Consider the following 288,358-nt stretch of genomic DNA (forward strand, 5'->3'; position numbering starts at 1 on the left):
ATGGACGGAATGCTGAACATTGTCAAACACTCACCCCCAGTCACAGATCTGGGTTTAATCCATCGTTCTTTTGCTCACCATGCCACCCCAGTTTGGACCCAGCCATATGCAAATCAGTCTTGACCCTGTTCCTCATGGGAACAGTCCAGCCCGAACTGCCAAGCCAGGTCCTCACTGGACCGGAAACAAGCATCCTAGGACCGGTTTCGGGGTTTCACCCCTCATCAGCCAGGATAGCTTGAATCCAGTGGCATGGGAAGCACGGGACCCACGTCTGGGCATACCCTTCCCACTTAGGGCGACAAAGCAAAAACAACAAGAAGTGATGGACGGAATGCTGAACATTGTCAAACACTCACCCCCAGTCACAGATCTGGGTTTAATCCATCGTTCTTTTGCTCACCATGCCACCCCAGTTTGGACCCAGCCATATGCAAATCAGTCTTGACCCTGTTCCTCATGGGAACAGTCCAGCCCGAACTGCCAAGCCAGGTCCTCACTGGACCGGAAACAAGCATCCTAGGACCGGTTTCGGGGTTTCACCCCTCATCAGCCAGGATAGCTTGAATCCAGTGGCATGGGAAGCACGGGACCCACGTCTGGGCATACCCTTCCCACTTAGGGCGACAAAGCAAAAACAACAAGAAGTGATGGACGGAATGCTGAACATTGTCAAACACTCACCCCCAGTCACAGATCTGGGTTTAATCCATCGTTCTTTTGCTCACCATGCCACCCCAGTTTGGACCCAGCCATATGCAAATCAGTCTTGACCCTGTTCCTCATGGGAACAGTCCAGCCCGAACTGCCAAGCCAGGTCCTCACTGGACCGGAAACAAGCATCCTAGGACCGGTTTCGGGGTTTCACCCCTCATCAGCAAGGATAGCTTGAATCCAGTGGCATGGGAAGCACGGGACCCACGTCTGGGCATACCCAGAAGTGATGGACGGAATGTTGAACATTGTCAAACACTCACCCCCAGTCACAGATCTGGGTTTAATCCATCGTTCTTTTGCTCACCATGCCACCCCAGTTTGGACCCAGCCATATGCAAATCAGTCTTGACCCTGTTCCTCATGGGAACAGTCCAGCCCGAACTGCCAAGCCAGGTCCTCACTGGACCGGAAACAAGCATCCTAGGACCGGTTTCGGGGTTTCACCCCTCATCAGCCAGGATAGCTTGAATCCAGTGGCATGGGAAGCACGGGACCCACGTCTGGGCATACCCTTCCCACTTAGGGCGACAAAGCAAAAACAACAAGAAGTGATGGACGGAATGCTGAACATTGTCAAACACTCACCCCCAGTCACAGATCTGGGTTTAATCCATCGTTCTTTTGCTCACCATGCCACCCCAGTTTGGACCCAGCCATATGCAAATCAGTCTTGACCCTGTTCCTCATGGGAACAGTCCAGCCCGAACTGCCAAGCCAGGTCCTCACTGGACCGGAAACAAGCATCCTAGGACCGGTTTCGGGGTTTCACCCCTCATCAGCCAGGATAGCTTGAATCCAGTGGCATGGGAAGCACGGGACCCACGTCTGGGCATACCCTTCCCACTTAGGGCGACAAAGCAAAAACAACAAGAAGTGATGGACGGAATGCTGAACATTGTCAAACACTCACCCCCAGTCACAGATCTGGGTTTAATCCATCGTTCTTTTGCTCACCATGCCACCCCAGTTTGGACCCAGCCATATGCAAATCAGTCTTGACCCTGTTCCTCATGGGAACAGTCCAGCCCGAACTGCCAAGCCAGGTCCTCACTGGACCGGAAACAAGCATCCTAGGACCGGTTTCGGGGTTTCACCCCTCATCAGCCAGGATAGCTTGAATCCAGTGGCATGGGAAGCACAGGACCCACGTCTGGGCATACCCTTCCCACTTAGGGCGACAAAGCAAAAACAACAAGAAGTGATGGACGGAATGCTGAACATTGTCAAACACTCACCCCCAGTCACAGATCTGGGTTTAATCCATCGTTCTTTTGCTCACCATGCCACCCCAGTTTGGACCCAGCCATATGCAAATCAGTCTTGACCCTGTTCCTCATGGGAACAGTCCAGCCCGAACTGCCAAGCCAGGTCCTCACTGGACCGGAAACAAGCATCCTAGGACCGGTTTCGGGGTTTCACCCCTCATCAGCCAGGATAGCTTGAATCCAGTGGCATGGGAAGCACGGGACCCACGTCTGGGCATACCCTTCCCACTTAGGGCGACAAAGCAAAAACAACAAGAAGTGATGGACGGAATGCTGAACATTGTCAAACACTCACCCCCAGTCACAGATCTGGGTTTAATCCATCGTTCTTTTGCTCACCATGCCACCCCAGTTTGGACCCAGCCATATGCAAATCAGTCTTGACCCTGTTCCTCATGGGAACAGTCCAGCCCGAACTGCCAAGCCAGGTCCTCACTGGACCGGAAACAAGCATCCTAGGACCGGTTTCAGGGTTTCACCCCTCATCAGCCAGGATAGCTTGAATCCAGTGGCATGGGAAGCACGGGACCCACGTCTGGGCATACCCTTCCCACTTAGGGCGACAAAGCAAAAACAACAAGAAGTGATGGACGGAATGCTGAACATTGTCAAACACTCACCCCCAGTCACAGATCTGGGTTTAATCCATCGTTCTTTTGCTCACCATGCCACCCCAGTTTGAACCCAGCCATATGCAAATCAGTCTTGACCCTGTTCCTCATGGGAACAGTCCAGCCCGAACTGCCAAGCCAGGTCCTCACTGGACCGGAAACAAGCATCCTAGGACCGGTTTCGGGGTTTCACCCCTCATCAGCCAGGATAGCTTGAATCCAGTGGCATGGGAAGCACGGGACCCACGTCTGGGCATACCCTTCCCACTTAGGGCGACAAAGCAAAAACAACAAGAAGTGATGGACGGAATGCTGAACATTGTCAAACACTCACCCCCAGTCACAGATCTGGGTTTAATCCATCGTTCTTTTGCTCACCATGCCACCCCAGTTTGGACCCAGCCATATGCAAATCAGTCTTGACCCTGTTCCTCATGGGAACAGTCCAGCCCGAACTGCCAAGCCAGGTCCTCACTGGACCGGAAACAAGCATCCTAGGACCGGTTTCGGGGTTTCACCCCTCATCAGCCAGGATAGCTTGAATCCAGTGGCATGGGAAGCACGGGACCCACGTCTGGGCATACCCTTCCCACTTAGGGCGACAAAGCAAAAACAACAAGAAGTGATGGACGGAATGCTGAACATTGTCAAACACTCACCCCCAGTCACAGATCTGGGTTTAATCCATCGTTCTTTTGCTCACCATGCCACCCCAGTTTGGACCCAGCCATATGCAAATCAGTCTTGACCCTGTTCCTCATGGGAACAGTCCAGCCCGAACTGCCAAGCCAGGTCCTCACTGGACCGGAAACAAGCATCCTAGGACCGGTTTCGGGGTTTCACCCCTCATCAGCCAGGATAGCTTGAATCCAGTGGCATGGGAAGCACGGGAGCCACGTCTGGGCATACCCTTCCCACTTAGGGCAACAAAGCAAAAACAACAAGAAGTGATGGACGGAATGCTGAACATTGTCAAACACTCACCCCCAGTCACAGATCTGGGTTTAATCCATCGTTCTTTTGCTCACCATGCCACCCCAGTTTGGACCCAGCCATATGCAAATCAGTCTTGACCCTGTTCCTCATGGGAACAGTCCAGCCCGAACTGCCAAGCCAGGTCCTCACTGGACCGGAAACAAGCATCCTAGGACCGGTTTCGGGGTTTCACCCCTCATCAGCCAGGATAGCTTGAATCCAGTGGCATGGGAAGCACGGGACCCACGTCTGGGCATACCCTTCCCACTTAGGGCGACAAAGTAAAAACAACAAGAAGTGATGGACGGAATGCTGAACATTGTCAAACACTCACCCCCAGTCACAGATCTGGGTTTAATCCATCGTTCTTTTGCTCACTATGCCACCCCAGTTTGGACCCAGCCATATGCAAATCAGTCTTGACCCTGTTCCTCATGGGAACAGTCCAGCCCGAACTGCCAAGCCAGGTCCTCACTGGACCGGAAACAAGCATCCTAGGACCGGTTTCGGGGTTTCACCCCTCATCAGCCAGGATAGCTTGAATCCAGTGGCATGGGAAGCACGGGACCCACGTCTGGGCATACCCTTCCCACTTAGGGCGACAAAGCAAAAACAACAAGAAGTGATGGACGGAATGCTGAACATTGTCAAACACTCACCCCCAGTCACAGATCTGGGTTTAATCCATCGTTCTTTTGCTCACCATGCCACCCCAGTTTGGACCCAGCCATATGCAAATCAGTCTTGACCCTGTTCCTCATGGGAACAGTCCAGCCCGAACTGCCAAGCCAGGTCCTCACTGGACCGGAAACAAGCATCCTAGGACCGGTTTCGGGGTTTCACCCCTCATCAGCCAGGATAGCTTGAATCCAGTGGCATGGGAAGCACGGGACCCACGTCTGGGCATACCCTTCCCACTTAGGGCGACAAAGCAAAAACAACAAGAAGTGATGGACGGAATGCTGAACATTGTCAAACACTCACCCCCAGTCACAGATCTGGGTTTAATCCATCGTTCTTTTGCTCACCATGCCACCCCAGTTTGGACCCAGCCATATGCAAATCAGTCTTGACCCTGTTCCTCATGGGAACAGTCCAGCCCGAACTGCCAAGCCAGGTCCTCACTGGACCGGAAACAAGCATCCTAGGACCGGTTTCGGGGTTTCACCCCTCATCAGCCAGGATAGCTTGAATCCAGTGGCATGGGAAGCACGGGACCCACGTCTGGGCATACCCTTCCCACTTAGGGCGACAAAGCAAAAACAACAAGAAGTGATGGACGGAATGCTGAACATTGTCAAACACTCACCCCCAGTCACAGATCTGGGTTTAATCCATCGTTCTTTTGCTCACCATGCCACCCCAGTTTGGACCCAGCCATATGCAAATCAGTCTTGACCCTGTTCCTCATGGGAACAGTCCAGCCCGAACTGCCAAGCCAGGTCCTCACTGGACCGGAAACAAGCATCCTAGGACCGGTTTCGGGGTTTCACCCCTCATCAGCCAGGATAGCTTGAATCCAGTGGCATGGGAAGCACGGGACCCACGTCTGGGCATACCCTTCCCACTTAGGGCGACAAAGCAAAAACAACAAGAAGTGATGGACGGAATGCTGAACATTGTCAAACACTCACCCCCAGTCACAGATCTGGGTTTAATCCATCGTTCTTTTGCTCACCATGCCACCCCAGTTTGGACCCAGCCATATGCAAATCAGTCTTGACCCTGTTCCTCATGGGAACAGTCCAGCCCGAACTGCCAAGCCAGGTCCTCACTGGACCGGAAACAAGCATCCTAGGACCGGTTTCGGGGTTTCACCCCTCATCAGCCAGGATAGCTTGAATCCAGTGGCATGGGAAGCACGGGACCCACGTCTGGGCATACCCTTCCCACTTAGGGCGACAAAGCAAAAACAACAAGAAGTGATGGACGGAATGCTGAACATTGTCAAACACTCACCCCCAGTCACAGATCTGGGTTTAATCCATCGTTCTTTTGCTCACCATGCCACCCCAGTTTGGACCCAGCCATATGCAAATCAGTCTTGACCCTGTTCCTCATGGGAACAGTCCAGCCCGAACTGCCAAGCCAGGTCCTCACTGGACCGGAAACAAGCATCCTAGGACCGGTTTCGGGGTTTCACCCCTCATCAGCCAGGATAGCTTGAATCCAGTGGCATGGGAAGCACGGGACCCACGTCTGGGCATACCCAGAAGTGATGGACGGAATGTTGAACATTGTCAAACACTCACCCCCAGTCACAGATCTGGGTTTAATCCATCGTTCTTTTGCTCACCATGCCACCCCAGTTTGGACCCAGCCATATGCAAATCAGTCTTGACCCTGTTCCTCATGGGAACAGTCCAGCCCGAACTGCCAAGCCAGGTCCTCACTGGACCGGAAACAAGCATCCTAGGACCGGTTTCGGGGTTTCACCCCTCATCAGCCAGGATAGCTTGAATCCAGTGGCATGGGAAGCACGGGACCCACGTCTGGGCATACCCTTCCCACTTAGGGCGACAAAGCAAAAACAACAAGAAGTGATGGACGGAATGCTGAACATTGTCAAACACTCACCCCCAGTCACAGATCTGGGTTTAATCCATCGTTCTTTTGCTCACCATGCCACCCCAGTTTGGACCCAGCCATATGCAAATCAGTCTTGACCCTGTTCCTCATGGGAACAGTCCAGCCCGAACTGCCAAGCCAGGTCCTCACTGGACCGGAAACAAGCATCCTAGGACCGGTTTCGGGGTTTCACCCCTCATCAGCCAGGATAGCTTGAATCCAGTGGCATGGGAAGCACGGGACCCACGTCTGGGCATACCCTTCCCACTTAGGGCGACAAAGCAAAAACAACAAGAAGTGATGGACGGAATGCTGAACATTGTCAAACACTCACCCCCAGTCACAGATCTGGGTTTAATCCATCGTTCTTTTGCTCACCATGCCACCCCAGTTTGGACCCAGCCATATGCAAATCAGTCTTGACCCTGTTCCTCATGGGAACAGTCCAGCCCGAACTGCCAAGCCAGGTCCTCACTGGACCGGAAACAAGCATCCTAGGACCGGTTTCGGGGTTTCACCCCTCATCAGCCAGGATAGCTTGAATCCAGTGGCATGGGAAGCACGGGACCCACGTCTGGGCATACCCTTCCCACTTAGGGCGACAAAGCAAAAACAACAAGAAGTGATGGACGGAATGCTGAACATTGTCAAACACTCACCCCCAGTCACAGATCTGGGTTTAATCCATCGTTCTTTTGCTCACCATGCCACCCCAGTTTGGACCCAGCCATATGCAAATCAGTCTTGACCCTGTTCCTCATGGGAACAGTCCAGCCCGAACTGCCAAGCCAGGTCCTCACTGGACCGGAAACAAGCATCCTAGGACCGGTTTCGGGGTTTCACCCCTCATCAGCCAGGATAGCTTGAATCCAGTGGCATGGGAAGCACGGGACCCACGTCTGGGCATACCCTTCCCACTTAGGGCGACAAAGCAAAAACAACAAGAAGTGATGGACGGAATGCTGAACATTGTCAAACACTCACCCCCAGTCACAGATCTGGGTTTAATCCATCGTTCTTTTGCTCACCATGCCACCCCAGTTTGGACCCAGCCATATGCAAATCAGTCTTGACCCTGTTCCTCATGGGAACAGTCCAGCCCGAACTGCCAAGCCAGGTCCTCACTGGACCGGAAACAAGCATCCTAGGACCGGTTTCGGGGTTTCACCCCTCATCAGCCAGGATAGCTTGAATCCAGTGGCATGGGAAGCACGGGACCCACGTCTGGGCATACTCTTCCCACTTAGGGCGACAAAGCAAAAACAACAAGAAGTGATGGACGGAATGCTGAACATTGTCAAACACTCACCCCCAGTCACAGATCTGGGTTTAATCCATCGTTCTTTTGCTCACCATGCCACCCCAGGTTGGACCCAGCCATATGCAAATCAGTCTTCACCCTGTTCCTCATGGGAACAGTCCAGCCCGAACTGCCAAGCCAGGTCCTCACTGGACCGGAAACAAGCATCCTAGGACCGGTTTCGGGGTTTCACCCCTCATCAGCCAGGATAGCTTGAATCCAGTGGCATGGGAAGCACGGGACCCACGTCTGGGCATACCCTTCCCACTTAGGGCGACAAAGCAAAAACAACAAGAAGTGATGGACGGAATGCTGAACATTGTCAAACACTCACCCCCAGTCACAGATCTGGGTTTAATCCATCGTTCTTTTGCTCACCATGCCACCCCAGTTTGGACCCAGCCATATGCAAATCAGTCTTGACCCTGTTCCTCATGGGAACAGTCCAGCCCGAACTGCCAAGCCAGGTCCTCACTGGACCGGAAACAAGCATCCTAGGACCGGTTTCGGGGTTTCACCCCTCATCAGCCAGGATAGCTTGAATCCAGTGGCATGGGAAGCACGGGACCCACGTCTGGGCATACCCTTCCCACTTAGGGCGACAAAGCAAAAACAACAAGAAGTGATGGACGGAATGCTGAACATTGTCAAACACTCACCCCCAGTCACAGATCTGGGTTTAATCCATCGTTCTTTTGCTCACCATGCCACCCCAGTTTGGACCCAGCCATATGCAAATCAGTCTTGACCCTGTTCCTCATGGGAACAGTCCAGCCCGAACTGCCAAGCCAGGTCCTCACTGGACCGGAAACAAGCATCCTAGGACCGGTTTCGGGGTTTCACCCCTCATCAGCCAGGATAGCTTGAATCCAGTGGCATGGGAAGCACGGGACCCACGTCTGGGCATACCCTTCCCACTTAGGGCGACAAAGCAAAAACAACAAGAAGTGATGGACGGAATGCTGAACATTGTCAAACACTCACCCCCAGTCACAGATCTGGGTTTAATCCATCGTTCTTTTGCTCACCATGCCACCCCAGTTTGGACCCAGCCATATGCAAATCAGTCTTGACCCTGTTCCTCATGGGAACAGTCCAGCCCGAACTGCCAAGCCAGGTCCTCACTGGACCGGAAACAAGCATCCTAGGACCGGTTTCGGGGTTTCACCCCTCATCAGCCAGGATAGCTTGAATCCAGTGGCATTGTTTCTTCTGCCATAGACATTATTATACAAACAGATATGTCTTCCTTACAACACGGAAAGAGTCAGCTAAGGTCCATTATGCAGTTGTATTGGACACTTCAAACACTCAAGGCAGGTCGCGTTCCCTGGCAGCATGTCAGTGCAAGGGAAATATTTTCTTCCTTTAATTTAATGCGACAGCAACAACTAATGGCTAAGAAAGAAGCAACTTATATCATGTTAAACATCGAGAAATTAGAAAAATTGCCTTTTACTGTGGCCGAAATACCGTCTGCTTAATGGTTAATACATGGGGTCATCAATCTGCCTATTTCCACACTACAATTAACCTCTTGTTTAAAACACATTCCGGTAGGCAGATATGAAAGGCTGGGAGATAGTTACATCCATGAGGTGTGGGAGCTTCCCTTCTCGTACAAATGTCTCAGTGGCATGAAAGAGGTCTTTCTTAGCGGTAGTGAATGCGAGACTTCAGTCAGCCATTCAATGGTTTGTAAACAGATGTCCTTGCATGGGGCATTTAACGCGTCTGCAGCAAATTTAGCTTGTTTTCTGAAGGGAGTTCCTGTCCCCTTGATTAGACCTACGTTCCAAGTGCTTTCAAACAGCAGCTATGTTCTCCTCTATGGTGAAGACTGTTGTCGGATGCGAGCCGGAATAGTTTATGTTGTTTCGGTCTCTAAGATTGTTACATGCTGCAGGAATGTACTGTTTCCTCCACTAAAATAAAAGAGGTAGCAGATATTAGGCCTCACATTGCTACTTCTAATGTAAATTTTGACAAGTTGAGCAGACTCGAGGCTTTATTGTTTCAAAAGCATGTGGCCTTACATCTGCACGCGAGACCTACATACTTCAGGTGGCAAGGTCATCAGCAGAGATACAGTCCATTTTAAATACTAACTTTCCAAGGCACTTTGGTGAACTCGAGGGACGGATATTTAATGCGTCCAGTACTACTGGCATTACAATTTTTTTTAAGGCTGTTGGTTCTGGTTTTGTTCACACCTTCTCCTCCATATTTGGTTTGATACCATCAGCCATTCATTCAATTTTCTCCAGTATTTTCAGGGGATTTCCGATAACTTTGGCTATAATTACTGGCATTTTACTGTTGCTATTGTTTTATGCGCAATGGCTGTCCCGCTGCGACAACGAGGAATGAAGGCGCTCCCATCAGCACAGCTGTGTTGTGAACGCATGATGCAGTATTTTGGAGCAACACTCCTGGAGCAATTGGAGTGTGACTGGTCCTTGTCATTCAAACCGGTTTTGCATTGTTTGCAGCCTGTGTTTCGGTGCCTCTGGTGCTCTTATGAATACGCACTGGAAATCTGTCTTTCTATGCAGCGCGTACTTTCATTGGACGCTGATCTGTTGATGTTCTCACTGAGGGCTTATTACCAGACATGCGAGTTGAGGGTGTGTTTGTTACACGAAGCTACCTATGAGTTGCCCTTCTTGGAGGATGTGGCTCTTGACTCATCATTGGGCACACCACAGAATGCTGCCTTGGCTGAGGCTATGGAACACGACTGCTCCTTGGTACTTCTTGGCGGTACCCTTTCATTTTTAACACCTGTCAAGGTGGACGATTTCCTGTCCTCTATGGTCCTGGAATAGATTCGACATTTTTAAATTCAACTTTGACACTTAAAATTCGGTCTTTGTATGCCACATGTTCACTTTTTAAATTGTCCTTTTACATGCTCATGTGTCCCTTTGACTTGTCATGATTGCCATTAATCTTTTATAATCTTTTAATATATATATCTTAGGTTGAGCTTTTTAGTAGCAAATGTATATGTATCTAGGCTTTGAACCACCTTCAACCGACAAGGGGGGGTATTGTATAGCCATTTTAGCTATAGCTCTATGCATGTTATTTTAACACACTAGGCCTGCTGCTGTGCACTGTAACCTAGATGTGTTTTATTTGGATTCATTTATTATTGTTACAATAGCCACTTTTACGGTCTTGTTTTATTTTCTGTTTATCTAACTGTTTTGCCTAGGCCAGCATTCTGTTATCAGACAAGACATTCTTGCTCACTCTGTGCTTTTTCCAAGGCTACATCAAGGTACATTGTCGGTGAACCTGGTATAAGTTTAGTCTCCGACATTCGTAGAAAATTCGTAGACATCTTTACGTAGGGACATTTTCTCAGAACATCAGCTGTTTTATTATAAAAACACTTCCCTGTCCCTTACACGTTAGAGGGAGATTCCAGCTAGAGAACCACAACCATATGCTGAATGCTTCGCTAGAGATGCTAACGCAGACTACAGTCCTTTGCTCTGGTATGGGGGATGATGTTTTCCCAGGGGAACCTGAAGGGCAGATTTAGAGTGGAACACGCTGTTCTCTATTAGAACAAACCCTTGAGGAATTCTACACTAACAATAGACTCTGGTCAGGGACTTGAAACAAAAGAGATATCTACTGTCCTCATGTAGAGGCACAGAAAAGAAAGCTTGGCACAAATCAATTACGGTGAACCATTCTGCAGCACACGAAATCTGAAACATTATCACTGCTGGATTTCACACAACAACATTTCACCACAATATCATTTATTTTCCTTAAATCCTGAACAAGACACATTTTTCCATTCAGCTTTTTCAAACCCATTATCGGTGAATTACATAGACTACTCAGCACCTCTTTCAGAACTCTTTGTTCGAAAAATTGTTCTATCAAAGGTCTTATCCCTTCAATTGCCTCATTCGTCATTGGCTATTGTGCAGTTTGTGGAAACACTACATTCTTTTTCACTGTTACTCTGACTCCTTCAACTCCTTTAATCAAACCAATGTCTTTTCTTGATAAATCCCAAACCTTTGACTTGACTCTGTCTTGTAAATCGATTGGCAGATCTTTTATTTCAAAGACTGGAAAGCAATTAATTAAATCTACTGAATCATTATCTTCATTTGTCTGCTCATTTTCATCTGTTTGATCATCGAGATTAATCAAAGGGAATTCTCGGGACACCATCCCTCAATTGTCGAATCCTCTCCATCACTGTTTGTCTCAATTTCAGTCCCTTTAATTGAACACGAAATTGAACAATTTATTTTACACAGCAAATCTCTTCCCAATAATGACACTGGACTAGAATCACAAATCACAAAACTGTGAAAATCTCTAAAATTGCCAGCTTTCACAAGAACTGGTTCTGTTAATCAAATGTTTGTTTGAAACTCCTACTATCTGCACTGTCCCCTCTGAAATCGGTATGGAACTTCTGCAGTCCTTACTGTTGAGCGTGTTGTCATGAGGTCAAGTTAACCTCATGACCATGTATTTCACATTTCACATAAGGACCTCTGTGATCCACTTCTAATGATGCAGCCATCATATACTCCTCCTAATCTGAACTATCCAATCTGAACTATCCAACAGCCATTCATCTTTTATTTCTTCCTCACTGTGTAAAGGAAACTGTTCAGCTGTTTTTCCACTTTTGTTCTTTCTCTGATTCGTGACCACTTGCAAAAGCATTGCCTGTTGTTGATCCATAGGACTCTGTATCATTTGAACCTGTCTCGGTATGTGCATTTGCTGTACAGGCACCATCTGCACCTGTGGCTGCATTAGTTGTATTTGTGGCATTTGTACCTGATGTATCTGTGGTTGTGCATTCTGTACCTCTTGTATTGGCTGTAAAGGCTGAAAACCTTGCGTATTATTAACATTGTTTTGGAAATTTTGATTTTGACCCCCTATTTAAGGTCATCCCATGCTCTGATATGTATTGACACCATTTATCTGTTGCACAACTCCACCTTGATTTAACATTGGACACTGTCTTTTCCAATGTCCAATTACTCTGCAGTTATGACAAGGTAAAACATTTTGCTGTTGCTGCTCATCCTGAATCACCACTGAACTCAAATCCACTATTAACTACCGGAAGCATCATTCCACCTCGACCTCTGCCTTGACCTTGACTCGGAACAAACCTTTTCCCTGTGGCAGCTGCTGAAAGTTTCCCTGTAGTCCTCTCTGTGCAGCCTTAATCTGCATCACCATCGCTTTTTCCTTCATCGTTTTCTGCTTCAACTCGATTTCATCACTACAGTATTTAGCATACTGGAATACTTCATCAACTGGTTTTGCTTGCCAGCAAATTAAATGATCCTTAATCATCTGACTTATTTCTGGTTTCAACCCTTCAACAAATCTGAACACTAAATGGTTCATGCTCTCTTTCTCAATTGTTTCCACACCACTAAATTGCTTGAACACTTTCAACAACCTTTCATAGTATGCATGAACCAATTCCTTCCCTTCCTGTGATGTTCTATGTGTTGCCAATCAATATTCTTCGGCGAAACTCTCGTTTTCAGAAGCTCAATAACCTTATAGTAATATTTCATTACTTCAGGAGATGGTGCACCTGTTTTCAAATCTCTTCGTGGCTCACTCGCTGGCCAATCCACACTCCTTTTGCATTCAATCCATAAATCTGCTGGAACGACAATATCAAAAAGTATATTCAGGTCTTCCCAAAGACACTTCGCAAGTTTCACAAACCTATCTGTCTGCTGGTACCACTCCACTGGTTTCTCTCTCAACCTTGGATAATCATTTGTAAAACTTAAAATATCACTCCTATTCCAAGGTACATGCACACAATTCCCTCCAGGTGTTTCCCTAATTGGTAGCATCTTCACTGTGTCCCCTGCCTGTGTCACATCATCTTTCTTTGGTCTTTCTCTTTTCTTGACCCATTTGCCTTCCCATTTGTCTAATGCTCCCCAAACCTGCACCCTCTCAAGTAATTCTCTAAGATGTGTTTTTATCCCTGCAGATCTCATGTGTGTAAAATCTTCCTCCTCCATGTTTAGTCTGTAACTTCTTCTCAGACTTTTCATTTTGGATAAATCAACATCATAATCATCTGCTATTTCTTGTAGCTGCTGGTGAACTCTCTCTGCTCCTCTGGTAATTATTTTACACAGATATCTCAATTGGGCTTTGGTATAGTACTCAAGTCTGTTCACCCCCATGGTCCTTCCAAAAGTTAATTTCCTTCCATTGACAATCTTACTCTATTTATTGTTTCTTCTTCCCTGTCTTACCTTTCTAGCGTTTTTTGAATTACTTAAATCTTCTAACCACTTTGTTATTTCTTGTGCAGCTAAACCTTTCAAAGAAACTCGATTAGATTGAGCACCTAAATCTCACTCTTGTCCCGAATTTGCGCATTGTTGCGGAACCATTAATCTCTGTCCCTGACTATTGTAAGTCCCTGAATTCTCAAAAGGAGATAAATCTATTAAAGAATTAGTTTCATTCAAAGCTTGTCCTTGTCTAGGAATTGATTTTTCCAAAACCCCATTCTGAACTTGGATCAGAGAATTCACTCCATTATTGTTTATTCATGCATATAATGGAGTTATCGGACCCATCGCAATAGGTACGGAAATTGCATCCAGATTAGCTATAGATCCAACCCTCTATATCTGTCCTGCACCCATACTCTGCATTTGTGGAATCTGTTTTTGAACAGGCTCTCTTTGAATTGCACTCAATCCTTGTTGACCAGGAGACAATACTAGATTAGTAGTCGTCCTTATGATCTGAGACTTTGGTTGTATTTCAGGAATGTTTATTTCCACCTGCTGTCTATTGTTCAATGAATCATTAAAACTACTCTGCATCTGAACTCTTTCATTGTTCAGGATGTGCCGTGATACCTCTGATGTGGATGGTGCAGTAGGAATTGTATTACTAATTCCACTCCCATTTGATCCACTATCACTTCTCTGATTCGCATTAGGTGGAGGATAAGTCTCTAAAATCTCAGAAACGATCTCATCTTCACCCATCTCATTGTCATCATTAAACATGACTCATTTCAGATCTTTCAATTTTTGTTATTTAGTCTCTGTTAAACCCTTTTTCTTTTCCTTTCCATCTTTTGTCTCATTCTCATCCTCCTTTGCCCTTGCAGGAAATAATCTAATTCCCTGTAATGTTTCTACTCTCAAACTTTTCTGCTCTTCATCCCATCTATCCTCTGCTAGTGTCTTTTCTACTCTTCTCATTTTCTTTTCAAATTTCAATGCTTGTTGCTGTCTAGCTACCAGCTCCCAAATCGCTAAGGCCTCGTACTGTGCTGGGCTCTGTGGAGGTTTTAAACTGTATGTTTTCAATCTCAAATTTTCCAAAATTCTCAAATTAATTGTTCCATTTTCTGGAAAAGCCAAACAACCTTCTTTTCTTGTAATCTTAACCCAATATTTAAACCAAAGACACGCTCCTGCACCCTTCTCCTCAAATGCGATATATGCCGGAGTATTTCTGGTGGGCAAATTTCTCCTTCAAGTGCCGGAATATATTCATCACCTCTCAATGCACTTCTCAAAGCCTTGAAAAACTGCATTTTCAACTGAATTTCATTCAAACCTGATGTCCACAACAAATGTTATTTACAAACTGAGTTAAACTAAGCAAATCAAATAACAAATCGAATATAAAGAAAATAACCACTCAGGAAAAGTGACCACAATCCCACAATTCTCTTCGACCCTCTCACCTTCCAATCGCATTGCTCTATTGTCAGACGGTTCGACCAATCTGTGTGCAATCCTTCTCACTAATCAACCAATCCCAGCACAGTACCACTTACATCACACTAACACATACACACCCCTTCCCAGCGCGATCGCTGAGACGCTGACAAAGTCTTTCTTTCACAACCCACACATAAAGTCAACGCAATATTAATTTGCAAGCAAAACTCAAAACTCAAAATCAGAAAACAAATTTGTCCATTTACTACATGTGGGGTAATACAATCTCTTCAGGAACCTTCCAAAGTAACCTTCATCTTTCGCCTACTCTTTTTTACAGTTCTCCTCAATCGCAAGTAAAATTCGACCTGCAAACTTCACTTCTCAACTGGTCCTTGGACTATCGTCCTAGTGCACTTAGTACTCACCAAGTCTTCAGTATAACTCCAATCTACCAACTATCTCACAACCTCGACTTCCCAATCACGTTGGATCGGTCTATTAAATGGACAAATTACAACATATACCCAGTGTCTCACTACACTTGTCAATATACTCCAGAGTCCCAGACCTCTCTCCCTAGGTCTGTCATCAACAACCACGTGGATAATTTTCCCTGCATTAAGCGTTACACTCAAATGAAGAACGCCGCTTCCCTGCTCTCATATCTATTTGAAGTACGCCCACTCCTTCTAAATTCTACTTGAGTATCTGCACTCCCCTAAACTCGTATACACCTCAATCATCTGCAAATTAGTTCAAGCTGTGCAAGCGCAAATCACTTCAGTCAATTCAACCAAACACCCCTAGAAACATACCCTTCAACCTACAGGGTCTCCAAGAACGGGGGAAAGTCACTTAAGCAACTTTTAACTCATTTTGCCAAATCTGTATAACATTTCAGAAATAGAAAAACACCAACACATTTTATTTTCAGAAAAGGATGAAGGTCTTACATTATCCTCATTATGACATCATCAAACAATGACGTGACTGTAATCTGCTACCAAAAACTGCTGCAGAGCCTTGTTCAGGACAAAAACAAAGCATTTCCTTTCACCGATAGACAGGCAGCAGATTTATGAAGGGAATTGGATGATCTAATTAACAAACTCAATGAACTATGCTGCAGCACCACGGAATCTTAGCTATTGCTTAAACTGAATAGTGGATTCTGCGCAAGTGGTCAATGGATCGACAAGTCATAGGAATGAGGGGATGTCATCAATGAGGAATGTAATCATCAACAATAATAAATATAATCGAAGATCTTAAACCTCACACAATAACCACACCAGTTTATTAAGTAGAATTATAGATTTATTGCCCTATATTAACAATGCTAATGTCACGAAAATAATTCTCAAACACAAATGATAAGCATATAGGATTAATAATGGTTGATTAGAACGTCTTATATATCTGAGTTTAATCAAAACAATCAAGCAAATAATCTAAAAAATAATGACACTAATTAGCAATACCAGAAACGGTAATAATGGCAAAGTATACATCAGTACAATCAAAGAGTGTCAGTATACATTTTGAGCATATGAAGTAAATACCCTCACTAACCACGAATTAGCATCAACATGTTGGACTTCATGTACAAAGAATTTAGTAACACAAAATTAGAAAAATCACTCTAACTCAGGATATAAATTATAAGTTGCAGCTGGTACCTGCAAAGCAAAGGAGACACACAAAACATTTCAATTATATACATTACCCAATCAACAACAACATGCAGTCTACTTCAGCAAGGGGACACCATCAGGTAAGTCTTAAGAGAATAGGGCCTATCGACAGCTAAACCCACACTGCTAATATATCTCGAACCATCAACAGGAACTCTTGAACACACATCTCCTCTCCTCCCTAGAGTCTCTGACTGCAGAAAAATCCTACCCAGATTGTTATACTAATCTTCAAAAAGTTTATGATTGGTCAGTACATTGGTTGGTTATGATTCAGCCAATAATAATTCAAATTGATAACCTAAAATGCAAAGACGTCACATTAACCAGAACATATTCATAACAGTAACTTTTCCTTTTCTGTCTCATCTGTGGCTCCATTGTTCCATCTCGTCTAAACTTCTCTTCTCTTGAAGAAACTTTCTCACTTGCAACATTCACTTCCATCCTTGAGGAAGAAACCACGTATTAGTGACATTTTCAGACAATATGACATTCAAGTTATGTAAAAACTTAGTTTAACATGGCCTTGCAAAACATAAAGCAGCAAGACACCAGGGGTAGCTGTGTACACATCTATTAATCTGTCTAGCACACTTTTTATAGAAGCATTGAGCTATGGAAAATAACCACAACATTTTGTTAGAGTTTTCTCTCAGTTGAGAACAGAAATGAACTGTGGCGACCATTTTCAAAAGTCACCGGTTTTTGCATGTTAATACACTTGCCGATGCACAGACATTTTAACGAATTTCAGACTCTGTGCGCCTCATGCCGAAGATGCGTTGCTTCTTCAGAAAACCAGAAGTATCACTGCATCAGTTTTATGATGGAATCTACGCACAATGCCTACCTTGCATATATTAATATGTGCATCATGCAGACGGTTTTGGCGCAGGTACGCTCTGACACAGGCTTACAGAGGTGAGGCGTCATCTTGTAAATATGGAGTCCTGACTGTGCCACCGGAGCGTAAAAAAATTATGCGTCATTTTTTTGGGCATTTTTAACGCCTGATCAGAGCAGGCGTTAAATGGAGGCACACCATTGATTACAATGGGCCTCAATGGGCTTTGCAGGGTTAGCGTCAACATTTTCAACCCTAATCCTGCAAAGTTCCAGACTAGCATACAAAAATGATGACGCTAGTCCCCTATCTACCACCATGTTGCGCCGTATTTTAAATAGAGTGCACACAGGGGGGCGTTAGACGGGCACTAAGGGACGCAAGAAAAGTGGCGCTGCATTCTGTGCAGCCCCACTTTTCTTAAATATGCCCCTGAGTAACTGCCTACAGGCCTCTTTCTACCCAGGGCCTGGTTTAGGACAAAAGCAAAGCATTTTCATTCACTGATAGGCAGGCAGCAGATTTATGAAGGGAATTGGATGATCTCATTAACAAACACAATGAACTACGAACCATAGTATACCTTCAAGGTCGAGTCAATTATTTCCAGAATAATCTATAGAAAGTAGAATCTGATCCTATACTATGCCTTCTCACTTTTGTTTGTTGATAGTGCTCATGTTGTTACCATGTATTACCGCCAGCTTGATGGATCCTATAGCTGTAGAGTCCTGTGTTTTATAAACGCCTCCTGATCATTTTAAATACACGAGCACGTAATCTGGTATTTTGAATATATTTGTAGCACTGGGAGACTCCTTCGCCTTTACTCCGTCAATATTGGGGGTGTTCCCTACCCGTTCCCATGATGGATTCAAATTTTATCCTGCACCTGACAGAAGTAAACTCTAATCATATCCCGCGTGGGACTGTGACTTACAGAGACTGGTGAATACATTTGCCTTCTTTCCAAGACTTGCTCGCCTTAGGAGCGCCCACTCCACATCCCTGTGAGCAGATTTGCTCAGAGTAAAATAGCATATTAGAGTAATATTTCATGTATATAAATCACTTTGTGGCTGTAAATTATTTTGTGAATAAAATCTTGAATTCACACTCACAAACAAAGCCATATGTGCACCAGCGTCAAGTTTAACATGCACAATTGATTTTAAGAAATGGGACCTCCAGATTTATTTCACAGCTATGTAAATAGTCTCAAAATCCAATAAAACGATTGTAAAAAAATACCGCGTAAATAGAAGAAGGGGTTTTGTTGCTGTAACCCAAAACAAGATTTGGCAGAGATGTTGAAAGCAGCAATAGGAGATTAGAAAAATACATAGCTAGCTGTGTTCTTGAACCAAGTTGCTATAAAGCTATATTGGTCGAATAAATACAAACATACCTTACTCCCACAAATCATTTTGGCACCCCCCCTCGGTAAACTATCACTATATTTGCCTAAAAAGGATATCTATCTATCTATCTATCTATCTATCTATCTATCTATCTATCTATCTATCTATCTATCTATCTATCTATCAATCTATCTATCTATCTATCTATCTATCTATCTATCTATCTATCTATCTATCTATCTATCTATCTATCTGTCTATATTGACTTTAGCTACTTTCAGTCATCAGTAGGTAGTTATAGTTAGGACCTAGTTTTCATAAGTGTTTTTTGTTTTGCTAATAACTTTAGCTCTGGCTGACGAATCTTCATGAAATTTTCAAAACTAGTATGCCAGTACGTTGAGCTGCTGTTTGGAAAGTTTCAGGGTGATTCATCAAGTGAGGGCAGAGAAAAAAGGGGGTCCCAGAATGTGTTTTTCCCATGCAATTTCCCATAGGGATGTTTGACACGATTACAGGCAGAACTGCTGAACAGCATTACACCAAGGCCCAGATTTATACTTTTTCACGCAAGACTAAGCTAACACATTTTTGCGTGAAAAACTATACCGCCGGCTAGCGCCATTCCCAGACATCGGCCGGCATCATATTGATGGAATGACGGTAGCCGGCGGTAAGGCCCAGTTAGCGCCAAGAAAAAGGATGCTAGCCGGGTGGGGGAGGCATAGGGAGATCAGGAGGTTGTGCGTCAAAGGATGACGCTAGTATGGTCAGAGACATAAAAATGCCTCTAACCAGACTAGCGTCATTTTCTGATGTAAAACCCCCATGAACATGACTCCTGTCTGCCCACCACCACAATGGCCATGCCCAGGGGACATATGTCCCCTGGGAATGGCCTCTGGGCCTAGTGCCATGTAGGGGGGTGCAAAGTTAGGCCCTCCTATGGCACTTAAGAAAAAAACTAAAATACTTACCTTACTTACCTGGGATCCGGTCCCCCCCGTCCTGTGGTGTCCCTCTGGTGCGGGCGTTGTTGTCCCTGGGGCTAGGTAAGTGCACCTTGAGCGCCCATTCCATGGTCTCTGACCATGGAAATAAGCCCACAGGTCCCCTAACGCCTGCCCTGACCCAGGCGTTAAACAATGGCACTTGGCAAGCTTAGCACCATTATTTAAGGCCCCCTTCCCCCGTGCGTGATTTTAGTATGGGGGATAAATATGGTGCTAAGGCCATATCGTCATTCTTTGCACGTGAACACCTACCTTGCATCTCATTGACGCAAAGTAGTTTCCTGCAAGCAAAAAATGACTTTAACTCCAAAACTTTGGCGCTAGATGGGTCTAGCGCCAAAGTATAAATATGGAGTTAGGTTTGCGCCGAATTTGCATTAAAAAAGTGACACAAATTTGGCGCAAAGCAGGTATACATCTGGGCTCAAATTTGGCAGAAAGCTAGATCTTGGTCCATAAGAACGCCTATTGTAATTTGGTATAAATCTGTTTAGTAGTTTCGGAGTTATTAAAGAAAAAAAATTATGTATATCTAGGGACGGAGATTGGATTTGTGGATCAACTCGCCAACAGTAATGCCGTGATTGGCTGGCTGCAAACTGAGAGGAAAGTTGCAGGTGCCATTTTGTTCATCAGGATTAGTTACCAGTAGGGAAACAACATTTTAAAGTGATAGAAGGGGTTAAGGTAAGCGTACCCTGATCCTATGGGACTGATGGAGGGGTCTATGAGGGATCCCTCATGGGCTTGAAATTGTAAAAAAATGTTTATCTTTTGAGCATACCAGGATCCACTGATCCACTCTGATCTTCAAGGATCCTCACAGATAAGGGTGAATCCACAAACCATCATGGATTCAGGTGGATTTGGCTAGATCCGCGTATCCAGCCACCAATTAAAACAAACACATACACCCACTCACAGACCCACACACTCACATGCACACTTACACAACCACACAAACACACACCCATTCACACACCCATACAGCCACTCACCCATCCACTCATAGACAAACAAAACCAGTCACACAACAACTCACAGACCCACACAGCACTCACACACCTACTCGCACACTCAACCACTTACACACCCACATAACCACTCATGCATCCACTCACACACCCATACAGCCACTCACACACCCACAAAACCACTCACAGACCCACAAACCCACACAGCCACTCACACACCCACTCATACACTCACACACCCACATTCACACCCACACAACCACTCACACACTCACTCGCACACCCATACCACCACTCATACACTCACTCACAGATGCACAAAACCACTTGCACACCCAAACAACCACTCACACGTATACTCACGCACAGCCCCCCCACTCCAACTCACAGACCCACAAAACCACTCACATGCCCACCATACACTCACACACACACTTACACACTTACACAACCACTCACACACCCACTCTCACACCTAGGTTACAGGGATGCTATAGTTAGGAAATAGCATTAAGAAGAATAGAAATTCACTGGAAGAAACAGGGGATGCAAGGGCTTTATAGTTAGGTTCAGATTTTACACACGCAACACCATAGAAATTCAGCAGTTATAGTTATTTCAAGTAAAAATAACTCATGCCCTTAAGTAACTACAGTATAACTCGTGCCCCCGCCATAGAGTATTTTCTCTTCAATATTTTCACTGCAAATGTTGCTGTGATATTATCATTAAGGTTATAGATGATGTCATGAGTGATGTAATATGTGGGGTAATTAGCAGGGGATCAATTAATTAACATGACAACAGAAAACCTTGCTATATGGCCTCACATTCCCATTAGTGTAGAGTATAGTATTGGTGCTCAATACATTCTGAACATGCCTGTTGTCAAACATGTATTCTGGGACAAGAAAACTTGTATCAACAACTTATAGCTCAAATTAGGAATGGAGCACACCTAAACAAGTGAAAGGGATTACAATTTCTAGTTCAATACATGGAATCCATAATACTGTTGAGAAATTTGATAAATAGTCGTACTGTGATTTAAGAGAAAAAAATAGACCTACGCTGTAAGACAATGGTGTATGATGTATCCGAGACTGTACTGTTACAATACTTTTAATACCAAGCATATCTATAAAATGTGCATGTGTACAACAAAAGATTTGTGAAAGACCAACAAGAAATATATAATAAAGCCAAGTCAAGAATAAGCAAGAACACCACACATTTGTCCCAAGACCTATGACTTAGTCACAGCCTCGTATTTTGTGTTTTGGCAATGTCCAAGCCTCATGCTGCAATAAGTTCATCAGTAGCCGAGTAATATCCAATTCATTGGTTTGTTGCACTGAAAGTTCTTGTCATCCAATGTGGAAGATCGACATGTAATTTAATAATCCATTTCAGACCGATGTAGAAAATAAATTTGTAGATCAACAATCCAATTCAGCCATGATCCAATTCAGCCGACACGTGTTTCAGCAGGGGATCCAGGGTCTGATTTTGGGAGGACAGCATGACAACTCCATATTGTGCTGTGGGAGGGGTGTCACTCAGCCCCAGGCACGTCCATTAATCTGGGGCTGCTAGTGATCTGTGGACAATGCTACTGGTCCAGAGCTGTGCTTTTCTTGGGTGTGGTAGGGGGCAAGCAGCTCTGAACACTGCTAACAGCCAGAGGCTGTCAGTGATCCATAAGGGGAGAGGGCATGAAGGGTGTCTCAGCCAGGGACAGTGTCTGCTATGCAGTTGGAAAAGGCCAGTGTAGATCTTGTCTGCCCCAGGCCACAATCTGTGACCCACGCTCTTCAAATGGCCAGGTATATCCTTGCACCTGGTCTTGCTGATCAAAAGAGAATGTCCCCAAGGACAGGAGGAGTTGGAGGGAAGCCCCTGACATGCTCACTTCTGTGGATTCAGCGGTTGCACATATGAACCCAGTGAAACCAGACCAGGTGTCTCCAGGCCAGGAATTCCCAGGATGGGTATTGCAGACTCAGGTTTACTGGGTATGGAATTTCCAGACCTGATAATTGAACCTGAAAACACCTACACAGAATTGGGATTTATCTCTCTGGGTGGAATACCACTACTCGTAATGAAGGCCATAAAGGGGAAGCAGATTGGTGTATTGTGGGCCTGCAAAACAGCTCTGGTAGTACACAGGGGGACTGCTGGGGTACGGAGGCACATAAAGGGAGCTCAGCAGTGGTGGAAGATAAATGTAGGAGTGGCAAGGGGAGAGTCAGGATTGCACACAGAGGAAAAAGAGGGTGGGACACACTGGCAGGCTGCAGTGGTGTTGAAGGGCACACATAGGGTCACCAGAGACTTGGCACGGTAGAACACTAGGCAAAGCTGAGTTGAGGTAATATCTTCTAAGACACTGACTCAGTAGAAATAACTGACTTTTTAGAACGCTATTTTTCTCTCACCGAAGCAGAAAACGATGCAGAAACAAGACGCTGCTACCTTCCCACTGAGGACACGTGCAACACAACTTTCTCTGAGACACTAACTACTGAAGTATGCACATGTAGAAACACAGGCTGCTAGTCAGAGAATTTACTTCATTGAAGTGCACCGCTTAGAACACTGCATGTGCATTTCACACTGCCTTTATCTCTTGCAATACCTAGCTGTAGTGAATTGAACTACTGAATTGTTAACTTCTTAATAAGTAGCGGGCCATCTTGAAAGACCACACTAACAATAATTTTCTCCAAGTTGGCTTCTCATCGCTTTTGGGAAAAGGGTGATCTCATGAATAGTTTCTTGAATTGATTACCCCCTACTATCCTGGGAGTTTATCATTGAACTTTACATAGGATCCTGACAGTACCTTGCCGCAAAGACAGGCCCGCCCAGTCTTGTTTTGTGGAGAAATTGTTGATGAAAGGCTCTAACTAATCTTTGAGCATGCACATCCGTCTGTAACTCACAAGATCTTTCCTTGGGCCCATAGCCTTTCCAACCAATTAGGTAGTATAATTAGTTGTTAACTTTCTTAGAGTACAATATTCTTTTAACATCGAATTCTTCTTGTTGGAAAGTGAATTATTGGTAAAGGCAGAAAAGTACCCACACTTAGCAATAGGTCACTAAGCCCAACTAGGTCCAGTCAGGTCTCAATAAATTAAACCCAGCTCAACCCTTGGTAGCTTGGCAATGAGCAATACGGCTTAACTTAGGAGACAAAGGGGCGCATTTATACTTTGTTTGCTACATTTCAGCACCATATTTTTTATGCTAAAACGTCGCAAACTTTACTCCAAATTTATATTTTGACGCTAGAGCCGTAATTTTTTGGATGCGTGAACCCACCTTGCGTCAATTAGATGTAAGGTAGGCGTTCAAATATAAATAATGACGCTAAGCCCTTAGCGCTATATTTATCCCCTGATGCAAAAATAAAGCACAGGTGGGAAGTAGACCCAAATAATGACACTAAGCTTGCTTAAGGGAATTATTTAAAGTCTGGGTCTGACCAGGCATTAAGGTACCTGTGGACCCATTTCCATCACCAAACATCATGGAATGGGCCCACAGGTGCCCACCCCACACCCCAGGAACACCCCCACCCACACCAGAGGGATGCCAAAGGATGGGGGACCCCATCCTGGGTAAGTATAGGTAAGTATGGGTAAGTATTACATTTATTTTTTTAATTTGCCATTGAGGTCCACTTACATGGGTCCCCCTGCATGGCACTGAGTCTAATGGCCATGCCCAGTGGACACCCATCCCCTGGGCATGGTCATTGGGGTGGTGGGCATGACTCCTGTCTTTACTAGTCATTTTTGGGCGCTATTGCATCAAGACATGATGCTAGGCTGGTTAACAAAATATATATTGGCGTTAACCTGCCTAGCGTCATTTCTGGTTCCCTAATTCCATATTCCCCTACCGCCACCCCCGGCAAGCATCTTTTCTTTTGACGCTAGCCGATCCATAGCGACGACTTGCACTATTCCATAATAATGGCACCTGTCTGGCACTCAGAAATGACGTAATCTGGCGGCAACCTTTTTGATGCAAAATTGCGATTGCACTGTGTAACCGGACGTCTCCGGACGCCGGTCCTCAAAATATTGTGACGGCCGCCATCGATGGGGGCCGACACACTCGAGAGCGACGCAAGCCTATGACGTCAGACGCCTTCGGCGTCTGGACGACGACCGAAAGAAAAGACGGACCAAAAGGAAAAGGAGAGAGAGAGACGGAGGAAGACGCTCGGCAAGCGCGACCCGAAGAAAAGGAAACCCGGACACCGAGGACGGAGAGGAAGGAGCCCGTCGAAGGATCGGGAGATCCGCAGGAGAGAGAGAAGCACCGGGGCCCTCCCGCCCCCGTCAGAGAAAAGCCGGGAGACTGCCAAAGTGCCGGCCGCGTCCCTGGAGGGGCGTGGCCACCTCAGGTACGTGCGTACCACAGCTGGGGGTTCGCGAGAGGGTGGTTATTAGGAATAGGGGGGGATAAGGGAAAGAGAGGGAGGTCCTGCAGGGAAGGGGAGACTATATGACAGAGAGCCCTAAAGTAAAGTAAATCTAACCTCACAAAGAAACCGACAGCCAGAGGATTTCTGCAAAGAAGGAAATGTCTGAGAACACCTATAGGGAAAACCACAAACTAAAGGACAGTTATACCCTCACTTTCCGTCACTCATACCTATTCCCCCACCACCCTACTAACCCTATATACTGACAATATATATATCCCACTTACCTGTGTTGTTGTCCTTCTTCTATTTTTTTTTGAGAGCCTGGCCCACTGACGTAGAGGAAGATCGGAGACCTTCCCAAAGCTGGACCGGTCACTTATGGACTATCACCAAAACCCTGAAAGAGAAGAATAAGGAAACTTTGTTAATTTCTTTGGACTACAAGTGCGTTATCCTTGTGAACAAGAAACATGGGATAAAAAAGCTCCATCCTTAAAACCAAAGCAAGAATAAATTGGCTAAACCCTCACCTTCTGCGCCTGTCAATTATTCCAATATCCCCTTTATTTGTTTCGGGATAAAGAACCCATTACAGTGGTGTCAGAAGTGGGATATTGGAACAACGACAGGTAACCTAAAACGATGGAGGGTACACCCACCCTATCAGAGATGATGCAGCAGCTAGCCGCAGGGTTGAGGCATCTACAAGTAGTGTGGGAAGAGCAACAGAAGGAGGCTAAAGTGGAAAGGGAAGCCCTACAAAGCGCTCTTAGAAGTCAGGCAACTATCATGGCCAACAATCAGTTGGTCCATGAGACTGCAATCAAAAACCTCACGGACACTATTGCCGCCACCCGGGTGCATCCGAACGTACCCAGTTCGGTCCTGCAGCGATATCAGGAAGGCGAAGACCCGGATGCCTTTTTCACCAATTTCGAGCGGGTTGCTACTTCGGCCACCTGGCCCCAGGATAGGTGGGGCCAATATATCGCCCCGTTATTAACAGGAACTCTCCAAGCGGCGTATCAAGCGGTAAACCCAGGCGGAACGACACCCTATCAGGATATTAAAAAGAGTATCCTAGAGCGAGTGGGGTTTGATACCGAACATTACCGGGTCCGGTTCAGGAAAGCCAAATGGGGACCCTCAGAGAATCCCCGGACCCTGTATTTCCGGATTAAGGACTTGGGACTCAAGTGGCTAGGTCCCATTGGGACCAATAGGGAGGATATCATTGAGGTTGTTCTCCTTAGAACAATATCTAGACGCCTTACCTACCAATACCCGTAATTGGATCAAGCAACACCCAAGTCCAGATACTAACACCACTATTGAATTAGCTTGTGCCTTTCACTGCTCCCTCGAGTTCAAAATCCCTCCCGTACGGCCAACACTTAACCCCATCCGACAGAACCCCGGACCCTCCCCATCCCTGGGGCGGAAACCAACCGAGGATCCGGGAAAATTGCGAGGATTAGAAAGATCCTATATGCAACAACCACAGTGTTTTAGCTGTGGAGAGTGGGGACATATCGCCCGGGTTTGCCCGCTGAAAACGGAAAAATCAGAACCGATGGAAATAGGAGTCACTAGGGGGAGAGTCTTCTATACAGGCGGAAAGGAAACCCGATACAAGAAGAGACTTGTTGTCAATGGAAGAACCACAGTGGCACTCATTGACTCAGGTTGCAGTCAGTCTGTAATTCGTGCTGATTTACTGGAAAGCCCCCCTTTTACTTCAGGACTTACGGTATCCATATGTTGTATTCATGGAGATACAAAAGAATACCCCCTAATCTGGACAACCCTGTCCTGGGATGGAAAAGAAGTCCCCATAAGGATGGGGGTGGTGGAAAGGCTAGTCGAAGAAGCTATCGTAGGAACCGACTTCCCTGACTTTTCGGAACTTCTTGACAGTACAAAAGACTCTGAAGACATGAGTACATGGTGGAAAAGAGCTCCTTTTTCTAGTACGCCTATAACACCACCGGTGGTTAGATTCAGACCCTCCCGAAAAGAAAAAAGAGAAACCAGAAAAGTCTACGCCCAAGGAAACATGAGTCCAACTAGGGTAATTACAAAGGTCCTTACCCTTACTGACCTTCCCCCATTCCGTAGTTGTCAAAGAGAAGATCCGAGTTTGATCCATACCTGGAAAAGCGCACGACCCCAGAACCCCCAAGACAAAAGCCCTTCTTTTACCATAATCAAAAATCTATTATACTGTGTCACTGGTAACAACCGAGAAGAAAAGAAGCAGCTATTAGTCCCCGAACCTTATAGACCACAAGTCCTACACCTAGCCCATAGCCAGCCGGGGGGGGTCACTATGGAAGAGAGAAAACGGAAGAATATCTGTTGAGGAAGTTCTACTGGCCGGGGGTCTTTTCACAAATTAGGAGATTCTGTCAGCAATGTCCTAAATGCCAAATGATTGATCCGGGTCCCAAAAGAAGAGCTCCCTTGCAACCGCTTCCCATTATAGACATCCCTTTTTCAAGAATAGGAATGGACATTGTAGGCCCTCTCCTACCTTCTTCCAGAGGATACCGTTATATACTAGTATTGGTAGATTATGCCACCAGATACCCAGAAGCCATCCCACTCAGCAGTATTAACTCCAAGAGCGTAGCCCATGCAATGATAGGGTTCTTCTCTCGAATAGGTTTTCCCCGAGAAATCTTAACAGACCAAGGTACCCAGTTCATGTCCAACTTGATGTCACAAATATGTCAACTTTTGGGGATCAAACAGTTGCGAACAGCGGTTTATCATCCTCAAACGGATGGTTTGGTGGAAAGGTATAACCGCACTCTGAAAACTCTACTAAAGAAATCTGTTTCAGAGACAGGTAAGGACTGGGATAGAAAACTCCCATTAGTGTTATACGCTATCAGGACCCATGAGCAAGCATCCACGGGCCATAGTCCATTTGAATTATTGTTCGGACGACAGCCCAGGACCTTGTTAGATATGGCTGCAGAGTTATGGGAGGAGGAGGATGGAGAAAAATCCCTCTTAGAATATACCCAGGAGTTAAAAAACAACATCCAAAATGTGTGGGAAAACGTGAGGGAACATATGGAGAAGGCTCAAGAAAAGCAGAAAAGATATTACGACAGGAATACTCAATTAAGGACCTTTACCCTAGGTGATAAAGTGTTAGTGCTTCTCCCCAGTTCAGACAACAAGTTGCTGGCAAAGTGGCAGGGACCCTATAAAGTAATAGGGGTAGTAACACCCGTGACCTATAAGATCCAGCTCACAGACAGTTCCAACCGGTCACAGATCTTTCATGTCAATCTATTAAAAAAGTGGGAAGAACCACAGGGAGAACCCACCAGGGGATGCCTAGTTAACACCGTTAAGGAATTGGAGATAGGGTGGTGTCCCACTGAGCAGCCTAGCGGAAAGGAGATGCCTCCCATAAATAGTGAAATCTCGATCCAACAGAGTGAGCAATTAACCCAGCTCCTCCATGATCATGCCCATGTGTTCTCCTCGATACCAGGCAGGACCAAGTTGGTACATCATCAAATCATAACCCCACCTGGCAAGGTCATACGCTTAAGGCCATATCGTATCCCTGAAGCGAGAAAGATCCTGGTAGAAAACGAAATAGAAAAGATGTTAGACCTAGGCATTATAGAGCCTTCCCAGAGTCCCTGGTGTTCACCGGTGGTATTAGTGCCAAAGCCCGATGGGTCTATACGTTTCTGTATTGACTTTAGACGAGTCAATTCTATATCCCAGTTTGACACATATCCCCTTACAAGGGTGGACGAACTCTTAGAGAAGTTGGGAAAAGCTAAGTACATGTCTACACTCGACTTGACCAAAGGTTACTGGCAGATTCCTTTGACGCCAGAAGATAAAGAGAAAACGGCTTTCTCTACTCCCTCTGGGCTATATCATTTTAATGTTCTCCCTTTCGGGTTACATGGGGCACCCGCCACCTTCCAGCGTCTCATCGACACCATTCTATGACCTCATACCAGGTACGCTGCCGCGTATCTGGATGATATCGTTATTCACAGCGAGACTTGGGAAGACCACTTGGCACATTTAAACAAAATCTTTACAGCGTTACGAGTGGCTGGATTAACAGCCAACACCTCCAAAAGCCGGTTGGCATTCAATGAGATCTCTTATCTAGGATATCATATAGGGAAAGGTATACTTAGACCACAAATGAATAAAGTTGAAGCCATCCTACGGATAGATACACCCACAACGAAAAAGGAGGTCCGGTCATTCTTAGGCTTGGTAGGGTACCATCGAAGATTTATACCCCATTATTCCACCGTGGCCGCTCCCCTAACCGATCTCCTGAGGAAAGGCCAACCCAAAAATATCACGAATTTAAACCCAGTACAATCCCATAGTTACCATACCCTGCAAAGATATCTCACTACCCAACCAATTTTAAAATGTCCTGACTTCACTATCCCATTTCACCTCCAAACGGATGCCTCAGACGTGGGTCTGGGGGCCGTACTTTTTCAGAAAGATGAGAGAGATATTAGTCACCCGTGGTCTTTATTAGTCGTAAACTTTTTCCCAGGGAGCAAAAATATCCCATTATAGAACGAGAATGTCTCGCCATCAAGTGGGCGATTGAAAGCCTCCAATACTACCTCCTAGGAAGATCCTTTCTATTATATACGGATCACGCTCCCCTCACCTGGCTCTCGTGATATAAAGATACTAACAGTCGCATATTGAGATGGTTTATGGAGCTTCAACCTTTCTCCTTCCAGGTTTGCCATCTCCCTGGTGATCTTATGGGACAGGCTGACTATTTATCCCGGTTCCCAGGACCTTTGGGTCTCGAACAGCCCCATTCAAGGGAGGGGATGTGTAACCGGACGTCTCCGGTCCTCAAAATATTGTGACGGCCGCCATCGATGGGGGCCGACACACTCGAGAGCGATGCAAGCCTATGACGTCAGACGCCTTCGGCGTCTGGACGACGACCGAAAGAAAAGACGGACCAAAAGGAAAAGGAGAGAGAGAGATGGAGGAAGACGCTCGGCAAGCGCGACCCGAAGAAAAGGAAACCCGGACACCGAGGACGGAGAGGAAGGAGCCCGTCGAAGGATCGAGAGATCCGCAGGAGAGAGAGAAGCACCGGGGCCCTCCCGCCCCCGTCAGAGAAAAGCCGGGAGACTGCCAAAGTGCCGGCCGCGTCCCTGGAGGGGCGTGGCCACCTCAGGTACGTGCGTACCACAGCTGGGGGTTCGCGAGAGGGTGGTTATTAGGAATAGGGGGGGGATAAGGGAAAGAGAGGGAGGTCCTGCAGGGAAGGGGAGACTATGGGCCTGATTCTAACTTTGGAGGACGGTGTTAAACCGTCCCAAAAGTGGCGGATATACCACCTACCGTATTACGAGTCCATTATATCCTATGGAACTCGTAATACGGTAGGTGGTATATCCGCCACTTTTGGGACGGTTTAACACCGTCCTCCAAAGTTAGAATCAGGCCCTATATGACAGAGAGCCCTAAAGTAAAGTAAATCTAACCTCACAAAGAAACCAACAGCCAGAGGATTTCTGCAAAGAAGGAAATGTCTGAGAACACCTATGGGGAAAACCACAAACTAAAGGACAGTTATACCCTCACTTTCCGTCACTCATACCTATTCCCCCACCACCCTACTAACCCTATATACTGACAATATATATCCCACTTACCTGTGTTGTTGTCCTTCTTCTATTTTTTTTTGAGAGCCTGGCCCACTGATGTAGAGGAAGATCGGAGACCTTCCCAAAGCTGGACCGGTCACTTATGGACTATCACCAAAACCCTGAAAGAGAAGAATAAGGAAACTTTGTTAATTTCTTTGGACTACAAGTGCGTTATCCTTGTGAACAAGAAACATGGGATAAAAAAGCTCCATCCTTAAAACCAAAGCAAGAATAAATTGGCTAAACCCTCACCTTCTGCGCCTGTCAATTATTCCAATATCCCCTTTATTTGTTTCGGGATAAAGAACCCATTACACACAGTTTTGCATCACAGAGTATAAATATGGGCCAAAGTGTATAAAGCATTCAAATATCACAAAACAGTTATGAAATAAACCACAGGAAACTTTTTTAAAATCCAGAACAAATTTATAAAAATTGGAAATATTTTTATCTTTAATTTGACACCAAAACATACAAAATCAGATAAGGGGATTCCGAGAAAGAATAAACATTTTTTTACACTTAGAAACTGAAAGCGCCACTCACGATATCTGGTTGCACCTCAACCGGGGCAAAGTCAAAATGTGAGGCCCACAGCAAGCCAATTTTGAGTCAACATTATCGGATTGCCTTTCCAGGAGCACCGGGTGATATCCTGGAAGTCTGGGTCGCGTTCGACGTAAGCTGGCTTGACTCACGACGTTGGGTCGGTCCCATTATGGAGCTTTTCACCAAAAAGTCTCCAATCTTCTCCAAACTTCTGGATCTTCTTCCATAAGGTCTTGAATGTTCTTTAGTAGTCCACAGCTCACCCCAAGGTTCCTGAAGCTCTGAGTTGCTTCTTGAGGGTAAGGACTCCAACTTCCAGAATGCACCTGGCTCAAACTCTAAAATAACCACTGGGCAGTGGTCAGCTGGTCAGTTGCTTCAGGTTTTGATGCAGGGGACTCTGGTTAGCTATTTTCTACCTGCAGCAAACAGGGAGGACCTTATTGAAGCAGTTGAAGAGAGGCAAAGTCCTTTTAGAGTTGAAGTCCAAGTGTGCAGCTAGTGCAGTCCTTCAGAGTGCAGTATCCAGGTGTAGGACAGTATTTCCTCTTCTTGTCTTGTTCCTTGTAGGGATGTGAGGTGTGGGTGCAGCTCTGCCATATTTATCCTTGCTCCTGGGGTGGAAAGAGGGGGAGGGGCAACTGTCCAATCACAGACAGGCCACCACCCTCTTGGATGACCACTTCCTGGGAGGTGTGGCAAAAATCCATCCCAGGGAGCAACATTCTTTAAAAATTCAGAATGGCAGAAATGCAATTTGGGAAGTTAGGTCTGGCTGAATCCACCCATTGGTGTGGCTAAAATTCCTTAACATACCCCTTTCCTGCCCTCTCTTAATCTAATCAATGGGGCACCTGATTGTCTGGGTTTGCAGGAAATAGGGGAGGTCCTGAGCTGCTCCAAATGTCATTCCCTCCTTTGAAGTCCAGTTGGCTGCTCTCCCTTTATCCTATGTCATCACCTGCTGAGGCAGATCCCCTCCACCAGGCACTTCCTTTGTCTTCATCCCAGGCCACTTTCAGGTAGAGTTCTGAAACTCTTTCCCTGAACTAGTTATATTAAATTCAACAATGGCAAGTTGTTGGATTTATTATGACAATCAGCTTGATACCAAACTTGAAATATCTAGCTCCTTTTGAGACTTTACTAAATAAAAATAAAGTCTTCCCATTTAAGCCTATGGAGCCTATTCACTACAATGAGGGAAAAAGCAAATTTGGCTATTTTTCCTCACCAGGGCTTATAATACATCTTTGATAAGGTCCCTGCTTATAGTTACACCACACACAACCCCGGCACACCTTAAGGGTGACTTATATGTAAGTTGCTTTTCTCCTGTCATCTGTATGCCCTAAAGAGCTCTTTTCTAAAGGTGTAAGCAAGCATGTGAGATTGTTCTTATGCGCATATGCTGTCCCAAATGTTAGTGTTGGCTCAAAGAATCCTCTAACTAATACTATATCATGATCCTTAGCTACTCTACTCAGATACCTAATACTAGGAACAAACGAAAACACAAAATCATAATTAGAGTAAAAATATTGTATATACTCCTGGTTATAAAATCTTGTTAGTAGCAGGCTACAACTTATTCCATAGGTTAAAGGCAAGCTATGATACGTAACTCCTTCCTCCACTGATGAAGGAATTTGCGTACACACAAGACAATTCCTTGCATCCATTGTCTCAACATACACACTTAACAATCGATAGAAGACGTTAGAAGATAGCTCTCCTTGAGCATTAGTATAATCATGCAAATACTTCTCATCTGACTTAAACTTCTCTAAAGCTGTTAGTGTAGTATTTTCAAAAGCAGGAACATGATTGGCTCTTCTCACATCAAGAACAGACATTCCCATAATCATTATTGTAAACAAAATTACACACATAATTACAATCCAATACTCATATATTTACAGAGTCTAGCACTCCTAACTTGATTATTCAACTCAGCCATGATCTGTAAAGAATCAGAAAGCAGAATCTACTCTTATATGAAATGCAGTAAAAATCAAAAAGAAAAAGAAAAAATTTTCACAGTTCAGTTTCACACTCAGGAACCCTTTTCCTTTGTCAAAAATCGATTAGCAGCTTGTCATGTCTGGTTTTCAATGTCAAATCAGGTTAGCAATGTCTTTTCCAGTTTGTTTTTCAACAGTCTCTTTTAAGTTTAATTCAGATTGGCTCAACAATTCAGCTCCTTGTTCACCTTCAGGTTTCAACAAAATACTGACTCAGAACCTCTCTATTAAAACAAAAAGACATAAACTTGTGTTGCCATTCCTTTGTAGTATCATATGCTCATTCAGGACTTGCGTACCGTTGACTTGCTATTCTCTTTCTTTTCAACTTGCGATCACCACGTAACTCTCCTTCGCTTAGCTCCTCTTTTCTTGTTGTGCCTGCTTCTTCCTCTATTGTCTCATTAATGATCAGTTCCTTTCTTTTCCCTGTTTGTGATTCAGGCCAGTTGTCTCCGTTTCTTGTACCTTCTGTCAATATTCTTCTCGAGATTGGACTTGTCTCTTTCTCCTTTTCTATGGTGTTTTCTCTTGATTGACCTGCAACTGGCTCAGGAGGAGTCAGATCACTTTGGCTTTGATCCAACTTAACCCCCCCCCTTCTGGGTCTCGATTTCGCTCTGTTTGTTCCTCAGATTCCTCTGCTTCTGGGAGAACCCCTACAGTGCTTGGCTCTCCAGCGGCATCAATCGTAATAGACTCTTCAGCATGCTCCTGTAGCTCTTCACTTTTGTCTCTCACAGGAGTTATAGAACCCTCTTCCACGAATTCTGGTTCGATATCAGGTTCTCTTGGTTCTTCTTCTGATTCAGATGTGGCAACCTGTTTCGCTGGTGCTCTCAACAACACTCTTTCATGATCCTGTGGATATGCCACTTTCTTCGTATGACTCGCGTGAATCCAGTTTGGAATTCCTGCACACTTTACAGCTGTCGTAGTCGTTAGGACCACCTGATACGGCCCTCTCCAATGTGGCTCTAGGCACGTCTTGCGAACATGCTTCCGTACAACGACCCAGTCGCCGGACCTCAGTTTGTGCCCTAGATCGTGTCTGGATGGCAGGGTAGTGGCCTTCACCTGCTGAGAGAAAGAGCGAACCACGTCAGCTAGACCCTTGCAGTAGTCCAATACCATATCATCTGTAATATTCACAAGTGCATTGGCTGGAACCGCTGGTAATCTCATTGCTCTGCCCATAAGAATCTCATGGGGCGACAATTCTGACTTCCTGTCAGGAGTGTTTCTCATTGACATCAACACCAAAGGCAATGCGTCTGGCCATTTCAGATTCATAGCTGCACACATCTTTGCAATTCTTGATTTCAAGGTACCATCCTTCTGTTCCACTAGTCCTGATGCTTCAGGGCGATAGCTATAATGCAACTTCTGCTCAATGTTTAGTGCTGCACACAAGAGTTTACTCACCTCGTTATTAATGTGAGTTCCCCTATCTGATTAGAAAGAGATCGGAAACCCGAAACGTGGTATCAATTCCCTAAGCAACAACTTTGCTACTGTGAGGCTGTCATTCCTGCGTGTGGGGTATGCTTCAATCCACTGACTAAAAATACACATTATCACCAACACGTACTTCAAACCTCCACATGCAGGCATTTCAATAAAATCAAATTGCATTCTGCTGAATAAACGTCCTGCTCTTCCAATGAGGCTCAAATTCACCACTGTCCCTTTTCCCACATTTAGCTGCTGACAAATTATACAGCGATGACATACTGCCTCTGCTGCCTGTCTAAACTTAGGATTAAACCAATCAATCTTGAACAATCAAACCATGGCATCCCTCCCAATGTGTTCTTCACCATGGTAGTAAAGGTCCATTTGTGACAATAAACTATTGGGCAGGACCATCTGACCTTCCTCAGAAACCCAAGTCTCATCAGGTCTTTGAACACTTTTTACTTCAGACCAAAGTCGTTTCTCCTCTTTGGCAACATTATTTTGCAATGTTTTCAAGTCTTCCAAAGTATCAATCACTTTTAATGCAAAACTTGTACATATATTATTTTCTTCAGACCTCAGTTCCCACTTGTCCTTGAACGATATACAGTTAAATGCACAAAATCTTGCTACTTCATCTGCATATCCATTTCCTAGTGAAATGTAGTCTTGTGATTTTTGATGTGCACTGCATTTCACCACTGCAATTTCTTCAGGCAACTGTATTGCATACAGTAGCTCTTTTATTCTGTCGCCATTTCTTACTGGAGCACCAGTGGAGGTCATGAAACCTCTTTGCGACCACAATTGACCAAAATCATGAACAATTCCAAATCCACGTTGACTATCCGTGTAGATTGTAACTCTCAATCTATCAGACACATGACACGCTCTTGTAAGAGCTACCAATTCTGATACTTGTGGAGAATATACACCTCAAAGCCAGGAAGCTTCTAAAGTACCAGTGATTGTGCACACGGCATATCCTGCTTGAGTGTCCCTGTACCATCTCTGAGACGCGAGCCATCAACAAAAACAATTTGGCCATTTTCTTCCAATCGTGTAGCTCTGATATCAGGCTTTGGTTTTGTGCACAACCCTGTCACCTCAAGACAATCATGCTTAATGTCATCTTCCTTTTCAATTTCAACAGTATCTCTTGGAAATAAAGTTGCCAGGTTCAGCACTGTACATCTTTTCAGTGTTACATTTGGAGCACCCAAAATGCTCGTCTTATACCTTGTCAGTCTGGCACCCGTCAAATACTGTGTTTTCATCCTTGTCAGTAAAACCTTAACCGAGTGAGGTACCATTACCGTTAAAGGGTACCCCATCACTACTCCTTCACATTGTGAAAGGTTTTGACCAACTGCGGCAACTGCACGCAAACAACCTGGTAAGACTGCTGCCACTGGATCCAAAGTAGCTGAAAAATAGGCTACTGGGCGATAAGCACCTCCATGGACCTGTGTCAAGACAGACAAAGAACAAGCATCACGTTCATGACAAAAACAATGTGAATGGCTTCATGTAATCAGGCATTCCCAATGCTGGAGCTCTACACAAACGTTCTCTCAGCTCAGTGAATGCTTTCATCTGTTCTTCATCTAGAGCTATGGGATCAATAACATCCTAGTGTGTCAACTGCTGCAATGGTTTGGCAATCTCAGCAAAATTTGGAATCCACTGACGACAATAACCTATCATTCCCAGAAACATTCTGACATTTCTCTGTGAAGTCGGTGGACTTCTCTGCAAAATCATTGTAATCCTTTCTCTGGAAATTCTCCTTGACCCTTTCACAATTTGGTGTCCCAAATATCTGACTGACTTCTGACAATACTGCAATTTTAAAGGTGACACCTTATGTCCAAATTTTCCCAAATGATTCAACAGGGCAATCAAGTCGTACTTACACTCGTCCCTCGTTTTGGAAGCAACGAGTAAGTCATCAATATACTGCACTAGAGTCGATTGATACGGTATTTCCAATGACTCCAAATTATTTTTCAAGATCTGATTGAACAAAGACGGTGACTCTGTAAACCCTTGAGGAAGCCAGCACCAACTGTAGACTAGGAATTTGAAACAAAAGAGAAACTGACTATCCTTTTGAAGAGGCACAGAAAAGAAACCTTGTGACAAATCTACCACTGTGAACCATTCTGCATCACATGGAATCTGAAACATTATCACTGCTGGGTTTGGCACTACGGGGCAACACTTGACCACCATATCATTCACTTTTCGTAAGTCCTGCACAATTCATACTTTCCCACATGGCTTCTTCAAACCCATTATCGGTGGATTACATGGGCTGCTCAATACTTCTTTCAAAACTCCCTGCTTCACAAAATCTCCATTTATCTGCACCACTTTCATTAGAACATCCTGTGCCATATTGTACTGTGGAAGCTGCGGAAACACTGCGTTTGGCTTCAAAGTAATCTCAATTGGCTCCACTCCCTTGATCAAACCCACTTCTTTACCTGTCAGGTCCCACACATTCTCCTGTACTGTTCCCTGTAAGTCTGCATGTTAATCTTTTACAGTGAACATCGGGAAAAACTCAATCAACGGGTACTCTTCATATACAGTGTCACTCCCTGTTTCTAGAGCTGGATCTTCTTCATCCTCACTATTTGTCAGAATCTCAATACCATCAGTGGAACAATTAATCGAGCATCTGGTCTTACACAATAAGTCCCTTCCCAATAGGGATACTGGACTTGAGTCACAGACTACAAACGTATGCAGTCCCTGGAAATTGCCAATCTCAACCTGTACTGGATCTGTGATCGGGTTTATCAATTGTCTATTTGCTACACCTACAACCTGAACTGTCCTGCCTGAAAGAGGTAAGTTCGGAACTTCTGCACTTCTCACTGTAGAGCGTGTAGCTCCTGTATCCACCAAAAATGAGACCCTGTGACCATCACCTTTCCCTTCACAAAGGGTCCTCCCTGATCTTCTTCTAATGAGGCTGCAAGGATACATGGCTCCTCATCTGAAATATTACTCACCCATTCATCATTTATTTCATTCTCACTGTGTAATGGGAATTGGTGCACTGTCACTACTTCGATTTTGTTTTTGACCTGTGACCTGCTGAGTAAGCATCATCTGTTGCTGCTCTATGGGAGCTTGAGGTATCTGCATTTGCTGTCTAGGTACCATGGGAACCTGCTGCTGAATTGGTTGTAACTGTGTTACTTGTGCACGAGGCATTTGCACCTGCTGCATAGGTTGAAAATTCTGCACTTGATTCATATTATTCTGAAAATTCGGATGAAGCCCTCTCATTCTGGGGACTTTCACAGTTTGAAATGTATTGACATCACTATTTTGCTGAACAACACCATCCTGCACCATCAATGGACACTCCCGCTTCCAGTGTCCCACGTTTCCGCAAAGATGACACAGTAACATTCTTTTTGTTCCCTGCACATCACCTTGAACTACTACTGTATTCGAATCTGGACTACGGCTCATATTAATTCCACGTCCTCTACCTCTCACCTGAGGCTGGAACATAACAGTTCCCTGCTGCTGTGGCATCTGTTGCACTAAAGCTCCTTGCACTCCTGTTTGAGCTGCCTTAAACTGCATCACCATCGCCTTCTCTTTCAACTTCTTCTGCTTCAGCTCAATCTCATAACTGCAGTATTTCACATACTGCAACACTTCATCAATTGGCTTCGCTTGTCAAGAAATCAAATGACTCCTAATCACATGCCCTATTTCAGGTTTCAATCCTTCCACGAACCTGAATACAAAGTGCAACATGTCTTTCGGCTCAATCGCTTCCTTGCCACTGTACTCCTTGAATGCCTTCAACAATCTCTCATAGTAGATATGTATTGATTCCTTTATTTCCAGCACTGTCCTGTCAATTCTCTGCCAGTCAATATTTTTAGGTGAAATTCTCTTCTTCAGAAACTCAATCACCTTATAACAATGTTTCATCACTTCAGGTGATGGTGCACCTGTAACTCTATCCCTTTCAGGTTCACTTGTCTGCCAATCCACTGCTCTTTTGCACTCAACCCACAAATCAGCTGGAACCACTATCTCCAACAGAGTATTCAAGTCTTCCCACAGACATTTTGAAAGCTTCACAAACCTATCTGTCTGCTGATACCACTCAACCGGTTTCTCTCTCAATTTTGGATAATCATTTGTGAATGACAGAACATCACTCATGTGCCATGGAACATGAACAAACTGCCCTCCTTGTATTTACCTTATCGGTAGAATTGTTATGGGATCCTTTTCTTTCTGAAAACCTTCAGTCCCTTCTTGTGAATCTCGTTTCCTTTTATCCTTCTTCTTTGCCCATCTAACTTCCCACTTTTCTAATGCTCCCCAAATTTGAGTACTGTGCAATAGATCTTTGAGATGCGCTTTCATCCCTGCTGATCTTATGTGTTCAAAATCTTTTGTCTCAAAATCTAATCTGTAACTTCTTTTCAAGTGCTTTGTTTTCTCAATGTCTATGTCATGCTTATCTGCTAAATCTGCTAATCTCTGATGTACCTTGCTCACTTCTCTCGTAATTCTTGGACACAAGTGTCTCAGTTCTTCTTCAGTAAAGGTCTCTAACCTATTCACTCCCATTGATCCCTAGACCAGTTCAGTTATATCTGTAGCCAGTCTCACGCGAAAAATCTGCTCTTCACCCTTGGTTGTATTTCGTGGAGTATTCAGACTATCTAACCACTCATTTAACTGCTGTGCTGTCAACCCTTGCAATGAAATACTACTAGCATTCGGTAATGGCACCTGTTGTACCACTGCACCTGAAGTCTGTGATGTCGAGAGCTTCAAGCTCTGATTCACACTTGGGCCATTTATGGCATCTAGCAGCGCTACAAGTGGGCTATGATCCATTAATGGTCTTGATCCATCAAACGTCTGACCCATTGATGAAACCACTTGTACCTGCTCTCTCACCCCACCCCACCCTCATGAGGCTCTGTGACATTTCATTCTGTTCTCCTGTAATCAGTTTTTCTTGTGCAAACAATGGTACCGCTGGACCAACAGTAATCAGCAACCAAATTGCATCTGGTGCTGCTCTGACACCCACATTATGTGGAAGGGCTACTCCCATACTCTGATTCATCACTGGTGTCACACCTGACTGTGTCCCCGTCATTGGTGTAAACTTTGGAAAACCCGATAGCGATGCCTGAGGAACCAACATTGGAGTCGGCTCAGTCTGAACCAGCATAGGCCTTGGAACCACTTGCTCAGCAGGAATCACTAAATTCGAGGTTGTCTCAAGAATCGGTACTTCAGGGTAAATCCTCTGTACTGGTGGTGGATGCATTTGTGCCTGGACTACTGTAGTAATTACTGCATTAGGAGTACTCTGCACTACCCCTTGTCCCTGTCCATTATCTGGTTGCACTGGTCCCACTGTCCCCGACACGTGGGCTAGGGCAGTGGAACAGAAATATTACTTGGACCCCCTCCGTACACCGCATATGGTGGAGGTCGGTCCCTTAGCATCTGTGTAATAAGGTCCTCAACATCTGAACCTTCTTCAGCTATATAAGTCTTTTTCTCCTTTTTGCCCTTTGATAAACTCTTATCACTCTTAGTAGTTTATTTTTCTCCTTCTGGTTCATCTTCCTCAGTGATAGCAGGAAACAACACCCTGCAACGTTGCCATTCTCCACTTCTTTTGTTCCCAATCCCATCTCGCCTCTGCTAAGGACTTCTCTACTTTTCTTACTCTCCTCTGAAATGTCATTTCTTGCTGCTGTCTCGCTATGAGCTCCCAAATCGCTAATGCCTCAAACAGTGCTGGTCTCGGAAGTGGCTTCATCTCATATAATGTAATTCGCAACTGATCCAAAATTCTCAAATCAAACATTCCATGCTCTGGAAGTGCTAAAGCTCCCTGTTTCTCTGTCAATTTTCACCACTGATTTAACCAAAGACATAGCACAACACCTCGCTCCTCTATCACCATAAATGCCGGAGAACTTTCCTGTGGGGTAGGCTCCCCAACTGTCAACTTAATATATGTATCATCCTTTATGGCACTCCTAAATGCTTTGAAATACTTCATCTTTCTATCATTTGTGTATTCAATTCAACAAGGAAATGACTTTAACTCCCAAGATTTCTTCACCTGCTTTCTCAACCAATTGTCTCTCACGGACGGCTACCAATCCGCTCGTGACTCTTCTCACTAACTAACCTATCCCAGCGCGGCTCACTCTGACGTCACACTCACACACTGCAGCTGACAAAGTCTTGCGGCTCATCCTCCTAATCTTCAACTCACATAAAACTAATGCAAGTTTATTGCGAGTTTATTGCGAGCACTAACCAAAAATCAACAACCAAAACAAATCAGCTGGTTTCTTACAGGAAGGTACACAATTGCTTCAGAGAGTTTACGGATTTTCACTGATGGCCCTTTCACTCATGCAGCTATTCCTCTTTCTCAGTCTCCCAAATTCGCAAGCAAAATTCAACCCGCGAATTGCACTCTCAACTGATCAATGGGTCTTTTTTCCTGGTGCACATAGGACTCGCCAAATCTCAGTAAAAATTTTCCTCCAACTCACTTAACTTATACACTGACATGTTGACCACGCCCAATCAACCTACTAAACCAGACAGATTACAACATATAACCAAGTGTCTCCTACACTTGTCCATATACTCCAGAGTCCTAGACCACGTAGGGTCCGTACATCATCAACAACCATGTGGACAATTTTTTAGCACAAAGCGCAACACACATGTGGAGTTCGATGACTTCCCTACTCTCATACTTCGGAGTATGCACACTCCTACTAAACCTCAACTGGAGTACGCAGACTCCCTACTTTACCTCACATATTTCACAATTCACCTGCGATTTGCATAAGCCTTTGCAAGCGCAACCTACCACTTCCACACTATCACTATAATGCTGAGAACATACAAAACTCTACTAGCAGGATCCAGGATCTGGGAAAGTCATTTCTGGGCTTAAGGGACCATCATTCTTGCTACAATTGCCATTTCAGAAATAAAATCCCAAACTCAAAATAATAATAAACAACTAACCTAATTTAACCAACCACCATAACCACTAGTCACCACGTTACTAGTTCTCCAAAGGAACTAACCATCAAGATGCTACCAAAAACTGCTAGCGCGCCTGGTCCTCAGTAAGTAAACATTTAAGGGGACGCGTATAGGTCGATGAACCTTTTGATTCGCATGGAGTATCCTAGCTACACGGTAATTAATGCATATCAATAATCAATACCTAGATCAGTAACCTTTAAGTGCCAACACTTCACAAATAACCACAACTCAGTATACGTTTTAACAATTTTATTTCCCTATTGTTACAAACTAAGGCCCTCATTACAACATTGCGGTAAATCCCGCTTCCAGCCATGCAGAAGACCGCCAACACACCGCCGCGGCTGTGGAATTCCGCCACAGCTATCACGACCCACAGCTCAGAATCCGCCAAAATCTAGACACCCACACAAGTCCGCCACACCAAAGGTCAGTGACAAACTGGCGATAACAAAACCTCCACCGTCACGCCAACAGGAATACGCCCACACTATCACGACCCACAAATCCACGTGGTGGTCTTTCAACCGCGGTATTCCATTGGCGGTACACATCGCCGCGTTCAAAATACACACACATTTACAAAACACAATCACATTGGACAAATCGAAATACACACACCTGATACATACACACCCAATACAATATAAAACACCCACCCACATTACCCACAAACCCTTACAACGAACAATTTGGAAGAAGCAGAGAGACAGCAAAGCAAAGACCACACCAGCATACAGAGGCACACAACACCATCACACATACTCATCCACGCACAAAACACCACACACCCCTAAACATCACCTCACATATCACAACACACACCACCTCACACATCACCCACACCACCCCATGGCACTGCAAATACACCCTATGTTTTCTGAGGAGGAGCTCATGGTGGAGGAAATCATCCGGGTAGAGCCACAGCTGTTCGGATCACAAGTGCAGCACACCTCCATAGCTAGGAAGGTGGAGCTATGGCACAGAATCGTGGACAGGGTCAACGCAGTGGGACAGAACCCAGAACCCAAGAATACAGGATGACATCAGGAAGAGGTGGAACGATCTACGGGGGAAAGTGCGTTCCGTTGTCTCAAGACACCATATTGCGGTTCAGAGGACTGTTGGCAGACCCCCTCCTCCTCCCCCACAACTAACAACATGGTGGAGGAGCAGGTCTTGGCTATACTGCTTCCTGAGGGCCTCGCAGGAGTAACTGGAGGAATGGACTCTGGTAAGTCAAATCTTTAACTACTTCATCCCCCACCCTACCTGCATGCTATCACATACCCCACCCTCGCCCTCACCCCATCACTCCAACTCCTCACATATGTCCCACTATCACAAACCACACATCCCAACACCAAGGCCTGCATGCAACAACAAAGCATGGACACCCATCACCAATGCATGTCCACTACAGATACCCACACAGACCCCTAAACAATTATCACACAAGGTCCTACACAAGAATGCAAGCACTGGGGTACAGGGTCACCCACCCACTGCACAGCATGGTCACACAGATGCAATAATCATGCTTTTATACCCCTATAGGACCCCTACCCAACGTCACTGGACAGGAGGTTCCAGACATGTCCACTCCCCCCACAGAAGAGGCCCACAGTGATGACAGCAGCTCTGTCCAACTGGATCTAGATGACCAGCCTGGCCCATATGGGACCTCGGGACAGTTGGTTCCCCTGACACAGTCACAGGCCACCACAGAGCCTGCCCCTTCAGGAAACACCAGCACAGCACCCACCCAGTGGGCCCATACCTCTGTCCCAGGACACATCAAGCAGCAGTGTGTCCACCACTTCAGAGAACCCAGGCAAACCCACCACCCCAAGAACAGCAGGGACCTGGGGGCAGTGGCAGTGGGCACACGGTTCAGGGGACAGAGGCCCAGGAAAACCAGGGAACTGGGAGGTCTGCTGTGCGACAGGGGGAGGACAGGCCCAGGGAACCCACTCTCCACGAGGCCCTCTCCAACATCATGGGAGCGTACCATCATTCCCAGTAGACGATGGCAATGGTACTGGCCAAGTTTCAGGAGACCTAGCGGCTGCAGGAGGAACAGTATGTGGGGTTCAGGGAGGAAGTCAAGTACATCAACACCACCCTGGGCACCATTGTAGGGGTGCTAAAGGACCTCGTCAACACCAGGAGGGACACTGTGGCACAGCAAGGGGCCCCTGACACTAGCCTGGACGATGAACTTCCCACCATCTCCGCTGGCGCTAGTGGACAGGAGGCACCGCCATAGGACCACGACACCAGCACTCCATCCCCTGCAGATGGAGAACCACCCCGCAAGCGGTCCCTGAGATCCAGGACAAAGACAGAGAACAATGCCAAGACCCCCGCCAAGAAATGAGACCACCCTGAATGTCATCCTTCTGTCCCACTTTGTCACCCTGTCCATCCTTAATCTGCCCTAGCTCCGCTTCCTATGCCCCTTTGGACAAATAGACTGGGCTCTGCCATGGGCATTCCTCCACCATCACCCCTGACCATTTTACAACCCCCTCCACTATTTAGGACTTGAATAAATACCCTTGAATCACAAAACAACCTGGAGTCAGTCTGTGCTTTCACAAATGTGTATTTGCAATAACTGAGGGATATAGCAATGTCCATTGTATTGTCAACATACCTATGTCACACAGCTTTAGTCCATGAGATAACATAACAGAGGCCACACAGTTTGACCCACATCTGTGAAACTGAAAGGCAAAGTGACAAATCAGGGTCCATACACTGGGTGAAAGCGACGGACAGATGAAAGGTTGAACAATTTTATCAGATGTAGGAGGCAGTGATGTCTTCTTACCTGTGTTTAACTGGAAGTATTGCTGGATCACGGTGTTTCGGTGGTCTATGTCCTCTTCTTCTGCCTCCTCTTCTTCACTGTCCACAGGCTCCACAGCTGCCACAAGACCTCCATCTGGACCATCCTCCTGCAGAAAAGGCACCTGTCGTCGTAAAGCCAAGTTGTGCAGCATACAGCAGGCCACGATGATCTGGCACACCTTCTTTGGTGAGTAGTATAGGGAACCACTTGTCATATGGAGGCACCGGAACCTGGCCTTCAGGAGGCCAAAGGTCCTCTCTATAATCATCCTAGTTCGCCCATGTGCCTCATTGTAGCGTTCCTCTGCCCTTGTCCTGGGATTCCTCACTGGGGACAGTAGCCATGACAGGTTGAGGTAGCCAGAGTCACCTGCAAATGTCGAGGGACAACTGTTAGACACACACTAACCCTTATGGACAACCCCAGACAACTATTCACACTGTATAGGGTCCTTGTCCTCACCTAATAGCCACACACAGTGCCTCTGGAGTTGCCCCATCACATAAGGGATGCAGCTATTCCTCAGAATGTAAGCATCATGCACTGAGCCAGGAAACTTGGCGTTCACATGGGAGATGTACTGGTCTGCCAAACACACCATCTGCACATTCATCGAATGGTAGCTCTTCCTGTTTCTGTCAACCTGTTCACTCTTGTGGGGGGGCTACCAAGGCCACATGTGTCCCATCAATGCCACCTATGATGTTGGGGATATGTCCCAGGGCATAGAAGTCACCTTTTACTGTAGGCAAATCCTCCACCTGAGGGAAAACGATGTAGCTGCGCATGTGTTTCAGCAGGGTAGACAACAATCTGGACAACACGTTTGAGAACATACAGTAGGCTGGGACATCCCTGCTATGGCCACTGTTGTTTGAAAAGACCCACTTGCCAGGAAATGGAGTACTGACAGGACCTGCACTAGAGGGGAGATTCCTGTGGGATGGCAGATAGCTGACATCAGGTCTGGCTCCAACTGGGCACACAGTTCCTGGATTATTGCACAATCAAGTCTGTAGGTAACTATTACATGTCGCTCTTCCATTGTCGACAGGTCCACCAGCGGTCTGTACACCAGAGGATGCCGCCATCTCCTCACCTGCCCCAGCGGACGTGCTCTATGGATAAGAACAGCGATCAGAGGGTCAGCCAACACTGAGGTACTAAAAAAACAACTTTATTGAACACATTTGTCAACCCCCTATGTGCCTGTCTTAGTGTGTATGCAAGGCCTAGATATGTGTGACGCATTTAAAATGAATGCCATGTGGCCACTGAAATGGCGGCTGCCTGACCTGTAATGTTGGACAAGGGGATATGAGGTAACTGCGCTGGCGTTGTACACCATCGTTGTAGGCAGTCGAAGACCGCTGCGCAATCCTGCATTGTTTAACATTGGACGCTATGGGTCCCAGGAGCCAATGACGATGTACGCCGGAGGTGACGGTACGCACCGCCGCGGACGTGACTGCAATTTTTTCTCTGCTCACTCACTTGATACCTGATCTTCGACAGGAGAGGACCTACACTGCAAGTGCTGCTGTAACCTCAGTCTGGAAGCGACAATGGCTCATGTGTCTGGTGAAAGGGCCCCTGCCTTCACTTCGGAGGAGTTGGTTAAACTAGTGGATGGGGTCCTCCCCCAGTACACGCTACTCTACAGTCCTCCAGAAAAACAGGTGAGTACACTGTGAGCATGCTGTATGGGCAATGGCTCTTTGGAGTCGGGTGGATGGGAGATGGGGGGGGGAATGAGGCGTGCATGATCCGACGGTGAGCGTATGTGCGTCAGGGCAAGGGTGGGAACGTGGGCCAATGACTGTGGCGGTCCAGACGGTTAATGTTTTACCTTTTCCCCTGTACTATTCCTGTAGGTCAGCGCCCACCAGAAGAAGGATATTTGGCGTGCCATTGCCAAGGACGTCCGGACCCTGGGGGTCACCACAGACGAAGCACCCACTGCCATAAAAGATGGGAGGACATTCGCCGCTGGAGCAAGAAGACGGCGGAGGCCCAGCTGGGGATGGCCTTCCAACGTGGGAGGGGTGTCCATCGCACCATGACCCCCCTGATGTTCCGGATCCTGGCGGTGGTGTATCTGGAGTTGGATGGGTGCTTGAGGGCATCACAGCAGCCACAAGGGGGTGAGTACAGTCACATCCATCTGACTCTGCGCGCATTGGAGGTGTCTGGGTGGGGGAGGTGGGCTATGGGTTCGTTTAGGCTAGGGCGAGCCTTGTAGGCAAGGACCCTTTGTGAGGCAGGCTAAGTGGCACCCCAACCCCACCAGTAGTAAGAGCCATCTACACCTAGTCAGGCTCCTGTGACTTCCATGTGTGCAGCAATCGGGCATAGGCCATGTACCCATGTTCCTGTGATGAATTAGGGAACTCTAAGTGCATGGCGTAGTGCAGAGGGCTGCTGTGTCTGCAGTGTCCGCCAACGGTAGCGGTATTGCATTTACTGAACATGTCTTTCTACTTTCTTTACCCCCCTTTTTGTGGTCTCCCTGTTCTTGTGTGCATTCGCATCATCAGGCAGAGGAGCTGTGCCACCGGAGCAGGAGTGAGCTGCATCCCACATGGCCCTGAAGGGCGAGACTACGGAGTTAGAATTCACCAGTGGGACAGAGGATGAGGGGAGCTCCTCGGCGGGGACTGGAGCAGAGACCAGCGACACCGACTCCTCCTCTAATGGGAGCTCCCTTGCGGTGGCAGGCCCCTCTGTGCCTCCCCATCTAAAGGTACAGCTGCCACCCCCCTTACCAGCACTGCCCTCCCAGCAGCCCCTCAGTGTGTGCCCGCTCACCCAGGAGGGTGGGCATCTCCTTCGCCCCAGGCACCTCAGGCCCTGCCCCAGTCAGCCCTGCTGCCCTCAGTGCGGAGGCCATTGACCTCCTGAGATCCCTCACTGTTGGGCAGTCTACCATTCTGAATGCCATCCAGGGTGTAGAGAGGCAGTTGCAACAGAAAAATGCATACCTGACGGGCATTAATTCTGTCCAGGCAGCCCAACAGCGAGTATTTCAGACTCTGGCCTCTGCACTTATGGCAGCCATTGTCCATGTGTCCAGCCTCCCCCCTCCAACTTCCTCCACCCAGACCCAATCCCCAGTACCTCAGCCTATCCCAAGCACACCATCAGACCAGCATGCACACACCTCATCACACAAGGGTAGCTCTGGCAAACAAAAGCACCACACATCCCACAGGCACTCACACAAGCGTCATACCCATGCAGACATACCAACATCCACTGCCTCCACTGTTTCCCCCTCCTCCACATCTCCCTCCTCCCTCCCTGTCACATCTCCACTCACACCTGCATCACTACATCCTCAGCCACTACTTCCATCACCAGCACGCCCATCACCACACACCGCTCAAGTGCAATCACCACCCCCACTACCATTCACACATCCCCTGTGCCCTCTACCAGTGTGCCTGTGAGCCCTCCTCCCAAAGTACTCAAACGCAGTCACACACCCACCCAACAGCCATCCACCTCACGACAGCCTCCAGCCCATGCACCTTCACCCAAAGTCAGCAAACGAACCCCTCCTACAACCACTACCTATTCCTCCATTCCCAAACCCCCCCCATCTACCCATCCCAGTGTGTCTAAAAAACTTTTCCTGTCAAACCTTGACCTCTTCCCTTCACCTCCCCCACCCCTTCCGTCCGTTAGGGCCCGACTTTCCAGGTTCCAACCCAGCACCTCAGCCACCACATCACCGGGCACAGTGGTGCCAGCAGTGACAGGATTCTGGAGTGCAGCAAGCTGCAGGACTGCCAGTGTCCCAAGGAGCGAGGCCAAGGACATTCCCCACCTCCAAAACAGAAGAAGTTGCCCACAGCCCGGAGGGAGAAGGCCAAAACACCTGCCACCAAGGGCTCAGCCAAGACAACAGTTGGGAGTGGCAAAACATCTGCGCCACCATCCAAGGTGGGGAAGGGCCTGAAAAACAAAGGCAAGTCAACGTCGCCGCCAACCTGCATGGCGGACAAGACCGTCACCGACACCGCCACATGCACCGCCGCCACGTGCACCGCCGCCAGCACCCAGGATACTGAGCCTTCACCAGCACTGCAGACACTTTGGTACCGCGGTCAGTGAGGCTGCCACCAGCACTGCCGCTCATGACACCGCCGCCAGCACCGAGGTCAGTGAGCCCCCCACCAGCCCTGCCACTCATGACACCGCCACCAGCACCGAGGTCAGTGAACCCCCCACCAGCACTGCCGCTCATGACACCCCCGCCAACACTGAGGTCAGTGAGCCCCTCACCAGCACCGCCGCTCATGACACCACCGCCAGCACTGAGGTCAGTGAGCCTGCCACTAGCACCACTGCCCAATGACCGCCGCAAGCACTGCTACTACTGAGCCCGCCACCAGCACCGCCAGCGGCCACGCCACATCCTGAGCCAGTGGCACCACCGCAGAGATGGCTGTCATCACCAGTGGTCATTCGTACGAGGCTAGTGGTCAGTTCCAGGGGCCTGGGCAGCTTCCATGTTGCCCCACCGTCAGTGGACTGTAGCATCCACTACCTCAGTCCTTGGCAGGATGAAGCACTCTGGGCACAAAACCCCCTCCAGAACCAGTGGAGAAAGGCATCCACTTGAGCGACTGTAGCTTTGCATTCCCCAGGATAAAGCAGTGGGCAACCCACCCACTTGAGAGACTTGAGAGACTGAGGCTTTGCACTCCCCAGGATAAAGCAGTGGGCAACCCACCCACATGAGACACTTGAGAGACTGTGGCTTTGCACTCCCCAGGATAAAGCAGTGGGCAACCAACCTACTTGAGACACTTGAGAGACTGTGGCTTTGCACTCCCCAGGATAAAGCAGTGGGCAAACCACCCACTGGAAAGAATTGAGAGACTGTGGGGAACCCACCCACTTGAGAGACTTGAGAGACTGTTGCTTTGCACTCCCCAGGATAAAGCAGTGGGCAACCAACCTACTTGAGACACTTGAGAGACTGTGGCTTTGCACTCCCCAGGATAAACCAGTGGGCAAACCACCCACTGGAGAGACGTTGGAGACTGTGGCTTTGCACTCCTCAAGATAAAGCAGTGGGCAAACCACCCACTGGAGAGACTTGAGAGACTGTGGCTTTGCACTCCCCAGGATACATCAAAGGGCATTGAGCCCCTCGTGGAGCTGGCGTTGTGCACTCATCCGGCTGAGGTTCCCCCCCTTCCATTCCCCCTGAGGTGCCTGTTTTATTTCATTTTGATGCCCCTGCAGTGCTCTCTCCGTTTCGATCGGGTTTCTTGTGTGGGCCTCGCCCATGCATTTTGGGCCCAGTGGTCCACGGACTATATTGGTGCAGTACCTGGACTTGAATTCTTGGTGTGCATATTTGTTTATAGTGTATATAAAATTATGACTAATAGATTTTATATGATTACAAACGTTCAACTCATTTCCTTTTGTCATTGCGTTCTTCCAGAGGGGGTTGTATATGTAATGTTTCAGCATGTATTGGTGTGTGTGTTGTAGTGGGTGAGGGTGGGGGTGTTGCGTGTTGCCTGTGTGTGTCACAACAAATGTTTTCTCTAGTTTTCATTAGATTATGTTACTGGTGGTCACTAATTAATTAATTTTGAGCTGATTGAATAAAGTTTGAATTAATTACATGACTTAGGCCCTCATTACAACCATGGCGGTTGGTGTTAAAGCGGCAGTAATACCACCAACAGGCTGGCGGTAAAAAAAATAGGATCACGACCACAGCGGAAACCGCCATCATAGACAGCCATTTAAACACTCCGACCGCGATGACGGTAGCAACAAACACTGCGGCGGTCACCGCCAACAGACAGGCGGAAGACAATGTACCGCCCAACCTATCACAACTCGCTAATCAACCAGCTTTTCAGGGGCGGTACCAACGCCATCAAAAGCATGGCAGAAACAGTGTTCTGAAGGGAAACCACTCACCTTTCGACACTCAACGAAGAACCAGGACACAATGGAGCCCGAACTACAGATCCTGCCATTGTTGGTGTATCTGCTAATACACCAGGAACACCAAAGACGGCGGCGACGACCACAGTGAGTACTGCACCTAGCACACAGGGGGGGGGGGGAAAGAGAGTGACACACACACGCAACATGCAACACCCCCACCCTCACCCATAACACCATACACACAAACACATGAAGCAACAGTACATTTACACCCATAACCCCCTGGAAGAACGCAAGGACAAAAGGAATTGAGTGCAAATAGTGATATTTAGAAATATGTAGATAAACAATTGGAAAAAACAGTATATACAAATATTTACAATATGTACAGAAGGCCATGTCCTTTGCAAATGTTTATGGCCCAGTGGGCAAAAAAATCATGGGCGAAGCCCACACTTGACTCCTGCCTCAAAATGGAGAAGTTTATATTCCGTGGAAGTCTAGGCTACTTTCCCCTTGTACTGACCTTTATTATTATTATTGCATTTATTACCCTGGTCATGAGGGTTAGCGCACAATTGCCTCATTGTATTACTTACTAAAGTGCAGTCAGTGGCCTGCGAAGGCACCCTCTGGGAGATTAAAAGAGATACCTTTTGTAACCCTTGGGTACTATTCAATACTGTATATCGCACTATAATGACCGAAAGGGACACCCTTTCCTACACCGAAGATTACATAAATACATTAGTGAGTTGATCTTCATTCATAGAAACCGCCCTCACCATTGTAGTAGATGCCCTGCAGGAGAAAATCACAAAGTTGGAACGTATTAAAAAGAAACTCACAAGGACACAGCTACATGGGCACCTCATGAAGGAGTACTTACGCTCTAATGTTAAACTGGTGGGTCTTCAAGTCAGGAATGAACCTGCAATATTCATAGAGGACACCAAATATAGAACAAATTTCAGCTTTGTGGCCAATCAGTGCTCAAGGCATTGGATGGTGTTAGGTATCGACACAGTTTTGGAGCACATAAATAATCTGGAAAAAGAAATAGCCGATCTAGTAAGAGAAATACTGGATGATACAGCACTAAATAATGCAAAACAAGCACTAGAGGACCTAGAGAAAACTGCTAAAGAATTCACCTACGTAACTCAAAAGAAAAAACTTGACAAGCTAGCTAAGGACATTGCCAAATATGATAAAGCTTACACATACCCTTATCTAGACGAGGACTACTATAAACAGGACAACACTGGTAAATTCGTAAACAGAGGAAGGGGTGGTTATAGGAGGCATTATGCCTTTTCTGACACCTCGGCGTCTGAAAGCTCAGACGGTGAACAACCAAGCACCAGTTCCATGCACTTCCCACTACAACACCCAGAGCCATTTTTTAGGGAGGAGCCGGGGAGAGGAGAACAGACAGAGAGGGAGAAGGGGGAGGGGCAGGGGAAGGAACAGAAGGCGTGTCCACTTTCAAGAACCCCACAGAGAACGCCAGACCAGACGACAACAATACTCATGGTAGCTGGACCAGTTGCACCACCCCTATTAGATTTTTCCCTGCTCGACCCAGTCGATACTAGTGGACCAGAAACACTACATACAAGGACCAGAGAGACATCTGCAGATATTGCCCCTATTTTCAATCTGTCACGTCACCCCTTGACACCCCTAGAACTGACAGTCCTCGAAAAGGGTTCATCATTCGTGCCAACTACTAGACTGTATTTCTTTGAAACCAAAATTGAGTTGCAGAGGTTTTTCAGGCGTATTCGCCTGAGTAATTTCTACACGGATAACCTCACACAGAGTCCCCGAAGTACCACGGACTTTAGACCACCCTCCTCCTTTACCCCTCCTTCAACCGCCATGCCGGTTGAAATCCTTACCTTTGAGAAGATGGTACTCAAAGACGTAGAAACCCTAAGCAAAGAAATGAACTACATTACATTTAACCTAACATATGGAGAAAACATGGCCCTTCAAGGCCTGAAGCAACGACAAGATGTGATAATTAAGGCAGCCGATAAAGGGGGTGGGATAGTGATACAGGACATTGACAACTACAAACAGGAAATTCTTAGACAACTCAGTGATCAAGACTGCTATAAAATAAGTACGATTGATCCCACCAAACAATTGAGTAAGGAAATACTAGAATTAACAACCAAAGGCTTTGACTTGGGCATTATTTCTAAGAGGGAATTCCAATTCCTTAACAAGAAAAATCCACGTATCCCGGTCATCTATACCTTGCCCAAGATACACAAAAATTTGACGAACCCTCCTGGTAGACCAATTGTCTCGGGTTGTGGGTCCATTTTAGAACCCCTATGTAAATATTTAGATTATTTCATCAAACCATTTGTACCCCTCACTGATGCATACACTAGAGATAGCATGCACGTAATCATGTTATACGAGGGGCTCAATTTTTCTACAGAAACAGAGATCCTCGTCACCATGGACATACAATCATTATACACCAATATCCCCCAGGCATGCATTCACCACCCTTGCTAAGATACTTGACACCCGGGACCAACCGGCACATGTACCCACATGGTTTCTGGTGGAGATGATGAGAATAGCCGTGGGAAAAAACTACTTAATGGTCGACAAATTATATTTCCAGACCAAGGGTGTAGCTATGGGTGCTACTTTCGCACCAAATCTAGCAAATCTATATATGGCAGACTATGAAACACAATATATTTTCAGCCAAGCTAACCCTTTTCTAGGCCATTTGAGAAAATGGTCTAGATACTCCGATGATGTTCTACTGATTTGGCAAGGGCCTGTGACTGTACTGAGAGATTTTCATATATGGCTAAACGGCCAATCTAGGGAAATCCAATTTACGATGGAATCCAGCAAAATAAGCATCCCGTTCCTTGATTTGAAATTGGGAGTGGAAAATGAAAAGCTTTATGTGACCCTATATCGCAAACCTACTGACAGGAACACACTCTTGCACTACACAAGCCATCACCCAAGAGGCCTTAGAGATAATCTCCCCTTCGGGCTATTCCTCAGAATCCAGAGAAATTGCACGAATAAAAAAGATTTTTTCAAGGAATCTGACTTTCTGATCAATAGATTGATAGAAAGGGGCTACCCCAAGAGATTGGTAAAAAGGGCTAGGAAACGTGCCTGGTTCAATCATAGGGAGACCCTTCTAGAGCCCAAGCAAGCCAAAACAGAAAACAATAGGCTTGCTTGTGTCACCACTTTTAACCCTGCCAGCAATAACATCCGCAAAATAATTCTACAATACTGGCCATTGATTAAGGATCACTTACATACACAAGAGGCACCCTTGTTTTCATTCAAGAAAGGTAGAAATTTGAAAGATAGCCTCACGAATGCCCTTCTGCCCCAGGCACCCAAAAAAGACGTTAATACACTGTGGGGCCTACCTGCGGTAGTTGGTCATTATAAGTGCAGTAACTGTGCAGCCTGTAAAACAACTTTTAATACAACAGATTTCGGTCACAATAACTACACGCTCACACTGCCGAAATTTAGCAATAGTAACACACAGGATGTTATTTACGCCATTTGGTGTCTCTGTGATTTACAATATATAGGACAGACCACGCAAAAAGTTAAGTGTAGGATCCTCCAACACCAAAGTAGAATTAGATGCAAAAAGACTGGCGCTCCACTGGTAGAGCATTACGAGACAGCAAGACATACATGTGAAGAAATGAAATGGCAAGTGATTGAGCGAATCTCCTTGGGACCAAGGGGAGGTGATAAGGATTGCATCCTATCAAAACGTAAACTTTATTGGATCGCGAAATGTGACACCATCAGTAAGGGACTCAACACCACCGAGGACTGGCGACACTCCGCTCAAGAAGTTTCTTTTGTATGATAGACCTATTATTTTACATCATACAGATAGGTAACACCACAGCCGTGATATGTAGGCTGGCTGTTGTTTTAGTTTGTTCTCCCCCGGGGATACATGGGTAATTTGTAGGTCGACGGTCCTCACAACGACCATCATTTATATATTTATCATATATATTGATGAACCCTCCCCCACAGCCCCCCACCCGTTTATTACAAATCCTTTTTATTGTAATTTATAATATTTTCATATACTTATGTCACTGCTTACAACTAGGAATTGCCCTATACGTTGATATAATGTAATATGACATGATATAGAAGTAGATGTTATGATACATGTTTGATGATGTTTGCTACAGTAGTGTATAATTGCATTTTGCTTGCATGTTCGCCTAACTGCAGCAACTCAATCATTTAGACACCAGGCATGCTCACAATCTCTGTCGAGATAAGGGGCGGGCACGTTGCATATTGCAGATCGCATCCATTCATCACATCACTATTTTTCCCCCTAACAACCAAAGCGTATGCACGCGCACGTCGTGTGCGGCTGTACTCGGCTTCTAAACAAGCGGCATCCATGACGGACACTCACTAGACTAATCCCCTTAGCAGCCTGAGCGCATGCGCACGCATGCAGTTCGCGGCCGCACTCGGCTACATTATGGGGGTTATTCCAACTTTGGAGGAAGTGGTAATTCGTCCCAAAAGTGACGGTAAAGTGACGGATATACCACCAGCCGTATTACGAGTCCATTATATCCTATGGAACTCGTAATACGGCTGGTGGTAAATCCGTCACATTTGGGACGGATTACCACCTCCTCCAAAGTTGGAATAACCCCCTATATATTATATACGAACCCGGACGAGCGGACCAGAAGGGGAACACCCTCTTCCCGGGCCGACGGTCCGGCCAACCAGTGGGCGATGCGGCTTTCTGATTCGAGGGGCTTTCCTCCAATTGCAACTTGGATTACTCACTCCATTATGGAAACAGAGCCTTTTATACAGAACATCCGCAGTAGGAGCGGCGTTCTTGCTGAATTTTCAAGAGACTGCACGTCTGAATACCTGGGCACTGGCTGATTAACGCGGCCGTCTGAAGGACACAAGAGTGTTCTCGACCACAAGTAGGTGAGATTCCACCACACCTGACACACGCTTCCCCACCATTGGAGGTACTGATAATCCTTTTTCTACCCCTTGTTCTGGTCCATAGATATCGGGAGCACCATATCTTTGGCGCTTCCTGGCTATACATAGCCTACGGATTGCTCTAGTTGATGTGAGTTTTTTACCACACGGATTCATGTTTAGAGATATATATATATATATATATAATCCTATATAATTTCTAATATATATATTTCAGTAAATCTCCTGAACCCTGGATTCAAGCAACATTTGGCTTATCCAAATAACAAGAGCCATCTGACTGACACCAAATAACAGACTCCTGGGACTACGACTCCTGTAAGTCCCTTTTCGCTTTATATATATAAAAAAGTTCTTTAGTGTTTGAATCAAACTCTGACTGATGTTCTTGACTCACGGTTTATTTTCCAATAGGGAGACCCCAGCCATTGCGTGTCATTTCCCCCACATTGGAGCATAGGTGAGTTGCACTTAAATATCCCTATTAATAGATAGTTGTTCACATGAACCCCAATAATCCGGTGATTTATGCCCCCCGTAGGTGCTTCCATTGCAATCATCCCTGTCCTGATGATGACCCCATCCTGATTTGCCTGCATACGGGGTCGAAACGTTGAAATATTCCTAAAAGAGTGGATGTGAAAAACATAAAAGAAATTTAACGATACTCCAGGGCCTTCAGGATTGTAGGAGCCACTGGAAGACAATTTTATACAACCACACTCTGCACTACATGTATATATCACCTTCACTCACTTGCACTTCTGCACTTTCACTGTTCTTTTAGGAGCACCTACCTTTGCTTATAAATAGTATGACAATTTGTTATTAGAATTATATGTTAGCATAAGATTAATATGGAGATAACGCCTGAAAGTATTAATAAATCTTGTTTGTTTTACATTTATGGTACAGAGAGATTTTATTAAGCTGTTTATATTCCGTGTTAGTCTAGGCTACTTTCCCCTTGCACTGACCTCTATAATTATTATTTCAAAATGGAGAGAACACTTCAGCGGCATCAGGTCAAAAACACACAGGCAGCTAAGGAGGAAAGGGAGGGGGAGCACCTCAGCCGGATGATGGTACTACGCCACTGCTCCTGGAGGGGGCAACTTGCCCACAGTGATGTCCTGGGGAGTGCAAAGCCACAGTCTCTCTAGTGGGTGGTTTGCCCACTGCTTGGTCCTGGGGAGTGCAAAGCCACAGTCTCTCAAGTGTGTGGTTTGCCCACTGCTTGGTCCTGGAGAATGCAAAGCCACAGTCTCTCAAGTGGATGCCTTCTTTCACTGGTTCTGGAGGGGGGCTTGTGCCCAGTCAGCTTCATCCTTGCATGGAAAGTGATAGTGGATGCACATCTCCACTGGTTCTGGAAGGGGCCTTATGCCCAGTGTGCTTCACCCTGCCAAGGAGGGGGTGAGTGGATGCTTTCTTCCACTGGTTCTGGAGGGGGCCTTATGTCGGGTCTGCTTCATCCTTGCAAGGAAAGTGATAGTGGATGCATATCTCCACTGGTTCTAGAGGGGGCCTTATGCCCATTGTGCTTCATCCTGCTAAGGAGGGGGTGAGTGGATGCCTTCTTCCACTAGTTATGGAGGGACCCTTATGCCCAGTCTGCTTCATCCTTGCAAGGAAAGTGATAGTGGATGCATATCTCCACTGGTTCTGGAGGGGGCCTTGTGCCCAATGATGCTGGACCTGGGGTGTGGCAGCTAACATTCCCTCACCAGGGTGTCTGAGGCACGAGATGTGCAGGGAACAGGTAGCATGATACTCCATGGAGGCAGAGCCAGACTCCATCCTGCGGCGACTAAGGCTGCAAACTGCTGGTAGTGCCGGTGCTGGTGGTGGTGCTTCAAGTGGTGGGGGGAGGGTCCAGGCTGCCTCCTGCATCCCTGGGCGGCTGACCACTGGTGATGCTGCTGATGACAGATGTAGTGGCACTGGCTGGGCATGTTGTGGTACAGATGGCAGTGCTTGCGGCGGTGTCTGTGGCGGAGATGTTGCCGGTGCTGGCTGTGGTGCAGGTGCTGGTAGTGGTGGAGGGAGACACCAGGCTGTCTCCTGCAGACTCAGACGGCTGCCCACTGGGGATGATGCGGCTGACAGTTGTTGTGGCAGTGGCGGTGCAGGTGGAGGTGCAGGGGGCACTGCAGGGGGTGGGGCATATGGCGGGGCAGATGGCGGGGCAGATGGCGGTGCAGGTGGCGGTACCTGCGGTGGTGCTTTCCGCGGTACAGATTGCGGGGCTGTCAGTACTGATGGTGGGCACCAGTCCTCCCCTAGAGGCTCTGAGGCCTGAAGTGCCTTGCCTTGGGCTTTCTTCCCCTTCCCCATCTGGGCAGACGCTGCTGGGACCTTGGCACTGGCAGATGCAGTTTTGGAGGAGGCCTTGCTGGGTGGGTCATGCTTCTTGGCCGTGCTGCATGCTGGCACTTTCTTCACCTTGGCAGGTGGCGGAATGGGTTGGTGCTTTGCAGGGGTCGGAGCACACTGGCAGCCCTGACGGGTGCCCCCTTTGATCCCCTGGGACTTGCAGGTACCACAGCGGACGACGACTTGGTGGCTGAGGTGCTGGCCTGGGATATTGAACCCTGGCCCGAGGGGAAGGACGGGGGCGGGGGGAGGCGTAGGGAAGAGGTCAAAGTTTGCAAGGAAAAGTTTTTTAGACACACTGGGACGGGAAGATGGAGAGGGTTTGGGAGTGGAGGAAGTGGGAGTGGTTGTAGGAGGTGTACTACTACTGAGTTTGGGTGAAGATGCCTGCACTGGATGCTGTTGTGAGGTGGATGGCTGTTGGGTGGGTGGGTGCTTGCGTTTCTGTACTTTTGGAGGAGGGGTCACAGACACACTGGGAGAGGACACAGGGCATGTGTGCATGGTTGTGGGGGTGGTGACTGCAGGTGAGGGGTGTGTTGTGATGGACGTAGTGGATGACGATGTAGTGCATGGAGGTGTGAGTGGAGATGCTACAGGGAGCGGGGTGGACGAGAAGGAGGAGGGGGGCACAGTGGAGGCAGTGGTGTTGGTGTGTCTGCATGGGGATAGTGCTTGTGTGAGTGCCTGTGTGATGAAGTGTGGTGCTTGTGTTTGCCTGAGCCACTTCTTTGTGTTGATTTGGGTGATTGCTGGTCTGAATTTGTGCTTGGAATAGGCTGGGGTTGAGGGGGATTGGGACTGGGTAGATGAAGTTGGAGGTGGGAGGCTGGACACAGGGACAATGGCTGCCATCAGTGCTGAGGCCAGAGCCTAAAATGCTCTCTGTTTGGCCGCCACGCCAGAATGAATGCCCTCCAGGTATGCATTTGTTTGTTGTAAATGCCTCTCGACACCCTAGATGGCATTCAGAATGGTTGACTGCCCAGCAGTGAGGGATATCAGGAGATCAATAACCTCCTCACTGAGGGCAGCAGGGCTGACTGGGGCAGGGCCTGAGGTAACTGGGGTAAAGGAATGCCCACCCTCGTGGGTGAGCGGGCACGGGAAACAACCTGAGGGGCTGCTGGGAGGGCGGTGCTGGTAGGGGGATGGCGGCTGTACCTTTTGTTGGGGTGGGCACAGAGGTGTCCGCCACTGCGAGGGAGCTTCCATCGGAGGAGGAGTCGCTGTCTGTAGTGTACCCTCCTGTCCCCGTTGTGGTGCTCCCCTCACCCTCCGTCCCACTGGTGCCTTCGCCCTCAGTGGATTTGGCCTCCAGGCCCATGTGGGATCCAGCTCCCTCCGTCACCGGTGCCTTTGCTCCTCCGCCAGATGATGCTAACGCACACAAGGACAGGGTGACAAAACAAAAAGGGGGGGAGAGACAGAGGATACACTTAGTCAATGCCAGCAACAACACTACCATTGGCGTACACAACACACAGGGAGCTGCCCTATGCACTAGGCCATGCCCAACCAGTCAATAAGGTAGTCACAAGACCATGGAGTACAATGTCTAACGCCAGCATCTGTACACCTGACACCCACAGGACCCTGCCCAGTAGTGTATGCCCACTAACACCATTGGGTTTGGAGTGCTTCAGAGCCTGCACACAAGGGACCTACCCTGCCATGATTGCCCTGGCCTAGGGGCACCCACAGCCCACATTCCCCCACCCAGCTAGCTCCCAAAGCACGCAAAGCCAGGATTCAGAATCTGTACTCACACCCTTGTGGCTGCTGTGATGCCCTAAAGCGCCCATTCAACTCCGGATAAGCCACCGCCAGGATGCGGAACGTCATGGTGCGACGGGCCCCCCTTCCACGTTGGGAGCCCAGCCCCAGCTGGGCCTCCACCGTTTTCTTGGTCCAGCGGCGCAGGTCCTCCCATCTCTTGCGGCAGTGGGTGCTCCGCCTGTGATAGACCCCGGGGGTCCGCACCTCCTTGGCAATGGCACACCAAATACCCATTTTGTAGTGGGCGCTGACCTAGAGGGAAAAGACAGCAGAAAAGGAAATTACTCACCCGTCCGGACCGGCATACTCATTGCCCCCCAGTTTCCACCCATGCCCTGACGCACATACCCTGACCACCTCTTATGCAGCATTCAGGCCAGGATGCCTCAGCACCCCCCAACATGTGGCTTACATCCACACCACTCCAAACATGCATTGCCCACACATCATGCTCACAGTGCACTCACCTGTTTGTCTGGAGGACCGTAGAGTAATGTGTACTGGGGTAGGACCCCATCCACCAATTTATCCAACTCCTCTGCAGTGAATGCAGGGGCCCTTTCCCCAGACACTCTAGCCATTGTCGCTTCCAGACTCGGGTCACAGCAGCACTTGCAGTGTAGGTTCTCTCCTGTTGATGGTCAGGTAGCAAGTGAGTGAATAGTTAGAAAATGGTGGTGATGTCTGCGGCGGTGCGTGCCATCACCGCCGGAGTACATCGCCATTGGCTCCTTGAACCCATAGGGCCCAATGATAACCAATGCGAAGTTGCGTGGCGGTCATCGACCGCCTACCGCGGCGGAGCACAATGCCAGCGCAATTACCTCATTTCCACTTGTCCCTCCTCACAGGTCAGGCAGCCGCCATTTCAGGGGGGCACATGGCATAGCACCTACCTGCGTCACAGCATACATTGACCAATCAACTGACTCTCGACTTCACACACTGCTTCTCTGACCTAAATTCTGCAACAGTTGTGCATTCTATGTGGAAATATGACCTTCTGCTCACTGTTCTCCTCCAGAGGCTACAACCACTGAGGCAGATGATGAGATGGTGGCATCCTCTGGTGTACAGACCCCTGGTGGACCTGTCGACAATGGAGAACAGACACATTATCATCACATTCAGACTTGATCATGCTACAATCCAAGAACTGTGTGCCCAATTGGAGCTAGAACTGATGTCAGCTATCTGCCAGCCCACAGGAATACCCCCTCTAGTGCAGGTTCTGTCAGTGCTGCATTTCCTGGCAAGTGGTTCCTTTCAAACTACAGTGGCCATGGCATCAAGAATGTCTCAGCCAATGTTCTCCAATGTGTTGTCCAGAGTGTTGTCTGCCCTGCTGAAACACATGCAGCTACATTGTGTTTCCCCAGGTGGATGAATTGGCCACAGTGAAAGCTGACTTCTATACCCTGTAACATATCCCCAACATCATTGGTGCCATTGATGGTACACATGTGGCATTTATTCCCCCCCCCGGAGAAATGAACAGGTTTACAGGAATAGAAAAAGCTATCACTCGATGAAGGTGCAGATGTTGTGTTTGGCGGACCAGTACATCTACCATGTGAATGCCAAATATCCTTGCTCTGTGCATGACGCCTATATCTTGATGAATAGCAGCACCCCACTATGTGATGGGTCTACTCCAGAGGCACCAGTGTGGCTAATAGGTGAGCCCAAGGCCCCCTCACAGTATAAGTAGGTGTCTGGGTATGGGGTTGTCCCTAAGGGTTATTGTGTGTCTAACAGTTATCCCTCGATATTTACAGGTGACTCTGGTTATCCCAACCTCTCATGGCTACTGACCCCAGTGAGGAATACCAGAACAATGCAGAGGAACGTTGCAATGAGGCACATGGGCATATAAGGAGGATTATTGAGAGAACCTTCGGCCTCCTGAAGGCCAAGTTCCAGTGCCTCCCTCTGACAGGCGGATCCCTGTACTACTCACCGAAGAAGGTGTGCAGATCATCGTGGCATGCTGTATGTTGCACAACCTGGCCTTGAGACGTCAGGTGCCTTTTCTGCAGGAGGATGAGCCTGGAGATGGTCTTGTGGCAGCAGTGGAGCCTGTGGACAGTGAGGAAGAGAAGGCAGATGAAGAAGATGTGGACAACAGAACAAACATTATACAGCAGTACTTCTAGTGACACACAGGTAAGAGACTGTAACTCAACTTTACTTTTCAGTAATCTTTTGGACATTGTACATGGCATCCTCTTACCCTCTGACTATGGACACTGACTGTACCCTTTGGATTCTCTATTTTCAGATCTGTGTGCCACATTCTGTCTCCTGCTATATGTAGTGCTGCCCACAAAAAGTCATCCTGTAGTATATTTCACTGAACATATACGTTGCAATGCTTTGATAATGTTGTACTAATACATTTTTTGATTCATTACACTGACTCCAGTATGGTATTTGTGTCAAGGGTGTTTATTTTTGTGCCAATAAGTATGGGGTATGTGCAAGAGGCTGGGGTGATGGTGGAGGAATGTCCAGTTAGAGTCCAGTCTATTGGTATCACAGGTGCATTGTCCAAAGGGACATAGGAAGTGGAGCAGTGGCAGTTCAAGTTGGACAGGGTGACATAGTGGGATAGAAGGGTGACAATCAGGAGAGTCTTATTTCCTGGTGGGGGGTCTTGACAATGTTCTCTGTCTTCTGCCTGGATCGCAGGGACCGTTAGCGGGATGGTTCTCCTTCTGCAGGGGGTGGGGTGCTGGTGGCCTGTAGGTCCTGTGGCGGGGCCTCCTGTCCACTAGCACTGGCGGAGGTGGAAGGCTGTTCCTCAGTTTGGCTAGTGTCAGGCGCCCTTTGTTGTGCCACTGCCTCCCTCATGGTCTTGCCCATGTCAGCCAGCACCCCTGCTATGGTGTCCAGGATGGTGTATATTTTTGTTAGGTCCTCCTTGATCCCTAGGTACTGTCCCTCCTGCAGCCGCTGGGTCTCCTGTAACTTGGCCAGTACCTGGCCCATGGCCTCCTGGGAATGGTGGTATGCTCCCATGATGTTTGAGAGTGCCTCGTGGAGGGTCGGTTCCCTGAGCCTGTCCTCCCCCTGTGGCACAGCGGTCCTCCCAGCTTCCCTGTTGTCCTGTGCCTATGTCACCTGAACCGTGTGCCTACTGCCACTGACCCCAGGTCCCTGATCGTCCTGTGTTTGTGGGGTTGCATGGGGTCCCTGTAGTGGTGGACACACTGCTGATTGACGTGTCCTGGGGACAGTGGCAAGGGCCCACTGGGTGGGTGCTATGCTGGTGTTTCCTGAGGGGGGAGTCTCTGTGGTGGGTTGGGACTGTGGCAGGGGAACTGACTGACCAGAGGTCCCTGATGGGCCAGGTTGGTCATCTTGATCCAGGCGTGCAGAGCTGCTGTCATCACTGTGGGCCTCTTCAGGGGGGGCTGGATGTAGCTGGCACCTCCTCTCCAGTGACGTTGGGTAGGGGTCCTGTTGGGATGCAAATGCATTGTCAATGTATCTGCGTGTGCCATCTTGTGCATGGCTGTGTTTCCCTCTATGAATGTGATTTCCATGTTGGATTGGCCTTGTGTAAGTGGTGATTTTGGCTGGGTGAGCCTCTCTACTGGGCATGCTGGGGTGATGGGTGCCCATGCAGGTCTGTGATGGGTGTCCATGCATTGGGGTGCATGTAGGGCTTGGTATTGGGATGGGTGGGTTGTGTTAGTGTTAGGGTTGTGTGAGTTGGTGGAGTGATGGGGTGGGGGTAAGAGTTTGTGATGGAATGCAGGTAGGGGGGATAATGTAGTGAAGATTTGACTTACCAGAGTCCAGTCCTCCTGTTATTCCTGCGAGGCCCTCAGGTTGCATGATCACCAAGACTTGCTCCTCCCATGCTTTTAGTTGTGGGGGAGGAGGTGGGGGTCCACCGCCAGTCCTCTGTACAGCAATCTGGTGTCTTGAAACCACGGAACGCACTTTCTCCCGTAGGTCATTCCACCTCTTCCTGATGTCATCCCTTGTTCCAGAATACTGTCCCACAGCGTTGACCCTGTCCACGATTCTCTGCCATAGCTCCATCTTCCTTGCAATGGATGTCTGCTGCACCTGTGATCCGAATAGCTGTGGCTCTACCCGGATGATTTCCTCCACCATGACCCTTAGTTCCTCCTCAGAAATCCTGGGGTGTCTTTTGGGTGCCATGGATGTGGTGTGAGTGATATGTGTGAGGATGTGTGGGGTGATGTGTGGGATGATGTGTTGTGGTGTGTGCTGTGAGGTGCGTGGATGGTGTATGGGTGATGGTGTTCTGTGCCTCAGATTGAGTGGGTGCTCCTGGCTTGTCTCTCTCTCTGTTCGCAATCTTTTTTTCTTTTAAAGGGTTGTGGGTAACGTGGGTGTGTGTTTTATAGTGGTGTGGGTGTGGTGTGTGTATGTGTGTCAGGTGTGTGTAGTTTGAATTGTCCAATGTGATGTAGTTTTGTAAGTGTGTGTGTATTTTGAGCGCAGCGGTGTGTATCACCAATGGTTTATCGCGGTTGAAAGACTGCTGCGTTGATTTGTGGGTCGTGATAATGTGGGCGTATTCCTGTTGGTGTAACAGTGTGGCTTTTGCTATCGGCAGTTTATCACGGACTTGTGTGGGTGTCTGTATTGTGGCGGTATTCTATGTGTGGGTCACGATACCCGTGGCAGATTACTGCCGCGGTCACGGTATGTTGGCAGCCGTCAACACGGTGGTAGGTGGCGTTTACCGCCAGGGTTGTAGTGAGGGCCAATGTGTCCTAATGAAAGGTTAGTTCCATCAGTCACTCTCACAGCCTCACGTTTTAATTTCTCAATTGCTTTTAAAACAAATTTTGCAGAAAGTTTAAGATCACAGAAATTTCCACTGGCTCCTGAGTTTATCATTACTGAAATGCCAGTCAATGTTGACTCTCCAAACTTTAACGTCAATGAAAGGGTGATATGTGGAGCGGATGACTGTAAGGTATTGGCCAATTGATAGGTTTGTGTCTTGAATAGCACTCACCAATCCAGCTCCTCCTACTGGCGGTGCTTCAAGTTTTACTTCAGTATCATCTTGTTTTTTTTAACAGATTTTGACACAATGATCACTTGCTCCACAGTACAAACATAGATTATTTTGTCTCCTTTCTTCCTTGGAAAGAGGTCCTCATACTGAACCACTGCATTGGTTCTATAGATTGACCATTTTCTGGATTTTTTATACTCTCTGTTCTAATCTGGTCAAATCTAGGAATGCTAGGGTGGAAGTCCCTTTTCATCTCATCTCTTCTCTCAGATTGTCAGCAATCTATCTCCAGGACCAAATCTATTAGTGGAGAGTCTTCAGTAGGTCTGTTGGGTATTTGTAATAAAGTATCTTTTAGCTCTTTTCTCATCTCATCTCTTCACTCAGATTGTCAGCAATCTATCTCCAGGACCAAATCTATTAGTGGAGAGACGTCAGTAGGTCTGTTGGGTATTTCTGCTAAGGTATCTTGCAGCTCATCCTTCAAACCTCGGTAGAGAAAGGCTGCCCTCTTACTCAGTGGCCATTCCATTTGTACAATTAAGTTATTGAACTGGATGAGATAGACAACTAGGTCCCTATTGCCTTGTTTTGGTTCAAACTGCTCATTATATGTCACCAGGGCTACTCTCCTCCTGCAAAACATCCTAATGAATTACTTCTTGTCTCTTGAAATCTTCAAAATTGTAGAGGATTGAGGCATCTTTTGACACTAATAGTAAGGATCAGGCTGCTGTAAATCCACTTAAATAAGGCAACATGAAGGACACATAGGAATGTGCATCAGAGGAAATGGTGGGACGACACATAAAATGGAGTGAACATTGAGTTAGAAAAATCTTTGCCTTTTGTGGATCCCCACTAAAATGTATGGGCAGGGCTAAAGGAATTACTGGGACAATGAGTGGACATTTTAAGTGGTTAATCTGGGATTTGTAAATGACGTTGAAGTACAAGCATGACTATTTATGGGTGGGGAAACTAAATTTACTCCGATCTTGGTTGCTAGTTCGGATGTTTCTCTTCTGGAAGTAGCTACATCTTGCCTAGGACTCTTATTCTCTGACCGTCACTAACTCCTTTTGAATGACCTCAAGGATATCTCCTACATTTTTTAGATTGAAACCTTCATCCATTCTGCTCAGATGAATGAAATGGCATGGACACTTCACTCTGTCAGTAGCTTTGTACCTTTAGGTCCACAGTCTTCATGGGATCAGAATGACAATATTATCCAATGCTCTTCCAAGACCACTCCAAATCCCAATGAACTATTTATGGAGACCAAGAGGGTTCTACAGGGGAAAGGTGATGGGAAAAAGAAAGAATAGACTGCCTTGCCTTTTTCTAAGGCTCTGCTATAATTCACCTCACCAGGCCTCCTAGGGCAGGATGGCATGGGCATGGCAACAAGTAGATCATGGCATGTAGGAGGGAGGGAGCAGGGGCAACAAGCTGACCATTCAGAGCAGGACAGTATGGGCAGGGATAACACAACGGACCAAACAGGGATGGCGGGAGAGTGGGAAGGCACTAGTGGGCATGGGCAATCACATGGAGAATGAAGTGCAGGAAGAGGAGGGCTGGGGCAGGGACAGAGACAACAAGCTGATCATAGAGTGGCGATGCCATGGGCAGGAGCAGCAAGCTGATGAGGTAGGTGAATGGGATCAGGGGCACACAAATGGAGAAAAGAAGGCTGGGAAAGGAGGCAAGGGCAGCAAGTTGCACATAGAGCGCAGGACAGCATAGGCAGGTAAAGCACAATGGACCAGAGAGGGCAGAAGACAGGGGCATGCAGACAGAGAATGTAGGGCAGGGAAGAGGGGGACAGGAGCAGCAAGCTGACCACAGAGGGCAATCTGGCAGGATAGGGGATCAAGCTGACTTTGAAGGACAGGCGGGGGGAAGTGGCATGCATATGAATAACAGAGGGCAACAGTTGGGAGAGGTGCAGGGGCCTAGGCAGCAAGCATAGCATTCGTGGCTGGTCAGCAGGGGGCAGCAATCTACTCATGTAGGGCCGAAGAGGGGTAGCAGGGGTACACAGACAGAAAATGGAGTGCAGGCAGGAAGGCACAGAGGAAGTAAGCTGACCGTGGAGGCCAGGCTGCTGTGGATTTATCATCAGTGGGTATTGGAACTGGGACAACCCCCATGCACGGGCAACGGGCATGTGCAGTTGGAATGTTGGCTGAATATGATCAATAAAACCCAGAAATTCATTGAAAAAAAAAGGTTAAAGAGATGTTATAGTTAGGCATGATAATGTGCATTTCATTTAAAAAACTCATTGGAAAAAACAAAGATTAAAGTGACGTTTGTTAGAAATTGGGTTTCTGGTTGGCAGAGGTATGCACCCTGTCCAAGCAGGGACCATAATACTACATAGGGCAGGTCACAAAGACACTCTGAATTAACATTGCTCACCCTCTGGTAGCTTGACACAGAGCAGTCAGGCAATGTGTAAAGTATTTGTGCAACACTTCAAACAGTAAAACACTGCACAAAAAGATACAACACATGGTTAAAAAAATACAACTTACTTTAATAAATAAAACAAGACCAAAACAACAAAAAACCCAAAAGGAGAACTTGAGCTATGAATTTTAAAACAATAAACTGCAGAAAAGCGCTTTGAAGCAAAAAGCACCAATCAAGGATACCTAGTCATGCTGAACTGGACAGTGGCAAGAGTTCAGGCTATTCGCAATGGAGCATGGGCCAGATACAAGGACGCTCTTAGGCCCGCTGAACAAAAGTGCCTTGATCCTGGTTGCATCGATGTTGAGGAAGATGTGAGGTGTAGCCGAGGTGATGGGTCAGTTGAGATCCCGCAATCAAAGGAGATGTATCTGTTTGCTCCATACAACGACAATGATGAGTCGGTTTCAATGGCGATGCTCTGGGCCCGAATGCAATCTGTCAATTCTGCTCCTGTAGTAGAGGATGCATCAATTTTGAGGGTGATCCACTGGTTCAGAAGGCATTGCACTAGCCCGGCTCCACACGGAGAGGAGGATGCGCCAATTCTGATCCATGCAAAGGCAAAGACGTGCCATTTCTGATCCCTGCAATGGTGAAAATGCTCAGGTTTCGATGGCGATTCATAGGCCTCACTTCCAAGGGTCCAGGACTGGGGTAGCACCACTTGGCAGGGCAGACTCACATCTGGCAGAGTCTAGGTGCAGATGCAGCTGAGTGGGAAGTCTATTAAGTCCCTGAGTCTTCAGAAAACAGTTGACAAGTCATCTGGCCATTGGAGTATGTCTGGACACTGGGGTACAGAGGTGCAGGTCCAGTCATTCCCAGGCAAGAGGCAGCAGGTCAGCACCGCAAAGCAGGAGTCCATCAGAGTTGCAGTGGAGCAGAGTGACAGTCCTCGTAGAAGCACAGCAGACCTTCTCTTGGCAGAGTATCCATAGGTTGAGAAGTGTACTGAAGTGGTGGTGTCAGAGGTCCAGTACTTATACCCAGTTGTGTCTTTGAAGTGGAGATAGTGGGGGAGACTTAAAAAAAGATCTTTGAAGTGCTGATGGGTCCTCCCTTCCTACCTTGGCTCCAGACTCACTACAGGGGGTATGCAGCCCTTTGTGTAGGGACAGCACACAGCCTGTTGAGTTGTAGGTGTCTGCTCCTCTCTCCCATCCTGCCCAGGATGGCCCGTGAGGATGTGGATGGTCCATCATTCACACCCAGGCTCCCTTTGTGTGTGGCTGCCTAGAGAGAATGCACTATAGTAAACGTTATGTGGTGCACAATTTAGCTACCAGTAAACTTTTAAGTGCAACTTATTAACTCTGGCACCGTTCAACGAACTGTACAAAAAATGGCAAAACAATGAACATCCACTTTAGGTTTCCCATGAAGAGTTTGGTGCAATTCTGAAAATAAAATTCAAAAGTGACATTTCCCGTTTTAACTCCAATAAAATTATGTGCTCCTCTATTCAGAAAACACAGCTAAATGCAATTACACGTATTATGGCTGAAGTTGGAACTTTACTCAGGGAAGTCACTTTACTTGGTTTAGTCTAATTTCATTCTGTAGTTGTCATTGTGTTCACATACCTCTGCAAAACCAAATGTTAAAAATAAACATGAGGGAGCTTTTTCTTCTTGACTACACATTGAATTTTGATAACATTTTATCAAGCAGCAGATTTATCAAGGCTTTACATTGGCGGAAAGACACAAAAAATGATGCAAGCCAGTGCAAAGTCTGTACAAACTAGTTACTTTGCAGCACAGAGCTGTTGTTATAAGTTGGAGAGTCATAAAGTAATACAAAAAGTATTGTTGCACTTTGCATTACTTAGCATCAAGGTAGTGTTCCATGCTTGGTACATGAGCTTTTCCATGTTATCATCCTTAGTCTTTGACGCAAAGCCCTATTTACCAATCTTAGACAGGACTTTGCACCAAAAATTCATCCAACTTGAGGGCGGTGCTAAGTAGGAGAAACTTTTGGTTTTCTCCACCTTTTTCAGACTTTCCATGTGTAGTGCATGGTACAGCATACATACTAAGTGGGAAAAGTTTTAAAGTATGCCTGGACATAGTATTTTGTACATGAAGGCTAACCTGCCTGTATGGAATTAAGGCCATAATTCCGGTATCAAACACATGCGAATCACCACACGTACACCTTTGCAACAAGGAAGTGTTGGCAGCCATCCAAGTCCCCGTAAAAAGGGACACCCTGACCCCTTAGCTCTGGAGCAAAAAAAAGTATTTTTAAATCATTCATTTTCAGGAAATTGCAATATTTGTGAATTCATGGCAAAAATATTAAAAAAACAAGTGCATGCTCCCACGTTTATTTTTGATAGGCTCCCTGGTGGGCCAGGTCCCGGGGGCATTAATAATGTGGAGTGTGTTGGGGGGAACCACCCGCCCCCTCCCCACAGCCCGGGGACCACCACCTCCCCAGGGTGACTTTTTCTGATATATGCTGGGGGGCCCACTGCCCCCTGTGCCGGGGAGACAACCACCTCCCCAGGGACCAAATTGGTTTCAGTGCGTGGGGACCGTCACCTCCCCAGGGCTTTTAATATAATAAATGTAATAAATGCGGGGGTGATATATGCTGGGGGGCTATGGCCCCCAGGGGCCCTCCACCTCCCCAGGGCAATTTCTAAATTTGGTGTAGGGGGCTGCATGCCCCCCCTTGAGTCCCAGGGACCACCACCTCCTTAGGGCACTTTCTAAATTTGTTGCGGGGGTGAGGCGTCCCCGAGCCTCAGCGAACACCACCTCCCAAGGGAAAACAATAAAAATAAGTAAAGGGGGTCTGTTATGGACCACCATTACCCTCCAGTACCACCACCTCCCCGGGAGTATCTCCACATTGAGCCACAGATGGCACCAGGGACCGCCACCCCCAAGGCCAGCTCTTGCTATGTCCCCTGGTGTCCACCCCCGGGACATAGAAGTTTGCTGTGGCTTGGCTGAGGCTTTCAAGCTGCAGCTAAGCCAAAGTAAATACTCTGCTGTTTGAAAGAGGAACCTGTACCCGTAAACCTGTAAGGTAACTATAACTCATGCCCTTCACCATGCACAGTAGTCCTATCAATAATTTTTATTTCAAATGTTGCAGTAATAATATGACAGATGGACTCATCAATGATATATGTGGAGTAATTAGCTGTGCATAACGAAGGCATGAGTTATAGTTACCTTAGGGTGCGATTTATAGTTACTTGAAAGGCCTCTAACTGAAATGCTGAATTTCCATGGTTTTGTAAATTCAGAACCCAACTAAAATGTCCCTTCAGCCTTTGTTTTTTCAGTGAAAAAATATATATATATATATTTATCGTATATACAAATACATTAGAGAGAGAAATTTCTCCCTCTATAGAGAGTCTCTCTCTCTATATATACTGTATAGCTGTATGGTTTCCATGGGCGGCGATAGTGGCCCCACAGGGAAACCACACATATTTGAAAAAAAGAAATTCCATCACTGGGGGACTTCATTTCAATTTCGTTTTCTTTTTAATAGGGGTAAACTGAATGCTGGGGGCAGCCCAATCTCATGAGGACCGACTCCCCAGATGAAACCTTGGTGTCCAGTGGGGTTTCCTAGGTGTGGATCACAGGGCAGGAAACCTTTTCAGGAAGGCCTCGTTTGAGAGGGGAGAATCTCCCCTTTGAAATTATTGTTTACCTTCTGCTTCCTGCTTGGATGGAGAAACAACTGTGACATCAGCCTGCCTCACAGCACGCTGACCTCACAGATGAGCAGATGCGGGGACGGGGGGAGACACGGAAGCTCTTCCATGTCTCTAGAGGGGATTTTAAATTTGCAACTGAGGATTTTTAAAACCCCTCCCTGGTGTCGGCCATAGACCAACACACGCACCGATGGGGATAAGCTGTAAGAAGGTAATCTCAATGTTATCTTAAGGGAGAGCTAGGTCTTCCAATAGTGAAAAATGACTTTGGGAGTCTTACACTACCATAACATGTAAAACTTAAACATACATGCCCTGGTTTTTAAATGCATTGCACCCTACCCTATGAGTTACCTAGGGCCTACCTTATGGTGATGTATATGTATAAAAGGGGAAGCTTTGGGACTGGCAAAAGGGTTGTTTTGTCAGGTCGACATGGCTGTGTAAAACTGCACACACAGGCTCTGCAATTGCAAGCCTGAGACATGGTTAGAGGGCTACTTAAGAGGGTGGCACAATCAGTGCTGCAGGCCCACAAGAAGCATTTAAGTTATATGCAGTGGACACATGTAGTGCACTTTACAAGGGACTTATAAGTAAATTAAATATGTCAATTGGGATAAAGCCAACGTTACCATGATTTGGGGGAGAGAGCACAAGCACTGGTTAGCAAGGTAAAGTATAAAGTGTCGTCAGTCAGAAAAGTGGAGGAGGTGGGCAAAATGTTGGGGGGGACGAACACCCTAAAATTGTTAGGTCTAACATTAATTTACATTCATTCTATGCATACATTTTTGTAAACATTTTACTTTGGGTGGGGATGTATTTTAAATAACTCTTTTAAGGAATATGAATTTAATTTTATATATTTAAAATAATATTTTAATTCAAAAGTAAGTGAGTTGTACTGCAACTTTTTTTATTTTGTTCTACACGTACAATATACACATTTCATTTACATTAATATGAAACATATAAATATTCTTTTAGTTCAATGCATTTTCTAAAATTCCCCAATACTTTACCATGAGGAGATCTCCACTTATGTGTGAAAAATTACAAAGTCTAACTTTACACTTCTAAATTAGGCCCCACCCCCTGAACTCAGGGAGTAGATGCTTGTAAGTTAACACTTTGCAGTAACTTTACACTCAGAAAGTGTGAGTTGCTACAAGTAGTAAAGCTACCACAAAGTGTGAGAGTAAATAGACATATGTGGATTTACTGATGTGTCAATTTAATTATGTGACTAGGTCCAGTAGGCTACCCCCATGCTGGTGATGATCAAGAAAAAATGCTTGAAGCATTATGTGAGACTTGAGGGCCAGGGTTTAACTGATCCACTAGAGATCCCAACACGCTGTTTAACATTTCAGGTTGAGGCGTAACGAGGCCTAATAAGAAATCGCCCAAGATACATAGGAATTCCATTTGTGTGAGACAGTTTACGTTGTCTTTTCAGGAGGGTTGTTAAGGGATTTTGAGGATATGTAGGAGTACTCTGGAGTACCCCAGGAAAATTCATGGCTTTAAGAGCCTGGTACATATAGTCACGAGTTACTGGGGGACTACTACCATGCTACAGAGTGGGGAACAGGGAGGAAAATGATATCATAGCTGTATTGTGAGATCTCATAATCCTCGCCTCTGTCACCTGCCAAACTAGTAATGGGGGCCTGTGTCCTTCAAAGCAGCTACATCACGGTGGAGCTCACCAATATTATCCTCCCCCACAGCCACCCTGTCTACCACCTTATGCAGGTCTGCATGCAGTAGAGTCACATGCACCGCTATGGTGTCTATCTTAGTGACTAGTTCCATGCGCGTGCCTGTGACTTCTTTCAGGATATCAGACATGGAGGGCTCCTGGGGCTCATGGCCATCGACAGCATGCCGAGAAGCATTAAAGGATTCCATGCCCATCTTATACCTATCATGGGTGACCTGTGTGTAGTACACAATCTTGTTGGACTGCAGATGATATCCCCCTGTCTTTCCCCGTTCCAGTGCCAGGCTGCAGGGTAGGGCATCAAGAGAGCTCACACCCCGCATTTGCCACGGGAAGGTGCTCAGCAGTCTTCAGCGAACCTGTGACTCGGCCAGTCCAGAGGAGACAAAGGGGGTGTCAGACCCAATGCCGTCTAGCGCTTGGCCATGGCCAACATCCATGTACGGGGGAATGACACCAGGGCACATCCCACCACTCATTGTAATAAAATAAAGTGGAGGTGCGCCCCTCAACCGTGAGCATGACAAGCACCTCAAAGCAGAGGAAGTATACTTACACATTCTGCCGTTCGCGCACAGCCCATTTGCCGCCGCACTGCACTCCAAATGGGCCTCTGCCACCCGATTCCAGCACTCACAGCAAAGGGAGGCTGCTGCATCTAGGCCCCGGAACTGCTGCTCTCCCTCAGTCCATAGCTCCTCCAAATGTCCACTTTACGGGAACTCTAGGCCCCACCACGTCTCTCTTAGGCAGGTGGCTGGCCGTAGCGATCTGGGGCAGGTCCAGCAGGCCAGGGGAAAGGCACCCTGGGTCAAGACAGTCGGGCGTCTGGCACAGGGCACAGGGAGCACAACCGGTCACAGGCCCTCCATTTCAGGCAATAATAGGCAGCCGCCAGGGCCCATCATGAAACATTTTCCACGTCCCCACCTCTTGCAGCAGACTCACTCTGGGGATGGACCAAGGCAGGTGCGTTTGTTGTGTAGGCCACACACCTTCCAGCTCATCCGGTACAGCCCAAAGAGCTCCAGTGCATGGGCCCGGCCGCTGTCATCACTCGTCTCCTTATGTCAGGAGGCCAGCATACCCTGCACAAGTCATCCGCCTCCCGCGGCTCAGCACACCAGCCACTCCCCTCATCTAATCCCCCAGCAGGAAAGAACAGCACCCAAGCTGTGCGTGCGGATCAGGGAAGCAGGCCAGGCCACACTCCAGAGAACGTCTGCCCTGGCTCTGCTCTGTCAGTGTCTCAAGTGGAAATTCAACACCGCCGCCGATGCCCTGAGTATTCACTCAGCATGCATATTGTTGAAAAAAAGCAGGATAGTCAAATTATGCAACAGGATTACTTGCGGGGCCGGCCGGAGCTCAAAGAAGCATGCCCATGCGGCCACCTTGTTGCCCCACCTCTAGTGGAAAAAAAAATAATATATATATATATATATATATATATATATATATATATATATATGTATACATAGATATATACACAAGTATATATATATATCTATATATATATACAATGTATATATATATATAATATATATATATATATCTATATATATCTATATATATCTATATATATATATATATATATATATATATATATATATATATGTTGCCAGTAGGTGGTTATAGTTAAGACCTAGTTTCCAAAGGAAAAGCATGTTTTGACAATAACTTTAGCGCCGCTAGATAAATATTCATCACATTTTCTAAACGTATACTTCAGTTGATTCAGCTGCTGTGTTGTATGTTTCGGGGTGATCCGTCTAGTGGGGGGTTGAGAAAAAGGGGGGTCCCAAAACACATTTTCCCCATGTATTTTCCCATAGGGATTTTAAACATGACTACAGCCCGAACCACTGGACGGATTTACACCAAAGTTGGTCGAAAGCTAGCTCTGGGCCCAGAAAACGTGTTTTTTTGTGATTTGGTGTAAATCTGTTAGGTAGTTTCTGAGATATTAGAATTTAAACAATATAGATATATAGGGACTTGGATCCTCTGCAGATCTGAGGGCAAAAGCCCTGATTGGCTGCCTGCGACCTGACAGAAAACCTCTGTCCGCCATTTTGTTTGTTGCATTGGCTGGGTGGGAAATGAAAAGTGCAAAAGCACATAAGGGATCAGGATACAGATTTGCTGACCCCAGAGGACACATTGAGGGGTCCCTTGTGGGTCCGTGGATCCAGAGACAAATTTAAAAAAAAACACTCACTATATCTAATCTCATGCTGCACACTTCCAAAGGCTGTGCACAGCTTGTGTTTGGGGGCATGCTGAAGGGTTGGCCACTGGGCCTGGCCCAATCAGAATTGCGGCACTGATTATATTTACATGTGTGCGTGCTAAAAAAGCCATGGAAATTCACTGAAAAAAAAAACAAAGGTTACAGGGATATTGTAGTAAGGTTATGAATTTACTAACACAAAACCATAGAAATTCAGCAGTTATAGTTATGATTAACTCAAGCAACTAACACTCGTGCCATAAGGTAACTATAACTCGCACGTTCACCATGCACAGCTAGTTACTCCAAATACTACATCATTGATGACAGCTGTTAGAAATGGGGTTTTGGGTTGGCAGTCAGGTTACCCTCTGTCCAAGCAAGAACCCTCACTCTAGTCAGGGTAAGTCACACACAATCCAAAATTATCCTGGGCCCACCCTCTGGTAGCTTGGCACGAGCAGTCAGGCTTAACTTAGAAGGCAATGTGTAAAGTATTTGTGCAATAAATCATCCAATAACACAATATAGCACAACAAAAATACACCGCACAGTGTTTAGAAAAATATATAATATTTCTCTGGATAATTGCAGGTCAAAATGAATAAAGATGCAATATGAAATTGTAGAGATATCACTGAAAAGTGATATCAAGTGTCTTAAGTCTTTAAAAAGCAAACAAAGTCTCTTTCAAGCACAAAGTACCTGGTTTAAAGTGGAAAATCTCCGCAAATGGGCCGCAGAAGAAGTGATCGTTGAAAAATGGAGTGTGCGTCGAATTCTCCCCAGCACACACAGACTTGCGTCGTTATTTATCACGCGGGGAAGTTGGGCGTCGTTTTCCGGCGCGCAGACATTCTCTTTCTGTGGTTCGCGGGATTACCAGATGTCCCGGGGTCTGTGTGTGGAATCCTAGGCTTGTTTTCTAGCTGCGCGTCGTTCCGGTGGGCTGTGCGTGGAATCTTCTCCCTCATGGCAGGCGGTGCGTCGATTTCCTTTCTGGAGTCGGGCGGCGTTGTCCAGGCGCGGCCCTGCGTCGAAGTTCTGGTTGCACCGCCGGCGTCTTTCCGGATCGGCGTGCAGTGAATTTTTCACCGCGGAGCAAGCTGTGCGTCTAATTTTTCGCTGCACAAGGCGTCCAAATGAAAAAGAGAAGTCTTTTTGGTCCTGAGACTTCAGGGAACAGGAGGCAAGCTCTATCCAAGCCCTTGAAGAGCACTTCAGCAGCAAGGCAAGAGTTCAGCAAGGCAGCAGAGCAACAGCAAGGCAGCAGTCCTTTGTAGAAAGCAGTCAGGTGAGTCCTTAAGGCAGCCAGGCAGTTCTTCTTGGCAGGATGCAGGTTCTGGTTCAGGTTTCTTCTCCATCAAGTGTCTGATGAGGTAGGGCGACTGAAGTGGAGGTGACTTCAAAGAGTGCCTAAGAAATGCACCCGGTCCCCTTTCAGTTCAGTCCTGTCTGCCAGGGTCCCAGTAGGGGGTGTGGCAGTCCTTTGTGTGAGGGCAGGCCCTCCACCCTCCCAGCCCAGGAAGATCCATTCAAAATGCAGATGTATGGAAGTGAGGCTGAGTACCCTGTGTTTGGGGTGTGTCTGAGTGAATGCACAAGGAGCTGTCAACTAAACTTAGCCACACGTGGATTGTAAGGCACAGAAAGATTTAAGTGCAAAGAAATGCTCACTTTCTAAAAGTGGCATTTCTAGAATAGTAATATTAAATCCGACTTCACCAGTCAGCAGGATTTTGTAACACCATTCTGGCCATACTAAATATGACCTTCCTGCTCCTTTCAGATCAGCAGCTGCCACTTCAACAATGTATGAGGGCAGCCCCAAGGTTAGCCTATGAAGGGAGCAGGCCTCACAGTAGTGTAAAAACGAATTTAGGAGTTTTACACTACCAGGACATATAAACTACACAGGTACATGTCCTGCCTTTTACCCACACAGCACCCTGCTCTAAGGGTTACCTAGGGCACACATTAGGGGTGACATATGTAGAAAAAGGGGAGTTTTAGGCTTGGCAAGTACTTTTAAATGCCAAGTCGAAGTGGCAGTGAAACTGCACTCACAGGCCTTGCAATGGCAGGCCTGAGACAAGGTTAAGGGGCTACTGAAGTGGGTGGCACAACCAGTGCTGCAGGCCCACTAGTAGCATTTAATCTACAGGCCCTAGGCACATATAGTGCACTCTACTGGGGTCTTACAAGTAAATCAAATAGCCAATCATGGATAAACCAATCAACAGTACAATTTACACAGAGAGCATATGCACTTTAGCACTGGTTAGCAGTGGTAAAGTGCCCAGAGTTCAAAAGCCAACAACAACAGGTCAGAAAAAATAGGAGGAAGGAGGCAAAAGGTTTGGGGATGACCCTGTCAAAAAGCCAGGTCGAACAACACCTTCTATGGCATCATTGATATTATCTCTGCAAAATTTGCGATAAAATTATTGATGAGAAAACTGTGCATTGTCATTTATGTGGGTCTGAGGGAGTTTGGGGGCCAGGACCTCCGCACAACCCCATGCTGGGCACAGTCAAGGAGCGTGGATGGGGATTGGCTACCCATGTTGGGGGGGTCTGGGGCCAACCCCATGTTGCGCATTGCCAAAGGCCCTTCAAAGTATGAGGTTAGCATTAGGTTTGATAATAAAATATATTTTTATGTTAAAAATCCCCTAGAAATTCACTGAAGAAAACAAAGGTTAAAGTTATTGTATAGTTAGGTATAGTGACAGTATCTTACCTTACACTACAAAAACCCTTAGGTTAAAGGGATGTTATAGTTAGGTCAGTTAAAACATACCATTTTAAACAAATTAAACCACTCATATTTACCAGTTGTAGTTATCTCAAGTAATGATAACTCATTCCCCAAAGTATCTATAACTCACTCTCTCATAATGCACTGGTAATTACCTCACATCTTGCATCACTCATGGCTATTCTATGACATCTTTGATAACATGCCTGCAACATCTGAAATGTCATCATTGTTATTTATATATATATATATATATATATATATATTTATATATATATATATACTACCCAGCAATAGGTGCCACTGTGTAGTTATAGTTAAGTCTGCTTTTTCATACACAGAGTGCTTTTTGGTTTGCTAACAACTTTGGTGCTGTTTGACGAATCTTCACAAATATTTCCAAAGAAAATCTTCATCCACCACAGCTCCTTCCTGAAAAATTTCAGGGTTATTCGTCATGCAAGGGAGGAGTAAAAAGGAGGATCCTAAAACACAAAAACCACTTGCGTTTTCCATAGACTTTTGTAGACAGTGCTACCGCAAAAACTGTTGAACGGAATTACACCGAATTTGGCAGGAAGCTAGATCTTGAGCCAGAAAAAGTGTTTGTGTGATTTTGTGTTAATCAATTTAGTAGTTTTTGAGAAAATAAGGTAGAAATATATTTGCATATATTGATGGTTGGTGTTTGAGGGACTCTAGCAAGAGTCTCTCAAACCATTTTTTTTTAAATAAAGCATTCTGATTGCCCCAGTCAGCATCTTATTTTTCCTTGGGCCAGTTTGATCCTGCGGGAGTCAGACTCCTGCGGGAGGGAGCGCTCTGATTGGCTTCCAGCAACAGGTAGAAAAATGTGGCTTGCAGGCATTAATCGACTCGGGGACTTTTGCCTTGTTTTAAGAGGGCCTAGCATCTCTTTCCGCAGCATTAGAGTCATTTGTCTACGCTAATGTGACTCAACAAGGCCATATTTGCTGTGACATGTTTACAAAGTGGCGCGATTCCATCCCCTGCGGCCACCTGTTAGAAAAAGGAGAGGGGCCACATGGGAATAGTAAATCTGACTCCTCCAGAGTCCAACACTTTCTCTAATGTGGTGAAATTTGGAGTTTGCATAGTAATTTTGGATTCCTCTAAAATCCAAAACATTCCCCAATGTGGTTTTATTTGGGGTGTGGATAATAAATTAGACGTTCCTCAAAGTATAATAGCTTCTATAATGTGGCAAAATTTTTACTGGAAATTGTTACCATTCGTTTTTTGTTTTTGTTGTTTTATACATTAAAAAGTTACCAGTAATTTGTAGTGTACATTGTTTCTTTTTTTATATAGTTTAGGTAAATTATCATTTTTAAATATTATTGTTAGGTTCATTTTCTAAACATCTCTGTGATTGTATACCATTTTTAGTGACCACTGTTTTACAATAATTACAACAGGTTTTCTAGATTTTGTTTCCCAAGAAAAAATATTTTTTGTATTTCACAATAATTACCATTACACATATGACCAGGGCCAATGGAATTATGAGATTCTGCTGCTGCATTTTTTTTCGTATAATTATTATTCTAGCGCAGTTGCCACACTATCAATCATGTGTTGCACAACCTGCCGATTTTAACAAAAAAAAAAATCTAGCTCAAACAGATCAAAAGTTGCTAAAACTTAGCTATTTGCTTTGCAGCGCATTGGAAGAACCTCGGCTAAGATTGACTGGTCAGCTTTGGAACTCCAGCTGAGATACGAAATTCCTGCACCACACTGAGCCCAAGAGCCTGAATCTTGGAAGGGAGTAGATATTAATCTGCAAATCGAACAATTTATTAACATTAATATACCAATCTCATTTAGTGGAGTCAATGAGGAGAATTTAGAGTTATTTCTAAACTTTTATTAAAGTATAATTTGTCAAGTTCCTCATCAGCATGTCATAAATCTATGTAAATACAGAACAAAGCATAAGGAGTATTCCATAAAATCTAATCCCTATTGTAAGATAATTCCATCATGAATATAAAGCTTTAATAAAGAATTTAGAGTTTCTCTCAAAGTGAATCTGAGACACTGCAGCAGAGTCCAGGTCAGAATATGTATCAGAGCAAGAGTGCTCTCTCAAGGAGAACGTGTGGGGCTCCTCTTCAATGTCAGTCCGTCAGAGTCTCTCCCTCTATCTCTCTCTCTCTCTCTATCAGTCTCTCTGTTTAGTGTGAGAACACGATTCTTACTTTTATACAATGATAAATTTTTAACCAACCTCAGGACCACCTGGCATTCCGGAGGCAACTAAAGACCTGGCTCTTCGAGCAGCAGTAACCCCCTCCCCCTAGCGCCTTGAGACCCTCACGGGTGAGTAGCGCGCTTTATAAATGTTTTTTTCTTTTATACAATGGAACAAAATAACATGTTTCAAATCTATAGTAGAATTTTCTTGGTTTGACCAATGGTGTGGGGATGTCTTCTTGAGAAGAGAACAGCTTCTGTCGATCTATCAGTTCTAACTAAGTGAGTCCTACACACAAGTTACATTTTACTACATTCTGTAACAAGATGGTTATTCTACTGAGTTTTCCCATGTGAAGGACTCTAAGAAGAGAAAACAAGTCAAGGTAAGTACAGCATTCTGTAAAATTAAGTTACTGCCTTTCTCATCTGCTTTTTATTGCTAGCCTATTCATAAGTAAGCAACTTTATAAGATCAATCTAACATTTTAGTTATTTTCATAGGTCAAACGATTAGAGAATTGGGAACATGCATTCTTTCTATTCATTAGATTGTGACAAATAAGTATTTGCGTCATGAAAAGGATATGTTCATATCTTTGACATAGGTCTGGATTTTAACAAACAGGACAACGAGAGACAAATATGTGACAGGATTATACAAAATAAATCTTCATGCTTTCAGCCAAATCGAGTTAAAAGTGTGTTTCAGTGCAAGCTTCAAATGAGGCCATGCCAATCGCAATGCTAGTTTTTAGGTCTAAGTATCTAATTAAAATTAATAAATTGTGAATTTAGGATAGTAAAACCTCTTTCTCACCTTTCAGTTTCTTATTGCTGGATTTGGATATTAAACTAGTACTAATGAGGTGAGACCTCTGCATGGACAGCGTTAACGTGCAAAAAAATGTGCCTCATTACAGGCCAGATGTACCATTATTTCCAATAGCGATTACCAAATTGCAATTTTTGACAAATCGCAATTAACTAATCGCTACTGGGATGTATGCAACTCCAGGAGTTTCATATAGCGCTTCGTAAGGGCCCTCAAATGGACCTACCTCATTAATAGTCATGAGGTAGGTCACAATTTGCGACCCGTTGCGAATGGCTACAATCACAGGGATGGTGGCCTGCTGGGCTCAGCAGACCACCATGTCTGTGATTGCTTTTAAATAAAGCAATCGTTTGTTATGTTTTTTAAATGCAGCCCATTTTCCTTAAAGGAAAACGTGATGCATTTGAAAAAGAAAAATTAAAAGTTTTATTTTAATTTTTTAAGAGTAGGCAGTGGTCCGTGGAACCACTGCCTGCTCCTAGAAAATGTTTTCCCTTTGCAAATGGGCTGCCACCAATTTGAAACTGGTGGTAACTGCGATTGTTTTGCGACCGCATTCACAGTTACAAAACAATCATACATACCTCTGCGATTCGGTATTATGAAGAGACACCCTTGATACGCCACTTCCTAATACCGAATCGGTATGTAGTCGCAAACAAGTTACTGAATTGCAAATTGGATTTGATACACACCAAAATGCATTTTTATGATCGCAAAAAGCCATCGCAAAAATGTTTGGTGCATCTGGCTCTAAGTCACATAATTAGCTTTTTCTTATCACTTAATTTAGTTAATTCTCCACATAATTTGGCCCTCTCCTGCCACATAATTCCAGTGGTCCTGTATGTGACATAGCTACAGTGTAGAGACATTTTTATTTGTAGCTATAATATTTTTAAAAATTGCTGTACAGTAATTTTTAACAAACGTATTTTTTACCTATATTTTTTACACATTAGAATATAATTCTCAGAATGCGGGATTCATTGTTGTTAACCTTTTGGCTTTCATTAAGAGTCGTTAGCTGGGGTAGAGAGATAATATTGCCACGTTTTGTAAATGTTACTTGAATTATGTAATGTATAATGCATAATGCAAGCTTGAGACTTAGGGCCACATGTACGAATATTAGGTTTTGCAACTCGCAAATTGAGAGTCTTAGTGACTCGCAATATACGAGTCGCAAAACCTGATGTACAACAGTGTCAATGACACTGTTTGTGATTGCCAATGGGGTCGCAAATGACCTACATCATAAATATTCATGAGGAATGTCGCAATTTGCGCCCCCATTGGCAATGGCTGCCCTCACAGGGATGGGGGCATCCTGGGGACAGCATACCACAATGTCTCTGACTGCTTTTAAATAAAGCAGTTTTTTTTTTTAAATGCAGCCCGTTTTCCTTAAAGGAAAACGGGCTGCAATTCAAAAACAAAAATGAAAAGTTCTCTCTCTTTATTTTTTTCAGAGCAGGCAGTGGTCCCTGGGACCACTGCCTGCTCTGAAATTTTTTTTTTGCTACCATTCACAAAGGGAAAGGGGTCCCCTGGGGAACCCTTCATGTTTGTGAATGGGATAGCAATCAGTTTGAAACTGGTGCTAACTGCAATTATTTTGTGACCGCATTCACGGTCACTAAACAATCCTACATAGCACTGCGACTCGCAATTAGGAAAGGAACGCCCCTTTCTAATTGTGACTGGCAGACCTATTTTGCGACTTGATAAATGGATTACCGAATCGCAAAATGGAGTCTGTACATACCAAAATGCTTTTTTCTTGTGACAAGAATCATCTGCGAATCGGGCAGTTTTGCGACAAGAAAAATGGTACTTACATCTGGCCCTTACTCCTGAGTCTGATCCCTCACTCACATACTCTCTAGTTTCGTAATTTTGAATGCCTCTGGATTCCTGTTCTCAGCTGCACAAAGTCAAGATGGGTTATTGGGACTACCCACCGGTCATGTTGCTAATGAATATTGAATCTTGACTGAAAGACAAAGGAGTCTCTAAAAACTAAGAAATGTCCATCTGTTGAACATATGTAGCATTTCACTCAGTTTTACTTGGCAGGAGTTTGTGAGATTACAGGATTTTACTTTAGAAAATGTTGCAGCGCTTATGGGAAATTGTTGCAGTCATTCTTGCAGGGGAAACTGGAAGATATAATATATCTATGTAACTTTTACTGGGTAAAAATAATTTTCCTCTGGCAAGGACATTATACTTCACATAATCTTCAGGAAATACAACTTGCAGAAAATGAAGTCCACAAAGATTCTATTAGTGGAATGGACAAGGCAGAAGACAGGGAAAAATGTATACATGCAATCTAACATGAAAATCAATGTAATAGTTGAGTAACAGTAGGGTTGACACCTGACATGGCCACATTATGGACTCTTAGGCCCATATTTATACTTTTTAGCGCCGCATTTGTGTCATTTTTTGAAGCAAAAGCGACGCAAACTTACAAAATACTATTGTATTCTTTAGGTTTGCCCCGATTTTGCGTCAAAAAGCGGTGCAAATGCGGTGCTAAAAAAGTATAAATATGGGCCATTGTTTCTTGGAAAACAGTGAGGGCCCGAATTATACTTTTATAGTGCCACATTTGCGTAATTTTCTGACACAAAAGTGGTTCAAACTTACAAAATGCAATTATATTTAGTAAATTTGCGCCACTTTTGTGTCAAAAAATGACATAAAAGTATAAAAAAGTATAAATCAGGCCAGTGCCAGAAACTGCTGCCCCCTTTTAAATAAAGAGAACTGCTGAAACAATGCGGTTCTCTTAATGTTCACCTAGAGATTTCAAGTGCTGAAATTTGGAATTAGCTGGGGAATAGAACCCATGATTCCCTCCCAGAATTCCTCTCTCCCAGGGTCCCATTTCATATCCCATGTAACTCTGTCCCTTTTAAAAAAAAAACAGTGTATTACCAGACACTCCTAATGAGTGTCCTACTAGCAAAAACGTGTACCTTCCCCTTCTTTAGATATAAAAGGAGAATCACAAATTGCAGTTCACATAGTGCACGTCTGGACTAGTGTTAATTAAAAACGCTATCAGCAGTGCAAGCAAATATATGCCACAGATCGGTACTGCATTGAGTATTAGGCGGCAGTGGCGGCCAGCAGCTTCAGGAGGGAGGGGGGCAGGCTGGAATCACACACACACTCATTCTTTCACACACACACGCACGCACATCTATTAACAACACTCATAACATTCAAACATGCACACATGCACCAAACATTCATTTTAACCTCTTAGCTGCTGGGCCTTTTCCCCCAGTTCTGAGCCCTTTTTTGGCTATTTAGGGTAGTTCGCGCTTAGGCCTTCATAACTTTTTGTCCACATAAGCTATCTATGCCAAATTTGCGTCCTTTTTTTCCAACATCCTAGGGATTCTAAAGGTACCCAGAGGTTCTGGGTTCCCCTGGAGGAGACCAAGAAATTAGCCAAAATACACCTAAAATTGTGTTTTTTTTTTAAAAATGGGAAAAAGGGCTGCCGAAGAAGGCTTGTGGGTTTTTCCCTGAAAATGGCATCAACAAAATGTTTGTGGTGCTAAAATCACCATCTTCCCAGCGTTCAGGAACAGGCAGACTTGAATCATAAAACCACATTTTTCAACACAATTGTGGCATTTTACTGGGACATACCCCATTTTTACTATTTTTGGTGCTTTCAGCCTCATTCCAGTTAGTGATGCGAATGGGTATGAAACCAATACTGGATCCCGGACAGCTAAGCATTTCTGAAAAGTAGACAAAATTCTGAATTCAGCAAGGGGTCATTTGTGTAGATCCTACAAGGTTTTCCTTCAGAAAATAACAGCTGAAAAAAAGAATATTGAAATTGAGCTGAAAAAAACAGCCATTTTACTTAGCGTTTTACTCTGTAACTGTTTCCTGCAATGTTAGATTTTTTTTAAAGCAATATACCGTTACGTGTGCTGGACTCTTCTGGTTGCAGGGAGATATATGGCTTGTAGGTTCATCAAGATCCCTAGGTACCCAGAGCCAATAAATGAGCTGCATATTGCACTGGGTTTTCATTCTATACCGGGAATGCAGTAATTCATTTGCTGAAATATAAAGAGTGAAAAATAGATATCAAGAAAACCTTTGTATTTCCAAACTGGGCATAAGATAAGGTATTGAGCAGCAGTGGTTATTTGCCCATCTCTGAATTCCGGGGTGCCCATACTAGCATGTGAATTACAGGCCATTTCTCAAATAGACGTCTTTTTTACACACTGTCTTACATTTGGAAGGAAAAAATGTAGAGAAAGACAAGGGGCAATAACACTTGTTGTCCTATTCTGTGTTCCCCCAAGTCTCCTGATAAAAATGGTGTGGGTAGGCCTAATGCATGCGACAGGAAAGGCAACATGGACACATCACATTTTTACATTGAAATCTGACATGTTTTTTGCAAAGCGCCTAGCTGTAGATTTTGGCCTCTTGCTCAGCCGCCACCTAGGGAAACCTACAAAACCTGCAATTTTTTTTAAACTAGACACCTAGGGGAATCCAGGATGGGCTGACTTGTGGGGCTCTGATCAGGTTCTGTTACCCAGAATCCTTTGCAAACCTCAAAATGTGGCCAAAAAAAACCTTTTTCCTCACATTTCGGTGACAAAAAGTTCTGGAATCTGAGAGGAGCCACAGATTTCCTTCTAGCCAGCGTTCCCCCAAATCTCCTGATAAAAATGATACCTCACTTGTGGGGGTAGGCCTAGTGCCCGCGACAGGAAATGCCCCAAAACACAACGTGGACACATCACATTTTGACAAAGAAAACAGAGCTGTTTTTTGGCAAAGTGCCTAGCTGTGGATTTTGGCCTCTACCTCAGCAGGCACCTAGGGAAACGTAGCAAACCTGCACAGTTTTGAAAACTAGACACCTAGGGGAATCCAAGATAGGGTGACTTGTGGGGCTCTGATCAGGGTCTGTTACCCAGAATCCTTTCCAAACCTCAAAATGTGGCAAAAAAAAAACACTTTTCCCTCACATTTCGGTGACAGAAAGTTCTGGAATCTGAGAGGAGCCACAAATGTCCCTCCACCCAGCATTCCCCAAGTCTCCCGATAAAAACGGTACCTCACTTGTGTGGGTAGGCCTAGTGCCCGCAACAGGAATAGATCACACAACGGTCAATGATGGTACTTACATGAGGCAACTGTTGACCCTGGGGTGATCCATTCCTTACGCAGGCACTAGGTGAAAGCACTCAAGTGGGGTAGTGTTTTTATCAGGACAGGTGAGGAATCACTGGGTGGTAGGAATTTTGTGGATCACAGCATATTCCTGTAGTTTGTGTGACAGAAATGCAAGAAAAGTAGAGTTTTTATTCAACATTTCAACTCTGCAGGGTATTCTGGGTAAGGAAACTTTGGGGAATCCACACAAGTCACACCTCTGTGGACTCCCCCGGATGTCTAGTTTCCAGAAATGTTTGGGTTTAGTATGTTTCCCTATATAGCCGCCGAACCCAGGACAAAAAATACAGGTGCCTGCCTTACAAAACCTTTGTTTTGTGATAGATAATTTTGATGTCTCCACAATACAATTTGGGCAGTGGAATTCGGGGCTGAACTAAATTGGGGAGCTCCCAAGAGAGCACCGTCTCTGTGCTTGCCCCCGCATTCACCCGCTCTCTGGGTTGGGCTATCCCACTATTGCCCTGTTGCACAGACTGTGCTTGCGAAGGGGCAACAGGACTGCCCTCATCACCTCCCTCACAATTTACTGGAAGGAGTTATCCAATGGGACTCCTCCAACTGAAAAATCACTCCCAGAGTCACCGCCATTGTCCTATCCCTCAGATGCTGTCTCAGTATCTGCTGTCTCAGCCTCTGATCCTATGTCAGAGCTGTCCTCTATAACCAGAGTGACTTCAGCAGCAGTCATCCATCAAGATGCCATCTCTGCTATTGGCTAAACTGTTGCTCTAAAATAATATCCTACATAGGCAGTCACAAAATTGCTGGTGTGTGTGTGTGATACGTGCAACACTGGAGGCCACCTTACCTGCGCTTCTTCCCTCAATCAGCACGTTCTTTCAAGACACTCAAACACCTTGTCACATACCATTCGTCACAGTCTTTAGCACCTCCTGCGCCCAGTCCAACAATCATTATTGGTGCTCCCACTCCCATGTCCTCCTCCTCGGATTCCCTCATTACCACCCAGCAAACGTGCTCTTCATCTCTCCATAGCCACCCCCCACCCCGCACATACATTTCAATTGTATTATAGCGCAGGTAGTGGCTGACTTTACTAACGTACTCAGCTATTTACTTAAAATACAGATTTGCTCGTTGCAATAGTCATATAAACCTTCTGCGCTTCTTTATGGCACTAAAACTGCCACTAGACAAAAGTCTGATCCTTTTGTAGCAGAAACATAATCACAAGACTTACTTGACTTCTTTATTGCTGCCTAAAAGCTACAGTTGAAATGCGTCAGTTGAAGTATGTGCACTGCTTTGAAGACGCAAGCTGCAACTGCAAGACAACAGGTGGCAAATATATATATCTTATATATATATATATATATATATATATATATATATATATATATATATAAGATATATATATATAGATCACTTTTATGTGTGGGTCTGGTTCTGGTTTTCCCGGGGGGCCGATTGCAGCCCCCGGGGAAACCACACATGCACTGACAAATGGGCGACCCCCTGTCAATTTTTTTTTTTTTTAATTAGCCCCTTGGAGTGGCGCGATAGCACCCCCCCAGAGGGCCCCAACATTGAAATTGAAAAATATGGCCCCACAGGGGGTAGTCCTGCCTACGGGCGACCCCCTGTCAATTTTGTTATTTAAAAAAAAAAAATGCCCCTGAGCGTGGCGCGATCGCGCCCCCCCAGGGGCCCCTAATATTTAAATTAAAAAATGTGGCCCGGGGGGGGGGCGGCCCATTTTCCTAGGGGGGCAACCCCCCCAAGTGAAATCCCTGGTGTCTAGTGCTGTTTCCTGGCATTCAGGAAGGCCTCGTATGAAAGGGGAGAGTACGTGGGGAAGGCCGTTTGGGTCCGTTTTCCCCATCGGAGCAGGAAGCGGCCCTACGGTCGCTTCCTGCTCCTATGGGGAAAACAACACTGTGACGTCAGCGCGCCTTGCGCCGCACTGACGTCACAAAGGGGCAATCTCAAATAACTTTTTGACCACTATTAACTTCAGAGCAATGTTTTCACATTTAATATTTAAAAATTCATAACTCAACTTCTACTTACTGGATTTTTGTCAGTTTGGTCTTGCTTTAATCGCTAAATATTCTTTATTTGTCTAAACTGGTGTGGAGTCTTTTTGTGGTGTCTTTCACTGTGCTACTGTAATTAAATGTTGCAAAAATACTTTACACATTGCATCCTAAGTTAAGCCAGACTGCTCTGTGCCAAGCTACTAGAGGCTGAGCACAGGTTAATTTAGGGTGTGTTTCTGACTTACGCTGACTAGGACTGTGGTCCCTATTTGGACAGGGTGCAAACCTCTACTAACTACAGATCCAATTTCTAACAGTTGCACTTTCAAATGTATGCGGACAATCAGGTGCACACTATATTCAACAAGTTCCAGGAAAGCCAAAATAAAATCACGAAGGGCCTGATTTAGAGTCCCGCAGAGGGAATACTCAGTTACAAACGTGACGGATATCACGTCCACCGTATTACGATCCACATAGAATTTAATGGGATCATAATACAGTGTATGGGATATCCGTCATGTTTGTGATGGAGTAACCCCCTCCGCCCGGATCTAAATAAGGACCTCAGTGTCTTAACCACCTGTACTACTAAATGCAAAATCAGTTGTATGACACTTAATCGAGAAAAACAACATCAGCATACACAAATGTTGCCAATAAAATATTGAAAACCTATCACAATCCTATACTTAAACAGTAAGGACACCAATATCAATGACTTGCATGTCTCTCATCAAGTTTCTTACCCAAAAGCCCTTGCAAACCTTAAACTTTGACTAAAACATATATTTTCCTCACATTTCTGTAAGAAAAACCTCTGGAGTCTGCAGGGAGCCACACATTTCCTGCCACCCAGCATTTCTCCTAGTCTCCTTATGAAAATGGTACTTCATTTGTGTGGGTATACCTAGTGTCTGCGACAGGAAAGGTCCCAAAACACAACATGGACAAATCACATTTTTCCACTGAAAACCAACCCTTTTTGAATTGTCGGTAGCTGTGTATTTTTGTTCTTAGCTCAGCCAGCAGGGAGCGAAACCTAACAAACCTGCACACATTTTAAAACTAGATGCCTCCTGGGAATCCAGGGTAGGGTATGGTAACTTGCACGGCTCTCACCAGGTTTCCATACCCAGAAGCCTTTGCAAACCTCAAACCTTGACTCAAAACGCACATTTTTCTCACATCTGTGTGAAAACTTTCATGAATTTATGGAGAACCACAAATTTCTTACCAACCAGCATTCCCAAAGTGTCCCAGTAAAAATGGTAACTTGCTTGTTGCCCGTGACAGGAAAGGACTCAAAATGCAACACGGACACATCTTCATCACAATTTTCTAATGAAAAGTGACCTTTTATTTGCAACATGGGTAGCTGTGGAATTTGGGTTCTAGTTCAGCGGGCACCCAAGAAATCCTGGCAAACCTGCACATTTGTGAAGATTAGACACTTGGGGCAATCCATGGTGGGGTGACCTGCATGGCTTTAAGCAGGTTTTCGTACCCAGAAACTCTTGCAAACCTTAAACTTTGACAAAAACGCACATTTTCCTCACATATCTGTGAGGAAAACATCTGGAATCTGCAGGTAACCACACATTTGCTATCACCCAGCATTCCTCCAAATCTCCTGCTAAAAATGGTACCTCAATTGTGTGGGTAGGCATAAAACCTGCAACAGGAAAAAGCCCTAAATGAAGCATTGAGGCATTACATGTTTCCTTTGAAATCTGACACTTTTTTTGCAATGTGGGTACCTGTAGCTTTTGGGCTCTAGCTCAGCAGGACACCAGAGGAAATCTACCAAACCCATACATTTTTCAAAACGAGACACCCATGGGACTCTAGGTTGTGTGGCTTTTACCAGGTTTACACACCCAGAAGCTCTTGCAAATCTCAATTTTTTACTAAAATGGCAAATTCTACCCACATATCTGTACGGGAAAGTTGTGGAATGTGAGGGGAACCACACATTTCATACCACCTAAAATTCAAAAACGTTTCCCAATAACAACTCATACAACCCCACTTGTATAAGTGGACCAAGAGGCCCCCACACAGAAGGCATAAAGCACTTTGTGGAGAGATCAGTGATAGGGGGTCTGCAGTATTTAGGTCCATGCTGGGCTGCCACCCATGAAAAGCTGCCAATTGCAGGATTTTTTTTAAACTAGACACTTAGGGGATTCCAGCGTGGTATGCCTTTTGTGGATCCCACAAGTTTTCTTTCCCACAATGCCCTGCAAACCTCAAACTTTGCCTAATACCACATTTCCTGCTGATTTTTAGATAGCAGGATATTGTTGTTAAGAAAATGTTGTGGGATCCATGGAAAGCCCTCCACCCTGGACACTGCTGCATGTCTAGTTTTCAGAAGTGTCTTGATCTGGTAGGTTTCCAATGGTAGCGGCCTACCCAAAAAAGTGCTGCCATTCAGCATGGCAAGTGAAACAATATTGTGATTTAGCCCTACTCTCCTGGCCCATATGTAGAAAGAGTGCCTGAAAGAACCAGGGCGCATACTTAAACTTTTTTTTAGCTGAATTTGTGTCACTTTTTGACACAAATTACAATTATATTTTGTAAGTTTGCGCCGCTTTTGTGTGAAAGAATGACACAAATACGGCCTAAGAAAAGTATAAATATGGGCCCAAATGCCCTCTTGCTTGCCTTTAGGATTGGGGCTGTTTTAGTCTGCACTGGAGCAAAAAGGCTTCCACCCCATGGAAATCAATGTAAATTACATATTTTGTTCATTAATGTCCATAAACTAATGAAGAACATTTTAAAAAGGTTTAAAAATATTTCTGTGATGATTAAATATGCAAAACGGTTTTCTATAGATATTTAGATATATAGATATACAGATGTATATACATATATATAAAAAAATATAAAACATATAAAACTATTTCTTTAGTACATTTAATTCCAGGCAAATTTAAAAAAGGGAAAAGAATCGCAGTATAGGTGACCAGGGAGAATTTCCAACAGCCAGTAAATAATAGAGCTGTCTTAATAAGATCTGAATATAAATGTTCAGCTTGGCTCCAAAGGAGAGAATTTTCTGAGAGACGTGACAATGGGTATTGATCTGGACATCTACCAAAGAAAGGGTTGCTGAGAAATTTTGGACCATTGTGAATTGCGTGCTTGTAGATTGCAATGATCGATGTGGCATCTCAGTTCTGGAAAAAAATTGGATTTCCCCAATCATACCACTTTACTCAGAAGTGCAACCATATGTTCATTCTGATTGTTCAGCTGTTAAAAGTAACTGAAATTCATCCAGACGGTCATGGCCATTGTTGATTCATTTCAGGCTGCTGCACCTCACAGTTCTTCCTGGTTCCAATCACAGGGGTGGCTCCTCTGCCAAGGCGGAGGAGTGTTGTTCCGCTATATTTCCCAAAAAGAAAAAATCCTTGTAGTAAGGGGTGGGGCAGGGCTGGGCTGGAGGGAGGGGGCCAAAGGAGGGCTATGTGCACACAAAGTGCGCAAGTCTAATTGGCCTGTCGTATTGGGCTGGCCAAACAGACATTTGCACTTTGCATGCTCTCTACCCGGCTGTTTTGCACAGCCGAGTGGAGAACATGCCCAGGCTCCCATTCCCAGTCTGAGTGGTGAAGCAGGCTGCTCAGACCAATCAGCTTGGCTCTTGGGAGCCTGTGCAGCTGGAAGGAGAAAGAGGACGGAGGGGAGATTAATGTGTTTCCCCTCAAAGTTGTGTTTTTGTTTTTTTGTTTTATTTATTGTTGTTGGAACCACCTGGTTCAGTTGCGCCTTGTCCCGCCCCGCCACCCCTGTTCAGTGACAGCTGCCACTGTGCAATCATCTTCCAGTTAGCCTCCTTAAAACAGACTTACTGTTTTGTTCTACTTTTCTATTCCGCTTTGTCCCTGGTTTAAATTATTTACCCATACTTTTATCCTGGAGATGTTCCATCTTATGCCCATTCTTTAAAAAAGGTGATTTTCAATAGCCTTCTAACTACTGAATTATAGCTCTACTCGACTTTGAGGCCAAGTTCTTTGCCTGAGGGTAATTAACTAAATTGCAAAATTTGACGTTTGGAAATAATCTAATTCTACTTTTGCAAACCTGCTGTAGACAATCACGTAAAACAATGGATAATATGTTGGCAGTCTCCTCAGTAGTGAATTGAGCAAACTTTGTGATGAAGCTGAGACTACTCAAATAGTCAGTGCAGCAGCACCCGTTGTGCATTTTACTGCCCGAATGCGCGCTGGGGCTGTGCATGGGAGCCCCTGCACTGCCCATGCCAACTGCCTGGGCAGTGCAGGGGCCCACAGGGGCCTCCGAGTGCCCCATTCCGACAGCCTTTCCATGGCAATGTAAACCGCCATGGACAGGCTAGCGGATGGGGACTCATAATACCCAGGGCAGCGCTGCTAGGCGGTGTTGGTGGTTGGACCGTGGTGGCTCTGCCACGGTCACAATGTGGCGATCAGACCCCGACGACTGCGGTGGTCCGACGGTCACCGTGACCCTGGCAGTCTGGTGGCCACCAGGGTCATAATCGCCCCCAATATTTTTATATGAAACTATGCTCCCAGAAACCTACGATGAAATATTTAAATCACTTAGTGGTGAAGACTCAGACTGATGATCTTTTATTTTCTATATTGGTAGGCTGACTATTAGATATAGTGTTCTTTTTTGGATTTACTATTTCACATATAAAACTGTGCACGTTTTTAAGTTGGTTAAAGAGTAAGTATATAAATCTCTTGCTACCTGATATTGTACAAGCTGAAGCTTCCATTCTAAAGAGTTAATCTCAGCCTTTGTCATTATTCAGCTTGTGTAACCTTTTTTTAGCCACAAAGTTGTGAATTTCTATTATTTATATGTTAAATATTAATATTTTTATGCTATTATATTGTTATAGGCTTTAACTGACAAATAATTATCTTGTTATCTCAGAATGATCAGGGGTCAGTTCCTATGGATATAAAGCGGAGATGATAGGGCTTAACCTTTGTTTACATATTATACTAATTAGGTTATGTTGTGATGTAGGAAGTTTTAGAGTTAAAGGAATGTGTATGAATGAAACAGAGATCTGTAGGAAGGAGGGTTCCCAGTCAATTATACACAGGTCAATAGATAGCGAAATGAATCGAAGCATGAGGGGACATTCAAGGTATTTGCCTATATTAAGAGAAGACTTAGGGGGTGATTCTGAGTCTGGCGGGCGGCGGAGGCCGCCCGCCAGACTTCCCCCACCAAAATACCGCTCCGCGGTCGAAAGACCGCTGAGGGTATTTTGGGATTTGCCCTGGGCTGGCGGGCGACCGCCAAAAGGCCGCCCACCAGCCCAGGGCAAATCATCCTTCCCACGAGGACGCCGGCTCAGAATTGAGCCGGCGGAGTGGGAAGGTGCGACGGGTGCAGTGGCACCCGTCGCGTATTTCAGTGTCTGCATAGCAGACACTGAAATACAAAGTGGGGCCCTCTTACGGGGGCCCCTGCAGTGCCCATGCCATTGGCATGGGCACTGCAGGGGACCCCAGGGGCCACGCGGCATCCCCTACCGCCATCCTGTTCCTGGCGGGAGACCCGCCAGGAACAGGATGGCGGTAGGGGGTGTCAGAATCCCCATGGCGGCGGAGCGCGCTCCGCCGCCATGGAGGATTCACAAGGGCAGCGGAAAACCGCCGGTTTTCCGCATCTGACCGCGGCCGAACCGCCGCGGTCAGAATGCCCTGCGGGGCACCGCCGGCCTGTTGGCGGTGCTCCCGCCGACCCTGGCCCCGGCGGTCTCTGACCGCCGGGGTCAGAATGACCCTCTTAATTCCCTTGTGAAAGTGGTCCTTCTACAGGAGAAAAGAAGAGACTCAGGAGATTCAGATTAAAACATTACGCCACCAAGATACCCACAACAGCTGATAATAAAGTATGCAGCAAAGCAATCCTTTTGAGAAACACATCATGTATAGCGACCTCTGAAGCACTCATAGACAATCATAGACATAGACAATCGAGGAGAATATTGCTCAAGGGTGATGACGCAGAAAAAGAAGGTCCGACATATATTCATACATATCGTGTAATCAATACATATAATGAAGTGTGATTTTAGTAAAGAAAATAATGTACGAGGGAAATTGTGCCCTCGGGTTAGTTCGCCATCATTGTAAACGAGCTTTATTAATCACGAAGTATTGAAAATGTAGTAATCCGTCATAATCGCAAATGTATGCCATGATTTCTTGTTTGAAAACTGTTTTGCTTAGCTTAAATTTAGTACAGGCTTTGGCCTAGTTGCCTGGTTTCAAATTCTAACTGCGTGGTTTTTCTTTGAACTAATGAAACATATATTCTTGCTTGAAGTTGTATTTTTCCAGTAGAGCTGACTGGTACACTTATCTCCAAGGTTTCGTACTAGGCCAGTTTCATCCCCTTTGATACAAGGTCAGTCTCTGCAGGTGCGGACAATGAAGGTACAGATAGTAAAATAATTGGCAAACCATGATACAATTTGTGTTCTAAGGCTCCAAGGACAGTGTATGCATAAATGAGCGCTAGTAAAAGACTATTTTGATTGGACAATTTGAAGCCAACCTATGAACCCTCCAATGGAAGACCCTGCAGAATTTGGAATGTTTCTTACTTAAACTCACCGGACAAAGAGAAGTCAGTCATTTTCCTCGATGCCAGTTTGAAGCCTGATGCCAGACTCCATTTTGGACGACGCACTGATGCCCTTTTCTCTATCTGAGAGAAAGAGACTTTAAGAATTCTCACCCTAGAGACTTTAACTTTGATTTGCCCCGTCTTGTCCATGCAGTAACTTTGCCCCATTCTCCTTGCCGCTGCAAGGAAGCTTGCCCTTAACTTTGGCCCCTTTGAGATTTGCCCCGTGCTGATCAACCGGTACCTGAAGGACGAAGACTTTTCTTGAATGCTGATTGTATTTGGTAAATATGAAAGGATAAATGTATTATGCATTGTGTTTTCCTTTTAGGTACCAACTGCTATTTTGATAGGGTCCTAGCTAGAAGTTTTCCAAATTTGTGTTGACTAAATTAGTTTTGCATGAAGTCCCACATGCCGATGCTAATTAGAGGTTAGTCGAGGTATTCATTCAATGTATCATGAAGAATTGAAATCTTGTTATGCTGACCGAATGTATGCAATTAGTCAAATTCAGTTAGTCACATTGGTGATTTGCATTGCGATAACAGAGTGTATCATCATTCAGATCTTACGTAGATTGCGTTTCTTCCGCCGTTATGGACAGCTAGTAATGTTCATATACATATATCAATTGGTTTTGAGACATATATATATTGTGCTAGCTTTGTTAATATAGGGAAATGAATTCACTAACTTTTAATAAACTGGTGTGGTTATTCATGACTGAAAGGTCATGGCGCGCCGAAATACCAACTGTTATTGATTTCTGATGTGCTATATTGATCTATTAATTGAGTATTGATTACCGTATACAGTAGTTATTGACTATTGATCTGAGTGACTCGACTATTTTAGGATGAGGAGAGCCCGACTCGGTTAAAAGATTCACCGACCTCCAACGTGTCCAGGTACAGGTAAATTATAAGGGCTGGACGCGTTATCAGTAGATGGTAGCAGAGATTGATGGTTTAGCCCTTTGGGACCCCATCCGAACAATAGACAGAGTCAAGTTAGAATTTTCTTTGATAAAACAAGTTGGAGAGATGATGATGCCCTAAGTCCCCAATGACTTTCCCGGGATCTCGGAGCTTGCGAATGAGGAACATGGAGGTATGAGAATGGTCTCGGCGTTTCTAGTGACGGTATGAGTGAAGTTAGGGTTTTGCGCTTGCACAGCTTATCGCCGCAGATTAATTGAGAAGTTTGTGAGGATTTTAGGGGGGTTAAAAGATATTAGAGGAGTGTTACTCCAAAGGTGTGAGAGTAGGGAAGTCGTCGAACTTCACGTGTGCGTAGCGCTTTGAGCAGAGAAAAAATTGTCCACGTGGTTGTTGATGTTGAGACGGGCCCTGCGAGGTCAAGAGACTCCGGAGTATGTTGAAAAGTGTATGTGACACTTGTTTGATGTTGTGATCTGGTCAGGTTTAATAGGTTTATCGGGCGTGGTCAACAAGTCGGTATGAATGTTGCAGAGTGAAAGAAAACTTCGACTTTGAGATTTGACGAATTCTAAAGTGCACTAGAATAGTTCATTGATCAGTTGAGAGTAAAGTTTGCGGGTCAAATTTTGCTTGCGAAAGTGGGAAACCGAGAAAGATGGAATAACTGCCGAGGCTAGTGAAAAATCCCTAAGGTTTCTGAAGCGATTGTATTACCTTTTCCTGTAGTAAACTGAGAGATCTGTTTTATTCTTTTGGTTAAGTGCTCGCGTTATATTGCAGAAATTAGTTTATGAGTGAAGCCGAATGAAAAGAGGACAAGCCGCGGGACTTTGTCAGCCGCAGTGTGTGAGTGTGACGTCACTAGGAGCCGCGCTGGGATAGGTCGGTTGGTGAGAAGGGTCGCGCACGGATTGGACGCAGTCCGTGAAGCGCAATTGGAAGGGGAAAGGCAAGCGAAGAGTATTCCGGGAATTAAAGTCGCTTATTGATTACATATTTTCAGAAAAACAAAAGACGGAAAGATGAAATTTTTCAAAGCATTTAAGAGTGCCATGAGGGGAGATGTTTATATTAAAGCAAATGTAGGAGAAGAAACACCGCCTGAGGGTACACCAGCTTACATCGTCATTGAAGAAAAGAGTGTAGCGCCATGTCTTTGGTTAAAACAATGGTGCCAATTAACAGAGAAACATGGAAGCGTAGCGTTCCCCATCCACGGGTCGTTTAATCTAAGAGTTTTAGAAAATCTGAGATTTGCGCTATACGACATGAAAGTACCTCCAAGACCAGCACAGTTTGAGGCACTAGCAATTTGGGAGCTAATAGCTAGAAACCAACAACAAAAGAAATTTGAGACAAGAATAAGAAAAGTAGAAAAGACACTAGCAGATGCTAGATGGGACAGTACACAAAAGGTTTGGAGATCAGATGTATTGCAGGGGATTAAATTGTTTCCAGCGATTACCGATGAAGTGGAGACGGAAGGAAGGAAAGCCACCTGTAAGACAAACAGGAGTCAGTCGAGAGAGGGAGAGAGCAATAGAAATTCGAAAAGGGGAGACGAGTCAGATGATGAGGAGTTCATTATACAATTGCTGAATGATCGCCCACCACCATACGTGGAAAGCAAAAAAGGCTCAAGCATTAGTACTGCTCCTCCAGAACCAATACAGGGTAATGTAACACCAAATTTGAGAATATCTCAGAGGCCGAGCAGCTCTGACATGCCTTTTTCACCACGAATACCACGGATTCAGAGAATGTACCCAGACGTGCCGATATTGAAACCTGCTGATAACTATCAGCCACAGGTCCAAAGGCACTGTTGCGATGAGCATAATGTGGGAATGACTTCTGATTCAATGGCACAGGGAGGACAAAACTATCAGAGACCAACATTGATTCAAGCTGAATCAACACAGTTCTCAATGCCCCAAAAGCAGACACAAGAAGTGAGAGTAGTAGAAAGCCAGTTAGGTATGCCAGCAATGATGAACCACAATGTGGGGATTAACATGCCACAGAATTCGTGAAACAGACAGAATCCAGATGCAATATCTCTACCTATCACTGTAGGTCCACCAGTACCACTGTACATACAGGCATATTCAAGCACAAGCGACCAAGGGTTAATGATACAGAATGGGACAGGGAGAAGATGCATAGAAACCACTCCAGAGACAACTCCGATAGCGGCGCTGCCAAATGGATCTGGGTCCTTGTCGGAATTTAGTCCAATTCCAATTTGTGCTCCGTCAACCGTAGTAAGGTCACATCCACCACTATTAGTACCGTTAACCTCACAGACTGAAACATTACAGAAACCGTCAGTGGCAGTTGATGTAACTGCTACACTGATGGGACTGAACGCGCAACAGTTAACACAATGGTTCAACAGCCTGAACTCCCCACAGAGTACATCAAGCGGAAAGGGAGAAGAATACCTGAATAAAATAAGGTTGGGCATGGAGGCAGATGAACTGGTAGAGGGAACAATGGGTTTGAACAGATTAGAATCATACACAGAGGAAGAACTAAGATACATGTGCCCTAGGATTACAAGAGAAGTGAGCAACATACATAAGAAGTTACAAGAAATCGCAGACAGAAACGAGATCGATATAGGTAAGACTAAACACCTGAGCAGAAGTTACAGGTTAGACTTTGAGACAAAAGATTTTGAACACATGAGATCCGCAGGGATGAAAACACACCTTAAGGAGATATTGCAGAGTGCACAGGTCTGGAGATGTTTAGACAAGTGGGAAAGCAGGTGGGTTAAGAAAAAGGACAAAAAGAAAGAAAATACTCCAGAACGGAATGAGAAAAAACAACAGAATGACGATCTGATAACCATGTTACCAATGAGAGAGACAGCAGGGGGAAAACCTGTACATGTACCGTGGCACAGGTGCGATATTCAATCCTTTACGGATGACTTTCCCAAATTAAGAGAGAAGCCGATTGAGTGGTATCAACAAACGGATAGATTTGTGAAACTCGCGAAGTGTCTCTGGGAAGACTTGAATACTTTGTTTGAAATTGTGGTTCCGGCTGATTTGTGGGAAGATTGTAAAAGGGCTGTAGGTTGGCCAACGAGTGAACCAGAGAGAGATAGGGACACAGGTGCGCCATCACCTACGGTAATGAGTTTGTACCACAAGGTGATCGAGCACTTGAAAACCAAGGTTGCGTCGAAAAATGTGGATTGGCAAAGGATTGACAGGACCACCCAAGAGGTTAAAGAATCTATACACGCGTATTATGAGAGGTTGTTGAAAGCGTTTAAAAATTACAGTGGCACGGAAACGATTGAGCCAAAGGACATGCTCCATTTTGTGTTCAGGTTTGTGGAAGGGCTGAGACCCGAAATTAGCCAGATGATTAAATCGCATTTGATTTGTTGGCAGTCAAAGTCGATCGATGAAGTGTTGAATTATGCGAAATACTGCAGTGATGAGATTGAGACCAAACAGAAAAGATTGAAAGAAAAGGTGATGGTGAAGCAGCTCAGAGCAGCTCAGACATGCTTACAAGGTTTGCAAGGTTTTCAACAACAGATGCCACAGCAGCAGCAACAACAGGGAAATGCTATGTTTCAGCCGCAGATGAGAGGCAGAGGCCGAGGAGGTTTTGTGAATAATGGTCCTGATTTGAATACCGTTATGATTCCAAATGGTATACAGGCAATGAAGAAGGTGATGCCTTGTCACACGTGCGGAATCGTCGGGCATTGGAAACGGGAGTGCCCAATGGTGGTGCAGGAAGGTGTAGGTCAGCAAAACAATGATGTCAATGCATTCCAGACTATGAGAGGACAAAAATTGAGAGGTCCAAACCCAAATTTTCAAAACAATATAAACCAGATGCAGGGTTTACAACCCATGCAACCGCAACAGGTGCAAATGCCTCGTGTGCAAATGACACAATTGCAGCCAATGCAACAGCAGTTTCCTATGGTACCTAATCAGCAAATGCAAATACCCTTAGCACCAATGAATCAGCAGCAAGCAATGCTTCCTCAACAGGTCACGGGTCAGGGAATGAGTCAAAATGACACAGTACACCAATTCCCACTACATAGCGAGAATGGAATAAACGATGTATGGGAGAGTGGAAGTTCAGATGAAGAGGGAAATTGTGTGCTTGCAGCATCTTTGGAAGTTGATCAAAAGGGTCCGTATGTGGAGGGAAGAGTTATGGGTCATCGTGTTTCATTCTTGGTTGACACAGGAGCTACACGTTCCACTGTTAGGAGCATTGAAGTGCCAAATTTGCCACTATCAGGGAGAACAGTTCAAGTAGTGGGAGTAGCAAACAGGTACCTGACGAACCCAATCACAGATCCAGTACGAGTCAGAATTGGTAACTATCAAGGGACACATAATTTTGTGGTAATGTGACTCAAGCCCGATATCACTGTTAGGGAGAGACTTATTGTGCAAATTGGGGTGTTCAATTATGTGTTCGAACGATGGAATTAAAATTCAGACGAGCAGTGATGGGGAAGAAGAGGACAGTGTAGAAGGGGACGAGGTAGAAACTGTTGATGAAGAATATCCCCTGATTACCCTTTACCCAATGATCACTGAAGCAGATATTCCTGCTGAGTTACAGGAAAAAGTCAGGAAAGAAGTGTGGGATATGACAGGAAAGGAGGTGGGATTGGTGAAAGGAGTGGAACCAGTGAAAGTGACCGTCAAACCAAATGTAACCTTTCCCCAGACCCCACAGTACCATATGGCACAAGACACCCTCATGAAAGTCGCCCAACTCATTGATGAGTTTGTAAAACAGGGAGTACTGAAAGAAGTGTTAAGCAGTCCATGTAATTCACCAATTAGGGGACTAATAAAGCCAAGTGGAAAGGTCCGAATTGTGCAGGACTTGAGGAAAATAAATGACATAATAATAAAATGTTGCCCTGTAGTACCAAATCCAGCTGTGATAATGTTTCAGGTCCCTTGTGATGCTGAGTGGTTCTCAGTCATCGACTTGTCACAAGCATTCTTTTCGGTGCCTCTTCATGAGGACAGCCAATTTCTCTTTTGTTTCAAATTTCTAGACAGAGTTTACAGTTGGTGTCGAATTCCTCAAGGGTTTTCGGAATCAGCGTCAATTTTCAATCAGATTCTAAAGAAAGATTTGGAAGCGTTAGAATTGCCATTCGAGTCAACCCTAGTACAGTACAATGATGACTTACTAATTGCATCCAAGACAGAAAGTGACTGCACAGCCGACACCATTGCCCTATTGAACCATTTGGGAAGGAATCGACACAAGGTGTCTCCTTCGAAATTACAATTCTGCCAGAAGAAAGTGAAATATTTGGGTCACCAAATAGAGAAAGGGTCACGAAAAATTATGAAGGAAAGAATAACAAGTGTACTTCAAATGAGTCCCCCAAAGACGAGGAGGGAGGTGAGGAAGTTTTTGGGAATGGTGAGCTACTGTCGCCAATGGATTCCCAACTTCTCAACCCTAGCAAAATCTTTACTGAAACTGACCCAGAAGGATGCATTGGATGAAATTGAACTGAAAGGAGAGGAGATAGATGCTTTTATTGAATTGAAAGAATGCATGTGCAGGGCTCCAGCTTTAGGTATGCCTGATTACACAAAGCCTTTCACATTGTTTTGTCATGAACGTGATGCATGTTCCTTGTCTGTCTTGACCCAAGCCCATGGTGGCGTAAACAGACCAGTAGCATATTTTTCAGCTACTTTGGATCCGGTCGCAGCAGCACTGCCAGGGTGTTTGCGCGCCGTAGCAGCAGTTGGTATCAGCCTCACTCAGAGTGAAGGAATAGTGATGGGACACCCTTTAACAGTCATGGTCCCTCACTCAGTCGAGATACTTTTGACACGTTCCCGAACACAGCACATGACTGGTGCTAGACTTACAAGGTACGAAACAATAATTCTGGGATCACCTAATGTGCAGCTCAAAAGGTGCACTACGTTGAATCCAGCAACCTTGTTTCCCAGTGAAAATGCTGAAATTGAGAACGCTGAAGACATCGAGCATGACTGTCTTTAGGTGACTGAATTTTGCACCAAACCAAGTCCTGATATCAAGGATACCCGATTGGAAGAAAATGATCAAATTATTTTTGTTGATGGTTCATGTTTAAGAGATGCACTGGGTGTATTGAAAGCAGGGTACGCTGTATGCACGGTAACAGGTGTTTTGGAAGCATCTTGGCTTCAAGGAGTTTACTCTGCACAGGTAGCAGAATTGGTAGCCCTTACTAGAGCTTGCCAACTCTCTGCATTATTGAAAGTTACCATTTACACTGACAGTCAGTACGGGTTTGGAATAGTGCATGATTTCGGACAATTGTGGTCACAGAGAGGCTTCATGACCTCTTCAGGATCACCAGTGAAAAATGGTGAAAGAATAAAAGAATTGTTACATGTCATCCAACTGCCAGGAGAAGTAGCAGTGGTAAAATGCAGTGCACACTCGAAGGGACAAGACTATGCCCCTCATTCTGATTCTGGCGGGCGGCGGAGGCCGCCCGCCAGAATTCAGCCCTCCATAATACCGCTCCGCGGTCAAAAGACCGCGGAGGGTATTATGAGTTTTTCCCTGGGCTGGCGGGCGGTCTCCAAAAGACCGCCCGCCAGCCCAGGGAAAAACTCCCTTCCCACGAGGATGCCGGCTCGTAATCGAGCCGGCGGAGTGGGAAGGTGCGACGGGTGCTGTTGCACCCGTCGCGTATTTCACTGTCTGCCAAGCAGACAGTGAAATACTTGTAGGGGCCCTCTTACGGGGGCCCCTGCAGTGCCCATGCCATTGGCATGGGCACTGCAGGGGCCCCCAGGGGCCCCGCGACTCCCCCTCCCGCCATCCGGTTCCCGGCAGGAGAACCGCCAGGAACTGGATGGCGGGAGGGGGAGTCGGAATCCCCAAGCCGGCGCAGCAAGCTGCGCCGGCTTGGAGGATTCCTGGGGGCAGTGGAAAACCGGCGGGAGACCGCCGGTTTTCCCGTTCTGACCGCGGCCAAAGCGCCGCGGTCAGAATGACCAAGGGAGCACCGCCGGCCTGTCGCCGGTGCTCCCGCCCCGTTGGCCCTGGCGGATTGTATCCGCCAGGGTCAGAATGAGGGCCTATGTTTCTCTGGGAAATGGATATGCGGATCAAGTCGCAAGGTTTTGCGCATTGAACTGTATATTGCTTAGGGATGAATGGAATTTGATAAGTGAACCAGAACTCGAACCAAGCGAAATATTTGCCCTAAAGGTGGTAGATACGATGGATGAATTGAAATCCTTACAGAATGATGTCAGTGAGGATGAGAAACTCTCGTGGACCAAATCACAATGTGTAAAGAGACTAGATGAATTATGGGTTTCAAGTGAAGGGAAATTCGTTCTTCCAAACAGCCTTTTAACACAGATAACCAGATTTTACCATGGACAAGCTCATCTTGAGAGGGATGCCATGATTAGATTGTTTAAAACTGATTGGTTTAACCCCAAATTCCGTCAAGTTGCTGAAGCAGTTTGCCATTGTTGCGTCATTTGCCAACAGATGAACGCAGGGAAGGGAACAGTAGTAAATTTGAGCCACATTGGAAGAGCAGGGGGTCCATTCAGCAGGATGCAAATGGACTTCATTGAGATGCCTGTGCATGGAGGCTTGAAGTATGTGTTGGTGGTTGTGTGCATTTTTAGTCACTGGATTGAAGCATACCCTACACGCAGAAATGATAGTCTCACGGTTGCAAAACTACTCTTGAGAGAGTTAATACCACGTTTCGGATTCCCGATCTCTTTAGAATCGGATAGGGGAAGTCACTTCAATAATGAAGTAATAAAATTGCTTTGTGCAGCACTGAACATTGAGCAAAAGCTGCATTGTAGCTACCGCCCTGAAGCATCAGGTCTAGTGGAGCAAATGAATGGTACATTGAAATCGAGAATGGCGAAAATATGTGCATCAACAAACTTGAAATGGCCTGACGCATTGCCTTTGGTACTAATGTCAATGAGAAACACCCCTGACAGAAAGACTGGACTGTCCCCACATGAGATTCTCATGGGCAGAGCTATGAGACTTCCAGCAGTTCCTGCAAATGCGCTTTTGAATATTACAGATGATATGGTGTTAGACTACTGCAAAGGTCTAGCTGATGTGGTTCGATCTTTCTCTCACCAGGTGGAGGCAACCACCTTGCCACCGATCCAAGGTCCAGGACACGCCCTGAAAGCAGGTGACTGGGTCGTGATAAAGAAGCACGTGAGGAAGTCGTGCTTGGAACCCCGTTGGAAAGGACCTTTTCAAGTGTTTTTGACGACTACCACCGCTGTGAAGTGTGCGGGAGTTCCCAACTGGATTCACGCCAGTCACACAAAGAGGGTACTGTGTCCCACAGATGAGGAAGTTGAAGCGCTGAAGTTGCCAGTACCTGATAACAAAGTACCAAGCGCTGAGGCAGAGCGAAACAGAACTAGAAGCGAACAGGCAGAAATAGAGGAGGGAGAAATATTCTCTGAGGACGAAGCAACTGATTCACTTGGGGAAGACCAAGGAGGAGCCTCAGAAAGCGACGAAGCAGCTGAAGGTAACAAAGAGCCTGAAGCAGCTGAAAGTGACAAAGAGCCTGAAGAAAGTAACGGTGACAAAGGGCTCCAAAGAGGTGAAGAAGCAGGAGAGCCTGATCAGAGGAGGGCTTTCCCAGAAGCAGACGATACAGAAAAAGAAAAGGAAAACCTGATTGACTCCCCAGAAGGAGGGGACAAGGCAGAACAGAACGAAACTGCTCAAACTCCTTCAGAAGAGATTGCAGGTCCATCAAGTGGACACAGTGCAAAAAGAAGACCAAGCATATCGCCAGTAAAATTAAGAACTAGAGAAACGTTGAATGACAGTGAAGGGCCAAGAGTGAAAGAGAAAAGAAAGGAAGTGTCTGTTGTAATACCAACACCAAGTGAAGAAAAGGACTTGGCTAAAGAGGAAAGTACCAGTGAGAAAGAATCAAAGAGAGATGCAAAATTGAAAAGAAAAAGGATACCGAGCAGGAGGTATTCCGGTCCAGAGTGGGCGTACGTAGCCAATAACGATTGGTCAGACGAATTCGTATCCCTCAGTCTTGAGAACGAAGAGGCAGAACTTAATTTTGGAAATAAAAACTTTATGGACTCTGTTGATTGAAAACACTGGTCACCTGAGTAACTTTTCAACCGGCTAAGACATTGCTAACTTGATTGACTTTGAAACCGATTTTGAGACAACGCTGCTAACCGATAAGAGACTAAGGCCCTCATTCTGACCTTGGCGGGCGGCGGAGGGGGGGTCGGAATCCCCTCGGCGGCGCAGCAAGCTGCGCCGCCTTGGAGGATTCAATGGGGCGGCGGTACACTGGCGGGAGCCCGCCAGTGTTGCCGGTCCGACCGCGGCTTTACCGCCGCGGTCGGAATCCCCATTGGAGCACCGCCGGCCTGTCGGCGGTGCTCCCGCGGTCCTCCGCCCTGGCGGTCTTTGACCGCCAGGGTCAGAATGACCGCCTAAGCTGCTAAAGCAAACTGTGTGAACATTGAACTCGTTCAGCTTTGTAAATACCTGCAAACACGCCTTGATAAAGTGTCTTCAACTTTCTGATTCTATACAGATCATGACTAGCTTCACTACACAGGGGCGTAAGATGAAGTGATGTAAATACATGTGTATAGGCTTAATAACCGCATGTGTACTAATCATTGTAGCAATAGTTCTTGGAATGCATGGTAAAAATGAGAGTGAGACGAATTATTCTTCTACTTCTAAACCTATTATCGTTACTGAACTAACAGCTCTGAAGAGGCTTGAGCAAGACGAGAGACACTTGCATGATAAGAAGGAACTTTCATCTAACGTTTTCTATCGCTTACTGAGTGAGTATGTTGAGACCATGGATGCGAAAGATTGTTATGTGTGTACACAAATACCTACCTCAGTAGTGGAAGGGGTAACGTATCACAGCATGCCTCTTACGTATGGAATTACATGTAGTATAGTAGCTTCCAGATTTTACGCTCAAAAGGACATTCATTATTTCTATACTAATTACGATGTTACTTTTGCATATGTCCCCATAATAGGGCACCTAAGTAAGATAGCTCGAGATTATTATGCCAAATTAATGAGGGAATTCTTCGAACCGATGTCACCTTTTCACACAGCTCACGCACATAGAGAGAACCTTACATGCTTGCTTTCACAAGTAGAAATATAATTTTTAGACCGCACTGATGATAGGAAGAATGAAATGAAGGAGAAATTAGAGAGGGAATTACACGAAAGGACGTCTGTAGATAATTATGCTTTTGCTGCAATAAAGACACAAGGAAAAATAGCTTTAGATACATTGCATGTAGGAAGATTTTGTATACATAGATTTCCATCATATTATGACACAGTTTTTGTGGGAACGAGTGAATGCAAACATACGTATGCATTTCAATCTAAGTGGACGTTCATGCTGAATGGACAAGACCCACTTATTCCTGGAGTAAATTATATTTGTGGACTCAACGCTTATTATCGTCTTCCTAAAGGATGGTATGGGAGGTGTTATTTGGGAATAGTGTTCCCAAAGGTTTACCAACTAGACGACTTAAAGAAATTTCCAAGGCTGTCTGAATCACATCGTGTTCAGAAAAGGGAGACAGCTTCTGGTGTGGTAGGAGATATATTTGGAGCATTGATTCCTTCAGTAGGAGTCATATTGAATTCAATCAAAATACGAAAGTTGTCTACTATTGTGGACAACATGCTGACAAAGTTTTCGGGAGCTATAATCCTGATGGATGCTGAACTCGCTGCAGAAAGAGCTATGACTCTTCAAAATCGGCTTGCCTTAGACATTCTTTTAGCAAAGGATGGCGGCGTTTGCAAAATGCTTGGTACACGTCACTGTTGTACATATATACCAGACAGCAGTGGAAAAATTAGAACGATGCTTACAAATTTAACTAAAGAAAGTGTAGACTTAGAGGAATTGAAAGAACCCGGAGTTTGGGAAAAAGTTGGAAAAGGATTTGCTTCTGTGGGAAATTGGCTCAGCATCGTTTGGAACGGATTGTTACTAAAAATAGTAAAGGGAATATTGATAATATTAATTTGTTTATTAGGTTCTTGGGGAATATGGAAAGCTTTCAAAATGTTAAAAGCAAGGAACAAAAGAAAAAGAGAAGAAAAAATAGAGAACAAAATGGTGAAAATATACCGAGAAAAGTCAAAAGGGACTAAAAGAAAAAGGGAATTGACTGAAGTGCCAAATTACTATACAGAATTTTAATGAAATAAAATTTGTGGGTAGATTTGATGTGATGACATAATTAGTCATCAGAGGAGGGATTGATGACGCAGAAAAAGAAGGTCCGACATATTCATACATATCGTGTAATCAATACATATAATGAAGTGTGATTTTAGTAAAGAAAATAATGTACGAGGGAAATTGTGCCCTCGGGGTAGTTCGCCATCATTGTAAACGAGCTTTATTAATCACGAAGTATTGAAAATGTAGTAATCCGTCATAATCGCAAATGTATGCCATGATTTCTTGTTTGAAAACTGTTTTGCTTAGCTTAAATTTAGTACAGGCTTTGGCCTAGTTGCCTGGTTTCAAATTCTAACTGCGTGGTTTTTCTTTGAACTAATGAAACATATATTCTTGCTTGAAGTTGTATTTTTCCAGTAGAGCTGACTGGTACACTTATCTCCAAGGTTTCGTACTAGGCCGGTTTCATCCCCTTTGATACAAGGTCAGTCTCTGCAGGTGCGGACAATGAAGGTACAGATAGTAAAATAATTGGCAAACCATGATACAATTTGTGTTCCAAGGCTCCAAGGACAGTGTATGCATAAATGAGCGCTAGTAAAAGACTATTTTGATTGGACAATTTGAAGCCAACCTATGAACCCTCCAATGGAAGACCCTGCAGAATTTGGAATGTTTCTTACTTAAACTCACCGGACAAAGAGAAGTCATTTTCCTCGATGCCAGTTTGAAGCCTGATGCCAGACTCCATTTTGGACGACACCCTGATGCCCTTTTCTCTATCTGAGAGAAAGAGACTTTAGGAATTCTCACCCTAGAGACTTTAACTTTGATTTGCCCCCGTCTTGTCCATGCAGTAACTTTGCCCCATTCTCCTTGCCGCTGCAAGGAAGCTTGCCCTTAACTTTGGCCCCTTTGAGATTTGCCCCGTGCTGATCAACCGGTACCTGAAGGACGAAGACTTTTCTTGAATGCTGATTGTATTTGGTAAATATGAAAGGATAAATGTATTATGCATTGTGTTTTCCTTTTAGGTACCAACTGCTATTTTGATAGGGTCCTAGCTAGAAGTTTTCCAAATTTGTGTTGACTAAATTAGTTTTGCATGAAGTCCCACATGCCGATGCTAATTAGAGGTAAGTCGAGGTATTCATTCAATGTATCATGAAGAATTGAAATCTTGTTATGCTGACCGAATGTATGCAATTAGTCAAATACAGTTAGTCACATTGGTGATTTGCATTGCGATAACAGAGTGTATCATCATTCAGATCTTACGTAGATTGCGTTTCTTCCGCCGTTATGGACAGCTAGTAATGTTCATATACATATATCAATTGGTTTTGAGACATATATATATTGTGCTAGCTTTGTTAATATAGGGAAATAAATTCACTAACTTTTAATAAACTGGTGTGGTTATTCATGACTGAAAGGTCATGGCGCGCCGAAATACCAACTGTTATTGATTTCTGATGTGCTATATTGATCTATTAATTGAGTATTGATTACCGTATACAGTAGTTATTGACTATTGATCTGAGTGACTCGACTATTTTAGGATGAGGAGAGCCCGACTCGGTTAAAAGATTCACCGACCTCCAACGTGTCCAGGTACAGGTAAATTATAAGGGCTGGACGCGTTATCAAGGGCAACCTGGGTGGGGAACCCTTCAGGATAGTTTTTTAAATGCTCTCCATTAGGGGCAGGAAACATTAATGGCCATAATCATATGAATATTGCAAGTCTTCACAAATTGTAGGGTTTTCATGGAATGGAGAGATTTTATTCAAGGGATGACAGAGTTTTGAACAAATTAAATGCTAGCAGCTGTGTTGTGAGAACAAAATCACATGCGACAATGGTGTAAGTGGAAGGCTTGGGATTGGTGGACGATTGGCGAATTTCTAAACCAATGGTCAAATATGACACCTTTTCCTGTTCTACTTAAAGGACATATTTGCATAAAGGCATGATTTCTATATCTAGTGACTATACCAACCGACAGATTGTGCTCATAAATACTGATAACAAAATATGCATTAAGGCCTTGACCTTGTGACAGGCAAATGTCTTACAAGATATAAAACACGGAGACTAATCAAGTTTTGTAAAAAGCAAACATTCAATATCATTATTCATACTGCTCACCTGGTCAAAAAAGCTATCAAAACGTGGTATTATATGAGGTAAACACTGAGGTAGTATTTAACAGGGTGAGTTGGACATTGTTGCAAACCTAGTGGGAGGTTTGGCATGGGTGACACCTTCATTAGAATGATTAAGGCTTCTTACACTGGGTTCAAGGCTAGGACTGGGACAAACTGGGTAATTTGGGTGTCTTCCAAACCCATAAACGTGTGAAAAACAGTGGGAAGTGGAGGTCCAGTTGGAGGCAATACATTTAGTAAACAGATGTTGTTAAACTGAGTAATTGAAGTTTACTAAGGACCAGTGTGGGGACCTTTTTGCATTATTCCAAATCCACAGAAGCATCAAAAGTGCCTGATGCCCCACTTCATTTAGTGTTAGCAATAAAAACCCTGATAATGGCCTTTTTTCAATTGGATGAGCAAGTGGGTTTGGAGCTTCTGAACACAAAATTTGATTATTTACAGATGATGTCCTAATTTACCTTATGCGGTCTGTTTAGAGCAATCGCATGATGTTTTACCCTACTGAGAACATTTGCGGAGGTCTCAGATTGCAAAATAACTCTGACAGGTCTGTATCAGTATAAAACATATGACGAGATAGTTGAAATACTTGGGGACTACATCACGCCTCACAATGCATGAACTATATGGAGCCATCATATGCCCACAATAGAGGAGATAAAGATTTAAATATATGAAAGTATCTTTATGTCTCTTGGCTGGGGAGAAAGTGGCATCAGTCATATCCAGACTTTTGTATATATATTTCAAGCACCCCTGAAACAAATTGAACACTGGTGGGGCATATTTACAAGAAGCTTAGGCTGTGCCATTTTCTTTAACGCAGAGTCGGCTTATTCAGTGCTCATATTTACAAAGTGACGCATTAGGCATAATGTATCACTTTTCTGTGTCCTGTATTGTTTCTTACCTGTGCTACAACCGGCTGTGTCAGGTAACATTCAACATATGTACGGTAGTTGTTCTCCAGTAAAATCCACGAAGAATAGATGCATCCATAGCTACAAGTTTATAGGAAAGTGACACATTGTTGGCACATCACACGCACAGTCCAAAATGCGTCAGAATTTCTGCACATCGTAAGCCATGCATAAAAATAATGCATTGGCCCTGGCACATAAGCAGAACATATCCAAAGCACTTTGGCAAGTTCAGCTACGCCATGGATCTACTCATATTGCAGCTCAGAGCAGGAGGAAGGTGACATCAACTACCACCACCACCACCACCACCTCCACCATTACCACAGAGGCAGCGCAGGAGAAGGGAGCGGACATACTGGCAGAGGACTACCCTCATTGACCTGACGGAGGAGGAGGTCATCACCTATAACAGGCTCGGGAGGAAGGCCACTGTCCAGCTCCTACACCTGATTGCACCAAGGCTGTAGACCATCATCCATCCACAGGCCAAGCTGATGGCAGTACTCCACATGGTGGCATCTTGTTCATTCCAAAACACAACAGCCAGAGTGGCAGGAATATCTCAGCCATCCTTTCCACATTCCTGCCCTCCATCCTTGATGTCATCCTAAGCCTCACACCCCAGTACCTTATGTTCCCCAACACACAGCAGAAACAATTTGAAAACAAGCAGGGCTTCTATGCCACTGCTGTATTTCCACATGTATTCAGGGCAATGGACTGCTCTCATGTGCAACTGGTGCCTCCTGCTGCTACATCCTACCTGTACCACAATCAGAAGCACACATATTCAATCAATGTGCAGGGCACAGTGGACCATCTGGGGATGTTCATCAATGTGCTGGCAAAGTACCCTGGAAGTGTTCATGATGCATACATGTTCAGACATTCCATCATAAATGAGTGCTTCTAGAATGGGAGATATGGAATGGCCTACTGATTGTTAAGGACAACTTAAGCACATGACCAACCTCAAGACAGTAAAGTATGTTGGGTAAAATAGCCATATTTATGGTGGGTGAATGAGACCTTGCATATGTAGCAGGTGTGGGCCTCATGCTTGCACCATAGCACGTCACATGTGCAATACAACCCCCCAAGTCACACATGTTGAGACCAGCTAAGCCACTGTGGAGCTCACATATAAGAGACCTGTGCTGCTGGAATGTCAATATCCATGACGTTCTGGCGGAGCAGGTCTCTCAATTATATCTATGAGGCAATGCAAAGTCACCCTGTGTGCCTTTGCCTGGCATCATAGACATGGAGTAAAGCAAGGCAGCGCAAAAGTGCTGTGTTGCCTTACTCTACGCCAAGGATGTGTTCCATGGGCTTTGCAGTGATTTTTCCCATGCAACACCAATGGGTTTTGACACACTCCCAGATTTACAAGAAACTTCAAACCTGGAAATGTGTTGAAACTGTGTGCCTCCCCAGGGGAGTCATAGCAAGGAGAAATAACTATTTATTTTGCTTCTTTCCTCTTTCTATGTGTGCTGAATTCTGCAGCATACATAGAAAGAGGAAAATGTCTCCATTTATGGATTAGTGCAGGAAGGTGTCCCATACTGCATATAAACAATTGAGCCAACAACATAGACATACCTGCACCATGGTGCTAAGGTGCCTGTGTTAGTGCTAGCCACCAATAGGTGATCTTGCACATGCAGAAGGAACACAAATGCAAGGTATTTCATTAATAGGGCACATTCCTGCCCTTTCCTTTTGATGCAGGGCAGCACAGCCAAGTGACTTTCTCTGCTGCCCTGTTGCAACAATTTTTAAATGAGGCCCTGTATGTGTCTCAAAATGGTGGAAAGATCCTCAGCAATGCAACACTATGTTAAATGTTGTACTACAACATGGTTTTGAAGGAAGGGCCTCCATTTTTGTTGTCTGTATGTCCACAGGTAACTCCCATGGTCATGAGGCATGCCATGTATCCAATACCTGTGAAACAGAGGATGTTTCAAATATTTGGCCCTCTCCAGGTCATGTGCACAATGGAAATTTACATTAATCATCGGATACCCACTTGCCATCCTATGTGCGGTTGATTTTGTGCCACACAAACCTACTCCATCAGTCCTCCAAGGGTTCAAATACTGCAGTAAGGTAGACCCTCATGCACAAAGCATATCTCATAGGACAGGCAGCCTCACATTCTGCATTTAGATAATGTGCCTGCCTTGGTGCAATGCTGCCTGTTGTCTGCCAGAGCAGGCTGTAAACCCAGTGCACTTCATCAGGTTGAAAAATATATCCTACACTGCCCTCAATCAGTGAGGCAGTGCAGTGTTGATAGTTTGCCAGTTGCACTGTACAGGGCAAGACTCCCATATATCTCTCCCCTTGTGTTCTGTCAACATAATGGACACAGTGCACTGCTATGTGTAGACTATCATGTCCCCCAGTGACATGCACTTACTAATCTCTTCAAGGCAGTAGCTAATGAGCACAGTGACTATTACTGTCACATCCAAATATGTGTGAATGAATGTGATAACATCTTCTGCACTGGCTACATTTCCAAAAATCAGGCATGTTGTAGGTCAGAAATGCCAATAGTAGTCCCAAACCAACACAAGATAGAAGTGTGAGATAAGTGTCTCCTTAATGGCTGACTCTCCATACCAGTAAAGATTCACCACATTCATGGCATTAGATCTCACAAGTATTACAAATCATAAGTGTATCACATAGGCCAGTATACTAGTATTGGTAGTACAGTGTCGGTCATACATAAATGAAAGTGCATCTATGCCAAATAATGTCAGTGCACATCCCGTACTGGTAGAAATGTGTATGAGTCATTCAGGACACATAACGGAGTGCCCATGACCATCATGACCATTGACTGATTGTTCCCCTCCTGTCCTTTCAGCTGACCAAGGATATGGTCTGCAACCATGGTGGATGACCCCATATGCACAGCCCCAGAGGGAGGCCCAGTGGAGCTACAAGTATGCACTTAGCAGGACTCAGTCTATAGTGGAGCAGACTTTTTTATAGTCTGTAAGTCACACTTTCACTGTCTCGATATGTCTGGGGGGAGGTTGCTCTACTCCCCCCCATGGTATGTAAGATCATACTTGTGTGCTGCATTTTGCAAAACATATGTGTGTGAACCAATGTGCCATGGGACGAGGGAAATGAGGACCATGAGGGCCACGGTGAAGATGATGAGGAAGATGAGCACCAATTCCAAAATGTACCTACAATTGCTGGGACACGGCTGAGAGACCAAATAGTACAGAATTTCTTTTTACAGATGGATGAGCCACATCAATGGACACAAATATATGGACTACATGAAAAAAAGTGCACTAAAATGACAATACATTTATGAAGACTACTATTACACAAGCAATCTTACTCAATAGCCACTGCAAATATCAAAACACTTACATCACACATGAGTAATTGACCCATAACAAAGGTATGTAGCAACGTGTTACAAACACTGCTGGACAACAAGTTGTTAACCCAAACATGTGCATATAAACAACCTGGGCCAAATGCATGTCCATTGGGAAGACAGACATCAAACAAAGATAGCAATTTCTGCTGGTGCTAGGCCTGAAGTGTATCAGTGCAAGGAGAGAGCAGAAATGCTCCACATCTTTGTAAATATGGGTCAGTTCAGCCCTCTTCCTTTCACGCCCTGCAGTGCATCAACTTGGCTTGCTGCCCTGTGTTACATCAAAGTTTAGTTAATAGGCCCATTAACATGCCAGGCAAATTGACATTGTTACTTTGCGTACCCCAGTATTCACACCAGGGGCTGTATTTTAGAAGTGCCCTGGGGGGGCAACAAGAGTTTGCACCTGCTTTGCGTGCCCCCAGTATTCCAGAGCTTCCCAATCCAGGACCGGAAGATGCAGCGGGAGAAGGTGTGGCAGGACATGCTCAGGATTTTTAAGGTGGACCACATGATGCGTCAGCTAAAGCATCGCTAGGCAGATGTGGTCAGCCGGCAGGCTGACCTCATAGATTAACTTGGACTTTAGGGAGGAAGCTGTTGGTTAATACACATATGCTGTGAGTTTACAGCTAAGTCTACTTTGCTAATATATGATATTGCTTGAATGACTCTAATGGTCACATATGTTTTATGATCAGAATGCCAGGCCTTTGCTTAAATATGTTGATAAGAAGAAGCATGTCATAGGCGCATTTTAACACTGGTGTGGCATTAGTCCACACAGACCATGTACTGAATGCCAGCCCCAGAGGTGCTTCTCTCCACACCATCACTGTGCAGGTAGTGTTGTCACCGGGAATTCCAGGTCATTACTGACTCACAAATGTGTGTGGCAAACTCTAGGGGCCTCATTTACAACTTTTTACTCAGGGCAGCACTGAAAGGCTTCTTGCTGCGCTGCCCTGCGTCAAAAGGAAAGGACAGGAATGTCACATTCCTGTCCTTTCTGCCTGCACATGTGGTCAAATCAGTGCCTATTGCCAATGCAGCCACCCTTGCACCATGGTGCAAGGGTGTCTGGGTTGTTGGCACAGTTGTTTTTGTGCAGGATGGGTCACCATTCCTGAGGTGTTTTCCTCTTTCTATGTGTGCTGCAGAATGTCGCACACATACAAATAGGAAAAAAAACAATGAGATATAAAGTTGTTTCTCCTCATTAAACCTACCCTGGGGAGTTGGCAGCTACGAGCCTTCCCAGGTTTACAGATTCTTGTGAATCTGGGAATGTGTCAAAACCCATGGGCTTTGCATGGAAAAAGCCACCACAATGTCCATGGAATGTCTCCTTGACATAGAGTAAGGCAATGGGGCCTTATTTACATTGGGCCTTATTTACAAGAGGCCTGCGCCTCCGGAGTGTCACTTTTTTGTGACACTTCTTTGGTGCAGACCTCTCAATCATATCTATGAGGTGAAGCAAAGCCACCCTGCGATGCTTGGCATGGCCTCATAGATATGGAGTAAGGGAAGGCAGCACAAAGTGACAATACATGTACATGCCAGACATTGCTCATTTTACATTGGATAATGGCCATGGAATCAAGCCTGCTGTAGGCTGACAAGAAACCCAAATGATCAATTACTAGGGAAATGTGTACAGAACAATATTGTTTCTAATCATCCTCTTGACATGGTTGTACCGAGATTTGTCCAGACAATGAAATTGCAATTGCCAACATTGGCAAAACCTGTGTACTTTGTCCTTGTTAAATTAGGCGAAGATAATGTATTTATAGATGGATTGTCACTTTATACTTGAAGGTGATTTTGGGGTTTTGGAGATGCCACGTGTGATGTCTGAAACTAGATGAAGCATTATGATGGTTAACACAGTTCCTAGTTCATCTTTGTCTGATATATTTTCATTCCGCACAAGCGGTTTAGCTCCCGAAATTATGACGGTTTCTGAATGGTAAGGGCATATTTGTTTTCTATGTGATAAGGGTTAACTAGGGAGGGCACAAGTGGTTGCCCTATAGGTCTCTCTACTTCCCCTCAACCCCAGTGAATTAAAAGGGTTTTTTCTGTGTCTGATGAAAAAGGTATTCAACTACTTTTGCACTGTGTGTGTAAGTCATGCAAGAGCCTTTGGAGGGATGGTAATATCAACCATTGTTACTAATCAAGGTTATTTGGGATCACACACTGATACCAGCCCCTTACATAATCACTCTTGCATCATTTGCTTGTTACAGCAGTGTTGTTTGCTGGCTAGTATCCATGGATGTGCTCCCCACCAGTGCTGTGGCTTCATTCACCATTAACATTGACTGTATGCTACTTGTTGCACTTCATGCTTGCGACCTTAAGTAACTACTTGCTAGTCTTGATACACATTGCATTAACCAAATATATTTCCCTTGACCTGTATAACTTTGTCCACGGCTCCATTGTCTTTGTCCCTGTAAGGAATAGTTGGTGTCCTTGGCTCACAAATTCACCATGTTCTACTGGGTCCAGACATCAACAGACATACAACACACAGGTTGAACTTAGTGCATCTATTTACATGTGCAAACGTCTTTAGGATCACAGGAAGAGTTCTTATGGCAACAACCCCAACATTTTTCTTGAGCCATTAGATGTCCAGACAGAGTCCATGGGGCATACACTGCATGGGACACATAGAGGAGAGGAGTGTTTCAGTGAGGAATAGAGAAGATAGGCCACATTTTGACAGTTCACAAATAGGTGAGATCAACAGGTGGGACAGCAAACAGAAGTCCACATCTTCCTCCTCCGATGCATGTGGTGCTGACTGTGAGGGGGGGTTTGCAGATGCCGGAGGGAACCGAGGAACACACACATCAAGGGCTGAAGATGTGGAGCCCCTGTCTGCAGCAGCATTTCTCTGTACCAACAAGTGAGGCAGTGCTGCATTGAGAAGGGCCTGCTGGTTTGCCAGCATAGCACCAACATCGGGGTGGTAGTCACCCATTGTGGCGATGTATGTATCATGTTTCTGCTATGTGGACTCCAGGATGTTGCGGCTCACTCCCAGCTGTTTGGCAACCTCACTTGTGCTACTTTGGTAGGACATTTGTTCGTGCCTCTGACTCATGACACCAGCAATGTCAGCCAGAAACTGTTCGAGTCCACAGAGCGGAGGGTAGGTGCCTTGTATAGTGGCCGAGGTGTCCTTACTGGGACTGACGCACCTAGGGTCTCCCTCCAGGGTGCCCGCCATGGTCTCGATCCCCACCTGCATCACATCTACCATTTCTCCCTGGACTTCTACTGCACGACGTTAAAATTCTTCTTGGGGGTCCTCGGAGTCCAGGGCTGAGCTGGGCTGGCAGGTGTGTTTGTTGGGTGATGGGTGGATCCTCTCAAGTCCCCACAATGCTGTTGGTCCTTCCTGCAACCAGAGATGGTCAGTCAAAGGAGGCCAGGATGTGCTGGGGGGTGTCTTGGTCAAGGGTTGGCAGGCTGTCATCCTCAGCCAGATAGTCATCCAGAACAGGCAGCTGGTCAGGAGGTGTTGGTACATCTTCTGCAATGATATAGAGAAATGTTAATGGTGTCCTATGTTAGATGCTGACATGAGTAATCTGATTAACAATCTGACTTGCTGATATTTGACTTTCAATACAACAGTGGTGCTTAGGATGTTTGCTACACAGAGGGATAGGACTCAAGTTGCACTGTAGTTACCTTTCAAATGGCAGCATCTCTACATTCTTCATACAACCACTGTGTGACAAGGCTGACTTTTTGTCTCATGACACATATTGCAACACAGTTACACAAGTCACTGGGCTTACCATTCGTGGATGTATGATAAGAGGTCAGGTCCACATCCGCAAGGTGATTTGCAGTCTTTTTCATGATGCCTATACTGATTGTGTTTTAACATACTGACATCACTACTGTTCACATTGCACATAATCCCCAGGGTGCCTGCAATCCGTTGCCAGTATTCAGCCCACTGCTCCTGTGCTGGTGATGTAGGTCGTGTCATGATTTGTTAGGATCCTGCCATCTGGTTTTCGCACTGTACACTATGGCACTCTGCCTTGTGCTGTCTTATATGCTCATTGTGCTTTCATGTGGCCAAGGGCTGATTTTGTAACACATATCCGACACAACTCTACACACCAAACAACCTTGCTACACTGCAGGAATGTGTTAGGGCATGTACTTATGTACTTACCCTGTATTTCCTATTTGTTTCTACTCATTTGATTTGATTGGATGCACATTTGGCTTCACCTTTGTGGACAGTGAACACTGTTTACCAAATCTGAGGCGATGGGTCTGTCACACTTGGTAGGTTGCTAGCACTGACACTCTCCACAGTTGATAATTGCCAGAGTTGGGTATCTGCATAGTATGACACATCCTTAGACTCAGGCCTGCTCACTTGTACATGTTCATGCCTCCTCTGCCACTCCTCATTTTGTGCCAGTGACTCAACTTAATTCCACACAGTTATGTTACCCAAATCATACATTTATGCTAATGTGCCTAGAACACCAACAAAATCTCTACAATATGTGTGACCATATCCAATAGACTGACATGTCTGGCTGATATTGAGGCCTATGGGTCAAACTGTAACCTACATGGTCGTGGTGCTGGAATCGTTGACATGTATCTACCCAGGTTGAACGTAACTGGGCATAACCATCTCAGTCTCTAACCATCGCTGACTCCTGCCCTTTGTGGTGGCAGACTAGTTTTTCATGTCCCTTGACAGATCAATATTTCACATCCTCCTACTGGGACATATGTGGCTTGTTGAGACAATTTTCCATCAGACTACCACCTGAAACATGCTACATCTTCACCCAGGACCACATCACTTGTAGGATGTTGTATCCCAATTCTCTGTCCTTCCTTCCCAGCTGCAGCACAAGTCTGTCACTGCCAGACACAGCAGTGCATATTTATTAGTTAGGCTACCTTGCAGAACACATATCCATTCTGACCTCCTTGCTAAGTCTCCCCATTCAGACACAGTGGCAGTTCAACCTAATTAGACAGCACTAACAATGCACTGCACAGCCAGGGGCCCATCAGGGCCACAATTCATCTTAAGTTTCAACCACATGGACCACTTACATTAACCCCTACCCAGTTCAATTTAATACATGGCATGAGTTCTGGTGCTCCCTACCATGGTCCCACCACACATTGGGATGGCTGTGTGCTATGTATTCCCATGCCAGTCGCTATACAAGTGGCTCTTGGCATGTTCCTACGTGGCCCCCTCTCAAGTGAGCTGTTTCTCCTCTGACAAGCTCATGCCATTTGTTTGCTTTACAGTGCAGATTTGGGTGCCTTGACTCAAGTAAGACACAGGGGCCTCATGGTACAAGGTGGCCTCCATTATCACTGTCAGGTTCTGTAGAGTACAAGTGTCCGTCCATGATGTGTTGTTCCAGTCCATGGGGCATATTTACATGCAGCTTGTGCCGCCGGTGTGTCACTTTTTGTGATACACCGCCGGCGCAGGCTGCAGACCCATATCTACAAGGCCATGTAAAGTCACGTTGAATGGCTTTTCATGGCTTTGCAGATATGGAGTAAGGTAATGCAGTGCAAGTCGCTGGGTTGCCTTACTCTGTGTCAGGGGGGCATATCATAAGTGTTGCAGTAGGTTTTTCCATGCAAAACCCATGAATTTGATGCATTTCCAGGAGGGAAGGATATGTAAACCTAGGAATGCATCAAAATCTTATCTTAAGCCTACCCAGGGAGGTGTAAGAAGGGGAAATATCTTTATTTCGCCTCTCAGGATTGTTTTTGTGCAAGAAGGTGTCCCTTTCTGCACAGAGACAATCCTTTCTGCATGATGCAAGGGTGCTTGCATTTGTGCTAGATAGCCCAGTGTGAGCCAGCACAGGGGGAGAGGATAGGCATGCCTGTATCTTGTAGTTAGGACCTATTCCTCCCCATTCCATGTGGCACAGGGCAGCGCAGCAAGTTTGCTTGTGAATAGCTCCCCATGTTTTTTATTTTGTATTGTGGGACTTGTAGTTCTGGTGACTTATGTTGTGCATTCCACTACAAATGCCAGTATACAAAGGTAGACCTGGACTGGTGCTGCACTTCACACATGAAATGGAGATACGTGATGGAGCAGAACTGAACTGTGCAACATGTAACTGTGCAGTGTGACTGACATTTCTGAGCCATTTAAAGGGACATGATCCAGATTCTTGCCCTTTGCCATGCACACAGCACAGTGGAGCGCAGGGACATAGCTGGCTACACTGCACAGCATGATCTTTTTGCCCACATTGCCCCTTATTAATATTTACCCAGTGGCTGTTCTTTGTGTGCTGCATTGTTGTGTCCTGGTACTCCAGCCGCCAACTCGTCTGGGATGACAGCTGCACTCTGTTCCTCCAAGGCATTCAATTCCTTCTTGGGCGCTGAGCTTACTCTTCCGCTCTGCATTTCGTCCTTCAGGTTGTTGGCCAGTTTCTCCTTTGTTCAGCACTTATAATCATGCCAGCTCTTCTTCCAGTCGGTGACAGTCCTCTTCGCTCGTTTCACACTGTTGATCTTCTCCACTATGGACTGCCAAATGGCCTATTTCCTCCTTAGTGGCGATTTAGAGGTGACAGAGAGGTGATGTTGGCACTCTGCCACCTCAGTGATCAAGATGTAATTCTTCCCCTCACTTAAGTTGCACTTCCTCTTCCCTTGGGAGTCTGTCTGGAATTCCTGGGTGGTGCTGCCGTGGTTGTCCTTGCTTCTGCTGCCTGCTCCATGGCTGCCTTCTGTGAAGTGAGCCATTTTTTTTTTCACGAAATCATCATTTACAATTTTTATTTTTTTACTCATTCCGCACCTCAAAAGTTACGCAGGACCGATTAGCATCACTTTACCCACCGCAAGGCAGCCATGTGTCCCTTTTGTAGCAGGAGCATCAGGGCGGCACTAAGAGGAAGAAAATGTTACTCTTTCAGAAGCTGCTCTCTGCCACAGTGTTGATGATTGATTTTGGAAGCAAACAACAACTCCAAAACACACAATATGCCAAAGACTGTGAAAGTATGGCGATAGCAATGGAGAGAGACTCAAACCACCTAACCAAAGATAGAGACAACTCTCTGGTTGTCTGGCAACCAGTACTGGAACATCTGGGGAAGGGCTGTAGAGAGACTACATACCAACCATCCCATGACAACGAGCGCTGAAACTCTGACTGAGAACACTGCTCCCGGGAACAAATGACAGAAAACCACAAATCAATATACCTAAATGCCCCTACACAATAATGAGCTATTTTCCTTAATATATATATAGGTATATATATATATATATATATATATATATATATATATATATATATATATATATATACAGTTAATTTTTTGTAGATAAAAACATTTATAAAAAAAAGGTAGTGGCATGAGGCATGAGGACTACCGTGTGGTGAGGCGTCACTTAACCCCGATATACGAAAGTCACAAGGAAGATCGACGTGTTTTGTACTAAATTTGTTTGTTTTTTAACGGATTTTCGCGACGTTGCCTGACATAACAGGGCGACTTCAGGGCCGTCTCTGTGTATATACTGCGTCATTTATTCTGTAAACAAGTGTTCACATCTAGACAATTAATCTATAATTTTTATGCATGTGTTTGTATGGAAGAATATTATCATCCCGCAGCAGGTTCTCTGCACTGCCCCCACCGCCCCACAGAGAAGGCCATAAATGACGTGTTTCTGTCTCGCTAAGGCGATAGCCCTGGGAACAATGAGTTCAGCCTCTCATCTTCTATTTGTTCCTGCAGGCCCAGCTCAGAATTAACCGCAAGCAACGAGCACGTGCGTGGTGCCCAAGGATGAGCTGATCTGACTACCCACCAGTGAAGTACCTGCACAGCACGTGGCGTGCTGTGGTTCTGCACCACCTTTCCACTGCATGCCTTACAATGTTCGGTTTATGCAGATAACATATGTAATTATTTGAATACAGTTTTAAAGCATGAATTCAGCATTTGGATTAATCAAGGCCTTACTCCATTACACGTGCATTATAGCCTGTGGCATTTTAAAGTACCCCATTTGAGAACCCCAATGGCGTAACAGAACTTGAGCCCCCCCCCCTGCAATGTGTATGGGGGTGGGCTTCTCCCCAGTCCACCACCTACCACTTGTGGTAAGGGGCTCCCTGGATCTCGGGGGCTTATGTTACGCCACTGGAGAAACCCTAAATACGGCCTTTCGTCATCAGATGGGAAAAGGAAGAGAGAAAGAAATAAGAGAAAAGAAGAAAAAGATTTAATCTCTCACTTTCAGGTGCGATGCCGTAATCTGAGTAGCAGCTGAATGCTCTCAATCACAACTGGCTTTCATCAGCCCCCTGAGGGCCATTTGCTCACAACTTTGTCCGGACATTAAATTAAAATATTTATGGCAGTTGTGAGAACTGTCCTGTATCTACATCACCACCATGTTCTAGGACATGGCCAATCAACCACATCTACCTGGGGGGTCAGTATAGGTGGAAAATCTGACAACACGCTTTTGAGGGAGGGCTCTTCAGAAGGCCACACTCCACAGCAAAGGTAAGAAATTTAGAGGTTCAAAACCAAAAGAATAACTGGAAGAAACAAATTAAGGTGTTAGATTTTCAGAATGCATTCCTTTCCTGTATTCTCCAAGGCCACCAGCATCACAGCATTCTCAGGATGCAAGTTTAATTCTCTCCGGTAGCTGCAATTGTATATTTTCTGCTGAGACCTAGGCCACGACCTAAGACTGCCCCGAAATCTGGTGGATGGTAACAAACAATGGGGCAGATTTACAAGACTGTCACCCAGTGCAGCGCAGCAATGAAAAATGCTGCGTTGCATGACAGGGAGGGATCAGGAGAGCGCCATATCCTCTCTCTAGTGCCGGTGCTGATTTCAGCTGCCTTGCGTCACACATACACCTTTGCGCCATAGTGCCAGGGTGTGTGTGAGTCTAGCATAGGTTTTGTACTGAAAGGGTATCCTTCCAGTGCAAAATACTATGCTTAGGCACACTTTAAAAGCTTTCTTACTTTGTACTCATGCTACACAATGCAGCACGCATGCAAAGTCTGAAAAGAAAAGAGAAATGAAAACATTTCTCCTTTTAATGCCTGCTTTCAAATAGCATTAACTTTTGGTGCAAAAATCAGTCTACTATTGTTAGTAGATACGGTTTTGTGTTAAAAGGCTTGGGTGGTTGCATGGGAATGCCCATATACCACCCATGTAACACCCCCTCGGAGCTGAGTAACACAAAGTAGTGCTTCACGGTGCTTTGCGTTACTTTTAAGGTGCTTTGAAAGTAAATTAAGAAATTAAGAAAAAAACATTTTGTGCTGGTTAGCATCACTTTTGTAATGAAAACCGAGTGTAAAATGTTTGTAAATCTCCCCTCATATCTTGTAGTCAATAGCTATCATTCTATGGCCTGGTAGTCCCAGGCAACCATCTCCACTTCCGTTGGGATTTACTTAATGTTTGCTGGTGTTTCTAATGCTCACTTTGCATGCTGCTCTATTAATAAAGGCAGCTCCTGGCCAGAGATAGCTCCACACCATGTTACAATACAAGGACAGCCCTATCTGCCAACGAGGGCCTGGATAATCATTATTAAAGTGCAACAATTGTCATTGAGTCCCATGTGACAATAGCTTCATTTTAACAGAGGTAGGTTTTGAGTGTTTGTTAACTGTTCAAAAAGTAGGGAAATGTTGTGGAGTTACACTTTATTATCCTTCAATGAAAGTCTTTGAAAGAGCTAAATGACCACAAATTGACATGATAAATATGCGCTTTCAAGCAAATAAGGTAAACATGAGCAGCAATGCATCCTATCCAAGTGAATATCAAGGTTGCAAAGCTATTGCATTCTAAATCGGAGGAGAACTACTTGCTGATCTAAGTGCATATTGGACCATGTTTTGTAACTTTAACCTCCTTGAGGGAGACCTATGTTTCAATGCTTGAACTGTTTTCAGGCTGTCTTCTTGAAGATTCATGTTGGAACAAAAAGCTGCACTTCCTGTTGCCTGCTGGGAACTGCCTCGAACGATCATAGAGAATCAGGCATTCTACAGTGCAATACAATTGCACATCATCAGAGTTACGGCCATTGACTCTTCCCTTTTGGTAACACGTGCCAACTTGTGTTGCGTCTTCTGTTATACATAAGAAATGAAAAATAAATCATCAGTGGTTTTATTTTTTGCATTTCACAACTTTATAAATGTTTGTTATACTTTTTAGATCTGGCATGACACCATAGTTGCCTGCACAGTTATTATTACAAATACTTGAAGATGTACATAAGGTGGGCTTCAGCTCCTACCCAGGCAAAAATTACTCTTGGCCTCATGCTTTTGGCTGTTTAAGGCATCATTTGCACTGAAAACACAAAGGACTTTAGTTCATCAAAAAAGGGCACACAATAATTACGTACTAAGGCCCATATGTACGAAGCATTTTTCAAATCGCAAAGGGGCCGATTCGTAACTTGTTACCGAATCGCAGTTTGGGTTTTGCGATTCGGTATTAGGAAGGGGCGTGTCAAGGGCGTCCCTTCTTAATACTGAATCTAAATGGTATATATGATTGTTTTGTGACTGCGAATGCAGTCGCAAAACAATCGCAGTTAGCACCAGTTTCAAACTGCAGTTTAAAAGCAGTCACAGACATAGTGGTCTGCTGTCTCCAGCAGGCCACGATCCCTGAGGGGGAAGCCATTCCCAATGGGGTCGCAAATTGTGACCTACCTCATGAATATTCATAAGGTAGGTCATTTGTGACCCCATTGGGAATCGCAAACAGTGTAAAGTACATTGTTGTACATCCATTTTTGTGACTCGCAAATTGCGAGTCTCTAAGACTTGCAGTTTACGAGTCGCAAAACAGGATCTTTGTACATGTGGTCCTTTATGATTTGCTCTCATTTATGCAGCGGATACATTTAGCAATCCCTTTTTACAGTTTTTTTGGATTCAGGATTTTTTTTCTATGTTTTGGTCAGGAATCATGATTGAGCCTGACTTAGAAATGACTGTCCCATTTGTAAACAAACTTGCTCCAACATGGATGCAACAGACATAGCGCTAGGCCACTCAATCCCCACTGACCACAGACTGCCATGAAGCTGTTGTGTGAAGTTCACAACTTTTCGCCAGATCATAAGTCCATCCACCTTCATTGGTTTAACCAAAGATTAAACTAAAGTTATAGGTAGGTGAATTTGTCAATGGCAACATTGTTGTTTTGAGCAAAAAAAAAATGAAATGCACCAGTTATAGTTAGCAGACCTAACTATAACTTGCACCCCCACCATGTGCTGCTTATGACCTCACATATTACTTCACTCATGACATATTCTATACATCATTTATGCCAGCACTGATAACATCTCAAATGACATCATTGATGACATCACTGATGACATCATCCAAGCTTATTTTGTACACATTATTCTATAACTGGGTATATCATTAGATCTCAGAATGTAAGTACAAAATAGCTCAGAAGAATATGAGACATTGCTAATGCTTTCATAGAAACAACACCCTTAGGTGTAAAAAGCATGGATGATTGGGTGCCACACTGGCCATACATCATACACTTCAGGGGGAGTGTAGTTTACATTTACAATCAACCACAGATATGGTTGCAGAGCTTGCATGGGCTTGCACAAGGCTTACTTTGCTTTCTACCAAAGTTCATACACAGTAGTTCAACCGCACCAAATATATTAGGGAATGAAGCTCTAAATGACCTCCCACTTATATTTGCCTCATCCAAACAGATCTGCTAAAACATGACAAAAACATTAGTACTTGTATTGTATTGTAACATCGATATAGCACTTACTCCAGCTGAAGCGTTTGTCTACATGGGTAGCATGTAACACAGTGCAGAGCTGGAAGTGTGTTGTCTTTGTTTTGAACCTCTAATGGAAGTGTTTTCTTGTCATACATGAGGACCACCAAGGTGCTCTTACTGGGACTCAGTGCTTAGCGGTGTGACGGGTGAAGAAATGTGAGACAGGTACACCATTTATTGTTTTCAGTAAGCTGCCAGCTTTGAGCACTCTGAAGTTCCATTTATAGTATTTCTTATGTTAATAGTCCACTTAGCTGATTATTCCACTGGGTTGTCCATTCTGAGACAGTCTCCCAACTCCCCCAATGAGATTTTCCATTTACTCAAAGAAATTTTACAGCCACACTCTGATAGCGAATTAGTGGAACACACTCAAGAGCACAGCGATAATTTGGCACTGTCCTTTCAGGAAACAATTGTGAAAATGTACTCAAACCTTCCGAACAGTATGCATTACTCCCAGGCTGCAGTAGATCACTGCCATAACTGTGCTGCTGTGCTTTTGCAATTTTTCCCTCTTTCCCAGGATCAGGTCACCTATCTTCTCTCGACTCTTAAGTCGGGACCCCCACTTGACCCTGCCCCACCTTCTGTATTGGCCCTTGGGGCACCAACTATTGTTGTAGTCTTGACTGAGCTGTTGAATTCTTCACTATCTAGGAGCATAGTTCCTGATCAGTGGAAACATGCCACAGTTAAAGCCCTGCTGAAAAAACCCAACCTTGACGCCACAGTGCTAAAAAATAATAGACCCTCTCGCTGCTGCCATCCCTTTCCAAAATAATTGAAAAACACATTAATGCTCAACTTTCGAGCTTCCTTGAGGATAACAACATCCTTCATTCTACTCAGATTGGCTTTAGACTTCTCCATAGCACTGAATCGGCTATGATTGCAGTCATTGAGGAGGCCAGGAAGCATATGGATCAGGGGTTTCTGTCGCCGATCGTTCTCCTTGATCTTAGTGCTGCCTTTGACACAGTTGACCACCATGTACTACTTCAGAGGATGAGGGAGATTGGAGTCACAGGAGGGGCACTGAGTTGGCTCTCCTCATTTTTGGAGGGGAGATAATTTCAGGTGCTTGACCGATCTTTCCTTTCCAGCTGTGTTAAAAGTAGCTGTGGTGTGCCACAGGGCTCGTCCCTTAGCCCTACTCTATTTAATATATGTCAGTCCCCCTTGGCTCAGATAGTTGAGCCATTCAGACTTTTACTAGTGTCGTATGCAGATGACACCCAGTTAGTGGTCTCATTTCATTTTCTATTAACTCTGGGACTGATGAACTTTCATTTTCCCTCTGCCTAAGGGCAGTGTCAGGATGGATGGCTGAAAGTATGCTCAAACTAAATGGAGACAAGACCGAGGTGATGATTCTGGGACACTGCTTCCGCCAGGGTACAAACCCCTCACTGCTTGGATCCTTGGGGAGCTGCCTCCTCCCAAGGATTACATTAAAAGTTTAGGAGTCTGGCTTGACCCCTGACTTACCATGGAACATCAGGCTAAGAACATTTCTTCGACTTGCTTTGGATTACTTAGGCTCTTCAGGAAGATTTTTAAAATTCTTCAGTTTTTGGCAAAAATAATTATTATCCAGGCTCTTATCATCTCTCACTTGGATTATGGCAATGGATTGTATCTAGGTTCCCCTAAGTACATTAAAAGGAAGTTGCAGGTGGTTCAGAATGCCGCTGCCCATCTTCTTTTGAAGATACCTAGGCAGGATTCTGTAAGATCGGCCCTTTTCTCTCTTCATTGGCTCCCAGTGGAACAGCACATAGAGTTTAAAATTCTGTGCTGTTTCCATAAGTCCCCCTCTTCTAAGGACCCTTGCATCCTTTTATAAACCTAGCAGATATCTCAGGTCTTCAACAGCGGCATTGGCCGTCATACCCAGAGTAAAAAAATCAAGATGGGGAGGTAGTACTATGGCATACCTCGGAGCCAAATTGTGGAATTCTGTTCCCCTTAGCCTTCAGTTAACCAGCCATGAACTTAACTTCCAGAAAGCACTTAAAACCTGTCTGTTTTAGAGCTTGTTCCTCAGACGTTGTCACGTAGGTTTGGGACTAGTGCTTGTAGGCCTTCTGGGAGCCATTCGCTATTTAAGCAACCTTAATATAACATAACATATTCTGTTTAAAGCGTATGGTCATGAACTTGCATAGATCAAAGAGAGAAATGCTGGACATGGTAGCTGGGGTGGACATTGTTAACATTATCTCATAACTGATTGTCCTTGTGATTGTCATTGTGAGATGTCAAGAAGTGACCACAGTATGAAACCAGTTGGGAACTACAGCCGTGAACTAAATTAAAGTCCTCTGTTGGCCGGAGACATGTAGCAGATCTCTTCAGTAATTCCATGTCAAATCAGATGGTATCTTATCAGTGTTGTGTTATGTGATTGTAAGAGGGTGTAAGAGGGGCAAGTAGTAAAAGAGGATTAATATGCAGCCTGTAGAAGTACAATTATCTGATTGGTGAATTATATGATATCAGCTTTAGTGTGCTTTATGTATTGTATTATATGGCAAGCGCAATTGTATAGCACTTACTATCCCTGATGAGGCATAGTAGCACTTTACTCTGGGCAGCATGTTTTTCCAGAACTAAGGGCCAGATATATGAAAGCATTTTGCATTCGCAAACGGTGCGAATGGCTGTTTGGGAATGCAAAATGCCATTTCAGAATGTATGAAATACATTCTGAATGCAATTTTAAGGAATCGCTAAAATAGCGATTCCTTAAAATTGCGACCCTGTTTAGAGAGTTGCAAATTGCGACTCTCTAAATTAGAAATTGCAAATAAGGATTCCTTATTTGCGATTTCTTGGCACATGTATGGAGCAATTTCTAAATGCGATTTTGGCATTTAGGAATCGCTAATTACCACCAAGTTGAACTTGGTGGTAACCATGTGCAAAATGTAAAAATGCATCTAAAATGCATTTTTAAATTGGGCATGTAAAGCACACATGCCCTTTTGGCATGTGTGCACCTTACATGTCCCCCAAAAATATTTTGGGGTGCAGCAGAGGGGGCCTTAGCCCCCCAGCACCCTGGGGTTTTGCATTTCCAAAATTGCAATTTCTGGTTCAACAGGCCCACAGCTGCGAATGGGGCCGGTATCGCAATTTGCGATTCGGTAATAGCATTTGCGATTTTTTAAGAAATCGCTATTTCCGAATCGCAAAGAGCCGTGATGATACATCTGGTCCTAGGTGTTAGTAGGTTTTTTTGTTATTGTTGTCTTGAGCAGTAAATGAAATGTAGCCAATCATTTACTTCAGTGTCTATGTACTGTAGTAAGATAATAAGAATTAGGTGTGATACTTTTTGGGAGGTGCTTATGTGAATTCATGCATTGGTTAGCAGTATTAATAGTTGTGTTAGAGGAGATTGGGTATTGTTAGGTTGCAGTGGTATGATTTAGAGGACAGGTTGTGATCTTTGAAATCAGAGATACAATAATAGGGAGTAAAGCAAACATACATGTGACTTAGAGTAGTGCTCTGAAAGAGGAGGGAGGCAGAAGATGGAAAGGAAGGAAAGATTCATCTAAAAGAAAAAAAGTGTGCCGATAATTAGAAGTTTTAAATTAAGATCAGTTTTGATGCAGGGTTTTAGGCATATTGTCGACTCCTTCTGGGATAGTATGCAAAACTAGAAGAAAACAGCATTATGTGCATGTTTTACAATACCACAGTACCCCACGAGAAGTTCAGCACAAAAATACCACACCATCACCAACAGGGTAAATACAATGAAACAATATGGTTTTATTTTCCCAGAAAATGTGACGAAAGGAAAAGGCTAAATTAGGAATGTTGTATTTTAAATGTTTGTGCCAGAGATGTTCATCCCTTTTCTCTATAGTGATCAGTGTTGGATGAAGAAGAGTGCATGAACAACATATGCACAATGACGTAAGAGAGTTTGTATCTGGCTGTCATTCAGCCTCCCTGCAGCACTATTTGGACTCACAAAAGGAAAGGCCATGACTAGAAATGTTCTCACCTGAGCACTGTAAACTGTAGTCCCGCCCCTACCACCTCACACCCAACAAGCATGAAGTGTTCAGGAAGAATGAGTAATCATCAGCCCATCTCTAACAAGGCCCTCGTTTAATTTCTAAGGGGAGTCCTGTCTCCATTGTTCTTCATTTCAGGGTCTGGTCTCCACCCTCAAGCCATATAAATGCAGGCAGTACACTTCTCCTGCCTGGCCATGGGATGCACCCCCTCATCACATGCCACTCTGTCAAGTTTTAACACATGCCCCAGATAATAAGTACTATTGCTTGTTTGGGGCATTCTGCAACAACATAAATATTTTCTTTTAGCACACTTACTCATATTACTAATATCGCCTTCAATTTATCTGCATATCAAATAGAGAACAAGGGACGCAGAGGAAATCACATAGAGTGTCTGCGGGCTTACAGCATGTAAAATTGAAACTATGTGCTCACTGTAAATGTTCCTTTTCCATAAAATCTCTGGTAAAAATATCCTGCTCCTTCACATGACCATGTCGATGTTACATGAGCTGTCATTGGCATTTGAATTCTTAAGGTACACACCATGGTAACACAACTTTCCTTGATTTGAATGTATAAATTGCGGTACCCGACTGCATGGATTGTGTTAAAACCACCACAGCCAAGTACTGCTACAGCTGCTAAAGGTCTGTGCAAGTTTGTGTAGATTCATCCAAAGTTCTAATTTATGAGAAGATAAACACCTTTTTCAACCTTCCTTCGAATACCCCTTCGATGGGCCTGCATGAAGTTGAAAGCACCAAGAGTAGGAGTAGGCTAAACATGCTAAGCCCCAGCAAGTTTTGTCTGGATCCATCAGACAATGCCAAAGTGGTTAGTAAATCAAAAACATTATTATCAGATGAACACTTTTTTGCCCCTCACCCCTTTCTTTCTGGATATGCATACATGTGAAAAATAGCAACAGTAATCTAAACGTGTCAAGTGTCAGGCATATTTGTGGAACAGTGCCAAAATAAAAATCAAATTATTAAATTGATTTTTAACTAAAAAGATATACAAACATGTTAACACTTTAAATCCTGTCAAACATGAACATCTCAAAAGCTACTAAACGGGCATATGGAATTATACCAAATAGAAATAAAAAACATTCTCTAGTTTTATGCCAAGTCTGGTGTAAATCCGTTCCGCGTTTTTCGCTTTTTCTTTAACTTTCAGCAAAATTCCCTACGGAAGATACAATGGGAAATTACACACTTTTTCGCCCCCCTTAACTTTTTTCGTGTGGACAGATCTTCATGAAGCTTGGCATGACAAAACTTATTTGATTGAGTTAGTAGATGGTGTGTTGCCTGCTAATCTGTCTAAGGGGGTCTTTTAGGTGGCGAATGCGGCTGAAACATAACTGCACAGTTGCATTCTCCATTCTGTATTATTAATATAGTGCTTTGCAACTTTCCAGTTGCACTTTAAAAAAAAAAATACGTGACACTCAGCTCTGGTGACATTTGTCATCACCAGTTACTGACAACCTTTCTGCTTGTACATTCTTACTGCCATCCAAAACTCTGCTATCTTGAAGGCAATGGTTTTGCACAGAGAAGAGCTCGAGGCCTGCTGTTTCTCTTTTGTCCCTCCCATTAAATAAGGCAATCTGATCACAACACTATCGGTCCGATTTATCAAGGGATTGTGTTGCCCCTGAATTATGCATGGCAACGCAAGCCCTTAAATCAGATTTACTATGGGCTCTGAGGCATAGTTAATCTGGAGTAACGCAAGGCAGCACAAGTCAGTGCTTGGCATTACTCTGCACTGTGAAGGCACTCCATGGGTGGAGCATGGGTGTTCCCACACATCCACCCATTTTTTTTGCATATTCCCAGATCGACTAATATTAGTAGCCCTGGAATGTGTCAAAATGCTACACCTTCCCGGGTGAGGCGAAACTAAGAGATTTTTTTTTATTTCTCATCATTATTCCCTCTTCCTACATGTGCTCCATTCTGCAGCACATGCAGAAAGAGAAATGTGCCTCTGAGGATTGTTTTTGTGCAGGTAGGTGTACCTTACAGCACAAAACAATTCTGTCTATAACGCAGGCACCCTTGCATAATGACACAAGGGAGGTTGGTGCTTGGCAGCTACAAGTGAACCAGCGCAGAAAGACAGTAGGAATGTGCCATGGGTCAGTAGTTATGGAACATTCCTACTCTACTCCATTGACTCAGCGCAGCAAGTTGTCTTGCTGCATTGTATTGAACTAAGGGCCCGATGTATCAAAGGATTTTGCATTCACAAACTGTGAATCAGTGAATTCCACTGTTTGCGAATGCAAAATCACCTTTCAGGATGTATGAAAGGCAGTGCAGTGCAATTTTAGGGAATCACAATTTTTAGCGATTCCCTAAAATTGCAACTTTGAATAGAGAATCGCAAATTGCGATTCCCTAAATAGGCAATCGCAAATAGGGAATACCTATTTTCGATTACTTGTGCACATGTATCATGCATTTCCTAAATGCGAGCTGAGCATTTAGGAAATGCAATTACCACAAATTCAAATTTGGTGGTAACCATGTGCAATTTGTCAAAATGAATTGAAAATGCATTTTTAAAAGTGCCATGTGGTGCACACAGGTCCCTAGTCGCTTTACATGTGCACAACGTTTTTGGGTGGGGTGCCTTAGGACCCCAGCATCCTTTTATTTGCATTACCTAATTTGCGAATCCCTAAAAGGAATTTGCAAATTGTGAAATGCAAAACTATTTGCACCTATGGGCCTTTAGGCCCATAGGGATGAATGGAGTCCCATTTCCTAGTAGCGATTCCCTAATAGCAATTGCAAATTTTAAGAAATCGCTATTAGGGATTCGCTGTTATCTTACATCCCATTTTGCATTTCTCAAATAGTGATTTATTGAAATTCGCTATTTAAGAAATGCAAACCGGGGTTTTGGTACATCTGGCCCTAAATGTTGATAAATCAGGCCCTACATTTGCAGGCCTTTTATTAGCTGTGGACCTGGCCTATGTCTACATCAGCTGCCAGAGTAGTATCAAGCCACGTGTTGCATTCGCCACTCACATCGTTGTTACCATCCCTTTGCTGAGGAGCACTTGATACAGATGTCACAGACCAGTGACCTCCCAAAGAAGGAAGAGCTTGAGTCAGGCAATCACTCCAAAGCCCTCCCTACTGGAGTTTTACCAGGCATGATTGCAATTTCCTAGAGTATAAACAAACTTGTGGTAGATGTCAGAGTGCCATCCATGGCATGGGCAGAAGCACACTTGTAAGACAATGATTAGTGAATTTCACACTTTGTCCCATATACATGTGTTAATGGCACATCAATCAACTTTGTGGAATCAGTTTATATTTTAAAGTACAGACATTGATCTGTTACTCAAAGGGTTGGTAGCACGTCAATAAACATGGTAGAATCAGTTCATATTTTAAGATATTGACATTGACGCTACTCAAAGAGGTGAGCACTAGAGATGCACAGATAGATTACTCTTTACTAGTTATTTCATAAGATCCCGTAGGCTGTGGCTTTTTTCTGTTGACAGTCTGAGGTTTGATGTGTATCCTGCTGTGAAGACTTCATGCAAATATCCAGTCGTTTTCATGGATGTGCATCCAGGTTGGTAAGCTGCGAACTGGCCACATAGACCTGCCACTTTATCCCACTAAGCCTGCACCTCCTCCTCCACTTCCTTTCCCCTTCCTTCTTCGTTCTCTCACCACTGCCTCTCTACTCCACACAGATACAAGCACCTGTCAGAGGGCTCTTCACCACCACCACTCGCATGAGCAGTCCCGGACCACTATGTGTGACCCCACCTTGTGGTGTCCACTCATTGCTGATGTCCATAAACTCACCACCCATTCATCACCCCCACATTCACTCTGATGTAAGCAGTGCTTAGTTTGTAAACAAATAAGTGGCAGTGCTGTCATCAGGAGGTCACTGCAGCTTGCAGCACCCATTGCCCCTGCCAGTGCTATAATGATAGTACCAACACAAGTACTACCCTTCACAGTCCGGCAAGTGTGACAATTCAGACTAATCCAGGCCCCAAAGGTATAAGAATTGCTAGGGCTGCAGTATTGGTCATTTTTAAATATATACTCAATAATAAACACTTACTGTGTGCTCATCTCTGAACTACACAAACAGCACAGCACCATTACATAGCAGACTGTACTAAGTGGCAGTTTTTACAATTAAGTGCTGGTGCTAAGCACTGGAAACCACCGGCTCAAACTAAGCACTGGGTGTAAGTCTTGGAGCTTGAAACAGGAAGCATTATTTCAGCAAATGTCCGAGCATAGGCAAAGCCAGAAGGTTTGGCTTATAACTTAAAATGCAAGTCAGACCTTTATCTTAATAAAGGGTCCTCGAAGGCAAATAAAATGTGTTTGCATTGCTCCTTTGGCCAAGAAATACTCTTTAAGAACAGCACACAGTATTGAGCCCTGTATGCAGTTGCTTGTGTTGGTAAAATACCTTTTTTGCAACATTATGCATGCCTACATGTTGTGCAATAAGGTGCTTTTGATAAAAATGACTCAAAGGGTGGTGTTTACATTTTTACAGCAACTTTTTTGTTTCATTCTTCTGGTGATGTCATGATCGCTGCTTCAGTATGCTATTTTTCTTTGCATTTATTCTAGTTGAGTGAGTGATTGACGTGACAGCGTGCCTAATGACAGCTTTGTGTAGGAGTATCCATGCACCAAAGAAGCTGTATTTTTAGTATTTGTCACACATGAAGTGAAGCAGTAGAGTTATATCACATTACAGACACTGTTTTGCCACCTACTTGCCCAGGTAACCCTTTCTGCAGTTCCTTTAATCTATGAGTAAGGACATGCCTTAAGTGCATGTGATTAATACCTATTTTTACAATGATCTATGGCAATTATATTGGTTGCTGTGTTTTTTGCTATTATGTTTCTCATTGAAACTTTGGTTCATGTACAGCTAGCATGTAAGTTTAAGTCACTGTTTTACAGAAATCATGGCAAACACGGTGCTTAACTTGAGCCGGTGGTTTCCGGTGCGGGGCACTGCCACTTATTTTTGAGGGCCAGCACTTATTTTTCTGCCTGAAGAATATACTGCAAGCAAAAGACACACATGGGAAAGACGGAGGAAGAGAAAAATGAAAAAGCATCCCAAAAAGAGAAAGCTTAAAGTTGTAAGAGTGAGCTGGTGGGACAGGGAGTGACAGTAAATGGACTAAAGAGGATAGGATAGGATTCCGCTGCCTCAGCATTCAGTGCACGCACATCTAAATGCAGCAGTCATGTGTTTCAGAGGAGAGCTTTAGGCACTGGTATTTTATATTTACAAATTAATCACTGGGCAAACAAAATCATCTCTTGGAACGTAAGAACAATTCATATAGCTGTTAACTAGTAATATCATGTTCAGTGTTATATAATGTTATGTTATGCAGATTTGTACAGCGCACTATTACCCAGGTGGGATGAAATGCTGAGTCAGCCGTACTAAGGCCTCCTTTTTGTAAGTGGCCAGTTCTTGTCATGATTTGTGGTGTAAAGGGTACCCTGTAGAAGCTCTGGAGTCCTATTTAACATTGGAATGGTACTTAAATTGGTTACAGTTCTAACTCACTAGCTATCATGGTGGATTAAGTCCGGAAATTCCTAGTTCAGCACAAGCAGGTCATCACAATATCTGCTAACTGGGATCCTCAGTGAAAGACGGGATCCATAGTGTTCTTTTGTGCCTATTCCATTAAGTCAGAGGCATTGTGATGACCTTACCAAGCACACACACTATGTCCACTAGAGGGTCACGTGCTCAGGAGCTTAGTCCCAGACTGTTATGCACGGTTCCTCAGTGGGTCACTGACCCAGGCTCTCAGATCTGGCCTGTAGTACTAGTGAACAGTAGAGACAGTTTGAGGGGCAATATCTGCTCACCAACATGCAGTATCTGCTCACCAACATGCTTCCATATTCCAGCATATTCTTGAGCCTCACCTGATGCAGAGGATGTTTTGGACTGGTTTAGGTAAGCTGGTCTGAAGATCTTCTTGGGTTTTTGGCTCTGCTGGAGCAATCCTCTATGTAACTTTCAGAAACCATCCACACTTCAACAAAGCAAAAAAGACATGACTTTTCCCAATATCAAGACCCCGTGACACTCATACTACAACTACAACTACAATCTTCCAGACATCTCCTTTCTGCTGGTATCTCAGTAGCACACACCCCACACATATACAAAAGCAGAGCCGGGTACAGTGCCTTCCCGTACCTGGATCCTGAATCCTGGAACAAGCTCCCACAACACAACAGAGCCTCCTCTATTCTTGACTTTCGCAAGAAGCTGAAGATTAGCATGCTATAAAAACACTGGTAACTTAACTTTAAGAGGTTTGTATACATAGCAGAAGAAACTAGCCCTTACATTTCATTTGCTTGCAACACCATGCATGGATAATTTTAGAAACAAACATTATACAAACAGTGGTTCTCCTGGAGTCAATTCAGCAACATCTGGTAAATCATTTCAAAGCATCCAAAGGTATGCGAACTGAATGCAATAATAGAATTCAAAACAGTTATTACTTAAAGAGAGGAACTGGCCAGACTGCATATAATGTTAATGAGACTTGTTCTAAGATGAACATATTTAACACATATTTAATGCAGCACGCTACTCATAATAAATGAACACTTTTTTTTAGCACAGTTTGAAAAAAATAAGATAAATATTGGTCCAGATGGAGAGGGTCAGCAAAAAACACACAATGTATATGGAAGAACATTATCAGGTACTAACCATGGTCTGATAACTTATTGTTCAATGTGAAAAAGTTGACGTTCACCCAGTTGGCATTTGACCTGAGGGGAATCATCAGATCAACAATAAGACTGAGCATCTGTCATGAAGAAAAAAAATAGTATAGAGAACGAGAAGGCCCCTATTTGACTGCAGTGGAAAAGTATGGCTTTGTAAGTCAAAGTAAACCAAGCAAGTCATATGAAAAGAGGGAGCAACCCAGTGTGCTGTTTAGCTCATTTAATGGACAGCCATTGGCTAATTAGTCTAGGAGTATTCTCGTTAGATTTAGGGCCTGATATAAACTTCAGTGGGTGGGTGACTCAGCGGTTCGGTGGATATCAATTCCTTTATATTACAAGTGCCATTGGATATAATGTACTTGTAATACAGAGAAAAGACTATTCGTCACAATTGTGACAAAGTAACCCATCCAATGAACTCTACATCATGCCCTTAATTCTCATATGCCACAAGGTGTACAGAATGAAGAAACATCTAAACCCTACACTCAGTTCCTTTATTACCAGAGTTGCCACTCTGGTGAGTACCAGACTCAGTGGCCCAGGTGCAGCCTATATTCTCACCTTGCGTCTGTTCCCATACAATCTGAGACAGCTCGGAATGGTTCTCCTGATACTTTGCAGACTCCGAGTAAAGGACATGGCATTCAATCATGCTCTGAATCTGCTGGGAATGGTCCCCACCATACCAGGGCTTACTCTGGGTAAAGCATTTGGCCTTTGACTTTGCTCTGAATCTGCTGCCATGTATAGGCAGGTGTAGTCTAGCAGGCTCTGGATAAAGAACATGGCCTTTGACCACACTTGAGTCTGCTGTGGATGACTCTGACCATGACTAACAGGCATTGAGTAAAGGACATGACCTTCAACCATATTCTGCACTCTATTCTTGTTCTCCATGATCATGACATTTGGTAGCTACCAGACTCCATGGTTTGAGAACCAGACACCCTCTCAATGACAACAGGAGACCCTGATATTTGACAGATAATCCAGCCTCTTCCATTGAAAATACACCAAGTGACGGAGGGCAGACCAGCTCACAGCTTCTGTGGTCCCCTGATTTAAGTTTGTAATGTGAGAGCACAACAAACATATACTGACCTGGATATACTGTAGTGCCATAAAAAGGTCATTGTCCCCATCCCTTGAGGTGTAAAGTATGGGTGGGCGGAACTCGTAGAGTTTCATTTTGCAAAATTCAATGAAGTTACATAAAAACTCAACGAGATTCTGTGGAGCTCCACCAATGGGTGGAAAATATGCAGCTTGCGCTGCAATTTAGCACTAGTTGCGGGAGCAGTGCTGAAAAATCTGTGAGAATGCCATTAGATGTTGTGCAAGACTAGCTGGCCACTCAAGTTGATTTTGCTGCTGCTCGATTAGAAAATCTATTTGAGAGGCAGCAAATCTATTCAGCCCTGTTACCTTGATGCTCAAGAGCTCCCTTGACCACCTGAGGTAGAAAATCATGTTAGGGGATGCCCAATCTTGCACGCTCTTCTCAGCTCGCATTTCTGGAGCTGTGAGAGAGAAAAAGTTCACCATGCAGCGATTGGTTGAATTTGGCTAGAACTTTGCGTTCTAGAGTAACACGGATTGTCCAAAGTTCTGCTAATTCAGCAGGCAGAATGATATATCCTACCAACCCCTAACAGAAAGCACCATAACAATCCAAGCTTTTACATTGCTACGTTTATTTGAAGAACCATGGACAGGACACTATTCACATTACCACAAGATACGAAACAACACAGAAAGCCCATTACTGTCCTAGTAAGTAAAACACACTGGAACAACACTGGGCTGGTTAGCCACTATAAGTTACTTACTGGGGTATTGTGAAAACTAGTATGGCTGTGCCATTTTACATACTGGGGCACCTGCACGTGATGTTTCTTAAACTAGGGCAATCTGAAAACTGGCCTTACTATGTTTTGTTACATAATGGAGCATTCCGAAATAACTGCATGACTATAGAGTACTATCTGATGTGACATTGTGAATAACAACATGGATAAATGGATTAGGGACACTCTAAAAACTGACATGATCAGGGTATTTAAATTGTAGACCTTTGTAAAAGGCAGCCTGACTAAAGTGCTTTGTTGTAGAAAATGTCTCTTGTTCATGTGCATGTTCATTAACTGAGACCTAAAACATGTCAAAATTGTCTATGGTGCAAAGTGACATATTTAACTTACCTGTAAGACCCTAATGTAGGGTACAAAGTGTACTACAACATGTAAGTTAAATGTCACTAGTGGACTACAGCACCCATTGTGCTACCCACTACAGTGAAAACAAAGCTGCAGGTCTACCATTGTAGCCTGTCTGGGCAGTTTTAAAACAGCAAATACAACCAGCCAAAATAACCCCTTTTGAAAGGCCCAACCCTTCCTTACTAACGCGTTACTCCCGAGCATGCCTTACTGCCCATAAGTAGACGTTGCTGCCAACAAGGCAGGGTGCATGGTAGTTGAAAGTGGGGCATGTGAAAGTTTAATGTTAAACATGCCCTTACAGTGAAAAGACCTCAAAAGCTATTTTCACTGTAGCAGGGTTGGCTGTTCTATAGGACAGAGGTATTTTAAGGCATGGGCAAAGTGGCTCCTGGCCCAGGGCCCCAGCCTATCAGGAGGCCAATGAATAGTGCCAGCTGTGTTCTGTAGAGATTCTGAATAATTCAGTTTTCCTTTTATTAATTTTTAACATGGGGGATGTATGGGAGTCTATTACAAACATTTTGCTGATAAATGGTTGTTTTTCAATACCATACAACATCCATAAAAAAGTTTATTTTAGATCAAAACAGGACCTCACATATGAGAAATAATAGGGAGGGTCACAAATATTATTTGCAACAATGTTAGTGAGTTACTAGTGAGCTGCTGCTGTTTTGTCATATTGAAAACATACCTCACTATCCCTGAATATTAGATGTAAGCACATTTAGAATTTGAGCTAGTGTGCCCGTGCACTGTCAGTGACCTGGTCAATAAGGGAAAGAGCTGAAATTGGATCACAAATTCAAAGCAATTCCAAACAGGGGGCCCAAAATATGTTTTGCCTGAGGCCCCCAAATCTTTAAGATGTCCCTGCTATAGGAAAGCATTTGGATACAGTATTAAATGTAATAATGTCATCTATAGGTAGGAAACAGTTACGAATTTCATTCATAGACTTTTAAGAATATATATTAAAAGCCCAATTCAGTGGTGTAGTTAGATTTATAATGAATAATTTGCAAAAGATACCTTTTCTATGCCTAAAGGCTTTTTGTTTTTGTTCCCTTGTTCCATTCAGACTAGTGGAGAAATGTTTTCCTTTATTGTGACTTCAGATCCTTTATCCATTTTTAGGTCTATTGTTGGCCAAGACCTTTGGATTTAACTAAAGTTAACTTTACAATGTACTTACTGACATAGGTGGTCATTTTGACCTCGGCTGTCTTTTTTAAAGACCGCTGAGGGACCGCCGTGCGGAAGACCGCCAGTGCAGGCGGTTTGCCGCTCGGCCTATTATGACCGTTGGCAGCTCTCCGTCCCTTTACGGACGGAGAGCCGCCAACAGCCATACTGGCGGGAGGCGGGGAAGTGGAGGTTGCTCCACCTCCACCACCACACCAACAGAACACTGCCCAGCGAATCACATCCTGTGATTCGCCGTGGCGGTGTTCTGTTGGCGGTGTGGTGTCGGCAGAGCTGCCCCCATGGCTCCCGTCCCCTCCCGGAGGATTGACGGACCAGGTAAGTCGATCGTCCGTTAGGGGAGGGGGGTGGGAGGGTGTTGTGTGTTGTGTGTGTGCATGGGGGTGTGCGTCTGAGTATGTAGAGGGGGGGTGAGTGCGTGTATGCTTGTGGGGGTGATGCATGTTTGGGAATGAGTGCATGTATGTCTGTGGGTATGTCTGTATGGATGTGTGCGAGTATGTTTGAATGTGGGTGTGCGTGTCTGACTGTGTGTGTGGATGTTGGCATGCATGTCGGGTGTGTGCGTGTGTGTGTTGGTGGTGCCTGCATGCGTGTCGGGTGTGTGTGAGTTATGTGATGTTGGGGGTCGGGGTGGGGAGGGGGGCCCTGCCACCTTTGGGGGGTGGGCAGGGGTGGTGGGGGGTGTAGGGGAGGGAGTCGGGGTGGGGGTGAGGGGTGGGGGAGACCCCTATCAGTGCCAGGGAAAGAATTCCCTGGCACTGATAGTGCTTATCGCCATGGATTTCATGGCGGTTCAAACCACTGGAAATCCACGGCGGTAAGCCGGGTCCAAATACCGCCGGCGGTATAGTGACGGACGCTGGGCTGGAGACCCAGGTCTCCAGCCCGGCAGGCGTCTCCGCCCTGGCGGGCGAAACGGAGAACCGGCGGATGACCATGGCGGTAACCGCCATGGTCATAATTCCACAAGGTAAGACCGCCAGCCTGTTGGCGGTCTTACCGCCGGTTCTCCGCCTTCCGCCAGGGTCGTAATGACCCCCATAGTCTTTCAGCTAGCTCTCTTCATCCACTGGTCTGTTGTTGTGTCATTCACACTTTGCTCCCGCCCACTACAGTATAGGGCAATGGGACAGCCCACTTCAGTCACTCAGTAACACACAACGTCATTCCTTTCAGTGCCATTATATTTGTTTTCACTTTAAAATTACATTAATGTTGTCTTTGTGTTGACAGCCTGGTGTGATAGCAGAATACTTTCGATCATGGTGCTTTTGATGTGAACACAGGGCACGTTGAAGCTTTATCAGTTCCTCTGTTCTGCAAATGCTGCTGTAATTTCCCTTTGGAGTGGTATTTGCTTATCTGACGTCTGCTGTTTCATAGCATATCAGATTTTGTCCATTTGAAACTGTTTTTTATAAAGTTATCCTCTTGTCAGCATGCATGCAATAAAGAGCTTATATAACTGCACCCTCGTATATCATGCTAATATGTACTTTAATTGTGGGCTATAATTATGCTTGTAAATCAATTTAGTCTGTATGTCCTGCTTGCACGTCTTCTTAGTTTGCTTTCAGTCCACTCATATGGCGTTCTTATGTAGACATTTAACTACCATATTATTACTAATTAAAGCTGTCAGTTTATTTCAAATATCTATCTATTTATTTATCTGTCGATCTGTCTATCTTTGCAACCCTTTCTTTCTGTCTACCTATTTACCTTCCTATCTCTCTACCTGTCTGTCTGCATGTCTGTCTGTCCAGCTAGCTATCACTATTTATCTATATGTTCAACCCTTTCTTTCTGTTTGCAATAAATATTTACAGAATCATTACAAAAATGAATTAGCAAAGGCAGGAGGCTGGCAGCTGACACCGGCCTAATTACATTCTTTAGGTCTGGTGTTAGCTCTGACTGTTAATCTTTGCTAAAATTAGTGTATATCATATTTAGTTATAGGGGTTTTCAGCCAGATTTCATTCATTAGTCTATTTTTGTGTTGTTCACAATTTTCTTCCACCCACCCCAGCATGCATCATGTGGCAATGGGTCAGACCATTTCAGCCATTGGCTGACTGGCGTCGCTGTGAGTTAGAGCATGCTACCCTTTCACAAAAAGCACATCAACACACAAAGTAGTGCCCATTAGAGCTAGGGACTGCTACGGTAATATGTGCTTTTTGAGCTCCAAAATACGTTTGCTTTAGCCAATGCTTTTTTTGACTGAGATCCTGACAGCTTCCCTAACAATAAAGTTTTGCAAAAACCATGAGAGAACAAAATAAGTATTGCCAAAGCCAAAAGGCTGGCAGCCAATGTTAGACCTACTTGCTTTGCCAATGACTATTTCTTTACTGTTGCACACAGTTCTTACCACAATTTTATCTTTTTACTTAACTTGGTTGGGCTTTGAAGTTCTTTATTTTTTTATATTATTTAGCCAATTTAACATACCACTGCATTCATTTTCTATGTTCTCTGACAATAGCCTTGCTGCTCATCCTCAGTTACCAAAGGTGAGCATTCAGCCTCCAAAACCAAGCTGCCATAATCAAATCATAAGTTTTATGTTGCTATAGCAACAGTTTTAAATCCTCACTAGGTAACAAAGAGTTCTTCGTTCAATAGAATAGAAGACATTCGCATTGATAGAAATGTACTGAGGTGTTAAAGAAAAATGAAGGTGTCAGATGTACAGCTACTGAACCTTATAGCAGTTTATTACTTTCAGCACCATGTATAGGTGCCGTAGAGCAGCTCCACTGCAACACTCTAAGCACTGAATATATTATTTGTGGCATCTTTTACTGCTGCTCTGGGCTTCTATGCGCAACACTGAAAAAATCCTGGATTTACAGATATCGATAGGGAGCAGTTGACCAAAATGTTTGTGAGGGAGATATACTAAATGTTACTTTCACAACAGCAGCCTCAAACGAATCTTTATTTTCTAAAGGATCGATCAGGAGGAAACATTTAAATGGCATTAGCTCTTCAACCAGGGTAATTAAGACAGAGAGGAAGTCTAGGACCCATCCCCCTCAATACTGATAGCGAAGCACCACTCTTGTGACGATATGGTTGGAAATGTATGGGGATATGTTCACCAAACTTAACGATCCTTGTGTAAAACATGCAATAGGAAGATACTAGGTAAAGGGGGCATCCGGAGAATGATGTCATAATAAATCTCAAAATTCCTGCAGACATAATAAAAAAAAGCAATATTCTGGCAGCTTATTTCTGCTGATTGTTAGTGGTGCAGGACATTCTAATCCTATGCATCATAAACACAACACCAGTCAAAGTGGCTTAATATACAATTATTTCATGGGCAGTATTAATAAGACATATTAATGCACAATACATTATCTAATATATTAGATGCAACACATTTATTTGAAATTGTTAGTTGGAAAAGACGGTCAAGTCAGACTTTCCCATCAACTGCCTGATGCTATTGGAATTTACATTTTGGAATAAAAGCCCTGACAAGAGACAATGGGCCTTATTACAATTTCGGTGGATGGAAAAGCCTGTCCGCCGAAATGTTGACGGGGAGGTTGCCGCCATTGTGGCTGCCTCCCCACCGGGCCCATTACGAGTTTCCCGCTGGGTCTTTGGGCAGAAACCTCAGTTTCCTCCCGCTGGCCCAGGGAGACACGACCTACAGCATTTTCTACGGCTATAGTAGCACCAGCACCCTTGCAATTGTCACTGCATGCAAAGAAGACAGCGAACATTATGCGGGTGATGGGCAGGGGGGCCTCTGCACTGCCCATGCCAAGTTCATGGGCAGGGGCCCCCATGGGTCCCCCTGCACCCATTCTCCGCTAGCCTTTTCATGGCAGTGTTACCGCCATGAAATCTCTGGTGGAGAACAAAGTCGTAATCCCCAGGGCAGTGCTGCTTGCAGTGCTGCCCTGGAGAATTAGGACTGCCAAGACTGCCAGACTGCCAGGGCGACTAATCCTGGCATTGCTGGTGGTCTGACCATGGTGCAACGCCGTGGTCGTAATATGATGCAAGAACAGCCGCATTGGCGGTGGTCCGAACGCCACCGCAAACCTGGCGGTCATGAGACCACCAGGTTCGTAATGAGGCCCAATATATGGTGTTGCATTCTGATGAAAATGAACAATGGTTTGGCAGTGCATTATATCAGCTATCTAAATGACATCAGGTCCTCTTTGGTGGCTGAGCTTGCAAAAGACTGGAACATCAGGAGTCAGTGGTCGAGAAACATTTGGCTGGGTTTAAAGATGAGGTGGCAGACAATTTCTTGATATTTCATGGATCCAAGTGATTAGAGGCCGGATCCGGGGATAGTGGAAAGCTTTCAAGAGCAATGAGAGGGGTATTTCATGTATCTTTTTGCTTCCCATGTCGATAGATGATGAGATTCTACATTTGGTAGCTCAATTTCAAATCACTTTATTCAGCACAAAGAAGGACTATAATAGCTGCACAATCAAAAATGTCTCATAAGTATACAAAACATCACATCAAATTGAAAACAACACTAAGAACAAATTGTCAAATAAACTAAATAGATTACTTCTCCAATCCTCAACACCCCGTAATGAACATAACCATCCTAATGCACCTAGTCCTCCAATAATTTTCTGCTTCTCACCACAGCTTTAAAGAATGCACAAACACTATAACAGACATAGAGGGTCATTCTAACCTTGGCGGGCGGCGGCGGGAACTGCCAAGCGGCCGCAATAACGCGGCCCCCATTCCAACATTCCCGCTGGGCCGGCGGGCGCTAACCATGTTAGCGCCCGCCGGCCCAGCGGGAATTAGGCCACAACACAGGAGCCGGCTCCTAATGGAGCCGGCGGTGTTGCGGCGGTGCGACGGGTGCAGTTGCACCCATCGCGCTTGTCACTGTCTGCCATGCAGACAGTGAAAAGCAGGCCGGGGCCCTGTTAGGGGGCCCCAGGACACCCCTTACCGCCAGCCTCTTCCTGGTGGTGTAAACCGCCAGAAACAGGCTGGCGGTAAGGGGGTCATAATCCCCAGGGCAGCGCTGCCCTGGTGGATTATCACCGTCGGGGGAAAATCGGCGGGACACCGCTGGCCCCGGCGGTGCGACCGCGGCTTTACCGCTGCGGTCGGAATAGGGAATGAAGCACCGCCAGCCTGTTGGCGTTGCTTCCGTCATTCTTGCCCTGGCGGTCCAAGACCGCCAGGGTCAGAATGACCCCCATAATGACAATTTAGAAGTTGAAGAAAATACACAACATTCTTGCACTTACAACTATTTTGTCATTCTAAAATAGGCTTGGTAAATATAATAAAATACATTTTATAAAATTGACAAAAAAACATAAAGCGTGTTATAGTCTGGGCAGGTATTGCATCACAGGGACAAGCCAGAGCTTGTGATCCCCAGGAGCCACCAGAACTAAGGAAGTTCAGAAGTCACACCACCGAGCCAGCTGTAAAGCGGAATAATAGGAATCTCTCCCACCGAGACAACCGATATGCAAAAAAGGGAGTTGCCTCCCCAGATAAATGCAGGCAGAGGTACTCCCTAATGATGTTTTCACTAGCATCCATTTGCAGCCTTTGGGAGTGATAGTGCTCCAGAAATTGTCAATTTACCAACAGCTTATGTCCTTTTCTTATAGTGCACGGTGCATCAAACACATTAGGTAAGTTTAGTGCTTTGAGATTGTTTCTAACATGATCCAGCCAGGAGATTGGTAACCCTTTATCCATTATGAGGCAATCTATGATAATGTCTTTATTCAAGCTAGCCTTGGTGTTAACCCACACACTGACCCATAAAAGGATGAGCACTAATTTTGCTTTATCAGCGGTATATTGGAGTTTGAGCTCCAAATGTGAGCTCATAGGAGAAAGAAGCAAAAGCTGCCTGCAAGTATGATTTTCCTCTGCCTGCATACAAGAGACATCCTGAAACCTCCCTATCCCTGCACCACAGAGTGCTGCTGGAGCACAGTGAAAATCATAAATGTTCAAGAAGGGTAAGGATGTCTCCCTACCAGCAGACTATGGGGGGTTAAATAAAGCACTTGCAGTTAATTTGTGGCTACCATGAACCAGAGTGGCTGACAACAACCCTCAGATAGTTAAAATCAGTCACACAACTCCAACTTTGTCCCTTCACCCTTTAAATAGACTTAAGTTTCTTCCATGGTCCACTGGCTATTATGTGCAATTTTCCAAAGTTTGTGAACAAATCTAAATCACTCATAAAGGAAATAAAAGATTCCACTAACAGACGGAGAGCTCCTGGTATTTGTGCCATCAGCACCACGTCGACTGCATAAACAGCGCCGGTACAAAAACTAGGGCACTATTTTGGATGTCACTAGTGGCTTTACCCAAGGCAGGACACAAATTGTTGATGTTAATAATAAAAAGCAAGGTGGCCAAGATACAGCCGTGGGGCACTCCAAGAAATAGACAAAAAATTCTGACAATTCTCCCAGTTGGACACTTCCGGCTTCTAATGAGTGGGTACAGGAAGTTCACAAGTGAAACCTCTATACCCCGAGGTTCAGCAGCAACAACCATACCTGGACCCTGTTAACACAGCCAAAGGCCGTTGACAGATCCATAAAGGCCAGGTCCAGCGGACAGCACTTAGCTATGTACATTTACCTATAATCAAGTTTAAGCACTCTTCCACTGTAGATAGCCCCTGTCACACACCACATTGCAAGGGGCACAAAATGTCATCCTGGTTAGCCCATTACTTAAGACGGCTGAATATTACTCGTCCCACAACCTTGACCAAGCTGTCAATAAGGGAGATCGAGCGATAACACCTTGGTGCCTTCAGTCCCCCATTTACAAGGCTGGAACTATCATGGAAAGAGACCGTGATGTAGGGATCTTGCTGCTTAGCGAGTCATTGAACACATTTGTTATCAAAGATCCCCAAAGATCAATATTGCACTTAATTAGATCCATGGAACACCATTGGGCCCTGGGACTTTGGTATTTGGGCTTTGCTTAATTGTTAACACAACTTCCTGCAAAGTGAATGATAGAGTCGGTGAATAAAGTAGTTTTCCTATAAGCTCATCCCTCAAACACCCATCTTCTACCAACTGATAAATTGTACTACAATGTGCAACCCAAGCAGTGCCTGAGAAACCGCAATTCAAAAGGGGATTGAGTGGAGATTCCCTTTGTTTAAGCTTATTCTCAGTGTCCCAAAAGATCTTGCTATTCTTATCTATTCTTGGCAACCACTGCACTTTCCAGAAGCTCCCAATCCCTCTCACACAAGGCTTTCTTTCTGGACTTCAAGGTATTTTTATAGAACTTGTGGGCCTCATGTTACGCAACAGGGCCTTTCACGGTGCAGTAAAGAATCTTCCTTAATATGCAATTGGCTGCAGAACAGTGGGAATCAAACCAGCGCGGGACCTGGTGCCTGTTTTTAATTGACCGTAAAAGTCATTGCCTGATAATCACATTATAGGAATCAAAGGATGTCATTATTTTCTCTTCCCGCACATCGAACAAATAATCCAGAAGCACTGAATGATGGAATTTTAGCAGAGTAGCAAGGGCGCCCTCTGTGTCCTTCAGATACCAAACTAGTCTTAAGCTGTCACTAGTATGGTGTGGGATGAGTATAGTGGCCACGGGAGGGGTGAGTTTTGACACTGGACAGTGACCTACTACATACAAAGCATTATGATTGCCACATTCTGTTGCTTTTATAGCACCATGGAAAACCATAGTGAGAATGTTCTTGTCATAAATATGTAATCAATGATCGAGTCCCTGCCATGCCCTCTATACAAGGCCATGTGAGTTGAAAAAATAGATAAGATCAACTACATCAATCACAGCAAGAAAACTACTTAATTCCTCCCCTCTACCATCCAGTTTAAGTTTGACTCCCAACTTAGCATTGAAGTCCCTGCAAAGGAGATAGTTGCACTGCGACATACTCTTGACTCCAACAGGGTTCAAATCTGCAAGGAAATAAAATGGGCACTGAAAGTGGATACATACTAGATTCACAAAATCATTATCATAAAAATTAATTAAGTGAAAACAAAAAAGCTGTCCTTAATAAACAGAGCCATGAACACTGGGCATGCTATCCAAGACTGTGACTTCAATAGTTTCTGGTTTATGCAGACAGACACCACAGGTTTACATAAATATGTCCATCCCCTGAAACTCATTCCAGACTAGCCTAATACAGTTTGGTCCATGGGCCATGCCACTGGCCCGCTAGTGGTCGACCTGATGGGAAGAGTCCCTTCAGGAGATTCTGATATGGCAAAGACCACGAGCTGCAAGGTAAAAGCAAGGGTGTGCGAGCTGGCTGACAAGCATTTGGCCTTTGGCTGATAGGCTCCACTTCCCTATATTTATTGGACAGCGATGTAATATGCAGTTCAATCGTTTTGAGTTGTTCAATAAGAGGGAGAACTTTGTCAACGAGAAGATCCTTAAATTTGTTACGCAAAGAATCCATAAACCATTCTACATCATTGCGCCCCCAACTGTAGTCCCCAGGGCCCCTATCAGTGACGAGGGTACACTGTCAAGAAGGACCTGATCCACACTCTCAGGTTGACTAGCCTGGGCTGCGCACTGTAGAGTCTGCGGTCTAATTGGACTAAATGTTTCATTTTCCTATTCGACACAGTAGGAGTGCCAGGTACTTGGGCCAGGGATAAAGAAGTGGAACCAGGAGTGCCGACAGAACCGGAGATTGCCTGACCTCTATTTACACTATTTCCAGGTGAACTGTTCCCGGAGGATATGGCAATGGGGGTCTTCCACATTCCCCTCATTATTAATAATAGGAAGCATTGCATCCCTGCACAGAGGAAGCCACTTTTCTATAAGTGCAATTTCCCTTTTAAGCATGCAGTAAATTGAGTGCTTCTTACCAATGGCATTTGAACCCATATGTTTTTTTATTTACCAGTGCAGACAGGATTTATGCTCAACCTGGCACCCTAATAAGCTTCTATGCAGTCAGTAGTCAGTAATCAAACAAATCAGATTCAAGCGCAAACAGGCGATAAAATAGAAAAGAGACTAACTTCATATGTTGCCCCTGACAAAGCGCCACCAGTACCTTGATGAAGGAGCCCAGAGGGGTGGCTAGGCTTTGTCCGGGCACGGCCCCCATGTCCCGTGCAGCGGGAGTAGACCCTGAGCTTTGTGGAACAAATCTGCTGCGGGCCTCGCCTCCCAAAGCAGTCACAGGCATCAGGGATGGTTCTGGGGCACATAATCCCTCTAAAAACAGCCCCCTCGGGTCCTGCGAAGCACGAGTAGGCCCAGCGATCTGTAGCGCAAATCTGTGCGAGCAGTGCTTAATTTGTAAATAAAAACGTGCCGGTGCTCAAAGCCCTCTTGTTAACCGTGCGGCTGCTGCAATTGAATGTGAAAACCACGAAATTGAGGCAGCGTAATCCTGAACCCATCTCGGGCCTCTTTAATCCATATAAAGCTACTCACTGCCCCTTCAGTTCACTTTTGCAGTTTTCTGCTTTCTACCTTTGTAATAGTATTTATAATCGTATTTATATAGCGCTTACTACCCCTGACGAGGCGTGACGCTTTTTAGTTTTTCTCTTCCTCCGTCTTTACATATGTGTCTTTTGCTCGCAGCTAATGCTTGCAGCAGAAGAATAAGCCCCAGCCCTCAAAAATTAGTGCCGGTGCTCAGCACCTGAAACAAGCACAAATTAAGCACTGGCTGCGCGCCTCCCCCAGCAACCAAGGCAGCAAGGATGGCATTGGAACATGTAGTCTCTCTGAAAACAGTGTTCTTGGGTCCCCAGTTCCAGAGAGGGCTGACAAGGATGCTTTTCTACAGAAGATGCACATGTTGTACCATGCTTTCTTGCCTTTCCAAATCGATCATAGTTCAGGTCAGAAGACAAAGAACTGAGGTGGTTTTAGTTACATTGATGTGAACAGCACACACCTGGTCATCGTGTGTTCTGGAATCCTACCCATCCTGCTTTTATTCTTCTTACAGGAGCACAGGAGGTATTTATATTCTGCTAGAGGAAGGCTCACTACAACTAATGGTTTATAGCATCTCAGGGAGTGATCAAATATCAGAAGGCCTTTCAGGATAGACTGAAATTCTGATTAAGGAGTCTTAGGTGGTCATTCGTACTTTGGCGGGCGGCGGTCGCCGCCCGCCCAGCAGGAAAGCACCAGCAACGAGGAAGCCGGCTCCGAATGGAGCCGGCGGAGTTGCTGGTGTGCGACGGGTGCAGTTGCACCCGTCGCGATTTTCAGTGTCTGCCAAGCAATGTGTCTGCCATCAATGTGGGGCCCTGTTAGGGGGCCCCACGACACCCGTTCCCGCCAGCCTGGTTCTGGCGGTGAAAACCGCCAGAACCAGGCTGGCGGGAAGGGGGTCGGAATCCCCATGGCAGCGCTGCTTGCAGCGCCGCCGTGGAGGATTCACAGGGGCAGCGGGAAACCGGCGGGAAACCGCCGGCTTCCCTTTTCTGACCTCGGCTTTACCGCCGCGGTCAGAATAGCCCCAGAAGCACCGCCGGCCTGTTGGCGGTGCTTCCTCCGTCCCCTACCCTGGCGGTCTCGGACCGCCAGGGTAGGAATGACCCCCTTAGTCTGTAGGCTTATGTGCTATATGATAACCTGTACAAGATGATCTTGCTGATATTTGGAATAAGGCGTGAAGAAGTTGTAATTCACGTTTTGGCTAGTTCAACAAAATGTGGCATATAGAATAGTGGATACCTTCTGGTCATTTTGGTGGCTCATTCCCATACAATAATATTCTGTTAGGGAACCACGTGTTAGTGCGCAGACTGTTGGAGGAAGTCAGACAGCAGGTTCACCTTCAGTGTTGCTCATTTTGGGATGTTAAGTTGTGACTGTTTTGATTATTTTTGTATTGGCTGTTAAAAGGTCAGTTCTCGCTAAAAGCATAGTCAGGTAAGTTAGTAATGTTGCTTGTTGGACTTGTCCTCCTCTGCAGGGTCACCCCAAACCTTTTGCCTCTACCCTCCATCTTTTGCTGATTTTGTTTTTGCTGGCCTTAGGACTCAGGGCATGTTACCACTGCCTGTGCTAAAGTGTTTGTCCTCTCTCATTTAGACATGGCAACATTGGCTTATAGCCAATTGACATATTTAATTTACTCATAAGTTCCTAGTAAATAACTACTACTAGTGGGCCTGCAGCAACCCACTTAAGTGGCCCTTTAAACATGTCTCGGGCCTGCCATTGCAGCCTGTGTGTAGTTTAACTGCCATATGGACCTGGAAAAATAAACCTGTTTCCAGGCTCAAACTTTTATTTTCAATCCATATAAGACACCCCTAGGGTAGGCCCTTGACAGCCCAGATGACAGGGTACAATGCATTTTGAAACTGGGGCATGTATTTTTAAATATTATTTGTCTTGGGGGTGAAAAACTCTTAAATTCGTTTTTCACTACTGCATGGCATACCTCTCCTATAGGACCACATTGGAGCTACCTTACAGCATCTTAAAAGTGTAATTTCCATATGGGAATGTATCTTCAGGGCATGCTTAGTGTCTCTGGAATCACAATTACAAATTCTAACCCATGGTGAACTCTTATTTTAAATTGTAAAACGGAAAATACCACTTTTAGAAAGATGCCATTTTCCAGCCTTAGCTGTTTAATGCCTATAATCTTTACCTGGGTCACATGACTGGATATAACTGACAGTTAAGCTTTGTGTATTTCTCCTAGAGAGCCACACCCAATAGGGGCCTTAGGTGTGCCTGGATGGGCCATCACTGGCAGGATAAAAGGATGGAGCTGGCCAAAGTCCCAATTACACTTGAATAGGCTGTGTCCTGCCTCCACACAAAGGGCTGCATACCCCCAGTGGATAGTCTGGAGCCAGGGCAGTGAAGGCAGGATGCCTAAGGATTTCAAACAGAAACCTCTAGAAGCTTCTCCCTCTCTTCAAATGCACTACTGGGTATTAATACTGAACGTCAGCCACCAACTTTTCAGTATACTTCTGGACCTGTGGATACTTTGTCAGGAAGAAGGTCTGCGGTGCTGCTAAAAGGACTGCCACTCTGCTGGACTGCTGCTCTAAAGGAACTGTTGCCCTGCTGTGCTGACCTGCTGCCCCTTGCCTGGGGATGGAGAACTGGACATGCAACTTCATCTTGTACCTCAAATCCCATCCATAATCCTCCAGAGTGACTCCAATGGCTAGGCTGCTGGCCTCCTGATGTGAGCCTCAGGGACATAAAAGTCTCCTCAACATCCCGCACTGGCTCCTGGAACCAGCTACAGCGAGCCCTTATCCAAAAATGGTTCCTCTCACCTCCTGGACCCTTGGTGTGGCTCACAGGTGCTAAAATCAAGCTTCACGAATGGGCCCATCCGCACCGAGACCTGGTAGCTCACACTGCAAATCAGCGCAAAGCACCACCAGCCTAACTCTTCACACTGCAGCATCGGCCACTTGCAGGGACCGCCACTGTGAAGCTCCAGCAACGCTACATCAACCGGCTCTTCTCACTTCTCTGACAGCCTCATGTGACAATCTCCTTGCTCCTTGTGGCCCTCTGCAATCAAATGGGACTCTTGGCCTGAACTTGAGATGGTAAACTTCAGCGAGCCTAACCTGGTAACTGTATCCAACCTGTACTCCATTGCGGTCGGCCTGTACTTTTGACCAGATAGCCTTAGTTGGTGCTTTCTGCTTTTACTTGCAATTTTAACTTTATTCTGTAAAAATTGATGACTCAGGTGCTACTGATTGGATCTTTGTCATTTTGGTCTTGTTTCATTTATTACATTTTGCTTTATTATTCTAACTTGGCATGGGATCTTTCTGTGTGGTATTTTCACTGTTTTACTGTTTGAAGTGTTGCTCAAATACTTTACACATTGCCTCTAAGTTAGGTCTGATTGTTCTGTGCCAAGCTTCCAGAGGGTTGAGCACAGGTTAATTAGGAGTATGCGTATGTCCTACCCTGACAAGGATTATGGATGCTGCATGACCAGGACTCACACCCCAGTCAACCAGTAACCCAATTTCTCACATTGATCTACTTCATTCATGTCACAATGTTTCAAATTTCTGGGCACTGGAGTTTTCTAGTCACTTTTTCTCACCAGAGGGAGTGACTCTTGTGATGCTTGTAGGACACAGATGAATACTAGGTTTTGTACGTACGTGGGATGATGGTTAGGTGCATTAGGGAAAATGAAAGAAGGAGCAAAGAATTCAGGTCTAAATGGGAGAAAGAATTGCACATTGCGTTGAAACCTTCTCTTCAAATTGGCAAGGTGGGTGGAATGGATTAAGCAGGAGGGGTGAATTTAGCATTTTGTGGTTGCATTTAATGCAGAGAGTGGTGGTTTCCAGAGTTTAGGAGGTAGATATGGGTTTTGAAGAAAGTATGAGGTCTGCACATTGGTCTAGTGAACCTGTGCACATGGAGCTTTATTTTAAAGCAGATTAAGACATGTTTTTAAAAGGATTGACAAAGCTTCAAAACAGCATATTAGGTGTCTCTGAGTCTTGCTGCAGAATAACTATTTTCTGAACTACTTAAGAAAGTCTAGATTCTATAAAAGGCAAGTTCTTCCCAGCAGAAAAAAGGAGTAGTTACTGTAATAATATGTTTGTTTACCTTGTGTTGCGTTGCGGCTTATTGTTTTTTTTTTATTTTTATTTTATTCAGGTACCGCAAATCCAAAATAATTAAGAAACCAGCAATTTATTCCACAATCCTTCTCCACATGATTAAGTTCGAAAAAAGAAAGACAATATATAATGTCCTATTAAATTCATACATAAACCACACATAATTCTTATCAACTTTTGCCAGTGTTTCCAAATTTTAAACACTTTAATAGTGAACCCTGTACACGCTGCATACATTATTTCACGAGAGTAGACTCTTTGCACCTTATTTATCCACTGGGACAATTAGGGGACTGTGTATGATTTGCTAAACAAGCATTTGCATTGCAAAAGGTCTAGGATGTTCTTGAGTTAGAGGTATTGGCATTGTAAATTCATAACTGGAATTTTCCTGCCACATAAATTGATCAATCCTGTCTCATAATTTCATATTTTCCTGCCATATAATTCCAGTGGCTCAGCATTTTACTAAAGCACTTCCATTTACCTTCTTCTGTATCTCAAAACATATACAATTAACATCTAAACCTTTATCAAAAATAAACTTTTGGCATTCGAGTGTAATGCTCAAAACACCATAACAAAAATATCATTTGGGACAGATTGGAGGGTGAAAGGAAAGAGGGAGTCAGGAGTAAAGATGGATAGGACAATTGGCATAATAACGGTGTTATGGGCCCTGAATTAAGAAAGGAAAATGGTTGACTGGAATTTCGGTAGGAATGTAGAGCAGTAATTAGAGTTGAGTGTGGTCTGTTGGTCTCTGGGCTCCGGTGCCCCTGCACCTATTGCTCCATTGATAACTAGGCCTCAGTAGAGAAAGCGGATGGGGCAGAAAAATAGAAGCAAAAGGAATACAACAGACAATAGCAAGAAAGAGAAGGAGTCAAAAAGAAAGAAAAGAAAGAAGGCAAAGAAAGAACGAGAAAATGAAAACACAACAGAGAGAAGAAACAGAGCAAACGTGTGAGACAAAAGAAAAAATGGAAGGAAGCTAGCGAACGAAAGATAAAGAGGAAAAAATAATGAAAGAAGTGTGAAAAGAAAGAGAAAAATTAACATTATAGAAAAAAGAGAGATGGTGAGAGTCACAAGCAGCGAAAGAACTAGAGCATGTATACACTGACACATTTCCCACAAATGCAGAATGAGAAAACCACTTTGGCACTTTGAGTCCCGACAAGTAACTTGTGGCTTTCACATACAGAGGGGAATAAGAGGGATTTATAGTAAAATGTGAACTGACAGATAAAATTAAGCTAAACACTAGAGAAAGGAAGGAAGAAGTATCTAAAACAGAAAGTGAAAGGACGCATACCGTCAAAGGACAGTGCAAATAAAAAAAGACAAAGAAAGAATGAAGAGAAGAGAAAAAAATAGTGAAAGAATGAATGCTTGATAAAGAAAAAAAAGAGTAACGAAACAAGGAAAGAAATAAGCAAGTTTTTGTGAGTATGAAAGATGAGGTAGCAAGAGGAAGAGGAAATTTAAAAAAGGGAGAGTAGTAGAAATAAACAGTCAAAAGAAAGAGCAAAATTGTTAACGTGTGGATTTTAAGAGCTGGAAAGAGAAAAGTGGGGGAGAAAGAAAACATTGAGAGTAAATCAGAGTAAAGGAAAGAAAGGAGTAAGATAGGAGAAACAGACCCTCCCAAACAAAGATGGCATCTAATAATAGATTTGGTTGGCTCCCCCACGTCCTCAAAGTCAGAGTGTGGAACAGCAGGGGGCACAGCAGAACAACAGGAGGTCCATTAGCAGAGTAGTATGTGAACCCTAAAACAGCAATATTGGGGCGCTTCAGGTCAGAATTAGGGGTATAGACTGATCTGTCTCCCAGGCCAGTGCTGAAATAACATAAAGGCAGCCGGTGAGGAATGAAAAACGGAGCGTAATTCCTAGTATGAGAATAATGGGGCACTGCATGTTAGGGTTGAGATGCACTGACAGAGTTGTATGTGGGCTGCAGTACTGGAATAGTAATGGGCACACAAGGTCAGGTGTGAGGGATGTTAATGGAGCTATGTGTTGAACCTAGTATAGGCGTGCCAGCATTGCAGAGTGTTAGCCTGGAGATGCCCTGGTGAAGCTGCGAGTGGGGCCCAGCATGTGAGTGGCTTTGCCTCTGAAACACACAAACAAGGGGTGTGTGTGTGAACTTTAGTACTGAGAAGAAACGTGCACTGAATGTTAGAATTGATTGCTTCTGGTGGAGCTCTGGTAGTTCCCATCAACAGTGGCGTTGAATGTTAGACTTGAGGTGGACTGGATAAGCTGCGTTTTGCTCTTTTGGGTCCAGTATTGGAATCTCAGTGGGACTGAATATTAGAATTGAGCTGCTCTAACTGACCTGTATGGGAGCGAGGTTCCAGTATAGGAAAGAAAGTGACCTCATGGGGTAGAATCGAGGTGCACTGAGGGAGCTGTGTCTGAAGTCCCTGTAATGGCAGAGTGTACTGACTGTAAGAACTGAGGTGCTCTGTCTGACAGTGTGTGTGGGGTTCTGGCACCGGAACAGCTGAGAAGCTTGCAGTGTGTGAACTGAGGTGCACTGATGGAGCTGTGCCCGAGGTCCCAGTACTGGAACAGCAGTGTGTACTGAGTGTAAAAACTAAGGTGCTCTGGCAGACTGTGTGTGTGGGGTTCTGACATGGGCAGGACTGAGGGCTTGGAGTTTGTGAACTGAGGTGCACTGATGGAGCTGTGCCCCGGTTTCTAGTACTGGAACAGCATTGTGTACTGACTGTAAGAACTGAGGTGCTCTGGCTGATAACATACATAGGGTTGTGGCACAGGCATGGCTGAGGGTCTTGGAGTGTGTGAACTGAGAGGCACTGATGGAGCTGCGCCCTGAGTTCCCAGTACTGGAGCAGCAAAGTGTACTGACTGCAAGAAATGAGGTGCTCTGGCAGACAGCGTGTGTGGGGTTCTGGCACTGGCACAGCTGAGGGCTTGAAGTGTGTGAACTGAGGTACACTGATTGAGCTGTGAATGGGATCTCAGTAGGGAGCAGAAGTGGGCACTGTCTCTAAGGATTGCAGAGCCCTGTTAGAGCTGGGTGCCTAGGCTATAAGCAATTAGGTACCACAGGCAGGCACAATTGGTAAAGAAAATCCAAGCCAATGAAGGGCGGGAGCCAAGCAGCTGAGAGAAGGTGCAGACAGCCCACAAAGACCAAATGTGACCAAGATAACAGCCTGTTTTGTAGCTTGTTTACAGCTAACCTCAGAGCAAGAATGCTCTGCAAATGAAAAGGGAAGCTTCCCTAGACAGGAGCAGAAACAAAGTAAAAAAATGTTCCCCTACAGACCAGATAAACAGGACAAAGCATACTTATATAGAAGTTGGTCCCTGCTCCAACACAGAAGAAGGAGAGACAAAGAGGCATGACTGTCCACTAACAAGCAAGGACTTTTAAATGATGCTGACACTAACAAATGAACTAGCTGGAAGTCCACAGAAGAAGTATACTTAAAAGTATACAAGAGGTCGTACGCTTACGCTTGACCTAAAAAGGAGATCAGTCGTAAAATAGCAGCACACACAGTCTTAGGACTGATTCTATTAAATAATTTCCACTGTGAGACATCCAATTTAGGCCAGTTTGAGGATTCAATACGCTGCAGTATGTTTAATATCAGAACCTCACTTCTTTTAGGGTGCAGACGCCTACACCAGTTCATCGTGCCCTGCATTTTAGGCACAAAATAAGCTTTACTTAGGGAAGATGGAAGAGTTCCATCCCTAGTTACAAAACTTTCACGGAGATGCCTAATTTGGACAAAGCTAAACAAAGTGAGTAATTAAGGTTAGGATTCGTATTAACCAAACACTGCCACTGAGAAAACTTCTTGTAATGGAAGAAATCTTTTAGCCTCTGAAACCTCATCCGACCCCACTTATTATGCATATGAGTGGATATACACAAGCCCAACAGTGTACAGTCAGCTAGTTTTGATTGGCAATGGAGCCTAGGGATCTCCCATTCTTCCCATTTCGAAATAAACCGATCCACAATGATATTGTGTCTTCTATCCAGACTTTTTTGGAAGCCTTCTGATTTTTAGGAAAGGAAAAAGAAAAATTTTCGGCAGTTTCACCATTTGTTCTAAATAAAAGGATGCTAATGACTGATTCCATAAATGAAGTTGGAATTTCGGCTCCTCTCAGAATGTGACTAAATAGTCTAAATAGAAATATATTTATCTTTGAATTGAAAAGCTTATATACTTCAGCAGGAATCTCATCATTACACAGGCTTTCGCATTCTAGGGAGAGATAACTACCTGCGCCACTTTTGTGTTAAGCAAAGCTTCCCCCTGGTCTCAAGCTAAAGCAAGTAAAGTGAGTCCTTCTAGCCAATTGCTCACCACTTCAGAGGATGTATTATATGGATCAGAGTAGAGTCTTGTATAGTGATGCAAGAACACGTCCGCTATATCTTTTGGATGAGGTAAAACCTGAATTAAGACCTCACGGTTTCAGATAGTTAATATTCAATCTGTGCTTAACTGACCAGGCTAGGTATTTTCTGATATGTTTGTTTTCTTCATATCTTTTTTGAAGAAATGAGTAATGGCTTAGTGTTAAATTTGGCATCATTGGCATAGTCTTCCCTAACTTTTTGCCTCTGCTTCCCAGGTTGTTGATGTATCCTGGTCTCTGTTTTGCTGTTTTTTTGATTCTCTGGGCACTTTACCACTGCTAACCAGTGCTAAAGTTCAAGTGCTCCAATGTAAAATGTATGTGTAGTTGGCTTATTCATGATTGGCATATTAGATTTACTATTAAGTCCCTAGTAAAGTGCACTAGTGGGAATGCAGCACTGGTTGTGCCACCCACATTAGTAGCCCAGTAAACATGGCTCAGACCAGCCACTGCAGTGTCTGTGTGTGCAGTTTTAAACTGCCAATTTGACTTGGCAAGCGTTCCCACTTGCCAGGCCTAAAACTTCCCTTTTCATACATGTAAGGCACTCCTAAGGTATGCCCTAGGTAGCCCTATGGGCAGGGAGCAGTGTCTATTAAAGGTGGGACATGTACTGATGTATGTTACATGTCCTAACAGTGAAATAGTGCTATATTCAGTCTTCACTGTTGCAAGGTCTATCTCTCTCATAGGTTAACACAAGGGCTGCCTTTAAATACATATTAAATAACCTTAAAGTTCAAATCCCCTTTGAGAGCAGATGTAAGTATGGAGTTTGGGGTCTCTGAACTCACAATTTAAAAATGCATCTTTTAGTGAAGTTGGTTTTTTGATTGTTAATTTGAAAATGCCACTTTTAGAAATTAGGCATTTTCTTGTTTGAACCATTCTGTGACTCTGCCTGTTTGTGGATTGCCTGTCTGGGTCAGTTTGACAGCTGGGCTGTTTGGTGAATCCCCTCTAGATAGTGACACAAATGGAGCTGTGTTATAGCTTGCATATCCTGATGAGCCATCTGTGCTACATAGTGGAGGGAGGAGTGGGCACTTAGACCTGAATGGGCTGTGCCTGCCCTCTCACAATGCAGTCTCCAAACCCCTGGAGTGTGTCTGGGGCCTGGCCTGGGCAAGGCAGGATATTGTGAACAACAGAGACTTTCCTTTGAAGTAGGCCTACTTCAAAGGCAGGAAGGGGTATTGAACCCAAAACCCCTGAAAATTAGATCACTTCTGGATCCAAGACGAACCTCTGCCAAGCAGAAGAGCTGAGGAGCAGTGCTGCCCCTGCCTGTGACCGTGCTTTGTTGGGCTTTCCTGCTGTTGCTGCCTCTGCCTCTGAAAGGGGACAAAGACTGAACTTTGTTGTGCATTCCTGCTTGAGAAGAATCTCAAAGGGCTTGAACTGAGCTTGCCTCCTGTTTTGAAGTCTCAGGGCCATCAAAGACATCCTCTGCCAGCACCTGGACTCTCTCCTGAGACTCCTGCCCTGCCAAGGGATACCCTATCCAGTCTCTGGGCCCTTGAAAGGTGAAGATGGCAGAACAAAAGTTGAGAATCCGCACATAGAACGCCGTGCAGGGAAATTTTCGATGCACCATCTGGAATGCAGCTGATAAATGACGCACCGCCGGCTTCACGGCTAAAATCGATGTTCCACCTGCATCGCATCTAGGAGATCGACACATTGCAGCTGGAGAAATGACGTGCAACACCCGCTTGTGGCTGCTGTTAACAACATGATTCCACCATGTGACAGGATTTTCCACCCATCGACCCTGGGTGTCAAAGTCAACTTGACCATGCGTGGATCCGAGGTGCCCCATCCGGAAATCAATGCATCACTCTCTCGCAAGGGAGAAAAATGACGCATCAACGACTGGAAAAGAAACGACGCACAGCCTCCCTTGCGAGGAAGGAATCGACGCATCGCTGCCTTTTCCAATGCACCCTCGCCCGTGCAGCTTTATTTTTGATGCTAACCTGGTACTTTGTGCAAAATCATAATTTCCATTGCTTTCTATGGAGTGAGACACTTATTAATTTGAAAATTCATATTTTAACTTGTGTATGTTGGATTTTTGTTGTTTTAGTCTTGTTTGATTTAGATAAATATTCACTATTTGTTTAAATTGGTGTGGTGTCCATTTTGTAATATCTCACTGTATTACTTTGTGTGTTGGTACAAATACTTTATTGCTTCTCAGTTAAGCCTGTCTGCCTGTGTCAAGCTAACAAGGGGGTCAGTGGGAGTGAACCAGACGTGTTTCTCCTTTGCCCTGACTAGAGTGAGGGTCCTTGCTTGGGCAGCGGTAACCTGACTGCCAACCAAAGACCCTATTTCTAACACTTAGGCCCTCATTACAACCCTGGCGGTCGATGATAAAGCGGCGGTAATACCGTCAACAAACCAGCAGTAAAAAAAAATTAATTTTGACCACAGCAGAAACCGCCAACACAGACAGCCACTTTAACACACCGACCGCCACGGCGGTAGCAACAAGCATCACGGTGGTAACCACCAACAGCCAAGCGGAAGACAATGTACCGCCCACTGTATTATGAGAGGCCAATCCGCCACCTTTTCCGGGTGGGGGGGGTAACAAAGCCATTAAAAGCACAGCACCACTCGACACTCAATGAAGAACCACAACGCCATGGAGCCTGAGTTGCACATATTTCCAATGCTGGTATACCTCCTCCTATACCAGGAACACGAACGGCGGCAAAGACGACCACAGTGAGTACCGCACCTAGTACACAGGGGATGGGGGGAGGAAAAAGAGAGTGACGCACATACACAACACCCCCATCCCCACCCCCAACACCATACACACAAACAGATGCAACAACATGACATATCCACCCCGTAACCCTCAGGAATAACGCAAGGACAAAAGGAATTGATTAAAGTGAGTGTAATATAAAAAATTTAGATAAATACGTCCTTTAAGCACAAAACAGTATGAACAATATATATACAAATGGAGGGACAATGCCCACTCCAAAATGTCAGTGGCCCACAGGGCCATAACACATAGGCCAAGGCCACACTTGACTCCTGCCTCAATACGGAGAGAACATTGCTGGGGCATCAGGTCGAAGATACACAAGCACCTCAGGGGGAAGGGGAACGGGGGGCACCTCAGCCGGAAGATGGTACAATGCCACTGCTACTAGAGAGGGCTACATGCCCTCTGAGATGTCCTGGGAAGTGCAAAGCCACAGTGTCTCAAGTGGGTGGTTTGACCACTGCTTGCTCCTGGGAGTGCAAATTCACAGTCTCTCTAGTGGGTGGTTGTTAGAAATGGTCCCTAGTAAGGTGCACTAGAGGTGCCAGGGCCTGTAAATCAAATGCTACTAGTGGGCCTGCAGCACTGGTTGTGCCACCCACATAAGTAGCTCTGTAATCATGTCTCAGACCTGCCACTGCAGTGTCTGTATGTGTATTTTTACACTGTAAATTCGACTTGGCAAGTGTACCCACTTGCCAGGCCTAAACCTTCCCTTTCCTTACATGTAAGGCACCCCTAAGGTATGCCCTAGGTAGCCCCAAGGGCAGGGTGCAGTGTATGGATAAGGTAGGACATATAGTAATGTGGTTTATATGTCCTAACAGTGAAAACGAAATTGGCAGTATTTCACTGTCAGGACATATAAACCACATTACTATATGTCCTACCTTATCCATACACTGCACCCTGCCCTTGGGGCTACCTAGGGCATACCTTAGGGGTGCCTTACATGTAAGGAAAGGGAAGGTTTAGGCCTGGCAAGTGGGTACACTTGCCAAGTCGAATTTACAGTGTAAAAATACACATACAGACACTGCAGTGGCAGGTCTGAGACATGATTACAGAGCTACTTATGTGGGTGGCACAACCAGTGCTGCAGGCCCACTAGTAGCATTTGATTTACAGGCCCTGGCACCTCTAGTGCACCTTACTAGGGACTTACTAGTAATTCAAATATGCCAATCATGGATAAACCACTTACATACAATTTAAACAGGAGAGCATATGCACTTTAGCACTGGTTAGCAGTGGGAAAGTGCTCAGAGTTCAAAAGCCAACAGCAACATGTCAGGAAAAAATAGGAGGCAGGAGGCAAAAAAGTCTGGGGATGACCCTGCATAAGCAAAAGTCCAACACGACCCCCTACCAGCCTAAAGCCAGGGGAGAACAATCAATACCTTGATGTACTTCCCTGATTGGGGCGATAGAACAGGGACCCAGGCCCACAACAGCAGGGGCATGTTCCAGTTCTACGCCTTCCTGACTCCAGTTGGATCCCTCTGTCCATACTCTCAGGGCCCACTAAGCTAACCCATGGGGAACCCTTCTCCACATCTACAGACACCATCTGTGCAACACCTAACTTTACTTTGCTCCCAGATGTATTGCAATGGGCAGATAGTACCACCAGGGCCAACACAGTGGTGTTGCCCACTCCACCCCCGGTGTGTGACTCTCGTCCTCCCCCCCCCAGGGGCAACTCTGTCCACCAGGACAGCAAGCCACAGTGGCCCCAGACAACTGTCAGGGATGAGAGCCCGACCTCAGGCCTCTCTAACCACTGTGGCTGTGGAGAGTGGGGGGTGGTAGCCCCAGGTGCCTGGCACCCTTTGACCACTCTCTCTTCCACCAGGTCAGGGATGACAACCTGACCCTGGTCCTCCCCTCTGGGGCTCTGTACCCTCCCTGCAGAAGCGGCACCCCCAGAGTCAAAAACTGTCAGGGTGCTTGTAGAAGCAGTCCTGCACAATTCTTCCATCAGTGCAGGGATGTTAACCTGCAACTGATCCTCCAACCTGGGGTCTGTACCTTCAGGTTGGACTAGGGCCAGGGGTGAGGCTTCCCTCCCCCTGCCCTCTCTTCTGGGGTCCTGAACCACCCAACTAGGAGTGGCCCCCCCAGAAGACAACATGGTAGGGGCACTGTTAACAGTAGCCCCTTCCTCCAGGTCAGGGGGGACACCCTTAACCTGGCCTCCCAATCCAGGGTCTGTACCCACAGACTGGATCACTGCCTGGCAAACCAGGGCTTCCTGGGGGGCATACCTACCCCCTACCAGGTCAGAGTTTACCCTCTGAACCTGGTCATCCAACCCAGGGTCACCACCCTGCGGTTGAACCACTGCCTGGTACACCAGGACTTCCTTGGGAGCACACTTACCCCCCATCAGGTCAGAGTTTACCCCCTGAACCTGAACATTCAACCCAGAGTCACCACCCTGCGGTTGAACCATTGCCTGGCACACCAGGACTTCCAGGGGGGCACACTTACCCCCCTCAAGGGACACACTGTCCCGAAGGGCCACACAAGAGTCTGGCTGGCGCAGGTCTCCTGACCTCTGCCCATCTGACAGAGTCTGGATTCCCCCCAGCCCAGAAATGGTCTCACCAAGGTCATTCATGGGGGGCTCTGCTCTCAGAGCTGACCCCTGACCCTCCAGGTTCTCCACTGGGGTCCGCAACCCCCTCTCAACCCTCTGTCTGGACTTCTGCACCCCCTCACTAGGAGTGGTACTGCCAGACACCAGAACTGGTGGGACGCTGGCTACAGCGGCCCCCCCAAGTTCTCCTGACACTGTGGGGTCTCCCTCAACAGATGGCCCTATGGTACAGGCTAGGCTCCCCTCCTGGTGTTCCCGCAGGGAACCCTCCAGGACCTGGGACCGGATCTCGGGCACCTTGGGCCTCAACCCATCCCCATTCCCTCTCCTCTGAGACTGGACATGGGGTCCCTCACCCATCCCACTACACTGGGACCTACCTGGGACACTACAATCCTTCCCTACCTCACCTGGTTGGGAACTACCTAGACCACTCCTCTCAGGAGCACCCCCAAATGCCTCTTCAGACTCTCTGGTACTCACCCAGAAGTCTGCCTCCATTGTAAGCTCCCTGGGGTCAGAGAACTCACACTCCACCTGGTGTTGGCATAGCTCTGGAAAATAAGGACTAGACATATGCTCTCCAGCAATTACATCACTCAGCCCCTCGCATGAATTAACCAAAGTACCCTTCACCCAACCATCCAGTGACTCTGCTTTGAAAAAGCACCCCACATCACCCTCCTGAGACTGGTGAGACAGTACCTGACTGTCCCTGACACTCAACCCACACTCTTCTGGGATGTTTTCACACTCCATAACCAGGACCTCTACCTGGGGGGAACCCCTCTCCCTGTCACTCTCAACTAGAGTCAGTAGAGTGTCCCTCCCACCAGTAGGAATATGACTCCCCATGCCAGTTCCCCAATCCACCTCAGGGACCCTGTGCATCACTGGAGCTACCTCATACCCCTGAACCTCCTGGCGTGTGTTAACTCCCTCCTTCAAGTAGGGCACCACCTCTCTGGGCATGTGTACTTCTGCAGCATCACTGGATATACAATTGTTGCTGCCACCATTCCAGCTGGACTCAGCCCTCATGACTTCCAGCTCTTTCAATTTAAGCTCGTAAGCATAAATCATTTTTTTAATCTCTAAGTCCCTCCTCCTTTCTGCCAGGGCTAAGGCTCTCTTCTCCTCGGCCCTCTTAAACTCTTCCAGACTCCGGATTCGAGCTAGGAGCCTATCATCTCTTTCTGTTCCCTCCTCAGGGCCACTGCCCTCCTCTTTGGAGTAATCCTCCTCCTCAGAGTAGTTATCCTCCTCAGACTCATTTGGTGGTGTTGCCTGACAACGTTTCAATTCATCCTGAAACAGGGCTGACTCAAGATCCTCCCTTCTGGATTCCTTGTTCACAGCCAGTCCCCTTTCCATGCAGAATGCTTTAAGCTGCCACTTTTTATACATAGATAGGTGCCAGAAATTGACTTCCATTTCTGCAAAGGCTTCACAACCAAAAAACAAAGTCCAAAAATATTATCAATACTTCCAGGAGGACATCAGAGAACAAAAAGCAGAATCACAAGACAAGTAGTATGTGGTCACGTAGTGGTCTGAGATCAAAACAGTAGTGTACACTTAATTACTGTATGTCAAGTACAAATACAAGTCCAAATCCCGACCGCTGGTCACCAATGTTAGAAATGGGGTCTTTGGTTGACAGTCAGGTTACCCCCTGTTCAAGCAAGGACCCTCACTCTAGTTAGGATAAAAGAGAATCACCCTCAGCTAACCCCTGCTTACCCCCTTGGTAGCTTGGCAGAGCAGTAGGCTTAACCTCAGAGTGCTGGGCGTAAAGTATTTGTACCAACACACACAGTAACTTAATGAAAACACTACAAAATGACACAACACCAGTTTAGAAAAATAGGAAATATTTATCTAGACAAAACAAGACCAAAACGACAAAAATCCAACATACACAAGTCAAGTTATGATTTTTAAAAGGTTTAAAATAAAAAGAGTCTTTAGGTAGTTGTAACAACACACTAGCGCTGCTAGCGTGTAAATGTACCTGGTTTGCGTCAAAAATAACCCCGCACGGGCGGTGTGCGTCGAAAATAACCCTGCACGGTTATATGCGTCGAAAACAGCTCGGCACGGCGATGCGCGTCGAAAAAGCCAGCCCCGCGACGGTCCGAAAGTCCCGCGGCGCAGGTTGCGATCTCTCAGCCTTCGTCAGCGATGCTGCGCGTCGTTTCTCCTGCTCCGGGCGTCGATTCTTCGGTCGCGTTTCCTGCGGCGTCGTTTCTCAGCTGCGGAGCCGGCGTCGCGTCGTTTTCTCAGCCGCGATCGGATTCGCGTCGATCTTTTCTCCGCACGGCGCTCGGTGCGTGTATTTTTGTCCTTAGGCTGCCAGCCTCTCCTTTCAGGGTCCCAGGAACTGGCAGGGCACCACAGAGCAGAGTAGGGGTCTCTCCAGAGACTCCAGGTGCTGGCAGGAAGAAGTCTTTGCTATCCCTGAGACTTCAACAACAGGAGGCAAGCTCTACATCAAGCCCTTGGAGATTTCTTCTTCAAGATGGAAGGCACACAAAGTCCAGTCTTTGCCCTCTTACTCTGGCAGAAGCAGCACTGCAGGAAAGCTCCACAAAGCACAGTCACAGGCAGGGCAGCACTTGTTCCTCAGCTATCAGCTCTTCTCCAGGCAGAGGTTCCTCTTGGTTCCAGAAGTGTTTCTAAAGTTTGTAAGTTTGGGTGCCCTTCTTATACCCATTTTAGTCTTTGAAGTCACCTTCCTTCAAAGGGGACTCACACCTTCTTGCGAAATCCTGCCTTGCCCAGGCAAGGCCTCAGACACACACCAGGGGGCTGGAGACAGCATTGTCAGAGGCAGGCACAGTCCTTTCAGATGAGAGTGACCACTCCACCCCTCCCTCCTAGCAGAGATGGCTAATCAGGAATGCAGATCACACCCCAGCTCCCTTTGTGTCACTGTCTGGTGTGAGGTGAAAAACAACCCAACTGTCAACTGACCCAGACAGGGAATCCACAAACAAGGCAGAGTCACAGAATGGTTTAAGCAAGAAAATGCTCACTTTCTAAAAGTGGCATTTCCAAACTCACAATCTCAAAATCAACTTTACTAAAAGATGCATTTTTAAATTGTGAGTTCAGGGATCCCAAACTCCACCTGTCCATCTCTTCTCTAGGGGAATCTACACTTTAATCATATTTAAAGGTAGCCCCCATATTATCCTATGAGAGAGAGACAGACCTTGCAACAGTGAAAACGAAATTGGCAGTATTTCACTGTCAGGACATATAAACCACATTACTATATGTCCTACCTTATCCATACACTGCACCCTGCCCTTGGGGCTACCTAGGGCATACCTTAGGGGTGCCTTACATGTAAGGAAAGGGAAGGTTTAGGCCTGGCAAGTGGGTACACTTGCCAAGTCGAATTTACAGTGTAAAAATACACATACAGACACTGCAGTGGCAGGTCTGAGACATGATTACAGAGCTACTTATGTGGGTGGCACAACCAGTGCTGCAGGCCCACTAGTAGCATTTGATTTACAGGCCCTGGCACCTCTAGTGCACCTTACTAGGGACTTACTAGTAATTCAAATATGCCAATCATGGATAAACCACTTACATACAATTTAAACAGGAGAGCATATGCACTTTAGCACTGGTTAGCAGTGGGAAAGTGCTCAGAGTTCAAAAGCCAACAGCAACATGTCAGGAAAAAATAGGAGGCAGGAGGCAAAAAAGTCTGGGGATGACCCTGCATAAGCAAAAGTCCAACAGTGGTTTGCCCACTGTTTGGACCTGGGGAGTGCAAAGCCACAGTCTCTCAAGTGGGCGTTTTACCCACTGCTTGCTCCTGCGGAGTGCAAGGCCTCAGTCTTTCAAGTGGGTGATTTGCCCACTGTTTGGTCCTGGGGAGTGCAAAGCCGCAGTCTCTCAAGTGGGTGGTTTGCCCACTGCTTGCTCCTGCGGAGTGCAAGGCCTCAGTCTTTCAAGTGGGTGATTTGCCCACTGTTTGGTCCTGGGGAGTGCAAAGCCGCAGTCTCTCAAGTGGGTGGTTTGCCCACTGATTGGTCCTGGGAAGTGCAAAGCCACAGTCTCTCAAGTTCATGCCTTCTTAAACTTGTTCTGGAGGGGGCCTTGTGGCCAGTGTGCTTCATCCTGGCAAGGAGGGGGTGGGTGGATGCCTTCTTCCACTGGTTCTGGAGGGGGCCTTGTGCCCAGTGTGCTTCTTCCTGGCAAGAAGGGGGTGAGTGGATGTCTTCTTCCACTGGTTCTGGAGGGGGCCTTGTACCCCGTGTGCTTCTTCCTGGCAAGGAGGGGGTGAATGGATGCCTTCTTCCACTGGTTCTGGAGGGGGCCTTGTTACCCTGTGATGCAGATCCTGGATGGTGCAAGGTCACAGTCTCTCACCTGGGTGTCACACCCACAGTTGTTGCAGGGGCCAGGATGCACTACAGCCAGTCAGTGGTGGGGAGAGGCTCCAGCCCTTCCCCTGCAGCCTCAGACGGCTGCCCACTGGGGCTGCTGCTGCTGGCACTGGTGCAGGTGGCGGTGTTGTTTGTGGAGGGGGGAGGGTCCAGCCCTTCCCCTGCAGCCTCGGACAGCTGCCTACTGGGGCTGCTGTGCTGGCAGTGGTGCTGCTGGCAGTTCAGGTGGCGGTGGCGGTGCTGGCGGCGGTGCAGGTGGCGGTGCTGTCAGTGGTGGGGGGAGTTTCCAGCCCTTCCCCTGCTGCCTCGGATGGCTGAAGTGCCATGGCTGATGTTGTTTGCCCAGATACTGCTCCAGCCCCCGGCACCAGATCCATCCTGCCTGCAGCGTCTGTTCCTTTTACATTGGCCTTGGCAGCTGTTGTTTCCTTCCTGCCCTTGCTAGCTCGTGGTGCCTCCTTGCTGCTGCCAGCTGGTGGTGCCTCCTTGCCCTTGCTGGCTGGTGGTGCCTCCTTCCCCTTGCTGGCTGGTGTTCCCTTCCTGCCCTTGTTAGCTGTCGGCCCCTTCTTGCTCTTGGCAGGTAGTGCAGGCACACTTGCTGTGCTGACTGGTGCCTCCTTGGAGCCTCTCACACATGTCGTAGCTGCAGAAACTACAGTGGCCGTGGACTGGGTGGCTGAGGTGCTATGTCCTGCCCACCCTGGCCCGAAGTGAAAGATGGGGGGGAGGGACAGGGAATAGGTCAAGGGTGGAGAGGAAAAGCATTTTAGGGACACTGGGGCTGGAAGAGGATGAAGGTTTGGGAGTGGGGGAAGAGGGAAGAGGGAATGGTTGTAGGAGGTGTCTGTCTGCTGTGTTTGGGTGCATGGGCTGGATGCTGTTGTGAGGTGGATGGCTGTTGGGTGTCTGAGTGCTTGTGTTTGTGTACTTTGGGAGGAGGGGGCACAGACTCAGTGGGAGAGGACACAGGGGACGTGTGCATGGATGTGGGGGTAGTGATTGCCAGTGAGGAGCGTGTAGTGATAGGCCTGCTGGTGAAGGAGGTAGTAAATGAGGTTGTAGTGAATGCAGGTGTGAGTGGAGATGCTACTGAGAGGAGGTGGACGAGGAGGAGGAGGGGGACACAGTGGAGGCAGTGGATGTTGGTGTGTCTGTATCTGGACGGTGTATGTGTGAGTGCCTGTGGGATGATGTGTGGTGCTTGTGTTTGCCTGAGCCACTTCTGTGTGTTGATTTGGGTACATGCAGGTCTGAAGGTGTGCTTGGGATAGGCTGGGGTTGAGGGGAATGGGACTGGGTAGAGGGAGTTTGAGGCGGGAGGCTAGAGACAGGGACAATGGCTACCATCAGTGAGTTGGCCAGGGCCTGGAATGATCTCTGTTAGGCCGCCACACCAGAGTGAATGCCCTCCAGGAATGCATCTGTTTGTTGCAAATGCCCTGCTAGACCCTGGATGGCATTCAGTATGGTTGACTGCCCAACAGAGAGGGATCTCAGGAGGTCAATAGCCTCCTCACTGAGGGCAGCAGGGCTGACTGGGGCAGGGCCTGAGGTGCCTGGGGCGAAGGAGATGCCCACCCTCCTCAGTGAGCGGGCATGGGAAACTCGCTGAGGGGCTGCTGTGAGGGTGGTACTGGTACGGGGGTGGCGGCTGTACATGTAGTTGCGGTGGGCACAGAGGTGTCCGCCACCGCCAGGGAGCTTCCATCGGAGGAGGTGTCGCTGTCAGAACTTTCCCCTCCTGTCTCTGTCGTGGTGCTCCCCTCGCCCTCTGTCCCACTGGTACCCTCACCGTCAGTGGATTCGGCCTCCAGGCCCATGTGGGATGCAGCACCCTCCATCACCGGTGCCTCTGTTCCTCTGCCAGATGATGCTAATGCACACAACGACAGGGCAACAAAACATAAAGGGTGGGAAAGAGACAGAGGATACACTTGGTCAATGCAAGCAATAACACCACCGTTGGCGTACACAACTCACAGGGAACAGCCCTATTCACTAGGCTATGCAATACCGGTTACAATGTTAGTCAAGAGGCCATGGGGTACAATGCCTAACGCCATTAGCTGTACACCTGAAACCCAGAGGATCCTGCCCACTAGCATTAATGGGGTTGGAGTGCATCTGAGCTTGCCCATCATGGGACCTACCCTGCCATGTTCGTCCTGGCCTAAGGGTACCCACAGACCCACATCCCTCACCCAGGTTACACCTCAACGCGTGCAACTTTATGATTCTGAATCTATACTCTCCCCCTTGTGGCTGCTGTGATGCCTTCAAGCACCCACCCAGCTCCAGATAAGCCACCACCAGGATACAAAACATCAGGGGGGTCAGGGTACGAGGGGCACCCCTTCCTCATTGGGAGGCCATCCCCAGCTGGGCTTCCGCCGTCTTCCTTGCCCAGCGGCACAGGTCCTCCCACTGTTTTCGACAGTGGGTGCTCCCGCGGTCAAAGACCCCCAGGATCCGCACCTCCTTGGCAATGGCACACCAAATACCCTTTTTCTGATGGGTGCTGACCTGCAGAAAAAGATACATGAGAAAAGGTATTAGTCATACCGTCCGGAATGTTACACTCATGGCCATCCCCTTACGCACAGACATTGCCCACCAAACATGCAGCCCCCCCCACACAAGGCTTACACACTGCACTCCATACACTCATGCCCCATGGATCGTGCTCACAGTGTACTCACCTGTTTGTCTGGAGGACCATAAAGTAGAGGGTACTGGGGTAGTAAATGAGGTTGTAGTGAATGCAGGTGTGAGTGGAGATGCTACTGAGAGGAGGTGGACGAGGAGGAGGAGGGGGACACAGTGGAGGCAGTGGATGTTGGTGTGTCTGCATCTGGACGGTGTATGTGTGAGTGCCTGTGGGATGATGTGTGGTGCTTGTGTTTGCCTGAGCCACTTCTGTGTGTTGATTTGGGTACATGCAGGTCTGAAGGTGTGCTTGGGATAGGCTGGGGTTGAGGGGAATGGGACTGGGTAGAGGGAGTTTGAGGCGGGAGGCTAGAGACAGGGACAATGGCTACCATCAGAGAGTTGGCCAGGGCCTGGAATGATCTCTGTTAGGCCGCCACACCAGAGTGAATGCCCTCCAGGAATGCATCTGTTTGTTGCAAATGCCCTGCTAGACCATGGATGGCATTCAGTATGGTTGACTGCCCAACAGAGAGGGATCTCAGGAGGTCAATAGCCTCCTCACTGAGGGCAGCAGGGCTGACTGGGGCAGGGCCTGAGGTGCCTGGGGCGAAGGAGATGCCCACCCTCCTCAGTGAGCGGGCATGGGAAACTCGCTGAGGGGCTGCTGTGAGGGTGGTACTGGTACGGGGGTGGCGGCTGTACATGTAGTTGCGGTGGGCACAGAGGTGTCCGCCACCGCCAGGGAGCTTCCATCGGAGGAGGTGTCGCTGTCAGAACTTTCCCCTCCTGTCTCTGTCGTGGTGCTCCCCTCGCCCTCTGTCCCACTGGTACCCTCACCGTCAGTGGATTCGGCCTCCAGGCCCATGTGGGATGCAGCACCCTCCATCACCGGTGCCTCTGTTCCTCTGCCAGATGATGCTAATGCACACAACGACAGGGCAACAAAACATAAAGGGTGGGAAAGAGACAGAGGATACACTTGGTCAATGCAAGCAATAACACCACCGTTGGCGTACACAACTCACAGGGAACAGCCCTATTCACTAGGCTATGCAATACCGGTTACAATGTTAGTCAAGAGGCCATGGGGTACAATGCCTAACGCCATTAGCTGTACACCTGAAACCCAGAGGATCCTGCCCACTAGCATTAATGGGGTTGGAGTGCATCTGAGCTTGCCCATCATGGGACCTACCCTGCCATGTTCGTCCTGGCCTAAGGGTACCCACAGACCCACATCCCTCACCCAGGTTACACCTCAACGCGTGCAACTTTATGATTCTGAATCTATACTCTCCCCCTTGTGGCTGCTGTGATGCCTTCAAGCACCCACCCAGCTCCAGATAAGCCACCACCAGGATACAAAACATCAGGGGGGTCAGGGTACGAGGGGCACCCCTTCCTCATTGGGAGGCCATCCCCAGCTGGGCTTCCGCCGTCTTCCTTGCCCAGCGGCACAGGTCCTCCCACTGTTTTCGACAGTGGGTGCTCCCGCGGTCAAAGACCCCCAGGATCCGCACCTCCTTGGCAATGGCACACCAAATACCCTTTTTCTGATGGGTGCTGACCTGCAGAAAAAGATACATGAGAAAAGGTATTAGTCATACCGTCCGGAATGTTACACTCATGGCCATCCCCTTACGCACAGACATTGCCCACCAAACATGCAGCCCCCCCCACACAAGGCTTACACACTGCACTCCATACACTCATGCCCCATGGATCGTGCTCACAGTGTACTCACCTGTTTGTCTGGAGGACCATAAAGTAGAGGGTACTGGGGTAGGACCCCATCCACTAGTCTCTCCAAATCCTCAGAAGTAAAGACAGGGGCCCTTTCCTCAGACACTCGAGCCATGGTCGCTTCCAAACACAGGTCACAGCAACACCTGCAGTGTAGGTCCTCTCCTGTTGAAGGTCAGGTAGCAAGTGAGTGAACAGTTAGAAAATGGCGGTCACGATTTTTCTCTTCCCTGGTCTTTCACCAAAACGTTCTCGGGGATTACCGAGTGATACAAACATGGATTGGAAATTATCTTTGATTGAGATCTAAGCAACTTGTAAAAAACAAAAAAGAATTCTATATGGGACAATGAATTAAACCATTTAGAATGGCAGGTATGAAGCCTATCAAAAGGGTAGTCACTGCACCAAAGATCAACCAAGGCAAAATCTCGTACCAAACGCCTGAAGAGCTTAACTGACTTTGCCTTATTCTGTGGTCTATTGAGGTGAGCAGAGTCCAAAGCGATATCAGGAAGAATATTGAAATCGCCCCTATTACTAACAGACCTGGCTCCTCTTTTGCGAAGGTCAAGAGACTGAAGAGAATCTTCAATGGGGCTGTAGTAACTCACCAAGTTGATCAGCTGACTTGCCAGCTTTTTCTACACCCATAGCCTTTGGGCATCCAGATCTCTGAGGAACTTAGCTAAATCATATGACTAATCTTTAGTTATTCAAATCGCGCCCCCGCCCTTGATGGCAGCGTCTGAAGAGGCATAAAATACATGTTGAATATACCCTAGGGTATTGAATACAGCATCTTGGTTCTTTAAATGTGTCTCCTGAAAGAAAATGATATTAGCCTGAAGTGATCTAAACCAAGTCTTCTCTCAAATTTGTTGTTGAGACAGTTGGGATTGCATGAGACAACTCTTACTTGTCTAGATGCCATAGACTGCCAATTGTATAGGCAAAGCACATCGCCACTGTAACTTCCTGGAGGAGGCTGGCCTGGTTTGTAGTGGGTACCTTGGGTACTTACACCTTATACCAGGTCCAGTTATCCCTTATTAGTGAAATGTAGTAGTGTTCTAGCAGCTTAGGCTGATAGAGGTAGCTATAGCAGAGCAGCTTAGGCTGAACTAGGAGACATGCAAAGCTCCTGCAATACCACTTATAGTTACACAGTACTTATACACAAGTAAAGACAATACCTAGTGTTACCAAAAATAAAGGTATTTATTTGGGTGACACAGTACCAAAAATATCTTAGAGACAATTCTCCTTCTGGAGGTAAGTATTATACACAATATATACACCAGACACCACAATTAGACAAGTAAATGGTCATAGAGTAATGCAAACAATAGGAAATGCTATAGATTTCAATAAGAGAAAATAGGTCTAGGGGCAACACAAACCATATACTAAGAAAGTGTATGGCGGATAACGAATTTCCCCCTAGACAAGTGTAGTGTGTTCAGAATCACTGGCAGAGTAATAATACAGTAAAGGTAAGTAAATTACCCCAACCCAGAGCCCAGAAAAGCAGGAGTAAAGTACTGCAAGTTTGCTTAGGACACACTACACCATGTAATTGGGATTTTGCAGCAGCCAACCAAGTCCGCAAAGAACAACTGCTGGATTCCTGGACCTGAAGATATGCAAAGGAAGGGGACCAAGTCCAGAAGTCAAAAGAAGTTCCAGGAAGGACAGGAGCCCCTGCCAACCCAAAAGAGGGTGCAAAAGGAGAGTCTGTGGTTAGTCGAAGACTGCATAAATGCACCCTAGGAAGATGCTAGTGGGTTCCTGCATGATGCAAAGGATGTCCCACGACGTGAAGATTGTTGCAGATGTGACTTCGTGTTGGAAGTCACCAACAAGCCTTGGCTACGGCAAAAGTGCATTTTGCATCAAAATGGCGCTGGATGGACTCAGGAGGGACCTGGGGGCCTCAACTCTGTGTGAGGAGGAAGAGGAGGCTCTCAGCACTTTAGAGAGCCCTCAGGATGCCAGCCAGCACCCCCGGAGGTCCCAGGACACGGGGACAAAGGAGATGCAAAACATGGTTGATGCAGCACAACAAAGGAAGGTCCCACGCCGCCGGAAAATAACTCAGCGAGTTGAGCATCGCAGGATGGAGTGCTGGGGACCTGGGCCAGGCTGTGCATGAATGAATTTTGCAAATAATGCACAGAGGCCTCAGGAGGTGAAGACGCAATACACAGGGGTACCGTCGCTCTCTGGGAAGGCAAGGTCTTACCTCCTCCAAATTGCGACAGCAGGACCTCAGGACAGTCTATGTTGATGGTATCCACCCTCTGTGTTCTTAGGAGCATGCTCATCACTGTGAGAGGAATCCAAGGGTACTGGTCGTTGTCTTGGAAGGTGCCTGCTGGAGTAGGGGAATGACTCCATCACCCCACAGGAGATTTCTTCGGTCCTTCTGGTGCAGGATGAAGACAGGGAGTCCTCAGAGCTTGCACACCGTGGAAACTGTTGCAGTTGCTGACTTGGAGCTGAGGTTGCTAAAGAAAAGTATCTCTTGTGGATACTTTGTTGCAGTTACAGTGTTTCTTGGAGCAGGCTGCGGTTCATCCAAGGTCAGAGGAGGCTGAAGTTGTTCCAGAGGATTCCTGAAAGAAACTTGCAAGCAGAATCTGAAGAGAACCCACAGGGGAGACCCTAAATAGCCCTGAGAGGGGGATTAGCTACCTTATCAGGTATGGACCTATCAGGAGGGGTCTCTGACGTCACCTAATGGCACTGGCCACTCAGAGGCCTCCAGAGTGCCCCCACACCTTGCAAAGCAAGATGGCTGAAGTCTGGACACACTGGAGGAGCTCTGGGCACCACCTCTGGGGTGGTGATGGACAGGGGAGTGGTCACTCCCCTTTCCTTTGCCCAGTTTCACGCCAGAGCAGGGGAGAAGGGGTCCCTGAACTGGTGTAGACTGGCCTATGCAAGGAGGGCACCATCTGTGCCCTTCAAAGCATTTCCAGAGGCTGGGGGAGTCTACCCCTCTCCAGCCTGTAACACCTATTTCCAAAGGGAGAGGGTGTAACACCCTGCTCTCAGAGGAAATGCTTTGTTCTGCCTTCCTGAGATTGGGCTGTCCAGACCCCAGGAGGGCAGAACCCTGTCTGTGAGGTGGCAGCAGCTGTAACTGCAGTGCAAGCCTCAGAGAGCTGGGTTGGCAGTCCTGGGGGTCCATGGTAGAGCCCCCAGGACGCATGGAATTGGCTCCCCAATACCAGATTTGGAATGGGGGGACAATCCCATCATCTTAGACATGTTACATGGCCATATTCAGAGTTACCATTGTGAAGCTACATATAGGTATTGACCTATATGTAGTGCACTTGTGTAATGGTGTCCCCTCACTCACAAAGTCCAGGGAAATGGCCCTGAACTATGTGAGGGCACCTTTGCTAGTGCAAGGGTGCCCTCTCACTTAGTAACTTTGCACCTAACCTTTGGCAAGTGAAGGTGACTTTTAAGTTACTTAAGAGCAGTGAAGATGGCTGTGAAATAACATGTGCGTTATTTCACTCAGGCTGCAATGGCAGGCCTGTTCAAGGGTTTGTCTGAGCTCCCTATGGGTGGCAAAAGAAATGCTGCAGCCCATATGGATCTCCTGGAACTGCCAATGTCTTGGGTACCTAGGTACCATATGTTAGGGACTTATAACGGGGGGGGGGTCCAGTGTGCCAATTATAATTAGTAAATGAAGTCACTAGCCTACAGTGACAAATTTAAAAGCAGGGAGAGCATAAGCACTGAGGTTCTGATTAGCAGAGCCTCAGTGACACAGTCAAGCACTACTGACAACACACACATTAGGCCACAAACTATAAGCACTGGGGTCCTGGCTAGCAGGATCCCAGTGAGGCAAGTAAAACACACTGACATATATGTTTTTATCTATGAGCACTGGGGTCCTGACTAGCAGGATCCCAGTGACACAGTAAAAACACCCTGACACACACTCACAAAACAGGCTAAAAGGGAGGTAAACATGCTAGAAAGAGGCTACTTTCTCACACTTCGCACCCACATTTCTTAAACTTTCTGCTACATCGTTTTTTTATACCCCCAACAACTACAAACTCACCGTTCCCACAGTCACATTCCTTGTCCCCTCCCACATGCCTCTTCCTCTACTTGCCCCCCTTCAGACAGTTAACCCCAGAGAACCTCATCTGCAGAGGGTCCTCCAACAAGGGCTGCCCCCCCCCCCCCCGTCCCCATTATAATGTGCCTTGGTGTGGCACCTAGAGCCTAAACTTCCGGTGGTAGCCACCGCCTGCATCTGGCAACACACTAGCAAAATACGGATCAAAGGATTTTTTGGACACTTGAGCATGTGAAATACTGCTTAGATCACTTCTCAATATGGACCTGGTGTAAAAGTTCATTAGCCTGCCTATCGGACCCCCAGAATGTGGAATTGTCCTTTGATCAAGACATTCAGTTTTGATTTTTACACCAGCGCTGCTTTGAGGCCTTGATTCTTAAACCATTCCAACATGAAGTTAAATTCTCAGGGGCACCAAGTTGCGGCCGTCGACACATCAGAAAAAATGTTCAAATGAAATTTGCCCAAGGTCTGGAATCCCTTTTGCTTAATAGCTGCTGAAAGGATTGATTCTTTCATACGAAATTATTCAAATTTGTTTACATTCACAAGGGTCTGGAGTTATACTTTTTAAATGATGGCTATTGTTTTTTAAATAACACAATTGCTGATGTGTTAGGTGATTAGTAAGCAGGGAAACTGCAGAGCAAACCTCATAGTTTGCACAACTCAGCTGAATTGTTTGTCTGTTGCTGGGCAGTTGTAAAATCTAACATTTGTAACACTCATACCTCCCTTGCTCCTTAGAGAGCATAACTAGGCTGTGTCATTATGTCTGTAATACGCAAAACAAGGGAGTGATTCTTTTTCTAGGAAAACTTGTGAAAATGGCTTTTAACACGTGGCACACTTAAATGCATGTAAGAAAAGTGCATGTATGAATATAACTTTTTATGTAAACCACATTTATTCATCATTTGCAAGTATGTTTATACTATACTTTTAGAAATGTAATTTTTATAATCTATTTCATATTCACCACAAGAAACATGTGCAAACCTATTTAAACTAAAAGCGTATTCATGTTTATTTTAGCTTGGCCACAGTGAAGGCCAGAGTTCTTTTTGCATTTCTAACCTTCAACCTGAAAGCTTGTTTTATTGCATATCTTCCTGCTGATATCATGGTAGCTGCAGGTGTCATGGTATGAGTCTTGGGGATTAATAAGGAACTTATTGTAAAGGACAGATAAGGAAGCCTGAAAAGAGATGCAAACGCCAATTAAAATGTGTTATTTGTAACTATGTCTTCCAGAGGAAATTTTTGGTTGTGATGTCAGCTTCTGGAAGAATCAAGATTTAAGTGTGCGTTAACTAGTTGTAGAAAAAAATCCCCTTGTCCCTTGATCAGAGCGGACCTATCTGACGTATAGACCTCACACTTCATTTCACACCTCTCTTGACAGAAACGTCTACAAAAGTTCTGTTGTGCTGACCTTTTCTCTGAATTTCATAGATATTAAAATAGCCAGTAATCTAGATTTAATGGTTAGGCAGGAAAACTTGGATTTGGATTTAACGCATTAGAAGGTTTTTCTCATTTTTTGCATTATCGCTATTGAAATGGTGGTTCTGCACATGCTAAATAAATTCAATGAGGTGCTACGCTTCAATTCTCCTTTGGTGATTTTGTATCTCTATACAATGGTACTGAGACTCATTTATGTAAGTGTAGGCGATGGGTGTGGTGTAGCGGTGATAGAGGACACAAACACTGAGGTTAACTACCCTTTTCAGGGGTTTACGTGCTTTTTATTGTTCTTGGCGGCAGTAAGGGGAAAATAAACTAGAATAGTCTGTTAGTAACTCATGGTTCTGAGTTTCCTTTTCCTTTTCTTCTCTTCCCGCTCTGGTCTCTATCCGTCTCAGATGGGGTTGTTTATTTCTTCCCTTTCTTTTCCTTTCCAGATGGCGTGTTCCGGTATCCTGGCGGCAGGTTTCCTCGGAAGAACACAAACAATGTGGCAGCCGGTAAGTGGGGAGGGTAAACACTTGTTTGTTTCTGTATATAGGGGTATGTGAGAGGAGGTGAAATACGAAAGGGGGGGGGGGGGGTGTGATGGAGGGGTTACTCTATTCTTTTAGTGGGCAGGTGAGTGGGTTTCTTTTTCCTAGTGTCAACACAGTATACGTGAATATTATGGTGCTCAGGGAACTTATCCCACCTCAGACGCCCCCCTTTTAGAAATAGTCACCCTGTCTCCCTTCCTCCCCTTTCCACCCCTTTCCAATCCTCCCCTCGCTTCCTACCCTTCCCCTTCCCTGGGTTCTGCTGCGGCCCTTTACTAGAGCACGTACCTTGTCCAGCCACGACCCTCCTGGGCCGTGGCAGGCTGTCGCGTCCTTCGTCTCCTCTCGGGGTGGCTCTTCAGTCTTTTCTTCCCTCTCCCTTCCTTGGTGTCCCGGGTTGGCGCTTCTCTCCGTCTCTCCTTCTCGGCCCGGTTTGGCGCTTCTCCCCGTTTCTTCTGCGTGGTCTGGCTTGGCGTCTCTCTCCTTCTCGCGTTGGCGTATGGTCTCTCCCTCTGCCTCCGTATCGCGTCCCGAGGAGAAGTCCTGTCCCGTCCCGCTGCGTCCTTCTTCAATGTCGGCAACCCGGAACTCCGGGGCCGACTTCCGTCTCCTCCCCCACGCGTCTCCATGACGACGGGGTTGGAGACCTGGCGAGGCGTTCGAGGAGCGCCAGGATTTGGACTCTTGCGGCGCCCTCCTACACACCCCTTCCCATGAACGGGACTGGTATAGGCCCGAGGAGTCCGGGCAGCGGGAGAGGAAGTCTGCGGGACATTGGCGAGCCCCAGGGATATGGCGGATCTGAAAAGTAAAGGGTTGCAGTTCAAGGAACCAGCGGAGTACTCTGGAATTGGTGTCCTTATGGGAAGCCAACCACGTTAAAGGTGCATGATCGGTGTAGAGGATGAACGGACGTCCCAGGAGATAATACTGCAAACATTCGATTGCCCATTTAATGGCTAGACATTCCTTCTCTATAGTGGGGTAGTTCGTTTCCCTAGGCAATAGCTTCCTACTGATGTAGACTATCGGATGTTCATGTCCCTGGCGGTCAGGTTGTGCCAACACGGCCCCTAACCCGACATTGGATGCGTCCGTAAAGAGATGGAAAGGCCTGGTAAAATCGGGACAACGTAACACTGGTTCAGTTGTAAGGGCTTCCTTGAGCCACTGGAATCCCTGAAGTTGGGAGGGGGAAAAAGGAGGTAGGACAGTCGGGTATTGTTTTTTTAAGAGGTCCGTAAGGGGGGCTGTTATAGTAGAGTATTGAGGGATGAACCTTCGGAAATATCCAACTAGCCCCAGAAAAGAGCGAAGTTCCTTCTTTGTGGTAGGAAGGGGAATCTGGTGAATGGTGGCTACTTTATCCTTTTGGGGACTCAACAGCCCATTCCCAATGACGTAACCTAGGTAGGCTATCTGGGTCTGACCTAGTACACATTTTTTCGGGTTGGCGGTAAGCCCTGCTGCGGACAGTGCAGAGAACACCTTTTCCAGGTGAAGGAGGTGGGTAGACCAGGTAGAACTAAAAATAACAATGTCATCAAGATATGCGGCTGTAAAATCATGGTAGGGTCTTAGTAGTTGATCCATTAGTCGTTGGAACGTTGCTGGGGCACCATGAAGCCCAAAAGGGAGCACCGTGAATTGATACAGACCTGAAGGGGATACGAACGCCGTTTTTTCTTTGTCAGTGGGTGCTAAGGGGATCTGCCAATACCCCTTTGTCAGATCAATAGTAGTCATATATCGGGCCTGCCCAATCTTCTCCAAGACTTCATCTACCCGAGGAATGGGGTATGTATCAAAAAGGGATATCTCATTGAGCTTCCGGAAGTCAATGCAGAAGTGGATAGAACCATCCGGCTTCGGCACTATGACAATCGGAGAACACCACGGGCTGGTAGATGTTTCAATGACTCCTAAACGCAACATTTTATCTATTTCCTCTTCTATGAGGGTTTTCCTTGCCTCGGGAATTCGATAAGGTTGTTGGCGTACTACTTTTCCTTCCGGGGTTCTAATGTGATGTTGGACCAGTTCTGTTTTCCCCTGTAGTTCAGAAAAGAAGTAGGCATGACGGTGGACTAACTCCGTCATTTGCCGGGTCTCTATCTCGGAAAGGGACTCATTGATTTTGGGGAGCTGTTGAGGGTCATACAGTGAGGTGGGGCACAATTCCAACCCTAAAGGTTGAGTCGGCGTGATCAGACATCCCCTCGCTAATGCTAAGTTATCGCTTGCGGGTTCTTCCCATTTTTTTAATAGGTTAATGTGGTAAATCTGGGTTCGTCTCGGATCATTACTTAATTCTAATAAATAGGTAACGGGGGTAACTCTTTTTAAGATTTTGTATGGTCCCTGCCATTTGGCTATTAATTTGTGCTCTGAGGTGGGCCTGAGGATTAACACCTTGTCATTGGGTTGTAAGGTCCTGAGTTTGGTACCCTGGTCATAGTAAGTTTTTTGGTTATTTTGGGCTTCTGTTAGATGCTGCCTTACGTCCTTCCATACTGATTGGAGTTGGGTTTTTAACTTATGGACATAGTCTAGGATAGGACGTTCTTCGTTATCCTCCTCCTCCCAGAGTTCCACTGCCATATCTAGAAGGTTTCTTGGTTGTCTCCCAAATACAAGTTCAAACGGGCTATGCCCAGTAGAGGATTGTTCGTGTGTCCTTATCGCGTACAATACTAAGGGAAGCTTCTGATCCCAGTCTTTACCTGTCTCATTCACCACTTTCCTTAAAAGGGTTTTTATGGTGCGATTATACCGTTCCACCAATCCATCCATTTGTGGATGGTAGACAGATGTTTTTATCTGTTGAACCCCTAGGGATGTACAGATTTGTTTCATTAGCCCTGAGACGAATGGAGTTCCCTGGTCCGTAAGGAGTTCTTCTGGGAATCCCACCCGGGAAAAAAAAGATATCATAGCTTGTGCTACGTTTTTCGTAGTGGTGCTGGAAAGGGGAATGGCCTCGGGGTACCTACTTGCGTAGTCTACGAGAATGTGGGTATGCCCTTTACTAGACGGTAAAAGAGGTCCAACTATGTCCATACCGACCCGTTTGAATGGTATATCAATCAGAGGTAGGGGTCGTAACGGTGCTTTACGGAGGGTTCCTGGCTCCACAAGTTGGCACTTAGGACATTGAGCACAGTACCTTCTGATATGGGCATATACTCCCGGCCAGTAAAACCGCCTGAGTAAGTATTCTTCCGTTTTCTCCCTACCACAATGTCCTCCCCCCGGTTGGTTATGGGCTAGGAAGAGTACCTGGGTTCGGTAAGGTTCGGGAACGACAAGCTGTCTTTTCTCCCCATTTGTTTTGGTGGTGACCCTATATAACAAGTCTTTTGAGGTCAAGAAGTAAGGACCTACCTCTCCAGTTGAGGCGGTTTTAGCATTCTTCCAAGCATGTTCCAAGGTGGGATCCTCGTGCTGACTCATCCTAAACGATATGGGGGCTGCGTCTAGGAGGGCCACGACTCCTCCTTTGTTGTGTTGGTCCTGTTGCCAGGCGTACTTCTGTTTCTCCGTTCTCCTCTCTTTTCGTGTTAACTTCCGTCTGGTGGGATGACTAGGTATAGCATCATCTCGGAATGGCGCATCACCCCACCAGTTGTCCACTGGGTTTTTCTGTCTGGTCCTGTCTAAAAGGTCGTCGAATCTTTGATAGTCCGTTCCTATTACACATTCTTCTATTAGGTTGTCCATGAGCCCCACAGGAAGACTGTCGATATGTCCGTCCCAGCCTATGTCTATGTTGAGAAGCGGATACTGGGCTCGATCTCCATGGACACAGCATATCGTAACCCATTGGTCCTCAGAGGGTGGTATATGGTGAATCAGACTACGTCGGACTACTGACTGACTACACCCGGAGTCAATTAAGGCCATAACAGGTTTTCCGTTGATCATCAGGGGGTATTTAAAGGACACGTCACTCTTTCCTAGGCATAAGACTCTGCCTCTAGTTACGACTATCTCCATTGGTTCTATACCCTCCTGCTTTCTGGGACATCCACGGGCGATATGGCCCCACTCCCCACAGTTGAAACATTGGGGTTGCTGCATTGGGCTTCTCTCCGGGTTCCGAGATAGGCCGGTCTCTTCTGTTGTTCGTCGCGTGTGGAATTGAGTAGGAGGTATTGGTGGTTTCCCCATGGGGCGGACGGGTTGTGGTTTACCCTCTCCTGATCTGTGATAGGCACAAGCTAGATCAACCGCTGTCTCAGTATCTATATTGGGGTGTTGTCGGATCCAGTGTCGGGTATGGGGCGGTAGGGAATCTAGATATTGCTCCAGAATAATAGCCTTAATTATGTCCTCACGTTCCGTTCCTAGTGGCCCCAGCCACTTCAACCCCAGATCCTTCACCCTGTAATAGTATGTCCGAGGGTCTTCATGGGGTCCCCACTTTACTTTCCGGAATCTAGTTCTATAATATTCGACGTCATGTCCGACTCGTTCCAAAATACTCTTCTTTATCTCGGCATACGGGGTGACACCTCCTGGATTTGCGGCCTGATAAGCGGATTGGAGGGTTCCTGTCAGGAGGGGAGCTATATACTGACCCCACCTCTCTTCCGGCCATTGAGCACTTGAAGCGACTCTTTCAAAGTTCGTAAAAAACGAGTCGGGGTCTTCTCCTTCCTGGTATTTTTGTAGGACGGAACTTGGCACATTGGGATGTACCTTACTTGCAGCTATAGTGTCGGTCAGCTTTTGTATGGCAGTCTCATGGACTAATTGATTACTGGCCATAATGGTGGCTTGGCTTTTCAATGCCGACTGTAGGGCCTCCCTATCCTCCTTGGCCTCTCGTTGCTGGGCTTCCCAGACTAGCTGTAGATGGCGCTGTCCTTCGGCCAGCTGTTTAATCATTTCTTCAAGACTGGGCTTGTCCTCCATTATCCCGTACCCATCAAATCCCACTTCTGACACCACTGTAGGCGATGGGTGTGGTGTAGCGGTGATAGAGGACACAAACACTGAGGTTAACTACCCTTTTCAGGGGTTTACGTGCTTTTTATTGTTCTTGGCGGCAGTAAGGGGAAAATAAACTAGTATAGTCTGTTAGTAACTCATGGTTCTGAGTTTCCTTTTCCTTTTCTTCTCTTCCCGCTCTGGTCTCTATCCGTCTCAGATGGGGTTGTTTATTTCTTCCCTTTCTTTTCCTTTCCAGATGGCGTGTTCCGGTATCCTGGTGGCAGGTTTCCTCGGAAGAACACAAACAAGGTGGCAGCCGGTAAGTGGGGAGGGTAAACACTTGTTTGTTTCTGTATATAGGGGTATGTGAGAGGAGGTGAAATACGAAAGGGGGGGGGTGTGATGGAGGGGTTACTCTATTCTTTTAGTGGGGAGGTGAGTGGGTTTCTTTTTCCTAGTGTCTTTTTCCTAGTGTCAACCGTGAATATTATGGTGCTCAGGGAACTTATCCCACCTCAGACGCTCCCCTTTTAGAAATAGTCACCCTGTCTCCCTTCCTCCCCTTTCCACCCCTTTCCAATCCTCCCCTCGCTTCCTACCCTTCCCCTTCCCTGGGTTCTGCTGCGGCCCTTTACTAGAGCACGTACCTTGTCCAGCCACGACCCTCCTGGGCCGTGGCAGGCTGTTGCGTCCTTCGTCTCCTCTCGGGGTGGCTCTTCAGTCTTTTCTTCCCTCTCCCTTCCTTGGTGTCCCGGGTTGGCGCTTCTCTCCGTCTCTCCTTCTCGGTCCGGTTTGGCGCTTCTCCCCGTTTCTTCTGCGAGGTCTGGCTTGGCGTCTCTCTCCTTCTCGCGTTGGCGTATGGTCTCTCCCTCTGCCTCCGTATCGCGTCCCGAGGAGAAGTCCTGTCCCGTCCCGCTGCGTCCTTCTTCAATGTCGGCAACCCGGAACTCCGGGGCCGACTTCCGTCTCCTCCCCCACGCGTCTCCATGACGACGGGGTTGGAGACCTGGCGAGGCGTTCGAGGAGCGCCAGGATTTGGACTCTTGCGGCGCCCTCCTACAGTAAGGTTGACTTTGATTCTGTCATAAAGCCATTTGAACTTTATTTTTGGTCTCCGAGATTCAATGTGTGACTGATAGGTTGAACTGACATCTGTACTGAGAAATTTTAACGGTGTCTCCTCACACTTCAAAACTTGAAAAAAGATTCATTGGACCCCAGATCTAGCAATATTATCCAGAGCCAGATCACTCCCAAAAGCCAGAACCATTAACCAGCTCCATAGACCAGCTCATTGTCCCTTTTGAAACCCACGCAGAGAGCAAGCATCACTGTAGTTTGAAGGCGTTTACAAAACATATTAGAGAACACAGCCAATGAGTGAACAGAATAGATAAAGAAATTATGGCACCACTGAAATCTTGATCATACTAAGATGGCTAATTAAAAAAAGTGGGAGGTGGAGCCATTTTTAAAGTTTTAGTTTAGTTTAATTTAGTTTTAGTTTAATAAACACTTCACAATAAAAAACATATATATTAATGCTTTTTATAGTCGTATGCCAAACAAGAACAGGGCAAATGCAAGTTGACAGTTTCCTTCCATATTTATTCCAGGATCTGAGTCTTTTCTGAATATTGCTATATTTGGTTTTTAGCTGATCAGAACAAAATGTGGTTATATCATTAGCTAAAACCTCACAGTGATATAAGAGCCACCATCTAGGGGACAAGGTGATTCAGCAACTACTTATTTGTAGTAAAATGGTTTCAGAAAGCATGCATTCAATGTGGGGGACAGTGGGAAACCCTAGAAAGGTCCTTTTTCCAACAGAGATGGGTTTTGAAAGAGCTTTGTGAGGTCAAAGTCAGTCAGTAAGAGATGCAAAATGTTTCCTGAGTAAGTCAATCACTCAAGATCCTTCCGAGAAATGTATTATTTGTCCTGTAAGATCTAGGAAGGCAATAGCAGTTTTTTGCTGGTGTAAAAATTATCTAGCCAATAGAGGGAATGTATGTGATTGGACTATTGTCTGCATATACTTTGCCATCTACATTGAGGAATGCGATGAAGTGACACCACAACTAACTGGTGAAATATTTAATTTTCTTTGAGAAAACTGAGATATTAGCAAGATTCCAGGATGAAGGTAAGATATTGTTTTTTCCAGATGGTTTGAATCACCAGGTACAGTACATGGGAACATTTATCTTTGAAACCTTCAAAGAATTCCATGAAAATGCTATAAGATACTGAGGCGTTATTATTTGGAAGTTAACATATTACCTAGAAAAGTTCAGCTTCAGTTATGACATCAACCAATTCTTGAAGAGTGAGTGCCAAAGGCCGAAACACACAATGCTAATGTCCTCATTTCTCTACTTTTCCTGTTATAGATTTTTATGGGATTCCAGACAAATTGATATCTCACATAGTCACTGTTCCAAACAATCTTGAACAAGCATCTAAAATCATTAGCTGGATTCATAGCCCTTTGTACTAAATATGTGCCTTAATCCTTTCTTTGGTTTGAACCTTTGCTTTTGCTGCTCTTGAACAGTAAGGAATTATGTCATCTTGAATTCTCTAAGCCTACTTATGAGCCCCACGAATCCCTGACTCCGTTCTGCAGTATTCTGTATTGCCGATTCAGATTCCATGAATTCAACTTTGTGAATTCCTAAATATTAATGCTCACAAGGGTAACATAACTATGTTCTTGCACTACTACCTGGTCAAAAACCCATCAACGCTGAGCTAAGGCTGTACAAATGTTAATATTTCGAGCCTGGATGATATTCAGATAAAATTACTGGATGGATAATATCTCTTGTTAATATGGCAGAACTGAGTCAGAGATCAATACATTTTTATGAAAACCTCAGAGAAGAAAGTAAACTGCTGTTTCTTGGGATAATAAGCACATCATACATTCATCAATTTTACTGTAACCATGTAATCTAGTAGAGGACATCGCAGGCTAGATGTATGATTACACTGGTCATAAACACTGGTCACAATTTATAACCAATTTGTGACCAGGGTAGAATTTGTGAATCAACCTGTAAACTAATAGGTCAGTTTTTTAAAGGAGTGGATCTAAATCCAACTTACCTCATTAATATTCATGAGGTAAGTTGCAAATTGTAAAATACTCTGATTGCGCATACTCATGGGGTTAGGGAGCTGCAAGGGTCCGTAGAGTACCATGTCTATGACTGTTTCAATAAAGTATTTTTTTTAAGCAGCCCGCTAACCCTAAAGGAATGGAGGCTGCTTTTTAAAAGTGTATAATTTTTTTAAGGTTTCAGTGAGAGCAGGCAATGGCCCCAGGGACTGCTATCTACCACATGTGAAACTGTGTTCTTTACTATTTTCTACAAAGAAGGGGTCCTAAGGTGTCCCCTTGCATTTTATGATGAGGTTACCACGCCAGTTTAGGGGTTGTTACATTTTAATGGTTTTCAACAACAATTTTGGTTGCACACCATTGATAGATTGGATACAAGTTACATATTTGAAAAGCATGCCCACTACACACCCCTTCCAAATACAGGGCCTCATTCTGACCCTGGCGGGCGGTGGTAGGCTGGCGGTAACAACACCAACAGGCTGGCGGTGTTCCTCAGCTATTATGACCGTGGTGCAATAGTCACGGCCATACCGCCGGCCCCTCCACTATGCTGCCACGCTTCAGCCTGGCGGTCATAATCCCCAGGGCAGCGGTGCAAGCACTGCTGCCCTGGGGATTATGAGTCCCCGACCGCCAGCCTGGCCATGGTGGTAAACACCGCCATGGAAAGGCTGGCGATAAGGGGGACTTGGGGTGCCCATGGAGGCCCCTGCACTGCCCATGCACTTGGTATGGGCAGTGCAGGGGTCCCCATGCATAGCCCCATCGCGCATTTCACTGCCCGAATTTTGGGCAGTGAAATGCACAACGGGTGGTACTGCACCCGCTGCACATCAGCATTGCCGCTGGCTCTATAACAAGCCAGCAGCAATGTTGATGTGACTTTTCCGCTGGTCCAGTGGAAAAGTCGTAATAGGGAGCAAGAAATACCGCCAGCACTGGCGGTATTCTGGCTCCCGCAGCCTCGACGGTCTTTTGAAAAGACCGCTGAGATTGTAATGAGGGCCACAGTGTCAGTATCCATTTGCAAGTACATTTTAGGAGCAGGGATTTTAGTGATGCCTAAAATGGAATTCATACAGAGGAAAAATCTATTTTGGGGTTGCAAACACACCGATTTTGCAATTTAGAGTCATTGCAACAGCAAAAAAGGTGAGTACATCTGGCCTCTAGCTCTTGTCCCCCTAATCTCAATGATGTGGTAGTGAAATCTATATTGGTGTTTAAGGCTATAGTAATGTTTTCACATGTTGTAGCTATATAAATAAAGTGTAATTAGCTCCAAATATGGTGTTGCTGACTTGATCTTCATTTCTTTTGTTTCATAAATGGAACAATTAACAGAAATGTAAGGCCTAGTTGAGTCTGAAAATAGTCCAAGTGGTGAGCAGTATCCATATAAACCTGAGTAACAATGATTGAGTGGTTCAGAGGTGCATTTGAGGTAGCTCCTGCATTATTAAATGTAGTGTTTTTTTATACTGAAAATTATTAACAGTTAAGGGTCGCATTTGAAGCACATGGCGAATATGTAAAAAACAAGTTAATAGATGGAAAATATGGCCTATTATATGAATCCCATAATCTGCAAAGGGTATCCATCCTGCATTCTTCATTTAATAAAAAAAAACTCTTGTTGTGTTCCCCTTTTATTATTCCAAGATTAGCGTTTCCAACCCTTCAGTTCACATTGAATGGAAGGTCCTCTTTTTACCTATTCTACACACTTGTTATAGCAGGTTGAGCCCCAAGACCAGTAACTCCTCTCACCACCTCAAATCCCCAAATAACCAGACCCCCCTCATTTGAAGAGGAAGAATGCAGCAATAATCTCAATATGTTTTGAATTCTGAGATAATTCCAAGTTAGATTCAGTGGTTTCAGTACTATAAAAAAGAATATTATTATCATAAGTCTTTGTAAGTAGTGATTCTCCTCTTTCATTGCTTCTCTAGAGAATAAACCCACAGTGACTTGGGGGCTTACCAAAGAGAAGCAACCAAACAGATAAAGAAGAAAGATCTAACTTGGTTATTTATAGATGTTGGTGCTTTCGGCCAAGGCATCTGTAACTTTCGTTCAATTTGCAAGTAACAGCTTACATCACTTCCAATCTGTCTTCCTTCTGGTTGAGTGCTGTGGAGTTTGATTTTCAATTAATGCATATTTTTTTAGTTTATATGACAAAATAAGGGGCAGCTCAAGTGCTTCTTCACATAAGAAACAAAACAGGCAAATTATTATGCCACTACATTTGGCCTGCTGAGGTTGTAAAAACTCGTGGCATGCCAGTAATTTAATGAAAACATTCTTGAGATGCCACAGCCTCTCGTAGACCCTTGGCTTATATATTGTTGTGACAATCTCTTTTGCATTATAAGCTTGCAGTCAGAGAAGGCTGTGAGACCATACTTAGTTGTTCCTTTAAAAGAAAATTGCCTATATACTAGCTATATGCGTGGGATCCACTATTTTGGTACTTCTTCAGAGAGAATTCTACTCCTCCAGTGTATTTCGTGGCCAACATCCTAAGTTTCTAGATCTGGGAATGCAGATTTCAAGAGGTTTGCCACGAACTTCAGAATATCACTTCGTTCTTTCCCTGATGAGATCCCAAATCATTGTAGACTGGAGTCCTGAGTATAGCCCTCCAAGTAGTGTCTTACATTTTTGGATAGACATTGAATTGAGTGTATGGATTAAGTTTACCTGTATTATCAATGAAAGCCTCCCTGATGTTTTTTCACTCTTTTTAATTTCAGCCATTCCAGCATCAGATCCAGTCACACTTTGCAAGGCAGTTACCACTTGGATGGTGAGGTTGGTGAAGCCAATGGGCAATGACCTCTGAATGATGCCTGCGGCAAACAGAGACAAAAACACAGGTGATGGACGGAATGCAGAGCACATCAAACGTTCACCCCCAGTCACAGATCTGGGTTTAATCCATCAGTTTTTTTGCTTGCCATGCCATTCCAGTTTGGACCCAGCCATATGCAAATCAGTCTTCACCCTGTTCCCCATGGGAACAGTCCAGCCCGAACTGCCAGGCCAGGTCTTCCCTGGACCAGAAACAAGCATCCTGGGACTGGTTTCAGGGTATCACCATTCAACAGCCAGGCTAGCTTGAATCTGGTGGCATAGCAAGCACAGGACTCATATCTGTGCATACCCTTCCCACTCGGGGCAACAATTGCAAAAACACAGGCGAAGGACAGAATGCAGAGCAAATCAAACATTCACCCCAGTCACAGATCTGGGTTTAATCCATTAGTTGTTTTGCTTGCCATGCAATTCCAGTTTGAACCCAGCCATATGCAAATCAGTCTTGACCCTGTTCCCCATTCCCTTAGCCAACATAGGGTCATCATAACTTAATGAGCGGTAACCCTTTAGCCCCAGGCACCCACACCCATTACATTGCAACACCTGAATCCTTTGACTGATACAGGTGTTCTAGGTAGTAACTACTAAGTGCAATTGCGTAGAGTTCAGAGGCCATTCTTTTGAAGCAGAATATCACCGAATGCACATGCTGCACCCTCCTGCTCATTTGCTCTTTCCTAATGTGAAAGTACTGATAACATATTAAGGAATATTTTCTGATACAGTGAATATAATGACGCTTTGAAAATGGACCCCCACCCTAGCAATGCATGTCTGTATTAATACTATGGACATTGCTCCCGTAGGACAATGGACATTGCATTTTTCCTAAAAAATGGAGTCCTAAGCTGAAGAGCTCAGCTCCAAAGCAATATAGCTGGCAAAGTGATGCCTCCTCAACAGTATAACAAACCCCTTACACAACCATCTCTCATTCTAACATTGTTGACATTGTTCTCACAGGATATGATAAACCTCACAGGATATGATAAAATCTGACAGAATTGTTATGATTAGAAGTAACTGTAGTTTGTGCTCATGCTGCAGAATAGCATTCTTTGACTGTCATGAACCTGTCTGATTCCATCTGCGGCACTTAGAAGCCATGGATCATCCTGGCAGCTACAGTGTGGCCTCTCTTCAAATATAAATCAATACTTTACCAGAGAAATCCTGTCATTCCTACAAGAACACATTAGTCCAGTCTCCAAGCAACCTCACACAACATGGCACCACACCCATACAGTTAGCTAAGCAATGCAGACTCAAAAGCGGATGTGATACTTATGCAACCTTCTCGCTCAAAGCCAACAAAATATCTTAGTCAGATTGCATCACTCTTTTAAAAGTGAAACATGGGCCCGATTCTTAAAATGCATTTTAGACTATGTAAAGTAGTTCTACATAGTATTATTTACTCACCATAAAATGCAATTTTCAATCCTGCGGGTGGAGATCTCAACCATTGCCTCGCCTATATTTTCTGTATCGAGAAATCCACCATTATGTTGCAGGTCACCGCACACATAAGTATGTATTTTTATGGTACATTTGGGAAGGACTGGGATAGTAGTGGAAAATGGGGAATAGTTTCTACCAAATGTTTGGGGTTAAGGGAAATTATTGTAGGGTATAGGAATGGACATTCTAATACAAAACTCACATACCCTATTAAAGTAAGAACATTGCAATTCATTTAGTTGGCCAAGTTTTGTTACACAAGCAGCACATCTTACTCATCATACAGCTTTGCCTTACACAACTATCACATGTTGCTAGCAGAAGCACTCTACATCAATCCATTGTAATACAGCTCTCTAACCATAAATGTGGCAAAATATGCTTCTCAGCAGCACTAACAAATTAGGCAGGGCAACCGTCATCTGCTCAATCTCACTGCAAGAATTAAATAGCAGGTGCACATCTTCACGTAGTACATCATGACTACATAATATACAAAACAGTTAATTCCTCAACAGAGTCATCAAAATGCCATGACACTGGCCAAAGAGGACTACAGAACTGTGCAGAAAGGGTACCCAGATTTCTAAAGTGCAGCAAGACTATAAGAAATTATAGCGGGCCAATACAAATGCTAATAAGATATCTAAACATAACATAACTTAATAACACAACATAATTATGAGTGTTAGAAATTGGGTCTCTAGTTTGCAGAGGTGTGCACCCTGCCCAAGTAGGGACCACGATCTTAGTCGGGGTAAATCAGTTACACAGCATAAATTACCATCTGGTAGCCTGGCGCAGAGCAGACAGGCTTAACTTAGGAGGTAATGTGTAAAGCATTTGTGCAAGTCTCAAAACAAACACAGTGAAAACACCACAGAGAGAAAAACTAGATTATATTTATATGAGAAAAACAAAGCCAAAACGACAAAAATACAACAAGTAGATGTTGATACATGATTTTTTAAAGAATGTCTGCAAATTAAGTGTTTAGAAGCTTAAAGCACCAACTGGGGCTATCTAATCACGCTAGACCGGGGTAAATCCATAGATGCAGGCTGAACACGATGGAGCATGGGCCAGCTACAGGGACAAACACTGGCCCACTGAAAAAGTACCTTATCTGGAAGGTTGCATTGATGTCGAAGACCCAATGCCAGGAGCAGAGGAGGCGATGTATCAGCGTTGATCCGTTCGAATGCAGGCAATGCATCAGTTCTGATCCGTGCAGTTCGAGATGCGTCATTGTTGAGCCGTGCAGCCGTCAATGCAATTTCCTCGAACAGCATTGCGTTGGCGAATTGATTGTGATGAAGGCGATGCATCTTTGTCGAGCCGCACAGCCAGCGATGCAAAGCATTTGCCCTCAGCAGCAGCAGCAGTGAGGCATCAGCATCGAGGGGAGATGCGTCAGTTTCGACCCACGCAATGGCCGCAGTATATGGATTTTTGGTAGAAACAGATGAAGGACCCACTTCCAAGGGAACAGAACCTGATTGACACCACTTGGCAGTGTAGGATTCACAGTTAGCAGAGTCGAGAGGCTGTAGCAGGGTTGAGTGAAGTCTTTGATGACATGGCAGCAGGCAGCAGATCAGGAACTGCAAAGCAGGAGTCCAGAAACGTCAAGCAGAGTGCAGCAGAGTTACAGTCCTTTCAACAGCACAGCAGCTCTTTTTCCTAGCAGATTGTCTTCCCGTTCAGAAATTTAATGATTTAGAGGGGTCTGTAGTCCAGTTCTTCTACCGAGTGGCAACTTTGAAGTGGGGTAGACTTCAACGATAGGCCTTTGAAGTGCACCAAGTACCCACACTTCCTGCCCTGGCTCCATACACATTACAGGGAGTTATGCAGCCCTCTGTGAGAGGTCAGGACACAGCCCATTCAGGTGTGTCAGTTCCTCCCTCCCATACTGCCCAGGATGGCCCATCAATAAGATTATGCCAACTCAGTCACACCTAAGCTTCCTTTGAGTGTAGCTGTCTGAAGGGACTACACAGCAGTGCAGCTGTCACCCACCACAGACGTGCATTCAGAGACAGGCAGAAAGCCCTCAAAGATTTAAAGTAACAAAATGATAACTTTCTAAATGTGGCATTTTCAGAATTACAATTTTAAATCTGACTTCACCAGTGGACTAGTTGTGATTGCAGAGACACCAAACTTGGGGGTCCCATCTCTTCCCAATTGAAAATTAAACTTATAAAAATGCAATAAGGCACTCCCAAAGTTACCTATGGGAGAGATAGGCCTTGCAGTAGTGAAAAACAAATTTAAGAGTTTTTCACTAACTGGACATGTGAAACTAAAGAGTACATGTCCAACTTTACAAATACACCACACCCTGCCCTTGGGCTGTCCAGGGCCCACTTTAGGGGTGACTTATATGTGTTAAAAAGGAAGGGTTGGGCCTGGCAAGTGGCTTAACTTGCCAGCTGGACATGACAGTTTAAAACTGCAAATACAGGCTTTGCAGTAGCAGGCCTAAAACATGTTTAAAGGGCTACTAAAGTAGGTGGCACAATCAATCCTGCAGGCCCACTAATAGCATTTCATTTACAGGTCATGGGCAAATGTAGTGCACTTTACTATGGATTTATAAGTGAATTAAATATGCCAATTGTGGATAAGCCAATGCTACCATGTTTTCAGCAGAGAGAACATGCACTTTAGCACTGGTTAGCAGTGCTAAAGTGAACAGGGTCCTAAAGCCAACAAAAATAATTTCAGCAAAAAGTGGAGGGAAAAGGCAAAAGTCTGGGGATGACCTTGCAGAAAGGGCCGAGCCCAACATAAAGCGCTTGCTTTTTTCCCCACTGGCTCTTCAGAAATGAAAAAACATTATTGACAAATTTAATTAATTAAAGCCTCTCCGGAGTCTAGATGAATACAGCATGGTCCCATTTTACAGCAAAATGGTATTTTGTGATTTTGTGTGATTTACCATTTTTTCGTGGAGTTAAAAGGACATTTTTCCGATGTTTTAGACTTGGACATCGCCCCAGGCCTTGTAGCGTCTCTGCGATCTCTGCGATTTGGAGCATCATCTGGAAGGCATAACTGAGCAATCGTTACTGTAGACTGTAGTATGATTTTCTTTTCCTTAGAAGTTCTTTTAGTGTATGCATAAACCTAAAAACAAAGATGAAACATCAAAAGATAATATGGACACCAGTGATATGAGAAGCATCCTCAAGTTTCATTAACTCTCTAGGGTCAGGAAGAAATGACCATGATGGTATTCTGTTCCTGAATTAAAGTAGCTGCATGCCTAATTCAAACATTGGCATATCTCTGATCTGGAATGCAAATTAATTATGAGTTTTTTGTGTTGTCAAAATGTGCCTGGGAGGATTGCACGTGGGAATACATCTGAGCAATTTTTTTGTCAGACTCATCAAAGCATTTCCCCAAAGCAATTACTGGGGAGCGGAGGAGACATGATTCGAATATGTGTACTGTCCAAAAGTATTATTAGACTCGTAATCAGGAGAAAGAACTGTCATAACAAGTTCAAGCATAACCAGACGCAACAAATATATCACATTTTACATGTTGTTCCTAGAAGCTAATGCAGTGCTCCTTTCTTTGAGTGAATGATTGGTCCTAAAATCTTAAATTTTCACCTTTGGAGACTTGGTACTGGAATCAACACTATGATAAGTACCAGATTTATTCAGGGATGCTCCCCTAAAATTAATTTGATTTAAATATCCCTACAGGGCCTACCTTACTGTTAGGAAAACAGACAGAAAATTCCAGTCCAAACTAGCCTTGCTCGAAATGCAGTCAAATGGGAGCAGGTTTTTACTACATCACCTGAGAATGCTTGATAATAACAGAGTACTCCTGGAAGAAAATGCATATAGGCCCTCATTACAACCCTGGGGGTCGGTAATAAAGCGGTGGTTATACCGCCAACAAATTGCAGTAAAAAAAATGGAATTATGACCACGATGGAAACCGCCCACACAGACAGCCACAATAACACACCGACCACCACGGCGGTAGCAACAAGCACCATGGAGGTAACCGCCAACAACTAGGCGGAAGACAATGTACCGCCCACTGTATTACAAGAGGCCTATCCGCCACCTTTTCCGGGGCGGTACCAACGACATCAAAAGCACAGCGGAAACAGTACACAGAAGGCAAAGGACTCACCTCTGGAGACTCAGGGAACAACCACGCCGCCATGGAGCCTGAACTGCAGGTGTTCCCCATGCTGGTCTACCTCCTCCTACACCAGAAATACCAATGCCGGTGACAATGACCACGGTGAGGACCGCCACCTAGCACACAGGGGAGAGGGGAGGAAAAAGAGAGTGACACACACACGCAACATGCAACACCACCACCCCCAACAGCATACAAACAAACAGATGCAACAACATTACACATCCACCCCGTACCCCTCAGGAATAATGTAAGGAAAAAAAGAAGTTATTGAAGTGAGTGTAATAAGATAAAATACTAGAAATACATCCTCAAAAATCAAAACAGTATTTACATATATACAAATGGAGGGAAACTGCCCAGTCCATAATGTCTGTGGGCCACAGGGCCACATCACCTAGGCCAAGGCCCCACCTTACTACTGTAAAACTGTAAACTGTAAACTGCATCAACACGGAGAGAACACTGGGTCGAAAATACAAAGGCACCTCAGGGGGATGAGGAATGGGGGGCACCTCAGCCGGAAGATGGTACAACACCACTTGTCCTGGAGGGGCAACATACCCTGTGCTCGGTCCTGGGGAGTGCAAAGCCACAGTCTCTCTAGTGGGTGGTTTGCCCACTGTTTAGTCCTGGGGAGCGCAAGGCCACGGTCTCTCTAGTGGGTGGTTTGCCCACTGCTTGGTCCTGGGGAGTGCAAAGCCACTGTCTCTTAAGTGGGTGGTCTGCCCACTGCTTGGTCTTGAGGAGTGCAAAGCCACAGTCTCTCTAGTGGGTGGTTTGCCCACTGCTTGGTCCTGGGGAGTGCAAGGCCACAGTCTCTCTAGTGGGTGGTTTGCTCACTGCTTGGTCCTGGGGAGTGCAAGGCCATAGTCTCTCAAGTGGGTGGTTTGCCCACTGCTTGGTCCTGGGGAGTGCAAAGCCACAGTCTCTCCAGTGGATGGCTTCTACACTGGTTCTGGAGGGGGCTTTGTGCCCAGTGTGCTTCATCCTGGCAAGGAGGGGGTGAATGGATGCCTTCTTCCACTGGTTCTGGAGGGGGCTTTCTGCCCAGTGTGCTTCACCCTGGCAAGGATGCGTTGAGTGGATGCCTTCATCCACTGGTCCTGGAGGGGGCTTTGTGCCCGGTGTGCTTCATCCTGGCAAGGATGCAGTGAGTGGATGCCTTCTTCCACTGGTTCTGGAGGGGGCTTTGTGCCCTGTGTACTTTATCCTGGCAAGGAGGAGGAGAGTGGATGCCTTCTTCCACTGGTTCTGGAGGGGGCTTTGTGCGAAGTGTGCTTCATCCTGGCAAGGATGTGGTGAGTGAATGCCTTCTTCCACTAGTTCTGGAGGGGGTTTGTTCCATGTGATGCAGATCTTGGGGAGTGCAAGGTCACAGTCCCTCACCTGGGTGTCAGACCCACACGATTTGCAGTGGACAGGATGCATTATAGTCCATGGAGGCAGGACTACACACTGCCCGGCGGCGGCGATGGCTGCTCAGTGGTGGCAGTGCCGGTGCTGGAGTCGGTGCTGCCAGTGGTGGGGGGAGGCTCCAGCCACCACTGGATGGCTTTCCACTGGGGCTGCTGCTTCTGGCAGTGGTGCTGGTGGCAGTGCAGGTGGCGGTGCAGGTGGTGATGCTGGTGGCGGTGCTGGTGGCGGTGCAGGCAGTGGTGGGGTGAGGCTCCAGCCCTTACCCTGCAGCCTCGGATGGCTTCCCACTGGGGCTGCTGCTGCTGCTGGCAGTGGTGCCGGTGGCGGTGCAGGTGGCGGTGCTGTTGGCAGTGCTGGTGGTGGTGCAGGCAGTGTGGGGTGAGGCTCCAGCCCTTTCCTTGCAGCCTTGGTTGACTGAAGCGCCATGGTTGGTGTTGGGGGATCAGATTCAGTTCCAGCACCAGGCCTCCTGTCCTTCCCGCCTGCAGGTGCAGGCCTTTTGCCCTTGCCTTTGCAGCCTGGTGGTGCCTCCTTGCCCTTGCCCTTGCCGTCTGGTGATGCCTCCTTGCCGTCTGGTGGTGCCTCCTTGCCCTTGCCCTTGTGAGCTGGTGGTGCCTCCTTGCCAGCTGGTGGTACATCCTTGCCCTTCCCCTTGGCAGCTGGTGGTACATCCTTACCCTTCCCCTTGAAAGCTGGTGCAGGAACACTGCCAGTGCTGATGGGTGTTTCCTTGGAGCCTCTCACATCTGCATTAGCTGCCAAAACTGCTGTGGCCGTGGACTGGGTGGTTGAGGTGCTAGCCTGGGTTCTGCCCCCCCTGGCCTGATGGACAGGGGGAGGGGTAGGAAAGAGGTCAACGGCAGAGAGGAAAAGCTTCTTAGGGACACTGGGGCGGGAAGAGGGTGAAGGTTAGGGAGTGGTGGATGAGGGAGTGGTTGTAGGAGGTGTCTGTCTGCTGTGTTTGGGGTAGGTGCAAGGGCTGGATGCTGTTGTGAGGTGGATGGCTGTTGGGTGTATGAGTGCTTGCATTTGTGTACCTTGGGGGGGCACAGACACAGTGGGAGAGGACACAGGGGACGTGTGCATGGACGTGGGGGTGGTGACTGCCAGTGAGGGGCATGTAGTGATAGGCGTGATGGTGATGGAGGCAGTGGACATGAATGTAGTGCATGCAAGTGTGAGTGGAGATGCTACTGGGAGGGAGGTGGACGATGAGGAGGCGGGGACACAGTGGAGGCAGTGGATGGTGGTATGTCTGCATCAGGATGGTGTTATTGTGAGTGCCTGTGGGATAATGTGTGGTGCTTGTGTTTGCCTGAGCCACTCCTGTCTGTTGTCTTGGGTGCATGCTGGTCTGAATGTGCGCTTGCGATAGGTTGGCATTCAGGGGAATGAGACTGGGCAGAGGAAGTTGGAGGGGGGAGGATAGAGACAGGAACAGTGTCTATCATCAGGGAGGAGGCCAGAGCCTGGAATGATCTCTGTTGGGCCGCCATGCCAGAGTGAATGCCCTCCAGGAATGCATTTGTTTGTTGTAAATGCCCTGACGGCCCCTGGATGGCATTCACTATGGTTGACTGCCCAACAGAGATGGATCACAGGAGGTCAATAGCCTCCTCACTCAGGGCAGCAGGGCTAACTGGGGCAGGGCCTGAGGTGCCTGGAGTGAAGAAGATGCCCACCCTCCTGGGTGAGCGTGCATGGGAAACTCACTCAGGGGCTGCTAGGAGGGCGGTGCTGGTACGGGGTGGCAGCTGTACTTGTAGTTGGGGTGGCCACAGAGGTGTCCGCCACCACTAGGGAGCTTCCATCGGAGGAGGTATCACTTTCCGAACTGTCCCCTCCTGTCTCCACCGTGGTGCTCCCCTCGCTCTTCATCCCACTGGTGCCCTCACCGTCGGTGGTTGGGCCCTGTGGGATGCAGCTCCCTCCGTCGTTGGTGCCTTTGCTCCTCCGTCAGATCATGCTAATGCACATAAGGACAGGGTGACAAAACAAAATGGGGGGAAGAGAGGGAGGATACACTTGGTCAATGGCAGCAACAACACCACCGTTGATGTACACAACACACTAGGCAATGCACTACCAGTCACAATGCTAGTCACCATGCCATGGACAGAAATACCTAACGGCAATTGCAGCATACCTGAGACCCACAGAGCCCTGCCCAGTAGTGGATGCCCACTAGCTTGGTTGGAGGTGGAGTTCATCAGCCCCTGCCCAACATGGAACCTACCCTGCAATGTCTGGCCTGGCCTAGGGGCACCACCATGTCCACACCCCCCACCCGGAGACCATCCCACCACGCGCAAGTAGTATATTAGGAAACTGTACTCACCCCCTTGTGGCTGCTGTGATGCCCTCAAGAGCCCATCCAGCTCCGGATAGGCAAACGCCAGTATGCCGAACATCAGGGGGGTCAGGGTTCGACGGGCACCCCTTCCTCGTTGGGAGACTATCCCCAGCTGGGCCTCCGCCTTATTCCATGCCCAGTGTCTCAGGTCCTCCCATCGTTTGCAACAGTGGGTGCTCCGCCTGCAGTAGACCCCCAGGGCACGCCATATACCCTTTTTCTGATGGGCGCTGACCTGCAGAGGAAATACACATAGAAAAAGGGTATCAGTCATACTGTCCGGCCTGTTACACTAATGGCCCACCAAATCCCTCCCATCCCCTTACGCACATACATTGCCCTCCATACATGCAGCGCGCTGCCCAGGACCCCCAACCATCCCCCCCTACACGAGGCCCTCACATACAGCACTCCATGCATTCATGCCCCATGCATCGTGCTCACAGTGTACTCACCTGTTGGTCTGGAGGCCTGTTAGACCTGACATGCCTTAGGGTGGTCACCCCTAACTTGTTGCCTGCCTCCCTCCACTTTTTGGACTCTATTTTTGCTGGCTTTTAGACTCTGCGCACTTTACCACTGCTAACCAGTGCTAAAGTGCATATGCTCTCTCCCTTTAAACATGGTAACTTTGGATCATACCCAATTGGACTATTTAATCTACTTATAAGTCCCTAGTAATGTGCACTGTATGTGCCTAGGGCCTGTAGATTAAATGCTACTAGTGGGCCTGCAGCACTGGTTGTGCCACCCACTCAAGTAGCCCCTTTACCTTGTCCCAGGCCTGCCATTGCAAGGCCTGTGTGTGCAGTTTCACTGCCAATTCGACTTGGCATTTAAAAGTTCTTGCCAAGCCTAAAACTCCCCTTTTTCTACACATAAGTCACCTGTAATGTGTGCCCTAGGTAACCCCTAGAGCAGGGTGCTGTGTGGGTAAAAGGCAGGACATGTACCTGTGTAGTTTACATGTCCTGGTAGTGGAAAACTCCTAAATTCGTTTTTACACTACTGTGAGGCCTGCTCCCTTCATAGGCTAACATTGGGGCTGCCCTCATACATTATTGAAGTGGTAGCTGCTGATCTGAAAGGAGCAGGAAGGTCATATTTAGTATGGCCAGAATGGTAATACAAAATCCTGCTGACTGGTGAAGTTGGATTTAATATTACTATTCTAGAAATGCCACTTTTAGAAAGTGAGCATTTCTTTGCACTTAAATCTTTCTGTGCCTTACAATCCACGTCTGGCTGGGTTTAGTTGACAGCTCCTTGTGCATTCACTCAGACACACCCCCAAACACAGGGTACTAAGCCTCACTTGCATATATCTGCATTTTGAATGGGTCTTCCTGGGCTGGGAGGGTGGAGGGCCTGCTCTGACACAAAGGACTGCCACACCCCCTACTGGAACCCTGGCAGACAGGATTGAACTGAAAGGGGACCTGGTGCACTTCTAAGCCACTCTTTGAAGTCTCCCCCACTTCAAAGGCACATTTGGGTATAAAAAAGGGCCTCTGCCCTACCACCTCAGACACTTGCTGGAGAAGAAACCTGAACCAGAACCTGCATCCTGCAAAGAAGAACTGCCTGGCTGCTCAAAGGAGTCACCTGACTGCTTTCTACAAAGGACTGCTGCCTTGCTGTTGGCCTGCTGCCTTGCTGAACTCTTGTCTTGCTGCAAAAGTGCTCTCCAAGGGCTTGGATAGAGCTCGCCTCCTGTTCCCTGAAGTCTCAGGACCAAAAAGACTTCTTTCTTTCAACTGGGCTCCTTGTGCGCCGAAAAATTAGACGCACAGCTTGCTCTGTGGTGAAAAATTCACCACACGCTGATCCGGAAAGACGCCGCTCAACGCGACGCCTGCGGTGCGACCAGAACTTCGATGCACGGCCCGCCTGGAGAACGCCGCCCGACTCCCAGAGAGGAAATCGATGCGACCGGCTTGCTGTCTGCCCTGATAAAACACATTTGCAGCTACATTGTTTTCCCCCAGGTGGAGGGTTTGGCCACAGTGAAAGCTGACTTCTATGCAATGGAACATATCCCCAACATTATTGGGGCAACAGATGGTACACATATTGCCTTTGTCCCCCCCGGAGAAATGAACAGGTGTTTAGAAATCAAAAGAGCTTTCACTCGATGAATGTGCAGATAGTGTGCCTGGCGGACCAGTACATCTACCATGTCAATGAAAAGTATCCTGGGTCAGTCCATGATGCCTTTATCCTGAGGAATAGCAGCATCCCATATGTGATGGCTCTACTCTAGAGGCACAGGGTGTGGCTAATAGGTGAGCCCATGGTCCCCACCCAGTATATGTTGGTGTATGGGTATGGGGTTGGCCCTAAGGATTAGTGTCTGGCTAACAGGTATCCCTCAGTATTTGCAGGTGTCTCTGATTACCCCAACCTCTCATGGCTACTGACCCCAGTGAGGAATCCCTGGACAAGGGCAGAGGAATGTTACAATGAGGCACATGGGTGAACAAGAAGAATTATAGAGCGAACCTTTGGCCTCCTGAAGGCCAGGTTTCGGTGCCTCCATCTGACAGGTGGTTCCCTGTGCTACTCACCCAAGAAGGTGTGCCAGATCATCGTGGCATGTTTCATGTTGCACAACCTTGCCTTACGTCGCCAGGTGCCTTTTCTGCAGGAGGATGAGGCTGGAGATGGGCGTGTGGCAGCAGTGGAGCCTGTGGACAGCGACGAAGATGAGACAGAGGATGAGGAAGTGGACAATAGAACAGCAATCATTCGACAGTACTTCCAGTGACTCACAGGTTAGACACTGTAAATTCACTTTCCATTGCAGTTTTGCATTGTACATTTTCACTGGCAGGCTGATATTCCCACTACTATGGCCACTTACTGTACCCTTTGACATGTCTATTTACAGATATCTGTGCCCCACTCTGGCTCCAGGTGTATTGACTGCAGCAAACTACAGTTCATATCTATGTATACATTACTGTACTGTTGAATTGCAATGCCTACAGATTGTTAAAAGAATACATAGTTCAATCACTTGACAGACTCAATACTTTTATTTTTTACAAGGATGTTTATTCATGTGCTAATAAGTGGATGGGGTATTGCTATAGGCTGGGATGGTGGTGGAGAAGAGTCCAGGTAAGAGTTCCAGTCTATTTGTATCACATGTGAATTGTCCAAGGGAGCATAGGAAGTGGAGCAATGGCAGTTCAAGGTGGGAAGGGTGACAGAGTGGGACACAAGGGTGACAATCAGGAGAGTCTTATTTCTTGGCGGGGTCTTGACAATGTTCTCTGGCTGCAGGGACCGTTTGCAGGGTGGTTCTCCTTCTGCAGGGGGTGGGGTACTGGTGGCCAGTTGTTCCTGTGGTGGGGCCTCCTGTCCAGTAGGGTCAGCGGAGGAGGATGGCTGTTCATCGGTTTGGCTAGTGTCAGGGGCCCGTTGGTGTGCCACTGCCTCCCTCATGGTGTTGGCCATGTCTGCCAGCACCCCTGCAATGGTGACCAGGGTGGGGTGGATGTCCCTCAGGTCCTCCCTGATCCCCAGCTACTGTCCCTCCTGCAGCAGCTGGGTCTCCTGCAAATTGGCCAGTATCTGGCCCATCGTCTCCTGGGAATGGTGGTATGCTCCCAGGATGTTGGTGAGTGCCTGGTGGAGAGTCGGTTCCCTGGGCCTGTCCTCCCCCTGTCACACAACAGTCCTCCCAGCTTCCCTGTTGTCCTGTGCCTCTGTCCCCTGAACCGTGGGCCCACTGCCACTGACCCCAGGTCCCTAATCGTCCTCTTTTTGGTGTGCACTGGGGTCTCTGTAGTGGTGGACACACTGCTGATTGACGTGTTCTGGGGTATGAGGTATGGGCCCGCTGGGTGGGTGCTGTGGTGGTGTTTCCTGAGGGGGGAGACTCTGTGGTGGTATGGGACTGTGCCTGGGTAACCGACTGCCCGGAGGTCCATGATGGGCCAGGTTGGTCATCCTGATCCAGGCTAGCAGAGCTGCTGTCATCACTGTGGGCCTGTTCTGGGGGGGACTGGATGTTGCTGGCACCTCCTCTCTGGTGACGTTGTGTGGGGGACCTGTGGGGATGTAAATGCAGTGTCATTGTTTCTGCATGTGACATCTTGTGCATGGGTGTGGTGCCCTGTAATGTTGTAATTGCCCTGGCAGCTTAGGCCTGTGTGAGTGGTGATTTGGTTGGATAGGTGATTGTCTCAAGTGTGCATGCTTTGGTGGTGGGTGTCCATGCAGGTCTGTGAGTAGTGTCCATGCATTGGTTTTGCATGAAGGGCTTGGTAGTGGAAGGGGGGGTTGTGATGTTGGGGTGTATGTGAGGTGGTAAAGTGATGCGAGTGAGGGTGAGGGTGGGGGTATGTGATGGCATGCGGGTGGGGGTTGATAGTAATAGAGATTTGTCTTACCAGAGTTCAGTACTCCTGCTACTCTTGCCAGGCCCTCAGAATGCAGTATTGCCAAGTCTTGCTTCTCTCATGTTGTTAGTTGTGGGGGAGGATGTGGGGGTCCACCGCCAGCTCTTGCAACCACGGAATGCACCGTCCCCTGTAGGTTGTTCCACCTCTTCCTGATGTCATCCCTTGTTCTGCGGTGCTGTCCCACGGCGTTGACCCTGTCCATGATTCTCCATCATAGCTTCATCTTCCTAGTGATGGATGTCTGCTGCACCCGTGATCCAAATAGCTGTGGCTCTACCCGGATGATTTCCTCCACCATGACTCTTAGCCCCTCCTCTGAGAACCTGTGGTGTCTTTGTGGTGCCATGGGTGTTGTGTGAGTGGTGTGTGTGAGGGTGTGTGGGTTGATGTGTTAGGGTGTGTGCTGTGAGGTGCGTGGATGGTGTATGGGTGATGGTGTTCTGTGGCTCTGGTTGTGTGGGTGCTCTTGCTGTGTCTCTCTCTAGTGGCAATTTTTGTTAGTTGTAAAGTGATGTGGGCATTGTGGGTGGGTGTTTTATAGTGGTGTGGGTGTGTAGGTGTGGTGTGTGTATGGGTGTCAGCTGTGTGTTATTCAAATTGTCCATTGTGGTGTTGTTTTGTATGTGTGTGTGTATTTTGAGCGCAGCGGTATGTACTGCTAATGGTTTACCGCGGTTGAATGTCCGCTGTGGTGATTCGTGGATCATGATGCTGTGGGCGTAGTTCTGTTGGCATAATGGTGTGGGTTTTGCTACCTCCATTTTATCACTGACCTTTGGGCTGGCGGACTTGTGTGTGTGTCTGCATAGTGACGGATTGCTATGTGTGTGTCATAATATGGGTAGCGGTAAACCACCGCGGTGGCGGTATGTTGGCGGCAGTCAGCATGGCAGTAAGCGGGGACTTACCGCCAATGTCACAATGAGGGCCATAGTGTCCAAAGCCACAGAAAGAAGAGAAAAATTAAATCCGGAAGTGTTTTTCTTTAGGCCCATTCCATTGCTAAACCCAGAAAGAAAAAAGGTGGGGGGGTGATAGTAATAGAGATTTGTCTTACCAGAGTCCAGTCCTCCTGCTAGTTACCTAGCTACCCTAAGCTATATTAGCGAAACAAGCATTGCTATGAACTGGAAACTCAGTATAATGCAACTGCGGATTCGAAGACCAGGGCGCTAGGGTTGTTCCTCATTGCTTGGGGGGTCGTGAGTTTAAGTCATATTACTGACTGAATTGTTCACAGAAACAGGATTTTTTCATTAAGGATTTTTTTTAAACCAAAAAAGTGAAGCACGTTACAATGTCGCCGATACCAGCTTTGCAATAGGTGTCTGTGTTGCTGAACGCACTTGGGGCCAGATGTAGGTATATATGATTTTGCGACTCAGAAATTGCGAGTCGGTGCGACTTGCAATTTGCGAGTCGCAAAATCATATGCAGAATGGTGTCCATGACACCATCTGCGAATCGCAAGGGGGTCGCAAAGACCCACCTCAATAATATTAATGAGGTGGGTCGCAATTTGCGACCCCCTTGCGATTCCCTGCACTCACAGGGATGGTGGCCTGCTGGAGACAGCAGACCTCCATGTCTGTGACTGCATTTTTAATAAAGCAGTTTTTTTTTTGTATTGCAGCCCGTTTTCCTTAAAGGAAAACGAGTTGCAATAGAAAAGAAAAAATGAAACCATTTGGTTTAATTTTTTCAGAGTAGGCAGTGGTCCATTGGACCACTGCCTGCTCTGAAAAAATATTTTTGGCGACATTCACAAATCAGAAGAGGTCCCGTGGGGACCCCTTCCCTTTTGCGAATGAGTTAGCACCCACTTGACATGGGTGCTAACTGCGAATTGCTTTGCGACCGCGTTCGTGGTCACAAAGCAATTCTGCATCGCGGTGCGAATCGCAAATTGGAAGGGAACACCCCTTCCTATTTGCAAGTCGCATTCCCATTTTGCGAGTCGGTACCGACTTGCAAAATGGGAATGTGCATCGCGATGCCCGTTTTGCATGGCGCAAACTGCGAATTTCGCAGTTTGTGCCATGCAAAACGGTTGCTACATCTGGCCCTTGATCTCTTGCCATTTGTGGTTCTGCATAACAATTCTAAACTATACAAGAAAACTAGCTAGATGCCTCTTACTTCTTTTCTCAGTCTGACACAGTGCTGTAATCATTTGCCACTCAATAATGCAGGTTCCATTAATTAGCTTCCTAATTGTTTACAGTTCAACATTGCCAAAATGTAAATACATTTTAATGATTTGTTTAATTGATTTTTGTCTCTGTGTCAAGTGATGTCTTTACCCTAACGGCGACAATCTTCAGCGCTTCTCACGTTGATTTATTCAATTGTCATTGCATATTGGCACCTATGTGAACATTTGCCTGCTATAGAGGTGCCCCGAGAATACTTGGAATTGCATCCGTATGCATTTCACACTGGGTTGCGATTCGAAATAGATGAAGGCTGCTCTTTTGTTGACACTTAGTCCATCGCAGGAAATACACCAGTTAAGTACTGCAGTATTCAGATTTCAGGATTTCCCCCAAGGGTGTGCGTGTGTATGTGTTTAATATGTCTATGTTGGACAGTGCTGCAAACTTCCCGCTCTGAATTTAATTGGATCTGCTCTACACATCATCAGTCCGCTATCAAGATGGCTCACGAATGTTCCTAATGGTTTTTACTGATCATTGTTTGATGGAGTCGTCTTAATTCTGCACCTCTGCTGACCTAAGCTTCAGGAATAGGGGTTTAGCTACCATTAGTGCACAAGCTGGAGTGGCAGAAAGTGTCCTTTGCACATCAATATGGATATCTTTTACTACCTACCGAGCGGCTAGGGACTCATTAGGTTTGCTTGCATTAGAGACCATACCCTCTAAAATACCAGTCCTTATGTTCAAAGCCAGACAGCACCATGTCAGGAGCTTGGGGTGCAAAAGCTGGTACGAGAACAAGTCGGACTCAGAGTAATAAGGATTATTAGTAAGTAATTGGGACATTACCTTTGAGTCCCTTGTCCTCGTCATTACTTATGAGGCAATAAAATGACGCACCCATTAAATTCAATGGGCCTCCCTGTGCTTTGCTGCACTAGTGTCAACATTTTTTACGCTAGTTTAGAAAAGTGCCACAATAAAGTAAAAACTTTTGACGCTGTTGTGCTAACGACTGCCATAGTGCGCCATATTGTAAATACTGTGCAACCATGGTGTCGTTAGGTGCAGGTAGGGGGGCACAAGAAGAGTGGTGCATCATCTATGATGCTTCACTTTCTTGTAAGTATGCCCCATTAAATGGAATGGATGGTCATTTTAACACCTGCCTTGAGCAGGTGTCAAAAAAATTACAGAAAAAATGGCACAGAGAAATTTGGTAAATTTCACTGCGCCATTTTTTTCAGGCCTCCCTGCTCTGGAACACCCCCCTTGCACACAGTATGCCTTACACAGGCATACTGTGGTGTAAGGGGACGCAAAGTGGCGCAATGCAAGCATTGTGCCACTTTGTAAATATAGCACTGCAAAAAAAACACCTTAGCGTTGCCTTAACATCAAAAAGATTACGCTATGGCGGAACTAAGGTGGCACAAAGGGCTTGTAAATATACCCCATAGTCACCCACTGAAGGGAATAGAAATGTCATCACATCATAACTCACCCAATTGTCTTTCCCTCCAAAATTTATGAGCTTTTACTCATTTAATTTCTGTACACGTTCCCTCCTCAGGAGTGTATAGATATGTAATTCCTATTATCCATAGTCCTGACTTCTAAGCAAAAAAAGAAAACATAAGCACCAATTCATACAAGAATTCCTTCACAAACTAATTGTTAAATAGTTATAACCAGCCGAACTAAATCTTTTTCACCCTTGACCTAGGCGTCAGTTAATACTTACTAAGCAAAACATATCTCATCCATCACTTAAAAGTAAAGGAGTCCCCCTTATGAAGTGGTGTCTGCAAATTAAACCAATACAATACACAAATATAAAGGCATGCACCAGACCACCTTTTGCATGATGCATATTTTGAAAAGCACATTGTGAAAGGACTATCCCTACACTTACCAGGAACTCCAAGTTTCCCTATCACCATTTACAGCAGACGCTTGCACATTAAAGAGCCCGCAGCGTTTGTCATAACCCTACCTATGAAAACTCCAAACAGATCACCAAAAAGCAACAAGCAGTATAAACTGTGAGCCATGAACCACGATGCATATGCAATGGTTCAGATTTAAAGGGAAACAACTCATAAAAACGTGCATTTCATAACTGAATTCTTCTTCAATATATATATCAATCAAACCTGTAGTTGGTCAACAAATAAATATGTTCTTTCTCACTCAAAACGAAAGAGGAAGAATAAAAATGAATTGACAAATTAAATACTTTTTTGCAAATGAAACCTTGAGAAAATATATTCTCATAATTGCAGCGACTGAAAAATCAGTGAAAAGGCTTATGCCTTATCCAATCGTTGAACTCTATCGATACTTCATAATACCTGGTCTACAAACCTGTTACACCACATTTATCCACGGAAAGTCACCTTCCTAAAGGACCAATCAATTATAAAAGAAAAAAAGATACTCAAACTTACTGCAAATATATATACCTCTTCCCAGGGCCAAATCTTGTTTAAATTTCATGATACCCTGAAACCAGGTCTGCTATGCTACAAGTACTCTTACTTATAAAATGATAATTATAATTTCAGTATCAAGCCCTGATAGTGTTCCATCCTGTCCGGTCTGCAGAACCATCATTCTATATGTAGTTGAAATCATGTAGTTCAAGTCCCTTTCTCAATAATCCTTTCAATTAAACTGACTAAAGGATGATGCCTTTCACTCTATCCTATTCTCTCTGACTTCTCCATATTTCATTTGAATGCACAAACAATCCACCAACCAAAACAATAATACCATTTTATCGGAAGAAAACATAACAACATTACTGATAAAAATCACCCAATACAAGAATACAGATTTTAGTAATGTTGAAGCTGTACTTAAGGAATATACCTCCAAGTCGCAATCTCTTTCTCCATAGTCCTTACAATAATGCTGATTGAATGGAAGGCGACCCCTTTCCCTCCATCCTATTCTCTTTAAATTCCCTTTATTTGTTTGAATGTGCAAACAATCCACTATGTAATATTTTTCCTGGGTGCTCCCTTGTTGCTGGACAAAGCTAAACCTCTCTGAAGAGCTGTAATGACAGCAAAACACGCTTCAGAGGTTGCTATTGTTCATTTCAGGTTTGATTGGATGGTCTTTTACCATTCCAAAGCTGCAATGCCGTGCCTGGAGGCATAAAAGGATCTGCCATCTTACAGCTCGGCATGGATGGGACTAGCTAATCCTACGCCTAAAGGCGTTGCTGTATAATTGGCAAAAGACTTTGGTGGTCATTACAACCCTGGCGGTCTGTGTTAAAGCGGCGGTAAGACCGCCAACAGGCCGGCGGTAAAACATTTGCAATTACGACCGTAGCGGAAACCGCCAACAAAGACAGCCACTTTAACACTCCGACCGCCACGGCGGTACAAACAAACAGCTTGGCCGTCACCGCCAACAGACAGGGCGGAGGACAAAGTAACGCCCACAGTATCACAACCTACCAATCCGCCACCTTTTCCGGGGCGTATTCACCGTGGATAAAAACACGGCGGAAACAGGATTTTGAAGGGAAAACGCTCACCTCTACACACCCCACGAGGAACCAGGATATCATGGAGCAGGAACTCCAAATTCTCCCTGCGATAGTCTTCCTGCTCCTCTACCAGGAGCACGAACGCCGGCGGCAAAGACCACGGTGAGTACTGCACCTACGACACAGGGGAGGGGGGAGGGAAAAAATAGGGACACACACAAGCAACACCCCCACCCTCACCCACTACAACACACACACTAATACATATTTAAACAAGATAGTTACACCCCCCAACCCCCCCGGAAGAATGCAAAGACAAAAGAAAATGAGTGTAACCGTTGTAATATATTAAAATCAAGTAGGCAAAAATATATATATATACAACATAAACAAAATATACACCAAGCATAGTAGTCCAGGTAGTGCTCCAATTAAGTCCCTGGAACACTGGGCCCACACGGTATGGGCAAGGCCCACACAAAATCCCCGACCATGACGGAGAGAACACTGCAGGGGCATCAGAGAGCAAGAAAACAGGCACCTCAGGGGGAGGGAAAGGGGGTGCACCTCAGCCGGTTGAGTGCACGACGCCAAATCCACGAGGGGCCACATGCCCACTGTTACATCCTGGGGAGTGCAAAGCCACAGTCTCTCAAGTCTCTACAGTGGGTGGGTTGCCCACTATTCCATCCTGGGGAGTGCAAAGCCACGGTCTCTCAAGTCTGTACAGTGGGTGGGTTGTCCACTGTTCAATCCTGAGGAGTGCAAAGCCACAGTCTCCCAAGTCTCACAAGTGGGTGGGTTGCCCACTGTTCCATCCTGGGAAGTGCAAAAACACAGTCTCTCAAGTCTATACAGTGGGTGGGTTGCCCACTGTTCCATCCTGGGGAGTGCAAAGCCACAGTCTCTCAAGTCTCACAAGTGGGTGGGTTGCCTACTGTTCCATCCTGGGGAGTGCAAAGCCACAGTCTCTCAAGTCTCTACAGTGGGTGGGTTGCCCACTGTTCCATCCTGGGGAGTGCAAAGCCACAGGGGCATATTTATACTCTGTTTGCGCCAGAATTGCGTCGTTTTTTTTTACGCAATTCCGACGCAAAACTAACTTTATATTTATACTTTGGCGTTAGACGCGTCTAGTGCCAAAGTCCATGGAGTTTGCGTCATTTTTTAGCGTGGACACCTACTTTGCGTTAATGATATGCAAGGTAGGCGTTCCCGTCAAAAAAATTGACTCCGAGGCATGTGCGCCGTATTTACACTCCCGGGCAAAATTCACGCCCGGGAGTGGGCGGGTCAAAAAAAATGACGTACGGCCGCTTTTGCGCCGTTTTTTAGCACCTGGTCAGGGCAGGCGTTAAGGGACCTGTGGGCTCGGAAGGAGCCCAGAGGTGCCCTCCCATGCCCCCAGGGACACCCCCTGCCACCCTTGCCCACCCCAGGAGGACACCCAAGGCTGGAGGGACCCATCCCAGGGACATTAAGGTAAGTTCAGGTAAGTGTTTTTTTTTTATGCATAGGGGGGCCTGATTTGTGCCCCCCTACATGCCACTATGCCCAATGACCATGCCCAGGGGACAGCAGTCCCCTGGGCATGGCCATTGGGCAAGGGGGCATGACTCCTGTCTTTGCTAAGACAGGAGTCATTTCTATGGGGGTTGGGAGTCGAAAAAAATGGCGCAAATCGGGTTAAGGCGAAAAATTTGCCTCAGCCTGACTTGCCCCATTTTTTGGCGCCCAAGCTCCATATCCCCCTACGCCGGCGCTGCCTGGTGTACGTCGTTTTTTTTCACGCACACCAGGCAGCGCCGGCGGCTAACGCCGGCTAACGTCATTGAATAAATACGGCGCCTGCATGGTGCTTCAGAATGGCGTTAGCCGGCGCTAATTTTTTTGACGCAAAACTGCGTTAGCGCAGTTTTGCGTCAAAAAGTATAAATATGGCCCACAGTCTCTCAAGTCTCACAAGTGAGTGGTTTGCCCACTGCTTTATCCTGGGGAGCGCAAAGCCACAGTCTCAAGTCTCACAAGTGGGTGGTTTGCCCACTGCTTTATCCTGGGGAGTGCAAAGCCACAGTCTCTCAAGTGGATAACAGTCTCCACTGGTTCTGGAGGGGGCATTGTGCCCAGAGTGCTTCATCCTGCTAAGGACAGAGGTAGTGGATGACAGTCTCCACTGGTTCTGGAGGGGGCATTGTGCCCAGAGTGCTTCATCCTGCTAAGGACAGAGGTAGTGGATGTATCTCTCCACTGGTTCTTGAGGGGGCATTGTGCCCAGAGTGCTTCATCCTGCTAAGGACAGAGGTAGTGGATGTATCTCTCCACTGGTTCTGGAGGAGGCATTGTGCCCAGAGTGCTTCATCCTGCTCGTGACGGACTCAGTAGCGTCAGTGCCCTTGTTGCTCATGGGCCAGCGGTGCTTGAGGCGGCAGTGCCCTGTTCAGCGGTGCTTGGAGCGGCGGTGCCCTGTTCAGCGGTGCTTGGAGCGGCAGTGCCCTGTTCAGCGGTGCTTGGATCGGCGCTGCCCTGTTCAGCGGCGCTTGGAGCGGGGGTGCCCTGTTCAGCGGTGCTTGGAGCGGCGGTGCCCTGTTCAGTGGTGCTTGGAGCGGCGGTGCCCTGTTCAGCGGTGCTTGGAGCGGCGGGCTCCTTTGCAGTGACTCAGCTGCTGGCGGTCCTCTCTGTCCCAGCGGGGCTTGTGCTGCGGTCCTCTCTGTCCCAGCGGGGCTTGTGCTGGCGGTCCTCTCTAGCCCAGTGGGGCTTGTGCTGGCGGTCCTCTCTGGCCCAGCGGGGCTTGTGCTGGCGGTCCTCTCTAGCCCAGCGGGGCTTGTGCTGGCTTGTGCTGGCTGTCCTCTCTGGCCCAGCGGGGCTTGTGCTGGCGGTCCTCTCTGTCCCAGCGGGGCTTGTGCTGGCGGTCCTCTCTGTCCCAGCGGGGCTTGTGCTGGCGGTCCTCTCTGTCCCAGCGGGGCTTGTGCTGGCGGTCCTCTCTAGCCCAGCGGGGCTTGTGCTGGCGGTCCTCTCTGGCCCAGCGGGGGTTGTGCTGGCTCTGGCCCAGCGGGGCTTGTGCTGGCGGTCCTCTCTAGCCCAGAAGGGCTTATGCTGTCGGTCCTCTCTAGCCCAGCGGGGCTTGTGCTGGCGGTCCTCTCTGGCCCAGCGGGGATGACGGCGGTGGCCTCCTGGGCAGCGGGGATGATGGCTGTGGCCTCCTGGGCAGCGGGGATGATGGCTGTGGCCTCCTAGGCAGCGGGGATGACGGCTGTGGCCTCCTGGGCAGCGGGGATGATGGCAGTCTCCTTTGCCGCGCTGCTCTTCCCAGACTTTCCTGGTTTCTTGTGGCCCTTCCCCACCTTGGAAGGTGTCGCAGCTGACTCCACACTCCCACAGGGACCCCTGGGAGCGGCTTTGGTGGCTGGAGTCTTCGCCCTCTCCCGCCGGGCACTGGCCAACTTTTGATGCTTGACAGGTGGGGGACTGTCCGTGCTGTGGCTCCGTGCCACACTGGCTGCCCTGGTGGTCGGTGCACTCCAGATTCCGGTGACTACAGGCACCACTGGTCCCGGAGATGTTGTGGCTGAGGTGCTACTTCGGGACCTAGGAGACGGACGGGGTGGGGGAGGTGTGGGAAAGAGGTCAAGGTTAGACAGGAAATGTTTTTTGGAGACACTGGGATGGGTAGCTGGAGGGGGTTCGGGAGTGGCGGAAGAGGTTGTGGTTGTAGGAGGTGTTCGTTTGCTGACTTTGGGTGAAGGTGCATGCGCTGGAGGCTGTCGTGAGGTGGATGGCTGTCGGGTGGGTGTGTGCCTGCGTTTGTGTATCTTGGGAGGTGGCGTCACAGACACAGGGGACGTGTGAATGGCAGTGGGCGTTGTGACTGCACGTGAGTGGGGTGTGGTGGTGTGTGTGCATGTGATGGCAATAGTGGCTGTAGATGTAGTGCATGCAGGTGTGAGTGTATACGAGACTGGGAGGGAGGAGGGAGACGAGGAGGAGGGGGACACAGTGGAGGCAGTGGATGCTGGTGTGTCTGCATGTGTCTGATGCATGCGTGAGGGCCTGTGGGATGTGTGGTGCTTATGTTTGCCTGAGCTTCCCTTGTGTGTTGACGTGTGTGCATGCTGGCGGTAGGTGTGCTTGTGATAGGCTGGTGTACAGGGGATTGGGTTTGGGTGGAGGAAGTTGGAGGGGGAGGCTAGACACAGGGACAATGGCTGCCATCAGTGCAGAGGCCAGAGTCTGAAAAGCTCGCTGAAGGGCCGCCTGACCAGAATGAATGCCCTCCAGGAATGCATTGGTTTGTTGCAACTGCCTTTCGACACCCTGGATGGCATTCAAAATGGTAGACTGCCCAACAGTGAGGGACCTGAGGAGGTCAATGGCCTCCTCACTGAGGGCAGCAGGGGTGACTGGGGCAGGGCCTGAGGTGCCTGGGGCGAAGGTGATGCCCACCCTCCCGGGTGAGTGGGCACGGGGCAAAGGCTGAGGGGCTGCTGGGAGGGCAGTACTGGTGGGGGGTGGCGGCTGTACCTGTAGATGGGGGGGCACAGATGTTGCCACCACCACAAGGGAGCTCCTATCAGAGGACGAGTCTGTGTCGCTGGTCTCAGCTCCTGTCCCCGCCGTGGAGCTACCCTGCCCTCCATCCCACTGGTGAAGTCTGAGTCCTTAGTGTGGCCCTCCATGGCCATGTGGGATGCAGCCCCCTCGTGCTCCGGTGCCACTGCTCCTCTGCCTGATGATGCTAATGCACACAAGAACAGGGAGACTACAAAAAGGGGGGGACGACAGAAGAAAGACATGTTGAGTGCATGCATTACCGCTACGTTGGCGGACACGACAGACACACAAGCCCCCTGCACTCCGCCGCACTCTTGGGCTCCACTGTTCAATTCCTGGGAAATGGCCTACTAGGCTATGGACGACATCTGCACACATGGATGACACAGGGGCATGACTAGGTGTACTTGGCACTCTACAGAGGTGGGGTGGGGTGCCACATGGCCTGCCTTACGGCGGGACCTTGCCTACGGAAGTCGCCCTGCCCTAGGGAAACCCACAGCCCACCTCCCCCACCCAGACACCTCCACTGCACGCAAAAACAGCAGGATGAGAGTGTACTCACCCCCTTGTGGCTGCTGTGATGCCCTCAAGTGCCCATCCAACTCCGGGTACGCCACCGACAGGATCCTGAACATCAGGGGGGGTCATGGTGCGACGGGCACCTCTCCCACCTTGGGAGGCCATCCCCAGGTGAACCTCCGCCTTCTTCTTGCTCCAGCGGCGAATGTCCTCCCATCTTTTCCGGCAGTGGGTGCTCTGTCTGTGGTAGACCCCCAGGGTCCGAACGTCCTTGGCGATGGCACGCCAAATATTTTTTTTCTGGTGGGCGCTGACCTACATGAATTGTACAGGGGGAAGAGAAACTTATTAGCAACTGCACCGTCACAGTCATTGGCCCCCATCCCTACCCTTGCCATGTGGCACATGCACTCACCGTCGTTTCATGCACGCCGCAATCTCCCCCCCTCTTACATCCACCCCACTCCACACATGCATAGCCCATACAGCATGCTCCCAGTGTACTTACCTGTTTGTCTGGAGGACCGTAGAGTAGCGTGTACTGGGGGAGGACCCCGTCCACGAGTTTCTCCAACTCCTCCGATGTGAAGGCAGGGTCCCTTTCCCCAGACGCACGAGCCATTGTCTCTTCCAGACCGAGGTCACAGCAGCACTTGCAGTGTAGGTCCTCTCCTGTCGAAGATCAGGTATCGAGTGATTGAACTGATAGAAAATGGCGGTCACGTCCGCGGCGGTGCATACCGTCACTGCCGGCGTACATCGTCATTGGCTCCTGGGACCCATAGGGTCCAATGTTAACCAATGCAGCATTGCGCCGCGGTCTTCGAACGCCTACGGCAATGGTGTACAACGCCAGTGCAGTTACCTCACATCCCATTGTCCCAATTTACAGGTCAGGCAGCCGCCATTTCAGGGGCCCACATGGCTTAATTTTTAACTGGGTCACACATACCTAGGCCTATACTCAACACACATACAGGCCACTTTTTGGATTATGATTCGTGTTCTGTGTAAGCTGTGGATACGTACCTCTGAGTTGGTTGACTCTGTGCTCGCTGTTGTCCTTCATAGGCACCGTCCGCTGGGACATGTGAGGAGATGGCAGCATCCTCCGGTGTACCAACCGTTGGTGGACCTGTCGACAATTGAGGAAAGACATGTGATCATCACCTACAGGCTTGACCGTGCCACAATCCAGGAACTGTGTACCCAGCTGGAGCCAGACCTGATGTCAGCTATCCGCCATCCCACAGGAATCCCCCCTCAAGTGCAGGTGCTGTCAGTGCTCCATTTCCTTGCAAGTGGGTCATTTCAGACAACAGTGGCCATAGCATCAGGGATGTCCCAGCCTATATTTTCCAACGTGTTGTTCAGAGTGTTGTCTGCCCTGCTGAAACACATGCGGAGCTACATCGTTTTCCCTCAGGTGGAGGATTTGCCTACAGTGAAAGGTGATTTCTATTCCCTGGGACATATCCCCAACATCATAGGTGCCATTGATAGGACACATGTGGCTTTGGTACCCCCCGCAGGAGTGAACAGGTGTACAGAAACCGGAAGAGTTACCATTCCATGAATGTACAGATGGTGTGTTTGGCAGACGAGTACATCTCCCATGTGAATGCCAAGTTCCCTGGCTCAGTGCATGACGCCTACATCCTGTGGAATAGCAGCATCCCTTATGTGATGGGTCAACTCCAGAGGCACCGTGTGTGGCTATTAGGTGAGCACCTGGAAGCAAGACAGTGGGAATGGTTGTCTGGGTCTGGGGATATCCCTACAGGTTAGTGTGTGTCTAACAGTTGTCCCTCGCTATTTGCAGGTGACTCTGGTTACCCCAACCTGTCATGGCTACTGACCCCAGTGAGGAATCCTAGGACAAGGGCAGAGGAACGCTACAATGAGGCACATGGGCATACACGGCGGATAATCGAGCGGACCTTCAGCCTCCTGAAGGCCAGGTTCAGGTGCCTCCATATGACAGGTGGATCCCTATTCTACTCACCGAAGAAGGTGTGCCAGATCATCGTGGCCTGCTGTATGCTTCACAACTTAGCTTTGCGACGACAGGTGCCTTTTCTGCAGGAGGATGGTCCAGATGGCGGTGTTGTTGCAGCGGTGGAGCCTGTGGACAGTGAAGACCAGGAAGCAGAAGAAGAAGACATGGACAAAAGGGACTCAGTGATCCAGCAATATTTCCAGTGAGACACAGGTAAGAATACATACCTGTCTACTACATGTACTTTAACACTACTACCTCTCTACTGTCTGTCGTTTCACCCAGTGTATGGTCACTGAGTTGTCACTTTCCCTTACGATTTCACAGATGTGTGTCCCACAGTGTGACTTCTGCTTTGATTCATCATGGACTACAGCTGTGTGACATAGGTATGTTGACATTACAAATGAAAGAGCTTTTTGACACTGTAATTGCTAATACACTATTCCGAAATCACAGACTGACTCCAGATTGTTTTGTGCTTTAAGGGTGTTAATTTTAGTGCTCAATATTGGAGGGGGTAGCAAAATGGTGAGGGGTGATGGCGGAGGAATATCCATGGCAGAGTCCAGTCTATTAGTCTCACAGGTGAATTGCCCAAATGGGCATAGGAAGTGGAGCTGGGGCAGTTTAAGGATGGACAGGGTGACAAAGTGGGACAGAAGGATGACATTCAGGGTGGTCTCATTTCTTGGCGAGGGTCTTGGCATCCTTCTCTGTCTTTGTCCTGGATCTCAGGGACCGTTTGCGAGGTGGTTCTCCCTCTGCAGGGGGTGGGGTGCTGGTGTGGTGGTCCTGTGGTTGTGCCTCCTGTCCACTAGCGCCGGCGGAGGTGGTGGGAAGTTCATCGTCCAGGCTAGTGTCAGGGGCCCCTTGTTGTGCCACAGTGTCCCTCCTGGTGTTGAGTACTTCCTTCAGCACCCCTACGATGGTGCCCAGGGTGGAATTGATAGCTCTGAGTTCCTCCCTGAAGCCCAAATACTGTTCCTCCTGCAGGCGCTGGGTCTCCTGAAACTTGGTCAGTACCGTTGCCATCGTCTCCTGTGAGTGGTGGTAGACTCCCATGATGTTGGAGAGGGCCTCATGGAGAGTGGGTTCCCTTGGCCTGTCCTCCCCTGTTGCACAGCAGCCCTCCCAGTTCCCCTGTGTTCCTGGGCCTCCGTCCCCTGGACCGTGTGCCCACTGCCACTGCCCCCAGGTCCCTGTTGTTGTTGGAGTGGTGGGTTAGCCTGCGTTACCTGTAGTGGTGGACACACTGCTGATTGACGTGTCCTGGGGACGGAGGTATGGGCCCACTGGGTGGGTGCTGTGCTGGTGTTTCCAGAGGGGGGAAGCTCTGTAGTGGCCTGTGACTGTGTGATGGGAACCGACTGTCCCAAGGTCCCCGATGGGCCGGGCTGGTCATCTAGATCCAGTTGGACAGAGGTGCTGTCATCACTGTGGGCCTCTTCTGTTGGTGGTGTGGACATGTGTGGACCTTCCTGTCCGGTGACGTTGGGTAGGGGTCCTGCAGGGGTATGAAAGGATGTTTATTACATCTGTGTGTGCCATGGTGTGCAATGGTTGGGTGACTGTGTACCCCAGTGCTTGCATTCCTATGTGGGACCTTGTGTGATGATGTTTTAGGGGGGTGTATGGGTATGTGCAGTGGCCATGCTTTAGTGATGTGTGTCCATGCTTTGTTTTTGCATGCAGGGCTTGGTGTTGGGATGGGTGGTTTGTGATGTTGGGACATTTGTGAGGAGTTGGAGTGATGGGGGTGAGGGTGTGGGTATGTGATGGCATGCAGGTAGGGTGGCGGATGTAATAGTTAAGGTTTGACTTACCAGATTCCATTCCTCCAGCTACTCCTGCGAGGCCCTCAGGATGCAGAATCGCCAAGGCCTGCTCCTCCCATTTTGTTAGTTGTGGGGGAGGAGGTGGCGGTCTGCCACCAGTCCGCTGAACCGCAAGGTGGTGTCTTGAGACCACGGAATGCACCTTCCCCCGTAGGTCGTTCCACCTCTTTTTGATGTCATCCCGATTTCTTGGGAGCTGTCCCACTGCGTTGACCCTGTCCACTATTCTTCGTCATAGCTCCATCTTCCTTGCAATGGAGGTGTGCTGCACCTGTGATCCGAATAGCTGTGGCTCTACCCGAACGATTCCCTCCACCATGACCCTGAGCTCCTCCTCCGAGAACCTGGTGTGTCTTTGCCGTGCCATGGGGTGGTGTGGGTGATGTGTGGGGTGGTGTGTGTAGTGGTAAGTGGGGTGATATTTAGTGGTGTGTTGTGTGAGGTGCGTGGATGTTCTGTGGGTGATGGTATTGTGTGCCTGTGGATGCTTGGTAGTTGTTTGTGGTGTCTCTCTCTGGCCTTCTCTCGGTAATTGTGGTTGTAGGGGTTTGTGGGTGATGTGGGTGTGTGTTTTATATTGTTGTGGGTGTGTGGGAGTGGTGTGTGTATGTGTATCAGGTGTGTGTATTTCGAATTGTCCAATGTGGTGGTGTTTTGGAGATGTATGTGTAGTTTGAGCGTGGCAATGTGTACCGCCAATGGAATACTGGAGTTGAAAGACCGCCGCATGGATTCGTGGGTCGTGATAGTGTGGGTGTATTTCTGTTGGCATGACAGTGGAGGTTTTATTTTTGCCAGTTTATCACTGACCTTTGGTGTGGCGGACTTGTGTGGGTGTCTGAATATTGGCGGATTCCGTGCTGTGGGTCATAATAGCTGTGGGGGAATTCCGCGGCCGCGGCGGTGTGTTGGCAGTCTTCTGCACGGCGGTAAGTGGCTTTTACCGCCAATGTTGTAATGACCGCCTTTGTCCCTTTCTAGCTCAACGTGGATGGCACTGTGCTAATCCTATGCTTAAAAATTTGCTAGAAAAACACCCATCTTAGGTGAGTAAATGTAGAGTGTGCCTGGTGTTGTAGGGTGCTATATTTTAGAGCTCCTATATATTACCCAGTGGTGATTACCACAAGTGTACGGTATTACCAGGGCACCCAACTTTAAGTAATGCAGGCCCCGAGGGATGGGGTTTTCGGGGTCACGAATAGCTCGGGAGGAAGGCCACACACCCTCCTTTATTTTGAGCAATGGGCCTAGGGTATGGGGTCACAAGAGCTTAACAAAGTTTAGGGATGGGGCCACAGACTCCACATGAATTTTAAAAAATGGCCCTGGAGGATGGGGCCCCTAGGTCCTAATAAGGCTCAGAGATGGGGCCACATTCCCCTATCCCCTTTCATAAAAAAATGCCATGGGGGTGGGGTCCCTAATAAAGGTGGGGGCACACATCCCTCTTTCCTGTAAGTTTAAAATAAATGGCCCTTGGGATGGGGTCCACAGGCCCTAAAAAGGCTCAGGGAGGGAGGGACACCCAGGCTCCCTCCCCTCCCCTTTTGTTAAAAACGGCCCTGGGGGATGGGGTCCTCAGGGTCTGTTAGACTTTTCATCCTTGGCGTGGTCTCCCTTAACTTTTTGCCTCTGTTTCCCAGGTTGTTGATGTGTGCTGGAGTCTGATTTTGCTGTTTTTGTTACACTGGGCGCTTTACCACTGCTAACCAGTGCTAAAGTGCAAGTGCTCCTATACAAAATGTGTATGTAATTGGCTTGTCCATGATTGGCATATTTGATTTATTAGTAAGTCCCTAGTACAGTGCACTAGAGGTGCCCAGGGCCTGTAAATCAGATGCTACTAGTGGGCCTGCAGCACTGAAGAAGAGCTGAAGAGCTGAGGAAGAAGAGCTGCCCTGCCTGTGACTGTGCTTTGTGGAGCTATCCTGCAGTTGCTGCTTCTGCCAGAGTAAGAGGGCAAAGGCTGGACTTTGTGTGCCTTTCATCTTGTGAAGATCTCCAAGGGCTTGATTTAGAGTTTGCCTCCTGTTGTTTGAAGTCTCAGGGACAGCAAAGAGTTCTCTTTGCCAGCACCTGGAGTCTCTGGAGAGACTCCTACTCTACCCTCTGGTGCCCATCCAGTTCCTGGGACCCTGTAAGGAGACGCTGGCAGCCTAAGAGGAAGAAATCCATTCACAGAACACCGTGCGGGGAAAAGATCGACGAGACTCTGATCTGCGGCTGAAAAATCGTTGCGCCGCCGGCTTTGCGGCTGAAAATGTACGCTCGTCTGCAGCGCGACCGAAGAATCGATGCACGGAGCTGGAGAAACGACGCACAGCATCGCGGACGGAGGCTGGTGAGATCGCAACTTGCGCTGCGTGGTTTTTGGATCATCATGCAGCTGGATTTCCGACGCAAACACTGCTAGGAGTGTAAAAACAATGCAAGGCCTGCCCGGGCCCGAGAGTGCTGACCCGATTGACGCATCGCTCTCCTGCGGAGAGAAGAAACAATGTGCCCCGACCCGACGAAAGTAAAAACGACGCAAGGTCTCGCTCGTGAGTGAAATTGACGTATCACAAGCCCTTTCTGACGCATAATTGTCCGTGCTGGGTTATTTTTGACGCACCCAAGGTACATTTTCACGCTAACAGTGTTAGTGTGTGTTTAAAACTACATGAAGACTCTTTTTGGTTTTTAATTGATAACTTGACTTGTGGATTGTGGATTTTAGTCTTTTTGGTCTTGTTTTGTTTAGATAAATATTTTCTATTTCTGTGTTGTGTCATTTCGTAGTGTTTTCATTAAGTTACTGTGTGTGTTGGTACAAATTCTTTACACCTAGCACTCTGAAGTTAAGCGTACTGCTCGTGCCAAGCTGCCAAGGGAGTAAGCAGGGGTTAGCTGAGGGTGATTCTCTTTTACCCTGACTAGAGTGAGGGTCCTTGCTTGGCCAGGGGGTAACCCTACTGCCAACCAAAGACCCAATTTCTAACATTGGTGATCAGTGGATGGGATTGGACTTGTATTTGTACTTGACATACAGTGATTAAGTTTGCACTACAGTTGTGAGTTCAGACCACTACGTGACTACATACTACTTGTCTTGTGATTTTGCTTTTTCTCTTTGGGACTATTTTTGTTTTACTTATTTTTTTGCTGATCCCTTGATTGACTTTTCTTGAACTTCATTTGGGAACTTGTTTTTTGCCTTTGGAACTTTGCACTTTTAACCCTTCATCATGTCTCAATCTGGAGATGCATCAGCTGGAGCAGCTTTTGATTTGGGAAAATTGGAGAGCAATACAGTTGTTCAGTTGAAGCAGTTTTGCAAAGATTTGGCCTGTCCCATTAAGAGCTCTTCCAAGAAGGAGGATCTGCAAAAGGCGCTGAGGGCCTGGGTGACAGCCAAAGAAGCTGAGGGGCACACAGAGGAGGAGCAGGGTGAGGAGGAGGGGGTGCAAGTCATTCACAATGATGTAGTGGTTGGGTCTGTTATGCCCAGGGAGATAGTCACCAGGGCAGGTAGCAGTGTGTCCTCCAAGGGTCTGATACCTGAAGAGTTACAGGATAGACAGGCAGAGAGGGAATACCAATTGGAGCTGAAAAAGTTGAGTCTAAAGATGGAGATGGAGAGGGAGATGCAGCAGAAAAGGTTGGCCATTGAGGAAAGGAAGCTGCAGCTGGCTCATGAGCTTAGCTTGAAGGAGTTAGACCAGAAGAGACAGTCTAGCAGAGATGGTGGCAGCAATCCCACAGTGCAGCCTGACAGGAGGGTGCACATTCCTAAAGACCTTCTGAAGGATTACAAGAGGGAGGATGACATATACTTGTGGTTCAAGTGGTATGAGTCTGCTCTCCATATGAATCTGGTCCCTGAAGCTCATTGGGGGCGGGTCTGTGGAAACACTTTGAGGTAGAGGGGAGGGATACACTGACAGCCCTAGGGGATGCTCAGAATCTCACCTATTCTAGCATGAAGGATGCCTTACTCACAAGGTATGGTCTCACCGCTGAGCAGTACAAGGATTCGTTTAGTGCCTACAAGAAGAAGGAATCCCAAACATGGTTGGAATGTGTTGATTCTTATTGCAGGTCACTGGATGGTTGGGTGAAGGGCAGTAAGGTAATCTCGTATGAGGGGCTTTACAATCTGATTGCTTGGGAGCACTTGTACAGTTTATGTTTTCCAGAGCTGCGCCAGCACCTGATCGACAACAAACTGACTGACCCCAGGAAGCTTGAGCAGGAAGCGGACCACTGGTAGAGCACCAGGGTCCAAAAGAGGTATGAGGAGACCACGCCAAGGGTGGGCAGGGTCCCTCTCAGAAGAAAAGGGGGTAAGGGTAAACATGGGGAATTCTCTAAAGGGCCCCAAACTGATTCCCAGGGTAAGAATTCCCAGCCCCCCAGTGAGAAGAAGCCATGGTTCTCCAAAGGGAAGCCATTGCAGGTGGTCCTTCACGTAAATGCTATGCATGTGACCAGGTGGGTCATGTGAGGGGGGACCCCAAATGCCCCAAAAGTACACCGGCACCCACAGTTGTGCCGTCCCAGGGTTTGGCCAGTGTAGCGCTTGGGGAGGAGTTGGTTCCAGGTGGGTGGGAGCCAGCTGAGATGACCCTTGTCTCACTAGGGGACAGTGAGATGGTCCAGAGAACCATCGTGCCTGAGAACACTAAGAAATACAGGCAGTGGGTGACCATTAATGGACAGAGGGTGGAGGCTCTGAGAGACACAGGAGCCAGTGTGACTACAGTGAGGAGTCAACTGGTGTCTGAAGAGCAGATTGATCCCCGGGTACTTCACCAAGTAGTTGCAGTGGACAACTCAGAGCGCCTGTGCAGAGTGGTGCAGGTTCCCTTTGAATGGAGGGGGTTCTCAGGTTTCTTGAAGGTAGCTGTGAGTCCAACCATGCCTGTTGATTGTTTGCTAGGCAATGACCTGGGGGATTCCCCTTGGAAGGAGGTGGAACACAGGTCTCACTTGGAGATGTTGGGTCTGCCTGGGTGGGTATGCGTATCCACCCAGTCAATGGCAGCCCGTCAGGGTAGTCAAGAGCCCTGGAGCGTGAAACAGTAGCCCAGGGGACCGCCAAGAAGAGGAAGGGCAGGGGGCATGGGAACCAGCCCCAGAAGTTGCTACGGTCTGGGAGGAGGCAGAGCCTGAGGGTGACTCCCTGGAGCCTACAGGGGAACAGGTGACTGAACCGGGGGAGGTCCCTGATCTGTCGCAGTGGCAGCAGGAAGGGGGGCCGACCAGGGAAGCATTCTGTGCAGCACAGAAGGCATGCCCTACTCTGGAGGGTTTGAGGCAGCAGGCTGCAGAGAAGGTGCCTGGCAAGGAGCCAGGATCACACCTGATTTATTGGGAGGATGACCTCCTCTATAGCGAGCCTAAGGTTCCTGAGCCTGGGTCAGCCCGTGTGCTGGTGGTATCCCAGTGCTTCAGGGCCTTGCTACTGGGATTGGCTCATGACGTGCCTTTAGCTGGACATTTGGGGCAGGAGAAGACCTTTGAGAGGCTTGTCTCCCACTTTTACTGGCCCGTAATGTGCAGGCACTCAGATGCACATTGCAGGTCTTGTCAGACTTGTCAGGCAAGTGGCAAGAGTGGGGGGAAATGTAAGGTTCCCCTCCAACCTTTACCTGCATTAGTACTCCCTTTGAGAGGGTAGTTATTGGCATTGTGGGGCCTCTGCACCCCAAGACAGCCTTGGGCGACAGGTTCAACCTGGTCTTGGTGGACCATGCCACCCGGTACCCAGAAGCCATTCCTTTGCAGTCAGTCACTTCCCCTGTGGTGGGTTGTGCACTGATGGGGGGTTTTACCCGCATGGGGTTCCCCAAGGAAGTGGTATCTGATGAGGTACCAACTTCATATCCACGTATGTGAGTTCCCTGTGGAAAGTGTGTAAGGTGACCTACAAGTTCACCACACCTTACCACCCCCAAAGTAATGGTCTGGTTGGGAGATTCAACCACACCTTGAAAGGCATGATTCAGGGCCTATCAGAGCCCTTGAGACAGAAGTGGGATGTCCTCTTGCCATGCCCTCTGTTCGCTTACAGGGAGGTGCCTCAAAAGGGACTTTGGTTTAGTCCCTTTGAGCTCATCTACTGCGACCCTGCGAGGGGACCTTTGAGTCTGGTGAAGGAGGCTTTGGAGAAAGCTCCTAGTAAACCCCCCCAGGATGTATTTAGCTACATGCTGGCCTTGAGAAACCAGACTGCCCGCTTCAGGAGTCTCGCTCAGGAGAACCTGGAAGCAAGCCAGGAGGATATGAAACGGTGGTACGACCTGAATGCCACTCTGGTCGAGTTTCAACTTGGTCAGAAAGTGTGGGTGATTGTGCCATTGGAGCCTAGGGTGCTCCAGGATAAGTGGACTGGGCCATTTGAGGTGGTGGAGCACAATAGTGAAGTCATCTACCTGGTGGACTTGCAGTCTCCAAGGAACCCTTTAAGGGTCCTGCATGTCAACCGCCTCAAACCTCCCTTTGAGCGGACTGAACTGTCCATGCTCCTTGCGACAGATGACGGGGTGAAGGAGGAGAGTGAGCCTCTTCCTGACCTCCTGTCTTCAGGAGAAAAAATGGGTCAGTGGAGGGACTGATCCTCTCCCCTTCCATGACAGAGGAGCAGCAGGGTTACTGTTGCCACATGTTGGGACAGTTTGCCTCACTGTTCTCCCTGATCCCAGGAGTCACACACTTGTGCACACATGATGTGGACACTTGGGACAGTGCACCTATTAAACAAAATGTTTGCAGGGTGACTGACAGGGTGAGGGCATGCATTAAGGATGAAGAATCCAAAATGCTTACCCTAAGGGTTATTGAGCTCTCCTGCAGTCCTTGGGCCAGCCCAGTGGTATTGGTCCCAAGGGCTGCTGCACCTGGTGCCACTCTAGAACTCAAGTTCTGTGTGGACTACTGGGGACTCAATGCGGTCAGCAAGACTGACGCACACCCCATCCCTCGAGCTGATGAGCTCATTGACCAGTTAGGAGCTGCCAAGTACTTCAGTACGTTTGACTTAACACCAGGGACACCAGGTAGGGAGTGGCCAGGTGGCACCCCTACAGCCAAAAATTGATACAATTCTGGCTTGGGAGCCTCCCAAGCCCCAAACTGAAGTGAGAGCCTTTTTAGGTCTCACAGGATACTACAGGAGGTTTGTCAAGGGTTATGGTACCATTGTTTCCCCCTTGACTGAGTTGACTTCGAAGAAGCAACCCAGGAAAGTGATCATGACAGAGGCTTGCCAGAATGCTTTTGATGCCCTGAAGGCTGCCATGTGCACAGCACCTGTGCTGACGGCACCTGATGACTCCAAGGAGTTTGTTGTGCAAACAGATGCCTCAGAGTATGGTATTGGAGCAGTGCTCTCACAGCTAAATGAAAGGGCCAAGATCAACCCATAGCCTTCATTAGCAGGAGGTTACTTCCCAGGGAACATAGGTGGAGTGCCATAGAACATGAAGCGTTTGCTGTGGTCTGGGCACTGAAGAAGCTAGGACCCTACTTGTTTAGGACTCGCTTCTGAGTTCAGACCGACTAAAGGCCCCTCAGATGGTAATGCAGATGAGGGGTGAGAATCCAAAACTGTTGAGGTGGTCCATTTCCCTACAGGGGACGGACTTTACGGTGGAACACCATCCTGGTACAGAACACGCCAATGCTGATGGTCTGTCCAGGTTCTTCCGCTTTAGTGATAAGAACTCCCAGGAGGTTGGGTAGTTGCTCCCCACTTTCAGCTGGGGGGACACATGTTAGATTTTTCATCCTTGGCGTGGTCCCCCTTAACTTTTTGCCTCTGTTTCCCAGGTTGTTGATGTGTGCTGGACTCTGATTTTGCTGTTTTTATTACTCTGGGCACTTTACCACTGCTAACCAGTGCTAAAGTGCAAGTTCTCCTATACAAAATGTGTATGTAATTGGCTTATCCATGATTGGCATATTTGATTTATTAGTAAGTCCCTAGTACAGTGCACTAGAGGTGCCCAGGGCCTGTAAATCAAATGCTACTAGTGGGCCTGAAGCACTGGTTGTGCCATCTGCATAAGTAGCTCTGTAATCATGTCTCAGACCTGCCACTCCAGTGTCTGTGTATGCAGTTTTAACTGTAAATTCGACTTGGCAAGTGCACCCACTTGCCAGGCTTAAACCGTCCCTTTTCTTACATGTCAGAAACTCCTAAGGTAGGTCCTAGGTAGCCCCAACGGCAGGGTGCAGTGTATGGTTAAGGTAGGACATATTGGGCCTGATTACAACTTTGGAGGAGGTGTTAATCCGTCCCAAATGTGACGGATATACCACCAGCCGTATTACGAGTTCCATAGGATATAATGGACTCGTAATACGGCTGGTGGTATATCCGTCACTTTACCGTCACTTTTGGGACGGATTAACACCCCCTCCAAAGTTGTAATCAGGCCCATAGTAATCTGTTTTATATGTCCTGACAGTGAAATATTGCAAAATTAGTTTTTCAATGTTGCAAGGCCTGTCTCTCTCATAGGTTAAATCTTATTAAAGTGTAGATTCCCTTTGGGAGCGGATGGACATGTGGAGTTTGTGGTCTCTGAGCTCACAATTTAAAAATGCATCTTTTAGTAACGTTGATTTTAAGATTGTGCGTTTGAAAATGCCACTTTTAGAAAGTGAGCATTTTTTTGCTTATACCATTTCTGTGACTCTGTCTGTTTGTGGATTCCCTGGGGCATATTTATACTCTGCTTGCGCCAAATGTGCGTCAAACATTTTGTCGCACAATCGACGCAAACCGTGCACCATATTTAAACTTTGACATCTGAGCCCACGAATGCCAAAATTCCGCTGTGTGCGTCATTTTCTGGATGCGGGAAACCGCCTTGCATTAATGACATGCAAGGTAGGCGTTCCTGTCCAAAAAATGACTTAAACACCCGTGCGCCTTATTTATGCTACCGCGCAAAAATCCCGCACGGCCGGGAGGCGGAGTCGGAAAATGACACACAGCCTGATTTGCGTAAAAAAATAACACCTGGGTCAGGGCAAGCGTTAAAATGGGGCAAACACACCTGTACTTAATGAAAACACACAGAAGCAACAGCAGAGCTCCAAAAGGAAGACATGGAGGTGCTTTTCATCCAGCATGCATGAAGACACAGAGCACAGGACCAACAACAACAGCTTCCACAACACCAGCAGGGACCCCAAAGGCAACACAGAAGGCAGGAGAGGATACTCTGCACCAGGACAACCCTTCTGGGACTCCGCCAACAATACATCATTCAGAGGTACAGGCTCAACTGGCAAGCCATTCAGCAGCTGCTGCGCAACATTGAGCCACAGTTGGCACACAGCTTGCAGACACCCTGCACCATTCCACCAGAAACCAAGCTGCTAGCTGTACTCCGCATGTTGGCAAGTGGCTCCTTTCAAACCACTGGTGCCTTGGTTGCTGGGATCTCACAGCCATCATTCCCCGCCTTCCTACCCAAGGTACTGGATGCTATCATCTCCCTCACACCCCGCCACATCAGCTTCCCCAACACACAGCAGAAGCAGCACGAGACAAAACAGGGGTTTTACCAAATGAATGGCTTCCCACACATCCTTGGTGCCATTGACTGCACACATGTACGCCTTGTGCCACCTGCTGCAACCGAAAATCTATACCGCAACAGGAAGCACACATACTCCATCAATGTGCAGGCCATTTTCAATCACCGGGGTTTGATCACCAACATGGTGGCAAAGTATCCTGGGAGAGTACATGATTCATTCATCTTCCGTCACTGCACCATCAATCAACACTTCCAGGATGGACGATATGGAAATGGTCTACTTGTTGGTAAGTACAGAAGCCCAGTTATATACACACGGCACAGCAACCCTCTAGGACACACAACACATACACCACGACATCGACATGTGGACAGGAAGACAATGAGGTTGTGACACCGCTAGGCATGTTTGATATCCTCACCCAATGAGATACACACCTAGGGACAAATGACAGTTCCAGATAACAACTGATGCCACTCCACAGACACAAGGGGACAATTTAAAACAACACAATCACAAAGACATGGCCGCAACTGGCAGTATAATTTTGAAGATTAATCTTTCAATATCACATCAATAACACTCAATCAAACACCCTTCCAAAAAATGTAATGTGTTTTGCTGCAGGTCAAACACCATGACACACATAGCATGATGATTACAATGAAGGTCACATGCAATCATTGAGGCTGTACCAATATCTCACATCATTCCTGCTCTCACATTGTCCACTGCCAATCAGCAAGTGGACTGTGCGAAGAACACATCTTGATGGGACAATATTGAAAGTGCACATTCCTACACATACGCATTGTGACAAATTAACACACACAAAAGATGTACAGGCATACGGACCTTCTGATACTCAAAATGACAACCTCACAACCAAGTTAGCCATTTGAACTAGAACATGTTCAGTAGTATAGGTAGACGTTACAACCTGAGTTGACTTGGCTAGGGCAGAGAAATAGGTCTGCAGTGAACTTGTCACACATGTGAAATTAGTGCATAGTCAATTGTTAACACGTCAGTGCTGACAACGTACGGAGATGTGTTGCACATTGCCAAATCTAAGGGTCTCACTGATGGTTAAATAATTCTATTGCATATGTGAAATTGGATGGGATGTATATAGATGCAACCCTGTTACCACCACTGTGGAATTGATTCTGTGTATGGAAGTATCATGTCACCCCCAGTTAAGACACAGGGACACCTATTTCACATGACACAATGCAAGGGAGTACATACTGTACTGCAATTCAACAAAAATACTGCTGACATCCGGTCAACAGCCAAACACCCGTTCAGATAAGGAAACAACCCAGTGCTGATGGTACATCCTAGAAGCCTAGGATTCCACACAATAACACAAACACTGATGAGTTACAGACAACACAAGAGAACAACTGCCATGCAATGTGATAATTATGGTGCAAGGTACATCAATGTGTTCTCACTCATTTTCTCTTTCAGCTGATCAGGGGTATGGGATCCAGCCATGGATCATGACCCCGCTTGCAAACCCAAGCACTGCAGCAGAGCGTGCCTATTATGAGGCACATAGGAGGACACGCACCATAGTTGAGAGGACCTTTGGCATCCTGAAGTCAAGATTCAGGTGCCTCAGCATCACCGGAGGCAGCCTCCTATACTCACCAGAAATGGTGTGCAAAATAATTTTGACCTGTGCGATCCTGCACAACATATGTGTAAGAAGGAATATTACCCTATATGAACCTGACCCACAAATGCCTGAAGAGGAGGAAGAGGAGGATGCTGTCCATCAACATGAGGGGGATCATCCAAACACAGCTGCAGTATTGCGTCGGAGAAAGCATATTGTCCAAAATGTCTTTTAACTCTACTCATCCATCACCACTGTCTTACCATATGTCAATAAACACCTATTCTAATCCCTATATCATGGCCTGGATAATCATTTTTGCAAAACATTATCTCTAACTATCAGAATCAGAGTGTAGCCTCATGGAGCATTGCAGAAATACAGATTAGGACACAGAAAAATCCAAATCTGTTTACACAACACCGGACCCACCTACCTAAACACCAGACTCAACTTCTACGTCCCCACACGTCAACTCCGCTCCGCCAACCTCGCCCTCGCCATCGTCCCCCGAATCCAGCGCAAGACCTCTGGCGACAGATCCTTCTCCTTCCTCGCCGCCAAGACCTGGAACTCTCTCCCCACCTCACTACGCCAGACCCAGGACCTCCTCACCTTCAGGAGACTTCTCAAGACATGGCTCTTCGAACGCTAGCAGCACCCCCCACCCCCAGCGCCTCGAAACCCTGTCGGGTACATAGCGCGCTTTATAAATTCACTGATTGATTGATTGATTGATGCGTATGAATGTACGGCCACATTCACACACACTGTAAATGACATATCTCCTGTACATTTCACATTTGAAGGGCAATAGCAGAGGACCACACTTATTTCACACATACTTGTTGGCAACATGGTTCATTGCAGCATATGGCACACAACTAAGACACCATCAGTCAATATGGGAAGAAAATGTCTCATACATGAGGCAGTGGATGTGCTATTGCATTGGGGACAAGAAGGTATAACCAGACTCTTGACAGCAGTAAGTCTTACATCACCTGTCTTTGCAAGGACTATGTGTGACAAGATTCCCATATAAGCAGCAAATTGATAGCACAAGTGCCCCATGTATGACTAGCATTGCTCACATGACATCCCCTGCACATGGCAGCTGATGTCCTAAGTCCAGCCACACCAATGTTCCCTGTCTCACCCCACCCTTCTTCAGAGGTCCCTGGAATGGGAATATGTGTCCCCAGACAATCCCTCCTCTACACACACCCAGACTCTCAATGTTAATCCAGTGTGCTTCCCTCTTTAGTATGGTATGCCATAGTCATTGTACTTCTGTCTGCATGGACGACAGGTTAAATAATGCACTGCCTTGTAGTCTGTAGGACCTGTAATCACCTGTACATTGCTTCCTATGTGAAAGTTACTGTTGGCTCTTTGAACTTTAATCTCACCTACAGGACTTGTGAGAGACTGATCCTGCACACACCTGTGAGCACCTCCATGGATATGAACATGCGCTGCCCTTGCAGCTGCCTGGAACAGCATAGAAACTGCCATTTTATCTAAAAGACTGTTATGTATTGCGGTAAAAATCAGCTGTGTAACGCAGCCCTTGGGTTAATGTGTTACGTTCCAACACACAGGAGGAACACAGTTTTCACAGTGTTGTTCCACCTTTGATCAGTCTCAGTCTGACCACTGTGTATTTACCTTGTTAAATGTTTGGATCCTGATTGACCCTGCATCCTGTTAGCCTGACTGGTTCCTGTGTTTGCGTTACCCTAAATGTTCCTTGTGGCTACATTTGTATCATAGTTGCTTTCCCAACCCTCACTTTCCTCCTGGGGTATTGTGTCAGTTGGGTCTACAATGCACACTCAAATACATTGTATAGCATAATCAGTTTATTTATCGTACCATGGGGGGGGAACTTGTCTCCAAATAGCCGAATCATGGCCTATCTCTTGTCTGGGTTTCATGTATGCATGAGTGACAAATATTGACAGTGTACTATAGCTGTATGCATGAATTAGGTATGCTGCCTCCAGCACAACAAACAACGTCAGATAATGTGCATGAAATGTCTACAAATGTTAGGACCCTGACAGTCCGCACGCTGATTCACATTGCTTGCATGGTGAATAGCTGTGAGATTTATCAGCACAGAGGCACTGATGTTCCCAGATGCAGTGGGAATTTTAGGGGCCAACCTGTGTACAAATGTTGTGAGGACACCTGCCGGTATAAGAATCCTGAGACATTAACTTTGTCAGCACACCAAGGTTGCTCTGTTGTCAGTCTCATAACACGTCTGCAGTGACAGAGCTGGACTATCCCCATGTGTGTTCTCAATTCCTCATTGGCTTTCCTTCTATTGATCTGCGAAGGATACTTTGTAGATACAGGAAACGCCTCAACAGACTAATGACTAGACCTGTACGTAACTATGACAACATAGACCCCAATAATGATACAGGCGAAACATTGGCCCACACACGTGAACCAGACACCTCTGTGCATTTTACCACTGGAAATATGTGAACACGTGCTGCTTGGTCTGCTGGCCCTCCACTGCCACAGGAGAGACATGGCTCATTTATATGACTCCAACTGTGGCATAACATTACAATTTGTATTATATTTGTTACCCGGTGTCACAAACAAAGTACCCACATAGCATTATCCCATGCCTGACTCATGGTGGGTAAACAAGCAAATGCCTTGGAAGTAGTATCCAACATTCCAGGACATGTGATGGCTAAGTTTTGTAACATTGCCATGAACAACCGTCTGCTATCTATCCTGTGCATGCTTTGTCATTAGTGGTGCGTATGTTCTAAAAAACCTAGGAAGTGCACACAGCAGTTGTTGCTACGTGTATGACTAACACATGTCCTCTCTCATTTCCACACTGAATAGCATCTGAGGGTTGGACACATTGACTCCACATGCATACAAGCAGATTTGCAAAAATGCATCTTGTGATGGTCACACAGTGGGACAACAACAATAATAGTAGCCAAATCACACACATTGACCTCTAGGTATTGATTTACTGTATTGCTTTGGGTCACCAAACTATCCTCTCTTGACGCAAAACATGCCAAAACTGGGTAATACCTAATTGTATCCCACACGTTTGGCCATCTATTGCGTCAGTGAAGAGTGCAAATCCGGTACAACAAGTGGAGGATCATGGTCCGCAGTAGTATGATCTGTCACATGTGCCCATACACCGTAATGCCCAATGTGGGTGCAAGCAGCCTATCTCTGTATTGTCACAACTGTCATGTACTATTACAAATGAGAAATGACCCAAACCCAGTTAAAGACAGAAATGTTGACGCATTCGTGTCAAAAAAGACACACATGCAAAAAAAAATTACGCATATGCATCGAAATGACGCACATTGCCATGAAACATCCATTGGCCCTGAGCGGTAATTCCCACACTGTACCCCCTGAAATTGGTTAAGTATGAAACATATTTCAAAATATGGATGCAGGGTTATTCCTAAGCATGTGTGTCAAAAAACAATGATGCACAGACTGTAAATGTCATAATATTTTGACGCATCAAAATAAAAACGCACTGCATTTGAGGCAGGAAGTGATGTAATAGGATATCCTGTTTACAGAATTGGTACAGTGGGTGTACTTTCACTTTCACTTTGCAGTCTGTGATATTTCCTGACTGTATGGCTGAGTTTTGACTTGTCTCTATGTGCAATTTGTGAATTTGTCTCCAGTGTGGTCTTTAAATTGTATTTTTGTGTTTCATAACTGTCTGTGGTATCCTGTCTTAGTGTTTTATTGGTCATTTGTGTTGTCAACATTTGTCTTTGTTGTGTTGGGAGTCCGTTGTGGGTAGTGGTAGTTTGGGTATAGTTGGGCTCTGTTCTTCGTTATTTTTCATTTCCCTGTCCTATTTTAGCTCTATTCTCCTCTGTACCCTTTATTCCCTTTTTTTTGTGCAAGCATGTTGGTTAGGCCTCGTCTTGGCAGGATGGGAGAGGAGGAGCTGGGTGAGTTTATTTGGCTGGTGTGCCACTTCCTACCCTTAATGATAGAGGCAGGTGGTTGTGTGATACAAGGCTATCACACAGAGGCAAGGAGGCTCTGGTGGGCAAAGGTGTTGTACCATCTCCAGAGAATCTACAACACACCGCGCAATGACCACCAGTTGAAGCACCGCTGGGCTGACCTTGTTGCCAGGGAGCAAGACCTGCTGGACCACCTGGGAATTGTGATTGGTGGCCCTGTTGGTGAGTAAAAATCAGAGTAATGTGCTCGTTTAAATGCTCTGTAGTGACAGTAGTTGATTTGTTCATGTGCTGCAGGCAATGTTTTTGAACATGTGGAATGCTAGTTAAACATACAGGGTCATATTTCTACTTTTTTAGCACCGCAATTGCGACATGTTTTGAAGCAAGAGCGGTGCAAACTTACAAAATACAATTGTATTTTGTAAGTTTGCACCGCCTTTGTGTCAAAAAGCAGCACAAATGTGGTGCAAAAAATTTACAAATATGGGCCACAGTTGCCTGTGAGGTATCCAATATTTCCTACACATTACCGTCATTTGTTGACGCAACAGCTAGACTAACTTTCAAAACACAACAGGAGCTTGTAAATTAGTGCTGGCTTCACGTCAATTGATGATGCCAATGTGGCTCTAACATGTGTTTTATGCATGCTCTGTGAGTGTATCAGGAAACATTTGTTTGAAATCCTGATATTTTCAAGAAATAATGTGTCCCTCAATTTTTTTGGATACATGTCTGAACTGGATTCTGACACATAAGTAACAAGTTATAGCTGACCTCAGGTAACATCTTAGACTGTTATTTGGAGTTTGTAGTGCCACATTTAAATTAGGGATGGATGGCAAAAGGTATGCAGATGGGTTCATATCTCTATGGTTGGTGCAACTTACCATAGGTGTGGCACATCAAATGAAGAAAATGACACAAATTGAGGGCTAACAACTGTGCTTGGCCCTCCGAACATTGTACCTGTGTGTCTTAAATTGGTCTTAGTCACAATATCTGGGTGACTGGTATTGCATTCCTCACGGAAAGTGCCTTTGCATGTCTCTCATGGATACACATGATGAGAGGAATAAACTCCATGAATTAGTCTGCTAACTAATGAAGGAGCATGTTTGCCACCACATGATAATTAGGGCCACTGCATGTGTGCAGATATTTGTGTCTCACTCACTGGAGTCCCCGGGTCCGTACATGTTTGCAGTGGTATGTAGGATGCTGTATCGTGATGCCTGAGAGGCTTGACTTTCTGAGTTAATATTACAGATAGTAGTTGTATTTGGAAGTGTTGTACAGTGCACAGACATTGAGCACATTTCTCCCTTCCATGCCTTACAGGTAGACCTGCCCCCTATACTATCAGAGAGGTGGCTCGATTTGCAGACCCAGACATCTCCAGTAAGTGTTGATATTTCTGTTCTGTGTTGTGTTTGCTGATGATGTGTGATTGACTCCTGTGTGTTGTACACATAGCAAGGTGTGATGCGCTGGTCAATGATCGGTTGTGTTCCTTGAGTGGAGTATCATTTTTTCCCCATCTTTGAGATGGCCAATCCTTATCGTATTGTCATAATTTGGGATTGTTGGTCAGTCCTGTAGGCACGGCAATGTGAATAGGGATGAGTTATGTGGATAAAACTTGAAATCAGAAAATTAAGCAGTGGACCATATTAGTGATTTAGTCAGCCAGTCAGACCCTGATTCTCCCAGAATAGGGGTGCCAATGTCTTACCCACAGACATCAGCTTCCCTATTCACTAATTAACATGTTTGTCTGTATGTTTCACTTCCTAGCAGCATGTAGCTCCACATGTTGTGCTGCGAGTATGAGGCAGTTGAGTACAATGGCCTAGGTATGCATGCAGCTCATGGCCAGAGGTGTGCTTGCATCTATCTGTTTGTTGTAAGTCATGTGTTACTGGTAGGAAATTATGTTGACAATGGGCTGCATTTCCAAAGATAAGTGTTGATGGGATTGTCCAAGCTTTGGGTGTATCCTAGTTGGACTTCCTCCTTACCTGTGGTGTGCTGGCCAAACCCATGTACAGCTTTCCAAAGCTTCCTAGGTGTCCTTGTTGTTTGAAATTATTTGTTGATTGTCCAGCCCCCCTCCCCCCTCAGGCACAGGCGTAGGGTTATGAATACTGTACCTAGGACTGATGATCCAAGTTTAGTACACAGACATGTAAATCTGTAAATCACTTGTCCAAACCTAAGATACCGACTCATGATTAGCAACTGCATTCTATCCTGGCAATTCCATTTACAACTCTCAGATCTTGTGGCCCTAGACAGTCATCAAGAACATAGTAATTTGTTGGCCTGTCAGTGGTGGAGGATTTGCAGCATGATTTTTACCTGACAAATGGCTGAACAATGATGCCACAGTCAATCCAGTTGTTACCCATCTTTTAGGGTTTTGATGTGCTATTTGATGATAGAACATGTGTAGGCTGGCTTGGCATGTACTGCCTCAGGGACAATCAGTGATCTGTATGATGATATGGGCTGTTTCAGGTACATTAGATGTATTGTCTGATTTACTTCTTGAGCCATTTCACACAATGAAGTACCTAATGTTTGGTTTTCTATTTGTCTTAACAGCTGCCAATATGACTCCCATCCAGATTCGAGAGTTTCAGCGCAGGGCAATGCGTTACCTACACATTCTGGATGTGGAGTCTGGGTTCCGCAACATGGCAAGGCGTTATCGCCATGAAAGAGCCTCCGGAGTGTGGAGGGCATTTGACCAAGGGGGCCCTTCCATGTCCACCACAGCCACCACCACCAGCACCACCACTACCACCCAGGTGGCACCATCATTAGCAGGGACCATCAACATCCACAGCTCCAGGACCTGTCACAGCACCACCTGCACCTCCTCCAACAGACATGGCACCGACAAGGGCCCATATTTCCTCCACTGGCACCCAGACCACCCCTGCTGCAGTCATAGACCCTGCAGTTTTTAACCAGATGCAATGGAACTTGGACCGTGTGTTGCGTAAAATGACCAGGCTGCAGCAGAAGGTGGCACAAATGAATCAGAGGGTGTGTGCCATCAAAAAGACCCTGGAGAGGGCCAACTTGTAGACCTTCTCATCAGCCATGATTCCCTCCCCTCCCTCCTCTTTCCTGGTTCTTTAAATTAGTGGGTTTAGGGGGCTTAGTGTTAGGTTAGTATAGGCTGTTAGTTTAGTTAGCAGTAGTGAGTGGGGGGTGGGGCTATCATACTTTTTACAACTGTTTTTTATTATGTGTGTGAGTGGGTGGGTGGGGGACGATGCTGGGATTTTGGTGTTTAAAAAAAAAAAAAAAAAATATATATATATATATATATATATATATATATATATATATATATATATATATTTTTTTTTTTTTTTTCACCAAAACAAAAAAGAAAAAAGTAAAAATCGCACGCTCAGGATTCAGGGCAAGTGAAAACAGTGTTTAATCAAAGCACAACGCGCTTTGGCTGACACAGCAGCCTTGGTCACGTGATATTCACCACCAATCAAACATAGCTAAATACCATTAGTTCATAGACATAAAAATAAGACAAAGAACAGTTACAAGGTACAGGATAAGAACCTAAGAGTACAACCTTAAATAACATTACATTATACCAGGATTTTAGTGACTGGTGGAATCTATACCAGTACACATAATTGTCAAATATATAAATAAATAAATACATTTAAATATATAAATATATAAGTATACAAATATATAATTATACAACCATGTGACCATATAGAATAAATATGTAAAGGGATAAAATATCATATAGAGGCAGAAGGTAAAACACCAAAATAGAACACCGGGCTAATGTATTATGTATTATCATAAAATATTATCACTTAAAGGCCCAACGGTGAACTATAATCACCCAATGCAAAGGATAAATCAAATAATTGTTCCTAACCTGCAATGGTTATGATATTGATACCCCTATATCGCTTTTTACATAATTAATATTAATACACCAGACCAATAGTATAACAGAAATCTTTATAATATTTTCTTATCTTATAACCTGCACTGCCAACACCCAATAACGTGCAATACGATGAGAGCGGTGGCAGGTAGACATAAGCATTAATTTCAGCCGACCCAATGAATCTGAAAAAGATATATACACATATTGAATAAATGACCATAGTTACCCCAATCTAATCAACTCCTAAAACCATATCATAAACACTATATTAATTCTGAAAAAAGGAAAAAGAAAAACTGATAACACATCTCTTATTTTTTAACATTCAGAAAAAATATTCAGAAAAAAATAAATATATATTAATACATTCTAATAGTACATTCATCTTTTCATGAATAAAATAATAGTCATCACTAGCCGAATTCTACCCTATTCTAGTAGTATTTTACTCATCATACAAATGGGTATTCAGTTCTTCCCCAGTATTCAATCCTTTAGGTGTCTTGGTCTCTAGATCTAAAATATATTTTGACTCTTTCTTCCTCAATATTAGTTCCCTATTACCCCCTCTATGGGATGAAGGGACATGTTCAATACCAAAATAGGACAACTGTGTCCAATCAGAACTATGTTTCTCTCTAAAGTGCCTTGCTACTGGGTAGTGATCATCAACTGAAGTTATGGCACGCATGTGTTCCAAGATCCGTTTTTTGACACTATGTTTGGTACTTCCAACGTACCATCTTTTACAGGGACATTCCAATATGTAGATCACAAAAGGGGTACTGCATGTTATAAACTGATTAATTAGCCTGTTTTTACCAGGTTTACACAGTGCATACTGTTTGCGCATAACACTATTGCGGCATGCTTTGCAATGCCCACAAGGAAAAAAACCCTGAAGGCCATGGTCTCTAAGTTGAGATGTGGTAGTGATATCATTAGATCTTAACATATCCTGTAAGCTGCGTCCTCTTCTGTACGTAATCTGAGGTCTGTTTAATATCGAATCCCCAATGACGGGGTCACTCTTCAGTATCTTCAAATTTTTTGTGATGATATTCTTAATTTGTTTTGTATCATCACTGAAAGTCATAATCAGTCTGGTATCGTCATTGTCATCCAACTTCTGTTTGGGAATATTATCAAATAAAATATCAGTTCTTTTTGTTCCCTTGATTTTATCGATTGCTTTTTTAATAACCCAATCAGGGTATCCCCGCTGTTTAAACCTCATAATCATCTCTTTTTGCTCAATTGCAAAAGCTTCATCAGTGCTGCTAACTCTTTTGTCTCTTAGCAGTTCTCCATAGGGGATACTCCACTTTAAATTTTCTGGGTGGCCACTCGAAGCGTGTAATAAGCTGCTGCCTGCTGTGCACTTACGGAAGAGTTCAGTATTGACCTTGTTACGATCAATCTTTATCAGTGTGTCCAAAAATTCAATAGAGAGCCTACTCATTTTGTGCGTCAGTCCTATATTCAGATCATTATTATTTAATTTGTCAACAAAATGGGAAGCTTCTTCCTCGGATCCTTTCCAAATAATGAAAAGATCATCAATATATCTTAGCCATAAGATTGCCTGACTAGTTTCTGGATATTTATCTTCATCTTTGAAAATATTCTCTTCCCACCAGCCTAAGAAGAGACAGGCAAAACTTGGAGCAAAACAAGTGCCCATCGCAGTTCCGAGGATCTGCTGATAAAGGACCCCATTGAACAAAAATAATTTATTAGTCAGACAGTATCTTATCATATCTACTACCATTTCAGTGTGTGGCAGGTATTTAAGTGATCTAGCATCTAGAAAATGTCTGCAAGCTGTAATGCCCCTATCATGGTTGATGATAGTATACAGGGAGTTAACATCTAAAGTTAGTAACAAAAAATCATCTTCCCAAACAATTCCTTCGAGTTTACCCAAAAAGTCCTTAGTATCACGGACATAGGATGGAAGATTGACAACAAGTTCCCTCAGAAAATGATCGACATATTTGGAAACATTTTCTAATGCACTACCACATGAGGATACTATAGGTCTTCCTGGTGGATTAGTTCTATCTTTATGAATCTTGGGAAGAATGTACAACACCGGTAGTTTGGGAAAATCTCTCTTAAGAAAACAATACTCTTCCCACAGTAGTAAGCCTTTATCTTTCCATTCCATAAGTAACTGCCAAATCCCCACAATACTGTTGGTATAACTTTCTTTAGTGGAAACCTTGTAGAAATGTGTGTTATTAAGTTGGCACATAACTTCCTTAATGTATTTTTGTTTATCCATAAGTACTATATTGCCGCCCTTATCTGCAGGACAGACAATAGTGTCTGTATCGCTTGCCAAAGTTGTAATAAAATCTTTTTGGGATTGTGTTAAATTGTAATTACATTTGGATTTAAACCATGTACTATGTCGGAATTGGATCAGATCTTTTACCACCACATCATAAAATGTATCAATATTATCATGAGTCATGATAGGAAAGAATGTAGATCTTGGCTTAAATCCAGTGGGGACAGACACATCATACGTAATATTTAAATCATCAAGGATTTGATAAACATTCCTAGTTGTGATAGAATCTACAACATTGTTCTCCAGTTCATACAGTGCAATCAGAGAGTCCATATCACTGATATTAAGAACATCATGGGAAACATCCCTCTGGGGGCCTTCAACCCTCACATCGGGGGAGTTTTTTTGTTTAAACCATTTTCTCAATTTCAGTTTTCTAATAAATTTAAAAAAGTCAATCCTTGTCTCAGCATAGTTAAAACGTTCTACAGGGCAGAAAGAGAGGCCTAAAAATAGTGTAAATTTATCACTGTCACAAAGTTAGATAAGTTCACAATAGTTTTATTCACCATGTTTTCATCCATTATGTTAGTATGTTGGAGCTTCTTGTTATTTTTCCCACTTGCCCCATATCGAAATTTGTTCTTATTGTGATTTCTGACTCTCTCTCGCCTCTTCTGATTCCGCCTCGTCTTCCTCTTTGGCCTGATGAGCATTAATTTCTGATGTCTACCTGCCACCGCTCTCGTCGTATTGCACGTTATTGGGTGTTGGCAGTGCAGGTTATAAGATAAGAAAATATTATAAAGATTTCTGTTATACTATTGGTCTGGTGTATTAATATTAATTATGTAAAAAGCGATATAGGGGTATCAATATCATAACCATTGCAGGTTAGGAATAATTATTTGATTTATCCTTTGCATTGGGTGATTATAGTTCACCGTTGGGCCTTTAAGTGATAATATTTTATGATAATACATAATACATTAGCCCGGTGTTCTATTTTGGTGTTTTACCTTCTGCCTCTATATGATATTTTATCCCTTTACATATTTATTCTATATGGTCACATGGTTGTATAATTATATATTTGTATACTTATATATTTATATATTTATATGTATTTATTTATTTATATATTTGACAATTATGTGTACTGGTATAGATTCGACCAGTCACTAAAATCCTGGTATAATGTAATGTTATTTAAGGTTGTACTCTTAGGTTCTTATCCTGTACCTTGTAACTGTTGTTTGTCTTATTTTTATGTCTATGAACTAATGGTATTTAGCTATGTTTGATTGGTGGTGAATATCACGTGACCAAGGCTGCTGTGTCAGCCGAAACGCGTTGTGCTTTGATTAAACACTGTTTTCACTTGCCCTGAATCCTGAGCGTGCGATTTTTACTTTTTTCTTTTTTGTTTTGGTGAATCATAATTACCGGCTTGCTCGTGCCGGTTTTCGCACCACCCCTCTCGGGCCACATGAGTTCACTTCGAGTATTTGAAGTTTATATATATATATATATATATATATATTTGTTTAGTATAAGATGGTATGTGTTTAGGTTAGTATATGTTGTCCTCCATGTGTCCCGTCTTATAAGGGGGGAGGTGGGTTGATGTTTAAATCGTTTCGTTAAATGTGATAAGTAAGTTTAGCTTAGGTTAGTTAGGGACAGTTGTGGGTAATGTGTAGTTAGAGTAGTTTAGGTTAGGTAAGGTGTTTCCCCTGGTTTTAGCTTCTGTTTTTACTGTTTAATAAATATCTAGGTAACCCTTTACAATATGTGTCAAATGCTTGCAGATCAGGTCCTTGGCATGAGTGAACAGTGTCTCTTTTGTATAAGCTTTTGTGTCCCATGCTGCAACCATATCCCAACTGAGCTGTTACATTGGCTGCTGCACCAAAGCTACTCAGCTAAGATTCGGCCATACATTGCACCTACCACTCACGGTTACTATGGATCCCAAAGTGTGGTTATTTTGTGATGTATGTTTTCAATGTCACATACTTTGCTACCAGATTTGGTATTGAGGACACTGTGTTAAGTCTGCCTGCAGCCTGACGTCCAAGCGAATCCTTATGAGGTGAGTGGTAGTATGCTCTCATGTAGTATGGTATACATAACTCACACTTATCATTTGCTACAATGTTCAGCCCGGAGACTTAATTCTATGGAAACTCATGCACATCCATTCATGCTGTATGGTGTGTGTTAGCTAAAAATTGGGGCAAACGTCACATACGTAAGTTTTGACTTTCAGAACAAATGTAAGGCACTATTTTCTGGCTTAGACATCCCTTGAGGAAGCGTTATTCTGTTCAACATGGCATTATGGTGTATAGTTTCTATTTTACTCTGAAATAACCCTCAGGAAGGGCAGATGATGGTACAATCCAGACCACTGTGCATAGTTATCAGCCAAGATTAGTTCAGGTCAGGTGTATTGACAATCAATAACCATTGACCTGAAGTAAACATCACTGATGGCCATCACGGTTGATGCGTCACATTACACAGAGACAAAGTTGTTGTGTAAGTGCTATTTATTTAAAAGTGCTGTAGTGCTATATGACCATTGTCCATGATTTTGAGTCTATTAGTGTGACATCTTCCATAGTGATCCTACACAGGTGCAAAAAGACATGTCATTGGACATGCTGGGGTGAAGTGTCAGACAGTGTAGAGGGACAGGATTTGCCAATGAGGTAGTGAGAGACAATCACAGGGCAAGGTGACAAGATAAACAGTGGGTTGAAGAACAGTGCTTGAGTACAGTTTTTGCAAGACTGGCATGTTACAAAGCGCAGGACCTTGGTAATAGGTGGCCATGTGGCAAGGACTAGTGCTACTGGGTACTCTTAGGGGTGAAGGTGATCTGTTCCACGTCTTCATCTTCTGATGTGTGAGTTGTCTCCTCTGCCCTTGGTGGTGGTGGTTGTGAAGGGGCAACACACACCTCAGTGTTTGAAGACGTGGACATCCCGGTAGCTGCCAACTGTGGGGCTCTTAAGGGCAGTACTGCAGCAAGGAGGAGCTGCTGGTTGTTAAGAATAGCAGTCACATCACAATGGTAGGCAGCCGGGTCAGCCCTGAGGGGTTCAATATTGCATTTGTGCACGCGTTGACAGGATTGTTGTTGTAGGTGTTGGATCAACTCTATTACAGCTGTGCTAATTTCCTTCAACCTTTTTTCAAGTTCCTGCAAGATTGTTGTTAACCCTTGCATAGCTGCTGCCTGTTCTTCAGTTGACATCATGCACGAACGCACCCCCTCTAGGCTGACTGCCATATTTCGCACCCCCACCCGTACCTCCTTGGCCAGCTCCCGCTGTACTCCAACTACAGTTCTCTCAAAGCTTGTGCCAGGGTCGTCAGAGCCCTCAGCTGTGTTGGAGCTGGCAGGTCGTACAATTGGGGTGGTGGGTGGGTCCTCTGTGATGGCTGCTAGTTCTGTGCTGCTCCTTGTGACTGAAGCTGAGGTCTGGAAGGTTCCAAGGACATCTTGGAGGGTCTGCTGGCTGATATTTGTCTGCTCGTCATCCATGTCATCAGGGTAGTCCTGGACAGGCATATCCGCAGGAGAGCCATCGTCCCCTGCAATGAGATATGTTACAATTAGTGTGTCTGTGTAGTGGGATTTGTAATGTGACATGCCTGCCTTCCGATTGTTTTCACATTGTGATCTTGGTTCCTGTTCATTGTTCCTGTCTTTAATATTAGCATTCTCCCAGGCCTACGCCCCACCTGCATGTCACATGTATTGTGGTCAGTTTGTGGACTTGTCAGCATCACATCCTCTAGGTGGTGGTTCAGGCCAAATTGTGAATGGCCACCTTCTTCTCCTACTCAACCCTCTGTCTACTTCCATTCTCATGGTGAGGCCTTTCGCTGGCTGTGGGTGTTCTTATGGCACTAACACCACACTTAACAATCTGGAACTGCCCCAGTATCTGATCTTTCACATCCACCTATATGTTGTTGAGATCTAGCATATACTATGTATAGCATTGTTATGGCACGTTATGGATGTCAGCATTGGTAATGTGTACTGCTGATGTTGGGGATTGTGTGATACATTGGATTGCACTGATTGTCCTAGCAGTGTTCCATTTCCTCCTCTGACTGTGCGGGTGTATTTCTGTAACCAGTTATGTGTGTCCTCTCCCTCAATGCTGTTGTCTGGGCAGTATGACATTTGGGATGTTGCATGGTGTCATTGGAGCTATTGTGACCCAGGCAAAGCGTGGGCCCTGACATATGCAGCATGAGTATGGCATTAGTGCTGTGTACCTCCTAATGTTTATGACAATGGCTGATGTTTGTAGCAACTTTGGACAATCACATTTGACAGGATTGGAACATTTGTATTGATTTCAGGGGATTGACAACGTTGTCATCCGGAACCCTCTAATTTGGGTGTGTTTGATCCATGGGGACGTTACTGCCATTAGCTATGTGACCTGCACACACAGCAGAGGTGGTAGTGGCAACTGTTGTCAATGTTGCATTCCACTTGCAGATATGGCCAGCGGTTGTTAATTGGGCCCTAGATAATGTAGAGAGAATACTGGCTGACGTGTGACGGGCTGCCAGTTTAACGTTGTACCCTGCCCTCCTGGCCTGGCTTTACCTTTGCAACATCCCTGGTGTGGCAGCATACCCCCATGCAAAGGTTGTTAGTGTAGTGTAGTATTGTGCCCCAGGTTTCCTCTGAACGGGCCATGCCCCTGTGCCGTGCCCCTTTACCCATGCCACTCCCTGAATATCATGACTTACATGCATTGTGTAGTAGGTATGTCCACCCCCCTGCTTAACTCAACATTTGTGAATTTTAATTCCCCATGCGACTTACCCAGCATGTGTGTTGTCTCCTGGTAATCTGTGCTGTCCTGTCCTTGTATCTCTGTGACCATCTCCTCAGGGATGACGGCTGCGACCATCTCCTCTATGTGGTCCAGGGCCTCCTGCTGTGCTGGACTCCCACCTCCAGTCTGCAGTGCTGCCTTCCTGTTCCTGGCCATCTTTTCCTTGGTCCTGCGCTTGCAGTCATGCCAGCGTTTTTTGCACTCAATGAATGTTCTCCGTACTTCTGCCACACTGTTAATCTTGTCAACAATTTGTTCCCATATTGCCTCTCTCTTACTGATTGGCAACTTTGAGGTGACAAACAGTTGGTGCTGGTGTTCGTCACCTCTTTCGTTAGAATTTCTTGCTCCTCTGTACTGAAGCAACACTTTCTTTTCTTCTTCTCCCTGTCCTGTGCCTTGTGTGGGTCCTACTGGCTTTTTCCTGGTCTGTTGTCATCTTCCTGAGGTCTGTGCAAGCATCTGGGATCCATTTTGGCTCTCCTATGCACATTTTGCTGTGTATGCACCGCTTTTTTGATGGAATTGCATCAAAAAACGGAGCCTATCCGGTTTGTAAACCGTCTCACTGTCATTTTCGCTGCATTAACGTAGTTTTCCTTTACAACATGACGCATTGGTTTGAGTAAAAAAAACTGACTCACACCTGTGGTTTGCGCCGCCGTGCGTCAAAGTATAAATTTGGCACCGCATGGCTCAAAGAAATGGCGTTAGCCGGCATTAATATTTTTGACGCAAAACTGCATTGGCGCAGTTTTGCGTCAAAAAGTATAAATATGGGCCCCTGTCTGGGTCAGTTTGACAGTTGGGCTGGTTGCACCTCTCAGTAGACAGTGACACAAAGGGAGCTGGGTGTAGTCTGCATTTCCTGATGAGCCATCTGTGCTAGGAGGGAGGGGAAGAGTGGTCACTCACACCTGAAAGGGCTGTGGCTGCCCTCACATAATGCAGTCTCCAACCCCCTGGTGAGTATCTGGGGCCTGGCCTGGGCAAGGCAGGATTTCACATTCAAGAGAGACTTTGCTTTGAAGTAGGCCTACTTCAAAGGAGAAAATGGGTATAAGAAGGGCACCCAAAACCACAGACTTTAAAACACTTCTGGAAACCAAGAGGAACCTCTGCCTGGAGAAGAGCTTAAGAGCTGAGGAAGAAGAGCTGCCCTGTCTGTGACTGTGCTTTGTGGAGCTATCCTGCAGTTGCTGCTTCTGCCAGAGTAAGAGGGCAAAGACTGGACTTTGTGTGCCTTCCATCTTGGGAAGATCTCCAAAGGCTTGATTTAGAGCTTTCCTCCTGTTGTTTGAAGTCCCAGGGACAGCAAAGACTTCTCTCTGCCAGGACCTGGAGTCTCTGGAGAGACTCCTATTCTGCCCTGTGGTGCCCATCCAGTTCCTGGGACCATGTAAGGAGAAACTGGCAGCCTAAGAGGAAGAAATCCACGCACAGAACGCCATGTGGGGAAAAGACCAACGCAACTCCGATCTGTGGCCGAAAAATCGATGCGCCGCCAACTTTGCAGCTGAGAATCGACACTCGCCTGCAACGCAACCGAAGAATCGACGCACGGAGCTAGAGAAACGATGCGCAGCATCGCCGACAGAGGCTGGTGAGATTGCAACCAGCGCTGCGTGGTTTTCGGATCATCGTGCTGCTGGATTTCCAACGCAAACACCGCTGGACGTGTAAAAACAACGCAGGGCCTGCCCGGGAGAGTGCTGACTGGATCGACGCATCGCTCTCCTGCAGAAAGAAGGAACGACGCACCCGACCCGACAAAAGGAGAAACGACACAAGGTCTCGCTCATGAGTGAAATCGATGTATCGAAAGCCCTTTTTGATGCATACTCGCCCGTGCGGGGTTATTATTGATGCACCCAAGGTACATTTTCACACTAACAGTGTTAGTGTGTGTTTAAAACTACATGAGGACTCTTTTTGGTTTTTAATTGATAACTTGACTTGTGTATTGTGGATTTTTGTCCTTTTGGTCTTGTTTTGTTTAGATAAATATTTTCTATTGTTCTAAACCTGTGTTGTGTCATTTTGTAGTATTCTCATTAAGTTACTGTGTGTGTTGGTACAAATACTTTACAGCTAGCACTCTGAAGTTAAGCCTACTGCTTGTGCCAAGCTACCAAGGGGGTAAGCAGGGGTTAGCTGAGAGTGATTCTCTTTTACCCTGAATAGAGTGAGGGTCCTTGCTTAGACAGGAGTAACATGACTGCCAACCAAAGACCCCATTTCTAACAGGGTCTCATAAGAATCAGGGAGGGGGGCCATGCATCCCCCTCACCTTTCATAAAAAGAGGTCCTGGGGGTGGGGTTCAATGGTGTCCCCAGGGCCTAGTGAGGTTCCGGCATGGTGGCCCTGCAGCCCCCCCTCCCCTTTAATTAAAAAAAAAAGGCATGGGGTCCCCATACCTTCAAGAGATTCGGGGAGGGAGACTGTGCTGCCCCTCTCCTTTTTGAAAATGTTGGCCCGGGGGTGGGCTTTCTTGGGCCTGCAAAGGTTTGGGGAGGTGGGTCCCAAAAAAAGGCCCTGGGGGATGGGGTCCTCACTGCCTAATAAGGCTCAGGAAGAGGGGCCACTTTGCCCATTCTCTTTGAAAATACATAGGACCCAGGGGAATGGGTCCCCAGTGCCTAATGAGGATCAGGAAGTGGGGGTCACATATCATCCCACCCACAGAGGCATGGCCCTAAGGGATGGGGTCCCAATGGCTTTTAAAGGTTTGGGGATGAGGGCCGCACTGCCTCTCTCTCCGTAAAAAAACATGGCCCTGGGGGATGAGGTCCCCAGGGCTGTTGAAGGCTTGAGGAGGGGAGCCATGCAGCTCTCCTCCCCTTAAAAAAATTGACCCTGAGACAAGGGGTCCCAACGGCCTCATAAGACTCAGAGTGGGGGTGACGATCACCCTCCCTTTTAAAATAGATGTGACTCTGGGAATGGGGTCCCCAGGGCCTAATGAGGCTTGGGAGGGTGGCACTTGCTCCCCCTACCCTCTAAAAAACATAATGCCCTGGTGTCCCCAGGGCCTAATGAGCTTAATGAGGCTTGGGAAGGGGGGCACATTGTCCTCTCCCATTTAACAAACATAAGGCCATGTAGCCAACACCATAAGGCTGAAGGCTGTGCGCTGAGAGGGTTTGCTCCACATATGATGATAAAATATTACTTTATGTTAAAAAAAAAGGAAATTCACTGGATAAAACAAAAGTTAATGTAAAGTTATCGTTAGGTGTGATATGAAAATCAGTTTTTGTTTAAAAAAACGTATAGATTAACAGAAAAAACAAAGATTGAAGTAACGTTACGGTGAGGTGAATATGTCAGTGAAACGTTACTGTTTTGAAGCAAAAATTAAACAGAAATTCACTGGTTATAGTTAGCAGAGCTAACTATAACTTGTACCCTCTCCATGCACTGCTTATGACCCCACATATTACATTACATATGACATGTTCTATTTACACTCCGTTGCCCCCCTCCCCAGTGCCTCTGGAGGCTTGGGGAGCAGAGGCGCACAGCCCCCTCCCATTATAAACACATTTTGGCCACGGAGGTGGGCTTCCCCGGGCCTCTGGGGGATCATGAAGGTAGGCCTTGCAACCCCCTACCCTCATGAATACGGCCCCAAGGTTGGACTCCCGGGACTTCTAATTACTGATTGTGGTCCGGACACCATTCTGTTTTTTTTTTTTTTTTGGATTCCCCGAGAGTTCTCACAAGATTGTGGCATTTTTTGCCATTTTGTTTTGCTTTTTGGCCTCTGGGAGGGTTCCTTTGGGTCCCAAATGGGGCCTAGGGATTCAGGGTAAGCCTACCCTGCCCCCTTATAATATTTATTTTTTTCTTTTAAGACAGGGTACTTAGGCCCTCTACTCCTGTAAAGGCTGCTAGCAACATTGTTCTCATTTTGCTGGCAGCCATCCAGAGCACTTGCTCCCGCTGGATTCTGATTCCCATGGGAGTAAGATGGCCCATGGGAGAAAAAGCTCCCTGGGCCAATCAAAAGGCTCTACTTTTCAATTGCTGCTGCTGTGAGAGTCTCTCAAGACTCTCATGGACCCAACCACCAGATGTATGATTATTTTTGTAACTTATTTTCTCAAAAACTATTAAAAGAATTTACAAAAAATCACAAAAGAAATAATCTGCTGAACAAGATCAAGCTTCCTGCCAAATCTGGTGTAATTCCATTCAGTAGTTTTTGCTGTAGCCCTTCTAAGAGAAGTCTATGGAAAATGCATGGAGATTTTTTTCATTTGGGACCCCCTTTTTTCTTGACCCCTGCTTGACAGATCACTCCAAAACTTTCCTTGCTCAAACTAGTCAAAAAGTAGCACCATTTTAGAAACTTTCATGGAGATTTGTGAAAAAAGGCCAAAGTTATTAGCAAAAAAACATGCTTTTCCTATGGAACAGCTAACCTAACTGTTACCGCCTAGTGGCGACCATCACTAGGTGACATATATATATATATATATATATATATATATATATATATATATATATATATGTATATATATATATATAACTGGTACCGCCTAGTGGTGACCATCACTAGGTGACATATATATATATATATTTATATATATATATATATATATATATATATATACACATTAACATATACACACACATATAACATTATAGTTAGGTGTTGAAAAATGATTAAAACTAAAAACTAAAAAGTCTGAAATTCGCCAGTTATAGTTTCCCGAACTAACTATTCCTTGTGTCTCCCCCATGCACTGCTTATGACTTGACATATTACATCACTCATGGCAGGTCAAATGACATTGTTGATGTTCACTCAGTAAACTATAACTGGTGAACTGTGGAGGTGTTCTGGTTTTCAAACATTACTTTTTACGCTATTTCAACACCTAACTATAATGTGAACATTAACCTTTGTTTTTCAGTGAATTATTAGAGTTTGTTTTAACATAAGCGAATATTTTATTAGCGCACATAACTAAAATGCTAATTTAAACTAAGATTTTAGGTTAGTACATGGTGAAGCTGAGCCTCTTTGGCATAATCGGTCAGTAGTTCAGCATGTGGCGCTAGAGAATTAAGTGAAAGGCTGCTTCTGGTGTAGGAAGTTAATGTCAGAATGTTTTGCCAAAATGGATGAGGGAGATAGTTGTAAACTTATGTACAGCACTAATCACAATGACGAAAAGAACCCTCTCCTTTTGTTCACTTCTAAAGAAAATAATGTAAGTTGTACAGCTTTGATTCCATGAAAAAGGCTTCATGTGTGTCACAGATGTCATAAATACAGAATGTTACCACTCTGTTCATTAAAACACATTGGGAAACTACAGTTGATTACTAGGGAGCTAACCAGCTGACTGATGCCAGTATTGGAAGTACATGTTTCAGTTTGCAAATCAGAATCTATTGATTACCACAGCATTTGTCTATGTGGTATTCAGCCAGTCCTGGGGGGATGGCTTTGGGACTCGCTACATGCTCCTAAAAGTCAGGATATGCTCACGTTACCCACTCATATTTTTTTAATTCATTTGCAGGACACAGGGCCCATGTCTCTGGAAACTGTAATGGTTACCACAACATATTTTCAAGATTGTAGCCACACAAGCAAGCTTGACTAGTCCCCTTTTAAGTGCCCAAACAGAGCATAGCTAGACATCAACAACTCTTCATGTTCAAACTTGAGCTCCTCTTTCAACTCTAATTTCTTGAAAATAGCTGAATGGATTCACACCGCATTACAATAAAAATACATAAATGATGCTTACTGAGTAAAGTTCTACTTTTTTGTAAAATGTGGGTGTACTTTGGATCAATTTGCCAGCTACTGGAGAGCAAAGTTTCCTGTATGAATTCACATGGGGAATCAATGTTTTGGAACAATACCCCCCAACTTTTTTCTAGGTTCCTCCTTGACATATCTGTGGGAAATGTCCCAGCAAGGAGCTGAGTTCAATGGACCTTTTTTGGAAAGTTTCAAGAAGGTTTGTTAAATGGCACCAAAGCTATTAGCGAAACAAAAAGCTCTCTTCCTATAGAAAGAATAATGAAATAAATGTATTTGATGTGTGTGGTTTCCCTTTGTTTATAATGCAGGCATGAGAGAGATGGTGTCAATCCGTGATGAAGGCTAGCAGGGACGAACCGAAAGTTGTTTTGTCAGTATCACTACTTTGTCACTAGCACCCGGTTCTCAGGCATTCTTTCTAGTAATAAGCCTGAAGGTGAAATTGACATTCTAGTTAGGGAAAAATGTCAGTTATAAGATAACATTTTAAACTAAAGAAAACACTGAAATTCACAAATTATATTAACAGAAGTAACTCTAACTTGTGCCGCCGTCAGGCACAATGTTGTCATAAATGCCATTTCAGATGCCATCAGTGATGTTATTAATGATGCAATTGAGTGATGTAATATGTCATGAGTGATGTAATATGTGAGCGTATAAGCAGTGCATGGCACACTTGTACAGAGATCCCCTATGGGGCCTGTGGGTTTTTTATGATAGTCTATTCTTAATGTTTTTTATTTTGTATGGGACTATTTATTAAATATTAAATTTTGATATTCCTTTATTAAGATTGATCATTTGAGTGAATGAATGTATGAGAAGAGAACTGAGTGGTGGATAGCATGATAATTCCCACAGGTGGTTATTTCTCTTAATCACTTGGAAGCCTAAGACTAACCAGTCTCACCAGTCCCATGCCTAGAAGGAAGCTCATGGGGGAAGGGTCTGCTCAAACCCCCTCCATGTACTGGGGGGATTAGATAGCCATACAAAAGCCCACAGCTTTACTGGGCAGAACAATCCAAACACTGGCGCCAAGCCAGTCCTGAACAGCTGAGCAGGGGGACCTGGGGCAAACAATAGCCGACATGAGGCAACAAAACAATGTTTCGAAGCCGAACATGGAGCCCGCCCTGTGCAGCAAAAATTCAAAATAGGGGTGGGGAATTCATGTGTCCTCTGGCAAATGGGGCACCAGTGCAGCTCAGCACACAAGTATACCCCAGACCCAAGTGCAACAGGGAGCACACACAGCATGCTATTAGCTGCTAACATACAATGAGCAGGGCTAATTTCCAGTGACATAGGCTCAAAGTAACATCAGGGAGCCAGGACAGGATAGGCTAAACACCAGACAAACAGCACACAAATCACAACAAGCTCACCAATTAGACTGAGACACACCACAGCCGACCAAGGGCTAAGAAAGGGAAATAAGGCAATCATCAAGCCCAGCAAGGAGCATAGTAGGAAAACCATGTATAGCCTGCACCCACAACAGAGAAGGGGGAGGCAATCACCTGTCTCACAATAATTGACACTCCTGCAACTCAAGGCAAACAATCACACTCTGGACCCAAGCAAAGCAGAGAGCACGCACAGGTGAAGGCAAACTGGCGCAGATGGGGAGAAGGAGGATCCATCATAACATCAGGGAGCTGAAAATAGCATGCCAAACACCAAACAAGCACTGCAAACATCCAACAAGCTCAGCAGTGAGACCAAGGCAAAGCACAGACAAACAAAGACAACACAGGAAAAGGTAACACCCCACAAGCTCTTTTCTTACAGCTATAGAGACACCAGAACCTCACAGCAAAGACGCACAATGTGATCCCAGCCCAGCAGGTAACACACAAAGGGGAAGGCCCACATCCAGCCCTGTTATCCTGAAGGGGTGTGGAGAAATTCACATCCATCATAGCGCAGCTGACAACAATATGCAGAAAAGCAGTCACATTCAAACCCCATCAGTGAACTAGGGAAAGTTAGGTCAAATGCGGGAACCAATATAACACAACTGCAAACAATCCCATCAGGAAGATGTGATGCACACAGAGCAAGATTAAACTAGGCCCCAAGCCCAGCAGGGTCCTAGGAAGTTCAAAGTCAGAAAAATAAGCCACAGCAAGTAGGAAAGCCCCAAATATTACCCACAATAAAATCACAAATTCTCGTCCAGACACAAAAACTCATGCTGGCTGCTTCCCAAAGGAGACCTTACAGGAGGTTTCTAGGTAAAGGTGGCCCTTTATAGGCACACTTAGAGGAGGGGGACTTTTTTCCTTTAAGCACCCCACTGCCTGTCTCCTGTGTGTTCTCAGGGCATAAGGACTGGGTCCAAGAACTGAAGAGGAAGTAATAATCGAAGAGATTCTGCGTGTGAATCAAGAAAAATGAAAAAAATGAAAAAATAAACCTTTCAGTTAATTTTAAATCTGGGATTATCTCCAGATACGGTGCTCCTGCTACCCTATTAATCTCATTTTTTAAACTACTTTTTTTTCAGAAATCAACACATTCCCTGCTGCACCGTTTTTAGGATTTTGTGGATCAGTCTCACCAGAATCTTTTAAAATCTTTTTTGTGAAAAATTAAGAAAAAGTATGCCAGGCAAGTAAGTGACATTTCTTCTACAACTATTATTTTTCACACGAAAGGTTTTTAATATCTATGCGCATTTTTAATAAAAAAGAACAAACACCACACGTTTCTCTCCCACATACGGCATTTCAAGAGTATAAACAAGGATCCGTGTTGTATCGCAGTTTTAATTAAATAAGCTATATATATATATTGTTCTATATAAATAAGTTTATCCTAATAGGAGTTTAATATTTACACCGATAGAAGTAGTATGTTCCACCTCCCCTTCCCCTTAGAATGGTAGAGTCCGACAGTTATTGGGCTGGAGTTGACAGTAGAACGTTGAGGAGCTAGAAGAGCAGGTGTGTGGAGAACTGTTGCTGAGGCAGTAGAGATGAAAGAATAAAGACTGAAGTAAAAGGAATTTGATTGAAGTGTCTTTATATCACTGGCGATGAGTTACGTGCGGAAGGGGGCACTCTCATCTCTACCCCTTTTGGATGACCCTTCAGCAACTTTAATTATCTTAAGGTACTGTTATTACTTTAAAGAATACTCTACGCTGAACATAAGCGTGCCATTTCTATACTTAGCGCTTCCTGTGCATTACTTTAACTTTCGGAACCAGGACACTACTTACTCCAATTCAATCCATTTTTTCAAATTTCTCACTCAGCACACAGACTTAAACTGCTGTTCTCTTTATATCTTCGATCGGAACACTTAACCTTTCTAACAGATACTGGAATTTCACTTTGCGCTGACAGAGAACACTGAAATAACAAAGTGAAAAAGTTTTTAGGAAAGAAAACGGAAGCATTGAAATTCAATCCAGCTTTTAACCAGTATTTCATCTAAGCGCTGACACAAAACAAGAAAAGTATTCCAGGCTGTAATTTTTCAAGTGGCATTTCACAGAGGAAAGAAAATATAAAAATATGTTTTATGTCCTGGCAGCACAACAATATAATTAAATTAAAGGCTGTTTTCCTGTTGCCTTAAAGATTTTAGAACTGGCATTTAGACAGAATTAATTACATTACAAGCTGCATTTCGGACCAGAAAGGAAGACGAATACAGATCAATATGGTAACGTGGAAGGCGCGGTAAACTGCGGAACGAGTATCCTCACATTTCTGTTGCTGGCAGTGCACCAAAACATTTTAAATAAATCTCGGTTACCTGAAACCCAGAAATCTGAAGTGCATTCAAAGAAAATCTGACTGGAACTTCGTTTTCAAGCGCTCACAATCACTTTCTGGGTACATTCTGGAAACCTGTAATGAAACGCTGACAGGCACAGCTCTCTTCATTTTTGAGGTGCATGGTGGGAAGTGTGTTGCTTGAGCTCTTTCCTCTAATTTTGCTACAAAACCTACTCTTTACATTTTGGTTGTTCTCTACTGTTATTTCAATAGTTTCTATGTGTATTTAATTATTGATAAGGGGATTTACCTTGGAATTACCCTATTTATCTGTGAATCTGTACTGATGATAACTGCATAACTGTTACTTCAATAATATTTTATAGTGTATTTAGTTAGTGTTAAGGTGAATTGCATTTGACTTACCCTATTTACCTGGGAATCTGTACTCATGATGACTGCTGCAGGTATGTCCCAACCTGTTCTGTTTTTAAATGAGGTTGGAGAACCTAGTTCTCCATGGAAAGAATGGTTCAAAATATTTGAATCATATTTAATTGCCATTGGGGGTGACAGATTTAATCCAGTTAGAAAACAGCATATTTTATTACACAATTTAGGAACACATGGTAGGAAAATTTACGAATCCTTGCCTGAACCTAATATTCCAGAAGATCAGGTGCGGGATGAATATGTCACCACATACATGAAATTAGAAAAACAATTTGGAGACAGAATAAATGTTGTTTTAGAACGTCATACATTTTTTTCTCGCAATCAAAGTAAGCAAGAAAGTATAACCAACTATATTGCTGCTTTGAGAGGATTAAGTACTTTATGCAATTTTGGGGAGCTTAATGATTCACTCATTCGAGATCAATTAGTTCGTTGCACCAGTAATATAAAAATTCAAGAGAAGCTATTACAAAAGCAACCTGACTTACATGAAGCAATTGAAATTGCTAAATCCATTGAGCATACTGCTATATGCTTACAGGAAATTAGATGTCCATCTGCTCCAGATCAGGTCACAGAAATCAAAGGTAACATAGAAGAAGACAACATTCTCAAAATTAGAGGCGTAGATAAAATACCTCAAAAAAACAAGATTGTAAATCCTAATCTAAAATGTTTTCGTTGCGGAAGCAGCAACCATTTAGCAAATTCAACTGGTTGCCAAGCAAGAACAGCCATTTGTAGGAAATGTAACAAAAAAGGGCATTTTGCTAGAGTGTGTAGGGATATGTCAAGACCAGAAAGACTATATGATGGCAAGAATGTAGAAGGAAATCATCAAGAAGTTAAAAAAATTATATTACAGGTGAATGATAAAGAAGTAACTCCTTTTCAGTATCCAGAATGTGAAATTTTCATTGATGGCAACCCGGTTAAGGTCTTTGCTGACTCATGTTCCCCTTTTACGATTATTAATGCTGTGAACCTTGACAAAATTGATGATGGAATTGTGACCAGCTTAACGGAACCAGATATTAACCCCAAAGGTTACAACCAGGAACCTATTCCTCTTAAAGGAATGTTCAGAGCACTTATTTCATTCAAGGGTTGATCCACTGTGGGGAAGGTTTATGTTGTAAAGGAGGGATCGAGTCTTTTGGGCTGGCAGCATCAGAAGGAGTTGGGGATTAAGTTGGATCCAAACAATCCAGAACAAGTTTTGATCATTGACAAACCCAACTCAAAAGAACACATTTTTCAGGAATTCCCAGAAGTTTTTAGTGGAAAATTGGGTTTACTAGCAGGATTTCAGCACAAAATCAAGTTGAAACCCCAATCAAAGCCTGCCGTACACAAAACCAGACCGATACCACATTTACTGAAACAGGCGCTCAAGGAGGAACTTGACAGAATGCAATCTCAAGGCATAATTCAACCTATTGACAGCTCTGAATGGTTATCCCCCATTGTGATTGCTAGGAAAAGTAATTCAAAAGACATCAGGGTATGTATTGATTTAAGAGACCTGAATAGGAATATTTGGGTAGAAAGACACCCTCTTCCTATAATCCATGAGATTTTAAGTACCATGGGAGATGCAGTATGTTTCTCGGTGCTGGATCTTTCCAGTGCATATCATCAAGTAGAACTTCACCCAGATTCTAAGTGGCTTACGGCATTTACCACCCCTATGGGTTCCTTTATGTTCAATAGGATGCCGTTCGGGCTGGCGTCGGCTGCTGCAGTGTTTCAGAAAATCATGCAGCATATTTTAGGAGACACTCCTAAAACTTTGTGTTTCCAGGACGACATTTTAATTTATGGGGCGACAGTTGAGGAACACAACACAAACCTGAGGAGGGTTCTGAATATACTGAAAACAGCAGGCTTAACGTTAAAGAAGGAAAAATGCCAGATTGGTGTGAGTTCTGTAGATTATCTAGGGCATACAATATCGAGAGATGGTTTTAAACCTAAAACTTCCCTGGTAGAGGCAGTTAAAAAAGCAAAGGCGCCCAAAAATAAGGATGAACTTAAGTCTTTCTGGGTCTCACTGAATATATGGCCAAATATGTCAAAAACTTCTCAGAGACATCATATGATCTCAGAGAGTTACTTAAGAGTCACATACCTTATAAATGGAGGGAATGTCATGATTATGCATTTGAAAAGATTAAACAGGCCATTTTAACAGCACCATATCTTTGTAATTTTAATCATGAAAGGAAAACTATTCTCACCACAGATGCCAGTAAATTGGGTTTGGGGGCTACACTATCACAAGTCATTGATGGCAAAGAGAGGATTGTGGCTTTTGCATCAAGGGCTCTAAGCAAAGCTGAATCCAATTACTCAGTCATTGAAAGAGAGGCCCTGGCATGTTTCTGGGCTGTTAAACATTTTAAATTTTTTCTTTGGGGTACACAATTTACCATACGCACAGACCACAAACCTTTAGTTTATGTATTCTCCACTAAGGGATTTTACAACAGCACTCCAAGGATTGCGAGGTGGACCTTGGGCCTTGAAAGCTTCTGTTTCAAGGTTGAGTACCTCCCTGGCAATAGAAATTTGGCTGCGGATTTTCTGTCTAGAGTTCCGTTGGATGTAGTAGAAGACTTTGATACTCCAGAATATCCTATATTGGTAGTTTCTACATCTTCTATCAATGAAGATTAATGGAATTCAGCATGTCAAAAAGATGAATCTCTATCCTTGCTAAAACTGAGAGCCAAGGAAGGATGGCCTGAATCCAGGAAGGATCTGGATGAAGTTATTAAAAGCTACTGGGAGGTGAGATACGAAATAAATGAAATAGGAAATTGTGTATTTAGGAATGATAAAATAATACCTCCTGCAAGTTTAAGACACAAAATCATTAGGCTGGCTCATGAGGGCCATCTGGGCAGAAGCCTAACAAAATCACATATTAGGGAACGGTACTGGTTCCCTAATATGGACTCCATGACTGAAACAGAAGTCAAAGATTGCACCATATGTGCACGCAGTGATAAAACGAAATTGATTCGTAAAACCCTAATTTCTCCTGTGTCCATATCTGACAAGCCTTGGTCCAAACTGGCATTAGATATCATTGGGCCAATCAACATGACAGGAGTAGTCAAACGCTTTGCCTTAGTATTAATTGACTACCACTCTCATTGGATAAATGCAAAATTAGTTAACCAAATCACAACTGAATCGGTGATAAATTTCCTCAAGGATGTGTTTGCTGTTGAGGGCATACCAGCTACCCTTATTACTGATAATGGGGTTCAGTTGACTTCTTTAGCAATGAAAGACTTCCTTGCATCTCTCAGTATAAATCACCTCACTACAGCTTTGTATTGCCCAAGGGCAAAAGGTCTGATTGAGAGAACCAATCGTATGATCAAGGAATGCATACAGTTAGCTGGTATTAATCATTTGAGTGTGGAAAATGCTATCAGAGACATGTTATGGGCATACCATACAACTCCAAATTTAATCACTAAAGTTTCCCTGTTTTCTGCGCTAAAAGGCAGAAAACCAAGCACAAAATTCTTTCCCTCATGGTTAGGTGGAGGAGAGAAGAGTGAACCTGCAAACCCTCATATCAAACTTAAATTATCTCTGCACCAAGATAAATACAGAAGAATGTATGATAAGAAACATGGTACGAAACAACAACAGTGGGTGGTAGGGGACAGAGTGTATGTTAAAAATCCATTGAAGGGAATGAGGTCAAATGTGAGAGACACCAAGTTTATGGGCCCATTCAATATTGCCAAAGTAAAAAGAAATGTAGTTGTATTGGAGAATGGACAGTGTTGGAGCATGGATAGGATCGTCAAACAGCCACCGGGTGTAGAAAAGACTGGAAGCAATCCTGAGGAAGCGGGAGGAAGTCAGGAAGTTCCACAGAATCGCAATGAAGGAGGTTATGAGAAAAGAACATATAGCCGACAAATTAAACCTCCTGTTTGGCATAAAGATTACGAGATTACTACTTGAGTATAATGACCTGTAATTAATGATAGCAGATGACTGTACTATTTCTAGTTTTGTTAGAAGGGAAGATGTGTTGTATCGCAGTTTTAATTAAATAAGCTATATATATATTGTTCTATATAAATAAGTTTATCCAATATTTACACCGATAGAAGTAGTATGTTCCACCTCCCCTTCCCCTTAGAATGGTAGAGTCCGACAGTTATTGGGCTGGAGTTGACAGTAGAACGTTGAGGAGCTAGAAGAGCAGCTGTGTGGAGAACTGTTGCTGAGGCAGTAGAGATGAAAGAATAAAGACTGAAGTAAAAGGAATTTGATTGAAGTGTCTTTATATCAATCCGTAAATAGTATATAGCTGTGCTAAATGAATATGGTATTGTTTATCAAGAACTAACACTTCAACCCTAACCTACTAACGTTTAAGTGGGATTGGACACAAAAGAAAGCATGCCATTGTAAAAAGCCCGCATGAACAGCTCTACATTGCTTTGTATCGCACAAGCGCCAGCACCTTCTCGTGGGCCTGGGTTTCCAGTTTTCCAGACTATTATAAAATAACTTTACATTAATTTGAAATAACTTGAATTTGCACTACCTATTCTCACGTTTCTCATTATTTGCTCCATATTTTATCAAACTCCTTGGAAAATACCTAAGGATCCCAGAAATAAACAGTCAATGAGTAAACAATTAATCTTCGAAAAGTGCAAACACTATATTGGAAAACAAGAAAAAATCCAAAACAGACGAAGCAGGCGTTGCACCCAGCCAACAGGAAAGACGTTCCTGAATACACAGCCTTCGCCATCTCAAATTGGAGTCCTAGACGGGAGAAGATCAACATATTTACATGACCAAGCCCAGAAAGGAAAGGAAATACTTCAATTCGACCACTGTAGTTTTAATTACGCTCCCAAAATTGATTTATTTGCTTGCAGGGGAGAACTTTTTGCAGAAAATTTCTAGCTGAGTCATTTCCGCTATAGCAGTCTCCTGTCAGAATATCGCCTACTTCATTCCCGGTGCTCTGGAAGTAATGATAACTGCTAGAGCCATTGCCATTCCATCCTTTTATGGAGTGGATCCCGTCACCTTTAGGGATCGCTCACCAGTGGCGGGAAGCAGGGACTATTTCTAACTTGTTCACCTCTCGAAATGGCCCTTCGGTCCTGTACCACCCTGTCGGGCGCCATCCTAGACTGGCAGTTCTACAAAAAGCACACCTGACAGGGTCCTGCATACCCCACGTGCTAGAAGCATCCTTTCAATCTGGCACTTACAAGCCACAGCTCATCATCTCCTAAAATCACCTGGCTCGGAACCTTTCAGATACTCATGTGCAGAGCCATGAACTTCCATGGTGGTTAAATAAGGAAAGCCAGCGTCAGCAGCTCTCTTTCCCTTCGGTACTTCTGACACTGGCTTTGATTCCACTGGTATAGAGGGGTAAAAGGCAGCAGCAGGCACATGATCAGGCCTTTATTCGCCTGTTAATTTCTCTCACCGCTCATTACAAATAGGAGGTTATTGAGGAGCTAAGGAAGAGACAACTGACAAACCCTGTCGTGACAATGGAAGTTGAAGGGTGCATGGGTTCATTTCCGCCATCACTACAACTGTGGTGAATCAATGTCCCAGGGCACAGCCATATTATGGAGGGTGGGTTGTTAGGGACATACAAACATTTCTCATTCACCCTAATAATGGCATTTTAGGGTGTATGGTATTATATGACACTAGCTACCTACTCACTCACCCTTAGGGTTACTCCACATCAGTCAGCTATAAGCTTTAGATCAAAAATGTAGGTCACCAATGCGCTTCTCTCTCTATTATTTTCTTACTGTTTTCAGATCGGATCCCTTTCTCATAGAATTGCATTAAAAGTTACGAAATAATTTTTCAATTTATGAAATTGAAATATTTTTCTGAAATGTTGCGCTCAAGAAAATGTCACATAATGATGCGCTAATTTTCTGGCCTCCGAGTCACGGAGCTTGGTGGTTAATTCTGGATGGGCTGAGGTGATCCATGATTGGTTGTGGATAAAAGGGCCTTAACAAGGCTGAAATAACCTCCCCCGCAGATATAGCCGTCAACATTCTCCGAGTGTGGCAAGTCTCCCTTTAAACCCGAGAAAACTAACACAATTTTATAATAAAAAACCTTCAATGTTTGGGATGCAGGATAGATAACGTTACTGTAGCTATATAGTTGCATAGCATATTGCACAATCACATTTAATGAATAAAAAGTGTCAAACAGATCTACATTATCGCCGTCATGTTGTAACTTGATGGTTATTTTCACAGGTAGCATGGACGTCCATTCCCAAAGTAGAGGAAGTAACATATGGCCTTTGAGCTTAATGCCAAGTTTGACCCTGACCACACCCTTAGACGCTCGGCAGCCTTCTGTTAGCTGCTGAGGGACTGAGGAAAGGTTAACAAATGGAAACTACGCGAAGTAAACAGGACTGTTAGACCCTGGTTACGTTCTGTTCCTACGCCGCCTTCTTGAATTCTCAGAACAAAGGTAGCAAAGGCAGCGCCAGGGAGAACCGGCGATTGTTGATTGGAGGCCATTCCAAGCCTAGCTTCCACTAGTACATATTCTATATGTGTGATTAAAGTGAAAAGAAGCCTTTTAACTGTATGTTCACTATTTCTGTTCGGTTAATAGATCGGCTGTTGGACTTCAGTACACTGCGTTTTCTCTTGAGCGAAATATATTTTTCTTTTGTTACCACGCTCAGTTCTTTCTTTAGAAAGTACACCACATTAGCTTGAAATTTAGGATGAGATTACCCCTCACTTGAATGTTTTTTACTGGCCATTGGCGTCACAGCTGTCTTTTACATCCAGTCAGACCTAGTTATCAAAAAATAAACAGTCCTGTCGTCCTGGCATAAGCGCGACCCACAAGCATGAACATCGAGGCTGCACTAAATCTTTGTGTGCTTTGTTTAATCGCTGGAAACTTCAATATTAGGCAGGCTATTTTTGCCAGCACGTATTATGTATTCCTTAATCGGCAGACAAGATAGGAAACGTGTTTCAGAAGGGTTTGTTGTGCAGAAGGTGGTCCACCTGGCGTGTTTTTGATTTTTTACAGCAGCAACGCATGCATATAAACAGAATGTCACCGGATAGAAATTCAGTCGATGTAATGTTATGGCTCTTTTGAGTATTGCAAAGACATAAGCGAAAAATCACAGAGGAAACGAATGCAGCTTCCTGTAGGGTAGTTTAAACGCATAATGCTGTGGTCAATAGTTTATTTTAAGAATTTTCTTTTAACACCTCATTGACTATGCATGCCGTGGGAGAGATTTACACAAAATAGGGCAATACAGTAGAGCAGTCAAGATTGCTGCAGTGTATTGTGCTACGGGAGAGAGAACAGCATAGAGATTTGTTTACTAAGTATGGCCTGCTGCTGCTCTCGTCACCTTGCGTTGGCGTTCTTTAAGGTTGACTAGCACCAGGCAGAAACCTTTGCACGAGAGTAAAGGTGTGTTTGCTATATAGTATTCGATTTGTACTGGAAGGACACCTTTGGAGTACAAAATCCTGTCCCTTGACTATTATTATTGATACATTTCACCCATTCACCCATTGGAAGTGTGCTGTAAAGTGCCGCTTTTGCAGGGGTTGGGTCTTGGATGCCTCCCAGGCCAGAATTGTCTTGATCTTGGGATAGAGAGGTTGCACACAATAGAACCTTGCTCTGTCTGGCATTCGCTTGCCTTGATAGTCAGGCCTGCCTGTTGCAGGGCCCTAAGCACTTCCTTGAGGTGGACCAGGTGGTCCTCCCAGGTGGAAACGAATACAGCAACATTATTTAGATATGCTGCAGTGAAGCTCTCCAAGCCTGAAAGTATATTAACCTACTTCAGCAAGGTGGCAGGTACATTCTACAACCCAAATGTATGTATGTATCTATGTAGAGGAGACTTGTAAAGCGCGTTCCGGCTCAGAAATGAGCATCGAAGCGCTAAAAACAAAGGTGAGGAGAGAGTGAGCTGAAACACGGTTCTAGAGGAAGAAGAAAATAAGAAGAAAAGTCAAGATAAGAGACCATAAATTAGCACGGAAAGAGATGAGTTTTAATCAATTTGCGAAAGCTCAGGTAGTTGGGTTCCTTTCTAATGTGGATAGGAAGATCATTCCAGTGTCTAGCCGCGACTGCAGTAAAGGCCTTATCCCCCCACTTGACTTTCCTAGTACGTGGGGCATGGATCCTAAAAGCATTGCGAGACCTTAGATTACGTCTGGGAGTGTACCAGCAGAGCTGGGAGACCAAATGGTGGGGTCTAGTGCCATGTAGTGCTTTGTGGGTCAAGCACAAAATTAAAAAAAATACTCGTTGAGCCACTGGGAGCCAGTGCAAATGTTTAAGGCTACCAGTGGCTGAGGCAGAATGAGGAAGATTTAAAATGGATTTAGCGGCCAAATTAGATAGTAAAGCATTACAGTAGTCTAGCCTAGAAATAATCAGGGCCAGAGTAACTGTAACTTTCCACTCTAGTTTCAAATAGGGAAACATTTTCCTCAACATTTTCAGAATCTATAAACATGTTGCCGCAGTCTGGCAAACTTGAACTTTGAAAGATAAATGATCATCGAAGATGACCCCTAAATTTCTGCTAGAGGTAATGGGAATGGGGAGGGCTCCGCACTCAGCAGGCCACCAGCAAGCATTCCAGCGCTCTATCCCAGATCCGATGCAAATAATTTCGTTTTTTGCCCCATTCAATTTCAGCCAATTTTTGCCCATCCAATTATTAATAGCTGACATGCAATTATAGCAGCGATCTGCTGCTTCCTCCCAATTCTTGTCCACAGGTATAATAAGCTGAGTGTCATCAGCATAGGACGTTGGTATAAGGGCAATTGACCGTATAAGGTTGGCCAGGGGAGACATGTACATATTGAATAGGGTAGGGCTCAGAGAAGAGCCCTGAGGAACCCCACACGGTAGTAGATAGGCAGCTGATCTAAAATCACCACATTTGGCTGTTGTCCATCTATCCATCAAAAATGATTTCAGCAGTGCTAAAGCTTGGTCTCTGATGCCTGCCCGGAATAGACGGGTAAGTAGGATTTGGGGTGAGATGGTGTGAAAGGCTGCCGATAGATCAAGTAGTACCAAAATGGCCCCTTTTCCACCATCTACCATCTTACGTATGACGTCCTAGGATGTAATAAGAGCAGACTCAGTGCTGTGACATTTTCGGAAGCCACATTGTGAGGGGTCTAGTACGCACTTCTTTGTTAAAAAAAACATTATCTCCTTGTTCATATGCTTTTCGCATATTTTAGCTAAAAAGGGAAGGAGGGCGATCGGGCGTAAATTGGTAAGGTCAGAGTGGTCATTAGCCTTCTTCTTCAGAGGGATCACCATTGTCTCCTTCCAGGCAGTAGGATATCTTCCGGACAATAAAACTTCTTGTAAAATGGGAACTATTGCCTGAGAAAAGAATTCAGGAGCTAATTGCAAAATGGACGGAGGCAAGGGTCTAGGGGAGAGCCTGACTTAGTCTCCAAGATTATTTTTTGAATATCATCTTATGAGGGAGGTGAGAACTGAGATAGGGTCAGGTTGCTGATGTTCACTGCTTCATCAGATAAAATAGTCTGATCGTCATCAGATGAATTGGAGGAGGAGGTCAGAGCCTTGACTACTTTAAAAAGCTCACGGGGTGCATTAGCCACTTCTTTAATCTTGATAGAATAAAAGTCAGATTTAGATATAAAGCAAGCACTTTTATAAGTTTTAAGTGCCAGCTTCACTTTCACTTTTAGAGCTGGAAAGGGATTGAGCTTCCAATGCTGCTCCTGTTGGCGGTATCTTCTCTGGAGAAGTTTAAGCTCCTTGGTGAACCAAGGTTGGCTTGGTTTATTAGTTTTATGATTCGTCATTCGTTTTGGGGGGGGGGGCAAGTTGCTTCATAGCACTTGTAATCCCAAGATTGAAACTCTCCAATAAGGACAAAGGCCTCTCATTGGTCCTGTTCCATTCTTTTTCCAGAATAGGGACCAGTTCCGTTGGCTTAACCTGTTTCCATTACCTGACAATCTTACTATTGGGCCCAGGAGCAAAGGATAACAGAGCAGGAGTGACCGCAAAGATCAGTAGGTGATGGTCTGTCCAACTCTGTGGGATATTGATGAGCTCTAATGGAGTTTTTGAATGGGCAAAAACCCCATCTAACAGGTGACCCGCTGTGTGAGTGGCGGAGGTGACCTTGAGGGTCCAGTCGAATGTCGACATAAGATCCATGAATTCTTTAGCAATGAGACTGTTAGGTTCGTCAAAATGAATGTTAAAGTCCCCCAATATTGCTTTGGGGGACATAACCAGAGGCTCGATCAGTTCAGTCCAGGTTTGGACAAAGCTGAAGCAAGAGCCAGGGGGGCAATAAATGAAAAGGCCTTCCAAAAGAATGACATTATTCATAAAAATGTTAAAATTCATGGCTTCATATGATGTGGATGACAAATTCTTCCACGTACATGTAAGTGTGGAGCTACAAAAGATAGCCAGTCCTCCACCTCTTTTAGATGGTCTGTCTGCTCTAACATAGGAGTAACCTGTGGGATAGAATCTAAAAAATCAGTCTAAATTGAAAGTTTCAATCATCTCCCTTATTTCTATTTTATGTTTGGGGAGAGAGCTGGCGTTGATAAGAGCGAATTGAAGATTATTACTGGTAACGCCCTTCACATTCTTGGTCAGTTTCACAGTGGTGTAAGGACACTCTGACTGAGCTCTGGCTTCTTGCAGGGTTAAAGGAGGGAGTAGTATCCAGCTACAGAGCCCGCAGGAGCGGCGGAATGAACAATTCAGTGACATGCAGTGACCGCAGCTCCTGCCTTCCAGGGTTCTTAGGAACAGCGGAGATAGGGAGCCCACTTTGATGGATGGGGCGGGGGTCCTGGCCCCGTATGGGTGTGGACGGGCGCAGACGGGCTTGCCTTTGGCGCACCTTCGGCACACCAGCGGCACGGCCGCTTGCTCGCAGGCATAAATAGTGCTGGGTCTCTAAACAACACAGAGACACCGGACAACTAGCCCGCTAAAAGATTAAATCGGGCATCACTTTTAATTGCAAGTGGCCTTCAGGGGTACAAAAAAACAGATCTCTCCTTCACTCCTTGTGTGAGGTCTCTTTGCCAATAATCTGAAGTCAGGTGAGAGTTCCTCAGATACTTTGCTGCCCCCAACTTATCAATTAGCTCATCAGCTCTAGATATGGGGTGGACATCGGTCTTAATGACTGCATTTAGGCATCTGTATTCCACACAGAACTTTCTCTCCTTTTGGATTAGCTTTAGGCACCAGTACCACTGGGCTGGCCCAATACTACTAGAAGGCTCTATCACCCTTAAGTTTAGCAACCTCAGTCTTGACACTAGCTTTGACCTGGTCTGACAGTCTGTACATTTTACTTGTGACAGGCAAGGTGCCACCTGTGCCCACATTATGGGTGAACCAAATTGTTAGACCTGGGGTCAATAAAAACAGAGCAGCAAACTGCCTTGGAAACTTATAGCAGTACCTCTGCTTTTAGTAGGTTAGAGTGGAATAGAAAACTACTCCCTCCACTGACCCATCTGTAACAGTCGATAACAGCAGGTTAGGGGGAGGCTCACTATGCTCTTCTTTCCCTCGAGCTGTCACCATGACCATTCTAATGTCTGCTCTGTCATGGTGGAGTTTCAACTTGTTCACATGGATAACCCTGTCAGGGTTTCTTGGGGTTCTTAAGTCTACCAGGTAGGTGAACTCCCCTTTATTTTCCAGGATAGGATAATGCCCTATCACATGTCCTGAAGTGCTTTGTGTGTTATAGTCTCCATTGCTTCACAAGCTCCTGGCTGGCCTCTAAATTCTTGCTTGCCTTTCTTATGTATTCAGCAATGCTAGAGTGAATACCTGACACATAGGGGCATATTTATACTCCGTTTGCGCCGAATTTGCGTCGTTTTTTTCGACGCAAATTCGGCGCAAAACTAACGCCATATTTATACTTTGGCGTTAGACGCGTCTAGCGCCAAAGTATGAGGAATGAGCGTCATTTTTTTGCGTGAACGCCTTCCTTGCGTTAATGAGATGCAAGGTAGGCGTTCCCGTCTAGAAAAATGACTGCGACGCAAATGCGTTGTATTTATACTCCCGGGCAAAAATGACGCCCGGGAGTGGGCGGGGCAAAAAAACCCGCATTTGCGCCTCTTTTTAACGCCTGGGTCAGGGCAGGCGTTAAGGGACCTGTGGGCTCAAAATGAGCCCACAGCTGCCCTCCCATGCCCCCAGGGACCCCCCCTGCCACCCTTGCCCACCCCAGGAGGACACCCAAGGATGGAGGGACCCACCCCAGGGACATTCAGGTAAGTTCAGGTAAGTATAATTTTTATTTAAAAAAAAAAAAAAATTGGCATAGGGGGGCCTGATTTGTGCCCCCCTACATGCCACAATGCCCAATGACCATGCCCAGGGGACATAAGTCCCCTGGGCATGGCCATTGGGCAAGGGGGCATGACTCCTGTCTTTACTAAGACAGGAGTCATGTAAATGGCGTCTGGGCGTCGTTAAAAATGGCGCAAATCGGGTGGAGGCGATTTTTTTGCCTCTACCTGACTTGCCCCATTTTAAGACGCCCTAACGCCATTTTCCCCAACGCCGGCGCTGCCTGCTGTACGTGGTTTTTTTCCACGCACACCAGGCAGCGCCGGTCTGCTAGCGCCGGCTAACGCCATTCAATAAATACGGCGCCCGCATGGCGCTTCAGAATGGCGTTAGCCGGCGCTAATTTTTTTGACGCAAAACTGCGATAGCGCAGTTTTGCGTCAAAAAGTATAAATATGGCCCATAGTCTACAATATCTTGGCCCTTTGAGGGGTCGCACCCAACCTTCTCTTATGAAACATACTGGGCCTCTCATTTCTGCGGAACCTCCTTGTAGGCAAATAAGAGGCATAACAGGAAAACATTCTATCTCCTTCTGAGTTTTACAGGCAAACCCATGATAATGCCCTTCATGGTATTATTGAATCTTTCTACAAGATCATTTCCTTGGGGATGGAAGGGAGTGGTGAACACCACAATCATCCCACATTGCTTTCAGGTAGGCTGAAATAAAGTTAATACCCCTATCTGAAGTGCTCTCCTTAGAGAACCCAACAATAGTAAAGATTCCATGGAGGACTCTAGCCATTTCAGGAGCAGTGAGTGTCCTAAGTAAAATAGCACCCAGATATCTGGTGGCGTGGTCTTCTACCACCAAGATAAATCTGCTTCCAGGGGCCATTTGAGTTTCACTGGGACCAACAATGTCAATTCCCACCCTTTCAAAGGAAGTACCCACCACAGGAAGGGGTATTAGGGGAGCCTTTCACTTGTCCCCTGTCTTGCTAACAGCTTGACAGGTGACACAGAGACAATATAACTCCTTCACTTGTTCAAACATCTGAGGCCAATAAAAATGGTTCACCAACCCTTCCCATGTCTTGGTTTGCCTCAAATGTCTGCCTAAGGGGGAATCAAGGGCCAGGCAAAGGAGTAACTTGTGGTACAGCTGGTGGACCACCATTCTCCTGGTTGCCCCTGGTTTGGATCCCTAGCCTCACTATACAGTATTCCCGCCTCCCAGTATACCTTATGGGTTTTCTTAGACATTACCTTGTTTTTGCTTAACAGCCTTGGGACATTCTTCTAGGCTCCAGGATCCATTGATGTTCCCTCAAGGCATGTTGTGCTATTCTGGAGACACACACCAATTGAGGAAGACCGAACATGTTTGTATGAGTCTTTCTCTCCACCTCTGCCCAGACAGAAGTCTTAAGGTAATTTCCCAGCAGACACTCCACTGGGAAGACAGGAGACATAACTACCTTATTTGGGCCAATAAACCCTCCTCAACAAAGTCTACCATAGCTAAAGGATGTGTTTTGTCACATTGTCAGAGTTGACAGTTTGGAGCACCTTATCAGAGAGTATTTGGTCTAGGGAAACCGGATTTGTCATCATCTGCTGGCTCCTGTTATCCCTCAGAGCCTGTACTTCATCCCCACTGATTCTCGGCCATTGCCAATACTTTTCCATACTTGAATGTCAGTGGACCAAGGATTCAATTTCCTCCCCTCCTAAGGAAACTAAGGAGGCCTATGTGTACCTTTTGTAATTTCCAGGGTCAACGTCCACCCTCATCCTTACATTAGCAATGCCTTTGGAATGGTCACTAGTGGGTGACTTCTTGGTACACACAGTGTCTCCACTCTTGTGCCCTGGCTGTTTATAGTCATTGCACACCCCAGCCTTTGAAGGTCAAACATTCTTTCCAGGCACCCCTAACCCCTTGGAATGGGATTTGGCTCTGGGCTCCACCCCCAGGGCATCTTTTGGGGACTCTTTGGGGACTCTTTCTTTTTATCCTATTCCCTGTCTTTCCTTTTGAAGAGTGGCCTGTCCTCCATAACATGATCTCTATGATGGAACACTTTGGGCACTTGGGGGTGTACCCACGTATCAGCCATCTTGCCCAGCTCTCTGAGATTAAATAGCTTTGAATCGACTAGATACTGGTGTAACTTCCCTGACAAACAATTAGCGAGTATGTGCTCTTTGACCATCAAATTATGGAGCCCATCATATGTTTCTACTCTGTTAACTTTTACACAAACCTCCAGTGACTTAACGGAAACATCCATAAAGTCCACCAATGTCTGTGTTGCCCCTTTGTGAGTATTGCTAAATGTTTGCACGTATTCTCCAGGGTTCAGACCACCCAGCTCAGTGAGTGTCTACTTCATGTGGGGATACGATTCATATACTTCATCCTTAGTGTTAAGAGCCTATCCCTCTCCACTGTTGGGACCAGTTCCCACAACAGGGACCTCCAGTGTCGGGCACCCACCCCGCTCCTCCTTAGAGCCCTCTCATAGGATGCTAGTCATTTGTCTGTCATCCCTCTCAATATACTTAGAAACAATGCCTTTGGGCAATGTGCAATCATAGGCACCCCTTGCAATTACCTCTAGATCATTGCAGTCACCCTCTTTCTTGGGCATGATGCCCAGCTTGCCCCTTATTCCTGCCAGGGTCAACTTACTTTCCTCTAAGACCAGTTTCCTCTCCTCCAGCTCTAGGAAGCTTATCTGGGCATCAATGTTTTTGGACCCCTTCTCTGAAGTGAAACGCTATTCACTGCCAAATATAGAGATACTCTGAATGACATTTCTGTCCTTGCACAGTGCTCTCAGGTCATTGATCCTCAGGAGAGGCAAGGTGGCCAAGTTGGTTTCTATGTTCTCCAAACTTATTTTTAACTTTACAAACGTTTACCAAACGTTTCTCAAACTTTTGGAAACTTTTGTAAAAGTTGGTAAACTTCAAGTCCTCGTTGGTCCAGCAAAAGTTTAGTTGCCACTGGACTTCTGGTCTCCGGTCACAGCGAAACCAGTGGTTCCCTTTGATGATGGACACTGTCCACCATGGGCAACCAAACAGCACTCCAACGACTCTCCTTGGTCCATCAGATTCAGTGTAATTTTTGAGCACTGGGACTTGGTTGTCCAAACTGCACATCTGGTGTCAGTGGTGATCAGGAAATTGTAGCTACTGACTGGTCAGAACAGGCTTCTTCACATTTTGTGGCCCTGGTGCTGCAACAGGAAGTCAGACAACTGACTCTTGGTGTTCACCTCTTATGTCTGGGTCCCAGAAGTGACTTTTCCATTAGCTAGCCACAACAGGCACAGTCCTCTTTTTGCTAGCCCAAAGATAAGCTGGTGCAGTCCAGCGATTAGTGCAGCCTTTCTTGCCAGGTCCAGGGAACAGCAGGGCAGTGCTTCTTCAGTCCTCTCATCAGTCCAGATGTGATCTGCAGTCCAGGTGCCAGGGGTGCCATGTCTATGCCCAGAAAATGCCCTTGGGGGATATGGTGGTCACTAGCCAATAACTAGTAGGAGCTTTCTAACCTCTTGACAACTTCCTTTGAAGTGTGGGATCAAGCCATCCCAGAGTGTACTATTCTGCCCAGTCCCAAGATGGCAGAACCCTCTCTCAGTGTGTGGAGCTTGGTTGGGTACCCTTCTACTGAAAAATCAGTTTGGCAACTCATTTCTCCTCTCTGACATTGAAATCAACCTGTCTACCTCAACAAAAGAGCAGCCCCGCTTGTGTGTGTTCACCATTTGCCCTTCATAACAGGCTTCCCCTTTGAAGCTTGGCTTTTGGGATCACACCCTGTGTGGCTTCCTGTCAGGAAGAGGTAATACCTTTTCCAATGGCAGGCCTCTATTGTTGTTTCTCCTGGGAGACGTTCACACTTCTCTCTGGAAGGGAAGACGGCTGTTTGGTGGCCAAAATCTGCAAGTGGCCACAGGAAGATTTGGGCAACAGAGGGGCAACATTCTAAAGGTTGCATTTCTTTAAAAAATGCATTAAATTTGACTAGGGCATCAAGTCGGGTTTAATGAAATGATCATTTTGATACCTTGAAGAATCATATTTAGTAGTCCCATTTAGAAATTAGCACAGCTGAGTTGTCAGCATGTAGCCCTGTACTCGCTAATTTGGTTGCTAACATTTCTGCAGTAAGAAAGAGAATTTGTTTTTTTACTGTTACCTGTCCTACTTTATAATAAATCCTACCCTGCCTTAGGAGCCAATAGGCTTGATGTAGGCGTGATTTATTTGTATTAAAGAGGGAGGTTTAGGCCTTGCGATTTGCTTCAATGGCAAAGTAAGGTTAGCAGTTTTAAACTGGTCTTCCTGTCTGCCTTAGCAGGCTGGGAGACATCTTTTCATATTGTCACATCTAGGGTTGTACAATAGGTGCTGCAACCATGGTGGGACATTGTAACTTACAGGCCCTGGATATCATAGGTACCATATGGTAAGGACTTATAATTAAGTAAAGTTTTACCAATTGGGCGTAAGCCAATACGTCATACACTTTGTCAGGCCTGGACACTGGCACTGAGGCCTGGTTAGCCAGCCTCAGGCCACTCTCAGAGTGAAAAAAAAAGTCCAAAACTTTGGGGGTATATATGCAAAAACAGACATTTATTTTCATCTATTCTGTTTTACCGACTGCCACCCCAACTTTGTTCCAGTCCATTCCATGGCAAGTAACACCATCTATGCCGGTCAGTTGCCCCAGACATCCTACTTTCCAGCAGGTCTCTGACTGGCACAGTGCAAATGTAGACTGAGTTTCTGTCACTAGCCAAATTAAGAGGTATGTTCCCTATGCTACTTTGATGCTGCTGGTTGGAGGTTTTCTTTTTCATTTGAGTCAATGGTACGATTGTCCTTTGCTGTTTGTTCTATTTTTGGTGATCCTAAAGGTTGCAGTTAGGCAGATGCATATTGAACCTGCCCATTTTTTTTACAGCATCCTGTGTACTTGGCCTCCTCTGGAAACCTCTCCTCTGCTTTTTTTCTGGAGTAGCATCTGGGCCAGTGGGCTGCTTTTGTGCTTGTTGCTCATCTCTCTGCAGGTGGGTTCTTGGCTTTGTTTATCTACTGCTGGCCACAATCTACTATTACTTCTTCAAAAGTCACATCTAAGCTGTTCCTGGAATGTAGTTACTCTTACTTCCTCTACTACTCGGGGATGTGTCAGGCACCACTTCTGGGTCAAGTGTGGATTTACTCCTTCTTCTTCTTCTATTTCTGGGCCATTTTATCTTTGTGAATGGGATGTTTGGGCAAGTTTGTGCCATGAGGCATGTCCATAGATATGGCTTACTGCCTATGGCTTGGTGGGCCAAGGGGAGCTACTCCAAACCCTCTCATAGATTTTCAGAGAGAGTCAGGATTTTTTGGGAGTAAGGCTTTGCATGAGAGGAGAATGCACAGCACAATGGAGCTACAATGATTAACTACATTTCCCAGCAATCGCTTGAATTTGCAGATGGTAGTGGCCATCTTGGATTATCAGATATGACTTCCATCATGTTTGTAAGCCACCTTAGGCAACCATGCTGGAATATTGTTGCAGCCAGGACGTTTGGTATGCAGCTTCAGGATTTAGCTTTGCAAAGAACAGTTACTTCCATTGTAGTTTGGTGAAGGACATTCTGAAAACCAAGTTGTGTTGCGAAACCATACTTTAAACTATCCTTTGAACTTTAAAGCTATTAAGCTATTTTTCAACATTTAAGTTTTAATGTCATTAAGGACTGTATAGATTGCTGCATTAAAACATAGGTTGAGGGGGGCGTGGCCATGATGGTGGCGTGAGTGGACGCATCTCGGAGCGCTCCGCTGCCTGGGCCTGGAGAAATAGCACAGCGGCCTGGGCCCCCATGCTTTGATAGCCCCTGAGGGCTCCAGGGCGTTGCTGCGATCCGGGGAACCAAGCGGAGTGGTCCGGTGCTGGGGCGGAGCCGCCAGAGAGGCCCAAGACACACGCTGGTGGCGCAGGCTGCCGGGCCGGACCTCCGGCCCTCAAGCGGCGGGGCGGGGCGAGGCTCTGGCGAGGAGACTTGGGTCCGGGGGCGATAGTGAGGAGCGGCCCGGAGGCCGGGAGCTGGCGGCACGCATCGGGCCGTGGAGGTAAGGGGACAAGGGGAAGAGTAGGTAGCGCAGGGCTGTGTTGCGCAGCTCTGGCCCGCGGCCCTCCGAGAGACTGACGGCCCCGGGTGAGGGCCCTGAGAGGACCTGACAAGGACGAGCGGGGAATGCTGGGCCTTCCTGCCCCTTTTTGAAGCTGCTGGCCTGCGGCCCCGGGGAACAGGGAGTGAAGCACAGCAGGAGAAGAGGGCTCGGCAGGCTCGGTCGGCCCGTAGCGGTGCATAATACTAGGGCGCAACGGGGTGGATGCCCACACACGGGAGTCGGAGTGGGAGCCTTACTGTGAGATCTGAGGGGCAATGGCCTCCACAAAACCAAGAGAGATCAGTCAGTCTGAGAGATACAGATGGGATCCCACCCATCGCAGGGCAGACACGCTGATGCTGCTGCCGAGACGCAGGGGCTTGCAGAAAAGGGAGATGCGGAGGACGACGGGGCGGCGCTGGCCATTTCCTCACCTCCTTGTTTGGCTCCCTGAGTATGTATCTTCAAGAGCTATGAAAGGATTTCTCCCAGGAGATGCGTGAGCTACGCGCTGATCTCACCTCGTTAGGGGAAGGGTGTCCAGCATAGAGAACAATGATATTTCCAGAGGTGATGAAGTCGAACAACTTCAACAGGAGATTATTTGCCTGCGCGAACAACAGGAACAATTGCAGATCGCAACCGAGGACCTGGAAAATCGCTCCCGACGCCATAACATATGCATTAGAGGGGTTCTCCGTGGGGCTGAGGGAGACGTCATCAGAGAGTATGTAACAGCTTTGTTTCGCTCACTCCTAGGCCCAGAAAGTAAGCAAGAGATCATATTGGACCGAGTCCACAGAGCAGGTCAGCCGAGGGCACTGGGGCGTGCCCCCCGACATCCTAGCGTTTGTCCACAACTTTATGACCAAAGAAGGTATCCTCCAAAAGGCGTGAAATCTACCCCAGACCCAGTTTAGGGGGCACACCTTACAGCTCTATCAGGACCTCTCTTTGCTTACACTGTAGAGGTGTAGGGATCTCAAGCCCATCACAGACTATTTCCAGGCCAAATCCACACCTCACAATTGGGGTCACCCCTTCCGTCTTGTATTCAGATGGGGAGACCAGACGTGACAGGTGAAATCGCTTCAGGAGGCCCGATGGATCCTAAAGCTGGAGGAGATGGAGCAAAGGGCGAACTCCCCTGGGGGGGCCCCCGAAAGCCACCCTGGATGGTGACGAAAGGAACGGAAACGGAGCCCGCCGCCACCGTCTTCCATGGAGAGAGCTCTTGAGAGACAATTTGTATTGAACAGCGTTGCCACCGGTGCCAGCCCATAGCCACTGCCTGCTGCTGGAAGCTGATGGGAACGCCCGTGGGCCGCCGTGGGAGCCTGGAGTGGACAGGTGTTGGAGTGGTGCCTGGGCGGCGGGGCCTCTGGATGCCGCATTTAGACCCAGAGAGATGTTGCCGAACTCTGCTCGAAACCTCGCCTTTTTTTGGACTCTTTATAGAGGGCTTGACTGTTGTCAGATGAGCACCTGTTGTGCTTTTTTGTTAGCAACACTATGCTCCCCCCGCATGAATCACATTTTGTTGCAGAGGCCTCTAAACCCCCATGCGCACATCCCATCCAGGGCTGCTCCAAGCCCAGCTTACTCACAGGGTGGGGATGCCACTGCTCTATACCCCACATTCATACACTTGACATTTGAGTGCCTAAGCCTCAATGTCCGGGGCCTTAGTAATCCCTTGAAAAGTCTGGCGATTCTCTCTTATCTTGAGCGATCAGAAAGCCATATTTGCCTACTACTGGAGACACACCTGCTGGCCAAAGACACATATTGAATGTGCTCCAAATGGTTTCCCCAACAGTACTGGTCTTCAGCTCCCACTAAACATGGGGGGGGTGGCGATTTTGGTTTCTAAAGCATTCCCTGGGGAATTCAGCGCTATGATTCATGAGATTAAGGGCAGGTTCCTGGCCTACAGAGTGCGAATAGATTAATTCCATTTCACAATAGCCAACATTTATGCACCTAACACTCAACAAGAACCATTCATGAAACAGGCTCTATCTTCAACACTCATTACCCCCGATAGAGCTATACTTGTGGGTGGTGACTTCAACCTTGCTATGGACAATGATCTTGACCAATAAGGGCAACAACACTGGCAGACGGGGGCTTTTACTCCTGCTGGTCTGAGGTGGCTTGCAGACTGCGATCTAGAGGATATATGGCGGAAGGCTCATCCGAACCTCCGAGACTACTCGTTTTACTCGGCTGCCACAAAGACTTACACACGCATAGATTATTTTCTGGCCTCTTCTGAGTTCCGATCCTGGGTCCAGGGGACAACGATAGAGCCCCGATCTCTAGGGGACCATGCTCCTATAACTTTTAGCAGCCCAATTCAACCTCAGCCGAACCCCGAGTTCTGGCTGGCGTTTTAGGGACATGATCTTGCGGTCTTGGGGTGCTGTAGATGCAGTGCGACAGTCGATCATAGACTACCTTAGTCGGAATGATAATGGGCTAACCTGTCTGGAGACACTCTGGGAGGCGCCCAAGGCAGTCATACGCGGAGCGGTGATTTCGACTTAGGCAAAAGAAAACAAGGCCCGGAGGGACCAGAGAGCAATGTTAGAGCAGAGGGTGGCTGCACTGGAGCGCTCTCACAAACACACAGGAGCTCCTAGAGTTTGGAGGGAACTAGAGAAAATTCACCTTCAGCTGAAAAGATTGGACTGGGATCGGGCAGAGTAAGCTATAGCACGGCTCAAACATAAATATTACATGGGGGCAACCGCTGCTGGAAACTTCTTGTCCACAAATTAAGGGCACAGCGCCACGCTTGTACCATCAAGATGGTGCGCTCCCCCTCCCAAGGTGAGGCGCGTACTGATACGCAAATTGCGGAAGCATTTTCTGAATTTTACAGGGACCTATACGCGGCAGACAATGCGATCGCCCTCGATCCCTTCCCGTACCTCACTGACTGCACAATCACCCCACTCAGGGAAAAGGATGCAGCTCTCCTTGACAAGCCAATCAGGATAGAAGAAGTGATATTGGCTATTTCCCGCCTTACGGTAGGGAAGTCGCCTGGCCCGGATGGCTACACCCCCCCTTTTCTATAAAACATTCTGTCCTGAGCTGGCCCCAATACTCACACGACTCTTCAACTCTTTCACAGAGACCAAAACTCTTGCTCCCAGCATGCTCAATGTGATCATCACGGTAATCCACAAACCTGGGAAGTACACGGAGGAATGTGGATCACACCGACCCATCTCACTTTTAAATAAAGATGCGAAGCTGTTCAGTGGCATCCTAGCACAATGCCTCAACCCTTATTTTCCCACGCTTATTGACCCGGATCAGGCGGATTTTATACCCCATTGACAATGTGGGGATAACACGAAGCGACTCTTACATCTTATAGACAAAACGCACAGATCATGCAAGGAGGCTCTCCTTCTTACTATTGACGCGCAGAAGGCATTTGACAGGGTGCATTGGCCTTACCTCTTCCAGGTGTTGGAGCGCTCCGGGGTCAGACCGATGCTCCTGACCTGGATAAAATGTGTTTATCAAGAGCCCAAGGCAGCGGTCCGAGTCAACGGCACGTTGTCATTGCCGTTCCCAATATGGCGAGGAACGATACAGGGGTGTCCACTTTCCCCGCTCCTATTCACTCTCTACATGGAGCCCCTGGCACAAAGGCTGCGAGCCAATCCCCATATAACAGGCATTACATTTGTGGGCGACTACCACCTTATCAGTCTATATGGTGATGATGTGATCCTCACTCTGTCAGAGTCCATTATCTCACTCCCAGCGCTCACTGACGCTTTGCGCACATTCGGTTCCACTTCCGGATTCAAAGTGAATGCACAGAAATCTCAAATTTTGAACCTGCCGGTCCTTCCTGAACATGAGGAGGAACTGCTCTCCAGACTCTCCTTTATCTGGACATCCTCGCACGTCCCGTACCTTGGCATTGACCTAGCAACGACGGCCACAAAAACAGCCCATATGAACTATGCTGCTCTCTCAAGGGTGGAACTAAAAGACCTAGAGACATGCAGAAAACATAAACACTCTTGGTTCGGCAGAGTCGCTGCAATAAAAATGACAATTCTGCCGCGCATACTCTATCTGTTCCAGACACTCCCCCTTGCTCCACCACCCAACACCATAACTACGCTCCAGGCGTCGATATTAAAATTGATCTGGAACCGGAAACCCACACGCATATCGCGTCACACATTATACCTCCCTAAAGCGGAGGGGGGGCTGGCGGTCCCCTGCCTATTGAAGTATTAGCAAGCAGCTCAGTTACGTTTCCTGCTGGAGTGGAGTCGCCCGTTAACCGAGAAACATTGGTGCTTTATGGACCAAGCGATCGCGGGGTCCCATTTATGGAGGGAGCCTTGGCTGCAGCTCAGACATAGAGCGACAGGGCTATACTCTTCACCTATCACTGGTGCGACTCTCAGGGTGTGGGATGCAGTGGCGACCAGAACTGGCCTGGTGACCTTTCCCTCCCCTATGACGCCGATTTGCGCGAATCCCGACTTAGCCCCAGCCTGAAATCAGAGGGCTTTCAGCGATTGCATGATGGGGGTTGTAGAAGGGTGGGGAGTTTATTTGCTACAGATGGCATCATACAATTCGATCGCCTAAGAGAGGCATACGGGTTAACAGAGGCAGACATATTGACATATTACCAGATCAGACACTGGGTGCTCCAACCAGCGGTCAAGCACCTAGTAGCGAGAACACTCACAGCATTCGAGAAATGGCTACTGGCTAAAAAGGATGGCAAGCGGGTGATTTCTGAAATCTATAAGCAGCTTCAGGCAGCCGCACCATCCTCCAAAACTAAAGGGCAGAAAAGGTGGGAGGGCAAGGTGGAGAGGGACCTATCAGAGGAGGAGTGGGAAGGAATACACTACAGGGCACATCACACAGCTCACAACATACCAGGGGCCGAAACAGCCTATAAGATAGCAACATATTGGTAAAATACCCATGCAAGAATACATGCTTGGGATCCCACTAAATTTGGGCTTTGCTGGAGGGTGTGTGGAAACATGGGCACACTCATACACTTGCTGTGGCACTGTCCTAAGCTGAAAAGATATTGGAGTAAGATCCTTGATGAAATAGATAGAGTATTCCACACAGAGATCCCCAGGCTTCCAGCGTATACTATTCTTGGCCGGCCCAACCCTCTTACCTTCCCCCTCCGCTCCTTGAGAGGACGGCAGATTGCCCTTGCCCTCAATGTGGCACATTAGATGATTCTAGCCCTGTGGGGCACAGACAAGGTTCCGAGCTACACTTCATGGCTCCATAAACTCTGGTTCATCCTAGCAATGGAGAAATTATCATCGACGGCCAGCCAGAGAGCAGAAGAAACGGCCACATTGTGGGGACTCTTTATACAGATTCTGTCCACTGAATTTAATGAACTTGCCTGCCCTGCATACTTAAAGACCCTGCGACTGCTGCAGGATGCGTGACCCTCGCATAGACAGCCAAACGCTTCAGTTTGGGCTCTGGATCCAGGGGCCTAGCGGACAGCTGGGCTGGTTGCCCGAGGGGGTGGAAAGTGGAGGAATTGCTTTGTGATGATAAGGCGGAGCTACTTTACTTTATCTTGTTTTTTTTCTTCTCTTCCCTAATTGTTCTTGTTCATTGTTGACTGTTGATTGCCAGGCAGTACTGCATGTAAGTTTCAGGCTATAGCAACACTCTCTGCCGGAACGCTTTTTAGATTGTTTGATAGAACAACCATCAAAAGCTGCCGGCCTGTAAGGTTGTAGGCGCATAGCTGTGTGCCTTGTTTCCTAAATCCAAAATATCAATAAACAGATTTGATCCATAAAATATAGGTTGATCCTGTGGTGGAAGTAGAGGAATGCTCATCATATTCATACTTGAAAATGTGCACGCCATTTGAGTTCTTCACAGGGAATACTTGAACTGTACAGAGTACACAGTTATAATGCTTGAGGACGTTATCTTATTAATAGTGAGAAGTTTTGATGAAAGTATATCTATATCTAAGATCCTCATCTCTTTTATGTTTTAGTGTCAGGAATAAAAAGTATTGTGTCAAAACATAGAGCGTTAGTTCCACAGAAATGCAGCTAGGATATATGCTTTCACTGCTACAGTTGAATGCATGACTTTAATGTCAGAATACTAAGATATTTTTTAATTCTTTTACACACCCACTTTGGACTGCAGACATCAGTGACCAACAGAAGTGATGAACCTGAGTGGATCTGTTATTCTCTTATCCCATCACCTTGTCCATATTTCTATTACTGACTCTCATATTTGTCTTGTATGTTGGGTGATGATGGAGGGAAGAGTGCATTGCTTTCACTGGATGGTGAGTACAAGGTTAGTGCTTTCTCACAGTTTGCTCTTTTTCCTATCTGAAACCTTTGGTTTATGCCTTTTCTGAATGGCACCTGGGCTTGTTTCCTTCTTTTTAAAGTACTTCTCCTCGGACACCCACTGCTTGTGAATGCGGTTATTCTGCTTGGGTATGCAGGGCCACGTGCATCATAAAAACTTTGTTCAGTGACACCCTATGGGCTGATTTCCTTTCTGGTGTTGCCTGGGAGGTCTGAGGTTTGTCAGTTGTGATGTCATGGAGATCTCAGCACTTTCAGCAGTGGCTGCCCCACCGTCTCTAGAGGTACTCTAGAGGTGCTGTCCGTGAGGACCTGTTCAGTTGTTCTCGTCATTTCTGTAATGATGAGGTATGTTGAATAATCCGGGACGGAAGTGTAGGATTTCATTTCGCCCAGCTGCCACCTGAATTTTGACCTTGCTGGAACCGTTACTGGATCTGACTAGTTTTCAGCTGCTGGTCATTATTCTGCCTCCGTTTTAGCTCATTCTTGACTTTGCTCTGACCTGCCATTCATCCACTGTCTTTATTTGCCCTGGGACTGTGTAATCGTTGTCTCCTTCCTGCTTGATGGTTGGCGGTCTGGCAGTGTTTGAGCAGGAGCTGAATGGCATTTGTGTAAATGTCAGCTTACAGGCGTGCAATGCCTATTGGGCTGCACGGGTTTTAGAACCTCCAATCAGTTCCTGTTGGCTGGGCTGGGACTGTTGGGCTTCCAGCCTGGCCAGCAGCTCGGACAACTGAAAGTGTTTCGTTTGGCTCTCAAGCAGTTTAAGGTGCAACAAGCCAGCCTTCTTTAGTGTTTTTTTAGCAACTCAGATGTCCCCACGACCTACACTGCCCTGCCGAATCATTTGCCTCTCAAGGAATATTACAGGTGTGAAGAAAGCAGCGCAGGTAAAATATTCCTTTATCAGTACCCACCCTATGAACAAATACACAGCAGGATTACCTGGCAATAGGCCCACTGCAATAAAAGCCAACAATGAACACCACTACATAAGTGGGGATAATAATAAATCATCCACCCATAAGGGGTAAGAAGCGCTATATAAATGCAATTGGAAAACACGCCAAAATCATGCCTCTTTACATAGATAGGCCTATGTGCCTTACCTAGGGCTTTAAAAGATCCTACAACATGAGTTTGATTTGGAGCGCAGGCATCTCAGCCTTTCATCCTTCCGGTATTGATACAATGGGTAACACTACAGGGCGTTTGCGGTCCTACTATCCTTGTAAAATATACATTATATATTTGTTAAATCAAAATGACAATTTTCAAGAATACTTAACGGTATATTGTGTTGCATACTACAATACATAACTACATGTCTCAAAACTACTGAAAAGCATGAGTTAAGTTCTTTTTAATGCTTTATCCTTTCCTTAAAAAGTACTCTAAATCTTCCTGAAAAGATGCATAGAGCTATGTCCTGTTGTGGAGTAATAGTAGTCATTCAGCATTAGGTACATTTCAAAATAAATGCAATATGCATTGTTTATGAGTTGTAGTCTACAGAACTGAATCCTTAAATTCAGTTTCAAACTTTACAGCGAGCTTTAGTGACTATGGCCCTGATTACAATTGGCCTACTTACAATATGTGTAATAACTCCTGATACATAAGGTATCAGAATTAAGAACTTGGCACCTAATACCACGAAGCCACAAATGTATGCAGATAAGTTTCAGCATGTCAAACCTACCATACTGTATCAGGAGAACAAGGGCCAGTAAATACCAGAACCCAGGGATTGGTTGGCAAGCACCGAAGACCTCCCGTTGAGCAAAATCATAATTGGTGTTATTTATTGCACCCAATAAATTCATAATCTGTGATGTTGGATTTTGTCATGTCTCATAAACTGTGCGCTGTCCTCAGGACTATTTATAATCTGGGCCAAAGCAGAGTAATGTAGTCTCAATTGCGTACCCTTATCCATGTTTGCTTTGGGGAGAGTATTTGCATGCAATGTTTTTTTTTTCCTGAATTACCCTGGTTTCATTAATGCTCTATTTGTGCTGCCTATGTTTATTTGCCTCAAATAAATGTGATCCACATTTACAAAAGCAAAGTTTATTCTGTGAATGTACATCACCTGATCTGTATGAATATTTCTTGGTGCAACTGTACATTCATACGTGGAGATAAACCTAGTGGGTTCAAACAGTCATTGCTTAGAATGTACGGGTGCCTTTCTGAATGCACATTTATTAGAGAAAATGCACATTAGACTGAGCTCAAGTTGACCTGTATCCCACAGATTGCACTGTAGAGGGGTTGCTTTTTTATACAGCCGTATGTACCCGAGTAAGCCTGTGACAGGGGATACCGTAAGGATGACTCGTAGGCAGCGGTATGCTATGCAAATATCTGTTTATTTGATGGGTAGGGAAGCGTTGTTTGAAAGTTGCCACTACTCGTTGTATAACAGTGTAGATTGTCCTGTATGGTCTGAGGATAAAGGATGCTGGGTGACTTACTTCTGAGGTAATTTTCCAGTGTATCAGTTTTCATGAACGTTTGGTCTCGAGTGGGCCATGTGGTTGACTTCAGAGAGGATCCTGAACAAATCCTTCTATGATCATTATGGTTTAGAATTCCAATAGAGGGAATGGTCCATTTGCCTTTTATTTTGAAGACCTATTATGCATCCTTTTATGATGCAGAAGGATGAGCTTGCTAGTGAAGTCATTTGACTTTTTCAATTGATGTTCCAAGGTTCCGTTTTGAGTCTTCAACGTCTTTATTTTTGTGTTGAGCCACAGTGCCTTTGGTCCATGGTTCAGGCAAAAGGACGCTTGAGTGGTAAATATCTGTCTGACCACTTGTGACGCCTTTTCTTCTTTTATGCATTTGGAATAAGAAGGATGTGATGAAGTGAGAGTGGAGTGTGATGAAGCTGAGGTTGTTCTCATGTATATAGAAGGTATATTGCTGTATTATAGTGCTGAGGGAGGTGGATAAGGAAAAGAGAGGGAAGGAGAAAGCAAGGTGAGAATGCAAGGCATAGGGAATGAGGAAGGAGGTTTGTGGATGAGAGGAGGTATTTCTGAAGAAATTGGTATCTCCCTGAGCAGAGCAACAGTGCTTTACATGAAGCATTGTTGCTCACACACATCAAGCCAAAATGTAGGGAGCAAACGAAAAGTAAAAATAGTAAAGGCTGGAGGGATCAGGAGATGGAATGAGTTTGAATTTATGGACAAGGAGGAAGTAGGAAGAATAGGGATGTCAGAGAGTCAATAATAGGGGCAGAGGTACCCAGACCAGTCAAAGAAAGCCACTGGAAGGCAGGAACTGCCCTCCCACTTCATAGTGTCTTCATAGTGTCTGAAGGCATACCTTATGAGTCTCCCAGTTATAGTCGCATTTAGCTGAAAAGAGGGCAGTAGGGAAAGTTGGAGGGATTTAACTCACTTTTGAATGGTTGTGGTGGTTGTCACCGAACAGCATCATCTAATTATTGATGCGGAATTTGCAACCCTCCACTACTGTTCAACATGGAATCGAACAATGGTGAACTCTTCAAAGTGCCTGCAAATAGATGAACAGGATGAAAAGACAGATCCCACAACATCTACAAATACACAGCAGGGATACTTCATCACACTTTAATTTAATGAAAAGCAAGAGAATGCAAAGAAGCAATCAGAATGCAATAGAGAGAGTCAGTAATATTGAATTGAAGTATTTTCAGTTGGATAGCACTTTTGTAACTCTTGAGAGGCCCAAAAGTGCAGATATGGCAGAAACATTGCTTTCTTTAATTTTCTTAGTGCTTTGAATCCACTCGTCACATTAGGCATTATTTAAATAGAAACTGAAAAAAATGTATATTTTGTCATCATGGCTTATCATCTATTTTAATAAATGCACAGGCCTTCAAAGCCTTTTCTGTTCATAAGTGTTGTCCTAAACAAAGCTTATTGTGGATACTGGAGGCCCACTGTAGTGTGAAGATTATAGAGGCTGTTTTGGGTTGATTGAATGACTGAATCCCTGATTTTGCACATCTGAAAGGTGGTTCCTTTCATCTCTGTGCACATTCTTAGTCCTGTATTCCATTTGATTCAAACTGTATATATGCAAATCACTTTATAGATGGTATTTGTTTGAGCACAAGCATGTATTCTCACATGTCCCTCCTACACTTATGACTGAATGCAGCTACATGCTTGGTTATGACAGTTTCAGCAGTATCAGATATTATTATTAGAATCTAATGCTTAAGCAACCTAGTTCTTACTCATTTGCTCTTCAAATTCATGCAGAGCCATAGCATGACATCAAAAACTCCCAAGGTAGGCCTTAAGTTAAGCTTGCACTGTTCCATCGATAGCACTCTATGGAGGAGTGTGCTACTACTCCACAAATGCACTTTGGTGTCTCATTAGGAGTAGGAAGCACTGTATAAATACAACTACGGTACAAACCAAGAAACTTAAACCCTACATCACTGTGAGGCCATAATAATTCCAATACAGAGCTAGCCATGACTCCACTGATATAACCTATTCAAAAAGCTATCCTATCCATAAGCTTTCCATGAACTTACGATGCCTGATTCACAAAGGTAAACTTAAATGTTTTGTACATGGAGACTCTACAGTCAGATTGGAGATCTCTATATTTAAAAAGATAGGTCGGTCCTATCTTTTTATGTGTGAAGTTGCCAGCCCTGATTGAGACGTCCCCACAGTCGTAAACTTACCATTAAAATGCAGTTTGAAAAAGTGGAAACCTACACAAAACATGTAAGTTTATCATTGTGAATCAGGCGGACAGACTTTATCTAGACCATGAATCGAAGTTGTGTTTTAGATTCTGATCCATACGCAAATAGATATTGGCACACAGATCAGAATGCTGAGTTGTCCACCAATTACCACACTGCAAATTTCTCCAGACAGATTTTATCAAAAAAAGTGCAGATATCTCAGGATAAAATGCTAAGACACCCATGCAGTCACCATTGTGATAAACATCAATTGTTTTTAGTTCAGCACCTAGGTCCTTAGGGTGTTTGTTGCACTTTATAAGTAACAACTAAACTCAACTGATCTCAACACCATGCCAGTCACTGTTTTTATTACTTTCTTCTCCTTGTGATGCAGCACGCTGTTCATTGACGCTGTACGCGATACATGGTGTGGAGACATTGGCCCTCATTACAACATTGGCGGTAAGTGCTGCTTACCGCCATGCTGACTGCTGCCAACATACTGTCACCGTGGCGGTATACCGCTACCCGTATTATGACCCATACATAGAAATACGCCACTATACAGACACTCACACAAGTCCGCCAGCCCAAAGGTCAGTGATAAACTGGCAGTACCAAAATCCACACCGTTACGCCAACAGAAATACGACCACAGCATCAAGACTTACTAATCACCGCGTTGGACATTCAACTGCGGTAAACCATTGGCAGTACATACCACAGCGCTCAAAATACACACACTAACAAAACAGCACTACATTGGAGAAATCAAACTACACACCCCTGACACACATACACACACCATACCCACACACCCACAACACTATAAAACACACACCCATATTACCCACAACCCTTTACGACCCAAACATATTGCCAAGTGAGAGAGAGAGACAAGCAAGGAGCAAACACTGAATCAGCGCCACAAAACACCATCACCCATACACCATCAACGCACCTCACAGCACACACCCCAACACATCACCCCACACACCCTCACACACACCACTCACACTACACCCATGGCACCACAAAGGCACCCCAGGTTCTCAGAGGAGGGTCATGGTGGAGGAAATCATCTGGGTAGAGCCACAGCTATTTGGATCACAGGTGCAGCAGACGTCCATTGCTAGGAAGATGGAGCTATGGCAGAGGATCGTGGACAGGGTCAACGCCGTGGGACAGCACCCAAGAACAAGGGATGACATCAGGAAGAGGTGGAATGACCTACGGGGGAAGGTGGGTTCCGTGGTTGCAAGACACCAGAGAGCTATACAGAGGACTGACAGTGGACGCCCACCTCCTCCCCCACAACTAACAACATGGGAGGAGCAAGTCTTGGAGATCATGCATCCTAAGGGCCTCGCAGGAGTAGCAGGAGGACTGGACTCTGGTAAGTCAAATCTTTACTACTTTATCCCCCACCGTACCAGCATGCCATCACAAACAACAACCCCTGCCCTCACCCCATCACCCCACCTCCTCACATGTACCCAACCATCACAACCCACCCATCCCAAAACCATGCCCTGCATGCAACAACAATGCATGGACCCCATCACAGACCTGCATGGACACCCATTGCCACAGCATGCACACTAGTGACAATCACTTAGCCAAACCAATAACATCTCACACAACCCAAAGGTGCCTTGCTAATAACAACCATAGAGGGAAACATATCCATGCACAAGATGGCACACACAGATACAATAACACTGCATTTACATCCCCACAGGACCCCCACTCAACGTCACCGGAGAGGAGGTGCCAGCCACATCTAGTCCCCCCACTGAAGAGGCCCACAGTGATGACACCAGCTCTGCACGCCTGGATCACGATGACCAACCTGGCCCATCAGGGACCTCTGGACAGACGGTGACCCAGCCACAGTCCTAAACCACCACGGAGCCTCCCCCCTCAGGAACCACCAGCACAGCCCCCACCCAGCTGGCCCATACCTCTGTCCCCAGGACAAGTCAATCAGCAGTGTGTCCAGAACTACAGGGACCCCAGACAACCTCACAAACACAGGAGGATCAGGGACCTGGGGTCAGTGGCAGTGGGCACAGGGTTCAGGGGACAGAGACACAGGACAACAGGGAAGCTAGGAGGACTGCTGTGCGACAGGGGGAGGACAGGCCCAGGGAACCGACTCTCCACGGAGCACTCACCAACATCCTGGGAGCATACCACCATTCCCAGGAGACCATGGGCCAGATACTGGCCAAGCTTCAGGAGATCCAGCGGCTGCAGGAGGGAGAGTACCTGGGGATCAGGGAGGACCTGAGGGACATCCACACCACCCTGGTCACCATTGCATTGCAGAGGTGTTGGCAGACATGGCCAACATCATGAGGGAGGCAGTGGCACACCAACGGGCCCCTGACACTAGCCAAACTGAAGAGCAGCCCTCCACCTCCGCCGGCGCTAGGGGACAGGAGGCCCCGCCACAGGAACAACAGGCCACCAGCTACCCACCCCTTGGAGAAGGAAAACCACCACGCAAACGGTCCCTGCGATCCATGCAGAAGCCAGAGAACATTGCCAAGACCCCCACCAGGAAATAAGACTCTCCTGATTGTCACCCTTGTGTCCCACTCTGTCACCCTGCCCACCTTGAACTGCCATTGCTCCCCTTCCTATGCCCCCTTGGACAATGCACCTGTGATGCAAATAGACTGAACTCAATCCTGGACTTTCCTCCATTAGCAACCCAGCCAATTGCAATACCCCCTCCACTTATTAGCACATAAATAAATACTCTTGGAACAAAATCAAGTATGGAGTCTGTCAATTGTTTGACATATATATTAGTTTAACAAACTGTAAACATTGCAATTGAAATGCACTGTAATAATTACATTGGTATGACCTGTACTGGGCAGCAGTAAACACACCATGAGCCAGAGTGGGGCACAAAGATATGAAAATAGAGATGCCAAAGGGTACAGTAAGTGGCCAGAGAAATGGGGAAATCAGGCTACCATGTTCAATGTCAACACAAAACTGCAATGAAAGGTGAAGTTACAGTGTCTTACCTGTGTGTCACTGGAAGTACTGTTGAATAAGTGTACTTCTGTTGTCCACATCTTCATCCTCTGCCTCCTCTTCGTCACTGTCCACAGGCTCACGATCATCCCCAGGCTCATCCTCCTACAGAAAAGGCACCTGGTGTCTCAAGGCCAGGTTGTGCATCATGCACCATGCAACGTGATCTGGCACTCCTTCTTCGGTGAGTAGTACAGAGATCCACCTGTCAGAAGGAGGCACTGGAATCTGGCCTTCAGGAGGCCAAAGGTTCTCTCAGTGATCCTCCTTGTTCACCCATGTGCCTCATTTTAACGTTCCTCTGCCCTTGTCCTGGGATTCCTCACTGGGGTCAGTAGCCATGAGAGGCTGGTGTAACCAGAGTCACCTGCAAATATTCGAGGGATAGCTGTTAGCCACACACTCACCCTTAGGGCCAAAACCACACACATATACCTACATCAACTGGGTGGGGACCATGGGCTCACCTATTAGCCACACCCTGTGCCTCTGGAGTTGAGACATCACATATGGAATGCTGCTATTCCTCAAGATAGAGGCATCATGCACAGAGCCAGGATACTTGGCTTTCACATGGGAGATGTACTGGTCCGCCAAACACACCATCTGCACATTCAGAGAGTGAAAGCTTTTTTTATTTCTGAACACTTGTTCATTTCTCCTGGGGGGAACAAATGCAATGTGTGTTCCATCAATGGCACCAATGATGTTCGGGAGATATCCCAGTGCATAAAAGTCAGCCTTCACTGTGGCCAAATCCTCCACCTGGGGGAATACGATGTAGCTGTGCATGTGTTTCCGCAGGGCAGACAACACTCTGGTCAGCACGTTAGAGAACATTGGCTGAGACATCCCTGATGCCATGGCCACTGTCGCTTGGAAGGAACCAATTGCCAGGAAATTGAGCACTGACAGGACCTACACTAGAGGGGGGATACCTGTGGGGTGGCGGATGGCTGAAATCAGGTCTGGCTCCAATTGGGCACACAGTTCTTGGATTGTGGCCCTATCAAGTCTGTAGGTCAAGATAATGGGCCTGTCCTCCATTGTTGCCAGGTCCACTAGGGGTCTGTATACAGGGGATGTCTCCATCTCCTATTCATCCTCAGCGGTTGAACTCTAGGGTGAAAAACGGTGAGCAGGAGGTCATATTCACACATGTCAAAATTAATATGCATTTCTTCCTTTACAGAAACAGTATATGAACTGGTGACTCAGTTGATGTGCCAATGTCTGCTGTGACGCAGTTAGGTGACATAGCCTGTGCCCCCCTGAAATGGCAGCTGCCTGACCTGTGAGGATGGAGAAGTGAAAATGAGGTAATTCTGCTGGCGTTGTGTGCCGTTACGGGAGGCGGTCGCATTGGTTATCCTTGGGCCCTATAGGTTCCAGGAGCCAATAGCGATGTACGCCATTGGTGACGGTATGAACCACTGCAGACGTGACCACCATTTTCTATCTGTGCAC

This window comes from Pleurodeles waltl, chromosome 5 (assembly GCF_031143425.1).
Source record: "Pleurodeles waltl isolate 20211129_DDA chromosome 5, aPleWal1.hap1.20221129, whole genome shotgun sequence".
Lineage (NCBI taxonomy): Eukaryota > Metazoa > Chordata > Amphibia > Caudata > Salamandridae > Pleurodeles > Pleurodeles waltl.